This window comes from Vipera berus, assembly GCF_964194415.1.
Source record: "Vipera berus genome assembly, chromosome: 1".
NCBI classification, from domain to species: domain Eukaryota; kingdom Metazoa; phylum Chordata; class Lepidosauria; order Squamata; family Viperidae; genus Vipera; species Vipera berus.
In genome coordinates, this window is record NC_138202.1 from 184,998,331 (window position 1) to 185,266,741 (window position 268,411).

The window sequence follows — 268,411 nt, forward strand, 5'->3', positions numbered from 1 at the left end:
GAGCAAAACAAGACACCAACCATGAAACAGGAGCTATGAAACAGGAACTAATCAAGCGGTTGCCTTCAGCAAACCAGCCCTCCCACTGTATAAAAGGGGAATCCCTTTTATACAGTTCAGGGCGTGGCTTCTCTCTGCCTCCTTCCGAGGTGCCCCATTGCCTTCCTCTGTTTACTCCTGATTGACTGCCTCCTGCGTCGGGCGTCCTTGAACAGGGCCAGCTGTGGGTCATCTTCATCCACGCTGTCAGGCTCACACAGCTGGGTCTCTGTCGTGACCAGGTGGGAGGGGCCTGGCTGAGGGCTCTCATCAGCAAGATCTTCAACCCCCTCAGCAAGCTCTTCAACACCCCGCTCCTCCTCTGAGTCGTCCGACCCAACTGCCGAACACACAGGCTAACCCTGAATCACAACAGAAGCCCCCTCCCTCCAAGCCATCTGGTTTGTCCTGGATCAATTTAAATTCAGGTGTCAAATCCTTCCATGGGAAAGAGGGAACTCTCATGTCTTCACGACAATTGCTCCCTTCCTTTAGAGATTCTAATCGGAGATACAAACCAGATCTCTTTCCCCCCCTTCCTTTGTTGTTCTCAGTTGAAAGGTTCTTCCCCTGGTCTTTGAAGACAGCCTCCCGGCAGGCTGAATGCACATCCTCTCTTCTCCTCCTTGGAGAAATGGCAGAATCCAGGGGGAGGTATAAGATTTTAAAAACATACAGATAGAGTTTTATGAATGGGATATAAATGGATTCTGACAGCTACTTTTGTATATGCACTATATTGCACAAATGTATATAAGGATAGAGCTTGAATCACAATATTTCAAAACTCAGACCCTACAGTTTCTTCTGGATCACTCTTTAATCAGTTCGTAAAGTTTCTATAAATTTCTAGATGCAATCTTGCTCCTTAATCCTTCTCTTCAGAACTGCATGGTAGATCCTTCTAGAGAGCTGCAGGATTGAGAAAAATCAGCAAACTGCCCCGTTTACATTACTAGAAGATTCTTCTGCACTAAAAATTGGTTTTATTCATTTGTAATTAGCGGCTAATTAACTTTTCCTAAAAGATATCAACAATTGCTACTAAAAAGTTTAGGGATAAGTTCTATACTTGAGATAATAGTGGAAAGAGATAATAGTGTATAGCCAATTTGTTATGGGCCTTATTCTAAGCGTCTATGGAGATTCTCAGTTATCCTGGTTGCTGTTGTCCCAAAGCTGCTTTTTCATGAGGCAACTCAACAATTTATTTATTTATTTATTTAATAATATTTATATACCGCCCTTCTCCCGAAGGACTCAGGGCAGTGAACAGGGCAAGAATAAAAATACAAAGTTACAAAAGTTAAAAAAGAATTAAATATATGCCCACTAAAAACAGTAAATATCAAATATTAAAATAACAATAAAAACCCCCACCAATCCCCCATCAGGCCAGGCCGGCTTGTTCGAATAAGAATGTCTTTAGATCGCGACGAAAGGAGCGAAGATCGGGCGCCATCTGGAGCTCAACCGGTAACTGATTCCATAGCTCCGGGGCACCCACAGAGAAGGATCTCCCCCTGGGGGCCACCAATCAACATTCTCTGATCGGTGGCACCCTAAGGAGGCCCTCTTTGTGGGAACGTACAGGGCGGAGGGAAGTTGATGCCGGCAGCAGGTGCTCCCTAAGGTACTCCGGACCCATGCCATGTAGGGCCTTAAACACCATTACTAGTTCCTTGAATCTCACCCGGAAGACAACTGGCAACCAATGCAGCTCACGGAGCAGAGGTGTGACATGGGAGTATCGGGAGACTCCCAACACAACTCTCGCGGCTGCATTCTGTACCAGTTGGAGCCTCCGGGTGGTCCTCAAGGGCAGCCCCATGTAGAGAGAAAAAGAAAGTCCAGTTACCTCGTGAAAAAAGCACCTTTGGGAACATTACCCTAGGCAATTTTTTCAAAGATATGTCATCTTTCCATAAAAAATAAAGGAAATGTCTAAAGTAGGTCTGCAACCGCTGGGCTCCCAACTACTACTAGTGTGTAGCCCATTGGGAACTAGGCTGTGCAAGCCGCAGGCAAGCACATGAAACTTCATTTGTGCATTCGCACAGGAAACCATTCCCTCCCCCCCACTGCCACCGCTGCTTGTCAGTCTGTGAAGCCAAAAATGTTTAGACTGCTGGCCTAAAGAATTTGCATCATAGATAATCAAGACTGTATTTAGTAATGACAAACATAAAATATGAAATAGTATACAACTTTTAAAACATTGGCTTGGTTTTATTTGCAACATCACATTCTTTATAAGATCATTTAACTGAATTCCAAATACAGAGATTAAATAATAAAAAACACTTCCTTTTTTAAAGTGAAGTTATTGCCTATTGACCCTGAAAAGAAGTAATCATGAATGAAGAGGAGAGAAATTGCTTATAAAGTTTTATTTGATGAAGTCTACTTATAAGGTCACTTTTGCTTCCAAGACCATCTTCATGATTTCAAAATTGAACATTTGTGGTTCCAGTGTTTTTTACATGAGCAGTTGATAAGGATATACTATGGTTACTACTCTTTCAGATACCACCGTTAAAGAAAATTTGAAAATTAGCTTAAAAAAACTAATTTCCAGAAAGAAAAGAAATTCAAATTTCCAGTATAATATTTTTTAAAAGCATTTTCCTTTCAATATTGTTTTCAAAATTCCACATCAAATTAAGGACTTAAAGGGACATATAATGTGCTTATTGAATTGCTTACAGCTAAGTACTGAATCTGAGAGAGACATTTGGAGCAGCTGTTCATAATCACACAGTTATCAATTCAGAATCTGCATAACCAAATCTTCAAGATATTGGCATAAGGTCAAATGGGTTCATCTGTATGAACTGTGTTGTCTTCAGAAGTGTGAAACAACCAAAGCATCCCAAACAGATACAGGTGTAAGCCGGGATGGCATGGTTGTCGATCAGTCCAATAGCCCCAGCAACAATTACCATCTATTGCTGAGAGAGTAAAGCACTTCTGTTGGCTTTCATCTTCTCTAGTCGTTTAACTAGATGGCCATTACTTACTTCAAGTTCTTCGGTTTTGTCTAATGCTGAACGAAGCTGAAAAAACATTTAAAAGAGACATTTTATTCAAATTAAGGTATAGAGAATAGTAGCATGCTCCTTGACCTTCAGCAACAACTGTAATATTATGCCAGATGGAAAAGAAAGCTTGCTTGAAATCTTTTTCTGGAGTATCATTCAAATAGGATCAATGCCTACATAAAACATCTGGAAAACTTTTACAAATTCATTTTTAAGCTCTAAAAGTTTAAGATGTCTTTTTGCTAATATATTGTACAGGTCTACAGACTTAATCCTTCAGCTTGGATTAAAAGGACACCACGATTCCAGTTCATTTCTTCTGCAGGAATAAGGACACAATGTTTTTTTTTCCAACTGAAGATCTGCTCTGACAAGCACTGAACAAAGAGTTCAGTTGGGACTGATGTCAGAATATTCAGCAATCAACCTTTCCTGATTTGAAGGTTTACCCATTACAGAATTTTTTAGCAGTATTATCCACATATTACATTTGACAGATTCTGAAAAAATAGTGGTATGATGAAAACCAAATCCAGATTCAATATGCCTTAATCTAACAGTTGAGGTAGATTTTTTTAGATTAATAAAAATACATCATTCTTATTTTATAATAAATTTTTGGGTTGGCAAAAGGCATCAAAGGGAGAGACCTGTTTCTGAAAATTTATAATCAACATGAATTTCAATGTACAGTTGCAGCGTACCGGGGTCATGTGATCACGTTTTGCAACCTTCTGACAAGCAAAGTCAATGGGGAAGCTAATAGCTTTTCCTGAATAATCATCCTACATAGAAAAGGAACTAATAATATGAGATTATTAGCAAATTGTGTATCTTTAAATTGTGTTAGCATTGAATTCAGCTGTGTTACAGTATTTCATTCATTAATTTATAATATTATAAAACTTTGGGCAATATCTTTCATATTTTGTTTTTTCTTCAATTTTGTTTTGCTTTCCAGAACCACAAGTGAGGACTAATAAGATTCCATTCCCTTTTTAGTAAGTAAGCTATAGCAACTTGCTTTATCTCCTTTATTTAGTTAGTGTCTGAAAAGGGCTTTTTTTTAGCTTTTGCACATGCAGGAACAAAATATAAAATACTCCAATCTGCAGAAGGTAATTTTGGGGACATTATTCATGACTAGATGCTGTAAAAATTTTCATTTCATACAGAAAGGATTAGTCTAAGGTTCTATTATTCATGTTAAATTTTTACCTTTTTTATTCAATCCTTTTTCTGAATTCAAAAGTACACAGTAATGCAGATTACCTCTCTTTGGAGCTTACGTTTCTCTGCTTTCAATTCATCCTCTATTCTTTCAGCATTTTCTGCAGCTGTTTTATAGCGAACAACTTGACCTTCTAATTGTAACACCTATGATAGGAGAGTATTATTTATTTTAATAAAAATATATATTTTCTTTTCATTTCAAAGGATTGTCTATGCAAAATAAACAAAATGAAATTTAATAAAACTCTAAATATAATCATAGCTTGAAAATAAATATTAACACATAATTCTAAAAATTTAAAAACACTACTTTTTAAGCTGCCTATGAAGAACTTGGCTTCCCAAAAATGACAGTGTTGATGTAAACATGGAATGATTGTCAGAATCCATATATATTTCATTTCTAACTATCTTCTCTGAGCTAAAACCAAATCTCACCTTCCACTGGATTATGCCATATTCGCAAGGGGGAGAGGGAATAGGCATGCGGGCTTTATTGCTTTTACTTGCTCCACTAAATGTAACCTTTTGTTTATTCGCCTTGTCTGCTATCCATTACAGTGTAACAAATTGCTTTCTATACTATGCATCTCTCTGAACCTTTCTCCCTTACCGGGCAACTAGGAAAAGGGGTGGGGAAAGAGACACAAACCTCCGGGATCTGGTTTATTTCTCCAAAGGAGGTGTGAAGAGCTGTGGAATGTTCATGCTGCAAACGGAACCGGATTGATGTTATTTTTCCTTTCCCACAATGGATTTACCACCTGGAGATTGGCCAGTCTGGAACTGCCCAGATGAACTGTGGGGTGGTGTTTGCTTGGGGACACTTTAAAAATATTGATCTGTGAGGGAACCCCTCAGATCCTATTATGCCTGCTATCTCCTATTTCTTAGTAAAAGTTCCTGCTTGGAAGAAACTCTCTGAGAGTTTTGCTTTCTTAAGATGTGGGTGAAGTAGGTCCTGACATTAGACAGGATCTGCATTAATAGTCAACCTGGAAGGAAGAACCTTACAGGGGACTTTGCAAAAAAATACAGTGTTAAACAACAAGTCAGGGAAGGAAGAAAATCCCATGGAAAGGGAGCCTTTCCCCCAACCGAGATCCCACTAGCTATCGGGATCTGAAGCATCATACTCCTCAGGGGAAGAGGTGGTGGAGAGGTGTGACCACAAACCTCGGTGGTCGATGGGCATTGGAAAAAAGTGAGTGGGAAAAGGTATCGAGAAAAGTGAGCCTGAGACGGGGCAGCCACCAACCCTAATGGAAGCAAGAGATGGAGAAATCCCTGTACATTAGTAAGAGGAAGGAAATTATGCACCACACTCAGACTGGATCCTAGAGAAAGCTATTGACCTGATGAAAAAAAAACCTCAGCTCTCTTAAGGGAGGAGAAACCTGAGCCCCACAGCTGTAGCCCCAGGGACGTCCGCTGAACCCGTAGCTACTGCCTCAGTAGCCCCCACTCCCCGCTGACCTGTAGATGGCGATCAGGATGGGAGGGAATACCACCAGCGGCAAATGCACAGATCCATTCAGATTCTCGCCGCTGGACGCGAAATTCAGGGGGGAGCCGCCACGCTTGGGGTTTTTCCTAACCCAAGTCCTCACTTATATGGAAGAATACGGACAGGACATCCCCAGTGACAAAGCCTGCATCCGCATCATGCAATCTGCCCTGGACAGACTAGCACCAGACTGGGTGGTGAACCTGCATGACTCCAATGCCCCAGAGCTCAATGACTTCAACTGGTTCAAGTCCTCCTTGAGAAGGTGATTTGAGGACCCCCTGGCTGATTGCAAGGCCCGTGAGAGAATCAGAACAGTGAGGCAGGGCAGATGCCCGGTGGCTGAATATGCACAAGAATTCTGAGCCATTGCCAACAAGCTGAACTGGCCGGAAGACATCCTCCTTACCCATTTCAAAGACGGTCTAAACTACAAGCTATATGATGCTTGCCTGCCTTGAGGGGACCCACACCACCTTGATGACTGGTACATCCTGGCAGAAGAGGTGGAGATAGACCTATTGAAGAGGCACCGCCAAGGAAAACCATGGGCCCGCCCACCTCCTGAGCAGACGCACAAGCAAGAAAAACCACCGGTTATGGCCAAAAAGTCAATGAGCTGTTTCAAATGTGAGAGGGCAACCGTGCCGTAGAATGCCGCTCAAAAGCCCCTCAGTGGAAATCAGACCCATCACTGGCCAGGAGATCATGGAAGTCCCCAGCCAAACCAAAAGAACCCGCCATGAGGGCAATAGGAGCCTTGGTGGAGCAGTGGGCTAATGCCTCCTTAAGTAACACCAGCTGCCTGCAATTAGTGCAGGTTTGCATCCCACCAGGCTCAAGGTTGACTCAGCCTTCCATCCTTCCGAGGTAGGTAAAATGAGGACCCAGATTGTTGGGGGCAATTAAGCTGACTTTGTAATAATGCCGCTGGGGTGTGTGTGAAAGCCCTAATAAGCAGGCATATACATAGAATGAAGGCTACTGCTAAGCTTGTAAGCCGCCCTGAGTCTTCGGAGAAGGGCGGGATATAAATGGAATTTTTAAAAAAATAGAGGCGGTAGAATCCCAACCCCTGCCAAGGAAAGGGAGGGAACTCCGGCCAACACCACGGGTGGTGGACACCTCAGAGGACAGCTCAAAGGGCAAATCCCTGGTAAGTGGATCCATTCCACCCATCCTCAAGACAGTGACTATATTATCTCCCTCCATGCCCGAAGCTGTCAAAGTAAAGGCCTTAATAGACTCTGGCTGCACCCGCTGCTTCATTAGGCTGATGCTTGTGGGGAACTTGGCCATTCCGGTGAGGAGACTAAAACAACCAATCTCATTTGGCCAGTTAGATGGGTCCATAGCAGGGGGAGTGCCAGCTACCTTAGCCACCTTACCAGTCCACCTGTCCCTGGGGAACCATGGGGAAGATATAACATTTGTAGTGACCCCAGGCATGGAATACCCAATGATTTTAGGCCTGGAATGATTAAAGAAAAAGAAATGGAACCCCTGGGTAAATTAGAGTACAACAGAACTCAAATTCCCGAAGAGGGATTGTGCGAACTTAAAACCCCAAAGGCCCCCACCAACCCTAGGAAGGGAGAAAGCATCAGTGGGAGAAAAGAAGAAATACCAGAAATACCAGAAGAATACCGGGTCCTTGCTGAAGTTTTCAGCGAGGAACGGGCGGATGAGCTCCCTCCTCCCTGACCCAGGGACTATGCTATAGAAATCAAACCCGGGGCAAAACTCCAGAAGCCTAGGTTGTACTCCATGAGCCCTAAAGAGATGGAAGAGATATTCATAAATAAAAACTTAGGGGATTTATTGAACCTGCCGAACCCAAAGTGGCCACCATGGTGTTCTTTAGATGGCACTTTGCGTTTGTGCATGGATTATTGTGCCCCGAATGCAATTAGTGAAAGTAATCTGTATCCCCTACCCCTCATGAAGGACGTTATCCCACCTATCAAAAGGAAGGATTTTTACCAAATTAGACCTAAGAGAAGTGTACTACTGCGTTAGGATTGAGGAAGGGGACAAATGGAAGACCGCATTCAATTGTCCAATGGGTTGCCACCAGTTCAAAGTTTTGCCGTTTGAACTGCAAGAGGCCCCCACAGTATTTATGCAACTAATCAATGAAGTGCTAAGACAGCACCTATTTAAGGGGTTCCTGGTTTACTTAGATGACATCCTTATCTTCACTGAGACCAAAGAGGAGCATATTAACCTAGTCAGAGCATTTTTTTTAAATAAAAAAGCGGGCTGCACACCTATATGCCAAATGATTGAAATGTGAATTCCACCAGGAAAGAATAGACTACCTGAGGTATTGCATATCCCAGCAGGGCATTGAAAAGGACCCTGAGAAAGTCAGAGAAGTATTAGAATGGGCACCACCCCTCACAAGGAAGCAATTACCAAGTTTCCTGGGTTTCACAAACTTCTACCACCAATTCACCCCTTTGTTCACCCAAATAGCCCCGCCCCTGATGAACTAGTTAAAAATGAGGGGGCAGGGGCAGTGAAACCTAGCCAGCCCTTTAAGTGGACAGTGGAATGCCAAGTGGCATTTGAGAGGCTAAAGAGACTTTTTTCTGCCGAACCCATACTGAGGCACCCGTATAAACCTTTCATAATACAGGCAGACGCAAGCAATGTGGTGGTGGGAGCTGTATTGTTACAGGAACATGTCGAGGGGGCACTGCAACTGTGTGCATATATGTCCAGGAAACTCATTGAGACAGAACAAAGCTGAGCTGTGTGGGAAAAGGAGGCTTATGTTGTGAGGTGGTCATTACTTACGTGGCATCATTTCCTTGAAGGAAATAAAATCCCTTTCCAAGTCTGGACAGACCACATAAACTTGGAAGTGCTAAAAACACCCAGAAAACTCACTCCTAAGCAAGCCTACTGGTCTCAGCACTTTCACTGATTCTGTTTCACACTTAAACACTTGCTGGGGGAAAGAATTTCCTGGCAGATGCACTGACTCACATGCCCCAATACAACAGCACACGAGCCACTGACTCTAAACCACTTATGCTTGAACAACTGGCAGCGCCAGTAACCACCAGGGCTCAAGCTAAAATAAAGCCACAGCTGGATAGCCAAACTGGAATTGAATTCCAAAAGTCCTTGGGAACAGATGAATGATTCCAGAAAAATAGACATGTGTGCACAATCAAAGACGGGCTACCCTGGGTGGGGGAGAAGTTATATATACCAATTTCATGCAGTTGTGCCATGATACAAAATCAGCAGGGCATCCTGGATTTGTAAAAATTTTACATTTATTTAAAAGGCAATTTTGGTGGCCATCCATGAAAAAGGACACAGAAAGCGACATGGCCAGCTGCCCAACATGCGCAATGGCTAAGAGGTTGCAAGGGAAGTCACCCGGACTGTTACAACCAGTGGCAAACCCCTCAGCTCCCTGGAAAGAAATATCCATGGATTTTATAGTACAATTACCAGAAAGCAACAGGAACACTGTCATCTGGGGAGTTACGGATTTGTTTTCCAAACAAGTGCATTTTATCCCTTGCCAAAAGATTCCCACTGCAAAAACCTTAGTGAAACTATTTGTGCAGCACATTTACAGACTGTATGGGGCACACCAACGCATCATATTGATAGGGGAGTGCAATTGACATCAAAATTTTGGAAGAAATTTTTATCCCTCTTAGGAACCACTCATCCTCAAGGGAATGGCAAATCGGAACTCTCAAACTGAGTACTTAAGCAATACTTAAGATGCTTTATTAATTTCCAGCAAACAAATTGGACGGACCTACTCCCTTTTGCATAAGTTGCTTACAATAATGTAGTCCACTCCAGCACAGGCTACACTCCTTTTCAAATAGCCACCAGTCAAAGTTTCAACTCTATGCCAGAACTAATCCCAAACAAATCGGAAATCCCATCGCTGAAAGAATGGATTGCACAATTGCAAAACACCTGGCCAATCGTTAGGAAAGCCTTAGATGAAGCTAGGCAAGCATACAAAGAATTAGCAGACAAAAAGATTGTCGAACCCATACCATTCAGTGTATTTATCTACAAAATACATAAAATCCTACAGCCCTGTAAAAAACTTGGACCAAAATATATAGGACCTTTTCCAATTAAAAGAATCATAAACCCAGTAACAGTAGAATTAGAACTACCCAAAAATCTTAGGCAGATACACCCATTTTTTCACTGCAGTTTGCTGAAAAGGGAACAACAGTCACCCTTATGGCCAAACGCCTCCCCCCTCCAATCATGGTTGAAGAAGAACACACTTCAAGGTAAAAGAAATCCCAGATTCTAGAAAGTATCATGGAGCAATTCAATACCTAGTAGCTTGGAAACACCTTCCCTCCTCAGAAAATGAGTGGGTCCATAAATGTCACATCAGAGCACTGAAGCTGCTAAAGAAGTTTCACACAGAATATCCCACCAAACCAGGCTAACATTTATATTTTTGTTTCCTCTACAGATGGATTTCTCCTATTTTTAAGGGGGGGCAGGATGTCAGAATTTATTTATATTTCATTTCTAACTATCTCCTCTGTGCAAAAACCAAATCTCATCTTCCCCTGGATTCTGCCATTCCCAAGGGGGAGAGGGAACAGGCATGTGGGCTATATTATTTTCACTTCCTCCATAAATGTACCCTTTTGTTTATTCCGCCTGTCTGCTATCCATTACAATTTAACAAATTGCTTTCTATACTAGGCATTCTCTCTGAACTTACTGGGCAACTAGAAAAGGGGGTGGGGGGAAGAAATACAACCCTCCAGGATCTGGTTTGTTTCTCTGAAGGAAGTGTGAGGAGCTGTGGAAATGATCGTGCTGAAAACAGATTATTATCTTTCCTTTCCCATGATGGACTTACCACCTGAAGATTGGCTGATCTGGAACTGACCGAATGAACTGTGGGGTGGAGTTTGTTTGGGGGCACTTTAAAATTATCGAGATGTTAGGGAATCCCTCAGATCCTGTATATTGTGCCTGCTATCTCCTATTTCTTAGTAAAAGTTCCTGCTTGGAAAATCCTGTCTCTAAGAGTTCCACTTTCTTAAGAAGTGGGTTGATGTGGGTTCTGACAATTGAGGGTTATCATGTCCCCTCCCCCCGCCACATTAGAAATATATCAAGAAAAGTTGTCTTGGTCCCTCCCCCCGCAACATTAGAAATATATCAAGAAAAGTTGTCTTGGTCCCTCTAAGCTTTAACATAACTCACTAAATAACCAGGGTGCCAATCGAAGAAGAATTCATGTTATTTTAATTGGTGACACTTGGTACCCATTCCATCGCTGTTCACAAGGCTTCTGGATGTAATTCAAGGTGCTGGCTATCACTTATATACTTTTCCTTGGCGTGGGACTGAATTATTTGTGGGACTGACAGAAGAGAAATGTTGTGGTTCCTATTAAAAATGTTATCTTGTGAGAACAAAAAAGTGGATATTTTTACTATGTATTACTTCCCCCTATTGATATTGATAAATTATACCTGCCCCATAGAAATGTAGAGGTTACTTCAAATCAAACAAACTGTTGAAGATGAAAAGCATGCACTAAAGCAACTTAAAAAGCGAAACCAAAACAGTAACACTGAAATAATGTAAATACTAGCAAGGAAAAAGTATTAAATGGTCAATTTCTACAAAAGTTTGAGAGAAAATGAAAAGTAAACTCTGGTGATAGCTTACAACTGGAACATTAATAAGAGAAACTGAAGACTTGATTTTGGCTGCTCAAGAACAAGCTATTCAAACTAATGCAATCAAGCCCAGAACTGAAAAATCACCCAACGATTCTAAGTACAGACTGTGCAAAAAAGCAGCAGAAATAGTAGATCATATATTTGGCTCATGCAAAAAGATTGTACATACTCATTATAAACAATGACATCAATTAGCAAAATAATTCACTGGCTCATCTGTAAAAATGATCATATGCCAATAATGAAAAATTGGCACACCAACCGCATTGATGTTTGGAAGAGTTGGAAAAGTAGTAAAAAATGACAGGTTAAAATACTGTGTGATTTCCGAATACAAACTAATAAAGTCTTGCCTCATAGCACACTAGATTTAATTCTGGTTGAAAAAAGGAAAGTATGGATAACTGATGTGGTAATACCAGGAGATAGCAGATTACAAGACAAAGAATTGGAAAAGAGTGAAAACTATCAAAATCTGAAAATTGAAGTTGAAAGCTTATGATATAAACCAGCTGTATTGGTCCCAGTATTTATCAGCACACTGGATGCCATATCAAAAATATCTTGGACCAGCTTAGAAAATCATTGCATTGCATTGACAAAATTTTCATCTATCAATTGCAAAAGGCCACATGGCTTGGATCCACACATACAGTATGCCGATACATTACAATATTTTAGGTTCTCGCAAGAACTCAATAGGAATGAAGGCCAACATCAAATAAAGAAATATGCTAGGGTTTTATCCCATCCCAAGGATTACAGAAGTCCACAACAGCTGCCCAAAACTACTTCAAGAAAGGTGTAATTTTGGGATTCAGCTTTTAGAAAGTTTCCCAAATATTTCAGTCCTCATTTTTGTTAAGGTTACCTACATGAAATACTGGATGGCTATCTATAAGGGATATAACAGATTTCCACACTGGGCCAAGGCTTGGACTAGAGAGGTCTCTTCCAACCGTTCCATTCTATGAACAAGCATTCGGATCCAGAAGCCAGAATATGGCAACTCACCATAAATTACTTCAGAATATGAATCAAATACCAGTTATCATATATTAGCAGTTAGTTAATATATTTAGAATTAAAAATAAAAAATAAACAGTATTGACTAATTTCATAGAAAATGGTTTTGAAGCAAATGAGCTGAGACAACCTAATTTCTCCTCTAACACTTTTAGATAAAAATACAAACAACTGAATCAAACCAGGTAACTCAAGAATGCTACCAAAACTTACATTCTGTTCCAGTGCTGTAATCTCTTGTTCAGATTTTGCAAGCTTAAATTTGAGGTCACTGATTTGTCTGTTTGCATCTCCTAAATAAATAACAATATAAAATCATGTCTGACATCAAAATAATTCTCAAATACAGTAACTCCTTTAGCATCCATTAGCATTCATAAGGTCTTATCTTGCGGCGATGAGGACGGAGAAGTCTAATTACTTCGCTGCCCTCATCGCGTCCGCAGATAATCGCCTGGCCGCCCTGTTTAGGGTGACTCGCTCCCTCCTTAACCAGGAGGTGAGGGAGGATCCCTTACAGGGACGAGCCGAGGAATTTAGTCATCATCTGGCAGACAAAATCGCTCAGATCCGGGCCGGTCTGGACTCTGACTGGGCAGAGTCTGACGTGGAGGAATCGGACGGTCTTGAGCATGTTATCTGGACTGAGTTCGATCCTGTTTCCCCTGATGATGTGGACAGGATCATGGGGAGGCTGAGCACCACCACCTGTTTGTTGGATCCGTGCCCCTCCTGGCTGGTTTATGTGGCCCGGGAGGAGACACGAGGCTGGTTCCAGGCAGTAATAACTGCTTCTTTGAAGGAGGGTGTCTTCCCTGCTGCCTTGAAGCCAGTCCTAGACCCGGCTGTTTTCAATAACTATCGTCCAGTCTCCAACCTGCGCTTTTTGGCGAAGGTTGTTGAGAGTGTGGTGGCGCATCAGCTTCCTTTGTTCCTGGAGGAAACTGATTATCTGGACCCGTACCAATCGGGTTTCAGGCCCGGATACAGCACGGAGACGGCATTGGTCGCGCTGGTGAATGATCTCTGGCGGGCTTGGGACAGGGGTTGTTCCTCTGTCCTGGTCCTATTAGATATCTCAGCGGCTTTTGATACCATCGACCATGGTATCCTACTGCGGCATCTCAGGGGGGTGGGAGTGGGAGGCACCATTTTACGGTGGTTCTCCTCCTATCTCCTGGGCTGCTCATAGTCGGTGTTGACGGGAGGGCAGAGATCTACCCCGAGGCCTCTTGTTTGTGGAGTTCCTCAGGGGTCGGTTCTCTCGCCCCTCCTGTTCAACATCTATATGAAGCCGCTGGGTGAGATCATTCGTGGTTTCGGGGTGGAGTATCATCAGTACGCTGATGATACCCAACTTTTTCTTTCCACCCTGAACCAACCCAGTGATGCCCTCGCCGTGATGTCCCGTTGCCTGGAGGCAGTCCAGGTCTAGATGGGGAGAAACAGGCTTCGTCTCAATCCTGCCAAGACTGAGTGGCTGTGCATATCGGCATCTCGGGTTAACCAGACCATTCCACCTTTAACGATGGGGGGGTGAGGTGTTACCCCCCGTTGATAGGGTTCGCAACTTGGGCGTCCTCCTTGACTCCCGGCTCAACTCTGAAGATCATATAGGAGCCGTGACCAGGGGGGCTTTTGCCCAGGTTCGCCTGGTGCGCCAGTTGTGACCCTATCTGGACCGAGATGCCCTACGCACAGTCACTCATGCGCTCGTGACCTCCCGTTTAGACTACTGCAACGCTCTCTACATGGGGCTGCCCTTGAGGACCACTCGGAGGCTTCAGCTGGTGCAGAATGCGGCCGCGCGAGTTGTGATGGGGGTTTCCCGATACTCCCATGTAACACCTCTACTGCATTGGCTCCCAGTTGCCCTCCAGGTGAGATTCAAGGTGCCGGTGATGACCTATAAAGCCCTAAATGGCAAGGGTCCGGGATACCTGAGGGAACACCTGCTGCCGGCATCAAGCTCCCTTCGTCCAGGGCGCTCCCACAGGGAGGGTCTTCTCAGGGTGCCGCCGGTAAAAGATTGCCGGCGGATAACACCCAGGGGGAGGGCCTTCTCAGTGGGTGTGCCTGCCCTTTGGAACCAGCTGCCAGTGGAGCTTAGGACTGCCCCCGACCTCCGTTCATTCCGCTGGGACCTGAAGACCTGGCTCTTCGAGCTCTCTGGCCCAGGCTGAGAATTTTAATTTTAATTTTAACTGGGGTTTTTATTTTTTCAGGGATTGATATAATTTTTTAAATTGTTTTTAACTTTTGTATTTTTCGTTTTAATCACCCTGTAAACCACCCTGAGTCCTTCGGGAAAGGGCGGTATATAAATATAATAAAATAAATAAATAAATAAATAAATAAATCACACAGCTAAGGATGTTACCCACCAGCAGATGGTTCTCCCTCCCTCTTCAGATTTCAGTTAATACTTCCCCTTATTTCGAGAGGATTCTCCCAGTGCTCTCAAGCAGATTTTTATGTGAGGGAAGAAGTGAGGAACTAAAGAGAACAGAAATGAATCAAGATCACCTCTTTCTCCAGTCTCTCAGAAAAAATATCAGCTGGATGGAGACTGTTTTAGGATAGAAGGAGCACTTCTTGATGTTTGGGGCTCACTGATGGACATAGCTGGAATTCTGAGATTGTGTATTAAGTTGGTTCTTGATCAAATAACTGTGGGCAGTCAGAAAGTTTTAAATTACCCAAAGTAAAATTAATGATGATTGCCACCATTCACTATAGCTGCCCAATTCTTATCAGCCTTAATTCCTATGTTGCTGCCAAATCTTGCCTCTACCGCATCTGAATTGTTAGGATGCAGGACAGGATACTGTTTATTTTCTGAAAGGCCAAATATATGAACTTGGTACTGGGCATCATTGCAACTTTTCTACCACTCTTCCCACCCAATTGGGCATGACACAATTGCTCTTCCCTTCTACAAAGGCCAACTTTGAGTATACAGCTGATTAGACTTCAGAAAAACTTTTTTCCTACATTTTTGTGTAAGAGAAGAGAGGAAATTCCATGTCAGAACCCATCTCAGCCCACACCTTAAGAAAGCAGAACTCTTGGAGACAGATTTTTCCGAGCAGGAACTTTTACTAAGAAATAGGAAATAGTAGGCATAATAGACAGGATCTGAGGAATCCCCTCACAGATCGATATTTTTAAAGTGTCCTCAAGCAAACCCCAGTTTGCTTGAGGTCAGTTCCGGATCAGCAAAGCTCCAGGTGGTAAGCCCATCGTGGGAGAGGAGAGATAACAGTCTGTTAGCAGCAGGATCATTTCCACCCCCCTCGTACTTCATTCGGAGAAACAAACCAGATTCCAGGTGGTTTCATTCCTCCCTTTTCCACCCCCTTTCCTAGCTGCCCGTAAGATAAGAAGGAATGCCTAGTGAGAAAGCAATGGATTATATTGTGATGGATAGCAGGCAGGCATAATAAACAAAGGTTACATGTAAGGGAGGAAGTGAAAGTCATAAAACTCCATTCCTGTTCCCTCTCCCCCTTGGGAATGGCAGAATCCAGGGGAAGATGAGATTTGGGTTTAGCTCAGAGGAGATAGTTAGAAATGAAATATAAATGGATTCTGACATGCCACTCATTTGAGACCATGCTAACTCCAGCAGTTCAGAATTACAGCTCAGAAAAAAGCTATTGCATCTCTGCATGAATAACTGAGAGGCTTATTTCATCTGATATATTCATTCTGTAAATAGAAAAAAACTAAGTACTAAATTTAAAAAAAAATAAGTTGGGGATTAACCTTACTTTGAAGATCAATCACATGCATGTCTGGGCCATTTTCTAGGACTCCATCTTCCAAATGTAACTTCTCAATTTTACTATTTTGTTTCTCTTCCAGTTGTCTCTTTAATTTTTTAATCTGAAAGCCATAAAAAAAATCAATCCAAGGAGAAATGATCCAATTTACAGAAGAATAGAATCATTAGAACTTTCAGAAGATTACCTGGTGCCTCTGTTTTGGTTTATGAAAGAGTAATTATAAAAGAGGAAAGCTTGGAAAATAGCAAGAGAATTTTCAGCTTATGCAGAAGACATTAGTAACATAACACTGAAGAATAATGATGGCTACCAATCTTCCCCTTTCAAAAAATACGGAAAAGATTTTGGAGACACCAAATTCAGTTATCAGGATAGTTAGTAATACATTGCACATCTTTTTAAATGAAAAACTGAGACAGCCAGTTTGGTCTAGTGGTTAAAGCACCAGGCAAGAAATTGGGAGGTTGTGAGTTCTAGTTCCACCTTAAGCATGAATGCAATTGGGTGCCTTTGGGCCAGCCATGCACTCTCAGCTCAACCCTACTCATAGTGTTGTTGTTATGGAGAAAAAAGGAGGGAGCATTAGGTATACTGCTCAAAAAAATAAAGGGAATACTTAAACAACACAATGTACTGTATTTAATAGTAGGATGTATTATTTTCTGTTCCCTTTATTTTTTTGAGCAGTATACATTTGCCATCTTGAGTTATTTATAAAAATAATAAAGATTGGATAAAAAAAACTCTTAACAAAACCCTCCTGATCCAATAGATACAGTAGTTTCATATTCTGCCATTTCTCTCCTACAGATAAATCAATAGTATATTGTACTATATAGAACAATATCTGGAAAATAATTTTTTAAAAATCCAGAACTAATATCTATGTTATATCAACAAAAGTTTGCAATAATTCCAAAATCTCCTAGCTTTTTCAAAGTGTTCCTTGGGAAGAATATTTAAAAGCCATGAAGCAAAAGATGGAAAGAATAAGAATCTTGGCTGATGCTACAAGTCATTTCTACACCTGCTTAATTCTTACATGGAAAAACAGAGAGCTTCCAGTAAGACAATTTGAATGTTATTTGGTGGAGAGTGGCACAAATTAATGATAAAGCAGATGGAGGAAGCTACAACAAAGACACAAAAGCATTTAATTTTTTTTAAGAACCCCATTTTTAGCATTCAAATTACAGTTGCTAAACCTACACACTATATTCAGTCCAAATTAGAGAATTTTAATTACCTTGTATTACTTTTTTCATGTTTCATTAAATTGTAAACTGCCTAGAGTTGCTTATATCAGTGAAATGGGTGGCATAAAAAATTAATAATAAAAATATAAATTAAAAATAATTTAATTTATAAATTTATTTAAATGATATATTTAATTTGTAATTAACTCAGCGAAGCCATTTTCACTCCATGAAAATCTAGCATCTAAATCAGCAGCAGTTTATGAGCCAACAATGAGTATACTGAAACATACTAAAAGTATTCAGCTCTTATTTACCTGTTCAAGTAAAAATTCTCGCTCATCTAGAAGTCTTTTAAGTCTACTGTCTATAAGAGAGAACAAAAAGTTACAAAACACTTGATGTGTTACACATTTTTAAAGAAAGGTAATGATGAATGTTAGTGGGGCAAACGATAAATGAAATTATGCACGTACCATGGTAAACGATGTCACAGACAGGGCTGGGAAGGGATTTTCAGCCAAGGAAGGTTATGCCAATCTCACAAAGCATGCTTGTCACTTCAGTAGAAGCACCCAGCAGCATGCAAAGAACTATCTTCTATTGTTAGCATGCAGGTATTCTATGGTCAAACACTGGAATACAAAAATCTCACAAATCTTTTATTGTTCAAATAATATATAATTTTACAATATAAAATTTAAAACACAATAATCAAACTGCATAGTTCAAATGTCATGAAGGGGACCTCAGATTATGTGAGAATATAAATCTAGCACATATCTACAACATTTTTGTGTGTGGAATGGTTCAGTATTGCAGAGGCCACCACATAATCTAGAAGGGGGTGCATCCGCTTTAAGATGCTGCAGACAACTGCATTCATTTATTTTGCTGCATGCTTCAAGGCACTTTCTGGCACCAGAATTCAAAGCATTGCACAGCCCTACATTCTGATACATTCAGACACAGTATAAAACCTCTTAATGTTTTTCATAAACTGGAATCTAACACTTGCTATATGATGGTTTTAGATTTTTCCACATTAAAAGATTTGTCAAATGTAAAGGGTCTCCAAAATTTGCTACTATTTTCAATTGTACAAAAATAAGTCTAGATTTCAAAACATCCATTTTATTTCAAAATGTGAAATGTTACCCATTTTATACAAAATAATTGCAAAAATGAAGCCGAAGGCAGATAGCTAAACTGGAATAGAATTCAGGAAGTCTTTGGAAAGTGATGAATGGTTCCAGAAAAATAGACATGTGTGCACAATTAAAGATGGACTGCCATGGGTGGGGGAGAAGCTATATATACCTGCCACCCAGAGAATCAATTTCATGCAACTGTGCCATGATACAAAATCAGCAGGACACTTTGGCTTTGTAAAAACCTTACACTTAACTAAAAGGTAATTTTGGTGGCCATCTATGAAAAAGGACATAGAAAGCTATGTGGGTAGCTGTCAAATTTGCACAAAGGCTAAGAGGCTGCAAGGGAAATTGCCAGGACTGTTACAACCGGTGGCGAACCCCTCAGCCCCATGGAAAGAAATAGCCATGGATTTTATCATAGAACTGCCAGAAAGTAATGGAAACACCGTAGTCTGGACTGTCACAGATCTGTTCTCTAAGCAAGTACACTTCATACCTTGCCAAAAAAATCCCCACTGCAAACAGCTTAGCAAAACTCTTCTTACAGCATATTTACAGATTGCACGGGGTACCACAACGCATCATATCTGATAGAGGGGTGCAATTTACGTTGGCATTTTGGAAAGAATTTGTATCCCTCTTAGGAACCACCCAAGGACTGTCATCTAGTCACCACCCTCAAACGGACGGGGCTTCTGAACGACTTAACGCTGTACTTGAACAATATTTAAGATGTTTTATTAATTTCCAGCAGTCAAATTGGACGGACCAACTGCCTTTCACAGAATGCAGTCCACTCAAGCACAGGTTACACTCCTTTTCAAGTAGCTACAGGCCAGAGTTTCAACCCAATACCAGAACTAACCCCAAAAGAACCGGTCATTCCCGAACTGAAGCAATGGATTGCTCAATTACAAAATATCTGGCCAATTGCTAGGAAAGCATTAGATGATGCCAAAAAAGCATACAAGACACAGGCAGAAAAAAAAAGAACCGATCCCACACCATTCAGGGTAGGAGAGATGGTATATTTATCCACAAAATACCTGAAATCACTCCAACCCTGTAAAAAACTAGGACCAAAATATATTGGACCTTTTCCAATTAAGAAAATCATAAACCCAGTAACAGTTGAATTAGAACTACCCCAAAATCTTAGACGAATACACCCAGTCTTTCATTGCAGTTTAATAAAGAGAGAACAACAATCACCCCTACGAACAAAAATCCCACCACCACCACCACCCCATCATTGTGGAAGGAGAACAACATTTTGAAGTGAAAGAAATCTTGGATTCCAGAAAACACCACGGAACGATACAATATTTAGTGGCATGGAAACACCTCCCCTCCTCAGAAAATGAGTGGGTTAACAAACTTCACGTTAAAGCACCAAGGTTGCGTAAGAGATCTCATACAGAATATTCGAACAAACCGGCTAACATTTATATGTTTTCTTTTCTCCGCAGATGGACCCATCTTTTTTCTGAAAGGAGAGCCAATTGTCAGAATCCATTTATATCACATTTCATAAATATATGGTTAGAATACTGGGCCTATCCTAGGGATTCTGCCATCTCTCTGAGGGAGGGGAGAGGATGTTTATTCAGATTGCCGTAGGCTGTTTTCAAAGACCAGGAAAGCTTTTGATCTGGGGGGGAAGAGAGGGGGAGAGACAGATCTGGTTTGTATCTCCATTTGAAACTGAAAGGAAGAAGACAATAACAATAAAACGCAAGAAGTTTTCCCTTTCCCACGAAAGGGCCTGACACCTAAGTAACTGATGTCAGCCTGACCAAATGGACTCGGGGGGGGGGGTTGAAACGGGAATGCTTTATATAGTATTGAAATGTAACTCAATGTCAGATCCCGTCTTGTATTGCCACAACCGATCTCATCCTAGTAAACTTTTCCTTTTGGACAAACTTGGATCCAGGAGTTCTTATTTCCTAAGATGTGGATTGGGGTGGGTTCTGACACTAACCTTTCAAATAATTTGTACTGGATGGCTCCCTAACAGTTTACAGCAACATGGTGAATCTGGAGAGGAGGAATTTGTTTTACCATCAGATCAACACAATGGGATGTAAGCAAACAATCCTGTTCTGACAAAGTGATTATGCAACCAAATGATTCATTTCATGGAGCTGAACACAGGACATCCACCTTTTTTACATTATAAACTTTCACATTTATTTTGGAGATCATTAACAGGCTTTTCCCTAATTTAGTATTTTTGCTGCAGATAATAAACAGAGGGCTCTCACTAATAACAATAACATTATGAAAAAATACAAGTTACTTGCACAAAAGACACTTCTGTAATAATCTCACATAAATTAATTTAGCAGCATGGAGCATACTCAAAAATGACAATAATTAAAGTTAACAACTTAAATTTAGTAAAGAATTTACATATTTACTGAAAGAAAGAACATCTGAATTTAGTGGAAATCATGTGAGAATATATGCAATGTGACATTTTAGTCACAATGTGATGCCACATTGGGCACTGTGTGAGAATTCTTTAATGTAAAGAAAATTATTTTGTAATGAATGGCTACTACATTATGAGTAAGCTCAAAATAAAATTTTAAGATTAAGATACAAAAGAAAACCATATAGTAATAATTTATAAGGAATAAACAAGAGTTCCTTATAAATGATGTTGCAGGTATAAAACATTTAGACTAGATGAGATTAGAATTATTCAATATCACCTTTATTATTTTTATAAAGAATTCAAGGCAGTGAATATACCTAATACTCCTTCCTCCTATTTCCATATAATTTTACAATTACAAGAACTGCTGCCTAATGCATATTAATGCAACTTGTGCACTATACATATTCAAACAACTGAATAGTATAACCATCTCAGATAAAATAGTAATCCTTTTCAATGAGTTTCTCCTCTCCTCTTGTCTTGTCTCATCATCCCTCATCTCTTTTTCCTCCCAAAATACAGGATGCTTATTTTACAGATACATTTCTCAGCATAGGGAATGAGCAATAATTATCAATTTCTTTAAAACTATTAATATGCCTTTTAAAATATGTTTGCTGAAATGACAGTTACACCAAATGTAAGAACTATTAATTAAATCAATTTTACAAAGAAATGAGAAGAGACATTTTAAAATATAAATCTTTATTTCCATCATATACATTTGATACCTTATATTTTTAATGTTTTTCTATTTTTATGTAATATATTGTTACACTGCTATATAACTATACAAATTTTAGAGTTTGCATTCTTTTAATTTTAGTATGGTAGAGCAGAAGTTAAAATTACCTTGTTCATTAAAAGTGTTCCAAGTTTTTATATGCTCATAAATGTTTTATGTTATTTTAAAAATTATATGCTCATAAATGAAAAACTTCCAGATTTATTTTAGCCATTATTAACTCTCTTTTAGAAAAAAAAGAGTATGTTAAATATTTATCATAAAATTGCAGTAACTATTATCTTTCATTTTGTGAGTTAAATAGAGATAATTATTACAGAGACAATCAAAACTGCCTATATTCCAGCAAAAATTAAAGGGATAGATTTCCCAATATAAGAAAATATTTGTTTACATTCAATTATATCTATTTCTTTGCAAGGCAATGTACAGAGAACAAATGATAGTATCTTTTAAGAAAATTGATTACAATTTGCAGTAAATATCACTTAATACAAAGGCTAAATATAAAGTGAACTGAAAGTTTTTTATGATACATAAACCTACACAGATTACAGTGAAAGAGACAGAGGAAGAGAGACATTGGATCAAGAGCATGTGATTTATGTATCAATTGCATAGACATTAAGTTAAATCCACTGATTCAAACCGATAAGAGCTTGATTTGGTAAGAAAAGACTGAATCGGGTGTGACTGAATTCTATATGATTCTTAATAAATGATTTTTTTTACTATAAATAATAATCAGTAATTCTTATAGTGCTTTATGCCTATATCTTTGGCAATAGAAATGGTATTAATTTGGAGTGGGTGAAACATACACAGTTTACTAATTTACAAATAGTCATAATTTCATTATTGTTATTCATTCAGCTTGACCTTGTCTTTTTTGTTCAGAAAGCATAGCAGTATTGAAGCTAGAGTTCTATATAATAACTTGAAATCAAATATAAATGTATCAGACTAGTGATATTTTATCAAAAAGCTAGCATGCATCCTAATAATTCCCAAGAATTTTCTAATCCTAGCATTCATTAAATTTTTTAGAGAACACATACTATATTTGATGGAATAGTAAAAAGCAGCTCATTGGGAGTTAGGATAATAGATTTGATTAGAATATAGTTAAACTTGACAAAAAAGGTAGCCTCCACACATCCATACATTATTGACTACTTTGCATTATTTAGAATATGACATTAATTCAACGGTAGAACTTCTTTCAAATTTTGACTTTTTAAAAATTAAAGTATTTTTGCTTTTTAACAGATGCCTGGTGAATAATGTGGAACAATGATCCAGTTTCTGAGTTTATGATATAATGCAATCTTCTCGAGATTTACCTTTACCCTTCTTAAACCTCTGTGTTTCCTCTTTACTTTCATTCATAGCACTCTCTAAGTTATCTAATTGTTCTGGTGTATAATCAGCAATTTGTACTGAACTGATTTCATCCAACAATTTACTTTTGTCTTCCAGCAGTCCATATTGTGACTTTGTTGCTTCAGAAACAGAGAAATCAATCTGCACAAATTTGGCTTCTTCAAAGGTATGTCCTTTCAGGTGCTGAATACTATCACTTTCTTCCACAAGAGCCTCAGATCCAACTTCATCTGCTGAGATAACTTTTTCATTATCTTTATTAGTCTGAACATTCCTCTTTTCAGAAGTTTTCAATTCTCCAAAAGAAGCCCCATCAACATCTAAAGCTTCATGATATTCTTCTACAACTACTTCTTCACTCTTGGGTTCAGTTTGTTCAATGAATTCAGTCTTCTGTAATTCAAGACAAACAACCTCCTCAATATCTGGCATAATATTGTGAATTTCTTCATGCAGTTTTCTGCAGTTTTTATCCTCTTTATTCCTAGTGCATGCTTCTTCAATGCCCTCATTCATTATAGTTGTAGTTACAGCAGACTCAATACTATCGTCTTCTTTATCTACACTTTGTTTTCCTGCAGACAAGTCTTCTTTATGAGTGTCAGCAACTTCTTTATTTATCATATTAGTAACAGCCAGAGCTCCATCTACACAAGCTGATTTTATATTACAGCTGGAACCATTCTCTATGTTTGCATTTGTTTCTTTATGGGTCTGGCATTTGCTTTGATTTATATAATCTACAACAGTTTGTTCTGCATGAACATCTTTCACAGTACACTCGTCATTCTTTTCCTCAAAATCTAAATAAGCATTTAATGCCTTCATATCTTCAACATTTTCTTTATTTGCTACTAAATCTTGCTCATTTTGTTCATCAACAACTGCATCATATTTTGAAGGTGGTGAATGGATTTCTTCAGTTTTAACTTGTTTTTGTTCCTCTCCAAACTCATTCACAATAACTTTCGTAATATATGATGTTCTTTTTTGTTCTTCTGCAGAATCTACTACTTGGCCCTCCTGCTGCAGTATTATACTTTGTGCCTCATTCTCTTCATTTGTTTCACATATTTCTATTTTTGGCTCTTTTGCTACAGCAATTATGGCAGCATTTTGTTCATTTTTAAGAAATTCTCTGTTTAAATCTCCCTCAACAACTCCATTTTTTGATTGTTCACTATTATGACCAATGCTTGAGGCTTTCATAAGGATAACTTCTACCAATTCTGGTGAAGTAGAAATTGCCATGTGTCCATTATTTATAAAATCTAAAGCTTCCCAAAATACTTCACTATTACCTTCTGATTCATCAACTGCAATATCTATTTGTTTTTCTTCATTTTGCTGTTGTGGAACTATTTCTAAATTGACATGTATTTTTTGATTAATCTCAATAATAGGATCTGCCATATAATTTTGATTATGAGTTACATTTATATTTCTATCAGACACTTTCTCTTCTGAAATATGACTTGGTGAAACCCCTTCAACCTTTAATTCATCTGAGTATCTTTTTTCAACGGAATAAACAATTTCTGGGATACATTCTGAGTAATTTTTTACAGGATCCTCAGGTACACTATTTAATTTCATTGTTGATGTAATTTTGGTTTTAGTGACTTTCTTAGCCTCTACATTTTCACCAGCAGGCAACGTCTTTATTTCCAAACATTTGAGAATGTTTTCCTGATCCTTAGTATCCTCTGTATTTTCCTCATGCTCAGTATTCTGCAAGATTTCTCTTTTCCCCATATTCTCCAAAATCTCATTTTCCATCTCCACTTCATTTGCTCTGCCTAAAAGATCATTATAAGAAAGTTGAAGGGACCACAATATAGATACATCATTTAAGTATGCTATCACTTACCTTTCCACTTAAACAGAATTAGTAACATGTTAAAAAGTATCACCTTTGCAAATTATATGAAGGCAAAGAAAGAACATGACTTAAAATATCTGAACAGAAAAGTATCACTGTAAACGATATTGTATTTTTATTACTTTAAGTGGATTGTACAAATTAAAATTCCTTGTTTTTAATTTTTTTTAATATAATAATTTAAATACTCAAAGTTTCATTAACTATGTTAATGGGATATATGGCTGGGATAAATATCACTGTAATAACTATTATAAATAAGTATTATGAATAGCAATATAATTAATTTTACAGGCAGGCCTCAACTTATGACCATTTGTTTAGCAACTGTTAAAAAGTAATGATGGTGCTGAAACAAATGACTTATGACTGGTCCTCACATGACCATCACAGCATGCCTGTGGTCTATGACTGCAATTCAGGTAATTAGCAACCAGCATGTATTTACAATAGTTGCAGCATTCCAGGATCATATGTTTACCATTTGCAATCTTCCCATCTAGCTTATGACAAGCAAAATCAATGGGGAAAACTGGATTTGTTTAACCATGGCAAAAAAAAAAAGTTGCAGAAATCAGGGATAGTTATGTGATGACTCACATAATGACCACACTGCTTAGTGAGTAAAGTTCTAGCCCCAATTGTGGTCACAAATTAAGCACCACCTGTAATTACTACCTAAAACTTAACATTTATTTATTTATTTATTTATTTATTTATTTATTTATTTATTTATTTATTTATTTATTTATTTATTTTTGGGAGTTATATGCCGCCCTATCTCCCGAAGGACTCAGGGCGGCTAACAACAATAAAAACAACAATACAAAAGTTAAAAGAAATTAAATAAACAGCCCCAATAAATAAGTTAAACTAAACAATTAAAAATTAAAAACATTTTAAAAAAACCTGTCGTCAGTCCAGGTCAGCCTGATGAAAAAGGAAAGTTTTAAGGCCGCAGCGAAAGGACCAGAGATCCGGGGCCATCCGGAGCTCAAGGGGGAGTTGGTTCCACAGGGCTGGCCCTCCCCCTGGGGGTTGCCAGCCAACATTGTCTAGCTGACGGCACCCTGAGGAGGCCCTCTCTGTGTGAGCGCACTGGGCGATGGGAAGTCGTTTCCGGCAGCAGACGGTCCTGCAAATATTCTGGGCCTAGGCCATGTAGGGCTTTAAAGGTAAGTACCAGCACCTTAAATCTCACCCGGAAGACAACCGGTAACCAATGCAGCTCACGCAGGAGGGGTGTAATATGGGAGTATCGGGGTGCTCCCATCACTACCTGCGCGGCCGCATTCTGCACCAGCTGGAGCCTCCGGGTGGTCTTCAAGGGCAGCCCCATGTAGAGAGCATTGCAGTAATCTATCCAGGAGGTAACGAGTGCATGAGTGACTGTACGTAGGGCATCTCGGTCCAGATAGGGGTGGAACTGGCGCACCAGATGAACCTGGGCAAACGCCCCCCTGCCCACGACTCCAATATGATCTTCAAAACTGAGTCGTCAGTCCAGGAGGACGCCTAAATTGCGTGCCCTATCAACGGAAGGTAACACCTCTCCTCCCATAACCAAAGATGGAACCTCTTGGACAAGTCGAGATGCTGGTACGTAAAGCCACTCAGTCTTGGCCGGGTTGAGCTGGAGCCTGTTCTTCCCCATCCAAATCCGTACCGCTTCCAGGCAACAGGACATCACACCGAGGGCATCGCTGGGTTGGTTTGGGGTGGAGATGAAAAGCTGGGTATCAATTGATGATACCTCACCCCGAAACCATGGATGATCTCACCCAGTGGTTTCATATAGATGTTGAACAGGAGGGGCGAGAGTACTGACCCCTGAGGCACCCCACAACTAAGGGGCCTAGGGGTTGACCTCTGCCCTCCTGCCAACACCGTCTGCGAACAGCCCGAGAGGTAGGGGAACCACCGTAAAACGGTGCCTCCCACTCCCAACCCCTCAAGACGTCGCAGCAAGATATCATGGTCGATGGTATCAAAAGCCGCTGAGAGGTCTAACAGGACCAGGACAGAGGAATAACCCCTGTCTCGGGCCTGCCAGAGATCATCCACCAGTGCGACCAATGCCGTCTCCGTGCTGTACCCAGGCCTGAAACCCAATTGGTACGGATCCAGATACTCAGTTTCCTCCAGGACCAAAGGGAGCTGCTGTGCCACCACACTCTCAACAACCTTTGCAAGGAAGTGAAGGTTGGAGACAGGACGAAAGTTATTTAAAATAGCTGGATCCAAGGCAGGTTTCTTGAGGAAGGGCCTTACCACTGCCTCTTTCAAGGCGGCAGGGAAGCACCCCTCATTCAAGGAAGCATTAATAACTGCCAGGAGCCAGCCTCGTGTAACCTCCCAAGCCGCATAAACCAGCCAGGAGAGACACGGGTCCAACAAACACGTGGCGGCACTTAATTTCCCCATGATCCTGTCCACTTCATCCGGAGTCACAGGATTCAAGTGCTTTTTATATACAATGCTGGAAACCAAAACAAAGTTAATGTCTACAAATAATATATACACAATATATTATGCTTAATATATTAAAATGACATTTACACTAGGTATATTGGTTTTTCTGAAAGTGGGAATTAAACAACATCCAATTAAAACTCTTCTCACCAAAAAACCTCACTTTAAAAAAAAAGGTAATGGCCTTAAGTTATTGTTATACTAAGGAAAAGTTAATATGTATAGACCATGCAGAATATTATTGTAGATTATAAACATTTTCAAGCAAAAATAATCATATACAGTATCTTAGTACAATGCAAATGGCTTACCTTCTGTACAATCCTCAGATACTTTAAAGGCATGACTTGTCTCTGAAACAACCTTGGAAGAATTTGAGAGTCTATCATTAGCAAGACAATCAGAGATTTCTCCATTGATAACTACTCCTAAATTGGTGATTATTCCATATTGCTGTGAATGCAAAACAAAATATATTTATAACATTATTTCCATGTAAAGTATATTTGCAAAAACTGAAATCCTGCATAATAAAATCACATGAATGCAAGTTATGAGACTAGTATGAATGTAATAACTAATTAGATAACAGTACTAAAACTTTTGCAGCAAGTGGTGATATTCACAGATTATGCTACAACCTAAGAAAAAACAATTCATGATACAACTTCAGGCTACAGCTTAAAATGTTTACATATATGTTTTTGTCCAATATCAATTCTTCCTAATTTCCAAATGTTGTTAAATGCACTTCAAGAGCAGCATAATGAGACAATACAATTAGTTAAGAAAACAATGATGTGCCACAGCTAGTTTAAGCTCATCAAATAAAGGAACACCCAAGGAAAACCTCTTTCTGGTACACAGAAATAAAATGCTATTATTTAATACTACTACCTTTTATACTTTATATTTTTTGCTTGTGTTTGTTTGCTTGTTTCATCATACCTTCAATTGTTCCTCCAGTAAAATCACCTCCTCTCTAAGATCATCTCGCTCACTTCTTAGGGAATCAAAGAAAACTTTCTGCCTTTCTAATCCCTAAGTATTTAACAAAGAAGCAGAAGATAAAGACAATAAAATCAGAAAAAGAAAGAGTAAGAAAGTTAGCAATAAGAATCAGAAACTTTCCACAAAATAAAAGATTTGCATAAAATAAGTAATGCTTATTTACAGAAATTTCTCTTAAATGACATTAAGGGAGCCCTGATGTGGTTAGAATGCAGTATTGCAAGATAACTCTGCCCACAGCCTGGAGTTCAATCCTGAACAGCTCAAGGTTGACTCTGCCTTCCATCAGTCCAAGGTAGATAAAATGAGGACCCAGATTTTTTTGAGGGGGGGGCTGGAGGCAATATGCTCAAAGAGTGCTGCAAAGTACTATGGGGCAGTATACAAGTCTAAGTGCTATTGTTAATAGCTGGTTTCATGTTTCAATTTCCATTAAAAATGGCTTTCCTAAACTGTCACTCACAAGCCTAGTTCACTCACTTGCAAACTTACTGTATTTTCTGGTGTATAAGACGACTTTTTAACCCATGAAAATCTTCTCAAAAGTTGGGGGGTCGTCTTATATGCCGGGTCGTCTTATACGCCGGAAAAAAACATAAATCAGTCGAGCGTCCCCATTCTTGCAAAGCCGGGCTGCCCCGCGTAACCAAGCTATCTCCGGCGCGGCTCCGGGACATGGCTGGGCGGGAGCGTTGGGCGGCTCTCCCCACGCAAAGGCGGCGCTGCCCGTTGGCTCTTGGCCCGAAGGGAGGGCCTCGCGCCCGCCGGACTCACCTGTCACCAGCACTGCTCTCCCCCCGTGGGGATGCGCTTCCGCCAGGTGGTGCTGGCCGAGACGAGCCAGCAGGCAGCCGCCGTGAGCGCGGCGCTGAGGGGCAGCGGCAGGACGGCCTGGCCCAGCGCCTGCAGGACGGCCAGCAGTGCCACGTGCAGCAGCAGCCGCCGGCTCAGCAACAGGTCCAAGCGCAGGAACCGCAACGCCAGGCTGCCCAGGAAAAGCAGCCACACCGAGAGGCTGCACGCCCAGTCCAGCTCCATGAGGGGCAGGGCGGGAAGCCGGCCGGGAAGAGGGACCGGGAGCCCAGGCCAAGCGCGCCTCGGCCGACAGTGAAAGGCGGCGGGTGGAGCTGCCCCGCCCTGCACCCAATGGGAGATGTTCAAGGCCTGGGGGGGAAGCAGGAGGGGCGCCGGCCGTGGCAGGGTGGCGGCTGCCCTCCGGCGCTGCCTGCCGCCCGGGAAACGCTGCACCTCGGGGGCCGGCAGAAGCGTGGGAGCAGCGGGAGGGCTAGCGGGGCCAGTCGGGCCTTCGCCTCCTCTGTGACGGACAGGGAGGGCAGGGCGGCCCTCCGCTCTCGCCTTTGCGGGTCTTGTATGCGCAGGTGCAATTGGCAAAAGTTGCCCCCTCGCCGCCCCCCACAAGGCCTAGGAGCCCTCAGGTGAAACGGCCCCTTTTGCACGTCCCCCACGCCCTCCCCTGAGAAGAGCCTCCTGGGCTGAGAGGCTTCCTCCTGGCAAGAGCCCCCCCAGCAGCCCCTCTTCCCCGCAGGGGCCTGAGAGCCGCCTTCTGTGGGGTGGAGCTGGACCCCAGGTGCTGGTGGGGTGGTTGCACCACCACCCCCGCAGGAGGCCTCCCCTGCATCCCGCCTGGGGAGGGAGTGCCCACCCGCCGCCAGGCCATTCCAAGTTCCAGGAACTTCCCGGGACTTCTGGCGGGCCTGGCGCCTCTCCCCCGTAGACCACGCAGCGGCCCTCGCCAGCTGGCCTCGGCATGGCCGCCCCAAGCCCGCCTCTCCAGCATGTCTTCCGAGCCCACCTGGCTGACTGCCTCCTGGGCGGGGCTTGGCTCCAGACGCACGGCTGCTCCATTTGCAAATGTGCTCTCAAATGGGTGGTTGGAAGGAAAAGCCCCTTTGGGCTTCAAAAGGGAGGCTATGCACCATCTGCATCAGATGGGGCTGAATCGGGCTTGTGTCAGACACCTGGCAACTGGCATGTAAGTATTTTCCAGCATATAAGACGAAAAACCTTGAAAATCTTCTTAAAAGTCGGGGGTCGTCTTATACGCTGGGTCGTCTTATACGCCGGAAAATACGGTAGTTCTATCTGAATTTCTTCACAATCTCTTTTTATGACTATAGCTTTATAGCTTTTTCTCTAACAATACCACTCAGAATTGCAACAGGGAACTTCTCCTTCCATTCTGGTAGCCAGTGAATTCTACTACCAGTAGAGTTGGCAAACTCATTACTTTAAAGTAACAGAGAAGTATTATGTGTAATGTGTTGCATATTAGTGAAAAATATTTAGTTCTGTTCTAAAGTCTTTATGACCAAAGGTTTTTAAATTTGCAGTTCTGCTGTTTGTACTAAGAAATATCCAAAATCTAGAATTCACTTTTAAGAGAAGTATTAACTACATTATAATAAAAGGAAACCATTCAACTCTTTCTGCTGAAGGCTAAATAACACAGAATGATCGATCCAGTGACAGATGATATGGAACTGTTACTTGTGGATATTAAATGTTCTTGAGGATGATGAAAACAACGTTGAAGAAGACCAGTCTGCAACTTGCTCATCTATCCTTTCGTCAATAAATCTCTAACAGAAGGAGTTATTTTAATCACACTGTTGGAGTTAAATACTGCAATCATCTTTAAAAAAACCATGCCCCCTCTTTTTTAAACAAAAAGTGCTTGGGAATGTAACGGCCAACCAATTTCAGATGCTTTTAAAAGCTATTTTGCCACAATTCATTTTAGTATGCTTTCCTCATTGATAATCGCATCCCAAGGTTGACTCAGCCTTCCATCCTTCCGTGGTAGGTAAAATGAGGACCCAGATTGTTGGGGGCAATTAAGCTGACTTTGTAATAATGCCGCTTGGGGGTGTGTGTGTGAAAGCCCAAATAAGCAGGCATATACATAAAATGAAGGCTACTGCTAAGCTTGTAAGCCGCCCTGAGTCTTCGGAGAAGGGCGGGATATAAATGGAATTAAAATAATAAAAAATAAAATAATATGCATTAAGGGAATTCCTGAACTCTAGTCTTCAGATTACCTTGAGAACCAAGGTTAATGATGTTCTTGGCTAAAGGGTAAATTTCTAAATATGCTGTTAGGGAATGGAAAGACATGGAATGGAAAGGTTTCCTTTGATATTATTCAGTTTACGGTAGAATGAAGAAGGGAGCAAAGGCAACAAAATATGGCCCTTTTCTGAAGAGAAGTAACACAACCTTTCAGTCAGAGAAATTCATTTCAAATATAATAAAATTAACTGCTAAGATACAATAAATGCATGAAAGAAACAGAAGGAAGTCAATTAATACATCTCCTAACTACGAAAACATGAAATATGCACTGCAACCTGAGAAGCTTCAAAGCAGCATTTGTTTCCTTAGATAGGCGGTAAAAACTCTCATAATACACATTGCAGCAGCTAATGCATGGTCATCTAAATTATAGCAGTGGATTCAGCTAATTCATCCAACTTTTCCAATAAGGCAGTGACACATAGTGCTAATAGTATGGCTATCATTCAGTAAGAGAAGATATATGAAGCTCCATATAATCTCTTGACCTATAGGCCAAGACAACATACCCACCCTCCAGAGAAACATAGATCCAGATGTTACCCTGGCTCCAGATGGTATTTTAAACTTTGGGTAGCTCCCAAGAAGGGAACATCTACAAGTGCACAAACCACAGATATACCGTGTTTCCCCAAAAATAAGACCTAGCTTGATTTTGGGGGGTGGGCCTAATATAAGCCCTATCCCAAAAATAAGCCATAGTTTTGGAATGAGGTGCACGCCTAAAAATCAAGCTAGGGCGTGGGTAACGCTTACCATTGCAGCCAGGCCTTCCATGCCCTGACACCTGCCTCACCAGCCCACTTCTGTGGCCACTTGCTGTCTGTTACGCACGTGCGTCACCCTCAGCCTCCATTTTGCAGGCAGAGACCTTCAGGAAATGCCCCTGCAGCTGAGAATGGAGTCCCCAGATTGACATGTGCATCAATCCAGAGCTCCATTCTCAGCTACAGAGGCATTTCCTAAAGACCCCTGACAGCTAAATGGATGCTGGGGGTGACATGCCCAAGTAGCAGCAAGCGGCCACAGAAGAATTGGGCTGACTGGGTGGGGTTGTTGATGTTGTTGCTGACACAAGGTGAGACCTTGGAAAAGACATCCCCCCAAAATAAGACTAAGTGCCTCTTTTGAAAGCAAAGAAAAAAAAGGACCAGATCTTATTTTCAGGGAAACATGGGTAGTAATGAACCCATTACTGGTACTACCAGAATTATATGAAGGAAAACATGTAAAGATGTTTCTGTCCTAGAAAAAATAAGCAATCTTTGTTCCCATCTGCTGAAAACAGGGCACAATTCTTAGCAACTTCTCGTTGATATTATCTGTCCACTACCAGCAACTTCCTCTTGTCACAATTTCTCAAAATACTTCAGAATTATGAAGCTGAGACACTTGTAGACAGTCAATATCCTTGAACATTCAGAACTCCTTTATGCACTATTCTGTAATGTCTAAGAAGAAAAAAAGAAATAGGACTTCAAAGTTTCAACTCAATGACTGGTGAAATAATCACATAGCCTCCTGCTATCAAAGCTGCAAACACTAACAATGTCAAAGTAGCATTTCTCATTTCCAACTACCATGTTTCCCTAAAAATAAGACTGGATCCTATATTAATTTTTGCTTCAAAAGACCCATTAGGGTTTATTTTCTGGTGATGACTTATTTTTTTTTTCATCACATCAGCCTGGCTGGGCGGCCTCCCCAGCTCATGCACAGAAGCTAGGTGGTGAGCACACAGAAGCCAGGTGGCGAGCACATGGGGTCTGATGGTATCCAGCAGCAGCCACAGCCTGCCAGCCCTTTGGGCGGAGCACTCTGGGGCTGCACAGCTCGAGGTGGCCTGAATGTCAAGAGTGCCGGGGACAGAGGCAAACAGAGACTACCTCTTTTCTATCCCTACCCTGGTTTGGGGAATCTGGTAGGCGGGCAAGGGTGGGGGCTAGCCAGAACCTCAATGATCAGCTTGTCTCTTTCACCCTCACTCCAAAGCAGCCTCCAGAGGCAGCCTGCATTGGCTCGTAAGAACGGGAAAGAAAGCTGGGCATCCCAAGACGTCCTACTCTGGGAGGCAACTCAGGTTTCACATGATGTGAGAGGAAAGCTTTGGAAACTGCCTTTTAATTTACATTCATCATCAATATTATAATCTATCCCTTTATTTTTCAAAAAAAATGCTTTGTATTTATGATTAGCCTCCTTGAATGCCAATGAGAAGGAATGGTACGAATCTGCAGAAATACAGACACTGGCATCCTCAAAGCTCACAATGCTTCCTCACTTGGGGCACACCACTGCTTTACAGGTGTGTTCAACTTCGAGGCTCAGCTAAACTCTTCAGCTGTGGTGGGCTGCAGTTCCCATCATCTTCAGGAAGCCTGGCCAATGGAAAACATAGGCCATTCTCCTCACAGCTGAAGCAGTCTGGCTCGACCAGAGTCAGGTTGGTCATCACAGGATGTGACGCATGTCAGTGGAACTGGAAGATGAGAGTGGGCAGCAGGAGCTAAACGCATACGGCAATGGTGGAATGCATAGCTTTTGTACACAAGAGGCCTCTCTGTCAATAGGAGACGCAGCCAAGGCTGGTTCTCCTGCTTCAGCAGCACTTCGCAGAGTTCCATGCCTATATTAGGTGGGTGTTGCAATCTGGCTGACAATCTTAACTGGGGCTTATTTTTGGGGTAGGGCTTATATTACGAGTATCCTGAAAAATCATGCTAGGGCTTATTTTTTGGTTGGGTCTTATTTTTGGGAAACATGGTAACAGGATGAGGAATCTGTACCTTAAATTACTTTCCCTAAAGTGACCATTCTCTGTAATAACTCTCAAATACCAATAACCTGCATCCACAATGGACTGCCTTTCTCAGTGAATTTGCAGAATTCATACAGAGTTGACACAAGCATTCTGTCATGGTTGCCATTTTACTAGCCAACCATCATAAGTTGACAGCCTGAAATTAGCAAAGGGGGGAGGAAAGAGAGGATTGGAAAGTAGAGAGGAAATGGAGGAAGGGATGGAAACCAAGCCCTGGGGGCCTGAGAAACACCAGCCAGATGAAGGTCAACCATCAGAATGCAGAGTTGGAAAGCCCACGAACTGAAGGTTCATTACTCAAACAATATGTGAGCACCCAATTGGACATTAAATGATTCCATGGCAATAGCCAGGAAAAGGGAAAGTTAATTATATACTTTGTGCACAAAAATGCCAGATCCAGACTTCCTGTTTGGCAGCTGTCGGGACAACTGGGAAAAGCTGGTGCTCGGTTTTCCAGCTTGTTTTTTCTTCGTCTAGCAACCCTTAAAGGACCACTTGAGGACCACTCGGAGGCTCCAACTGGTACAGAATGCAGCCGCGAGAGTTGTGTTGGGAGTCTCCCGATACTCCCATGTTACACCTCTACTCCGTGAGCTGCATTTGCTCCCAGTTGTCCTCCGGGTAAGATTCAAGGTGCTGGTAATGGTTTTCAAAGCCCTACATGGCATGGGTCCGGAGTACCTTAGGAATCACCTGCTGCCAGTGTCAACTTCCCTCCGTCCAGTGCGCTCCCACAGAGAGGGCCTCCTAAGGGTTCCGCCGTTCGGAGAATGCCATCTGGTGGCTCCCAGAGGGAGGGCGTTCTCTGTGGGCGCGCCTGACCTATGGAACCGTTTACCGGTTGAGCTCCGGATGGCTCCCGACCTTCGCTCCTTCCAATGCGACCTAAAAACCTATCTGTTTGAGCAATCCGGTCTGGTCTGACGGGTTCTGTTGTAATTATTGTTTTAAGGTAACTTATCTTCTACATTAATGTTTTCAATATCTGTATTTGTGCATTTGATATTTATGTCACTGTTCACCGCCTGAGTCCTTAGGGAGAAGGGCGGTATACAAATCAAATCAAATCAAATCAAATCAAATCAAATCAAATCAAATCAAATCAAATCAAATCAAATCAATCAATCAATCAATCAATCAATCAATAAATGGTCAGAAAGTTGCCTTGGAGGGGCAATGAAGGAGGAGAGATACTTCAGGAGCTCAGATCAGGGGGCACTTGATCAGAGCAGACTGTAGAACCCTCTGAAAAAATGAAGAAAAAGGCTGCCGGGAGAGCCACAGCAGCACTAGTCATCTCCAACAGGAAGAGAAGTAATGCAAAACAGCTGATTCTCAACTGCGTGCTGAAACTAGGTGAGCCAGAATTTTTCTTTCCTTCTCCTTGAGGATTATAAATGTTGTGCCCCTGATGAGAAAGGTCTGAAAAGTAAAGACCCCCAGAAGGATTAAAGTTAAAAGCGGCAAGCAATTACAAAGAAGGGGAAATACTCTTTGTTAAGAATATCGGACAATGATAAATAAGCCAAGAAGGACATCTAGTGACAAAAGAAGAAAAAAAGTTCTGATATATAGGGAGAACTGGAAAAATTGTTGATTAAAGTGACCTTGACAAAGGACAGCTGCAAAGGACAAAACTGCCTTGTTGTGAGATTGTGAGGGAAAAGACTCTTCAAAGTTACTTTTATTGAACTTGGCTAAATCTAAACAGATGTTGTTTTGGCTTTAGACTGTAAGCTGTAAAATGACTTCATCGAATATTACCAAACTTATGAAGAAAACCTCTTCTCCACCCTCAGTAGGACAATCCAGTCCAACAACACAGGGATCTATTGAAGCAATGTTGCAATAGGAAAAAATAAGCACTGCTCAAAGCGAAACACAGACTGCATTAAAATTGCTTCAAGAAATGATGTTACATAATCAAGAGGCATTGGAAAGAAATCATCTGGAAATACAGGGAAATCATAAAGAAATACAAAGTAAACCTGAGAAAGTAAGTGAAGAAATCTTGGATATAAAAGGAAAATTTGAAGCTCAAAATCAAATGATAATTAAAAATCAACAGAAAATACACAAAATTGAAGAAAAAAAGATGAGAACGATAAAAAGATAGAAATGTTATTACAAGAAAATGAAAAATTAGAGAACACAATTAAGATATTAGAGATGGAAAAAGCGGAACATTATTTAAGATTTCAAAATATTCATGAGGATAGAGAAGAAAACATAGCAGAGGTGATTATTGACATCTGCAGAAGGCTTTAAAGGCAGACTGAGGAGAAATCCAGCTAGAGATCGATGAAATATTTCACATCAATTCAAGCTATGCAAGAAGAAACAAATTGCCAAGAGAAGTACATGTATGGTTTACAAAGAAGACAACAAGAGATGAAGTACTACGGAAAGTTAGAGATGAGCCAATACAATACAAAAATAAAGAAATTGTAGTTTTAAAGCAGATACCTAAGAGAGTAAGAGATACCCAAAGACATTACCACTTTCTGACTACGAAGCTGATTAGCAGTGGTATAAACTTTAGATGGCTGATGCCGGATAATAAACTGGAATAATACAAGATATCGATTGGACTCAATCTGGAAGGCGGAAGATTTTGAAGTAAGGAATAGGGCAATTTTAGATGAAGGACTAAAACAAAGGCAAGGGGAGAGTGAGGAGCAGAAGCAAACAGAAGAGAGGACTCAAGGAGCAACTGCAGAAACAGGAGAACAGAAAGAGAAAGACAACCAAAAGGGTGAGAATGAAGGACCTGCCAGAGAACAAAGGACTACTAGATCTACTAGACCTAAATATAAATAAATGGAAATGGAGAAAGAAAATGGAATCTTCTCAGTAAACATAAATGGACTAAATTCCCCAATTAAAAGAAACAAGATATTTAGGAAGCTACATAAATTGAATTTAGATATAATCTGTTTGCAAGAAACACATATAAAAGAACAACATCATAAATTATTGGAATATCCAAAAATTGGGAAACTTTATTATGCATCAGCACAACAGAAAAAAAGAGGTGTTGCTATATATTAAAGAGACAATAGATTCTAAAATGGTATATTCAGATAAAGAAGGAAGAATTTTAATGGTAGAAATTTATCTGCATCAAAAGCAAATATTATTAGTGGTAATTTATGCACCAAACAACAATCAAGAAAAAATTTACAAAAACTTACATAGAAAAATAATAGAAATGGAGTACCAAAACATTTCCTTACTAGGAGACTTCAATGCAAAAATTGATTATAAAAGTAACAAAACAGGAAAAAGTGGAAGAAGAAGGTTACCTAAGGCATTTTTTGATATGGTGGAGGAAATTGGAATTCAAGACATCTGGAGGGAAGTTAATCCACAAAAATTGCAATATACTTTCTATTCAAATAGTCAAAAATCTTGGTCAAGGATTGATATGATTTGGATGACTGCTGACGTGAGAATGAATGTACAGGACATTGAAATAGAAACAGGCACATGGGCAGATCATAATCCTTTGAAAATGACCTGGAAAGGAACACAAAAAGGCCAAGATGGACTTTAAATCATTTCATATTAAAAGAAAAAGAATTCATAGAGTTAGCAAAAAAAGAAATGGAATTCTTCAAAGAAAATAAAAAAGAAGACACAAGAGTACAAAATGTATGGGATACACTAAAGTGTACTTTAGAGGCATAGCTATAACATATATGGCAAGGAAAAATAAACAGAGAAAACAGCAATATGTATTATTAAAAGAAGAATTTGGAAAGTTAGAATTGCAAAATATCCACAAAAAAGACTTTGAAAAGAGAAATGGACATAATAAAACAAATTAAATCTGTTACTTTAATAATGGTGGAAAGATTGAAGAAATATTTAGTTGAATTTATACCTATCAGCCTGACCTCAATACCTGGGAAGATTCTGGAAAAGATAATCAAACAACAAATCAGTGAACACCTTGATGCGAACAAAGTTATCACTAAAAGCCAACATGGGTTTGTCAAAAACAGATCATGCCAGACAAACCTTATTGCATTCTTTGACCAAGTGACAAAACTAGTGGACCAGAGGAATGCTGTACATATAATTTACTTGGATTTCAGTAAGGCATTTGATAAAGTAGATCACAACCTACTACTTGATAAGATAGAAATATGTGGGTTAGATAGCATCACCACCAGATGGATTCGTAGCTGGTTGACAGGCCGTACTCAGCGTGTGGTCCTCAATGGAACCGCATCTACATGGAAGGAAGTGTGTAGTGGGGTGCCCCAGGGCTCTGTTCTGGGCCCAGTGCTCTTCAACATCTTCATCAACGATTTGGATGAGGGGATAAATGGGGAACTCATCAAATTGCAGATGACACCAAGCTGGCAGGAATAGCCAATACTCCAGAAGATAGTCTTAAGATACAGGAGGATTTGGACACACTCGAACACTGGGCACTATCTAACAAAATGAAATTCAATTGTGAAAAAAGTAAGGTTCTGCATTTAGGCAAGAAAAATCAAACGCACAGGTATAGTATAGGTGGTACCTTGCTCGATAGTAGTAACTGTGAGAGAGATCTTGGAGTCCTAGTGGACAATCACTTAAATATGAGCCAGCAGTGTGCTGCAGCTGCCAAAAAAGCCAACACAGTGCTAGGCTGCATTAACAGAGGGATAGAATCAAGATCACGTGAAGTACTAATACCACTTTACAATACCTTGGTAAGGCCACACCTGGAATACTGCATCCAATTTTGGTCACCACGATGTAAAAAAGATGTCGAGACTCTAGAAAGTGTACAGAGAAGAGCAACAAAGATGATTGGGGGACTGGAGGCTAAAACATATAGGGAACAGTTGCTGGAATTGGGTATGTGTAGTTTAATGAAGAGAAGGGTGAGGGGTGACATGATAGCAGTGTTCCAATATCTCAGGGGCTGCCACAAAGAAGAGGGAGCCAAGCTATTCTCCAAAGCACCTGAAAGCAGGACAAGAAGCAATGGATGGAAACTAGTCAAGGAGAGAAGCAACCTAGAACTAAGGAGAAACTTCCTGACAGTTAGAACAACTAACCAGTGGAACAACCTGCCTCCAGAAGTGTTGAATGCTCCAACACTGGAAGTTTTTAAGAAGAGACTGGCCAGCCATTTGTCTGAAATGGTATAGGGTTTCCTGCCTTGGCGGGGGGCTGGACTAGATGACCTCCAAGGTCCCTTCCAACTTCTTCTTCTTCTTCTTCTTCTTCTTCTTCTTATTATTATTATTATTATTATTATTATTATCCATATCAAAATGGCTTTTTATCAAAGAGACAAATTAAAAATAATCTAAGAATGATAATAGATGTATTAGAATATTATGAGCTACATCCAGGGAAACAAATGGCGCTAATATTCTTAGATATGCAAAAGGCATTTGATAATCTTTCACGGCAATTTATGATTCACAAACTACAAATAACGGACTTTGGACAGAATTTTATAAATATGGTAAAAACAGTATATAACAAAAAACAGCCAAAGTGATTGTGAATGGAGACTGTACTGAGAGCTCTGAGATAAGAAAAGGCACAAGGCAAGGATGCCCATTATCCCCTCTGTTATTCATTGTCATTTTGGAAGTCTTAAATCGAAATATCAGACAAGATACAGAAATTAAAGGGTTGGGGATAAAGGGTGAAACATATAAATTTGCTGATGATTTAGTATTTATTTTGGAAGAGCCCCTGGAGATGATTCCCAAATTGTTGGGAAAGATAGAACAGTATGAAGAAATAGCAGGATTAAAAATAAATAAAGAAAAAACTAAGATAATAGTTAAGAATCTCACAGATAAGCAAAAAAGCCGATTGTCAGAATCAATAGAGGTACAGATAGTGAAAAAGGTTAAATATTTGGGTATATATTTATCAGCGAAATGCTCAACAATAAAAGAAGACAATTATATAAGGCTATTGAAACAAATAAAGCTAGATTTGGAAAAGTGGAAGAACTTACAATTGTCACTATTAGGAAGAATTGCTACAGTTAATTGCCTAAGATCTTATTTTTATTTCAAACAATCCCGATAAAACTTGAGAAAAAATTCTTCCAAGAGTTAAATTCATTAATTTTGAAGTTTGTTTGGCAAGGAAAAAAAGCTAGAATAAAGATGAAAACATTGCAAGATGCTAAGGAAAATGGAGGTTTTGGACTACCCAAGTGGGTTTTGTATTATCAAGCATCTGTATTAACATGGGTGAAAGAATGGATAACTCTTAGGAATAAAAGATTGTTATATTTGGAGGGACATGACTTACAATTGGGGTGGCATGCATTTTTGTGGTACGGGAAAAACAAAATTCATAAGTATTTCCAAAATCACTATATTAGAAATGCTTTGATAACAGTATGGGGAAAAATCAAAACTAAAATATATGTAAAAATTCCAAGGTGGTTATCAACGATGGAAGCTTTTTCACATCCAAATTTGGTAGATTTTGAAAAAATTTGGGCATATAGAGATATTTTAAATACTGATGTGATATTAAAATCGAAACAAGAGCTGGGAAATCAGGGCATCAACATGTCATGGTGGGTACAGTTACAAATACAAAATAGATACAAAAAAGATGTGAAACTGTATGAATTTTATTAAGAACAAGCTGTATTTGATAAGATATTGTTAACCTCTGATGAGAAACTAATTAAGAAAATGTATAACTTTTTGTTAATTTTGGAGATGGAAAGTAAACAAACTAAAGAGACAATGACAAGGTGGGTGAAAAACTTTGGTTATAAAATAGAATTAGTAAAATGGCAAAAATTATGGGAGAGAAATTATAAACTGACAATGTCAACTGTGTATAAAGAAAATTTATATAAAATGTTCTATAGATGGCACTTGCCACCAGCAAGATTAGCAAAAATCTTGTCAGATATATGTCAGATAGATGTTGGAAATGTAAACATAATTCAGGCATGTGCTATCATATCTGGTGGACATGTGATAAAGTAAAGGCTTATTGGAAAAAAATACATGCTTGGTTAGAAAAAATATTCGGAGAACATGTAGTATTTAATCCGAAATTTTTTGTATTAGGTATAACACCAGAAAAGATTAATAAGCAAAGTTTATATTTGGTTCTACATATTACAACGGCAGCAAGAATAATCTTTGTGCAATACTGGAAAAATGAAGGAATACCACCAGAGGAAGAAGTAATTAAAAAAAATACTGGAATGCGCTGAGATGGACAGACTGACTATGAGATTAAAAGATAAAGAAGAAACAGAATACTACCAAAGCTGGAAATTATTCTACAAATGGCTAGAGGAGAGAACCAAAGAGGAGGATTTGATTATGTATTAGCACCTTTGAACCCAGACCACACGCTGGTTGAAAAATTAACATATGTATGTAAAGAAAAAAGATTTAATAAAAAGCTTATATATGAAGAAAAAAATATTATTATTATTATTAATTTTATTTGTATACCGCCCTTCTCCCGAAGGACTCAGGGTGGTGAACAGGGCAATACATGATTAAAAAGACAGAATACAAAAATTAAAAAAGATTAAACAAAGTGCCCAGGACTCTTAAATAAGTTAAAACACATTTAAAAGTAATAAAAACCCAATCCCATCCCATCAGGCCAGGCCAGCTTGTTCAAAGAGATACATCTTTAGATCGCGCCAGAAGGAGCGAAGGTCGGGCGCCATCCGGAGCTCAACCGGAAGACGGTTCCATAAATCTGGCGCGCCCACAGAGAACGCCCTCCACCTGGGGGCCACCAGTCGGCATTCTTTGACCAGTGGCACCCTGACGAGACCCTCTCTGTGGGAGCATATTGGGCGGAGGGAAGTTGATGCCGGCCGCAGGTGCTCCCCAAGGTATTCCGGACCCATGCCATGTAGGGCTTTGTAGGTCAATACCAGCACCTTGAACCTCACCCGGAAGACAACTGGGAGCCAATGCAGCTCACGGAGCAGAAATGTAACATGGGAGTATCGGGAGACTCCCAACACAACTCTCGTGGCTGCATTCTGTATCAGTTGGAGCCTCTGAGTGGTTTTCAAGGGCAGCCCCATGTAGAGAGCGTTGCAGTAGTCTAAACGAGAGGTCACGAGCACATGAGTGACCATACGCAGGGCATCCCGGTCTAGATAGGGCCACAACTGGCGCACCAGGCGAACCTGGGCGAAGGCCCCCCTAGTCACAGCCACTATGTGATCTTCCAAAGTAAGCCGTGAATCTAGGAGGACTCCCAAGTTGCGAGCCCTATCTACGGGGGGTAATAGCTCACCCACCATAGAAAAAGATGGGATATTCTGAATATCCCGGGATGCCGGTATGCACAGCCACTCAGTCTTGTCGGGGTTGAGTTGAAGTCTGTTCCTCCCCATCCAGACCCAAACCGCTTCCAGGCAACGGGACATCACGTCGAGGGCATCACTGGGGTGGTTTGGGGTCGAAATAAAAAGCTGGGTATCATCAGCGTACTGATGATACCCAACTCCAAAACCACGAATGATGTCACCCAGCTGTTTCATGTAGATGTTGAACAGGAGAGGCGAGAGGACCGACCCCTGAGGAACTCCACAAGCGAGAGGCCTCGAGGTCGACCTCTGCCCCCCTGCCAACACCAACTGCGAACGCCCCAGGAGATAGGAGGAGAACCACTGAGAGACTGTGCCTCCCACTCCCAATCCCCTGAGACGCCGCAGCAGTCTCTCAACACATGAATATCCACTGGGAAGCCGATTCAAAGAACTGGTGTGGCCACAGAAAAGCAGTGCAGCCAAACCGTTGCCCCACTCCCTAAAGAGGGAAACCACTTAGCATTTATTTTTTTACTCCTGGCAAGTGCAATTTGGTTAGAAGTGGTTTGCCCTTGGCTGCTTCCTAGGGCTGAGAGAGAGTGGTTGGTCCAAGATCACCCAGCTGGCTTTGTGCCTAAGGTGGGACTAAAATTTACCATATTCTGGTTTCTAGTCTGATGCCTTAACCAACTACACCAAACTAGCTCCTAAATAAATTTGGCCAACCCAGTTATATTGTTACCCCAGATGAGGTGGACAGGACCATGAGGAGACTGAGTTCCACCATGTGTTTATTGGACCCGTGCCCCTCCTGGCTAGTGTATTCAGCTCAGGAGGAGACACGAGGCTGATTCCAGGCAGTAATAACTGCTTCTTTGAGAGAGGGTACCTTCCCTACTGCCTTGAAAGAGGCAGTGGTGAGGCCCCTTCTCAAGAAGCCTGCTCTGGACCCGGCTATTTTGAATAACTATCGTCCGGTCTCCAACCTTCGCTTTTTAGCGAAGGTTGTTGAGAGCGTGGTGGCGCATCAGCTCCCTTTGTTCCTGGAGGAAACTGATTACCTAGACCCGTACCAATTGGGCTTTAGGCCCGGGTACAGCACGGAGACGGCATTGGTTGCACTGGTGAATGATCTCTGGTGGGCTCGGGACGGGTTGTTCCTCTGTCCTGGTCCTATTAGATCTCTCAGCGGCTTTTGATACAATACTGGAAAATCGACCATGGTATCCTACTGTGGCGTCTCAGAGGGTTGGGTGGGGGGCACTGTTTTACAGTGGTTCTCCTCCTACCTTCTGAGCAGTTCGCAGTCGGTGTTGACGGGAGGGCAGAGATCCGCCCCGAGGCCTCTTGTTTGTGGAGTCCCTCAGGGGTTGGTTCTCTCTCCCCTCTTGTTCAACATCTATATGAAGCCACTGGGTGAGATCATTCGTGGTTTCGGGGAGGGGTATCATCAGTACGCTGATGATACCCAGCTTTTTCTTTCCACCCCGAACCAACCCAGTGATGCCCTCGACGTGATGTCCCGTTGCCTGGAGGCGGTCCGGGTTTGGATGGGGAGGAACAGGCTTCGACTCAATCCCGCCAAGACTGAGTGGCTGTACATACCGGCATCTCAGGAGAACCAGTTCTGTGTTACCCCCCGTTGATAGGGCTCGCAACTTGGGCGTCCTCCTGGATTCACGGCTCAGTTTAGAAGACCACATAGGTGCTGTGACCAGGGGGGCTTTTGCCCAGGTTCGCCTGGTGCGCCAGTTGCGGCCCTATCTGGACCGAGATGCCCTACGGACAGTCACTCATGCGCTCGTGACCTCTCGGTTAGACTACTGCAATGCTCTCTACATGGGGCTGCCCTTGGGGACCACTTGGAGGCCTCAACTGGTGCAGAATGCAGCTGCGCGAGTTGTGATGGGAGTCTCCCGATACTCCCGTGTAACGCCTCTTCTCCGCGAGCTGCATTGGCTTCCAGTTGCCCTCCGGGTGAGATTCAAGGTGCTGGTGATAAAGCCCTACATGGCATGGGTCTGGATTATCTTAGGGAGCACCTGCTGCCAGCATCAACTTCCCATCGTCCTGTGCGCTCCCATAGAGAGGCCCTCCTTAGGGTGCCGCCGGTTAGGGAGTGCCGGCGGGTGACCCCCAGAGGGAGGGCATTCTCTGTGGGCGCGCCTGCCCTTTGGAATGATTTACCTGTGGAACTCCGGACTGCCCCCGATCTGCATTCATTTCGCCGGGACCTGAAAACCTGGCTTTTCGATTTATCAGGCCTGGACTGAAGGGGTTTTAGATTTTTAAATATTGTTTTAATTGTTGGGCTTAATTACCGTATTTTTCGGACCATAAGATGCACCGGACCATAAGTTTTTAGAGCAGGAAAACAAGAAAAAAAATTCTTTCTCCTTCTCTCTCTCTCCTTCTCTCTTTCTCTCCCTCCCTCTCCCATTGTCCCTTCCTTCCTTCCCTCCCTCTTTGTCCTTCCCTCTCTGCATTAGAGCAGTACCCGCGGAGGCAGCCTTGCAGCACGGCTTTCTCTTGCAGAAAGCAAGCTGAAACGGAGTGAGGGAGATTGCCAGAAATGCGAATCGGCCGATCTCGTGCTCCTGCAAACTCCCTCGCTCGGTTTCAGCTTCCCTTGCTACAAGAGAAAGCAAGCTGAAACGAGGCAGATTGCAGCAGTGCGAGATCAGCCGATTCGCATTCCAGGCAATCTCCTCACTTCGTTTCAGCCTGCTTTCTCTTGTAGCAAGGGAAGCTGAAACCGAGCGAGGGAGAGTGCAGGAGCGTGAGATCGGCGTTTCTCAGCACGTGCCGATTTGTGCTCCACTTGCAGAGGTTGGGGCTGGCCATACGGATCACCTTCGGACCATAAGATGCACCCTCATTTTCCCCCCCACTTTTGGGGAAAAAAAGTGTGTCTTATGGTCCGAAAAATACGGTAGTTGAAAACTTGGAAGGACTTGACAGTTAAGAGCCTTGGTGGAGCTAATGCCTCCTTAAGTGGAGCTAATGCCTCCTTAAGTAACACCAGCTGCCTGCAATTAGTGCAGGTTCGCATCCCACCAGGCTCAAGGTTGACTCAGCCTTCCATCCTTCGAGGTAGGTAAAATGAGGACCCAGATTGTTGGGGGCAATAAGCTGACTTTGTAATAATGCCGCTTGGTGTGTGTGTGAAAGCCCTAATAAGCAGGCATATACATAGAATGAAGGCTACTGCTAAGCTTGTAAGCCACCCTGAGTCTTCAGAGAAGGGCGGGATATAAATGGGATTAAAAAAAAAGTTCATTTTGAGTAAAAAATATAGGCTGTAACCTAAATATCCTGCAAGCCTGATGTTCTGTAGTAGTCCAATAAATTCTTCTGATCCTGACCCATTTTATTTCAGAATTTATAACTTTTTTCTCTTAAAAGAGAACATTGAAAATTTGAAAAAAATAACAATGTTACAAAAATCCTACCTCTATCTTTTTTTCTTTCCATTCTATTGTCTCTTGAAGATCAGTTATTTCCTTGACAAAACTCTCTTGTTTTTGTTGCAGTTGTTGGATTTCCTGAGATGCAAGATAAAATAAGAAGATAGAAAGCATAGAAGATAGCTAATGAGGAGGTGAACATTCAAAGATGCAACATTCACAAAAGAACAATTAAATAAAAGGATGCATGAAATAAGGCCAAATGTCTACCTATACATTCAAATGCATGGATTTACCGTATTTTTCGGACCATAAGATGCACTTTTTTTCCCCAAAAGTGGGGGGGAAAACGAGGGTGCATCTTATGGTCCGAAGGTGATCCGTATGGCCAGCCCCAACCTCTGCAAGTGGAGCACGAATCGGCACGTGCTGAGAAACACCGATCTCACACTCCTGCACTCTCCCTCGCTCGGTTTCAGCTTCCCTTGCTACAAGAGAAAGCAGGCTGAAACGGAGTGAGGAGATTGCCAGGAATGCGAATCGGCTGATCTCGCGCTGCTGCAATCTGCCTCATTTCAGCTTGCTTTCTCTTGTAGCAAGGGAAACTGAAACTGAGCGAGGGAGTTTGCAGGAGTGCGAGATCGGCCAATTCGCATTTCTGGCAATCTCCCTCACTCCGTTTCAGCTTGCTTTCTGCAAGAGAAAGCCGTGCTGCAGGGCCGCCTCCGCGGGTACTGCTCTAATGCAGAGAGGGAAGGACAAAGAGGGAGGGAAGGAAGGAAGGAAGGAAGGAAGGAAGGAAGGAAGGAAGGGAGGGAGGGAGGGAGGGACAATGGGAGAGGGAGGGAGAGAAAGAGAGAGGGAGAGAGAGAGAGAGAAGGAGAAAGAATTTTTTTTCTTGTTTTCCTGCTCTAAAAACTGGGTGCGTCTTATGGTCCAAAAAATACGGTACATTGAAATTCAAAATATTTCAAGATAATATACAATCTACAGATTTTCCAATTTCCCAATGCAAATACTACACTATCCTCAACAGATGGCCCAAAACAATACATTAGTGATAAAACAAATATAACAGTGATAAAATAATTAAATAATTATGACATTATTAATTAAATAATTAAATTACCTATTGAAGAGCTCTTTCTCTTTGGAACATGTTTTGTCATGGAACATATCTGAACAATTCTATCCCTCTTCCATATGACAACCCTTCACATAATGTGAACACAGCTACATATCTCTCGTAACTCTTCTCTTTTTGGGCTAAATGTACCCAAGATCTCAAACAATTCCCCATAAACTTTTTTTTTGTCTTGACTTCTTGCTTTTTCTCCTTTGAATATGTACTAGTTTGTTAATATCCATCAAAAATGCTGTGACTTAAACAGGACACAATATTCTGAGAAATTAATACACAGTAGAGACTAATCTAAGAAGAAACAGGGGGCTCCACCAGGAACAAATTATTTTAGCATTGTGCTTTAACTACACAACAAAGATAAAACAATTTTCAAGATATCGTAGAGCAGCAAAGAAATTGGAATATACAGTCAAATTAGTAATCATTGAATTAGTTGCGTTTATGAAATGAACCACACAATCTATTCATCAAGAGATGACCTTGCTGAAAAGTCTGGACCTGAGTCTTGTGTTCAGTTCTGGACCCCACTGTTTAAAAAGAAATCAGAGGAGTTAGAAAAGACGCAAACATGATTAGAGGACTAGTAAATAAATTGTATGAAGAAAGTTTAAAGACACCAGGTGTGTTTAACCTTGAAAGGCCAATAGAGGGCATGTGAGAGCATTTCTCAAATATCTACAAGGATATCACCCAGAAGAAATGTAGATTTGCTTTTTATTGCTAAAGAATAATGTAAAAATAAAAGTTACATGAAGAGAGTCTCTGACTGAATGTTAGGGGGGGAAAATCCACACACAACGACATTTCAGTTGTGGAACCAATTATCTAGAAAAGTAGTGGTTTCAATTTCAATTATAAATTTGAATAAAGTACCATTGGCTGAAATATTTTACTGCTGTGATTCTGGAGAGTTGGAAACTATGGAACATGTTCATCTTATTGTTCCTTTATAGACACCTGAATCAGATTCAATCTAACCTTTGATTAATAGATATCCTGATTGTTCAGATTCAGTCTATACCCAGATGCTGCTCACAGGCAAACTGCCTTTTGTTTCACCACATGTAGCTAGGTTTTATGCAGGAGCACGGAGGATCCCTCAGACCTTGATGGGCCAATTTTCTTAGCCGAATGCATTTTGTTGTTGTTGTTGTTAGTTTGCGAAGTCATGTCCGACCCATTGCGACCCCATGGACAACATTCCTCCAGGCCTTCCTGTCCTCTACCATCTTCTGGAATCCATTTAGGCTCACGCCTACTGCTTCAGTGACTTCATCCAGCCACCTCATTCTCTGTCATCCCGTTCTTCTCTTGCCCTCAATCTTTCCCAGCATTAGGCTCTTCTCCAGTGAGTCCTTCCTTCTCATTAGGTGGCCAAAGTATTTGAGTTTCAACTTCAGGATCTGGCCTTCTAATGAGCAGTCAGGGTTGATCTCCTCTAGGACTGACTGGTTTGATCACCTTGCAGTCCAAGGGACTTGTAGGAGTCTTCTCCAGCACCATAGTTTAAAGGCCTCAATTCCTTGGTGCTCAGCCTTTCTAATGGTCCAACTTTCACAGCTATACATTGCAATTGGAAAGACCATAGCCTCGACTATAAGCACTTTTGTTGGCAGGGTGATGTCTCTGCCTTTTAGTGTGCTGTCTAGATTTGCCATGGCTTTCCTCCCCAGAAGCAAGCATCTTTTAATTTCTTGGCTACAGTCCCCGTCTGCGGTGATCTTGGAGCCCAGGAAAATAAAATCTGTCACTACCTCCATTTCTTCCCCATCTATTTGCCAGGAATTGAGAGGGCCAGATGCCATGATCTTGGTTTTCTTAATGTTTAGTTTCAACCCAACTTTTGCACTCTCCTTCTTCACTCGCAACAAGAGGTTCTTTAGTTCCTCTTCACTTTCTGCCATTAAAGTGGTATCATCTGCATATCTTAGATTGTTGATATTTCTCCCGGCAATCTTAATTCCAACTTTTGATTCATCTAGCCCTGTCTTTCTCATGATGTGCTCTGCATATAAGTTAAACAGGCAGGGTGAAAGTATACAGCCTTGCTGGACTCCTTTCCCAATTTTGAACCAATGTGTGGTTCCGTGTCCAGTTCTCACTGTTGCTTCTTGACCTGCATATAGGTTTCTCTGGAGACAAATAAGATGGTCTGGTACTCCCATCTCTTTAAGAACTTGCCACAGTTTTTTGTGATCCACACAATCAAAGGCTTTAGCATGTCAATGAAGCAGAAGTAGATGTTTTTCTGGAATTCCCTAGCTTTCTCCATGATCCAGCGTATGTTGGCAATTTGATCTCTAGTTCCTCTGCCTCTTCAAAATCCTGCCTGTACTTCTGGTAGTTCTCGATCCACATACTGCTGTAGTCTAACCTGTAGGATTTTAAGCATAACTTTACTATCATGTGAAATGAGTGCAATGGTGCGATAGTTTGAACGTTCTGCCTTTCTTTGGAACTGGAATGTAAACTGATCTTTTCCAATCCTGTGGCCACTGTTGAGTTTTCCAAATTTGCTGGCAAATTGAGTGTAGCACTTTTACTGCATCGTCTTTTAAGATTTTGAATAGCTTAGCTGGGATACTGTCACCTCCACTAGCTTTGTTGTTGCTCAGCTTTCCTAAGGCCCATTTCACTTCACATTCTAGGATGTCTGGCTCGAGGTCAGTGACCAACTCATCGTGGTTATCAGGGACATTACGTTCGTTCTTGTATATTTTTGTGTGTAATTTTGCCACCACTTCTTAATCTCTTCTGCCTCTGTTAGGTCCCTGCAATTTTGGTCCTTTATCATGCCCATTTTTGCATGAAACGTTCCCTTCATCTCTCCAATTTTCTTGAAGAGATCTCTAGTCCTCCCTATTCTATTGTTTTCTTCTATTTCTTTGCACTGTTCATTTTAAGAAGGCATTCTTATCTCTTCCAGCTATTCTCTGGAATTCTGCATTCAGTTGGGTGTATCTTTCTTTTTCTCCCTTGCCTTTTGCTTCCCTCCTGTCCTCAGCTATTTGCAAAGCTTCCTCAGACAGCCATTTTGCTTTCTTGCATTTCTTTTTCTTTGGGATGGTTTTAGTTGCTACTTCTTGTACAATGTTGCAAACCTCCGTCCATAGTTCTTCAGGCACTCTATCAGATTTAATTCCTTAAATCTATTTGTCACCTCTACTGTATATTTGTCAGGGATATGATTTAGTTCATACCTGAGTGGCCTAGTGCTTTTCCCTACTTTCTTCAATTTAAGCCTAAATTTTGCAACGAGAAGCTTGTGGTCTGAGCCACAGTCAGCTCCTGGTCTTGTTTTTACTGACTGTATAGAGCTTCTCCATCTTTGGCTGCAGAGCACATAGTCAATCTGATTTCTGTGTTGACCGTCTGGTGATGTCCATGTGTAGAGCCATCTCTTGGATTGTTGGAAAAGAGTGTTTGCTATGACCATCGTATTCTCTTGACAAAATTCTATCAGCCTGTGCCCTGCTTCATTTTGTTCTCCAAGGCCAACCTTGCCTGTTATTCCGGTTATCTTTTGGCTTCCTACTTTAGCATTCCAATCTCCCATGATAATAAGGACATCATTTTTTGGTGTTAGTTCTATAAGGTGCTGTAGGCCTTCATAGAACCGGTCAATTTCATCCTCTTCAGCACCGGTGGTTGGGGCATAGACTTGGACTACTGTGATATTGAATGGTTTGCCTTGGATTCGAACTGAGATCATTCTGTCATTTGGGGGATTGTATCCCAGTATTGCTTTTCCTACTCTTTCATTGAGTATGAAGGCTACTCCATTTCTTCTGAGGGATTCTTGCCCGCAGTAGTATACCTGATGGTCATCTGAATTAAATTCACCCATTCCTGTCCATTTTAGTTTGCTGATACCTAAGATGTCGATGTTCAGTCTTGTCATCTTGTCTGACCATGTCCAGCTTGCCTTGATTCATGGTTTTTACATTCCAGGTTCCTATGGAGAAAAAATCTTTACAGCATCGGACTTTCCTTTCACCACGATACATCCACAGCTGAGCGTCCTTTTGACTTTGGCCCAGTCACTTCATTCTTTCTGGCGCTACTAGTACTAGCCTTCTGCTCTTCCCTAGTAGCATACTGGACGCCTTCCGACTTGAGGGGCTCATCTTCCAGCGTCATATCTTTTGGTACTGTCCATGGGGTTTTCATGGTAAAGATACTGGAGTGGGTTGCCATTTCCTTCTCCAGTGGATCACGTTTTGTCAGAACTCTCTGCTATGACCTGTCCATCTTGAGTGACCCTACATAACATAGCTCATAGCTTCATTGAATTACACAAGACCCTTCACCATGACAAGACAGTAATCCATGAAGGGGGAATGCATTTTATATAACTGTAATGTTTTAAATTATAAACAATATCATTTTTGGAATTTTAGATATTATTATAAGTATAATTTTAATGTCTAGATTATAATTTAAAATAGGCGGCATCCTAGATCTCACTCATAGATGTTAGCTTGTTTTATATTTTAACTTTGTCTTCAACTTTATTTTGATATGTGTATGTATTGTGTAGCATTCTGTGTATTAGTCTATAATCATAAGAAATTGAAACTGAAAATTGTAATGGCTTCTCCTTTGCTTTACAAATTTAAATAGGCACAAAAGAGCTATTTGCCAGGAAATCTTTAGTTTGGCCTGCTCTGAGCAATCTATTGGATTTGATAATCCAAACTGCTCATCTAATTTTATAGCACTCTTTTTAGTAAGTGAAGCTATGAAGAAAATGATCTCTACTGATCAATTTACAGGAGGGACAAGTAATCTTTTTCACCTAGAGCCATTTTTCTAAATGCTACAATAGGACAATGAGTTCACTAGGTGGGAAGAGCCAATATCAGCCTACTATTGGTGCAGTTAGACAGAGTTTTGTCAGTCAGAACTAATGTGTTCACACAGACTCAGAGCATCCATTTTGATTTTTAAAGTACTAACAAAGTTGAAGAATATCACAAGAAAAAATCACTTTTGTCAATGAATTGTAATCATGTGGTCTCCTGACCTTCGCTCTTTCCGCCGTGACCTGAAAACTTACCTATTTGAACAAGCCGGCCTGGTCTGATGGGTTTGGGTTATTTTAATTGTAATTTAATTAACTTTTTATTGCAATTGAGCTATTCCATTTAATTCTCATTTTAATTTTTGTATATTATATTTTTATTGTATTTTATTGCCCTGTACACCGCCCTGAGTCCTTCGGGAGAAGGGCAGTATAGAAATTAAATTAAATAAATAAAATAAATAATATACTTGTTACTTGTGGGTTGTGAGCAAAATGTTACCAATGCTTATCTTCTGATGTAATGACAAAAGTCTGTTATTTATATTCAGTTGTGTACTTACAGCAAGCAGTTCTTCTTTTTGTTTCAGAACCTCTTTGAGTTCCATGAACTGGAATTGCAATATAGCATGAGCATGTTTTTCCCTCTCAAAATCCTACAAAATAAGCATTTTATAATTAGATATTACTGTGTTGCTCCTGTATTCTAAATGCTTTTAGTCAGGCTTGTATTTGCTTTATCCAATCTATATGCTAAGTCATGAATTTTTTAAGATTTTTATTCTAAGCCACACATGGATTTATGTCACTATATGTTCTAGCTTTTATGATGGCCTAGACATAACATTTTATGTAGTGCGGTCATACTCACAGGATTTATCTAGATAAACATATAAGGGAATGGAAATGAAACACCTTTATATTTAGTCAACAGTTCCATCAATATTACTAGGAATATAATATTCATTTAGGAAAAGAGTGTTTAAATGATTTCTGCCTAAAATCTAGACCTTTCATAGAGTGTTTTCTTCATCCATACAGCTGATAAAAATACTGTGAAGGCTTATTACTACTTACTTTGCTTTTCTCTTCAAATTGCCTCTTAGATTCTGCAAGCTGCTCTTCTAGTTCCAATAATGCATCCTGTAGGATTTCTACTTGGTACATAAAATTAGTTTTCTCATTATCCAATTGAGCATTTGAAACCATAGCCTTCTTATATTTTTCTTCAATTTCAGCCAAAGAGTCCTAAAGAAAAAGAAAAACTCAAAGAAATGTTTTCAATTTATTTATCAGACCCAAATGCTATAAAACGTTTTAGCCCATCTTCTTATTCTGAAAAGACATTGATCTAAACAATGCGGCCCTACTAATTCCTACAGTTAAGAAGATAGAAGTGTCTTTTCTTAAAGTTGATAAAAAGAGCTATTTTAGAATTTCACAATATTTATAGATGACATATCACAGGCAAACAGACAAATTCTTGTGAAGTATGCTATTTGTTTGAGTTTATCACAGAACTATCACATAGGGTATGTCACATGGTACATGGCATTAAGATGAAACTGCACTCAAAATGTTTCTGCATGATTTCTCACTTAATTAACTGAAACTAAATCAGCAGTTGTATACTCAAAAACTAATCATGCCAACTGAATTTCAAGGATATGTTAGCATATGTTAGAGCCTTGGTGGAGCAGTGGGCTAATGCCTCCTTAAGTAACACCAGCTGCCTGCAATTAGTGCAGGTTCGCATCCCACCAGGCTCAAGGTTGACTCAGCCTTCCATCCCTCCGAGGTAGGTAAAATGAGGACCCAAATTGTTGGGGGCAATTAAGCTGACTTTGTAATAATGCCGCTTGGGGTGTGTGTGAAAGCCCTAATAAGCAGACATATACATAGAATGAAGGCTACTGCTAAGCTTGTAAGCCGCCCTGAGTCTTCGGAGAAGGGCGGGATATAAATGGAATAAATAAAATAAAATAAAATTCATATTTCTAGAGGAAAAACAGTTCAAGATGTTTGGGAAACTCTGAAAAATAAAATAATAATGGTCCAAACAGAAATAATCCTACAGAGAAAGAAAAAACAAGCATGGTTGCACAAAGAGCTCTCTGAAAAATTGAGGGATAAAAAGGACAAGTATAAAAAAATAGAAAGAGGGGCACATAACTAAACAAAATGCCATCAGCAAACAGCCCAAATCTACAAATAATGGAGTCAGGAAAGCTAAGGCCTAGAATGAGGTAAGTGACAACAACAACAAAAAGAACAAGAAAGTCAAAGAAACAACAGGTCCACTAATGGGAGTAGATGGCAAGAAGATGACAGGCAGCAGGGAGTTAACAGAACTGCTTAAGTCCTTCTCTGCATCTGTCTTTATGCAAAAGGAAGAAATAGCCCAACCTACCAAAAGCAACACCAAGGGTAATAGAACAGGGATGCAAAATAGGCAAGGATTTGGTAAGACAACACCTATCCAACCTGCATGAGTACAAATCACTTGAACCCAATGGTTTATATCCCAGGTTTCTGGCACACGTGATGTCAGAACCAATGAATGTAATTCGTTCAAAGCACAGGGAAATTATGAGAAGACTGAAAAAGAGCTTTTGTGATTCCAATCTTCAAAAAGAAGAAGAAAATGGATCCAGGAAACTACTGTATAAGCCAATCAGTGGACATCAATATCTGGGAAAATACTGGAAAAGAAAATCAAGTGGTGGATCAGTGAGGACCTAGAAATGAATGAGTCAATTTATTTATTTATTTATTTATTATTGGGACTTATATGCCACCCTATCTCCTGAAGGACTCAGGGCGGCTAACAACAATAACATACAATAATACAGAAGTTAAAAGAAAATTAAATTAATGGCCCCTGTAGAATAAATTAAAATTAAAATAAGTTAAAAATTAAAGTTAAAAATTAAAAACATAATTAAAATCCCTGTCTATGAGTCAATTACTAAAAGCTAGCATGGGTTTTTTCAAACAGATCATGCAAGACAAACTTTATTGCTTTATTTGATAAAGTGACTAAATTAATGGTTAAAGAAATGTTCTGGACATAGTAGACTACAGTCTACCTCTAGATAGGATAGAACAGATAGAGAACACCACCACTAGATGGATTCAAAGTTGGTTGACCAACTGCACCCAGCATGTAGTCCTCAGTGGAACAATGTCTACATGGAAGGAAGCATGCAGTGAGGTACCACAAGGTTCTGTCTAGGTCACAGTGCTCTTCAGCATCTTCATAAATGATCTAGATGAGGGGAGAGAAGGGGAACTCATCAAATTTGCAAATGACATCAAGCTGGATAATGGCTAGAAGATAGACTTAAGATTCAGAAGAATCTTGACAGACTTGAGCATTAGGCCCTATCCAACAAGATTCAGATCAGTAATGAGAAAAATAATGTTCTGCACAGGCAGAAAAACCAAATGTACAGTATAGAGTTGGCAACATCTGGATCAACTAGTAGTACCTGTGAGACAGATCTAGGTGTCCTGGTGGACCACCATTTAAGTATAAATCAAGAGTGTGCTGCAGCTGTCAAAAAATTGCATCAACAGAGGAATAGTATCGAGATGATGAGAGGTGATAGTACTATTTTATACTGCACTATTTGAGGCCACACTTTGAATATTGCAGTCAGTTCTGGTCTCCACAGAGTTGCTGAGACCCTAGAAAGTGTGTAGAGAAGAGCAACAAATATGATAAGGGATCTGGAGGCTAAACCTAATGATGAACAGTTAAGGAAATTAGGTAAGTCTAGCTATCAAACAGAAAAATTAATGGTGACCTGATAGTTGTCTTCCTGTACTTGAGGGACTGTTACAGAGAAGAGAGGGGTCAACTTATTCTCCAAAACACCAGACAGCAGAACAAGAAGCAATAGGTGGAAGCTCATTAGGAAGAGATCCAACCTAAAACTAAAGAGAAATGTCCTGACAGTGAGAACAATTAATCAATGGAATAGCTTGCCACCCAAAGTTGTGAGTAATCCATTGCTGGAGGTTTTTAAGTACTGACTGGAGAACCACTTATTCAGGATTGTATAAGGTGTCCTGCCTTGAGCTGGGGTTGTACAAGAAGACCTCCAAAGTCCCTTCCAGCCCTATGATTCTATGTTTCTAAGCTAGGGAAAGTATGATATGACTCTTCTCTACTGTATTCAGACCTCACTTTTATTTATATGGGACAGACCACAAACAAACTCTTTCAGCTTTCTTCATTGACAAAGACCTTACCTTAATTTCTGTAATAGATGTTTCCGTATCAATTGAAATAGAAGTATCCCCACTGCCTCGGCGAGAAAAGGTTTCACCTAGGGAGGCTAGGTTAGCTGTTGATAAGCTTGATGCAGTTTGGATTCCCTGCAATTACACACATGCACACACACGGGGGGGGGGGGTTTAAGTGATGTTTACAAGACAGTTTATTATAAATCTTTACAGATAGTTCTCGAGTTATGATCATAATGAAGTCTGCCCATTAGAGTTGAAAGTCAGAACAATGTTAAATGAACTTGCCTCACGTAACTAGCAGCCATTCATGCTCTCCCCAATGTCTTAGTTAAACAAATGTACAGGTCATTAGGTGAAGATCCTGAGAGACCTAGTGCAGGTACAGGTCCATCTGCCTCAGGCCTCCCAAGTCCTCATCCACCCCATGATACGGAGGCCTTGCATGCTGATCCACCACACAACTGACTTGGCAGCAAAAAACAATGGGGAAGGAAAACTGTGCATGCATGCCCTTTCCAATTCTGCCCCTGCCCTTCCTCCTGCCAAGGTGCCCTGCCTTTCTGAGACAAAAAAGGACCAGTTCCCTAGCCTTTCAAAGCTTTTTGTAGAAAAAAACAGCTTAGTCAACTACAGCACATGTGTTCCTGAAGGGCACAACAAAGACTTAAAGGAAAGCCCTAAATAGCTCCTAGAGGCAGTCAGATGAACAGATCTGCCATCAAATCTACTTCACTGTGATAGCAGCATGCTATAAAGAATGGAAAGCATGCTATAAAGAATGGAAATAATGATCCACCTGGAGACCTTTGTCTACTGTGGGGACTGTGCACAGAATGTCCATTCACAAGAACAAAAAGGAGATGGAGACCTGAGGAGCCATTTCAAGACCTAGGAGCAGTGGGGGCTACCCCAAACTGCAGGAAGGGATAGAAGCCCTGGAAGACCAACCAAAGTCCAGGTGGTCCACAGGGATCAGAAAGATGGAAGAGAACCTCCAGGATAACTTTTGCCCAGGGGAGTCGAGGAAACTGCCACAAAGCACCATGCACTGAAGACAAGTGCAGAGCAGCAGAGGGTGAGTAATATTTGAATAGGCTTCATGAGGGATGCCTTAGATAAAATCAAGACCTGTGGCGGCTAAAAGTGACCTGCACTGCCACCAGCTTAAATGACCAAGACAACACCCACACCATCTGTGGCTCCGCCCATCGCCCCACCAGCTCCAACACAGCATCCAGGGGTGGCCCAACTGGTCCAGCAACCCCCTCCTGAGAAGAGACCACAGACCATCAGCTCTGGGGGTGAAAGTTAACAGCAATCTAAAACAGCTGACATTATTCCTCAGCCAAGTATGGAACTACATGCAAGAATAGGGGGGTGAACTGCCAGGATGCTATGGGATATCATAGTGTTAGAGGGAGAAGCAGCTGAATGGATGGTAGCTGTCATGCCTCCGTCTGAGCCTGAGTCTGAGAAAGACATGGAGTGTTTTGTTGAGGCCCAGGAGGGGGTGTCTGTGGCTTCAGAGGACTGTAGGGAAGAGCAGGCTGAGGCAGGCCAGGGCCCTTCAGGTGTGGAACACAGAAGGCAGAGTGCAGGTGAGAAGCAAGCTCCCCACACACACCTGATCCTAGAGCAAGGAGAGCAGAGAGGAGGAGAGAACAATGGAGGCAGTCTCAACTGCTCAGGAGGAGAGCGTCCCATCCCACTTCACAAGGCACATCTGGGGACTAAGATATAAGGAGATGCTGTGGGGTGGGGCATTTGCCGGGAACAAATGTGTTATCTTGAGATAGTGAATTGTGCTCTTGTCCAACCTGGACACTTTGAAATCTGGACCGGTTGGTTTCCTGCTTTACAACCACAGAAGACATTTCTAAGTCTCTCTTTGCAGATTGCAGGCAAGCCGAGAGTTAAAAGGACCATTTACGTTTTTGTGTTATCTGTCTTGCCTATGTGTGCATTTGTTGAACTCTTGCCAGCTTATGTGGGATCAAAGACTGTTTCCCTTGCCAGTCGACTGCTTTGCCTCTATTTGGGGCCCTGGGTCATCACATTTTGTTCCCAGCCTGCTCCCAATTGCTCCTTCAGACCAAGTTGGGCGACCATGGATCAGCTCCATGCAGAAAATGATCAGTTAAAACAGCAGGTGGCTCTCCTGACTGCACAGATGGCGCAGATGCAAGCAGCTCGGCCATGCCGCAGAAGCCCTGTTACAGTGCCAGAGAAATTTGATGGCTCACAGGCCCAATTTCCACCATTCTTTGGGCAGTGCCAGTTGTATATGAGCCTTTGACATGAGGACTTCCCCAATGACCAGGATAAGGTGGGGTTTGTGATAAACCTTTTGACTGGAACAGTGGCACCATTGGTACCACCTCCGGATGAGCCAATGCAGTTGGGAGCTGCATGACCTCGACTGATCCCAGCTGAAAAGGGTCTGCGCCATCACGAAGGCCTTTGCTTGTACTGTGGCGGTCCAGGCCATATGGCAGCCAAGTGTCCTGTGAAGGTACCCAAAGCCATGGAGGGAAACGGGCAGGGCTCAGCCTAGAGGGCTCAGTAGGTCGGGCTCGCTTGGAAACGGGCCAATCACCTCCACCCAAACAGACTCCGGTAAAGCACCTTGTGTTACCAGCAAATGTGTTCGTGCCTGGTCAAGGAGTGGTGGAGGTCCAGGCCCTAGTGGACTCAAGGGCTACTGTTAGGCATATGGTGATAGCCTACATAGTTGGGTTGAAAATATATAACTATAATATTGTGTCTTTAAGATGTTAATTGGCTGATGGGTGTGTAAGTGTTCTCATGGCCATAAGAGGGAGCTAGGAACGTAGCTTCTCTCTCTCTGCTCTCGCTGTTTTTCACTGTTCACTCTGATACTGCTATTGTTGGTTTACTACTGTGTTAAACCTAAACAACTGTGTTTTTGACCTCTGGACCGGTAAGAAGATTTTGTATTTGGATTACTACTTGGACTGTTACTATTGTGTATGACCTGGACTGTTTATTTTTGACCGTGCTTTGTTTTTCAACCACAAAGTAAAATATTTTTCTGTTTATCGCAACTCAGTGTCTCTTGTGGTTACTGTGTGACTATTACTGCTCTCAGTACCCTTCATTGTCTGTGCAACCTCTTGTAGTTCAAGGAGACTTCTGCACACTTACTGACAGCTACTGCCAATTTCATGGACTCGGCTTTTGCCGCGCAGTGGTCCATTCCCTAGCAGCAGTTGTCACCACTGGTGGGCAATTCTTACCTGAAGACACTTTCTAGAAGACAGTAAAGCTCCTTTTGAAGTGTGAACACATCATAAAAATTTAGAGGCTTTAAAGACATCCCGGAAGCTATCCCCAAAGCAAGCATAGTGGGCCAATACTTCAATCACTTCAACCTCACACTTCAAAACCTTTCTGAGGGGCTAAACTTTCTGATTGGTGCCCTCTAGCGATTACCCCAATACAATAGCTCAAAAAGGAAAGTCATAAGCCTCGTTATTCCTTCTAACCAGCTGGAAGTCCCCACCAGCAGCAGAGTCCAGAAAAAAATCTCCCTCCCCCCCAGATGGCTAATGACCTGCTAATAGCGCTAAAAGACCCTTGACTAAAGACTAGTGGTTAAAAGCCACCAAACAGACTGCACTATCCATGATGCTCTTACCTAGGTTGTGCTTGAAAACTAATATCCCCTAATCCTACAAAGGAGCCATACCTCCAAAAGAGTGGAACATTTTAGTAAAGTGCCAGTTCTGGTTGCCTTCCCTAAAGAAAGATATCGAACACTATGTCACTAACTGCCCCATCTACTCCTTGGAGAAAGGCAACCAGGGTAAACTCCTGGTCTCTTACAACCAGTGGCCAATCCCAGAGTACCTTGGAAAGAAATCTCTATGGACTTTATAATGGAGCTGCCAGAAAGCTCTGGAAATACAATGGTCCGAAATCCCATCAGCACATGTGCTAGTGAAACTTCCTGCAACATATCTACAGACTCCATGGTGTTCCTGAGAAGTTCCTCTCAGGCCACAGTTTTGGAAAGAGTGCCTAAAATTGCTAAGCACCTCACAAGGTTTCAGCTCCTTGCATCATCCTCAAATGAATGGAGGTTGTGAACACATGAATTCCGTTCTAGAACACTGCTACAATTATCAACAAAATAACTGGGATGACCTCCTCCCCTTCGCTGAAGTAGCTTACAACACTGTCCACAAAACCACTGGCTTTACACCATTTTGAGTAGTCACTGCCCAAGACTCTGTGGCCATGCCCAAATCACCCAAAACAACCCCACAAGATATATCACTTAACGATTGGATCAATACTGTTCAAAGCACTTTGCCAGTGGTGCGCAAAGTGCTAAAAGAAGTGCAAGATGCTTACAAAAAACAAGCCAATAAAAAATGGACTGAACAAAAGGATTTCAATGTGGGCGATGAAGTATACCTATCCACATTCACTCCAGACAACCCTCAAAGAAGCTCGGGTCGAAATACATCAGGCCTTTCCCCATCAACAAAATTATCAACCCAATCAATCAATCAGAATAGAGCCGAAAGGGATCTTTGGGTCTTCTAGTCCAACCCCTTGGTCAGAAGACCTTATACCATTTCAGACAAGTGACAGTCCAGTCTCTTCTTAAAAACCTCCAGTGATGAAGAAACATCTGATAGCAAACAGTTCCAGTTAATTGTCCTCACTTTTAGGAAGTTTCTCCCTAATTCCAGGTTGCTTCTCTCCTTGATTAGTTTCCATCCATTGTTTCTTGTCCTACCTACAGGTGCTTTGGTAAATAAGTTGACCCCCTTCTTTTTCTGGCAACCTCTCAAATACTGGAATAGTGCTATCATGTCCCCTCTAATCCATGTTTTCTTTAGATTAGCCAAACCCAAATCCTGCAACAGTTCTTCATATGTTTTAGTCTCCTGGCCTTTAATCATCTTAGTAGTTCTCCTTTGCACTTTTTCCAAAGTCTCTACATCATTTTTGTAATGTGGTGACCAAAACTGGATGCAGTATTACAGGCGGGGTTTTACTAAGGCTTTATAAAGCAGTACTAATACGTCACATGAATTTGACTCTATGCCTCTGTTTACACAAACAAGGATTATATTAGCTTTTTTGGCTGCTGCCACACACTGCTGGCTCATATTTAAGTGATTGTCTACTAGAACTCCAAGGTTCCTCTTGCAGTTACTGCTTTTGAGTCAGATTTCGCCTAATCTGTACTTGTACCTTTGGTTTTTCCTGCATAAGTGTAAAGCCTTGCTTTTCTCCACATTACATTTCATGATGTTGGATAAAGCCCATTGTTCAGATCTGTCAAGATCTATAATAATCATGATCATGATCATAATCATAATCATAATAATAAAGTTGGAAGGGACCTTGGAGGTATCTAGTCCAACCCCCTGCTCAGGCATAAAACCCTATAGGATTTCAGACAAATGGCTGTCCAGTCTCTTCTTAAAAACTTCCAGTGTTGGAGCATTTACCACTTCTGGAGGCAGGTTGTTCCACTGATTAATTGTTGTAACTGTCAGGAAGTTTCTCCTTAGTTCTAGGTTGCTTCTCTTCTTGATTAGTTTCCATCCGTTGCTTCTTGTCCTGCCTTCAGGAGCTTTGGAGAATAGCTTGATTCCCTCTTCCTTGTGGGAGATATTGGAACACTTCCTTCCCTGAGATATTGGAACACTGCTATCATGTCTCCCCTCATCCTTCTCTTCATTAAACTACACATACCCAATTCCAGCAACCGTTCCTCATATGTTTTAGCCTCCAGACCTCTAATCATCTTTGTTGCTCTTCTCTGCACTCTTTCTACAGTCTCAACATCTTTTTTACATCATGGTGACCAAAACTGGATGCAGTATTCCAGGTGTGACCTTACCAAGGCATTGTAAAGTGGTGTTAATACTTCATGTGATCTTGATTCTATCCCTCTGTTAATGCAGCCTAACACTGGGTTTGGTTTTTTTGGCAGCTGCAACACACTGCTGGCTCATATTTAAGTGATTGTCTACTAGGACTCCGGGATCCCTCTCAAAGTCATTACTATCGAGCAAGGTACCACCTATACTATACCTGTACATTTGGTTTTTCTTGCCAAAATGTAGAAACTTATTTTTTTCACCATTGCATTTCATTTTGTTAGATAGCGCCCAGAGTTCCAGTTTGTTCAGACGCTCCTGTATCTTAAGACTATCTCCTGGAGTGTTGGCTATTCCTGCCAGCTTGGTGTTGTCTGCAAATTTGATGAGTTCCCCATCTATCACCTCGTCCAAATCATTGATAAAGATGTCAAAGAGCACTGGGCCTAGAACAGAGCCCTGGGGCACCCCAGTACACACTTCCTTCCTTGTAGATGCGGTTCCATTGAGGACCACATACTGAGTACAGGCAGTCAGCCAGCTACGAATTCATCTGGTGTTGATTCTGTCTAACCCACATTTTTCTATCTTATCAAGTAGTAGGATGTGATCTACTTTATCAAATGCCTTACTGAAGTCCAAGTAAATTATATCCACAGCATTCCTTTGGTCCATTAATTTTGTCACTTGGTCAAAGAATGCAATAAGATTTATCTGGCATGATCTGTTTTTAACAAACCCATGTTGGCTTTTAGTAATGACTTTGTTTGCATCTAGGTGTTCACTGATTTGTTGTTTATCTTTTCTAGAATCTTCCCAGGTATTGAGGTCAGGCTGATAGGTCTGTAGTTTCCTGGATCTATTTTTTCCCCTTTTTTGAAGATGGGAACTACATCAGCTCTTTTCCAGTGCTCTGGTAGTTCCCCAGTGCTCCAGGATCTTTGAAAAATATAGTTCAGTGGTTCTAAGATCACATCTGCCAGTTCCTTGAGAAGCTTGGGGTGTAATCCATCTGGTCCTGGTGATTTGGACTCGTCTAGGATAGATAGGTGCTCACTTACCATTTTCTTGCCTATCTTGTGTTTTTAATCTATTTTTTATGATACTGTTTTTGATAGGTTGGACTGTTTTTTTCCCTTTCCTCACTTCATCTTTGCATGCTCGGACTATTTGCTGATATTCTGCTTTAGTTATGTGCCCCTCTTTCCACTTTTTATACTTGCCCTTTTTGTCTTTCAATTTATCAGAGAGTTCTCCACCATTCCAGGCATTGTTCCCAGCCGCAACTCCATGGGCCCCAAACATCAGCTGGTTGGGGCCTTCCAGAGCGCGGCCTTTCAGGGCGTGGCTCCTCCGGGCCTTCTAAGTTCTTCCAGGCCCCGCCGGTCTCCATCGGAACCACTAAGCTGATAACAGGTGCCACACAGAGCCCAGAGGACAGCTCTTCCGGGCTCCTCCAGTCCGACCAACTCTGCTGGGCTTCACTGGGCTTCACCGGGCTTCACCGGCTCGCCCAAAGCCCCTCCGAGGGCCGCCAAGGCCACTGAGGATGCCGAGCCTCCCGGAGCAAGAGAAGCAGACAAACGAAGGACCGGAGCAAACGGAGGACCGTACTGCCGCCGGAACCGCTGCCGCTGCCGGCGAAACGCCGCCACCTGTTGTGACTCAGGGCCAGCCTGTGGGTCCGACAGCCGGCTCCGATGTATCGGAGGACTCAGATGTGGGGGAGGAGGGAAACGAACCGGCTGATGATGATTTGGAGGCTTTGCAGAGTCCTCAGCCGGGGACCTCTTCTCAGCTGTGTGAGCCCGAGAGTGCGGAGGATGATGACCCACAGCTGGCCCTGTTCAAGGACGCCCGACGCAGGAGGCAGACGAGCAGGGACAAACAAAGAAAGACTATGGGACTCCTCGGGAGGAGGCACAGGGAGACCACGCCCTGAGCTCTCTATAAAAGAAGTGTTTGGGGAGGGGCTGGTTGCTGAAAGCAACTTTTCCGCTTGAGAAGACAAGCTCTTGTGTTTTTGTTAACTGCGTAATTAAATCTTGGCAGAAGCCTTTTAGCCTTGGACGCTTTCCAGACTCTTCTTTTAATTAGGGGTTGCGAGAAGAGGGCTGGTTCAGAACAGTTTGCTTTCAGCCACCCACCCCTTAATACTACGATGGAGCAGCTTCTTGCCGAGAATGCCCAGCTCAACCAGCAACTCACCTTGCTGGCCACTCAGGTGGCACAACTGCAGGCTCAGGTACATGCTGCCCCCCCACCCAGGAGGAAATGTCAGATAGCTATGCCGGATAAATTTGCTGGTAAACCAGAACTGTTTCCTGCCTTCCTGGGACAATGCCAGCTTTTTATCAGCGTGAGAGCAGCTGATTTCCCCACTGACCGAGATAAGGTGGGATTCGTGTTGAGCCTTCTGTCGGGAGATGCAGCTCGTTGGGGCACGCCTCTGTTGGCACAGCCTAGCCCTTTGTTGGATAACTTTGGGGGGTTTTGTGACCATATGCGCCTCATGTACGAGGACCCGATTAAGGCGCAGACCGCCACCCGACGTCTGAAAGCTTTGAGGCAGGGTCAGCGCCCCCTACAGGCCTATATCAGCGATTTCCGGCTGCTTAGCCAGGATTCCGCCTGGAATGAGGCTGCGCTCGTGGATGCCTTTCAGGATGGCTTGTCAGAGGAGATGTTGGATGAGCTGGCCCGCGTGGACATTCCCTCAGACCTGAATGGGCTGATCCATCTTTGTCTGCGGATCGATGCCCGGCTGCAGCAGCGTAAGAGTCGCCGTGCCACCCCACAGACCCCTGCCGCCCCTGTTGTGCGGGAGCCCCCAGTCCAGAGGGAGGAGCCAATGGAGCTGGGTGCCGCCAGGTCCCGTCTATCGGTGACGGAAATGGACAGACGACGATCGGAGGGGTTGTGTTTTTACTGTGGGGACCCTGGACATTTGGCTGCTTCTTGCCCGAAGAAGCGTCAGCGGGCGTCAGTGACCAAGCCTGCCCCGAGAAAGTCCCCTGCTTTGCTATCGGGAAACGGCCCGAGCCCGATCTAGACGGTGTGAAAGATCGGGCGACCCACAACGATCACGCCGAGCGACGCCGTTCCGACGGTGCCTGTGAACCTCCACGGCATTTGATTTTGGAGGCACGACTGATCCTTCCTGGCAAGCCAGAGGGGATTCCGGTCCATGCCTTAATTGACTCTGGGGCTACCACTAACTTTATGGATTCGGCCTTTGTGGCCAAATGGGCTGTTCCCCAGTGTCCGGTGGATCCGCCCATGCTTGTGGAGACCATCGATGGTCGAGTGCTCCTGTCCGGGCCTATCACGGCCGCCACGCAACCCGTGTGTATGGCCATCAGTACCCATGTGGAGGCCATTCAGTTTTACGTCACTTCGGATCTGCACTTCCCCGTGGTCTTGGGACTGGCGTGGCTCCGGGCGCATGATCCACAGATCTATTGGTCTCAGAACTTGGTCACCTTCCCAAGTTTGCAGTGCGTGGACCACACCCGCCATATCTGTGCCGGCCAGGTGGAGGGTTCCTCAGGGGTTTCCTTGCCTCCCGTACTGTCCGACTTTGCTGACGTGTTCAGCGAGTCAGAGGCGGACCAATTACCCCCGCACAGGCCCTACGACTGCTCCATTGACCTAGTCCCTGATGCGCCTCTCCCAGTGGGGCGTTTGTACTCCATGTCGGAGCCCGAGTTGGCTGCATTGCGGGACTTCCTGACAAAGAACTTGGCTCGTGGTTTCATCCGGCCCTCGTCCTCGCCAGTGTCTGCGCCCGTGCTCTTCGTCAAAAAGAAGTCGGGCGAGTTACGACTTTGCTGTGACTACCGGAAACTCAATGCCATCACGGTGCGTAACCGCTACCCGCTGCCCCTCATCCCCGAGCTCTTGGACCGACTCCGGGAGGCTAAGATCTTCACGAAACTGGACCTGCGTGGAGCTTACAACCTCGTCAGGGTTCGGCCGGGTGATGAGTGGAAGACGGCGTTTGGTACTCGCTATGGACATTTCGAGTACACGGTGATGCCGTTTGGCCTGACCAACGCCCCCGCTGTGTTTCAGCATTTTATGAACGACATCTTTCGGGATCTGTTGGACCAGTTTGTTGTGATTTACCTGGACGACATCCTGATTTACTCCCCGTCGCGTGAAGCGCATCATCAGCATCTCCGTCAGGTCCTGCAGCGCCTCCGGAAACATCGGCTGTTTGCCAAGTTGGAGAAGTGCCAGTTCTACCAGGTGACCATTGATTTCTTGGGCCACCGCATTTCTCCTGAGGGCATCGCCATGGATCCAAGTAAAGTTGAGTCGTTGCAGAGTTGGCAACCCCCGCGTCGCGTGAAGGATGTTCAGCGACTTCTTGGATTTGCCAACTACTATCGGACATTCATCCCTGGCTTTGCTGCCTTGACAGCCCCCCTCACCCGGCTCCTGCAGAAGAAGACTCGGTTCCAGTGGAACGCCCCCGAACAACAGGCGTTCCAAGCTTTGAAGGACGCCTTCATGAAGGAGCCCATCTTGAAGCATCCTGACCCGCAACGGCCGTTTGTCGTGGAGGCGGACGCCTCCGACATTGCCATTGGGGCCGTGTTACTCCAGGCAGCGACGCCCAACGGTACCCTTTTCCCTTGCGCGTATCACTCTCGGAAATTGAATCCCTCGGAGCGCAACTATACCATCTGGGAGAAGGAGCTGCTGGCCATCAAGGCGGCGTTCGAGGCTTGGAGGCATCATCTGGAGGGGGCGCGGCATCAGATCGAGGTCCGGACGGACCACAAGAATCTGGAAAGCCTGCAGACCGCTCGGAATTTGAACCAACGCCAGATCCGGTGGTCCCTCTTCTTTGCGAGGTTTGACTTCCGGGTGCGGTACATACCAAGCGGGCACAACCAGAGAGCGGATGCTCTGTCCAGGAAGCCCGAGTACACCCGAGTGGAAGACAAGCTTCCGCCCAGGACAGTGATCCCCGTCGAGTCTTTTGCTGCGGTACGGGAGCCGGTGGATATACGGGCTCGGATCCGGGAGGCGCAGCAGCAGGAGGCGTGGGTGGCTCAGCGGAAGGAAGAGGTGGGGCCAGATTCGCCTTGGTCGGTCACGGATGGACTCCTGTATTATCGTGACCGGCTCAACCCGGTCGCCTATCGTTTAACTCTGCCACGTTCCCTGCGCGTGCACCCCGTCTTCCATCGGTCCTTGCTGGTCCCCGAACGACCGGCCTGTCCACTTCGCCAGGCGGAACCTCCACCATCAGGAACTCGTGATGGAGGCAGCACCCCCGAGTACGAGGTCGCCAGCATCAGGGATTCCCGCTGGCTGAAAGGTCGCTTCCAGTACCTGATCGAGTGGAAAGGGTACGGGCCGGAGGACTTCACATGGGAAGACGCGACCGCCGTTCATGCCCCTGCGTTGGTGACTGCTTTTCACGAACAGTTCCCATCCCGACCGCATCCGGATCGGCAGACCCGGGGGAAGGGCCCTGCGGTGCGGGATAGTGTTGTGACTCAGGGCCAGCCTGTGGGTCCGACAGCCGGCTCCGATGTATCAGAGGACTCAGATGTGGGGGAGGAGGGAAACGAACCGGCTGATGATGATTTGGAGGCTTTGCAGAGTCCTCAGCCGGGGACCTCTTCTCAGCTGTGTGAGCCCGAGAGTGCGGAGGATGATGACCCACAGCTGGCCCTGTTCAAGGACGCCCGACGCAGGAGGCAGACGAGCAGGGACAAACAAAGAAAGACTATGGGACTCCTCGGGAGGAGGCACAGGGAGACCACGCCCTGAGCTCTCTATAAAAGAAGTGTTTGGGGAGGGGCTGGTTGCTGAAAGCAACTTTTCCGCTTGAGAAGACAAGCTCTTGTGTTTTTGTTAACTGCGTAATTAAATCTTGGCAGAAGCCTTTTAGCCTTGGACGCTTTCCAGACTCTTCTTTTAATTAGGGGTTGCGAGAAGAGGGCTGGTTCAGAACACCACCGAGAACGCCGCTGCCACCGCCAAAAACACCGCCACTGCCGCCAATGGCCCGAAAATGGCCCAAAAACGGGAACGCCACCGCCGCCGAAATGCCGCCACCGAAAATGGCCCAAAAACAGCCCAAAAACGGCCACCGCCGCCGCCGAGAACGGCAAGCCGACAGCCCCGTTGTCTGCCGCTCCTGGCCCCCAACACAGAGGGCACAAAAGGCACCTCTGAGGGGCTCCTAAGGGACGCCTAACAGCTGGAGCTCACAAAGCTCAGCCTCACATGTCCGCCATCTTGGGCATGCGTAGTAGAAAGGCCCCTCTTTCCATTTTTTGTACTTATTCTTTTTGTCTTTCAGTTTATCAGAGAGATCTTTGTGCAGCCATGCTGGTTTTGTTCTTGGATTTCTTGTTTTTCTTTTCTTTTTCAGTGGTATTGTGCAGGACTAGGCTTTTATGATCATAATGTTCAGAGTTTTTCACGCTTCTTGAGTTGTTTTCATCCATGGAATTTTTCTTAGGCTCTTTCTGAGTTTGTTAAAATCAGCTCTTTTAAAGTTTAAGACACTAGCTGTATTATGTTCTATTGCTTGTGTTTGCATAATATTGAATTCCAGTATGACATGGAAGTTCTGGCAAGTTCAATTCTCTCTATCACTTCTTCATTATTAGTAAGAATTAGGTCCAGTATAGCTTTTCCTCTAGTTCCCTCCTCTGTTGGATGACAAAGTTGTCAGCTAAGTTGGTTAGGAATCTAGTGAATCTCCCATTTGCTGCAGAGTTTGTCTCCCAGTTGATATCAGGGTAGTTAAAGTCTCCCATTACTACTGTGGTATGTTTTCTACATACATTCGTTAACTGATTTGCAAAACAATCTATTTCTTCTGCTTGGTTGGGTGGCCTCTAGTATGTCCCTATAGCAATGTTATTCTTTTTTTCCTATTATATTAACCCATGTGGTGCCAAACTTTAGAGCTGTTACAAAACACGCAGACAGAAGGTTTTTATGTTGCCGTTTTTTCATCAGCGGCAGAGCCCTCCGTATCAGAAATCAGCTCCGAGATTTCCGGCACCTTCGGAACGGCCTCGGCAGAGCCTGGAAGAGCCTGGAAGGCCCGGAAGAGCTGCAATTTATATAGCGCCGATCAGCTGATTATCGGAGCCGATGGAGCTGCAGCTTAGAACGGCACTTGAAGTGCCGAAATATCGGAAGAATGACAACAACGTCTGGACCGGCTGGCGGGGAGGAGAACTGAAATGCCCTGGCCACTCCGACATGGGAATCCACAGCCCAGTGATGGAATGCAGGCAGTTTGAGCCGCAGACCATTGGGCGACACAGCTCATCTTTACATCGTTCACGCTCCGTGAGGCCAGCTAGACCAAATGGAAGATCTACAGGGATTTTAATTTTTCCCCCTACTTGCCCTAATAAATCCAGAGACACAGGGTTTGGCGAGCTGAATGTGGACCTGTTTAGTCCATTTAGTCTATCTAAACTAGCACTGTCCTGCCAATTATACCTGGGAGCTCTGGTTTTATGGCTCCTTTACCATGATGGGGCATGCTGGACTCGAAGCTGTTGGTGCTCAGCCAGCCGATTTTGGTTCCACTTATCGCCTAACCCTCTCCTGATACAGAAAAGAATATGTGCAGCCGGAAGACCTTTCCATTTTATTATTCAGCTGGCTGTTATGCCTTTGACCAATAGCTGCTTAATTCCTCTGTCTGACATACCCCCAAAGGACTCAGGAAGACCCGGGTATAAAGTCACTGTGAGAGAGTGGCTTAGACTTTCCATCTGCTACCCCCCTAGAGGTGAGAGACCTATGGGGGTGTGCCTTACCCTAGGCGTATATTCCAAGCCGCTTCCCGGATCAAGCCTATGACCGTCGTGAGAGAACGGTGGCTGACCTGCTCCAGAGATTTAACCAGCTTGAGTGGCAGTGGAGCTTGTTTGACGGTCTGGATATCTGCCCACTTTCTGACTTTAAATCCTCCTGATCAATCATGGAATCGCCTATTGCTGGACCTTATGAACAATTATGACTCGCCTTTGTTACGCTAGCACAGACTTATTCACTCTCAGGGATGCCCCCTCTTCCTGGGTGCGACCCGCCTCTTTCTCCACTTCTCTTGATGACGGACCCAATTATTGGGACCCCAAGAGATGGTTGGGCAGGGACAGGGACCTCCGATATAAATCCAATAAGAGATCCCTGGTTTATTTTTTAGCTAAATTTTTTGTGGGGTTAAGGAGAGGGGAGGGATTACAGGTTCGGCTGGATACTGGGGGGTGTCCACCAACCGCTATTCAGGCCAGGCCTGAGATTGATCACGCTGAGATGGAGCTTGGACTGGCTACCCCCGGGGCCCCGAAACGGGGTGTGGGATTACCTATTCCCGCGACGTTAGGGAATGGTAGTAGGTGTACGAACAGAGGGCCGCATCAACATCCGGGAGTGCATCCCCGCTATCTTCAAGCGGTGATGTGCTCCAACCCTCTGGTTTCGGCCCGTGGTTCCGGGAGCGAAGATAAGCAACCACCTGAGCTCAGGCTTGTATATCTTAACGCCAGGTCCGTAGTTAATAAAGCTCCTCTCATCTGGGATTTAGTTGAGGGAGAATATGCGGATCTGGCTTGCATTACGGAGACCTGGTTAGGACCAGAGGGTGGTGTCCCTTTGGTGGATCTTTGCCCACCAGGTTTCCGGGTGCTACACAGACCTCGGGCTCAGGGAAGAGGCGGGGGAGTGGCGGTAGTGGTGAGGGAGAGCCTATATCCGCGGAGGCCACTGTTGTCCAAATAGCCGGGTGTGAGTCTCTCCTCCTAAGATGTGGCCCTAAGGCTCAGTTGGGCTTGCTGCTGGTGTACCTTTCACCTAGTCGCATAGCGGCAGCCCTGCCTGAGCTTCTTGTCATCCTCTCGGGACTGGTGGTTGAGTTCCCCAAATTTATGATCTTGGGTGACTTCAACCTACCATCCCTGGGGGGATCATCTGAGTTAGCTCAGGAGTTCATGGCTTCCATGACGGCCATGGACCTGACGCAGGTAATCCAGGGCCCGACTCATGTGGGGGGTCACACGCTCGATTTGATTTTCCTATCTGGACAGTGGTTAGATGATCTGGGTGGGGGTTTCCCAATTGTTACGCCCCTGTCATGGACTGATCATCATCTCCTGCGGCTGACCTTCTGTTTTGCCACTCCCCGTCATGGGGTTACTGAACCAATGAGATGGTACCGCCCCAGACGCCTAATGGACCCTGAGCGGTTCCAAACAGTGCTTGGGTCCCCACCTGCCTCCTTTGCTCATAGCTCGGCCAATGCCATGGTGGAAGCCTGGGAAAAGGCAGCCACGGAAGCACTCGACCGAGTTGTACCCATGCGGCCCCTGACCCCGTGCAGATCCCAGTGGGCTCCATGGTTTTCTACGGAGCTCTGGGAGATGAAACGTTGGAGATGGGGCCTAGAGAGCTGTTGGAGATCCAGCCGATCCGAATCTGACCGATCGCGACTAAGGTCCCTTACGAGGTCTTATCTCGCGGCGTTGAGGAGGGCAAGGTCTAATTACTTTGCTACCCTTATCGTGTCCGCAGATAATCGCCCGACCGCCCTGTTTAGGGTGACCCACTCCCTCCTTAATCAAGAGGTGAGGGAGGATCCCTTACAGGGTCGTGCCGAGGAATTTAGCCAACATCTGCTGGACAAAATTGCTCGGATCCGGACCAGTTTGGATTCCGACTGGGCAGAATCTGACGATGAGAACATGGACAGTCTTGTTGATGTTATCTGGGAAGAGTTCGATCCTGTGACTCTGGACGAGGTAGACAAGATCATGAGGAAACTGAGCTCCACTACGTCCTTATTGGACCAGTGCCCCTCCTGGCTGGTTTATGCGGCTCGGGATGGGACACAAGGCTGGATCCATGCAGTGATAACTGCTTCATTGAAAGAGGGCAGTTTTCCCGCCGCCTTGAAAGAAGTGGTGGTGAGACCCCTCCTTAAAAAGCCTGTCCTGGACCCAGCTGTTTTAAACAACTTTCGTCCGGTCTCCAACCTTCGCTTTCTTGCGAAGGTTGTTGAGAGCGTAGTGGCGCATCAACTTCCTCTGTTCCTGGAAGATGCTGATTATCTAGACCCGTACCAATCAGGTTTCAGGCCCGGACACAGCACGGAGACGGCATTGGTCGCTCTGATGAATGATCTCTGGCGAGCTCAGGTCAGGGGTTGTTCCTCTGTCCTAGTCCTATTAGACCTCTCAGCGGCTTTTGATACCATCGACCATGGTATCTTACTGCGGCGTCTCAGGAGGTTGGGAGTGGGAGGCACTGTTTTTCAGTGGTTCTCCTCCTACCTTCTGGAACGTTCACATTCGGTGTTGGCGGGTAGGCAGAGATCGACCCCGAGACCTCTCGTTTATGGAGTTCCTCAGGGGTCGGTCCTCTCACCTCTCCTGTTTAACATCTATATGAAGCCGCTAGGTGAGATCATCCGTGGTTTTGGAGTTGGGTATCATCAGTATGCTGATGATACCCAGCTTTTCATCTCGACCCCAAACCACCCCAGTGATGCCCTCGACGTGATGTCCCGTTGCCTGGAAGCGGTCCGGGTCTGGATGGGGAGGAACAGGCTTCAACTCAACCCAGACAAGACTGAATGGCTGTACATACCGGCATCTCAGGAAATTCAGATTATTCCCTCTATTGGGGGTGAGTTACTACCCCCCGTAGATAAGGCTCGCAATTTGGGTGTCCTCTTAGATTCACAGCTCTCCTTAGAAGATCATATAGGAGCTGTGACTAGAGGGACCTTCGCCCAGGTTCGTCTGGTGCGCCAGTTGCGACCCTATCTGGACCTGGATGCCTTGCGTACAGTCACTCATGCACTTGTGACCTCTTGTTTAGACTATTGCAATGCTCTCTACATGGGGCTGCCCTTGAGGACCACTCAGAAGCTTCAGCTAGTACAGAATGCAGCCGCGCGAGTTCTTTTGGGGGTCTCCCGATACTCCCATGTTACACCTCTGCTCCGTGAGCTGCATTGGCTTCCAGTTGCCTTCTGGGTAAAATTCAAGGTGCTGGTGATGACATACAAAGCCCTACATGGCATGGGTCCGGATTACCTATGGGAGCACCTACTGCCGGCGTCAACTTCCCTCCGTCCTGTACGCTCCCACAGAGAGGGCCTCCTCAGGGTACCACCGGTCAGAGAATGTCGACTGGTGACCCCCAGGGGGAGAGCATTCTCGGTGGGCGCACCAGTCCTTTGGAACCGCTTACCGGCTGAACTACGGATGGCCCCTGACCTTCGCTCCTTCCGGCGTGATCTAAAAACTTATCTATTCGAAGAAGCCGGCCTGGTCTGATGGGTTTGGGGTTTTAACATTATTTTTTAACTAACTTACTACATTGGGCACAATCATTTAACTTTAAATCTTGTATCCTGTATTCTTATTTTTATTGCCCTGTATACTGCCCTGAGTCCTTTGGGAGAAGGGCGGTATATAAATCAAATAAATAAATAAATAAATAAATAAATAAATAAACCAACTGATTTGAACCTTATTGCACACTACCAAGATGACCAAGGGGAGGAAGGCCTGGGAGAAGGGAAAAATCAATGGGTTTATGTGGGAATCCTCAGATGTGGCTTTGTTTATGCTGTAACCACTTGGCTTTAGTAAAAGTATATCTTTCACTACAAATTGAATCAAGAATCTTTATTTCCTAAATGCCAAAGCTGGGACAGGCCTGACAGTTTTTCTCCTGGCTTGCTGCACAAAAAGCAAAAAAAAAAAAAGTTTGCAAGGAACCAGCTGCTCTCCTGTTTTGGTTTTGCTGCACATGTTGTGTTCTAGCCTAAATTTTATTAACTGAGTTTTTTCTGTCTCATGACAAAAAACTGCAGAAAGATCTTTGCTTGCTTACGTCTGTCAACTACTCTTCAGCTTGGAGTCAAGGAAAGGTTTTTAAAAGGGACAGAAATTGGAGAGCAGAGATGGGGAGTTTAGTTTTAGCACCTAATTTGGGGGGGGCTGTCCTTGAGGCTTTGGTTTCTGAGTCTGATGACGACAACAGGAAGCCAGCTCCTGAAATGTCCTTGGAAGGTGAGCCGTTGGCATCAATTGAACAGCCAATGAGCAGGCAGAGGAGGTGGGTCCAGCTGGCAGGCAGAGGAAACAGCTACTGCTCATACACAATAAAGAAGGTGATCAGCTGTCATTGTTACACAATGAGGAAGACAAACTGCCAACCTCTTCTGATGCATAGGCAGAGCATAGGGAGGAATAGCAGAGGTCAGCTTGGCTAAGCAAGAGGAAGCAGCCCTGGCTTCCCAAATAAGACACACTGGGCTGTTCTTATTTAAGAAAAAAATTGAGTAAGGATTGATGTTTCCATGCCTTGCAGTGTCTTAACTTTGTCTTGTCTTTCCTAGTCTTGCCGATCTCACCCCTTTGCCCCATGCTTATGATCCTGACTGATCAACAACGTCTTCTGAGCATTGGAATGCAGGACTTTTACTGATTTTTTATATAATCACCTTAATACTTGGTAAACAGTGTGTTGTATTTACAAAACAATCAATAACAATTAATTTCTATAATTCTATAATCCATATAATGGCTGTCAATGCTGCAAACATTGACATGTTTTTGCACTGACAATATACGAGACAGCCTTTTTTTTAAACTGCTTCGCTTTGAATCTTGAAGAGAGGGAAACTTCAACGGCTATGTTGCGAAGATAAGATTAAGCCGCACGCAGAAGGGGAAGTGTAACTTCATATGTAAAACTAATTGGTGAATGTGATTTATGATGTGTAATTAGGGGAGGGAGATTGTGCAGGATATGATGAATCAAGGGGAAGAGAGGTAATATTCTGGCATCCCTCCATGACAGCCGATGTTTCGTTTCATTACTAAGACTTTTTAGATAAATAACATGCCTGCAATTTGTTTGAATTGTCTCATTTATCAGAACCATGACAATGGCTTTGCTTGCTTTTCTCTTCTTCCAATAATATTCTCTTTTGCCAACCTTAAATTAATACATTTCTTATTATTTATTTATTTTTTTAAATTCCATTTATATCCCGCCCTTCTCCAAAGACTCAGGGCGGCTTACAAGCTTAGTAGTCATTGCATAAATGACAATTAAATCTAGACATTTTTCTCATGTTTCTGCAAATAATAACATCAATATAAAACTTCTTTTCTAATTGATCATCTTTATTGCCTCATCATAGATCCTGTTTACAAAATTCTTATTTAAATTTGTTTTCCCCACAATATTCAAAGCATTCTTACTGGTTAAGATTTCTCAAAATTAGTTACACTTAAGTATTTAAAGTAAAGGTAAAGGTTCCCCCGCACATGCGTGCTAGTCGTTTCCGACTCTAGGGGCCGGTGCTCATCTCCGTTTCAAAGCTGAAGAGCCAGCGCTTGTCCGAGGACATCTCCGTGGTCATGTGGCCGGCATGACTAGACGCCAAAGGCGCACGGAACGCTGTTACCTTCCCACCGTAGTGGTCCCTATTTTTCTACTTGCATTTTTATGTGCTTTCGAACTGCTAGGTTGGCAGAAGCTGGGACGAGTAACAGGCGCTCACTCTGCTATACGGCACTCGGGATTCGACCCGCCAAACTGCCGACCTTCTGATCGACAAGCTCAGCGTCCTAACCCACTGAGCCACCGCGTCCCTTAAGGTCGGCAGTTTGGCGGGTCGAATCCCGAGTGCCGTGTAGCAGAGTGAGCGCCTGTTACTCGTCCCAGCTTCTGCCAACCTAGCAGTTCGAAAGCACGACAAGCGCTGGCTCTTCGGCTTTGAAACGAAGATGAGCACCGGCCCCTAGAGTCGGAAACGACTAGCACGCATGTGCGGGGGAACCTTTACCTTTACCTTAAGTATTTAAGGTTTTTTTTTCACACACGCCATCTCAACACTTTTACATTTCTCATATCTTAAAAAAGAAAACATTTCTTTTATATAAACCATCCCAACATTTTTATATTTCTCATGTCAAAAAACAAAACACAAAAGAAAAAAGAAAGCAAAAATACTTGATTACTTGAGAGGTTCATCCCTCTTAAACTAATCTTCATTTATATCCAAAATCTTTCTATTTCTTTAAACATATTCAAACAGATGTTCAATTTTTAAATATTCCTTCTGGTAAATCCCATCATCTTATTTCTTAATTCTCACTTTAGCCTTTTTTTCCCAAACTTCTTTCCTGATCAATGTGCTTCGCTGAATCAAAGAATCTTCCCATAATCTTGTAAGTGTTGTTGCAAGTACAAAAGTCAAAACAGGCAAGATGTTTTTATAAGAGGGTTTTGCCCCTTCGTATTCATTGAGAATCTTTTCCTTTCTTTCTTTCTTGATTTTATTTATCATTTTTTCTCTCTCAAGTTCTTGCATTTCTTCCAGCAGAATCCATTTTGTCAAATCTTTTTTCTTGACCTCAAACTTATTTTGTAATCTTATAGAGTAGATGTTGTCTTTTCCATGTCCAGTATTTCCTGTAATTTTTTTTCCATCTCGGTTAAGTCATACTTCTTTTTATTGTTACATTCCATCTTAAAATCTCTCTCCTCTGTCTTGTGTTCAGTTGTTTGTTTTTTCTGCTCACTCTCTATTTTTATTTTCTGAGAATTTTTGTGTTGCAATGTTAAATTGGAGATGTGTTCACTTATATTTTCAAATTTACATTTAATTTCCTCATGGTTTGAGATCATTGTTGTTTGGATTTTTTGCAACATAACATAGATCTCCTTCTGGAAAGTATTTGTTTTTTCTTTGTATATTCTTTCTGAAGATCTCTGGTTTTCCATGATAGCCAAAAATCAGAGTTGTCCTTTCTCTGCAGACAGCTTTAGAGTCACAGTTGAGTTGGTATTTGTAATCCAGAAAGGTCAAATTTTTTTCTAAATTTTATAATTTTCCCTTTTAAATAGCCCAAAATGTTCTCTCTCTTTTTGTCACAGCCGTTCTCTGTTATTAAGACATTGAAGATCACCAGAAACAATTTATCTTTTCCTGGGCTTTACTAGCGCCTGTGATAGAGCAACTGCTGTTGTATATTTTCATCCACCACTAGATGTCAGCACTAGTTCATTTTTCAGTAATAGACAATTGTTTACTTCTGTTATTTACTTCTATTTTCATGGTTTAAAAGGAAAATCTTAAGTTTCCACCGATTTAAAACTTCTCTAAATTAAGTCTTATATTAATTTCATTTCATTTCAATCCATTTCTGTTCCCCCTGAAAAGGTTAATTCACTGCTTCCATCTGCAGGATGATGGGTCAGATCCCTCTCCTTCTCACTTTCAGAGGCTTTTTGCTTCTTGGGTTTTTTCTTTTTTCTTTTTCCAGGAAATCAGTTTTCAAACAGAAGAGAGAAAATCAATGTTCTTAATCAAATCAATGATACATACATTCCAAGATGGCGGACGTGCTTGGCTGAGCTCCGCGAGCTCCAGCTGATAGGCGTCCCTGGGGAGCCCCTGGGGAGCCCCTCACAAGCCCCGGGGCTTGTTGAGACGGGGATTGAGGTCGTGGTGAGTGGCAGAGAGGCAACGTGGAAGCTGACGAAGCTGGCAGTGGTCTACCTGGACTTTTGTTTTTGAGCTACCGGCTGCCGGCTACCGGCTGCTCGCCCTGCTGCCCTCCGGCTGCTTCTTCTCGCCGTTTTACCTTTCCGGATCGTCTGGGGCTACTCGTATCTGGCGTGGCGTTCCCTGCTGTTTTCGGGCCGTCCGGGCCACTTTGGTGTTCTCGGGCAGGCTCGGGTTGACGAGGTGGACGCCCGTCGGCGAGGAGTATGCCCGTGAGGCCGTCCGGGTGGCGGCGATGATGGCGGCGATGGCGTGGGCGTTGGCCTCGGCGCGGGTTGTAGCCCGCGCGATGATCTTTTGGGCCGCGCTTGGCGGTGGTGGCGACGGTGGCGGCGGCCCGAGTCTGGCGGCGACGGTGACGGAGGCATGCTCTGGACGCTTCGGGAATTTACCAGCTTGCTTTTGGGCCGTTTCTATCTATACCGGCGTTTCTGGGACTGTTGCCCCGTCTGCGGGGGCCGGCTGCTGGCTTTGGTGCCTTTTTTGGGCTTTTGACCCCTTGTGCCGGCGGCGGGACTCCCATGTTGCCCCAGGCCGCCCTGACCCGCTTCGGTGGTGGTGTCGCCCTTGGGCCGTTTTGGCGGCGGAGAGGGCGACTATTATTCATCTTGGCGGCGATGGTTGGTCCTTATCCTTGCTTCAGGCCGCCTTCTATGGCAACGGCGTCTTCGGACCGCTTTGGTGGCGAAGAAGACGACTGGGGGTCATCTTACCGGAGCAAGGACGACATGGGGCTCCTGCATTGCCTTTGGACTGCTTCTGCAGTGACGCCGGCGATTTAGACTATCTCTTTTATTCTAGCCTGCCTACCCTTTTTGCCTTGGACATATTTTCTTATCATCTGCCTGCCTACCCTCCCCCCTCTCCCCTTGGATTTTCGACATACCTGGGTATCGGCCACGGTGGGAGAGTGGCTGGACTTTTCCATTTGCAACCTCATAGAGGTGGGAGCTCTATGGGGTTTGCCTACCCAGAGGATACCTGGTCCACCCCCAGGAACGGAGTCTCAACCCGTCGTGAGAGGGCGGGGAGCGGCCTGTCTCTGGGGGCACCCAACTGAGTGGCAGTGAAGTTGGGTGGGGACCCAGACATCTGTCTTCATGTTCGATCCTCCCATGGACAATTAAAGGGATGCCTATCCTGGACTTCCTGGACTTTCTAGACTCATGCGGCAATACACTAGCACGGACTTATACGCCCTCAGGGGTGCCCCCCTCTCCTGGGTGCGACCCGCCTCCTTAAACATTTTTGACCTCGATGACGGGCCCGAGTTTTGGGTCCCTGAGAGATGGCTGGGCAGGGGCAGGGGCTGTCAATGCAAATCTAATAGAAGGCCTCTGATTACTTTTTTATCAAAAATTTTTATAGGGTTAGGGAGAGGGGTGGGAGATAGGAGTTGTCTGGCTGTGGGGGGTGGCCAATCAACCATGGCCCAGGCCAGACTTGGGTCTGACCGCACGGGGGGAGAACGGGGTGTCGTTGTCTCCGGGGCTCATGAGCGGGTCGTGGGATTACCAATTCCCACGACGGGGAATGGCAGCAGGCGGATAGACAGGGGGCCGTATCGCTATCGGGAGGGCCGTCTCCGCTACTTGCAAGCGGTGAGGCGCTCCGACCCTCTGCTTCTTCCCCGAGGTCCCGGGAGCGAGGATGTGCAGCCTCCTGAGCTCCGGCTGGTGTACCTGAATGCCAGGTCCGTGGTTAACAAAGCTCCCCTCGTTAGGGATTTAGTTGAGGGTGAGCATGCGGGCCTGGCTTGCATCACGGAGACTTGGTTGGGCCCAGAGGGTGGGGTCCCTTTGGTTGACCTCTGCCCACCAGGCTTCCGGGTGCTACACCGGCCACGAGCTCATGGTAGGGGTGGGGGAGTGGCGGTCACTATTAGGGAGACCTTATGTCCGCGGGAGGCCACCGTTTCTCAGATAGTCGGGTGTGAGTCTCTCTTTGTGAGATTTGGTTCTGGGGCGCAGTTGGGCTTGCTGCTGGTGTACATTTCGCCTAGTCGCACAGCGGCAGCCCTGCCTGAGCTGCTCGATATCCTCTCGGGGTTGGTGGTTGAGTTTCCCAAACTTATAGTTTTGGGAGACTTCAATCTACCATCCCTGGGAGGTTCATCTGAGCTAGCTCGGGAGTTCATGGCTTCCATGACGGCCATGGACCTGACGCAAGTAATTTCTGAACCAACTCACGAGGGAGGCCACACCCTTGACCTGATTTTTTTATCTAGACGGTGGTTGGATGATCTTGGTGGGGGCTCTCCATTTATTATGCCCCTGTCATGGACCGATCATCATCTCCTGCGGCTGGTCTTCCGTTTTGCCACCCCCCGCCGTGGGGGTACGGAGCCAATTAGATGGTACCGCCCCAGACGCTTAATGGATCCTGATAGATTCCAAGTGGCGCTGGGGTCCCCACCTGCCTCCATTGCTCACAGCTCGGCGGATGCCTTAGTGGAAGCCTGGGAAAGGGCAGCCACTGAGGCACTTGACCGGGTTGTACCCTTGCGGCCCCTGACCCGGCGCAGATCCCAGCGAGCTCCATGGTTCTCCGCGGAGCTCCGGGAGATGAAGCGTCGGAAACGGGGCCTAGAGAGCTGTTGGAGGTCTAGCCGATCCGAACCCGACCGGTTGTGGTTAAGAACCTATATTAGGTCTTATCTCGCAGCGATGAGGGTGGCGAGGTGTAATTACTTCTCCACCCTCATCGCGTCCGCAGATAATCGCCCGGCCGCCCTGTTTAGGGTGACTCGCTCACTTCTTAATCAGGAGGTGAGGGAGGATCCCTTGCAGGGTCGTGCCGAGGAATTTAGTCAACATCTGTCGGATAAAATCGCTCGGATTCGGACCGGTTTGGACTCCAACTGGGCAGAGTCTGGCGATCAGGACACGGGCGGTCTTGTCAATGTTACCTGGGAAGAGTTTGATTCTGTGACCCCTGATGAAGTGGACAGGATTATGGGGAGGCTGAGCTCCTCCACATGTTTGTTGGACCCGTGCCCTTCCTGGCTGGTTTATGCAGCTAGGGAGAGGACACGAGGCTGGCTCCAGGCGGTTATATCTGCTTCCTTGAGTGAGGGTTATTTCCCCACCGTCTTGAAGGAGGCGGTGGTGAGACCTCTCCTCAAGAAGCCTGCCCTGGACCCAGCTGTATTGAACAACTTTCGTCCAGTCTCCAACCTTCGCTTTCTTGCAAAGGTTGTCGAGAGTGTGGTGGCGCATCAGCTCCCTTTGGTCCTGGATGAAGCGGATTATTTGGACCCCTACCAATCGGGTTTCAGGCCCGGGTACAGCACGGAGACGGCATTGGTCGCTCTGGTGAATGATCTCTGGAGGGCTCGGGATAGGGGATATTCCTCTGTCCTAGTCCTATTAGACCTCTCGGCGGCTTTCGATACCATCGACCATGGTATCTTGCTGCGGCGTCTCAGGGGATTGGGAGTGGGAGGCACAGTTCTTCAGTGGTTCTCCTCCTATCTCCTGGGACGCTCGCAGTCGGTGTTGGCAGGGGGGCAGAGATCGGCCCCTAGGTCTCTCGTTTGTGGAGTTCCTCAGGGGTCGGTTCTCTCGCCTCTCCTGTTCAACATCTACATGAAACCGCTGGGTGAGATCATTCGTGGTTTTGGAGTTGGGTATCATCAATATGCTGATGATACCCAACTTTTCCTTTCGACCCCAAACCACCCCAGTGATGCCCTCGCTGTGATGTCGCGTTGCCTGGAGGCGGTTCGGGTCTGGATGGGGAGGAACAGACTTCAACTCAACCCTGACAAGACTGAGTGGCTGTACATCCTGGCATCCCGGGACATTCAAAATGTTCCACCTCTTTCTATGGGGGGTGAGCTCTTACCCCCCGTGGATAGGGCTCGCAACTTGGGAGTCCTCCTAGATTCACGGCTTACCCTGGAAGATCATATAGTGGCCGTGACTAGGGGGGCTTTTGCCCAGGTTCGCCTGGTGCGCCAGTTGCGGCCCTATCTGGACCGGGATGCCCTGTGTACGGTCACTCATGCGCTCGTGACCTCTCGCCTTGACTACTGTAATGCTCTCTACATGGGGCTTCCCTTGAAGACCACTCGGAGGCTCCAACTGGTACAGAATGCGGCCGCGAGAGTTGTCTTGGGGGTTTCCCGGTGCTCCCATGTTACACCCTTGCTCCGCGAGCTGCATTGGCTACCAGTTGTCTTCCGGGTGAGGTTCAAGGTCTTGGTTATGATCTTTAAGTCCTTACATGGCATGGGTCCGGGTTACCTCAGGGACCACCTGCTGCCGGCGTCAACTTCCCTCCGCCCAGTACGTGCCCACAGAGAGGGCCTCCTCAGGGTGCCTCCGATCAGGGAATGCCGACTGGTGGCCCCCAGGGGGAGGGCCTTCTCTGTGGGCGCTCCAGCATTATGGAACCAACTGCCGGTGGAGCTCCGGATGACATCAGACCTCCAAACCTTCCGTCGCGGCCTGAAGACCCACTTGTTTGAATTAGCTGGTCTGGCCTGATGGGGGATTATGGGTTTTTTAAATTGGTGTTTTTAGTATTGTATTATTGTTTTTTAACTGGGCATTGGTTTAATTTCTTTTTAACTTTTGTATCGTTATTTATATATGCCCTGTGAACCGCCCTGAGTCCCTAGGGAGAAGGGCGGTATACAAATCAAATAAAAACTAAAACTAAACTAAACCCAGTTTCAAACACATTGTTTACAGTCAGCTTAAAGTAGTGCTTTTGGGCTTCGGTTGCTTGTAGCTTGGGCTAGACTCTGAAGTTAAGCTAGCCTTTCTCCTGCTGGTTTCTGGAAAGCTTTTCCCAGACCGATTGGATCAATCGCCATCTCTCCGCAATCAGCCTTCTTTGTTGCCTCTACGGGGCAACTTCAGGCCCATTTACGGTCCCCTAGCAGGTAGAAATTGGCCATAGGGTGCAGAGCCCCATGATCCCTCAGCTGCTGCATTACTGTGCAAAACTGGAAGCCTTTGTTGCTTGTTTTAAGTAAAAGTTTGTAATTGCTTCCTGGGTGTGTGTGTATGTGCACACTTAGCCTGTGACAGATGAAGGGGTTGCGGAGAAAGATCAAGAAGTCCGTCCCTCCTTTTTTTTGTTCTTTATTGAAGAACAATGGGGAAGAAGGGGGTTAAAACAAGGTAAAGGTTTGGGGACATTTATCGTGAAGCTGCTGCCTTTGCATGCAGGGGCTGGCTTCCTAACCAGGAAAAATTTGCAGCCTCCTGAGAGCAAGTTGATTGGAGCAGAAAGCTTGTAAACCATTCGCCATTTCTGCAAGACATTTTCAGTGCACTGAAAATGGTGGCTGCTTCCAGGAGCCCACGTGTTGCAAAGTCCCACTGTGGTGGGATAGGGGGAAGAGAGATGAGGTGCTGTAGTAAACCTATTGTCTATTGTAAGGGCAAATGACTGTGGAGGCACTGCAGCTGTCATAATTTTGAAACACAGTTGTATGTACTTTGGGGATGTCTGTTGTAACTTTGAACATTCATTAAGTGGCCTGACATTTCTTGACGACTACCTGTATTATTCCTTTAGAGTCACAATATGGATGGGAATGTTTCTATATGTTTCTTAAAAAACAATCTTCTGTTTCCTGTTTTCTTCTCATAGACATTTAGTATGAGATAACAGTGCTTGATTAGTTAAATCTATAGTTTACACACTTTGTTGAACATTACACTGCAAACCATTCCATGTATAAGCTATTCTGTTCTTCTAACAGTTCTGTACATTCAGGTACTACTTCTTTTACTCTTACGGCATACTAACGTATATATGCTTCAGCCAGAAACAAATGAAATACTCTTATATTATGTGTGCCAAAATGTATTGTTAGGCTCTTTCAACCAAAAGGCCTCAAAACATTGGCATTGTTGAATCAAGCAAAACTGACTGTTATAAAATGTAACACAAAAAAGCCAATAAAAATATCACAGCAGAATATCAATAGTATTAACAAAGTCACTAAATCACATTTCTAAATCTTAGGTGGCATGTTTAGACATTATAATAAGCCAGGCTCATACCCACTGGCTCCCTTACTCAGTAAACCTGCTTAGTCTCATCTCCTATACAAGGTGATGATTTCCTCTACCAGGAACAAGCCAAAGCAAAACAAAGAAAACAAAACAAACAAAACACCCAATAATTATTTAGGGTAGGAATGCGCAAAATGTTCACAGCTTGAAATATTTCAAGCCCAAAATGCTTGGTCCAAGCATTCAATACTGTTTTCCAAGAACTGTATTTCATTCTAATCCCTTGTTTTGATCCAAATTAAAATTGTGCTCTTTTGAGGTCTGTTGCTTCATGTATTGTGCAAGGTTTGAGCCCTTTGACTAATCTGCTTTATGATTAGGCCTTTTTTTTTTGACCAACATGAGTCAAATAGCACCAGCTAGTTTCATTCCAATGCTACTGGCTGGGACTAGGTGAGATGGAAAAAGAGTAAGATTAGAGAAGGATCTGAAGTCATTTAAGCATATATCAGAGGCAGCTGCTGTTGGCTCTAAGCTGAGACAGTAAGCTTTTTTTCAAATTTCTGGAATATTCAAAATATTTCACATTTGGTTATGTTCTGAATTCTTGCCAAGGAATTTTAATGCAACATGCAACGTAGCCAACTTGGAATTATCACACCTATTATTTGATGAAGCAAGCAATTTAGTTCAAATTCCCACAGGCTTTATTTCTTCCCTTATAGAGGACAATTACAAATCAATATGGATTCAGGCTGAGGATTAATCTTATTTTAACTGGGGTTTTATTTATGCAGGGACAAATATAATTTTTTTAAATTTGTTTTTAACTTTTGTATCTTGGTAAACCGCCCTGAGTCCTTCGGGAAAGGGCGGTATATAAATGTAATAAAATAAATAAATAAATAATTCTGATTGCTATTTGTACTTTTCCATTGGCAGTTATCAGCCAGAAAAAGACTTTATATTTATACCATAAAAGACAGGTTTTTAGCACATGGGATCATTCTGTTGAATTTGTGTTGTCAGGATACTGAGAATTTGTAAAATATTACATGCTAATATATATTCAATCTTACCACAGATTACTTCTTACCTTCTCAAAGTCTTTTGCAGGCCTTTCTTCAACCTAGAGTGAATAAGAAGAAAAAAACTTAATTTGATAATAAGGTGGCAAGTCCATGAACAGCGCCAACTGAAAACATATTCAGTACAACTATTCCTCGACTTACAACCATTCAGTTAGTGGCCAAAATTCTAAGGCACTGGACATTCAAGTGAAATGCAGCCAGTACTCACATTTATGACTGTCACAGTATTCCCACCATCACATGATCAAAATTCAAGTGCCTGTCAACCAGCATGTATTTATGACAGTTGCAGCATTCCAGTGTCATGTGATTGCCATTTGCAACTTGGCCATTGGCTTCTGAGTAGCAAAGTCAATGCGGAAAGCCAGATTCCCTTCATAACCATGTGACTTACTTAACAAATGCAGTGATTTGCTTAACTGTGGCAAAAGAAAAAAATCATAAAATCAGGTGCAACTCACTTCACAGCCGCCCAGCTTAGAAAAAGAAATTCTGTTTCCAATTGTGGTTGTAAGTCAACATGACATAACACCATTTATTTGTCATCTTGACATAAATCTAGATAACCAACCAAATAAGTAGCTATAGACTTGAATATTAACAAGATGCTTCTTTTATCATATCCAGGAAGACCAACATAGGATATCCTATTTTTTCACTTCTTACCATTGCAAGAATAGTAGAAAAAACTGCTAACTAAACTAACTTTAAAAAAAAATTGTAAAGGTTTTATTGGTTTTTTACAATAATAAACTTATTGCCTGGTGTACAGCGTGTTGTCTTGGTTCATAATTTTTTAGAAAAGAATATACAATTAATAATAGTTAATAATCAATAATAATTAATTTTTATATTTCCATAGCATATCAATTAATAATATATTTCCTTGATCTTCTCTTCACCCAGTAGTATTCTCCTTCTACAACGTTAAACAAATATAATTTCTAATATTTAATATTTTCCATATTTAAATGATTAAATAAAAACATTTTCTTCTATATTTATGCCAACAATGGTAGCATCCATATATAGCATTTTTTTTCTTATCAGCTTATGTTATTTCCATGTGAGTCATCTTATTGATTCACCATATATCTTATTTTCACAAATCCTCTTTAGGCAAAGTTTCTCCATAATATTTAAACAATTCTTGTCAATCATATTTTCCCCAGTATTTAACATCTAAATATCCAAATTTTCCATTTAAATATATCATCCTAATATTTTCATATATATTATAGATACTATACTACTTATCTATCATAACATCTATCCATAGCATTTATATTTCACTTCTATTTGTAAAAATTAGTTAAATCACTATATATCCTTTTTTCAGAGTTCTTATTAAGCCTAATTTCCTCTCAATATTTCAATCATTCCTTAATCCTAAATCTTTTCAAACTTAATTTCTCTTTAAAATTCAAACTTTTGCTTCCCTTACAACATCCTAATATTTTTTACATTTTGTATCTTATCAAAACATACTATATTACTTGTATCTCTTATCCCACTTATTCTAAAGCCCCTTTATGGCCAAAGTTATTTGTTTATTTAGCCATATTCAAACAAGTGTTTACACATATAATATTCCATCTAGTAGGGAAAATCCCGTCTCTTCAGCCAGTCTCTAATCTTCTTCCTTCGCCAAACTATTTTCCAAACTAATATTTTCAACTTGTCCAGTTCTTGTATTTTTGTAGTTATTGTTAGGAGTAGAAGTTACATAGCAGATAGGATGTATGCTTTTTGTCTCCCAAACAATGATTCTCCTGGCAGTATCCATTTTGTTAAGTCTTCTTTCTTCTCAGGTTTATTTTGACGTTCTAACGCATAAGGTATCTTTTCCATATTTATTTTATTTTATTTTTTATTGAACATTTTTATTAAATGTAGATTTAAAAACAAAAGTGGACATGATTCAACTTCCCTGGCTACAGCACTGCTCTTAGTATTACCTTATGTAACAAAAAGAAAAACAGAAAATTAAAATAAATTCTATGACGGGACAGAGTATGACAAAATGTACATATAACATCTGTAAATTTACTGGTAAACCATCTCTCAGTCATCTACATTGTACTTAAATATCTTTCAATTGTGACCTGATATAGGTGTTAGTAAGAAGCGCTCCTTAGCAGCCGGGGGCTCAGCCACGGGCTCAGGGCAGGGGCGGTGAGGTGGCGGTGGTTATCAGGGAGACTTTATGTCCGCGGGAGACCACCATTGTCCAGATTGGTGGGAGTGAGTCCCTCCTCCTGAGATGTGGTTCTCGGGTTCGGATGGGCTTGTTGCTTACATACCTGGTGCCCAGCTGTGTGGCAACTACTCTGCCCGAGCTGCTCAACACCCTCTCAAGGTTGACGGTGGAGTTCCCCAGGCTCATAGTGCTGGGTGACTTCAACCTGCCTTCCCTGGGAGGGTCATCGGAGCTAGCCCGGGAGTTCATTGCCTCCATGATGGCCATGGACATGAATCAAGTAATTCAAGGCCCGACTCATGTGCGGGGTCACACTCTCGACCTGGTGTTCCTGTCTGGACAGTGGTTGGATGATTTGGGAGGGTGTTTACTGGTTGTTACTCCCCTGTCATGGTCCGACCATCATCTCCTGCGGCTGGTCTTCCGTTATGCCACCCCCCGCTGCTGGGTGGCGGAACCAACCAGATGGTTCCGCCCCAGGCGCCTAATGGACCCTGAACGGTTCCAGATGGCGCTTGGCTCTATACCTACCGCCCTCACTCACAGCCCAGCTGATGTCTTGGTGGACGCCTGGGAAAGGGTGGCCACTGAGGCACTCAACTCGGCTCGGGAGGGGACACGAGGCTGGTTCCAGGCAGTAATAACTGCTTCTTTGAAAGAGGGCATCTTCCCCGCCGCCTTGAAGGAGGCAGTGGTGAGACCCCTCCTCAAAAAGCCTGCCCTGGACCCGACTATCGTCCAGTCGAAGGTTGTCGAGAGCGTGGTGGCACATCAGCTTCCTCTGTTCCTGGAGGAAACTGATTATCTGGACCCATACCAGATAACGCCACTCAGCGGCGTTCGATACCATCGACCATGGTATCCTGCTGCGGCGGATTGGGAGTGGGAGGCACGGTTTTGCAGTGGTTCTCCTCCTATCTCCTGGGATGTTCGCAGTCGGTGTTGGCAGGGGGGCAGAGGTCGACCTCAAGGTCTCTCGTTTGTGGAGTTCCTCAGGGGTCGGTCCTCTCGCCTCTCCTGTTCAACATCTACATGAAACCGCTGGGTGAGATCATTCGTGGTTTTGGAGTTGGGTATCATCAGTATGCCGATGATACCCAGCTTTTTATTTCGACCCCAAACCACCCCAGTGATGCCTTCGACGTGATGTCCCGTTGCCTGGAGGCGGTTCGGGTCTGGATGGGGAGGAACAGACTTCAACTCAACCCCGACAAGACTGAGTGGCTGTGCATACCGGCATTCCGGGATATTCAGAACATCCCATCTCTTTCCATGGGGGGTGAACTATTACCCCTGTAGATAGGGCTCGCAACTTGGGAGTCCTTCTAGATTCACGGCTCACTCTGGAAGACCATGTAGTAGCTGTAACTAGGGGGGCCTTCACCCAGGTTCGCCTGGTGCGTCAGTTGCGGCCCTATCTAGACCAGGATGCTTTATGTATGGTCACTCACGCGCTCGTGACCTCTCGTCTGGACTACTGCAACGCTCTCTACATGGGGCTGCCCTTGAGGACCACTCGGAGGCTCCAACTGGTACAGAATGCAGCCGCGAGAGTTGTGTTGGGAGTCTCCTGATACTCCCATGTTACACCTCTGCTCCGTGAGCTGCATTGGTTACCAGTTGTCTTCCGGGTGAGATTCAAGGTACTGGTAATGGTGTTTAAGGCCCTACATGGCATGGGTCCGGAGTACCTTAGGGAGCACCTGCTGCCGGCATCAACTTCCCTCCGCCCTGTGCGTTCCCACAGAGAGGGCCTCCTCAGGGTGCCACCAACCAGAGAATGTCGATTGGTGGCCCCCAGGGGGAGGTCATTCTCTGTGGGCGCCCCGGAGCTATGGAATCGGTTGCCGGTTGAGCTCCAGATGGCGCCCGACCTTCGCTCCTTCCGTCACGATCTGAAGACATTCTTATTTGAACAAGCCGGCCTGGCCTGAAGGGGGATGGGTTGGGTTTTTATGTCATTTTTAATATCTGTATTTATTGTTTTTAGCTGGGCACATGTTTAATTTTCTTTTAACTTTTGTATTTCTGTATTTTTTATATATCTGCCCTGTTCACCGCCCTGAGTCCTTCGGGAGAAGGGCGGTATATAAATAAAATTACTATTATTATTATTATTATTATATTCTAAGGTGTCTAGTATAATCCTAACATTATGTCCCCCTTCATGGATTACTGCCTTGTCGTGGCGAAGGGGCTTGCGTAATTCAATGAAGCTATGAGCTATGCTGTGCAGGGCCACCCAAGACGGAAAGGTCATAGCAGAGAGTTCTGACAAAACGTGATCCACTGGAGAAGGAAATGGCAACCCACTCCAGTATCTTTGCCATGAAAACCCTATGGACAGTACCAAAAGGCAAAACGATATGCTGAAAGATGAGCCCCTCAGGTCGGAAGGCGTCCAATATGCTACTGGGGAAGAGCAGAGGGCTAGTACTAGTAGCACCAGAAAGAATGAAGCGACTGGGCCAAAGCCGAAAGGACGCTCAGCTGTGGATATGTCTGGTGGTGAAAGGAAAGTCCGATGCTGTAAAGATTCTTTCTCCATAGGAACCTGGAATGTAAGATCCATGAATCAAGGAAAGCTGGACGTGGTCAAACAAGAGATGACAAGACTAAACATCGACATCTTAGGTATCAGCAAACTAAAATGGACAGGAATGGGTGAATTTAATTCAGATGACCATCAGGTATACTACTGCGGGCAAGAATTCCTCAGAAGAAATGGAGTAGCCTTCATACTCAATGAAAGAGTAGGAAAATCAATACTGGGATACAATCCTCAAAATCAGTTCGAATCCAAGGCAAACCATTCAATATCACAGTAGTCCAAGTCTATGCCCCAACCACCGGTGCTGAAGAGGATGAAATTGACCGGTTCTATGAAGCCCTACAGCACCTTATAGAACTATTATCATCATGGGGGATTGGAATGCTAAAGTAGGAAGCCAAAAGATAACCGGAATAACAGGCAAGTTTGGCCTTGGAGTACAAAATGAAGCAGGGCACAGGCTGATAGAATTTTGTCAAGAGAATATGATGGTCATAGCAAACACTCTTTTCCAACAACCCAAGAGACGGCTTTACACATGGACATCACCAGACGGTCAACACAGAAATCAGATTGACTATGTGCTCTGCAGCCAAAGATGGAGAAGCTCTATACAGTCAGTAAAATCAAGACCAGGAGCTGACTGTGGCTCAGACCATGAGCTTCTTGTTGCAATATTTAGGCTTAAATTAAAGAAAGTAGGGAAAAGCACTAGGCCAGTCAGGTATGAATTAAATCATATCCCTGTACAATATACAGTAGAGGTGACAAATAGATTTAAGGAATTAGATCTGATAGACAGAGTGCCTGAAGAACTATGGACAGAGGTTCGCAACATTGTACAACAGTAGCAACCAAAACCATCCCAAAGAAAAAGAAATGCAAGAAAGCAAAATGGCTGTCTGAGGAAGCTTTGCAAATAGCCAAGGAAAGCAGGGAAGCGAAAGGCAAGGGAGAAAAAGAAAGATATGCCCAATTAAATGCAGAATTCCAGAGAATAGCTAGAAGAGATAAGAATGCCTTCTTAAATGAACAGTGCAAAGAAATAGAAGAAAACAATAGAATAGGGAGGACCAGAGATCTTTTCAAGAAAATTGGAGAGATGAAGGGAACGTTTAATGCAAAAATGGGCATGATAAAGGACCAAAATGGCAGGGACCTAACAGAGGCAGAAGAGATTAAGAAGTGGTGGCAAAAGTACACAGAAGAACTATACAAGAATGAGCTTAATGTCCCTGATAATCACAATGAGTTGGTCACTGACCTCGAGCCAGACATCCTAGAATGTGAAGTGAAGTGGGCCTTAGAAAAGCTGAGCAACAACAAAGCTAGTGGAGGTGACAGTATTCCAGCTGAGCTATTCAAAATCTTAAAAGTCGATGCAGTAAAAGTGCTACACTCAATTTGCCAGCAAATTTGGAAAACTCAACAGTGGCCACAGGATTGGAAAAGATCAGTTTACATTCCAATTCCAAAGAAAGGCAGTGCCAAATAATGTTCAAACTATCGCACCATTGCATTGATTTCTCATGCTAGTAAAGTTATGCTTAAAATTCTACAAGCTAGACTCCAGCAGTATGTGGATCAAGAACTACCAGAAGTACAGGCAGGATTTCGAAGAGGCAGAGGAACTAGAGATCAAATTGCTAACATACGCTGGATCATGGAGAAAACTAGAGAGTTCCAGAAAAACATCTACTTCTGCTTCATTGACTATGCTAAAGCCTTTGATTGTGTGGATCATAACAAACTGTGGCAAGTCCTTAAAGAGATGGGCATACCAGACCATCTTATTTGTCTCTTGAGAAACCTATATGCAGGCCAAGAAGCAACAGTGAGAACTGGACACGTAACCACTGATTGGTTCAAAATTGGGAAAGGAATCCGGCAAGGCTGTATACTGTCGCCTTGCCTATTTAACATATATGCAGAGCACATCATGAGAAAGACAGGGCTAGATGAATCAAAAGTTGGAATTAAGATTGCCGGAAGAAACATCAACAACCTAAGATATGCAGATGATACCACTCTAATGGCAGAAAGTGAAGAGGAACTAAAGAGCCTCTTGTTGCGAGTGAAGAAGGAGAGTGCAAAACTTGGGTTGAAACTAAACATTAAGAAAACCAAGATCATGGCATCTGGCCTTCTCAATTCCTGGCAAATAGATGGGGAAGAAATGGAGGTAGTGACAGATTTTATTTTCCTGGGCTCCAAGATCACTGCAGATGGGGACTGTAGCCAAGAAATTAAAAGACGCTTGCTCCTGGGGAGGAAAGCCATGGCAAATCTAGACAGCACACTAAAAGGCAGAGACATCACCCTGTCAACAAAAGTGCGTATAGTCAAGGCTATGGTCTTCCCAGTTGCAATGTATGGCAGTGAAAGCTGGACCATAAGAAAGGCTGAGCGCCAAAGAATTGAAGCCTTTGAACTATGGTGCTGGAGAAGACTCCTGCGAGTCCCTTGGACTGCAAGGCGATCAAACCGGTCAGTCCTAGAGGAGATCAACCCTGACTGCTCTTTAGAAGGCCAGATCCTGAAGCTAAAACTCAAATACTTTGGCCATCTAATGAGAAGGAAGGACTCACTGGAGAAGAGCCTAATGCTGGGAAAGATTGAGGGCAATAGAAGAAGGGGACGTCAGAGAATGAGGTGGCTGGATGGAGTCACTGACAGGAAGGCCTGGAGGAACATTGTCCATAGGGTCGCGATGGGTCGGACACGACTTCGCAACTAACAACAACAACAAACATTATGTCTAATTTGTCTTTTAGGCAAGAAGCCATTTTGGTCGGCACGGATAAATTCAGCTAAATATTTTTTAATCTTTCTGCCATTATGGTCATGAAAATCTTATAATCCGTGTTCAATAAAGAAATGGGCCTGTAGTTTTTAATTCAGGTCAAATCAGAGTTTTCTTTAGGAATTAGTGAGATGGTTGCTTCTTTCCATGAGTTTGGGATTTTTGCTGTGTTTAGTACATCGTTAAATATGTCCAATAGAGTTGGGGCCAAAAGTTCTTGGAGGTTCTTATATATTTCAGACGGTAATCTGTCGGGGCCAGGTGTTTTATTACTTTTTTGCTTTTTAATTGCTTCTATGATTTCCTGGACTGTTATATCCTTATTTAATATATTTTGGAATTCTTCCGGAACCTTCGGTAAGTCCGCTTTCATAAGATATTGTGATATTCTTTCCTCAGTAATCTTTTCATCATCTTTTAAAGATTTTTATAGAATTCATACGTCACCTTTTCCCCCCTTCATTTTTATGTACCATCTCCCCTGCTTGATTGCTTAGTTTATTACTCCATCTTTTATCTTTTTGTTTTTTCAATCTATAGGCCAACCATCTCCCAGATTTGTTTGCCTGTTGAAAAAAAATTTGTCTAATACTTTTTATTTTTTGTGCTATTTCTCCCTTTTCTATGTACGCAATTGCAGTTCCTCTCATAACGGCCTTGGCTGTATCCCATAAATTGTGAGTGCTAGTCTCCTCTTTCTTGTTTGTCTAGAAGAATATCCGCATTTGTTCTTCCATCTTATGCTTAAATTCTATTTGGTTTAGGATTGCCTTTTTTAGTCACCTCCTTGTTGTTGTCTTCGGTTTTTTCCATTTAATTATAATGGGATTATGGTCTGCCCAAGTATTAATGTCTATTACTACATCATCTATATCTGAATTTAATTCTTTCATTGTCCAGACCATATAAACTCTGGACCACAATTGGTGCCGCCTTGAATAATATGTAAATTGTTTTTAATTCAGATTTTTCTTCCTCCAACTATCTTGAATATTTAAATCTTCTGCCATTTTAAAAAAAGTACCAGGTAATATTCTTCTGGTTTGTTTCCTTACTTCCTCACTCTTATAGTCTAATTCTCTGTCTATAATTGCATTAAAATTGTCAATTAAACAAATGTTCTCGTATTGAATATCAGCAATAATCTTATGCACTTTCTTATAAAATTGTCTTTGTTTTTAATTCGGGCATAAATTTCTACCAGGGTGACCTTTTTTTTAAAAAAAAAATTGAAAAGTTTTATCATACATTTTATCTTTGACAGTCCCCCCTACCCCTCCCCTATCCCTCCCTCCTTACCCCTCCCCCCTCCCCACCCCACCCCCCGACTTCCCAGAGCTGAGTACAAGGTATAAAAAAGAAAAAAAGAATCATAAACAACCATATGCTAACAACCATAGACTCTAAAATCTATCACTCTCTAGCTCACATAGGATAACTACAAACACTATTAATATAGAATATATAAAAAAAAACAAAAAAAAATTCTCCTTATTCTCCTTATAAATCTCTAGCCAAACTGGGCTATGATCAGAAATAGTTCTTGCACATATCTTCACCTTCTTAATCCTTAAAAAAAAGTCATTAGTCATAATCCTTTTCATACGAATGTCTTTCACACCAAATATCTCGCAGTTCCAAGTCATCCTTCATTTCAAAAGAGGATTTAGGCAGTCGAGCATGACTTGGGACGCGCTTTAAAGCTCCAGCCTTGTCCATCTGAACATCCAAAACACCATTCCAATCCCCCATAAAAATAAAAATTTTATAATCCAACTGGATAAGCTTTGTATGAAATAAACTAAAAAAAGTCAACTTGTTGTTGATTAGGAGCATATAATCCAACTAAAAGCATCTTTTTACCTACTAGCAGCAACTCTATCATAACGTATCTTCCATGCTTATCTGCTTCAATTAAGTCCGCTGTTAAAGCACTTTTAAGATAAACAACCACTCCATTTTTCTTATTCATTGCAGAAACAACAAATTGCGTGCCCAACCTTGAGTTCGATAAATACTTTTGGTCCACAACCCTAATATGCGTTTCTTGCAACCATATAACATCTATCTTAAATTGTTTTAAATATTAAAAAACTTTCTTCCTCTTCTGTGGTGAATTTAGTCCATTAACGTTCTAAATTAAAAATTTAGTTGCCATGCATATCATCCCAAAGCTCTTGGAGCACTGCTTAAACAGGACTATCTTTTTTAGGCCGTGCTCCTCCCACTACTTGGCTGTAAGTACATTTTGGAAATTCCATAGACTTCTGCTGATCTTGTTCTTTTATTTTTTTTTTGATCGTTTTAAAGCAGCACACGTCACCCTCTGCTCTCTAGAATCATCCAAAGAAGTTGTAGCTTGATCTCCTCCAGCACCATTCTCCTCTGTCTGTCCATCTTCAGCCTCTTGGTGTTCTCCTTGTCCAGATCCCTTTGCAACTTCCAGAAGTGATAGTGGGGTTGCTTTTAAAACGTTATTGTAAAAATCACGCGCCTGCATCACAGTGGTCAAACGGTACCTTTTACCTTCATGCATCACCATCAACCCAACTGGAATCTCCCATCTGAACCTTATATCTCGTTGCTTGAGCTCTTGCACTAAAAATGTAAAATCCTTCCTTCTCCTTAAAATCTTTGGAGGAATTTCTTTTAGAACCAAAACTTCTTGATCAGCAATCACGACTTTAGTACCATAAGCAGCTTGAATAACTTCATCTCTAATTTCCCTCTTTACAAAATAAACCACCACATCTCTAGGTAGCTTTCTCTGTCTGGCAATCCATGAATTCACACGAAACACTTTATCCATGCCTCCCTTTATTTCAGATGCTGGCTGACTCAATACTACTTCCAGAGCCTCAGAAATCAGCTGCTTTAGATCTTCCTTAATATTCTCTTTTAAAGCTCTGATTCTAACAGCATACTGCATCTGGTAATATTGAGCAAGACTCAATTCTTTGTCCATTTTGTCTCTTAAATCTTCATTTTCCAGTACTTTTACTTCTAATATGGCATTTTTTTGAGTCAAATCTTCCACTTTTTCATCCAAATCTTCCACACATTCAGCCACTCTATACACTGAAGACAAAATGTCTACCTTCATCACTCTGAACTTCTCTTCCATCCTCTCTTCTATTCTCTCCTCCAGTTTCTCCAACTTCTCCTCCATCTTTGCAAATTTATCACCCATTGCTTCCAGAATTACCTGGGCATATTTTCCAAGAGCATCTTGTAAATCCTTCGGTGTCAATACATCAGGAAGAAGCAACGCTTGCAATGATGACTGTTGCACCGGAGAAGTTCCAGCACTCCAAAGAGCTTTTAGAGGAGGTTTAGCCGCCATCTTTACTTTCACTTACTACGCACTTTCACTTTTAAATTTATAAAATCCATTAAGCTAGAAAGCAGCAATAAAAGTCCTCTTCACCTTTTCCTCCTGTACCGCTCTGCCTGCTCCTTTTATTCCATAGTCTTTCCTTCTGGCAGGGGTGGTCGCAAACGCCTGGCTCCGCTCCAGAAATCACGGAGCAGAGACGCTGACCAGCTGGGAGCAACCCAGGCTACGGGGGAGTTCGATCCTTCAGCCGCCCAAGCTTTAAGCTCAGGCGGCCCCGGAGAACTCAACCCCTACCTGGGGGCTCACCCCCTCCTCTTCTCCCGAGGAGGGGGCTTCAAATCCACCCGAACAGCTGATCGGCGCTGTTTCGGGTGGAAATAACACAGCTGAGCCGCGGGCAGCCCGAAAGGGCTGTCTCCGGCGCCGCGCCGCCACCGGAAGTCCAGGGTGACCTTTTTTTTAATTTAGAGAAATTTCAATGATCATTATTCTACCTTCCTCATCTCAATAGATTTGTTTTGCTGGGATTCTTTCTTTAACATATATCACAATTCCTCCTTTTTTCTGCTGTGAAAGCGATACAAATTTGATTCATAGCTTAGAGTGATTTAGTAGACCTTGGTCTTGGTTCTTTATATGTGTTTCTTGTAAAATTATTATGTCTTGTTTTTCTTACTGAGCTTATTCAAAATTATATTTCTCTTAGCGGGGAGTTTAGTCCATCTACATTTAACGATAATACTGTTAATATTTCCACATTACTGCCTATGTTTTGATCTTGTTGCTCTTGTTGGTCTATCTTCCTTGAGTTCTTTGTGTCTACTCTCATCATCATTGTCATAGTTAATTCTCATTTTTTCTCTTCTCTCCATTTCCCATTCTTTCCATTGTGTCAGAATCCATTTATATCACATTTCATAAATGTATAGGTAGAATATTGTGCTTATTCTGGGGATTCTGCCATCTCTCCGAGGGGAGAGGGGAGAGGATGGTTACTCAGATTGCAATAGGCTGTCTTCAAACACCAGGGAAGCTTTTGATCTGGGGGGGACAGTGGGAGAGAGAGATCTGGATCGCATCTCCATTTACAACTGAAAAGGAAGAAGCAATAACAATAAAAACAAGGAGAGTTCCCTTTCCCACGAAAGGGCCTGACACCTAAGTAAATGATGGGAGCCTGACCAAATGGATGAGAGGAGGGGGTTGAAATGGGAATGCTTTATATAGGATTGAAATGTAACTCTGTTAGATCCCGTCTTGTATTGCCACAATGGATCTCATCCTAGTAAACTTTTCCTTTTGGACAAACTTGCATACAAGAGTTCTTATTTCCTAAGATGTGGATTGAGGTGGGGCCTGACACCTTGTGATTCTCGTGTCTTTCTATTATATCTCTCTGTATTGTTCTCTTCTCTTAACTCTCTTTCTTCTAATTCATCTTCATTGCCTAGGTGCTGCTGGAAAAACTCTTCTGCTTTGTCAATCATATCTAGCCTGTATCTTTTTTTCTTGCCAGGTCACCAGAATCCCTTCCGGCATCAGCCACCTAAAATTGATGTTTTGTCTTATTAACTTCAATGTGATATGTTGGTAGGGCCTTCTCAGGTCTCTTACCCTCCTGGGAACTTGTTTGAGGACAGTTAGTTGTTCACCTCTGTATTCTATCAGGTCGTTCTGTGCAAGATCTCATCCCTAGGTTATTTCTTCTCGCGTAGTTTGTGTGGATTCTGTATATTTCATCAATCTCATTTGCCATCACTTCTTTCCCCGTCCCTAGGGCCCTCGCTAACAAGTCCATCATCATTTCTGGGAGGTCCTCCCCCTTCTCTTCTTTCAAATTTTAAAATCATAGATAATGGTCTGCTTTCTCAGTTTCAAGCAGGATGATGGTTTTTTCTAGTTCTTTGTTTGCTTGCGAGAGTTTTTTATTCATTTCATCTTCTTTCCTCCTTATTCATTCTGTCTTCCATTTCTAATAATTTCTGTTCATTTTTCAATATTTGTTGTTGGAAACATTCAAATTTTCCGTCCATTGCTTCCATCTTCTCTTTAAGTTCTCCAGTATCATTCTTTATTTCACCTGTTTCTTTTTTCGGATCCTCATGGTTTCTCAGCATAACCTCTTGCATGGATTGTAGCATTGCTTGTAGGTCTTTAAGTGAGCCTGCTCTCTCCTGTGGCATCATCTCTTCTATGGATCTTTGCCTTGCTGGGCTTAATTCCACCGATGAGGCTTGGGTTATCTGCCTTCTTCCACTCCCAACTCTTGTTAGATTTGGGATGCTTGTTATCTTTCGAAATGACATCAACCAGTCCTCCCACTTATACACAATCTTTGTCTTTCCCTCCACCACACCTGGAGAATTTATTATTCTTCCAAGGTTATAGTCACTAGTGCCTTATATCTTAATAATGATATATTTTGTTGCTAACACAATATGAAATCTATTGCACTGACACTTCTAATATACAATAATCAATATTAATCAGTTTCAAGTATTTATATTCCATTACAGTCCTAATTTATCTATATAGTAGCATGTAACAATAATATAACATTAAATTACCTAAATATTGTAACAAGTATTCAGTTCATTAGCAATAAAGATCAGGTTTTACAATCAGTCCCTTGACAGTTATAGATATTATTGTATTCAACAAGAAGACAAGTAAATAAATTTTCTCACCCTCCTTGGGCATTCAACCTTTTGTTCCTAGTTAGCCTCCTCCAATTTAATCATACAATGGGTTATAATCAATTAATTCTTATTGGTCTAAGCTTTCACATCTATTACAGTTTATCCCTTTTATTTTAGAAAATTTTTAAAGCAATTACTTCACTTCTTAACTTATGAGTATCACTCTTTCCTCATTTAATGCTAATTGGTCATCAGTTCTTATTCAAAATGTCCGCTCTCTGAGCTCAGTCCACACTGGTGCTCTTCAAGATTTTTTTAAACTTCTTCTTGGCTTTGCTGCAGGAGCCAGAAAGAGAAACCACCCTTGTTCACCAGTCCTTACAGTGAGTCTGTTGTTTTAACGTCAAATCTCTTTTTTCCTCTGTCTCCTTGTCACCGCTAGTCTGACAGGGGAAATGATTTCCCCCTTTCACTCTGAGGCTTCTCCTATTTTCTTCTCTGAAATTCTCTGGAATAATTTCACGATGCGGAACACTTATGAAGGTTTGCTGAGTACTCACTCCACCACGTTAGTTGAATCACTGTCCTGCTGATTCACCGCTGTTTCTGTCCTGCTGATTCACCGCTGTTTCTGTCCAGCTGACAGCTGACATTTCTTCACAGCCGCCATAATGGGCCATCTTTTTCACCCAGCTTTCTCCTAGGCTTTCCTGCTTTCTGCGGTTCGGACCGCCATCCAGAACCATTCAGTTGAGCGCCTCCGTTTCTAATCTCCCTCCGAGAGATCTGGGGCTTTTAAAAAAACCCACTGGGAACAGAGAAATGGCAGGGTGAAATTAGCCGTGGGGAGCAGAGGTCCGCTGTCACATGACCATGCACTATGAGTGCAAACTGGACGTTTCTAATTAAACTAACTTTTAAAAAGCTCCAAAAGCTGCAGCCTATATTTATAGAAACTGAACCTAAAATTTTAAGTTTTAACATATCTAGATAACAGAGTAATTGAAAGGGAGTTTATTACAAACCATAATTTTTTTTCTCCCTTTTTGTTCTCACATCTCCAGAGTTTTGACCTTGAGCTGGTGTTTCTGAATGTTACAATGAGTTGTTGGTTTCATTTGTTTCACTTTCTCCCAAGCATTCAACTCTCTCCAGTTCAGCTCCCTCCCCCCATAGTTCATGGCAGACTGTAGCTAATGAAGGTGAAGCTCAAGCAAATGATGGCAGTCCTGACATTGTTCCTCAATCTGAAAGGACTGAAGATAAAACTACTTGTTTTGAGGATCTTCTTTTAGTTTGTTCCTGTTTAGTGACCTTTGAAAATTGATTTATGACCATTCCTCACACTCATGACCATTGCAGGATTTTCATGACATGTGATCATAATTTGGGCAAATTTTTACAACAGGATCATATGATCACCACTTGAGATCTTCTGGCAGAAGTACAAAATGAAAGGACTGTCAAGATAATTTTACATTTATTAATGAGAGGAAGAAAAAGGGGGGGAAATGAGAAACCAGTAAAAGAAATGGAAAGTTGAATCCATTGACAAAAATAATGGTTGGCATTCTCTTAAATTTCAAGAAATCACCAAACTTGCTTTGAAAAATAACACAAAATGTTAGATTTCCTGGATCAACATTTAACTGCTGTTCAAGCCAAGAAGTCCACTTGAAATTGCCCAGTCCTTAAAATTATCCTCTGGGGCTTCTTGGGGGTGTTAACACTTTCAAAAGTGAGAAAGTTGTCAACAAATGAAATATTTTTTCTGTGGCAACACCTTTGTACCAAGCCTTGTATCCTCACATCTTACATCTTTGGAAATCCAAATATCAAGCCCAGATGATGCAACAGCTTTCCTGAATGCCATGTCAGGCCCCAATAAATCCTGTATCTCAAATTGGTGATTTCCTTTGGATGTTCAAAGGATGTGTATTTCCAGAAAAGAATACATATATTTATCCCCTACCTGGGGGGTATTTATGAATTTATACAAAGTTCTGACATTTAGGCAGCCTCTATGGTCACAACCACACTTTGGGCACTCAGCAACTGTGCCACATTTATGGCCATCTGTAGCATTCCATCATCATGCGACTGTGTTTTACAATGGTTTGCTGAAAACTGGCATTTACATCTTTTACACAAACACACACACACAATTAGTTTTTTTTTTGTTAGGATTAGGAATAAGGTAGAGTCAGGGTTGGTGTTAGGGTTAGGCTTGGTGTTAGGGTTAGGCTTGGGGTTAGGGTTAAGGTTTTCTAAAATAACATTCTTAATATTTAGCAAACAGCATCTTGTCTGGCTTCATGTATTTAAAAGAACAATGAGTAGTAGTTAATTATCATAAACAATATGTTAATTAATCACTCAATAGTCTTCTTCCTACTAATATATATTTAATGTTACATATCACATTTCTTTCTAACTCATTTTTCTAGCCACTGATAAAAATTCTCCCATATTATATCATACACTGAGTCTTCTTTCTCTTTTATCTTGAAAGTCAATCTACCCATTTCTACACCCTCTAAAGTTTTCTTAATTAATTCTTCTTCAGTTTTCATTTTTCCAATATTGGGCAAATACAATTCTTATTGCAGTTAGTATTAAAAATGCATAGTCTTTCTAATAATTTGCTCCTATTATTCCTAACAAAAATAATTCTGGCTTAGTCTATTTGGTATTTAGTCATTTTCTCCAACCATAAATGTATTTGTGACCAAAATCTTTTTGCTTTAGGGCAGGGTTTTTCAACCTTTTCACCCATTGTACCACTTTTAGGATATGGCAACATCCGAGTATCACCAGTCGCCTAGCAAGGTGTCAAAAACTTGATGACCAAAAAAAGGAAAAAGGTGATGAAGTACAGGTCATCCTCGACTTACAACAGTTCATTTAGTGACTGTTTGAAGTTACAATGGCACTGAAAAAGTGCCCCCCAAGCCACAGTCAAGCAAGACATCTGCCTGCCTGCCCAGCGGCGCTCTTCCTCCTGTCTGAGGTTTTCATTGTTGTGAGCATTTCTGTTGAGGATTGGCAGTGGGGGTGGGGGGGGGGTGTTTGGTTTTTATTCCCCCCATCTGCTGGGTGGTTACAGCAGGTTTTGGTCACTTCACATGACCCTGGGACACTGTGACCGTCATAGATATGAATCAGTTGCCAAGCATCTGAATGTAAATCACAAGACCCTGGAGATGCTGCAACGTTCTAGCTGATCGGCACTTCTTCTGGACTCAGCAGAAGCACCGGGATCAATGCCAAGCTCCAGCTGGAGCTTGGCGCTGATCCTGGCGCTTCCGTTGAGCCCTGACAGCCCTGCAGCTCCAGCCATCTCTCGTTCAGGCTTATGCGGTGCTGCCACCGGTTCAGCTCATTCCCCTCCCCCACTACCACTTTTCTAGGATGGTCATGTACCACCTGCCAGGTGCCAATGTACCACAGGTGGTACCCGTACCACTGGTTGAAAAGCCCTGCTTTAGGGCATGTCCATCAGACATGGTAATAAGTACCTGGTCTTTCTTTACATTTCCAACACTTGAAGTATTTTAAAACATTTTTGCTAAGCTGACTGTGTTAAATACCATCTGTAAAATATTTTATATAAGTTTTCTTTATATGGCACTGCTTTCGTTAATTTAGCATTTCTTTTCCATACCTTTTGCCAGTTTTCTAATTCTATATTATGTCCAAAGTTCTTTGCCCACGTTATTATTGTTTCTTTTACTTGTTCTTCCTCCATCTTTAAGCTTAACAAATATTTATAGAGTTTCTTAATCAGTTTTTCATCTGTTTTTAACAGTATCTGGTCAAATTCTGTCTGTTCTTTTAAAATCGCATTGTTTTAACAACTTTTTCATATCTCACTTGCATTTGCAAGTATGGCCACCATGATAGAATACCTTGTAAGTCTTATCTGACTTTCAATTTACCTTCATTGTCCAAGATATCTTTATAGGTCATAACTTTGTCATAATTAATTAAATTTGGGTAAGCAAATGCTTCCATTGTTGAAAGCCATCCAGGTATCTTGATACAAATTTTCGCTTTTATTTTTCCCCATTCTAAAAGAAGTGCATTTCTTATAAAAACTGGTTTTAAAAGTATCTATAAATTTTATTCTTCCCATACCACAGAAAGGCATGCCAACCAAGTTGTAGGTTATAACCTTCTAGGTATAATAGTCTTTTGTCTCTAAGCATTATCCATTCTTTAAGCCATATTAATATAGTTGCTTGGTAGTATAATGTCCAGTCCAGTAGTCCAAATCCTCCACTTTCTTTCACTTCTTCAGTTCTTCAGTTCATCAAAAAAGGCTTTTCCCAGTCTTACAGGAATCGTTTGAAATAAAAAGTATTTTCAGTAAGATATTCATTTTCACTGTTGCTATTCTCCCCAACATTGAAAGTTGAAAGTTTTTCCACTTTTCCAAATCCAGTTTTATTTGTTTTAACAGTCTAACATAATTATCTTCTTTTATTGTTGCACATCTTTATGTTAAATAAATTCCCAAGTATATAACTTTTTAAACTATTTGTAGATTTGGGGTTTTTACTAGTTGGTTTTTTTGTTTTTCTGTTAGATTTTTTGTTAGCACTTTAGTCTTTTCTCTGTTTATTTTCAACCTGCCACTTCTCCAAATGTTTCTATTTTCTCCATAAGTTTAGTACTTGTTTCAAACGGTTCTTCCAATATAAAAACCAAGTCATATGCAAATGCTTGTAGTTTATATTTTTCATCTTTTATCTCCAGTCCTTTAATTTCTATATCTTGTCTGATGTTTCTATTCAATACTTATAGCGTTAGTATAAACAATATAGATAGTGGACATCCCTGTCTTGTGCCTTTTTTAATGTCAAAGTTTTCTGTAAAATGTCCATTTACAATTATTTTGGCTGTTTATGATAGATTGTTTTAATTACATTTATAAAGTTTTCTCCAAAATCCATTTCCTCTAATTGTTGAAACATAAATTGTTAGTTTACATTATCAAACGCTTTCTGTGCATCAAGAAATACTAAAGCCATCTGTTTCCCTGAATGAATTTCATAATACTCTAACACATCTAGAATCATTCCCAAATTATTTTTTATCTGTCTTTTAGATAAATAACCATTTTGGTCTGTATGTATAAATTCGGTCAAACATTTCTTTAGTCTTTCTGCTATTATTGAGGCAAAAATTTTATAATCTACATTTAATAACGATATTGGTCTATAGTTTTTCATTTGCGTTAGATCAGAGTCTTCTTTGGGTATTAAAGTAATGTTCAGTCCATGTATTTGGTATTTTAGCCTCCAGGAGTATTTCGTTACACAGTTCTTTCAAAGTAGGACTTAATACATCTTGTAAAAATTTATAAAGCTCTGCAGGTAATCCATCTGGACCTGGAGTCTTATCATTTTTTTGCCTTTTTATAGCCTCTACTGTCGAGCCCCACGGGCCCGACACTACAAAGGGGCCCTGGCCACGAGCACCGGCCCCATAACACCAAACCACCCCGAAACCATGCAACTCACCTCACCTTGTCAACTCACCTCATGGTCCGGTGTCCCAAACGAGAGTACTGGAGGCCGCCGAACTGCAGCAGCCCCGAAGGCCAGCCGCACAACAGCTCCCGGCCGCACCTGCGCAGAAGGACCTCACAGAAGGCCCCACAGGCACTTGGACAGACAGCCTAGACTGCTCGACTGTGGAGAGGCCCACAGCAAGTGTTTCTTTGGCAGGCCGCACAGGCACCCAGAAAGGCAGCCCTGCCCGCTGGAGGCAGGAACCATGCCAGAGGAGCCAGTGACCGGCCATAATTCGGAGTTGCAGGCCTCCTCGGCTCTGAGCAAACATGAGCCGGGGCCTAATGGGCTGGTAGCTGTGGACATGCAGACAGGGCTTGCAGGTACCCTGCTGGTTCCAGCCAATGGTGAGGGGGGAACCGGCCGGTTGGGAAGGGGTGGTTACACAGTGGGGACTAATTAGCGTGGCTGCATGGGGTGGGGCTCTAGGAGGTTGGGGGGGTCACCCAAAACACTTACCTCACAGAGGGCAGCACGCAGGCGAGCACGGTTGCGGGTGCACGCGTGGGCAACGCAAAGGGGGAGGGGTGTTTATGGGCGCACGGCCAGATGCTGGCTTTTGCTGGGAGGGGTGGGGCCATTGTGTAACTCGGCTATAAAAGAGCGTTGGGAGCGTGTTGCTTCCAACGCTGACTTTTTCCTTGCTTTGGAGTGTGAATAAATGTTTCTTCGTTGTTACTCGTTCCACGGCAGTTTGAGTGTGATTTCGCCGAGGACAGGCTTGACAGTAAGTCACAATTGCTATTTTCCTTTGTTTCCCTGCTGTTGTGTACCGTCCCTGCCTTTTGGTTGGGTGCTGACATGGCAAAGGGAATGCAGGGGGCTGTTCCAGCGGCTGATGGAGAGGAGCCGGCTGGTGCTGCAGCACCCCTGGAAATGGTGGAGCTGGTGGAGGCCCCACCTGTTGTGAGGCCCAAAGTCCGGGACCCCCTCCCCATGGCCAATGGAAATGGAACCCAGGAGGCGGGGGACCAGACCCGTAGTGGGGAGTGGTGGTTAAGCCCTGTTCTGGGCCGAGCAGACACCAGCCAAGGACAATAAACACAGGTGACGGGTCTGTTGTCAGAGTGGAGGGAGCAGCATCTGACAAATGAGGATGGGGAAGAGTGGAGCTACTCTATGGCACCAGATAGCTACTCCTTGGACGTGTTGAGGGACAGATTCGGGGAACCCCGGCCTTGGTCTCCTGCTGAGCCTGAACACGACACAGGATGGTCACACGACGGATCCCTGCCTGCGCGCTCAGGCCCACCTCGTTTTCACCTGGCCAGTCCACGGTTTCGGGGACCACTGGGCCAGGGTTCATCCCAAGGGACCGCTCCCGTTACGCAGGCCCCGGCTGCATCAATGACCCAGAGGCCCAGACGTTTCGGCGACAGCAGATGGCAGTTCCACTCGGCAAACAGCACCAACAGGTACCCCGGGTTGGCAGGCAGCCAACCCACGGCATCAGGAAGCTGCTACAAGAGGGCCGGGCCCACAGATGGGTCCTTGGGAAACAGGCGTGGGTTGGGGCCCACTGCCTCTGCCAATGACCTACGACAGGCATCCCGACTGCCTGGCCATATTTTTGAGTCATGCCATACACCACCTGGACAGGTATGCCCTAGCCTATCTGTCCCAGTGGGCGATGGTGGTGGCGGTCACGGCGTTACAGGGTGAGGCTGCAGTCTGGGCCGCTGACTTGTATAGCGACCACACAAGGAAGCTGGGAGATGTCGGTCTTTTCTTGGAGGCGTTACAGGTGCGTTTTGAAGACGTCACCCAAGTGCAACAGGCCAAGGCCAAGGTGGTTGGTCTCCGGCAGAATGGCAGGCCTGCGGTGGACTATGTTTGCGAATTCAGGCAGGTGGCCAGTAAGCTGTGCTTATGGCCGAAGCGACTGCTGGTACACCATTTCCAGGCAGGAATCAACGGGGTTCTCCGTAGGGCCTGTGTTGTCTGCGGGATTCCGCCCAGATTGTAGGAGTGGCTCCGGGTTACGGTTGAACTGGATGTCGGCCTACAGGGGTGCAGGGGACGAGCAAACATGTCCGGGCCTTGCTGAGTTGTGGACAAGGTGCAGGAGGAGGAACGGAAGCCATCGACAGCGGCCATGAAGCCATCAGTACCTCCGTCCCAAACCTCGCTTCGGTGTTTTCGGTGTGACCAGCCGGGGCACCACATCACGGAGTGCCCGGTCCCATACCCCGTGTAGGTCCAGCTGTAACCCCAACACACGGTGCCTCGCCCAGGAGAACCGTGGAGCATTCGCAGGCTGCACACCAGCTGCTGGGTGAAACACCCAGGAGGAAGCCTCAGCCAGTGATGGAGACACCGACAGCGGTTGGGCCCATACCCTATGACAGCGCAGAGGAGGAAGAAGACCCCATGGTGAGCGCACCAGTGTGTCCCTTTGCGGTCCCAGTAGTGCTAGTAAGCCCCCAAATGGGTCAAAAAAGGGAGTATCAGGCGCTAATCGATTCAGGGAGCACCCGTTGCCTGATTAGCCACAGTGGTGTCTGAGGTGGGCATTGAGTTGGAGAGGTTGGCCATCCCTCTTCGTTTCCAGCAGGTGGATGGGTCTCTCCTGGGAGGGGCACCTGTCACTTATGTAACAAAACCCGTACGGCTGGAGATTGGGGAGCATTGGGAGGTCCTGTGCTTCATCGTAGTGCCCTCCATGACTGAGGTGATTCTGGGGCTTACTTGGTTGGACAAATGGGGCCCGACAATTTGGTGGGAGGGGGGTTGTGGTCACCTCCACCTTGGAACAGGGCCCCAGCACCCGAATGACGCCTTTATAGGGCTGAAAGAGTTGGTTGGGGAGGAGATGGCCTGTGGAGTGGAGACCGGGTTGGAGGTCCAGATACCGCAGGTGTACTCCGACCTAGCTGATGTCTTTGATGAGCGGGAGTGCGACGTCCTGTCACCTCACCGGCCAATGGATTGTGCCATCGAGTTGGAGTCAGGGGTTAAGCTGCCCAAACCCCGAATGTACGCCATGATGCCACGGGAAATGCAGGAACTGAGGCAGTATATTGATAAGAATCTGATGAGAGGATTCATCCAACCCGCTCAATCGAGGATGGCGGTGCCTGTCCTGTTTAGAGAAAAAAAAGATGGCACTCTCCACCCGTGTGTGGACGTCCGTGACATCAACGCTGTATGTGTAGAACACCTGTACCCTCTTCCCCTGATGAAAGACCTGTTGGCCCATCTTGCGAGAGGGCGAGTATTTACACGATTAGACCTGCGAGAGGCGTATTACTGGGTGCGGGTCAAGAGGGGCGACAAGTAGAAAATGGCATTCAATTGTCCGCTCGGCAGTTATCAGTTCAGGGTGATGCCGCTCGGTTTACAAGGGCCTCCTGCGGTGTTCATGCAGCTTATCAACCAAGTGCTGCATGAACACCTGTATCGGGGTGTTCTTGTCTACCTGGATGACATCCTGATCTATATTGACACCATGGAGGAACACGTCGCCCTGGTTAGACAGGTGTTGGAAAAACTATTGGCAGCCCGTCTGTATGTGAAGCTCCTGAAATGCGAGTTTCATAAGTCCCGTTTGGACTACTTGAGGTATAAAGTATCGGCGGCTGGGTTAGAAATGGACCCCAAGAAGGTGGAGGCAGTACAACAATGGCAGGCACCACAAACCCACCGCCAATTGCAAAGTTTTTTGGGTTTTGCCAATTTTTATAGGCAATTTATTCCGTCGTTTGCTGCAATTGCTCTGCCCTTGACTGATCTTCTACGTACGGGACAATCAGTGGTAAAGGGTTAAAATTGGCATGGTCTACCGAGTGTCAGCGGGCTTTCGAGTCCCTAAAGGCCCTGTGTGCTAAGGAGCCCGTGTTGCTACATCCCAACCCCGACGTGCTGTTTGTTGTCCAAGTAGACGCCAGCGATGTTGCGGTGGGTGCTGTCCTGCTCCAATGGAACACCAGTGGGGTTTTACAACCATGTGCGTATGCCTCCAGAAAGTTAACAGTCACCGAACGGGCCTGGGCAACTTGGGAAAAGGAGGCCTTTGCTGTCCAGTGTGCTTTGGAGACGTGGTGCCACCTCCTGGAAGGGGCAGCCCACCCATTAGAGGTGTAGACCGACCACAAGAATTTGGAGGCCTTGCAGTCACCCAGGAGACTGGCGCCCAAGCATGTCCAATGGGCCCTGTATTTTCGCCTCTTCAAGTTCACTTTAAAATACGTACCTGGGGGAAAGAACTTCCTAGCAGATGCGCTATCGCGCTTACCAAAATATGACAACAGGAGGGAGGAGGTAGTGCAGGTGCCCATACCCCCGTGATCCTGGGCTGGTGAGAGACATAACTTGTGGAGCGACCGACCTGCCCCATGCCCTACGTGAAGCACTCAAGGAGGATGACTGGCTGCGGGACCATCCACACCTTCTGACTTTACGAGATGGGTTGGCCTGGCATGGGGACAGGATGTATGTACCACGAACACTCAGACCCACTGTGCTATACCAGTGCCATGATACCAGGCAGGCTGGCCACTTTGGCTTCCTAAAGACACTGTACCTGGCACGGCGGCAGTTTTGATGGCCGCACATGAAGAAAGACATTGAGAAGTATGTGCAGGACTCCCATGTCTGTGCTACTGCAAAACCCCGTGCAGGGAAACCATTAGGGCTTCTTCAGCCGGTAGCCGACCCCGTTAGACCCTGGCAGGACATAGCCATGGATTTCATCATAGAGTTACCAGAAAGCCGCAGCTACAATGTTATCTGGACGGTCATGGACTTGTTCTTCTGCCATCTTTAAAGACACTTTAGGTAATATATTTCCTCCTCTCCTCCCTTGTTTAGAACTTTTATAGTCCAAAGTTCCATCTGTTATTGCATTAAAGTCTCCCATTATACAGAGATTTTGATAGTCCAATTCTAATATTTTTTTATATAATATTTGGCAAAATTTTACCTCCTTTGTGCTGGGTGGACCAGGTGCACCAGGCAGCAGTGGTAGCCTAATTGACCTGTATGAGCTGCTGGTGGCGGTGGCTTGAGGCGAGCTAAAGTGCGTTGGGTGTGCGAGGGGAACAGGCTCCACATATGGGCCAAGGGCAAGATCTGCGAGGGGGCCAAGGAGATGGCCAGCAGCAATCTGCTCTCCAACCACAAGCAAAAACAGATGGGAAGGAGTAGGCATGTCCAGCGGTCTGCATCACGTGCTTTCCCCCTCCCCTACTCCACCTTCTGCTGCATGGATGGCCCGGTATTTGCAGCAGGCTGCGAAGCCCCAGAGTGTGCCGGTCAAGGGGCAGCAGGCTGTGGCTGCTCATGGACACAGTTGGTCCCCATGTGTTCACTGTAGGGGGGACAAAGGTATCAGGCAGCAGTCGCCCCAGCCCGCCTTGCCTTGCCTCGTGGCAATGGCATCCCTGTCCTGCCACCTGCCTCACCTCACCCTGCAGGACGAGCCTCCTGCCCACCGTCCCACCCGCCGGAGACCCCCTGGATCTCCCCCAACCCTGCCTGGCCCTCACAGGCATCCCTCCCCATGAGGGACATTGAGGTGGTCACGCCCACCCAGCCACACCCACCCAGTCTGCCATGACCACTGCAGCCATGCCCACCCAGTGGGCTACGCCCACTCAGCACCCAATGATAAATAAGGATGATAAATAAGGGGGGTTGGGTTCCAGTTTGGGCGGTTGCCATTTTTTATGTGTGATGGAACCGGTTCCCGGTTGCGCGACGGCAACGGCCCGTCTGCAAAGCTGTCAAAAGCGGCAGCTTTGCAGGCAGGCCGTGGCAGCTTTCACAAGAAGCGGCGCCGCTGCCCATTCCGAGAGGTGCACGCGCACCTCTCCGAACAACTGTAGGTGCGCGTGCACCTCCCCAAACCTTTGGAGAGGTGCGCGTGTACCTCCGCGTGAACAAGCAGCGGCGCCGCTTCTTGGGAAAGCTGCCGCGGCCCGTCTGCAAACCTGCCGAAAGCGGCAGCTTTGCAAACGGGCCGCGGCAGCTTTCCCAAGAAGCGGCGCCGCTGCCCATTCCAAGAGGTGCGCGTGCACCTATCCGAACGACCGTAGGTGCGCGCGCACCTCCCCAAACCTTTGGAGAGGTGCGCGCGTACCTCCGCGCGAACGGGCAGTGGCGCCGCTTCTTGGGAAAGCTGCCGCAGCCCGTCTGCAAAGCTGCCGCTTTCGGCATGCGGCTCCGGAGCCGCAGGTTGCCGACCCGTGGTGTAGCAAAACATGGTAAGCCCCTCTCTGATGGGGATATTATCAAAACGACCATGTTGTCTGGGAGTGATTATCTTTTTCATGACTTCCCAAACAAGGATAACATTAATCAATGCATTTCTGAGATACCACTGAGCAGAAATACTGTGAAAGATAGAGTCCGGCACATGGCAAGTGATGTTAGTCAGCAGCTCACCACTGACTTACAAAAGGCAGCCTGTTACTCCATGTGCTTGGACGAAAGCATACATATCAATAATCATGCAAGGCTGGCAGTAATTTTGTGTTATGCTGTTGGCAACATCATGAGAGAAGAGCTGCTGAAACTGATATCTTTGCCTGAAAGAACACAAAGTGTAGATATTTACAATGCTGTGGAGGAAGATTTTTTGTCACAAGACGTAAGACCAGAAAAGGTGGTTTCAATTACAGGTGATGGTGGGGGCAATATCTGGTTTCATACAGTTGTTTCTTCAAGAAACAAAACATAAAGTAATTCAATTCCATTGCATTACACACCAGGAAGTTCTTTGTGCCAGGGAAAGCAACAAAAAAATTGACAATGTCCTCAAAGACGTCACAAAAAATAGTGAATTACATCATGGCTCGTGCTCAGAATTGTCGGCAGTTTCAAGTACTTATTGAAGAGGTTCAGGCACAGTATGACTGTTAATTTATGTATAATAATGTCTGGTGGAAACTTAAGCAACAGTGAGAACTGGACACGGAACCACTGATTGCTTCAAAATTGGGAAAGGAGTCCAGCAAGGCTATATACTGTCCCCCTGCCTATTTAACTTATATGCAGAGCACATCATGAGAAAGGCAGGGCTAGATATATCAAAAGTTGGAATTAAGATTGCCGGGAGAAATATCAACAACCTAAGGTACCTTTCGCCTAGTCGCGCAGCAGCAGCCCTGCCTGAGCTTCTCGACATCCTCTCGGGGTTGGTGATTGAGTTCCCCAAACTTATAGTTTTGGGTGACTTCAATCTACCATCCCTGGGAGGATCATCTGAGTTAGCTCGGGAGTTCATGGCTTTCATGACGGCCATGGACCTGACGCCAGTAATTCATGGACCGACTCATGTGGGAGGCCACACCCTTGACTTGGTTTTCTTATCTGGATGGTGGTTAGATGATCTTGGTGGGGGCTCCCCAATTGTTATGCCCCTGTCATGGACCGATCATCATCTCCTCCTCATCGTCTTCCGTTTTGCCACTCCCCGCGGTGGGTGTGTGGAGCCAATTAGATGGTACCGTCCCAGGCGCTTAATGGACCCTGATAGGTTCCAGGCAGCACTGGGGTCCCCACCTGCCTCCGTTGCTCACAACTCGGCGGATGCCTTAGTGGAAGCCTGGGAAAGGGCAGCCATGGAGGCACTTGACCGAGTTGTACCCTTGCGGCCCCGACCCGGTGCAGATCCCAGCGAGCTCCATGGTTTTCCGTGGAGCTTCGGGAGATGAAGCGTCGGAGACGGGGCCGATCCGAATCCGACCGATTGCGACTATGAACCTATATTAGGTCTTATCTCGCAGCGATAAGGGCGGCGAGGTCTAATCACTTCACTACCCTTATCACGTCCGCAGATAACCGCCCAGCCGCCCTGTTTAGGGTGACCCGCTCCCTCCTTAATCAGGAGGTGAGGGAGGAACCCTTGCAGGGTCATGCCGAGGAGTTTAGTCAACATCTGTCGGACAAAATCGCTCAGATTCGGACCGGTCTGGACTCCGACTGGGCAGAGTCTGACGATCAGGACACGGGCGGTCTTGTCGATACTATCTGGGAGGAGTTTGATCCTGTGACTCCGGAGGAAGTGGACAGGATTATGGGGAGGTTGAGCTCCACCACATGTTTATTGGACCCGTGCCCTTCCTGGCTGGTTTATGTGGCTCGGAAGGGGACACGAGGCTGGTTCCAGGCGGTTATATCTGCCTCTTTGAGTGAGGGTAGTTTCCCCGCCATCTTGAAGGAGGCGGTGGTGAGACCTCTCCTCAAGAAGCCTGCCTTGGACCCAGCTGTGTTAAATAACTTTCGTCCGGTCTCCAACCTTCGCTTTCTTGCTAAGGTTGTTGAGAGTGTGGTGGCGCATCAGCTCCCTCTGGTCCTGGATGAAGCGGATTATCTAGACCTGTACCAATAGGGTTTCAGGCCCGGGTACAAATCACTTTCTCTTATCACTTTCACTTTCCCTCTGCACTCCGGAGAAATAAAATAAAATAAAAATAAAATCCAAAAAAAAGGAGAGGAACTCTTAATAGCAATAATAATAAGAAAAAGAGAAAAAATTCCAATATATTGTTTAAATTTTAACAAAGTCTTCGTAATTTATTCTTTTAAAAAGAAAAAACATTTCGGCGCCATTTTTTCTCTTTCTTCAAACTCTAATTTATATATGGGGAAGATTAAAGCACCTCGAGTTAAAGTTCTGAATACTTGCAACTTTACTCCTCCTGGTCAGCTCTGTCTGCTTTAAAAGCAATCATAAATCACTATAATCTGCAGATGTGGATGCAGCACCCCTACGTGGAGCAAAGGCGTCCTGGACTTGGAGAAAGCCTTGGACTCCGTGGGGGCTCTCACCCTCCGACCCCCAGACAATTCTGGGAGGGTTTGGGGAGCTCTACCACTATCCGAGAAAGCCCACCTCCCCCTCTTCTCCCAAAGGGGAAGTTTACGAGCCGCAGAACAGCTGATTGTCACCGTCTCCACGGCTCAAACGAAGCCTCAGGGCGGCCAGAGAAAAGCCGTCATTCGGCACGGCATAGCCACCCGAAGTCCGATCTTGGTTTTCTTAATGTTAAGTTTCAACCCAACTTTTGCATTTTCCCTCTTCAACCGCAACAAGAGGTTCTTTAGTTCTTCTTCATTTTCTGCCATTAGAGTGGTATCATCTGCATATCTTAGGTTGTTGATATTTCTTCCGGCAATCTTAATTCCAACTTTTGATTCATCTAGCCCTGCCTTTCTCATGATGTGCTCTGCATATAAGTTAAATAGGCAGGGTGACAGTATACATCCTTGCCAGACTCCTTTCCCAATTTTGAACCAATGAGTGGTTCCGTGTCCAGTTCTCATTGTTGCTTCTTGACTCGCATATAGGTTTCTCTGGAGACAAATAAGATGGTCTGGTACGTCCATCTCTTTAAGAACTTGTCACAATTTGTTATGATCCACACAATCAAAGGCTTTAGCATAGTCAATGAAGCAGAAGTAGATGTTTTTCTGGAACTCTCCAGCGTTCTCCATGATCCAGCGTATGTTGGCAATTTGATCTCTACTTCCTCTGCCTCTTCGAAATCCTGCCTGTATTTCTGGTAGTTCTCAATCCACATACTGCTGGAGTCTAGCTTGTAGGATTTTAAGCTTAACTACTAGCATGAGAAATGAGTGCAATGGTGCGATAGTTTGAACATTCTTTGGCACTGCCTTTCTTTGGAATTGGAATGTAAACTGATCTTTTCCAATCCTGTGGCCACTGTTGAGTTTTCCAAATTTGCTGGCAAATTGAGTGTAGCACTTTTACTGCATTGTCTTTTAAGATTTTGAATAGCTCAGCTGGAATACTGTCACCTCCACTAGCTTTGTTGTTGCTCAGCTTTTCTAAGGCCCACTTCACTTCACATTCTAGGATGTCTGGCTCGAGGTCAGTGACCACTTCACTGTGTTTATCAGGGACGTTAAGCTCACTTTTGTATAGTACCTCTCTGTAATTTTGCCACCTCTTCTTAATCTCTTCTGCCTCTGTTAGGTCCCTGCCATTTTGGTCCTTTATCATGCCCATTTTTGCATTAAACGTTCCCTTCATCTCTCCAATTTTCTTGAAAAGATCTCTGGTCCTCCGTATTCTATTGTTTTCTTCTATTTCTTTGCACTGTTCATGTAAGAAGGCATTCTTATCTCTTCTCGCTAGTCTCTGGAATTCTGCATTCAATCGGGCGTATCTTTCTTTTTCTCCCTTGCCTTTCACTTCCCTCCTTTCCTCAGCTATTTGCAGAGCTTACTCAGACAGCCATTTTGATTTCTTGCATTTCTTTTTCTTTGGGATGATTTTGGTTGCTACCTGTTCTACAATGTTGCGAACCTCTGTCCCTCCATGGATTACTGCCGTGTTGTGGTGCAGGGCCATCCAAGACAGAAAGGTCATAGCAGAGAGTTCTGACAAAACGTGATCCACTGGAGAAGGAAATGGCAACCCACTCCAGTATCTTTGCCATGAAAACCCCATGGACAGTACCAAAAGGCAAAACGATATGACGCTGGAAGATGAACCCCTCAGGTCGGAAGGTGTCCAATATGCTACTGGGGAAGAGCAGAGGGCTAGTACTAGTAGCCCCAGAAAGAATGAGGCAACTGGGCCAAAGCCGAAAGGACGCTCAACTGTGGATGTGTCTGGTGGTGAAAGGAAAGTCCGATGCTGTAAAGATTTTTTAATATACAGTAGAGGTTACAAATAAGATTTCAGGAATTAGATCTGATAGACAGAGTGCCTGAAGAACTATGGTCAGAGTCCTCAAGTAGGAACAACAAAATGCATTTTATTTCTAAATATGCATGTTTTATTTTTTTCAAAAAAGCAATCACATGTATTTTACAAATGAGCGTGAATATGTTTATATATATATATATATATATTCATATATAAATCAAGAGATAATTTCATAATATCTAGATCCGTACCAATCGGGTTTCAGACCCGGGCATAGCACGGAGACGGCATTGGTCGCACTGGTGAATGATCTCTGGCGGGCCCGAGATAGAGGTTATTCCTCTGTCCTGGTCCTATTAGATCTCTCAGCGGCTTTTGATACCATCGACCACGGTATCTTACTGCGTCGTCTTGAGGGGTTGGGAGTGGGAGGCACCGTTCTGCGGTGGTTCTCCTCCTACCTCTCGGACCGTTCGCAGACGGTGTTGGCAGGAGGGCAGAGGTCAAGCCCTAGGCCTCTTAGTTGTGGAGTTCCTCAGGGATCGGTGCTCTCGCCCCTCCTGTTCAACATCTATATGAAGCCGCTGGGAGAGATCATCCGTGGCTTTGGGGTGAAATATCATCAATATGCTGATGATATTCATCTCCACCCCGAACCAACCCAGTGATGCCCTCGATGTGATGTCCCATTGCCTGGAAGCGGTACAGATTTGGATGGGAGAAAACAGGCTTCGACTCAACCCGGCCAAGACTGAGTGGCTGTACATACCGCCATCTCGTTTAGTCCAAGAGGTTCCATCTTTGACTATAGGAGGAGAGATGTTACCTCCCATTGATAGAGCACGCAATCTGGGCGTCCTCCTAGATTCGCGACTCAGTTTTGAAGATCATATTGGAGTTGTGGCTAGGGGGGCATTTGCACAGATTCGCCTTATATACCAATTGCGCCCCTTTTTGGACCGAGATGCCCTACGTACAGTCACCCACGCACTCGTTACCTCCCATATAGATTACTGTAATGCTCTCTACATGGGGCTGCCCTTGAAGACCACCCGGAGGCTTCAGCTGGTGCAGAGTGCAGCTGCACGGGTTGTGATGGGAGCACCCCGATACTCCCATATTACACCCCTCCTGCGTGAGCTGCATTGGCTACCGGTTGCCCTCCGGGTGAGATTTAAGGTGCTGGTACTTACCTTTAAAGCCCTACATGGCTTAGGCCTGGGATACTTGCAGGACCATCTGCTGCCGGGAACAAATTCCCATCGTCCAGTACGCTCACACAGAGAAGGCCTCCTCAGGGTACCGTCAGCTAGGCAATGTCGGCTGGCGACCCCCAGGGCGAGGGCCTTCTCTGTGGGAGTGCCAGCCCTATGGAATCAGCTCCCCCCTGAGCTTCGGATGGCCCAAAATCTCCAATCCTTTCACCGCGGCCTCAAAACACTCCTTTTCCACCAGGCTGACCTGGACTGACAGGCATTTTAATTAATTATATTTAGAATTTTTAATTTATTTTTAGTTTTTAATTTTAATTTATTGCACAGATGATTTTAATTTTATTTTTATCTTGATTTCTGTACTTATTATATGTTTTGTTGTTAGCCGCCCTGAGTCCTTCGGGAGATAGGGCGGGATATAAATCCCATCAATAAATAAATAAATAATAAATAACATTCTTCCAATAGATACCAAGTATGATACTTACAATAATAATTTGTCTATTTTATCCCAAATATCAAGAAACTCTTGTACTTCAGAATTCATTCAAAAAGCTGTCTCATACCTCCTTTTGCTGCTTCTCAAGTTCTTTCATCCGAATTTCCCGTGCTTCAGCTCGTGCTGCACGCTTTGCCGCAAGTCTTGCTTCACCCTACCAAAGGAAAAAAGTAGCACAAGATTGCAGCAATATCTAAACTGAACTAATTTGAAGGTCCAGGCTCTTATTATCATATTGACTTTACAATTATAAACCTGTACAGTATGTTTAGATGATAGCCAGTGTGATGTAGCTAAGTCCTTGCTGATTGTACCCTCTTTGCTTTTAAACTGCTAGAGGCTGCTGGGAAAAGCTACAAAAACTTCAAGTTAAGGAAAAGTGGGTGGAGGGGTACAGTAGCTAAGTCCTTGCTGATTGGACCCTCTTTGCTTTTAAACTGCTAGAGGCTGCTGGGAAAAGCTACAAAAACTGCAAGTTAAGAAGTGGGTGGAGGGGCACAGTAGCGGCCTGCGCGCCTAACGGCACGCGAATCATATAACAAAATGAAAAATAGTGGTGGTATATTCAGGGCATGAACTCAGCATGTCTGGCTTAGTTCAGTGCAACACTTGTTTTGCAGCTGTCTTTCGCAGCACTCTTTTCAAACTGGGAAACTGTCCTATATGTACACAAATTACTAGTCTACAAGGACAGATTATTCATCTAGGGTCTGTAATCTGCGCTCTTCAGGCAGAAATTAGGTGTTCAGTTCAGCCTTCCTACTCTACTGAGCCTCCACGCTATCAGCCCCCTCTACCACAAAGATCCTGCAGGAGAAGGGCAGTGTGGACAACTGTGGGATCAGGCAGGGTGACAGCTGTGAACCATAAACCCAAAGCTTTAGCTGTGTCCCTGCATAAAAGATACAGTGCCCTTGCTAACCTTAACAGGGACATTAAGGAAACAGGTCAAGGTAATTGTGATAACTCAAATAAGCAGGGGACCATGGTCCAAGATGAACTTGTTTCTGACAGGGAGAAGTGTGAATCAGGTATTACACATCAGTCATGCAAGAAAAGAAAGGTACCCAAAAAGAGAAGCCACCTTCTGGTTGGTGACTCAATTATAAGGGATGTTAATTTAGGAAAGGATACAGAGGTTTCAAAAGAGGTCAGGTGTCTTCCAGGTGCTACTGCCAGTAGGGACAAGAAGCGTATTTTTAAAATAGTCAACAATGCCAGCAAAGACTGTGATGTGGATGCCATTGTACATCTTGGCACTAACGATCTGTCCCAAAATAATCTGTCCCAAAATGATTGGGCAGAATGATTTCCAGAGCTTGGGGCAGGAACTCAGCAGAACAGGCTGTAGGCTCACTTTTTCAGAGGTCTTACCAGTGTATAAGGAGCAAAATGGAAAAGGCCAGCATATAGCAGAATTTAATATGTGGCTAAAGGAGTGGTGTAAAGGAGAAGGCTTTGGTTATATTAGTCACGATGTCTGTAGCTGGTCCAATGAAAAAATGTACAAAAGAGATGGTCTGCATCCATCCAAGAAAGGGACTGAGTTACTTGGCAATAAATTCACAGCTTTTCTGAAGGAATATTTAAACTAAACAACGGGGACAGTGAGTTAATTGATACAGAACATCACTGTCCCCGGCAATCTAAGAAAATAGGAGAACTTAGGCACCACACAAGTTATGTAGCAAGTAAACACAAGGTCAGTCATAAAGGACTCAAATGTCTGTACACCAATGCGCAGAGTATGAACAGTAAGCAGGGTGAACTAGAAATTCAGGTAAATGAGGGCAGATATGATATTGTTGCCATTACAGAAACATGGTGGGACGAAACCCACAAATGGAACACACAGCTAGAGGGATTTAAATTATTTAAAAGAAAAAGACTAAACAAAAGAGGAGGTGGAGTTACTCTCTATATAAGAAATAACTATCTCTACAGAAATAGAGCACAACAATGATGAAAACTGTAAACTTGAATGTATTTGGGTCAATATAAAAGGGGGAAAAATGACATTGCCATAGGTGTATACTATAGGCCGCCCAACCAAACAGAGGAAATAGATGAACTTTTTGCTAGTCAGTTAACTAAGGTATGTAGGAAGCGCATCACAATAGTAATGGGGGACTTTAATTACCCTGATATCAACTGGGAGACAAATTCTGCACCAAGTGGAAGATCTAACAGATTCCTGACAAACCTAGCAGACAACTTTCTCTCCCAAAAAGTAGAGAAGGGAACTAGGGGATTAGCCATATTGGATTTAATTCTCACTAACAGAGATGAAATGATAGAAAGTGTCAAAGCCACAGGAACCTTGGGGGGAAGTGATCATGCAATATTGGAATTCAACATTATGGAAGCACAAGCAATAGAATACAGCCAAACTAGAATCTTGGACTTTAAAAGAGCTAATTTCAATAAACTTAGAGAGACCTTGGGAAGAATTCCATGGATGAGAATCCTAAAGGGGAAAACAACTCAAGAAGCTTGGGAAATTTTGAAAAGTGAGATAATAAAAGCCCAGTCTAGCACAATACCAACAAAGAAGAAAAATAACAGCTTTCAAAAGAAACCAGCATGGCTGCATAAAGAACTCTCTGATAAACTGAAAGATAAAAAGGACAAGTATAAGAAGTGGAAAGAGGGGCACATAACTAAGGCAGAATATCAGCAAACAGCCCGTGCCTGCAAAGGTGAAGTGAGGGAAGCTAAGGCTCAAAATGAACTAAGGCTTGCGACCAAAGTCAAAAATAACAAAAAAACCTTCTTTCAACATATAAGAAACAAGAAAAAAGTTAAGGAAATGATTGGTCCATTAGTGGGGGAAAGTGGCAAGAAGGTGACAAGCAACAGGGAGAAAGCAGAACTATTTAACTCGTTTTTTGCATCTGTCTTTACACAAAGGGAAAAAACAGTCCAACCTACCAAAACCAGTGCCATAAAAAACAGAATAGAAATGCAAGTTAAGATAGGAAAGAAAATGGTATGTGAGCACCTGTCCAGCCTAGATGAGTTCAAATCACCAGGACCAGATGGATTACACCCCAAAGGTCTCAAGGAACTGGCAGACGTGATCTCAGAACCACTGAACTATATTTTTCAAAGATCCTGGAGCACTGGGGAACTACCAGAGGACTGGAAAAGAGCTGATGTAGTTCCTATCTTCAAAAAAGGGAAAAAAATAGATCCAGGAAACTACAGACCAATCAGCCTGACCTCAATACCTGGGAAGATTCTGGAAAAGATAATCAAACAGCAAATCAGCGAACACCTTGATGCGAACAAAATTATCACTAAAAGCCAACATGGGTTTGTCAAAAACAGATTGTGCCAGACAAAACGTATTGCATTCTTTGACCAAGTGACAAAACTAGTGGACCAGAGGAATGCTGTAGATATAATTTACTTGGATTTCAGTAAGGCATTTGATAAAGTAGATCACAACCTACTACTTGATAAGATAGAAAAATGTGGGTTAGATAGCATCACCACCCGATGGATTCGTAGCTGGCTGACAGGCCGTACTCAGCGTGTGGTCCTCAATGGAACTGCATCTACATGGAAGGAAGTGTGTAGTGGGGTGCCCCAGGGCTCTATTCTGGGCCCAGTGCTCTTCAACATCTTCATCAATGATTTGGATGAGGGGATAGATGGGGAAATCATCAAATTTGCAGATGACACCAAGCTGGCAGGAATAGCCAATACTCCAGAAGATAGGCTTAAGATACAGGAGGATCTGGACAGACTTGAACACTGGGCACTATCTAACAAAATGAAATTCAATTGTGAAAAAAGTAATTTTCTGCATTTAGGCAGGAAAAATCAAATGCACAGGTATAGTATAGGTGGTACCTTGCTCAATAGTAGTAACTGTGAGAGGGATCTCAGAGTCCTAGTAATCACTTAAATATGAGCCAGCAGTGTGCTGCAGCTGCCAAAAAAGCCAACACAGTGCTAGGCTGCATTAACAGAGGGATAGAATCAAGATCACGTGAAGTACTAATACCACTTTACAATGCCTTGGTAAGGCCACACCTGGAATACTGCATCCAGTTTTGGTCACCACGATGTAAAAAAGATGTCGAGACTCTAGAAAGAGTACAGAGAAGAGCAACAAAGATGATTGGGGGACTGGAGGCTAAAACATATAGGGAACGGTTGCTGGAATTGGGTATGTGTAGTTTAATGAAGAGAAGGGTGAGGGGTAATATGATAGCAGTGTTCCAATATCTCAGGGGCTGCCACAAAGAAGAGGGAGCCAGGCTGTTCTCCAGAGCACCTGAGAGCAGGACAAGAAGCAATGGATGGAAACTAGTCAAGGAGAGAAGCAACCTAGAACTAAGGAGAAATTTCCTGACAGTTAGAACAATTAATCAGTGGAACAACCTGCCTCCAGAAGTGGTGAATGTTCCAACACTGGAAGTTTTTAACAAGAGACTGGACAGCCATTTGTCTGAAATGGTATAGGGTTTCCTGCCTTAGCAGGGGGTTGGACTAGATGACCTCCATGGTCCCTTCCAACTACTTCTTCTTCTTCTTCTTCTTCTTCTTCTTCTTCTTCTTCTTCTTCTTCTTCTTCTTCTTCTTCTTCTTCTTCTTCTTCTTATTATTATTATTATTATTATTATTATTATTATTATTATTATTATTATTATTATTATTATTATTATTTTTAATGGCTAAGGTACCAGGCTAGAACCCTGAAGACCATGAGTTCTAGTCCCACCTTTGAGAGGAAGCCATCCAGGTGATCTAGGACCAGTCACTGTTTCTCAGCCCTAGGAAGCAACAAGGGTAAACCATTTCTGAAAATCTTGCGAAACTGGAGCCAACACTGACTTGATGGCACAGAAACATACACAAACTATTTTTAGACATACTACATTTGCAATTCCTGAAAACTGCTGTAATGAAAACGATACAATAAGACAAGAGCAGTTATACCCATTTATTCAAGAGAAGGGGAAGAAATTGGAAAATTGAAAGTGTGGAAAAACTCTTGAGATCCTGGCTCAAGTCACTTTCCTCTAGATCCCTGGAACTCCAGCCCCTTTTCAGGCCAGATGTTTATTCAGGTATTCAAGAAGTATCTCACTGAGATAGTAGGGTGTTTTTTTTTCTTTTTAGGTAAATCTCTACCACCTATCTTGGGATGAGAAAAAGGTTCTCCCTATTTACAGTATAATAGGAAACTCTTTTGCTAATAGATAATTGTTTGTTGAATGTGGACAAACTTGATAGTGAATAGCTCTTAAAGAGACTAATCTTCAGTAAGCAGTTTTAAAAACTTTTATAAAATAGAACTTTATTAGCACATAGACATAAAAAAGCCATGAAAAAAGCAATCAAAGATAATGACAGTTTACTCTTTCTGACTATTTATTTTTATTATTTCATTTACTGATTTTTATCCCAAGTTGATTATTTTTATAAATAATTCAAGGTTGTAAACATACCTAATGCTCCTTCTTCATCCTATTTTCCTACAACAATTCAGTGAGATAAGCTGGCTGAGACAGAAACTGATCCAAAGTGACCCAGCTGGCTTAAATGCCTAAAGTGGGACTAGAACTAGTGTCCGTGATTTCTCGCCTGGTATCTTCTTCACATTCAATCTATTCTCTTTTTTCCTTCAATAATATCCATCAATCTGTTTTTCACAGCCAACAATGCAATCTCTTAACTCCCAATTTTATACCTGATTCTTCCCTTCTTTCATGTTGAAAAAAAACATATATTAATTCTTTAAAGACAAACACCATATAATATGCAATACTTGTTTTAGCACCTTTTACAGATATAAATACATCTATGGAATTTAGGAAAGGGATGCGGTGGCTCAGTGGGTTAGGACGCTGAGCTTGTCGATTAGAAGGTCGGCAGTTTGGCGGGTCGAAACCCGAGTGCCGTGTAAAAGAGTGAGCGCCTGTTACTCGTCCCAGCTTCTGCCAACCTAGCAGTTCAAAAGCACATAAAAATGCAAGTAGAAAAATAGGGACCACTACGGTGGGAAGGTAACAGCGTTCCGTGCGCCTTTGGCATCTAGTCATGCCAGCCACATAACCATGGAGACATCCTTGGACAAGCGCTGGCTCTTCGGCTTTGAAACAGAGATGAGCACCAGCCCCTAGAGTTGGAAATGACTAGCATGCATGTGTGGGGGAAACTTTACCTTTACCTTATGGAATTTAGATCAAGTTTTGATTCCATTGAACCTTACAGTATTAAGGAATACAGAAGGACTGGGTAGTTTGTCAACCAGATGAATAGTCTCTATTACCTAGATACTACTTTTACCAAGAATAATTTAATATTAATTGACAATAAGCTAGAGCAGGAATGTCAAACTGCTAGCCCAAGGGCCGGATGCATCACAAAGAAACCATGCCCACCCCATTGCTGGCAATGGGGAAAAAGTCGTGATACGTTGAGCGATGTCACATGACATCGCAAGTTTGACTTGCCTGAGCTAGAGTTTCTCTTCATGTTCTCCATTCAGCAAAGTTAAAAGTTGAAGCAAATGACTCAGTGTAGTGTTATTGAAACATCAGGCAGACTTTAGCTGATTGATAAAGTAGCCATTAAAAGAAGTAGAAAAGGCAGGGCACTGAATTTTTAAAATTATGTAGAAAATTCCAATGCTGGAGGAGTTGAAATGATGTTGTCAAATCTTTCTCTGCATTTATTTCTGCCTATATAAGGAAATGACTAAATATCCAAATATCCAAAAATCTGGGAAAACATCTTAGGAATGGAAGATTACCTCCATTTACCAGACTATATTCCCTATAGCTTTTACTGACCCTGTATGCAGCACTTAAAATTGATCTTAGGAATAGCTAATGTACATTTTGTTATGTTATTTAAACTACCTAGTTTGCTACCATTTAAGCATTCAAAGAAATAGTTTCCATTTATTATATGTGAAAGCATTTTGAAATTTTTCACCTATAGAAAACTAAGTCAAATTTTAGTAACATCCTCCTTTACAAACTGTAATAGGGGCTTTTTCATGTCTTAAAATATTTTTATTTCCTTTCAATATCTCTGGGAAAACAATTCTAGAGAACAGAATGTTTGCTCACTATCTTTACTCTGTTGGATTTCTTTTAACTAACATTAATGGCACTGCAATTTCATGTAGGAGATAATTGACAAAGTTATTTCTTCAGAACAAATCTGATATATTTGTTAACTAAAACTCATTCATAAAGTGTTTACATAACAATAAAATACCAATTTAAAGAACAATTTTCCATCGGTGCCACATCGATAAAGGTACTTATTCCATTTCATTAATATTTAAGAATTAAAAAACATATTACAAACATGTTACACATTTGTACTCAAGCCTTTGTAGACTGAGAATCAGCTGCTTGGAAGGGACATTTTAGTAACATTTGGTTTGAAAGTTGTACTACTTCACCTTCCTAAAGTTAGCATTGATTGACAGGCTACTTATAACTTTCCCCTCTAAATAGTTTAATTGACATTATAATACATTATTTGTACAATAATTTGTACAATACATTATTTATCCTTTATCCTTATATGAAGAACAGCAACTAATCATAACTTGAACTGATCTCTAAGACAAGTAAGCAATTAATCAGAGACTTAAATGAAGAGGAAAGTACTGCGGAATCAAAAAGCTTTGTTAAGTTTTAATACGTTTTGTTAAGTTTTCCTGGTACATTATTCAAATGAGAGAGAAGATGAGCAGCATTTGGGCATCTTACCAGTATTTGGGCATCTAGTCTCAAAAGAATTCAAAAATGAATTGAAAAAACTAATACTCTTCTAAACAAAACAAAGCCAGGAAATAAAACCTTTATAATTCTATATAAAGATTAAAAAAAACTTAATCATTTCATTTTTAGTTTTTCATCTGTTTATTTGAGTTTTAAAGTTTCCCTGTCTAAAAATCATTCTACTTCTGTTGTTGAAGCAGACAAATAAGAAATTAACTGTGCTGCTTCTAAAGATTTCTCTCTTTTTCCTCTTCATTTCTTCTGAAGAAGATAGAGAACTATCCAAAATTTTCAGTTCTCAAGTCTATGAAAAATATTTCCCTTTAGTCTCCCACTCTTACCTTCAAAATCTTCAGTATGAAGTATATTAGGTTTCCCAGAATGCATACTGGAAATATATGCTTCCATTTCCCAGAATGTATACTGGGAAGAGAGGGAAACAAATCATTTAGAACACTACTCCACCCCATCATTAGGATAAGAATGGTGGAGAAACATGCACAACCTGATTTTCCACCTTTCAGAGACACAAATTACAAATATAATTGCAACATGTCAGGATTTTTACCAGCCGAACAGAAAGAGAGAAAAATGCTGCCATCAACGCCCCTAGACAAACTTCATGAGCAAGTCAGGAAAAGGTGACGGTAAAGGTTTCTCTGTCCAGTTGTGTCTGACGCTAGGGTGCCTGCCTTTCTTGGCCGAAGGAGTCAGTGTTGTTCAAAAACATTTTCTGTGATCAAGTGGCCAGCATAGCTATATGCCAAATGTGTACGGAATGCTGTTACCTTCCCACCCAAGTGATACCTATTTATCTATCATGCTTCGAAACGGCTAAGTAGGCAGGAGCTTGGGCAGAAACGAAAGCTCCCCCATTGTGCAGTACTTGGGTCTTGAACCCAGGCTGTCAGCTTTCTAGCTGACAAGCTCAGCATCTTTAACAGCTGAGCCACTGCATCCCTTGGGAGTCAGGAAGTTTCTTAGAAATACAGTAAGATAGCAATTCTCAGCACTAATACAGAATTTTGCTCATAAAGTCTCAATTTCCAACACAATGGTTAAGATATATTCCTCTATTGTTTTAAGTTTTAAAATCAAAGGTCTGTAGTTTAAGACTGCACATGCTGGCAGCTATTACTGTGGATACAATTCCATCTATATTTCCCCAAACTCTACTCATTATTATAGTATATTCTAAGAGACTTAAAAGGACATTTATTACCGGGATCATAAATATTTGGTGTAGACATCAAAGCTATTTATAAGTTAATTTTCATAAGACAGCATTATACAATACATATGCAGGACAGCAATGAAAAATGGAGAGAATAAAGAAAACAGATGAAAAATTGCAGAAATGCAATCATGTAAGGATGGCTGTTTTATCATGTTTATCATTCATTTATATCAGTTAAACTTTTGGGTAATAGTTTCCCAATAATTAATTATTCTCTTTAATTCAACATCCATTTTTAAATCTCCAGAGCAGTTTCTTCTACTTTAGTGACCACAATCTGTTCCAGCAAAATGGTCACTAAGCAAATTGGTAGTAAAGCAAATCACATGAGAAAGAGAAAAAGAGATGCTGCAAAGATTGCTGATTGGTATCATGTTTCCCAAAAATAAGATCTACCTAGACACGAGGCTCACTGTGCCGAAGGGCCCCTGCAGCCAGGCGACACCTGTCACACCTCGCCTTTTGGTAGTAGCTTTTTCCACTTTCTCTGTCAGAATCCACCTCAACCCACATCTTAAGAAAGTAGAATTCTTGGAGACAGTTTCTTCCAAGCAGGAAATTTACTAAGAAATAGGAGATAGCAGGCATAATCAGCGCTCAAAACGGCGTTCCGGCACCTTTTTGTTTGCAAAAAAAAAGCTCCCTCTATTGGCTTTCGAAAGCCTATTGCAGGAGTAGGCAATCTTGGCTCTTTTTTATGACTCGTGGACTTCAACTCCCAGAAATCCTGAGCCAGCCACGCTGAGGGGAAAGAGAAAGGTTTCCAAGCTGAGCCATGCTGGCTCAGGAATTCTGGGAGTTGAAGTCCTTGAGTCATAAAAGAGCCAAGGTTGCGTACCCTGCACTAGAGGAGAACATTAAAATTATTTACAAGGTTACTTCTTTAGGAACTAAATAACAATAGCAATAACAACATTTACTAAAAAGGCTAAAATAATTTTTGGTGGTATTATCCGTACATTAAAATTTTGTTTAGTCACAATCTTTCACTTTTCACATTCTGGACAAGCAGTGGTCATGCATCCTAGCAAAAGATGTTACATATGTGCATAAGCGTAGTCAGTAGCATATGCCTTTTAAAAAATATCAAACATGCAAAGAAACAAAAATAAGTCCAAAATATCTGAATTACATCAACAAATGCCAACTTTGCAACCAATATTTCTCATCCATAACTATGGCACCCTAAGGATACCTGCATACTTCTCTGGGATCAGTAATGCAGCAGGGATTGCTTTTTCCTTCCAGTAACAGATTGCTGGGAAATACCAAACATGGCCTTGAGAATTCCAATGTTTGTTACAAATTTTTCTGGATGTGCTTGGAAAGAGACCTAGAAATGCCAGCACAAATACATCACACTTGCTGAACGTGCACACACAATTAATTACAATCTTCAATTATATGTGATATATCTAAAATGAGATGGGCTGTCTCAACTGCAACTTGCAAACCATTCCATTTTGTGGCAAAACAATCCAGGACAAGCTGAGTAGCACAGCTTAGAGAGGACTCATTAGCACAATTTTTGGGAAGGAAAGAAACAGAAGGACATTTTAACATCTTCCAGTTGATGTGATGTTATGTAACATCTTCTGCGAGTTGAAGTAAACGAGTCATAAAAGATCCAAGGTTGCCCACGGCTGGCCTATTGGCTTTCGAAAGCCAATAGGAATTGCTGCTGAGCGCGCCAAAAGCAACGTTGCACAGGAAAGTTGTCTGCAGCGAAGGCAGGAACTTTGCACCCCTCCCTGCTGCCCAACTACACCACCTCAACTAGAGAGCGGTTGGAGGTCCAGCCGATCTGAATCCGACCGATTGCGACTAAGAACCCATATTAGGTCTTATCTCGCAGCGATGAGAGTGGCGAGGTCTAATTACTTCACTACCCTTATCGCGTCCGCAGATAATCGCCCGGCCGCCCTGTTTAGGGTGACCCGCTCCCTCCTCAATCAGGAGGTGAGTGAGGAACCCTTGCAGGGAGTTTAGTCAACATCTGTTGGATAAAATCACTCGGATTCGGACCGATTTGAACTCCGACTGGGCAGAGTCAGACGATCAGGACACGGGTGATCTTGTCAATGTGATCTGGGAGGAGTTCGATCCTGTAACTCCGGAGGAAGTGGACAGGATTATGGGGAGGCTGAGCTCCACCACATGTTTATTGGACCCGTGCCCTTCCTGGCTGGTTTATGCAGCCCGGGAGGGGACACGAGGCTGGTTCCAGGCGGTTATATCTGCCTCTTTGAGTGAGGGTAGTTTTCCCGCCGCCCTGAAGGAGGCGGTGGTGAGACCTCTCCTCAAGAAGCCTGCCCTGAGGACTTCCGCTGGCGGCGCGGCGCTGAAGACAGCCTCCCCTGGCTGCCCGCGGCTCAGCTGTTTGTTTTTTTTGCCCGAAACAGCGCCGATCAGCTGTTCGGGCGAAATTGAAGCCCCCTCCTCGGGAGAAGAGGAGGGGGTGAGGCCCCAGGTAGGGGTAGAGTTCTCCGAGGCCGCCTGAGCTTTGAGCTTGGGCGGCTGAAGGATCGAACTCCCCCGAAGCCTGGGTTGCTCCCAGCTGGCCGTCGTCTCTGCTCCGAACTTCCTGGAGCAGAGCCAGGCGTCTGCGAACCAGCCCTGCCTGATGAAAGGACTATGATTTAAAGGAGCAGGCAGAGCGGTACAAGAGGAAAAGGTGAAGAGGACTATTTTACTGTACTCTCTAACTTGTTGGACTTTTTAAACTTTAATTGAAAGTGCGTCATAATTGAGGATTAAAAGATGGCGGCTAAACCTCCCTCTAAAACTCTTCGGAGTGGAGGATCCTCGCCGGTGCAACAATCATCACTACAGGCATTGCACCCTCCTGAAGTGCTGACATCGAAGGATTTGCGAGATGCCTTGGATAAACATGCCCAGGTACTTTTGGAATCAATTAATCAATCAATTGCTGATAAATTTGCACAGATGGAGGAGAAATTGGAGAAATTTGAGGAAAGAATGGAAGAGAGGATGGAACAGAAGTACAGCGTGATGAAGGTAGACATTTTGACTTCAGTGCATAAAGTGGCGGAATGTGTGGAAGATTTAGATGAAAAAGTGGATGATTTGGCTCAAAGGAATGCTATACTAGAAGTAAAAGCACGGGAGAATGAAATTGAAAGAGGCAAGTTGGAAAGGGAGTTAAGCCATGCCCAATATTACCAGATGCAGTTTGCTGTCAGAATTAGAGGCTTAAAAGAGAATGTTAAAGAAGATTTAAAGCAGCTGATCTCTGAGGCTCTCGAAGGGGTATTGAACCAGCCAGCATCTGAAATAAGAGCAGCTATGGATAAAGTGTTTCGGGTGAATTCATGGATTGCCAGACAGAGAAAGTTGCCTAGAGATGTGGTGGTTTATTTTGCAAAAAGAGAAATTAGAGATCAAGTTATACAAGCTGCCTATGATGCTAAGGTTGTGATTGCTGAACAAGAAGTCTTGGTTTTAAAAGAAATTCCTCCAAGGATTTTAAGGGGAAGAAAGGACTATACATTTCTTGTGCAAGAGCTCAAGCAAAGAGATATAAGGTTCAGATGGGAGATTCCAGAGGGGCTGATGGTGATGTATGAAGGTAAAAGGTATAGGCTGACTACTGTGAAACAAGCACGTGATTTCTACAATAATGTCTTAAAAGCAACCTCATTAACGCTCCTGGAAGCTGGAAAGGGATCTGGAGAAGAAGAACAACAAGAGGAGGAAACAGAGGAAAATGGTGCTGGAGGAGATCAAGCTACAATCTCTTTGGATGATCCTAGAGAGCAAAGAGTGACGCGTGCTGCTTTAAAACGAGCAAAGAAAATAAAAGAACAAGATCAGCAAAAGTCTTCAGATTCTTCACATCGCATTCATAGCCAAGCTGTGGGAGGAGCACGGCCTAAAGTAACCAGTCCTATCAAAGCTGTGGTCCAAGAGCTTCTCGAGGATATACATGGCAACTAAATTTTTAACCTGGAATGTTAATGGACTAAACTCACCGCAGAAGAGGAAGAAAGTTTTTCAATATTTAAAACAATTTAAGATAGATGTTATATGCCTGCAAGAAACGCATATTAGAGTTTTGGATCAAAAGTATTTATTGAACTCGAGGCTGGGAACGCAATTTGTTGCTTCTGCAGAGAATAAGAAAAATGGAGTGGTTGTTTATGTTAAAAGTGCCTTAACAGCGGACCTAATTGAAGCAGATAAGCATGGAAGATATGTTATGATCGAGCTGTTGTTTGAAGGTAAAAAGACGCTTTTAGTTGGATTATATGCTCCAAATCAACAACAAGCTGACTTTTTTAGTTTACTTCATACAAAGCTTACCCAGTTGGATTATAAATCCCTTATTTTTATGGGGGACTGGAATGGAGTTATGGATGTACAGTTGGATAAGGCTGGAGCCTTTAAACGCATTCCAAGTCACGCTAGACTGCCTAAATCTTTTTTTGAAATGAAGGATGACCTGGAATTGCGAGATATTTGGCGTGAGAGACATTTGCGGGAGAAGGATTATACATTTTATTCTGATAGACACCAATCTTTTTCGAGGATTGATTTTATTTTGTTGACTAATGATCTTCTTTTGAGAACTAAAAAGGTGAAAATCTGCGCAAGAATTATCTCTGATCACAGTCCAGTGTGGTTGGAGATTGATAAGGAAAGAGGAGATAGACGCTCATGGCGCGTAAATGAGAATTTGTTTAGAAATCAGAGAAATGTGGAAGAATGCAAACAGCGGATGAAGGATTTTTTTGAGATGAATATGAATAAGGGTACCTCTATGGATATGGTTTGGGATGCTAGCAAGGCCTATATGAGAGGGGTGTTGATATATATGAATAATAGACATAGACGTGCAGTGGAAACTAGAAGGAAAGAACTGGAGAATGAAATAAAGGAAAAAGAAAAGGCTTTGATTTTGAACCCAGAGGAGGTGAAGATCAAGGAGGCTATTAGACTGTTACGAGGACAATTTGATAAATTAATGGCTGATCAAGTGGCGACCAATCTGCGGTTTGCTAGGCATAATACTTTTTGCAATGCTAATAAGCCAGGCAGATGGTTGGCTTATAGACTGAGGAAAAAACAAAGGGCATCTAATATAGATAAGATTGAGTATAAAGGAAGGGTTGTGTATCAACAGAATCTTATTAAGGATGCCTTTGTGGATTTTTATTCGAAATTATATACTAAAGAGGACATTAATGCAAAAGATATTGATACGTATTTGGAGAAGGCTAGCATCCCGGTTCTTACGCAAGTACAAAAAGAGGGGATTAACCAACTGATTACAGAAGAAGAAATTTTTACAGCTATTAAGGAACTGAAGGTGGATAAAGCACCAGGCACTGATGGCTTGACTGCGGCCTATTATAAAAACTTACAATTAGAGATGATAAAACCGTTAAAGGAACTGTTCCAGACAATCCAGAGGGGGGGAAAGGTGCCCCCGTCTTGGAGAACAGCTTTTATCTCTTTGATTCCGAAGGAAGACCAGGATGCTACTTTAGTTAAAAATTACAGACCGATATCGCTTTTAAATACAGATTATAAGATATTTGCTAAGGTTTTGGCTAATAGACTGATGAGGGTTCTGCAACAGGTGATTCATGGGGACCAAACGGGGTTTATTAGTGGAAGACAAATGAAAACCAATGTGAGACATATAGTTGATGTGTTAGAGTTTTTGGAAAGGCACAACCAGATCTCTGCTGCGCTAATCTTTTTAGATGCTGAAAAGGCTTTTGATCAATTGAACTGGCAATTTTTGTTGAAAGTTTTAGATAAAATGGATTTTGGGGAAAAATTTTTACAACCGATTAGGGCATTATACCAAAAACAAACTGCCCGAATTATAGTTAACAATAGTTTGACAACAGTATGTAATATTGAGAAGGGCACAAGGCAAGGCTGTCCGCTATCGCCCTTGTTATTTATATTAACATTAGAGATACTATTGGTTAAGATTCGGAATTCGGAAAAAATTAAGGGGATACAAGTTGGAGATCAGGAGTACAGATTGAGAGCATTTGCAGATGATCTGGTTGTTACAGTGACCCAGCCAGAGAACTCTGTTGTGGACCTGATGGAGATAATAACACAATATGGGAAGGTTTCTGGATTTAAAGTAAATATACAGAAAACTAAAATTTTGGCTAGAAATATGACAGTTTCGCAGAAGGCTCTCCTAGAAGGATTAACTGGATTTGAGATTGTTAAAAGGGTTAAATATTTGGGGGTGATTTTGTCGCCCTCTAATACAAAGCTATATAAAAATAATTATGAAAAGTTATGGGGGAAAATTCAAAAAGAACTGGAGAGTTGGGAAAAATTGCAATTGTCTTTGTTGGGACGGATTGCAGCAGTGAAAATGAATGTCCTGCCCAAATTTTTATTCTTATTTCAAATGATACCGATTCTTAAGAAAGATTCTAACTTGGAGGAATGGCAGCGTGGTATCAATAAATTTGTGTGGGCAGGGAAAAAGCCACGAGTTAAACTTAAGATTATGCAGGATACTCGTGAGAGAGGTGGCCTTAAAATGCCTAATTTTAAATTATATTATGAAGCTGCTGCACTAGTAGGAATAAGTGATTGGATTAATTTGACACAATCGAGGTTATTAAATCTTGAGGGCCATGATCTGTTGTTTGGCTGGCATGCATATTTGCTGTATGATAAGAAGGTAGATACTGTGTTTAGGATGCATATTTTAAGACAGGCATTGCTGAGAGTTTGGAAGAAGTATAGACATAAGTTAAGCAGCAAGATACCATTGTGGGCAATCCCAAAACACGCAATAGAAAATATACATGCTGGTTTCAAACATGATGAGACTACTTACAAGGAAATTTTAAGTTTGGAAAGGAATATTTGGTGCTTGAAATCATATAGTTTCTTGCGAGAAGAGAAGGTTGTTCAGACTTGGTTTCAATATATTCAGTTACAGGCCAGGTGGAAAGAAGATCAAAAAAATGGATTTGCAACGACTGATGAAAATTTGATAAAGCAAATTAGAAATCAAGGACCAGCACATATTAAACGGATATATCTTGCATTGATAGAGATTGATTCAGAAACAGAGCTTGTTAAGGATTGTATGATAAAATGGGCCCAAAACATTCAGGAAGTTATTACAATGGACACGTGGGAAAAGATCTGGGTGAGGAATGTAAAATTCACTCAAGCTCAAAGTTTAAGAGAGAACTTTTACAAAATGTTTTATAGATGGCATCTAGATCCTAAAAAGCTTGCAAGTATGTATCCGAATTATCAGCCTAAATGTTGGAGGTGTGGTGATGAAGAGGCAACATATTTTCACATATGGTGGACATGTAAAAAGGTTAAGGCTTTTTGGATAAAAGTCTGGTGGAATATGCAGAAGATTTTTAAACGGAGGATAAAGTTTTGTCCGCAATTTTTTTTGTTGGGAATAATTGTTGACGCTACAGTTGTGGACTCTAAGTTGATGTTGAATTTAGTTACGGCAGCAAGACTTTTGATAGGTCAATATTGGAAGAAAGAGGAACTGCCGACTATACAAGAGTGGATTTTAAAGGTTTCCGACTTGGCAGAGATGGCGAAGATTTCGGCCTATTTGAAAGATTACTCGCAAGAACATTATATTATGGAATGGAGAAAATGGATTGAGTTTATCCAGAATAAGTATAGGGTCAAGAAGTTTTATCTAGCATTTGAATAAGTCTTCTTTCGTTTTCTTTTTTCTTTTTTTATTTTGTCTTCTATATATATTTAATAATGCTAAGTTTTGTTTGATCCTATATAAGTTAGAGAGTGATGGATTTTAGAATTTATAGTTGTTAGTATATGGTTGTTTATGATTGCCTTTTTATATATATATACCTTGTATTTAGCTCTGGGAAGTCCGGGGGGGGAGGGGGGTTAGGGGGAGGTGGGGGGGGAGGAGGGAGGGGGGGAGGGGGGGGGAAGGGGGGAGGTAGGGAGGGGAGGAGGGAGGGGGAAGGGGGTTTTTTAAAGGAAAACTGTATTTTTAAAACTTTTCAATTAAAAAAAAAAAAAAAAAAAGAAGCCTGCCCTGGACCCAGCTGTGTTAAATAACTTTCGTCCGGTCTCCAACCTTCGCTTTCTTGCGAAGGTTGTTGAGAGTGTGGTGGCGCATCAGCTCCCTCTGGTTCTGGATGAAACGGATTATCTAGACCCGTACCAATCGGGCTTCAGGCCCGGGTACAGCACGGAGACAGCATTGGTCGCTCTGGTGAATGATCTCTGGAGGACTCGGGACAGGGGATATTCCTCTGTCCGAGTCCTATTAGACCTCTCAGCGGCTTTCGATACCATCGACCATGGTATCTTGCTGCGACGTCTCAGGGGATTGGGAGTGGGAAGCATGGTCCTTCAGTGGTTCTCCTCTAATCTCCTGGGACGCTCGCAGTCGGTGTTGGCAGGGGGGCAGAGGTCGACCTCGAGGCCTCTCGCTTGTGGAGTCCCTCAGGGGTTGGTCCTCTCGCCTCTCCTGTTCAACATCTACATGAAACCGCTGGGTGAGATCATTCGTGGTTTTGGAGTTGGGTATCATCAGTATGCTGATGATACCCAGCTTTTCATTTCGACCCCAAACCACCCCAGTGATGCCCTCGACGTGATGTCCCGCTGCCTGGGGGCGGTTCGGGTCTGGATGGGGAGGAACAGGTTTCGACTCAACCCTGACAAGACCGAGTGGCTGTGCGTACTGGCATCTTGGGATATTCAGGATATCCCATCTCTCTCTATGGGGGGGTGAGTTATTACCCCCCGTAGATAGGGCTTGCAACTTGGGAGTCCTCCTAGATTCACAGCTTTCTCTAGAAGACCATATAGTAGCTGTGACTAGGGGGGCCTTCGCCCAGGTTCGCCTGGTGCACCAGTTGCGGCCCTATCTAGACCGGGATGCCTTACGTACAGTCACTCACGCCCTTGTGACCTCTCATCTGGACTACTGCAACACTCTCTACATGGGGCTACCCTTGAAGACCACTCGGAGGCTCCAGCTGGTACAGAATGCAGCCACGAGAATTGTGTTGGGAGTTTCCCGACACTCCCATGTTACACCTCTGCTCCGCGAGCTGCATTGGCTTCCAGTTGTCTTCCGGGTGAGATTCAAGGTGTTGGTAATGACCTACAAAGCCCTACATGGCATGGGTCCGGAATACCTTGGGGAGCACCTGCGGCCGGCGTCAACTTCCCTCCGCCCAGTACGCTCCCACAGAGAGAGCCTCCTCAGGGTGCCACCGGTCAAAGAATGTTGACTGGTGGCCCCCAGGGGGAGGGCATTCTCTGTGGGTGCGCCGGACTTATGGAATCATCTTCCGGTCGAGCTCGGGATGGTGCCTGACCTCCGCTCCTTCCGGCGCGATCTCAAAACCTACCTTTTTGAAGAAGCTGGCCTGGCCTGATGGGATGGGGTTGGGTTTTATTAATCTGTTTTAATCTATTTTAATGTGTGTTAACTTATTCATGGGCATTTGTTTAATCGTTTTTTAATTTTTGTATCTTGTTTTTTAATATGTATTGCCCTGTTCACCGCCCTGAGTCCTTCAGGAGAAGGGCGGTATACAAATAAAATAAATAAATAAATAAATAAATAAATAAATAAATAAATAAATAAATAAATAAATAAATAAATAAATAATATTATTATTTGCAAATAGGATGGCAATAAACAATTTAGGCTGCATTTACATCAGGGCTTTTCAACCTTTTCAAAAATTGTACCACTTTTAGGACATGACAATATCAAGCACTACCAGTGCTTAACAAGGTGTCGAAAACTTGATGACTAAAAATGACTTTGGGTTTCATTGGTTAGATTCATTTATTGTTATAGAAATGCTTAGTTTATATTATAGAAAAGCAAAAAGTTGCGGTTCAGTGTTAATGCTTCCTTCTACTCCTGTAACAGAGGAAGTCAGAAGTCAGTGTCTTTTCTTTTTCCCTTCTCCCCCTCACTTTTCCCTTTTTTTCTCACCCTTCGCTCGCAAAAGCCCTCCCACTCACTCACACTTTGCTCACAAAAGCCTCCAGTCACTCTCACTAACTCCTCCGTCTCTTTCAAAGGCACCTCGTTCAGTCTCTCCCCCACTCACTCTGTCTCTTTCAAAGGCCTCTTGCTTGCTTGCTCACTTACTGCCCCATCGCTTCCAAACGTCATTTGCTCATTCACTCACTCACTTACTGCCCCGTCACTTCCAAACGCCATTTGCTCATTCACACACTCACTTACTGCCCTGACGCTTCCAAACACCATTTGCTCATTCACTCACTCACTTACTGTCCCATTGCTTCCAAACGCTTCCAAACGCCACTTGCTCGCTCACTCACTTACTGCATTTGGAAGTGACGGGGCAGTAAGTGAACGAGTGCCGGTGCCAGAGGCCATCAGCTGTTTGGTGCTGGAGACCACTGCTACAAGGAACACAGGTCGGGGTCAGGGTTCGGAGCAGCTCTGGGTGGGGGCTCAGCACGGGCCATGGTATGGCAACTGCGGGGAGGAGAATCCCTGCGGCATGTGACTCCAAGCTGCAGGGGCGGGGTGCAAAGAACAGGCAGTGATGCTGTAGCAAGACACCAGCATCGCTCCCAATGACAGCACCTCTGGCACCTTTTTTTTAAAGAAAAAAAGCACTGGGCATAAGACAGGATCTGAAGATTTCCCTTACAGATTGATATTTTTAAAGTGCGCCCAAGCAAACCCCACCCCACAGTTCATTCGGCCAGTTCCAGATCAGCCGATCTCCAGGTAGCAAGTCCATCGTGGGAAAAGAAAGGTAACATCAGTCTGGTTCCCTTTGCAGCACTATCATTTTCACCAGTTTTCACACCTCCTTCAGAGAAATAAACCAGATCCCGAAGGTTTGTGTCGGTACTACTGCCACGAGGTGAGGCAGGTGTCAGGAAAAAAGTAAGACATCCCCTGAAAATAACACCTAATGCTTCTTTTGGAGACAAAAACAATATAAGACCAGGTCTTATTTTCAGGGAAACATGATACTGTCTGATTTAGATAATGTTATGTAGCAATGCTAGTATTACTCTTACTCCTGTGTGCATTGTTAGATGAATGGAATTTGATCATAAGTGTGCATGTTGGTCAGAAAATTATTTTTGACTATCATTTATTACTGTTGTATTTGCAAATTTGCTAACTGAAGTAACTACTAAATAAGAAGTTGACCTATATGTTTAATATGATTTATGGATTATTCCAAAGAGTTTTCAATTACACAGTTCACTCATTCAGTAACAAAATAATGAGACAAGTATATCCAAGCATCTTTACCCCATCAGCTACCCCAATTTAGCATGCCACAGATTAGGTGGCAAAACCCAGTTTTAATGTTCTTCCAAAAGTGTGAGGGCAACTTCACATCAGACAAGAGAATACTCCAAAGGGCAGCGTACAGAGCTGTTGGTTTACAATGTAAGCATAGTTGGCATATTGCCTTCAACAATTTTGGTCCTCAACCTTGAGCCTTGTCAGGATTAAACTCCAGGCTATGGGAAGAGTTTGCTTACAATATTGCACTTTAACCAACTGCGCCACCAAGGCTGCTTATACTATATACTCAATCACAAAAGAAATAGTATTAGTTCCGTCCTGTGGAAGTTCTATTTTTTTCATAATATATCATTGCATCTTTTTTATAAGTCAAATACTTTTAATAAGAAAGTCAATTTCAATTAGTTTATTAAAAAGATTAGTGAAAATAATCTAAAACCATACAAATTAAAACATAAATAAAATATATCACTAACACAGAACTAATAGAACAAGTTTAAAATCCACAATTTTACTGCATAACTGATATGATAGCAAATGTTCACAACCCATAGTATTTATTTCAGAATTTATAATGCCCTGTAGCAAAGAAACATAAAAGGAAGTAGCTCTACCTGAATAATGTACAAGAATCAGCAAAATGAGTAATAATGCCTCTCTATAATATTGCCAGGATATTAAGGCATGGCCAACAAATTCCACCTGTCTAAAGCCAACACAGGCGAAGTCATTCAGAAAAAGGAATGTCCCCATACTAACCATGTAAAACTGTTTTTTGTTTTTATTACCAGAATTTTTAAAATTAGTTTATAGCATATGATACAAAGGAAATACAAAAGTAAATAGCAGGAAAGACAGGGAAGGGGAAAGGGAATAGAAAAGTGAGGGAAGGAAAGTGAAAAAAAGAGGAAAAAGGGCATTGACTTCTGACTTCCTTTGGTGCAGTAAAAGAAAATATCAACATCAAGCCTCAACATTTTACTTTTACAAAATAGTGTGAACTAGCCATTTCAATAACAACAAATCTATCTAAACGGTAAAGCCCAAAATCAAAAATTCATTTTTTTTACTTCAAGCCCAAAGTCTAGAAGTGTTTTCCATGTAGCAATAAAAGTATTCGTATTCTTTTCTTTAATCAGTACAGTCCATTTAGCCATCTCTGCTAATTCCACCATTCCTCCATTGTGGGAATTGATGTAGTTTCCATCTCTGAGTGTAGAGTAATTTTGCTGCTATCAACATATAATCAAGGTTCCATTTTTTTTCTAGGTCTTTGTCCATTAGCCCCGAAAGAAACATCTCTGACTTTCTTTCTATATTCACTTTAAGAATTTTCTGTATTAATATATGAATCCTACTCCAATATTTTCTTGCTTTATCACACATCCACCATAAATGGTAAAAAGCCCCCTCTTTACATTTACATTTCCCACATTCATTTGAAATGCCTTTATACATTTTTGGTAACTTATCTGGTGTTAAATACCAATAGTATATCATCTTTTAAATTATAGTTTAATGTAAATTTTAATCCTTTATTCCACATATTCTCCTATTGTTCAAGCATTACATTATACCCAAAATTCCTTGCCCACTGAATCATATGTTTTCCTTGTTCATTTTCCTGATTTAAATTCAATAACATTTTATAAACTAATATGTTCACCACTACTACACAGTAGGATTTCCAATCTAGTTTAAATCTTTCTTTCAATTGCATATATATAAACCAATGACCTTCTGATAATAGACATGACCTTTTGATAATAGCTCCTCCTTGGATTAGCGGGTAGGCACACCCAAATTAAATGATATTATTTTACCACAGGTCCACCAATTTGGCCTCATCACAATCTCCTTTCTAAAAAAGGCTTCTTGTGGGGAAACCCAAAATGGCACCTTTGTAGAAAACCTTGTTTTATATTTATTACAACTCAACTGAGTCCTCCGGGAAAGGGCGGTATATAAATGTAATAAAATAAAAATAAAATAAATAAAATAAAATGGCGCATCTAACAAAATGATTATTAAAATCAACATTTACTTTTATCACAAATAACCATGCCAGCCAAACCTTAATTCATGGCCTTCTAGGTCCTGTAACATCTTACTCCACAGGTTCACCCATTCTTTTAGCAAATAAAATAACAAGCATCAAAGTACAATTTCAAATCAGGTAAACTCAAATCCCCCCCTTTCCTTAGCATCTTGCAATAATCTATATCTGATTCTCTGTTTTTTCCTCTACCATATAAACTTTAAAATATTCCTCTGCCATTGTATAAATGGAATATCAGTTGCAAGTATTGGTAATGTTTGAAACAGGAAAAGCATCTTTGGTAAAACATTCATGATGATTACAAAAATTCTACTCAAAAAGGATAAATGCAATTTATTCTACTTAATAATTCTTTTTAATACCATTCCAGAGAGGCACATAATTATTTTTGAACAATTTTGTTAACATAATATCAAATATTTCACCTTTTTCTCAACCCTAAAACCAGACTTTTTAATCAGTATATCACCATCCTTTGAGGTCATATTCTTAATCAACATTTCTGCTTATTTTAAAACCAGCCAAGGACCCAAATTCATTTCCTCATCAAGTGTTCTATATTATTTTTTGGGTCTTGCAGAAATATCACCAAATCATCAGCAAAGGCCCTCAATTTATAAACTACCTTCTTAACATTTATACCTTTTATTTTCTCATCTTGCCTGATATCTCTATTCAGAACTTCCAAAACCAGGATAAACAGCAGTGGAGACAGCGGACGTGTTGTACCTTTTTGAATTTCACATGAATTAGTTAGATCACCATTAATAACAATTTTTGCTTGTTATGAGGTATAAACAGCTTTGACCTCTTGAATAAAATTTCCATTAAAATCTATTTCTTCCAGGACTTTAAACATAAAGACCCAATTTGCATCAGATCATTTGTCAATATATCAGGTCTTTCTAAATATCAATGACTGTTGTACAAACGTCAGGTGCAAATCAACCCCCTCTTCCCTGTGATATCCCCTAAAGCATTGGAAGAAAGTATCAAGTCATTCCTAATCCTTCTCTTCATTAGGCTAGACATATCCAGTTCCCTTAGCCATTCATCATAAGGTTTAGCTTCCAGACTCCTTATCATCTTCATTGCTCTTTTCTGCATTATTTTTAAAGCCTCAGCAACTTATCTCTATCAAAGGAATCAGAACTGAATGCAGTATTCCAAGTGTGGCCTTACTAGTGCAGTATAGAGTGGTACCAGTGAAGAACAGAGCACTGCTATCTCTTCTCATGATCTTAATACTATACCTCTATTGAAGCAGGCTAGGACTGCATTAGCTTTTTTGGCAGCTGCAGCATACTGCCAACTTATACTTATATGGTGGTCCTAGATCCATATTACTGATACTACTGTTGGGAGGGGTACTGCTTATTCAGTACTTGTGCATTTGTTTTTTTCCTAAGTGCAGGTCCTTACTTTTCTTACCACTGAACTCCATCTTGTTGGATACAGCCCAATAGCAATTTCTCCCATTTTGGTGTCATTTACAAATCTGGTAAGCACCCATTCTATCCCCTCATTTAGATCATCTATGAAGATGTTGAAAAGAATTAGGTCCAAGACAGAACCTTGAGGTCCCCCCCTGCATGCTTCCCTCCAAAGATATAGTTCCATTGACAAGCGTACACTAAGTGCAGTTGGCCAAGCATCTGGTGGTGGTACTAGCTATTCCACATGTCTATGCAGATTCTCAGTCATCCAGGTAATTGTTGTCCTAAAGCTGCTTTTTCAAAAGGCAACTGGATTTTGCTTTTCCTTGAAGATGTTCCATTTCTCATCCAAGAAGCTTCTTCAGTTCACACTGAATGGTGAAGGATGGAAGGATTTATATTCCTTGCAGTCATCTGGTTGTTAGCACTCTTTCTGAGAGTCATTGAGACCACTTGGAAGTTTATCTATGCCCTTAGGGTCACCTGAATAGTACAAATGGGTGTGGAACCTTCTTGGAACTGCTGAAGAGTGGTGTAGTATCCCCTCTGTTGAGAAAGGGCTGTTCAACCTTTGACTATCTTTCAAACCAGCAGTCCTCTCTCTCCAAAATGTGGACTTTCCTATGTTCAAAAATGTGGCCTTTGTCTTCCAAATGCAGATGGACTGCTGAATCTTGTCCTGATGAGTTTGTTCTATGTTGTGGCACATGTTCGTGAAGTGGTTTTTTATTTCTCCAATGTACAGATCTGTACCTGTCTCACTGTATTGCATTGCATATATCACATTGCTTAGTTTGTGCCTGGAAGTTTTATCCTTGGGGTAAACAAGCTTCTGCCTTAGTGTGTATTTGGGTTTAAAATATGCATGTATTTGTTTTGGTTGAAAATCCTTGAGCTTTTCAGATACAGTATTCCTGCAATGTATGGAATGACAAAGTTGCTTTGTTTATTGTTTTCTTCTTTGTTTGTTATAGAATGTGTTTTTCTTGCTGGATTTGTTTGTTTGTTTGTTTCATAAAGGCCCAATTGGCATAGCCACAAGTTCTGAGGGCTTTCTTATGTGTTTTAGTTCCTTTTCTTTTCTTTTTGCTGGCGGGCAAACTTTCAGCCCGGAGGTGTAGGGTTCTGATCACTCCCATTTTGTGTTCCAGTGGGTGGTTATCACTCCCATTTGTGTTCCAGTGGGTGGTGAGAATCAAAAAGGAGATACTGATCTATGTATGTACTTTTCTGTAAACTTCCATGTTAAGGCTTCCTTAATCTGTATTCCACAGTCCAGGAAGACCAGACTATTTTCCTTAACATCTTCCCTAGTGAACTTAATCTATCTGTCCACAGAGTTGATGTGTCTGGTGAAGGCTTCCAATTCCTGTGTTTTAATCTTGACCCAACTATCATCCGCATACCTATACCAGTGAGTGGGTAGACCTCCTATGAAGGAATTAGGGCTTCAGTTTCTACCTCTTTCCATGTAGAGATTGGCCACAATGGGGTACACAGTTGAACCCATGGTGCAGCTGTGTTTTTGTCTGTAGAAACCATCATTATATTTAAAATAGGTGGTTGTCAGGCAGAGGTCCAGCAAGGCACACATGTGATCTGCATTGAGATTGGTTCTATCACCTAACGTGCTGTCTTGTAGCAGTCATTTATTCACTACCATGACAGCTTCAGTTGCTGGAATGCAGGTGAAGTCATATCGTAATGATTAAGAAACAATCCCAACCAGATCCAGTTTTAGTTTCAAAACCCTGTAAACTGTTGATGTCATGAGTGGTATTGCTGACCAGAGGGATTAATAAGGAGGTTAGATGTTTTGCAATGTTGTAGATGATGGTGTTGGTGCTGCTGACAGTGGAGTTCCCTTTTTGTGGATTTTGGAAAGTCCATATATGCACGGAATAGCTTTCCCAGGGTAAATGTGGTAGTATTGTGGCTTGTCAATAGCAATGTCCTTCAGTAGTTGTTGCAGGAAATCAATGACCTTTTTCTTATAATTGCTGGTAGGATCTCTCTTCAGAGTCTCATACATACCAATGTCCTTCAGAAGAGTGTCCACCTTGGCACTGTAGTCATCTATGTTCAGGATAACTGTGCATCTTCCTTTATCAGCTAGTGAGATGGTGATGTTCACAGATGTCTGCCTAGGGATGTCACTGCTCTCCTTTCTTATAAGGGAGTGTGGATTTGTAAGTGGCTGACAAATCGCATGTCATGGTTTTGATAGATTAGACCAATAGAAATAAGAGGTAATTGCTTTCCTCAAAGAACACTTTTAATGGCTACATAATACCAGCATGAACAAAGGTGAACCCAAGACTGAATGTTACCCCTCCAAAAGATTACAAATTACAAGTTGAACTCCCCACCCCTTAGTGTGTCATAAATCACAATCCCCAATTAACACCTTTGGCGGGCTTCCTAACAGTAGCTCCAGCCTACCAAACATTAAGGCTGCTTGACCTTGGTTCCCACAAGAAAATTATTGTTTTGACTAAACTATAAGAAAGCATGTCCTCCCTCCCATTGCTGTGGTAACTGAAAAACGAAGAATGGCTGTTTTCAGAGCGTTTGAAGGTTTGACAGTCGGATCCCCTAAAGAAGAGAGAAATCCTGTGAATGGAAAAGAATTTAGAGTCAAAAATCATCCCCTAGGCTTATTCAAATGCTTATCATAAAATTTATATATTAATCTATCAGCTTTTACATCAGCACTTTTCACCCAGATGGCCCCTGATAGTGGGTAACATTTCCATTGCACTAGATACTGCAACTTTCCCTTGTACAACCTTGAGTCAAGGATTTGTTTTATTTCATAATGAGTCTCTCCCTCCACAACAAGAGGATCAGGTGCCTGTTTGGGAGGAGGTCTCAATGTGGACTCTCTGTAAGGCTTCAATAGGCTGCAGCTTTAATTCCACAGTGACTGGATTTATAATCCGCACCATGGAGAAAGGTCCACAGAATTTTGGTCCCAATTTTTTACTAGGCAGTTTGAATCTTATTTTGTAGAGAGGGAAACCTTTTCACCCACATGAAATGATCTCAGGGTGGGGAGTTTCCTCTTGTCTGCCTGCTCTTTGTAAATTATTGATGCTTTTGTCAGAGCTGCTTTTGCCTTGTCCCACATGGTTTTCCAAGAAGTCACCCATTCGTCTAAAGTTTGAGAAACAGGAGGATTCTGCGGGAGCTCAGGCATGGGAATGAATTCTCTACCAGTAGCTATTTTAAAAGGAGTGAGTCCAGTGGTACTATGTACTGTGTTATTGTAAGCCACCTCAGATAAGGGGAGGAGGTCAGCCCATGTGGTCTCTTGGTAGTTCACATAGCACCTAATATATTGCTCCTCCATCGAGTTAGCCTTTTCAGCAGCTCCATTAGTAAACAGATGAAAAGCCGATGACAGTCCCTATATGGACCCAATAAGTTTCAGAAAGTTTCTCCAGAACATGGCAGTGAATTGCACCCCCTATCTGATGTAATCAGCTTCAGAGCTCCATGGAGTTGGTACATAAGCTTTTTTTATTTTTTTATTTTAATTCCATTTATATCCCGCCCTTCTCCGAAGACTCAGGGCGGCTTACAAGCTTTTGTATTGGGACAATCTGGATAAGGCATCAGCTAGGAATTTTTTCCCCTCCCAGGATGTATTTTATTGTAAAGTTGAAATGGTTAAAATACTGCACCCATCGAACTTGCTTAGGGGATAATTTCTGAGGGTTTTTTAGTGCCTCTAGATTTTTGTGATCAGTCCATACTTCAAAAGGCAAGTCGCTCCCTTCAAGAAAATGACACCAAGTAAGCAGAGTCCATCTCACAGTGAAAGACTCTTTCTCCCAGACTGCCCACCTTCGTTCAGTGTCCATTACCGTATTTTCCGGCGTATAAGACGACTGGGCGTATAAGACGACCCCCCAACTTTTGAGATGATTTTCAAGATTTTTCGTCTTATACGCTGGAAAACCAGTGAGCCTGGGAAGGCACGCCCTCCCCTCTCACTGTGGAGGAAGCAGGGCAGGCTGGCGTTAAGGAGCACTCCTTAGCAGCTGGGGAGTGCGCACGTGTGCAGGACTGTCCTGCCGGCTCCCGCCCGACGCTCTTCCCTCTTGAGGCAGCATCCCTGAGGACTCCTTAGGAGCCGGGGAGCGATGCTGCCTCAAGAGGGAAGAGCGTCTGGCGGGAGCCAGCAGGGCAGTCCTGCGCACCCGTGCGCTCCCCAGCTGTTAACGAGCACTCCTTAGGACTAATTTATAATCTCTCATGTAAGAAAATGCTGGGGGGGGGGGAAAGAGAATTCATAATATGGTTTGCCCTGAAAAGGGATTTTGATGGTTATCATGTGTGTTTGCAAAGGATTCACGGGTCGGGGAAAGGGAGGCATGTGGAGGAATGCTAATGACCAAACCCTCATATCAATGGTACAATGATTTTGTCGTATCAGTGGTACAATCATTTTGACGTCATCTTGGCTTGTTAAAGTTAACAAGTTTAACCTGGCTTGTTAAAGTGCAGCATGTAGGTGTATTCAAACACAGCGCCAGAAAGGTAAGAGCGTAGAAAGGCGAGGTGCCAATACGTGGAGAAAAGAAAGGATGCGACCTATTAAAAATGCCTAGCACTTACTTAAGTAACTACTAAGATTCAGCAAACGGAGTAAGCCCGGTGGAAGAAGAACTGCCGGGGCTGCCTCTTCAGAGGGAAGGAAGAAGAGGCCTCGCCTCCCCTATCCCAACGCCGTCTGCTGCCACGGTCTAGGGTTGGGTTACCTATAGCCCACACGTACGTCGGGCGCTTTCTCCCCTTCCATTTTTTGTTCATGACAAATGACACCCTCTTGCGGAGGGGGGGGACGCATGTTGAGGGGCGGCGGCGGCGCCCGCAAGACAGCGCGAAAGAGATGAAGCCGTGCAATTTTGCGCTATTTCCCTTGCGGCGCGCGGCAGCATCCGGAGCTTGCGCGAGGGGCATCTGGGAGGCCGGCGCGCTCGCTCGCTGGCTGGCTCTCCTGCTCGCAAGACAGCACGAAAGAGACGAAGCCGCGCTATTTCGCGCTATTTCCCTTTCGGCACGCGGCGCACGGCAGCATCCGGAGCTTGCGCGAGGGGCATCTGGGAGGCCGGCGCGTGAGCGCGGGAGAAATTCTGGCACGGCGCAAAAGCAGGTGCTGCTCGCCCACCTGCCTGCGCGCTCGCTTGCTGGCTGGCTCTCCCGCTCGCTCGCTCCCCGGCTCCTAAGGAGTCCTCAGGGATGCTGCCTGAAGAGGGAAGAGCGTCGAGCGGGAGCCGGCAGGACAGTCCTGCACACGCGCGCACTCCCCGGCTGCTAAGGAATGCTCCTTAACAGCTGGGGAGCGCGCGCGTGCGCAGGGCAATCCTGCCGGCTCCTGCCTGATAGCTGATTTTTTTCCGGCGTATAAGACGACTGGGCGTATAAGACGACCCCCCAACTTTTGAGGTGATTTTCATGGGTTAAAAAGTCGTCTTATACGCCGGAAAATACGGTAACTTTTTGGAGATGCAAGCGCAGGGCTGTAAATTTCCACTGTTGTTGCTTTGCAAAAGAATAGCCCCCACAGTTACATCCCTGGCATCAGCTTGAATGGTAAATTGTTTTTTTTCAGGATGGTTGAGAATGGGTTCAGCTGCAGTCCTTTTAAATTCTCAAAAGCAGTTTGGCATTCAGTGGACCATCAGAGTGATTGGCAGGGTTGCAGCTTCCTACCCATTTCCCCCATTTTTAACAGCTCGGTCAGTGGCAAGGCAATTTCAGCAATGGAGGGGATGAATTGCCGGTAGAAATTAGCGAACCCAAAAAAACTCTGGAGCTGCTTTCGAGTTCATGGAGGTTGCCAGTCCAATACTGCTCTCACTTTTGCTGGGTCCATTTCAACACCTTCACTGGAAATCCTATATCCTAAGTAATCAAGGCGTGTTTGACAGAGCTTGCATTTTGAGAGTTTGGTGTAAAGTTTGCCATTTAATAGCTTTTTTAGCACTTCATGCACTAATTTAACATGCCCATCCATGGTCTCAGTATAGATGAGAATGTTGTCAAGGTAAACTGAAACTCCCTTATATAGGTGATTATGCAGTACTTGATTTATCAATTGCATGAATACAGCAGGAGACCCCTGCAGATCGAAAGGCATGACATTGAATTGGAAACTTCCCAAGAGGCTGTTAAAAGCGGTTTTCCATTCATCTCCTTCCTTGATTCTTACTCGGTAACACGCCTCTCTCTCTTAGGTCTAATTTGCTAAAAACCTTTCCTTTTGCCAAATGGGATACATGTCCTTCATCGAGGGGAGGGGGTACCTGTTCTCCAAACTAACACAAATTAACCTTTTATCATCCATGCAGTCTCATCGATCCGTCTTTCTTTTCCTTAAACAGAGACAATTGCTTTTCTCAAAGAACACTTTTAATGGCTACATAATATCAGCACGAACAAAGGTGAAACCAAGACTGAAAGGTTACATAGTAAAAGTTGAACTCCCCACCCCTTAGTGTGTCATAAATCACAATCCCCAATTAACACCTTTGGCGGGCTTCCTAATGGTAGCTCCAACCCGCCAAACATTAAGGCTGCTTGACCTTGGTTCCCACAAGAAAGTTCTTTTGACTAAACTATAAGACTGTATCTCCCCCATTCCATTGCTGTGGCAACTGAAAAACAAAGAAACATAGCTGTTTTCAGAGTATTTGAAGGTTTGACATTGTATCAAAGAGTAGTCTTTAATGGTACTACTTCTACATGGAAGGAAGTAAGCACTGGAGTACCACAAGGTTCCGTCTAAAGCCCAGTACTATTCAATATCTTCATAAATGATTTAGATGAGAGAATAGAAAGGAAGCTTCTTAAATCTGCAGAAAACACTGAGCTGTCAGGAACAGCCAACACCCCAGAAGACACGCTAAGGATCCAAAAAGATCTTGACAGACTTCAACAATGGGTTCTACGCAATAACATGAAATTAAATGTGGAGAAAAGCAAGGTTTTACACTTAAGCAGGAAAAACTAAAGGTACAAATTAGGCAAAACCTTGCTCAAAAACAGTAACTGAGAGGGACCATGGAGTGCTGGTGGACAATCACTTAAACATGAGCCAGCAGTGTGTGGCAGGGCCAAAGATGCTATTACAATCATTGTTTATATAAACAGAGGCATAGAATCAAAATTGTGTGAAGTATTAGTACCACTTTATAAATCCTTAGTAGGACCACACCTGAAATACTGTATCCAGTTTTGGTCATCACATTCCAAAAAAAGATGTTGAGACTTTGGAAAAAGTACACAGAAGAGCAACTAAGATTGGCCTGACCACATGACTCCCACCCCCTTGCCTCTACCAACTCACCACAGTTGCCCCTTCATTGCCATAAAACCCTGTTCATCCCTCTACCCTCGCTCTTCCACTCCACTTCTCCCCTCCCCTTCACCATGTGCAATTCACTCACAGAACCAATCGCTCTGTCTGATTCACCACACTACCCAAGTAGCTGTGTAGGGTCCAGGCAAGGAGGATGCTAAGTGGGTGGCAGCAGGCAGGGTAGCAGTGAGACCCACTCTGGATTGGCCCCAGGACACCTGTGGGCACAGGAGGGAAGGGAAAGTACACTGACATTAGGGGCTCAACACTTGATCCAAACAGGCTGTTTAAAGCCACTCTTCCTTCAGGCTGACTCTCTAGATGGATTTGCTAGTCCACCATACTGTTGCAGGGGATGATGTGTATGGCAGCCACCACATGGGGCAAATCCGAGGAAGTCTCTGCTACAGTGCAGCTGTAGTTTGCAATACCAACTGGCAAGACTCAAAAAGCTCAAGAATTTGTTTTAGAGAAGTGTTTTTTTCAAACTTGGCAACTTTAAAATGGGTGGACTACATCTCCCAGAATTGGCTGAGGAATTCTGGGAATTGTAGTCCACCTATCTTAAAGTTGCCATGTTTGAGAAATGCTGCCCTACAATCTTACTGCTTAAAGATTTCTAAATAAGAAAAAAAATAAAATAAAATATAGCTAACCTCCCCAGCCCACGCAAAAGACAATCCTCACCACTGGAGAGCAAGGAAACTAGACATCCCACTTCTATCCTATAACAGTCTTGCAAAACAGGCCAGGGAGAGCTTCATTTGCATCCTATAGACAAGAGACCCCAGCAAGTGGGAAGAATCTAGCTACTTAACCAGTGCCCTATACTGAGTCTTCAGCCAGCCAACCAGCTGCTGGACCCTCTTACACAATGCTAGCAGGCCTTTGGGCAGGGAAACAGGTGGCCACACCACAGACTGCATTTTGTGAATGAAATCAGGAGAGGATGGAACGTTGAAACATTTTTCTCACGTTTGAACCCCTGATGTCACTTGTTTGGGTTGTGAGGCACATGGCGGGCCATACTTTCAGCGCTGACACAGATAAGAATGCAATGTGATCCAAGAAGCCACTTTGGGCTTCAACTCTGAATGAACTTGGGGTGCAGAGCTAAGCAAGGGTGGGGGACCACCAAGAAATTCCCAGGGCAAAGTGGGAAGACTGCCCCTGAGCATATGCAAATTGCTCCCATTTTCTGGGTAGCTGAAGTAGTGTGAGAGGTACAGGGGGACAAGAAGAGGGAGGGAGGGAGGGAGGGAGGGAGGGAGGGAGGGAAGAAAAACAACTCTGAGTTTTACTTTGTGGAGGAACAAGGAGTGGTCAAGGGTCTACACCTCCACTTCCCAGCAGCTGCTGTGCAAGAACGACCTCTCAATTATAACACCTGTGGACATCCAGAGCGCTTGCGGGCATGGGATACAGGTGAAACAGCAATGTCATTGAGGGCTACGCACTTGATCCAAGCAGGTTGTTTACTTTACTTCTCAAACTTGGCAAATTTAAGATGGGTGGACTGCCAGAAGTCCTCAGCCAATTCTAAGAGTTGTGGTTCACCCATCTTAAAGTTGCCAAGTTTGAAAAACAATGCTCCACCTGTCACCACTCCCTCCACCTCCTCCTTGCCTGGGCCCATTCCCACACAGCTAATTGTCATGCACAGCAAATTGGCCAGGGTGATTGGTCCTGCAGTTAATCACCCAGGGTGAGGCAGAAGGTGAGGAACTGTGAGGGAGAGACAGAGGGGAAGGCAGGCCCTGGGTGTGGAGGCCAGAACAGTGCGGTGGAGGAGGAGCAGGAGGGCCATTGCAATGGGGTAGGTGTGACCACGATGGGTCAACGGGGCAGGGGGACCAGGGAGAAGTAGCCACAGCCAACTGTCCCATTCTGGACTGAGACTAAGTCTGTTCTTCTTGACCAGATCCAGTCTCCAGAACAGGACATTACTAGTATCACTTGAGTAAGCTCACGAGTTGAGATGTTCAGTTGGGCATCTTCCTTACACTGATGACAGTGAACCTCAAACTGACAAATGATCTTATCCAGTGTTTTCATGTAGATTTTAAACAAGAGTATTGAGCTCTGAGACTCCCCAGATTGAGCAGCTATGCATTTGACCTTTCTCCACTGTCAACAGCAACTGGAACCAACCACAGAGAAAGAAGATGCAGACTCCCCATCCCTACAGTCAGTCAGAACAATATGATTGACTCTCTCAAAAGAGAAATCAAGAACTACTAAAGATAGATTTCTTAGTGCAACCAATGATGTCAATCTGAAATCAGATTGAAAGGAGTCCAAATAATCTACTTCCTTCAAGATTCTGTGGAGATATTGCCTAACACAGACCTTTTCAACTTTTTCACAGATTGTATGACTTTTAGGACTTGACAATATTCGAGTACCACCAGTGCTTAGTAAGGTGTCAAAAACCTGATGACTAAAAAAAGGGGGGGATTTTGGGTTTTATTGATTAGATTGATTTGTTGTTATAAAAATGGCTAGTTTATACTATTATGGAAAAGTAAAAAGTTGAGGTTCAATGCTACTGCTTCATTCTACTGCAACAGACAAAATCAGAAGTCAATGCCTTTTCTTTTCTTTTTCCTTTCTCCACCTCACTTTTCTTTCCCTGTTTCCTCCCCACTGTGTCCTATTTGCTTTTGTATTTTTGTATTTTATTCTATAATAAAATGTCACAAACCATAAAAAAGAGGAAAAAGTATTTATCTTAATTTCTTTGGTGGCAGTTCCTTTGCTGAATCACTTTCCCTTTGCACCGACAAATATATGATGAATTTATCTATATTTATTAATGTGCACCACTACCTTGGTGGTCACCTGGCTGGTCGGCTCTTCTTCCTCTCTCCCTCTCCTCTTTTTCCTCACTGCCTGCTGGGCTCTCCTTCCACAGCCAATGCTCCCTCCTTCTTGTTCCTCACTGCCTGCTGGCCTCTCCTTCCACAGCCTCTTCTCCCTCTTTTTCCTCACTGCCTTGTGGGTTCTTTCCACAGGCTCTTCTCCCTCTCTCTTTGTATGTCCCCTTCTCTTTCCCTCTTTTTTCCCCTCTCCCACCAAAACCTCCTTTTATATCCTCTCTGTTCCGGGTCCACTGGAAGCGCCAATCAGCTGGAGCTGCGTGCGCCAATCCTGTGCTCCCAGGAGAGTCCCGGCAACACCGCATGCTGCTCCAGCTGAATCTCCACCCAAAGACTGCGTGCAGCTGCCTGCCACCCCCAAGGCCACCAAATGCACCAATCATTTAAAGCCACGGGCACCGATCCTGGGCTCTCAGCAGAACCCCGGCAACACCACAGCTCCAGCTGACTCTCCCACAGGCCTGTGCAGCGCTGCCACCGCTTCACCTCATCCACTTTTATATCCTTTTAAAAACTTTTTACAGTGCTTTTCAACCCATTGTACTCATACCACCTGCCAGGTGCCAATGTACCACCAGTGGTATGCATACCACTGGTTGAAAAGCCCTAACCTAACACATCTATTTTATTTCAACAGCCACCCATCTCAACAAATAACTCGGGGCAGAAGAAAGTTGAGGACTGGTTGGAAATTGTCTAAAATTACTGGAGCTAGTGATGGCTTCTTGAGGAGATGGTGCACCACTGATCCCTCAAAACCAAATGAACCATCCTCTCTCTCCAAGAATGATAAACTTATGGTCATAAAGTTGTCCCCAACTTACAACAGTTCATTTAGTGACCATTCAAAGTTACAACTGCACTGAAAAGAATTACCTATGACACTTATTCACATTACGACCATTGCAATATCCCTATAGTCATGCGATCAAAATTCAGATGTTTGGCAACTGACTCATTTATGACAGTTGCAGTACCTTGGGTCATGTGATCAGTTTCTGCAACCTTCTAACAAGGAAAATTAATAGAGAAATCAGATTCACTTAACAACCATGTTATTAACAATTGCAGTGATTCATTTAACTTGGCAAGAAAGATCATAAAATTGGGCAAAACTCACTTAGCAAATGTTTTACTGGCAATAGAAATTTTGGGCTCAATTGTGGTTGTAAGTCGAGGACTATCTGTATAGTATAGTATTTCACAAAATTTCATCTATCATAGTAATAACTGCGGGGAAAATATTTACATGAAACAGAATTTAAAACAGCAACAAGTTGTCATGTTCGCTTGATTTTGAGTACAAGTGGACATATTAAAAGTTCAAATCTTAAAAGAGTTTTTTAACGTTATTCACTAAAATAGACTGAGTGTTCCTTTACGGGGAAAATCAATCTTGATGACTGTACTAGTATATTTCATGTCTTTAATAATTACGGAAGACTCATCTACTTAACTCCAGCTTATATTGACAACTCTCCTAATTTCTGTGTCATCCTATAAAGCATGGGTCTCCAAACTACAGCCTGCAGGCTACATCTAGTCCTGGGTAAAGTTCTTCCAACCCACCAGCTCTTCCCATCTGCTCTGCTCCAATCCTTTCCAAACAGCACAGGGCAAGAAAACAGGCTTGTATTCACCACTGTTTGCAAAGGAAGGTAGGATTCTCTCAATTTCTCCAATGGGAGGGTTGAGACACAGCTGGAGGGTTGCTATACAAGAAAGGGAAAGCATTTAGGTCAAAACCCACTTCAGCCCACGTCTTAAGAAAGTAGGACTCTTGGAGACAAGATTTTCAAAGCAGAATCTTTTACTAAGAAATAGGAGATAGCAGGCATAATAGACAGGATCTGAGGAATTCCCTCACAGATCAATATTTTTAAAGTGTCCCCAAGTAAACCCCACCCCACAGTTCATTCAGTCAGTTCCAGATCAACCAATCTCCAGATGGTAAATCTATCATGGGAAACAAAAGATAGCAATCTGTTTGCAGCAGAATCATTTCCACAGCTCCTCACACTTCCTCCAGAGAAACAAACCAGATCCCGGAGGGTTGTATTTCTTCACTCCAGCCCCTTTTCTAGTTGCCCGTAACTTCAGAGTATCAAAAGCAATTGGTTATATTGCCCGTAACTTCAGAGTATCAAAAGTAATTGGTTATATATAGAGCACGGAGACGGCATTGGTCACACTGGTGAATGATCTCTGGCGGGCTCGGGACAGGGGTTGCTCCTCTGTCCTAGTCGTATTAGACCTCTCAGCGGCTTTTGATATCATCGACCATGGTATTCTACTGCGGCGTCTCAGGGGGTTGGGAGTGGGTGGCACTGTTTTACAGTGGTTCTCCTCCTACCTCCTGGGTCGTTCGCAGTCGGTGTTGGCAGGGGGACAGAGATCGGCCTCAAGGCCTCTCATTTGTGGAGTTCCTCAGGGGTCGGTTCTCTCGCCCCTCCTGTTCAACATCTATATGAAGCCGCTGGGTGAGATCATTCGTGGTTTTGGGGTGGGGTATCATCAGTATGCTGATGATACCCAGCTTTTTATTTCCACCCCAGATCAACCCAGTGATGCCCTCTCCGTGATGTCCCGTTGCCTGGAGGCAGTGAGGGTCTGGATGGGGAGGAACAGGCTTCGTCTAAATCCCAACAAGACCGAGTGGCTGTGCATACCGGCATCTCGGGTTGTCCATTCTATTCCATCTTTATCTATAGGGGGTGAGGTGTTACCCCCCCATAGATAGGGCTCGCAACTTGTGCGTCCTCCTTGAGTCACAGCTCAGTTTTGAAGATCATATAGGAGCTGTGACCAGGGGGGCTTTTGCCCAGGTTCGCCTGGTGCGCCAGTTGCGGCCCTACTTGGACCGAGATGCCCTACGCACAGTCACTCATGCGCTCGTGACCTCTCGGATAGACTACTGCAACGCTCTCTACATGGGGCTGCCCTTGAATACCACTTGGAGGCTCCAGCTGGTGCAGAATGCGGCCGTGCAAGTTGTGATGGGGGTCTCCCGATACTCCCATGTAACACCTCTGCTCCGCGAGCTGCATTGGCTTCCAGTTGCCCTCCGGGTGAGATTCAAGGTGCTGGTGATGACCTATAAAGCCCTAAATGGCATGGGTCCGGGTTATTTACGGGAGTACCTTTTGCCGGCGTTAACTTCCCATCGTCCCGTGCGCTCCCACAGAGAGGGCCTCCTCAGGGTGCCGTCGGTCAGGGAATGTCGATTGGCGGCCCCCAGGGGGAAAGCATTCTCTGTGGGCACGCCTGCCCTCTGGAATCAGCTCCCTGTTGAGCTCCGGATGGCTCCCGACCTTTGCTCTTTCCGCCACGACCTGAAGACTTGGCTATTCGAACTTGCCGGCCTGGACTGAGGGATTGGGATTTTAGATTTAAAATTTAAAATTTAAAATTCTAGAATGTGTTTTATTGTTCAGGGCTACTTGTTTAATTTGTTTTAATTTTTATATATTATGTGTTGTATATAGTGTTTTACTTGCCCTGTACACTGCCCCGAGTCCTTCGGGAGAGGGGCGGTATACAAATCCAAATAATAAATAAATAAATAATAAAATACTGTAATGAATAGCAGGCAGGCGGAACAAACAAAAGGTTACATTTAAGGAAGGAAGTGAAAGCAATAAAACCCCATGCTTATTCCCTGTCCTCCTTGGGAAGGGCAGAATCCAGGGGAGGATGAGATTTGGGTTTTGCACAGAATAGTTAGAAATGAAATATATTCTGACAGTAGGATTCTCTCAATTTATCCAATGGGATGGTTGAGACACAGCTGGAGGGTTGCTGTACAAGGAAAGGGAAGCATTTTCCCCTTTAATATTTGCACTACTTTGAGCCAGCTGAAGGGTTGCTTCCTTCCTCCTCCCCCTGAAGGGGAGAGATTATCAAAGGGGCTCCCTTGGATTGTTTCCCACCCTGAGAAAGAAACCGCCATCTGAACTGACTCAGGGCAGGCTGGACAAGGAAGAGGAAGCCAGCCGGAGGGTTACTTCCTTTGCTTGTGGGGGGCTTAGGAGTGATCTGGACTGGTTGGGGACTGGCCTCATGCAACATAGCTTCTCATCATTTTTTTCTGGCAAACAGAATGCAGGTAGTCCTTGACTTACAAGCATCACTGGGATCAGATCTTCCGTTGCTAAGTGATACAGACATCAAGTTAGGTAAAGGTTCCCCCGCACATGCGTGCTAGTTGTTTCCAACTCTAGGGGTCGGTGCTCATCTCTGTTTCAAAGCCAGCACTTGTCTGAGGACGTCTCCGTGGTCATGTGGCCGGCATGACTAGACGCCAAAGGCGCACAGAATGCTGTTACCTTCCCACCGTAGTGGTCCCTATTTTTCTACTTGCATTTTTACTTGCTTTTGAACTGCTAGGTTGGCAGAAGCTGGGACGAGTAACAGGCGCTCACATCAAGTTAGTAGTGCCCAATTTTAAACCTTCCTTGTTGCAGCTGTTAAGTGAATAACATAGCCATTAAGTGAATCCAGCTTCTCCCATTGACTTTGACTGTCAGAAGCTCCCTAGAAAGTGAAAATGAAAGAAAGTCACATGACCCTGGAACAATGCAACCATCAAATACCTGCTAGTCACCAAGGACCCATATTTTGATCACATGACTGTGGGGATGTTGCAATGGTCACAAGTAATTTTCAGTGTCATTTCAAATTTGAATAGTTGTTAAACAAAACGTCCTATGTCAAGGGCTACTTGTATTTAACTAGTTTTTCCATTTCACTGAATAATTCAATTGATTAAAATACTGAATTTAGTCTTTAACATAGTCACCAACATATGAAATCATTTACTTTTTTAAAATATTATAGAATGTTGTAGAACTCTGGTAATTTTTATGAAAAGAAACCAAATGTTTAGTGCTGTTCAAATACATTATTTAACATCCTGTTGAAGCTAACCACTGTTTTCTCAAAAATACTTTGAGAAACTAGGTAGCAGATGTTATTTCAGCTGAGCTATTTTAAGGTTCTGTTATGACATCCAATCTAGCACAGATTATGTACGTCAGGCAGCCTGTTGCACTACTTCAGGCAAAGTACTTCATGGGTGGGTGGGTAAGTGAGGTACAAAATGGAACAGAGTTATGAAGGATTCAGATTCAATTTCAAAAAGATTTTACATATTCCATAAGGATATGAAAATAACATTTGTATGCAACTCTTTAAATATGTACTTTTTCTGGAATTCTGCACTGCTTTCTTTCTCATGTTTTGAAGCATCTTTTCAAAATTTAATCCAAAGCACTACATATCCCTATCAAATATATGGCTTATATATATTCTAGGACTAAATGTTAATTTGTAAAAAAAGTATACAATTATTCTGACTTAGAATGAGATCCCTTCCCATGAACATCCACATATTTTGAAGAAAGTTGACAAAAAGCAAAAATTTGCAATGCATGTGTCAGGACCCACTTCAAACCCACATCTCAAGAAAGCAGAACTCTTGGAAAGAATTTCTTCCAAACAGGAACTTTTATTAAGAGTATCAATACACGTCCTCGAATGGAAGCAAACACAAATCTCCAGCAGGAACGTGTGACAAAACAGAGGTTGCTTTATTCAGCTCCAATGCAGATAAAGTGAAAACAAAGTCAGTGTTGGTAGCACATCACTCCCAACGCTTACATAGCTGCCAGGTACAGGGCTCCACCCTCAAGCCACAGGCTAACATCTGCCCCTGCATCCATATAATCCCTCCTCCCCCCTGCAGCTCCGTTTGCTGCTGCCTCCAGACGCCAGCCTCACGCGCGTTCGTCAGCCCATCTCTCCCCTGTCCGGTAGCCCATCCCCAACCAGGTAAGGAGACCAGGTAACCCCCACCCATATCTCTAAACACCCAGCCCCACCGTGCCCAGCTACACAAGGCATGCCACAGCCCACACTACCCTCTGCAAATCCAGGGACACCTGTTCCTGGGCTCTTCTGGCTGGCAGCCATCCCAGCAAGGAGCTCCAAATGCTCCGCTGCTTCCCCCAAGGTCCCCACACCTAACCGGTCAGCAGCGGAGCCACCAGGACGCTCCCGATGACGCGCAGTCCTCTCCAACGCCTCCTGGACCAGCTGTTCGGCGGCAGCACCGTCCAATGCCTCCTGAGCCAGCTGGTCAGTGGCAGACCCTGCAGGGAGGCCCGTGTGCGCAGCCATGCCTCCTGGCATTCCCGGAAGCAGCTGGCAGTCAGCCGAAGAGGCAGGGAGCAGCTGGCAGTCAGCCAAAGAGGCAGGGAGCAGCTGGCAGTCGGCTGAAGAAGTGGGACACCCAGGAAGGCTGGCGGCGTCTGTAGAGCAGGGAGATGGACATGGCCGCCCGGCAGTAGGCCCCATGGGGAGGCAGACAGAGGCAGGACCTGGGGGTGAGGGGCCGGCGTGAGAGGCCACCTCCCCCACTGAATGTCGGGCCCACAAGGCTCGACAGTCGGCTCCCCCTACCAGGGCTCCACCTGGAAGACAAGGGGTTACACGTGAATGATCGTCCACCTGACCGGAGGGCTCTGCCCTTCCCCCACCCGGCTTCCCCGGATGCTGGCGATGAAATGCCCGAACTAAGCAGGGTGCATGGACATCCACCTCCTTCACTCATGAGGCTTCTGTCATGGGATAACCCTTCCACAATATTAAATATTGCAACCTCCCCCTCCACACCCTAGAGTCGAGGATCTCCTGTACCTCGAAGTGATCGTCATGTATAGGTCCTGGACCCTCCTCCTCTAGTCCATGGGCTGATACCCCGGCCGACTTTAGCAGGTTGCTGTGAAAGACTGGATGTATCTTACCCAGATACTTGGGCAGTCGGAGCAGCACCATCACAGGGTTGATAACCTGTGTCATCCTGAAAGGCCCTAGGAAATTGGGACCAAGTTTTTTACAGGGTACTTGAAGCCGCATATATTTAGTGGATAGGTACACTAAATCCCCCACCTGGAAGAGTTTAAAGGGTCCACTTTTCTTGTCCACCTGTTCCTTACTCGTCTCTGTAGCATTGATTAGGGCCTTCTTTACTGTCTCCTACACTGCCCCCACCTGTCTCATCCATCCTCTGGGTTGGCATGGGAGAGGCTCCTCCTGGATATACTCGGGAATGGGGACGAAGTCATGGCGAGACACCACCCTGAATGGGGAGAACCCAGTGCTGCTATGCACTGCGTTATTATGTGCCATCTCAGCAAACGCCAACAGGTCCACCCAATTAGATTGCTGATATGACACATAACATCGTAGATACCGCTCCACCATTGTGTTTGCTCTCTCTGCTGCCCCTTAGGTACTTGGATGGTATGCCAAACTGAGGCCTTGGGAGGATCCTATAAAACGAACAAACTCCCTCCAGAATTGAGCTGTAAACTGCACCCCTCGATCCGAGATGATCCGTCGGGGCACTCCATGTAGGCAGTATATGTGGGTATACTGCCGCCTGGCAGACAGTAATCCCTTGCACGGCACAAAATGTGCTTGTTTGGAGAACAGGTCAATAACCATCCACATGACATTATAGCCACGACTCTCTGATAATTCGACTACAAAGTCCATCTGAAATGTCCTGCCAGGGTCTCGTAGGATCCGCTGCAGTTTGGAGTAACCCCAACAGCTTCCCCGTACGAGGTTTTGCAGTGGCACAGGTGTGACAACCTTGGACATGGTCTTCGATCTCTTGTTTCATACATGGCCACCAAAACTGCCGGCAAGCCAAATGTAAGGTTTTTAAAAACCTGAAATGTTCTGCCTGCTTAGCATCGTGACACTGATACAGCACCCTCTGTCTCATGGTTTGGGGTACATAGATTTTATCCCCATGCCAGGCCAGCCCATGAAAATGTTCGGATGGCTTTGCAACCAGATATCCCCCTGGAGCACTTTCTGTGCAGGAGGTCTGTAAGGGGCAAGGCTATCGAGGCAAAGGATGGGATGAACTGCTGATAGAAATTAGCAAAGCCCAAAAAGCTTTGTAGTTGGCGATGAGTCCTTGGCGCCTGCCATTGTAGAATGGCTTCAACCTTCTTGGGGTCCATCTTCACCCCTGCCTCAGATATTCTGTACCCCAAATAGTCCAACTGGGGCCTGTGGAACTCGCAGTTAGGCAGCTTCACATACAGCCGAGCCTGCAACAACTTTTGCAACACCTGTCTTACCCGGACGATGTGTTCCTCCATAGTGGTGGTATATATGAGGATGTCGCCCAAACACACCAGTACTCCTCGGTATAGATGTTCATACACCTCATTAATCAGCTGCACGAATACCGCAGGAGCACCTTGCAATCCAAACAGCATAACCCTGAATTGGTAGCTGCCAAGTGGACAGTTAAATGCCGTCTTCCATTCATCACCACACTTAATCCGCACCCTGTAGTATGCCTCCCTCAGGTCCAGCTTTGTAAATATCCTTCCTTTCGCCAGATGGGCTAGAAGGTCTTTCATCAGGGGAAGGGGGTACAGGTGTTCCACACATACCCCGTTGATGCCTCGGAAGTCAACACATAGCTGTAGGGAGCCGTCCTTTTCCTTGAACAGGACAGGTGCCGCGATGCGGGAACAGGCCAGTTGGATGAAACCTTTCCAAGTTCCGATCGATATATCGTCACAGTTCCTCCATCTCCCATGACATCATAGCATACATACGGGGTTTGGATAATTTGACCCATGGCTTCAATTCAATGGCACAATCCATTGGTCGATAGGGTGGCAGGATGTCACATTTTTGCTCAATGAACACGTCGAATAGATCGGAGTACACCTGTGGGACCTGGACCTCCTGTCTGGCCTCTGCCTGGCAGGCTCCCACCCCCTCAGCTTTCCCTTCTGGTTGCACGAAGTCATGAACTGGGGGCTGGGGTCCTGTCCTGATATGTAAGTGACAGCAATCTCCCTCCCACCAAATCATTGGACCCCATTTATCGAGCCAGGTAAGCCCTAGAATCACCACCTCAGTCATAGAGGGCCCTACTATGAAATGAAGGATCTCCCAGTGCTCCCCCATCTCCATCCGTATAGGCTCCATCACATGAGTAACAGGTGCCCCCCCAAGAGGAACCCGTCCACCTGCTCAAATCTGAGTGGGGTGGCTAATTGTTCCATCTTAATGCCCACCTCGGACACGAACCATTTTACTAATGAGGCAGTGGGTACTACCAGAGTCAACTAAAGCCCAGTATGCACCCTTCTGTCCCGTCTGTGGGCTCACCAACACAATACAGATTGCAAAAGGACACACCGGCACACTCACCATAGGATCCTCATTTGACTCATCAGCGCTGTCATAGACCATCGGTTGATGTCCAGCAGCCATTGTTGTCTCCACCCCTGTGTGGGACGACCGGCTAGGCGTCTCGCCCACCAGCTGATGTGCTGCTCATGTTCGTTCCATGCACTTCCTGGGTGTTGCGCTGCATGTTCCAGGGGTTGTTGGAACTGCTCGGGGCACCAGGGCTGGACACTCGGCCACCCTATGTCCCGGCTGATCACAACGGAAACACCAAATCCCCCCTGTCCGGTAGCCCATCCCCAACCAGGTAAGGAGACCAGGTAACCGCCACCCATATCCCTAAATGCCCAGCCCCACCATGCCCAGCTACACAAGGCATGCCACCCTTTGCAAATCCAGGGACACCTGTTCCTGGGCTCTTCTGGCTGGCAGCCATCCCAGCAAGGAGCTCCAAATGCTCTGCTGCTTCCCCAGAGGTTCTCACGCCTAACCGGTTGGCAGCGGAGCCACCGGGACGCTCCTGACGATGTGCAGTCCTCTCCAACGCCTCCTGTACCAGCTGTTCGGCAGCAGCACCATCCAACGCCTGGCAGGGAGGCCTGTGTGCACAGCCGCGCCTCCTGGCATTCCCGGAAGCAGCCGGCAGTTGGCCAAAGAGGCAGGGAGCAGCTGGCAATCAGCCAAAGAGGCAGGGAGCAGCTGGCAGTCAGCCGAAGCGGGATGCTCAGGAAGGCTGGCGGCATCCATAGAGCAGGGAGATGGACACAACCGCCCAGCAGTAGGCCCCACGGGGAGGCAGGCAGAGGCAGGACCTGGGGGTGAGGAGCCGCTTCCCCCACTGAATGTTGGTGATAGCAGGCATAATAGACAGAATCTGAGATTTCCCGCACAGTGCAGTAGATTATAGTATCCCCAAGCAACACCCCACCCCATGGATCGACTGCCCAATGTGGGATAGCCAATCCCCAAGTGTTAAGTCCGTTGTGGGAACCATTGGCCCATCTCCAGCTCACGCAGCAAGGGTCGGTGGCTTCTTCACACCTTCCTCTGAGAGTGTAGACATAAATCAGGCACTGAGGTTACACTCCTTATTTCCTCCTTTGTTCTGATAGTTTAAAAGATAGAGTTCAGAGAGAGAGAGATAATGCAGGAAACAGGATACAGACCCAATAAACAAAATAAAGCATTTCATTGTAGCAAATAGAGGAAGTGAAAGTAATAGCCCTACAGGCACATTCCCCCTCCCCCTTGGAAGTATGGCCAAACCCAGGAAAAGGTGGAATGAAATAGAAATGAAATGAAATAAAATAGGAATGGCTTTTGACAGCATGAACTAAAGCTACCTAACTGTACAAGTTTTGTTACCATGACTAATAAGGACTATGCAGTCCAAATACATAAGTGGCCATCATTGCACCTAACACCTCTCAACCTATTGTCTGCCACACCAAAAGCTACTCAAGTCAATCAGTGAAATATTTTCAGAGCTGTATGGAAAAGGGGAATGAACAACGTTGTTCTCTAAATGAAATCTCTCTTTTATGTAGAGCAGACATGTCAAACTTGCAATGTCACGTGACGTCGCGCAACGTATTGGGATGGTTTTGCCATTGCCGGCAATGAGGTGGGCGTGGCTTCCAGATGACGTGTCCAGCCTGCGGGTTGGCAGTTTGACACTCCTGATGTAGAGATTAGGATCAAAGTTAGCATTTAAATTTGCTGCCTGACTGAAAAAAAATGAGGGGAGATACTCCTACTGACAGCTGGTTTGAAATTATCTATAAAACTACACTAAGAGACTACTGTAGTTGAGGGTAAAGATGTGCACAAAGTAGTTACAATTTGGTATTCTAAGCCAAGAAACTGTCCCTACAGACAAGTTTATTCTTTAGCTTTTGTAAACATCTTGGTTGTGTAACATGTAGGATGGGTGATAAGTAGAACATTTTTTTAATGGTGATCTGCACAAAACAAGAAAGTATATGGCTTCAACATTTTAAAAAAACTGCAAAATCTGTGCAAAACCAAAAGGCAGCCAATACCGAAATGAGTTTTTCTCAAGCCAATCTTTAGTTTGGAACAGCAATTCATACATTTTTTTAAACTGAATGTCTTCTATGATTAAAACAGCTGGCTAATGTAGAGCAAACACTAGATTTGCAATGGAACATGAACAGTTTAAACTGTTCATGTGAACAGCGTAATTACTGATACATACACACAAGCATATACGATCTACAAATTTGAAATATAGGATAAAAATTAAATATACAAATATATATATTTGTATTTGTAGATAATTAGGAATCTTAAAAAGCTATTGTATCCAAGCATATAAAGCAGGAGTGCCAAACTGCCGGCCCGTGGGCCGGATGCATCATAGCAAAACCGCACCCACCCCATTGCCGGCAATGGAAAAAAAAGTCACGATACATCACAACACATCACGTGACGTTGCGAGTTTGACACCCCTGATATAGAGGAATGTATGGCCAAATTAAGCTGAAATTAATCTTTTTTTAGCATCAAAAATTCAGTAACACTGTACTTGTCAGAAGCCATATCTACAGGGTTCCCCTTCTTTTCACCCTAATCCAATTTTTTAGCCCTCTTTCATCCTGACCCGAATCCCTCTCCTCTTCCTGGGTTCTGCCATACTCCTGGAAGAGAGGGAGGAGTGCTTTTCAGGTTGTTGCCTTGACTTCTTCTATCGCTACAATGTAACATTTCACTTTCCTGCATATTTCTTCTGTGAACTTTCTCACCCCTTGTTGTCAGCTAGTAAGAGGGGGGGGAGAAGAATGGAATGCAACCTCTGGCAACTGGTTTGTCTCTGGGCTTCCAGGAGAAGATGCGAAAAGCCGCCAAAACAACGCTGCAGCTGGAGACGACCTGATGTTATCTCTCTTTTTCTCACAAGGAATTTAACTCCTGGGGATTGGCCTGTTTGAACTGACCGGATGAACTAGGGGGTGGGGTTTTGCTTGGGACATTTTAACCTATCAATCTGAGCCAGAAATCCTCATATCTTGTCTCGTATGCCTGCTATCAACTCCTCCTAAAAGATCCTTTTGGAAGAAACTGTTTCCACAAGTTCTACTTTCTTATCAACTCCTCCTAAAAGATCCTTTTGGAAGAAACTATTTCCACAAGTTCTACTTTCTTAAGATGAGGTTTTGAGCTGGGGCCTTACAGTACCAGAGGAAGCATTTCACTGTATTACCCCTCTCTTCTGAAATTGCTTGCTCCCCTAAGCCCATATGACTTTCTTCCCACCTTTACGGTCTTTCTAAAGCAGATAAAAGCACAGTTCTTCTAGTGGACCATGAGAATTAACTGTACCAAACAACACCATTTTCTGTAATGTTAACATTGTAAGCATAGAACTAAGGATTGAACTCAATCTATTTTAATTAATTCTTACATAATAAAAACATAATATAAAAGTAAATTCTATAAGCCACTTTCAGTCTGGTTGTTTAGTGTTAGGTGGGAGACACATTTCAAAAATAAATCAGAAAGTTAAACATTGGGTTTTATCTCAGCTCTATAATTAAGATTTTTCGTGTGCAGGAATTTGTTTGCCTTTAAATCAGTCTTCAGCAACTATATGGCCCAATTAAGGTAATTTTCTAGGCAAAGTGATGTGCCACTGCCCTAGGTGACTTGCCCACAAATATTCAGCTAGCTTTGTGCCTAAGGACTAAAACTCAGGTACCCACCCCCTCACCCCCGCTTCAGTTCAGTGTCTTATCTGGCTAGTTCTCATAATATACAGAAAGGCTATCTAATTAACAAACTGAAAGAAGTTAAAATTGCAATGACGCAAAAATACAAACACAAATATTTGATTTTTTTAAAATAACAGCCAGTACTGGAAATATTACATGAGAATTGTTGCAATTACATCTAATTCTCTATAAAAGTTCATTAATACATGAATTCAATTATATCTATCATACAGTTTACAAAGTTACAAAAAAGGGGAAACCATAAATCACTTCTCATCCACTCTGCCCAAATAAAGGTTTGAGCATCATAGATTGGAACTTGATGCAGGAGACTTTATGCAATTTGATTTGTTTGTACAGTTTCCTTTTATTGGTTCATATCCATTTCCCTTTAAAAAAATATTATATCCTGTAGATGTCAAGAACCAAAAGCAACTAAATTGTCTGAAATATCCTGTCACAAAACTTTCAAAAAGTCTATGAATTTGTAACACTTAAATAAAATAATTATAAAAAGGCTCAATTTTACACTATATGTATGACATCAAAAAATACTTACCGTATATACTTGAGTATAAGCCGACTCGAGTATAAGCCGAGACCCTAATTTTACCCCAAAAAACTGGAAAAAGTTATTGACTCGAGTATAAGCCAAGTATAAGTATAAGCTTGGCCCCTTCTTAGCAACATATCTATATTCTGTGCCACGCTGAGCCGCTCGTTGACTCTGGCAGCATCCCGGAGCTGGCTCGGGCCGCGGTTCGCAGGGTCCGCTCATCAGGCTGCCAGGCTTCCTGGCAGCACATCCCGCAGGGAAGGTCTGCTAGGGAGGCGGCAGTCAAGCGTTGTTTCCCTCCTCGTGCGTGTGTGTGTGTGTGTGTGTGTGAGAGACCTGCGGGAACGGCTGGTAGAGGTGGCGGCAGTCTGGCGTTTGCGTTTTTTTGTGTGTCGAGCCCCGTGGGCCCGACACACAGGAAGGGGGGGAATGCCGGAATGCCGCTTCCCTACCAGCCATTCCCGTGGGTCTGACACACACACGCACGCACGAGGGGGAGAAACAACGCTGGACTGCTGCCGCCTCTACCAGCTCTGCAAGCCTCTGCCGCCCCTTCTCTCCGCTGCCTGTTCCGAACGAAGGGGCGTCCCTTCGTTCGGGCCAGGCTGCTGAGAGAAGGGAGCGGCAGAGCCTTGCAGAGCTGCTCCCTTCGGCTCCTCTTTGTTCAGGCCAGGCAGCGGAGAGAAGGGGCAGCAAAGGCTTGCAGAGCTGGTAGAGGCGGCGGCAGTCCAGCGTTTCCCCCCCTCATGCATGCGTGCGTGTGTCAGACCCGCGGGAATGGCTGGTAAGGAAGAGGCGTCCCCCCCCTCCTGTGTGTCAGGCCCACGGGGCTTGACACACAGAGAAACGCAAATGCCGGACTGCTGCCACCTTTACTAGCCATTCCTGCGGGTCTGACACACACACACACACGCACGAGGGGGGAAACAACACCGGACTGCCACCTCCCTAGCAGACCTCCCCTGCGGGATATGCTGCCAGGAAGTTGAGAGAAGGGGGCGGCGGGGGCTTGCAGAGCTGGTAGAGGCGGCGGCAGTCCAGCGTTGTTTCTCCCCCTCGTGTGTGTGTGTGTGTGTGTGTGTGTGTGTGTGTCAGACCCGCAGGAATGGCTAGTAAAGGTGGCGGCAGTCCGGCATTTGCGTTTCTCTGTGTGTCAAGCCCCGTGGGCCCGACACACAGGAGGGGGGGGACGCCGCTTCCTTACCAGCCATTCCCGCGGGTCTGACACACGCACGCATGCATGAGGGGGGGAAACGCTGGACTGCCGCCGCCTCTACCAGCTCTGCAAGCCTTTGCTGCCCCTTCTCTCCGCTGCCTGGCCTGAACAAAGAGGAGCCAAAGGGAGCAGCTCTGCAAGGCTCTGCCGCTCCCTTCTCTCAGCAGCCTGGCCCGAACGAAGGGACACCCCTTCGTTCGGAACAGGCAGCGGAGAGAAGGGGCGGCAGAGGCTTGCAGAGCTGGTAGAGGCGGCGGCAGTCCAGCGTTGTTTCTCCCCCTCGTGCGTGCGTGTGTGTGTCAGACCCACGGGAATGGCTGGTAGGGAAGCGGCATTCCGGCATTCCCCCCCTTCCTGTGTGTCGGGCCCACGGGGCTCGACACACAAAAAAACGCAAACGCCGGACTGCCGCCGCCTCTACCAGCTCTGCAAGCCTTTGCTGCCCCTTCTCTCCGCTGCCTGGCCTGAACAAAGAGGAGCCGAAGGGAGCAGCTCTGCAAGGCTCTGCCACTCCCTTCTCTCAGCAGCCTGGCCCGAACGGACAGTTCTTTTTTTTTGTTGTTCACTGGAGTATAAGCCGAAGTGGATTTTTCAGCCCAAAAAGTGGGCTGAAAAATTCGGCTTATACTCAAGTATATACGGTACTTGAAATTATTAACCATTCAGCATTTCAGCTTCTATTTTGGATTTGGATCAATACTATTACATTTTGCCAAAGTCAAAAGCATTCTCTAAACAAAGTCATTCCAGTGGTTCTTGGAATTTAAACTTCTGATATCTATAATATTCTACAATGATTTTGCTTAAAATGGCCATTTATTAGTAATGTTAGTAATGTTATTAAAAATTATACTTGCAAAGATAAAAATGAATGCAAATGATAAAAATAAAATAAAGGTAGAATATAAATAAATAAAACCATAATAAAGAACAAACAGAATAGCACAGAGCTGGAAAGGATCTTGGAGGTCTTCGAGTCCAGCCCCCTGCTCAAGCAGGAGAACCTATACTAGGGGTCAGCAACCCAGAGCCGCATGCAACTCTTTCACGCCTCTGCTGTGGCTCACAGTCCTCCGCCCAGTCCTCCACCCCCTAAAAAAAAAAGTTCAATCAATCAATTCCAACTTCTCATGGGGGAAAAAAAGATCTCGCAAAGTTGGAATAGATTGACTGAACTTTTTTTTAGTCCCAGAAACAAAATAAGTTTGTGGGCAGTCCAACAAACAAAAGAAGTTTGTGGGACTGCCCACAAGCTTCTTTTGTTTGTAAGACTGCACACGGCAGCAGAGAAAGTGATGGAGGACCGCATCAGAGCTGGAAAGAAGGTGCCGCATGGGTCCAATCGGGGGTGCGGGGGGAGGGTGTTTTCTGTCAAGTATCTTGTACGGAGCTGGGGAAACAGGCTGGGTGGGGGGAGTTGCCAATTCTGCTGCTATGAGACCCGTCAGATTCCCCCCAGTGGTCATGATCCCCCCAGCCAGCCAGCCAGCCACCATCGCCCGACCTACCCCTTACCTGGCCAGCCAGCTGGCACAAAGCCTCACCTCTCTTCTCCTCATTTTCCTCCCCACTCTGCTCCATCCAAGTTGAAGACAGCGGAGACGCAGCAGCGGGATTGCTCTCAATAAGGCGGGCACACACGAGGGAGTAGCGCATCCGGCTCTTATTTTTTTGAGAGCAATCTCTCTGCTGCGCCTCCACTTTCTTCAACTCGGATGGAGCCGAGGAGCTGCTGGGGGCCTCTTGAGTGGGAAGGACAAGCTTTGCTGCTGGGCCATGCCTGGACTATGCCCTGCTGCTGCTTTGCAAACTCCACCTTTTCTGCTGGGGAAAGATGCATTGGTAGGGTGCTCCGCGCGGGGGAGGTAGCAGGGAAAAGCAGTGGCAGCAGGGCACTCTGCACTGCGGAGGTAGGAGAGAAAAGCAGCGGCAGCAAGGCGCTCCATGCAGGGGAGGTAGGAGGGAAAAGGGGTGGCAGGGCACGCTCCATGTGGGGGTGGTAGGAGGGAAAAGCAGCGGCAGGGTGCACTCTGGCGGGGGAGGTAGAGGAAGAAAGCAGCAGTGGCAGGGTGCTCTGTGCGGGAGGGGGGTAAGCAGCAGCAGCAATGGTGGAAGAGTGCTGGGGGAGAAGCAGCAGGGTTTTGTGGCTCCTGGTGTTTTCTTTTCTGTGGGAAAGGGGTCCAAATTTTATTTTATTTATTTATTTTAATCCCATTTATATCCCGCCCTTCTCCGAAGACTCAGGGCGGCTTACAATTTAAGCACAAACCAATGTGCTTAGCAATAGCCTTCATTCTATGTATATGCCTGCTTATTAGGGCTTTTGCCCCCCCCAAGCGGCATTATTACAAAGTCAGCTTATTGCCCCCAACAATCTGGGTCCTCATTTTACCTACCTCGGAAGGATGGAAGGCTGAGTCAACCTTGAGCCTGGTGGGATGCGAACCTGCACTAATTGCAGGCAGCTGGTGTTACTTAAGGAGGCATTAGCCCACTGCTCCACCAAGGCTCAATGGCTCTTTGAGTGTTTAAGGTTGCCGACCCCTGACCTATACCATCTCAGACAAGTGACTGTGTAGTCTTTTCTTAAAAACCTCCAGTAGTGGAGCACCCACGATTTCTGGAGGCAAGCTGTTCCACTGATTAATTGTCCTCATTGTCAGGAAGTTTCTCCTTAATTCTAGGTTGCTTCTCTCTTTGATCAGTTTCCAACCATTGTTTCTCGTCCTTCCCTTTGGTGCTCTGGTGAATAACGTGACCCCCCTCATCTTTGTGGTAGCCCCTCAAACACTGGAATACTGCTATTATTTCTCCCCTATTTCTTCTTTTCTTTAGGCTAGCCAAACCCAAGTACTGCAGCCATTCTTCACATGTTTTAGTCTCCAGGTCTTTGATCATCTTAGTTGCTCTCCTCTGAATTTTTTCCAAACTCTTGACATCTTTTTTGTGATATGGTGACCAAAATTGGCTGCGGTATAAATAGAGTTGCTTAAGTCCAACTTTGGCTCAGTTTTACCGTATGCAACAATATATGTTTTCCCAGAGAACTCTGAGGGCAGAAAAGGCAAAATACAGTGGATATAGAAAATCTACATGCTCCTGTTAAAATGCATTTCTGAGATGTAAAAAAAAACAGACCAGAATGTTTTCCATGTTTAATATATAAGTTGCACAATTCAACTGAAAAGCAAACCAAAATCGTTTAGGAGGAAATAATAATTAAACACTAGAATAATATGGCTGCATAAGTATGCACACCTTTACACTAATACATTGTTGACACACCTTTTGATTTTTATAACAGCATTCAGTCTTTTGGGGTAGGAGCCTAATCAGCATGGCACAACTTCTCTTTGGGAATCTTCACCTACTCTTCCTTGCACAAATCTGTCACATCTGAACACAGCCATTTTCTGTTCACCACACAGATTTTCAAGTGGATTCAGGTGCAGGGTCTGGATGGGCCACTCCAAAACTTTTATCTTCTTTTAGTGAAACTATTCTTTTGTTGACTTGGATGCTTTGGGTTATTGTCATGTTGAAAGGTGGAATTACTCTTTATTTCCAGTATTTTAACAGAGGCCTGAAGGCTTTTTGCGCCAAAATTGACCAATATGTAGAACTGTTCATAATTCTCTCTATCTTGACTAAAGATACAGTCCCAAAGCATAATGCTGCCACCACGCTTCACTGTGGGTCTGGTATACTTCTGGTTATGTGCAGTGTTGTTTTTCTACCAAACATACTTTTTGGAATTATGGCTAAAAAGTTCAACCTTAGTGTCATCAGACTATACATAACACATTTTTCTACATGCTTTTGTCAGACTTGATATAGGCTTTTGCAAAATGTAGTTGAGTTTTTCTTTGTAAGAAAAGGCTTCCATTTTACCACCCTACCCCACAGCCCAGACATATGAAGAATATGGTAGATAGTTGTCATATGTAGTACACAACCAGTACTTGCCAGAAATTCCTTCAAATCCTTTCATGTTGCTGTAAGCCTCTTGGAAGCCATATGAAGATGTCTTATAGCCACTATAGTTAAACACAAGATGAATCTCCAAGGCAAAATAAGTTCACTCGAGGTACTAAAGGAACATACTAACGGTATACAAAACCTTTATGTCCCTTTTCAGTCTATACATCTAATGAATACATAAGTCTGAAAAATTTGGAAAAATGGGTAAAGTGCAAGATATCAAGGATGCATTAACTTTAATTCTTGCATTAATCAGAAAGTTCAATTTGCTGATATCATGTGACTCTTCTTTTAGCTATGTCAGAATCAGTGATAAAACTGTATTTATTTATTTGTTTATTTATTTGATTTCTATACCGCCCTTCTCCCTAAGGACTCAGGGCGGTGAACAGTGACATCAATATCAAATGCACAAATACAGATATCGAAAACATTAATGTAGAAGATAAATTACCTTAAAACAATAATTACAACAGAACCCGTCAGACCAGACTGGATTGCTCAAACAGATAGGTTTTTAGGTCGCGTCGGAAGGAGCGAAGGTCGGGAGCCATCCGGAGCTCAACAGGTAAACGATTCCATAGGTCAGGCGCGCCCACAGAGAACGCCCTCCCTCTGGGAGCCACCAGACGGCATTCTCTGAACGGCGGAACCCTTAGGAGGCCCTCTCTGTGGGAGCGCACTGGACGGAGGGAAGTTGACACTGGCAGCAGGTGATTCCTAAGGTATTCCGGACCCATGCCATGTAGGGCTTTGAAAACCATTACCAGCACCTTGAATCTTACCCGGAGGACAACTGGGAGCCAATGCAGCTCACGGAGTAGAGGTGTAACATGGGAGTATCGGGAGACTCCCAACACAACTCTCGTGGCTGCATTCTGTACCAGTTGGAGCCTCCGAGTGGTCCTCAGGGGCAGCCCCATGTAGAGAGCATTGCAGTAGTCTAAACGAGAGGTCACGAGTGCATGAGTGACCGTACGCAGGGCATCCCGGTCTAGATAGGGCCGTAATTGGCGCACCAGGCGAACCTGGGCAAAGCCTCCCCTAGTCACAGCTACTATGTGGTCTTCCAAGGAAAGCTGTGAATCTAGGAGGACTCCCAAGTTGCGAGCCCTATCTACGGGGGGTGATAACTCACCCCCTATAGAAAGAGATGGAATGTTCTGAATATCCCGAGATGCCAGTACGTACAGCCACTCAGTCTTGTCAGGGTTGAGTTGAAGCCTGTTTCTCCCCATCCAGATCCGAACTGTTTCCAGACAACGGGACATCACATCGAGGGCATCACTGAGGTGGTTTCGTGTCAAAATAAAAAGCTGGGTATCATCAGCATACTGGTGATACCCGACTCCAAAACCACGAATGATCTCAACTAGCAGTTTCATGTAGATGTTGAATAGGAGGCGAGAGGACCGATCCTTGAGGGACTCCACAAGTGAGAGGCCTCAAGGTCGACCTCTGCCCCCCTGTTAATACCGACTGCGAACGTCCCATGAGATAGGAGAACCACTGAAGAACCGTGCCTCCCACTCCCAATTCCTTGAGACGCTGCAAGCAAGATACCATGGTCGATGGTATCAAAAGCCGCTGAGAGATCTAGAAGGACTAGGACAGAGGAACAGCCTCTGTCCCAAGCTCTCCAGAGATCATTTATCAGTGCGACCAATGCCCTCTCTGTGCTGTGTCCGGGCCTGAAACCCGATTGGTACGGGTCCAGATAGTCAGTTTCCTTCAGAACCGAAGGGAGCTGATCTAACTTTCTAAACAGGAACTATCCAAGCGGTTGCCTTCAGCAAACCAGCCCTCCCACACATTCACCTTATATGGAGTTCAGGGCGTGGCTTTTCTCTGCCTCCTTCCGAGGAGCCCCATTGCCTTCCTCTGTTTACTCCTAATTGACTGCCTCCTGCATCGGGCATCCTTGAACAGGGCCAGCTGTGAGTCATCTTCATCCACACTGTCAGGCTCACACAGCTGGGTCTCCGTGGTGACCAACTGGGAGGGGCCTGGCTGAGGGCTCTCATCAGCAAGATCTTCAAACCCCTCAGCAAGGTCTTCAACACCCCCCTCCTCCTCTGAGTCATCCGACCCAACTACCGAACCCACAGGCTGACCCTGAATCACAACATTATCCCGCACCGCAGGGCCCTTTCCCCGGGTCTGCCGATCCAGATGCAGTCGGGATGGAAATTGTTCATGAAAAGCGGTCACCAACGGAGGGGCATGAACGGCGGTCACGTCTTCCCAGGTGAAGTCCTCTGGTCCGTAACCTTTTCATTCAATCAGGTACTGGAAACGACCTTTCAGCCAACGGGAATCCCTGATGCTGGCGACCTCGTACTCAGGGGTGCTGCCTCCATCATGAGGTCCTGATGGGGGAGGTTCCGCTCGGCGGAGTGGACAGGCCGGTTGCTCGGGGACCAACAGAGACCGATGAAAGACTGGGTGCACGCGCAGGGAACGTGGCAGAGTTAAGCGATAGGCAACCGGATTGATGACAGCCTCGACTGGGAATGGTCCTAAATATCAGTGATCTAACTTTCTCACCGGCCGTGTTGATGGTAGGTTCCTGGTGGACAACCAGACCCGATCTCCCACCGATAGTGGAGGCGTATCCCGTCTTGACCGATCAGCAAACCTTTTGTAATCGGCCTTGGCCTTCTCTAACTGACGTCGCACCAATCGATGGATCGCCTGTAACTCTGCCATGAAGTCGTTCGCTGCCGGCTCCGGTGAGTCCACGGGACAAAGGGGGAAAAACCGGGGGTGATATCCCACATTGGCCAAGAATGGTGTCATCTGTGTGGAGATGTGCTGCGAATTGTTAAATGCAAACTCAGCTATGGCCAGATAGTCCACCCAATTGTTTTGCTGCAGATTGACGTAGCAGCGCAGATATTGTTCCAGGATACCGATGACCTTCTCGGTTGCCCCATCAGTTTGAGGATGATGCGCGGACGAGTCAAATCCTGATATCCAATGCATGCATCAACTCCTGCCAGAAGCGGGCTGTAAACTGGGCCCCCTATCAGAGATGACTCTATCAGGGACGCCGTGCAGCCGAAACACCTGCTGAATGAACATACGACTAGTGGCGCGGGCTGACGGTAAGCTGCGACAGGGGATGAAGTGCGCCATCTTGGTCAGCATGTCCACCACCACATACACTGTCGTAAAACCAGAGGATGGGGGTAAATCCATCAGAAAGTCCATGAACACAGCCCCCCAGGGTCTTTTGGGTGTCGGCAAAGGCTGCAGTAATCCAGGCGGGGCCCCTGTCGCTGACTTGGCCTGCCTGCATGGGATGCAGGAGGTAACATAGGACTGGACGTCGTGTCGGACCCAGGGCCACCAGAAGGTATGGGAGACCAGGTTCAGGGTCTTGAACAGGCCAAAATGCCCCGCCGCCGGGTTATCGTGACACTGGCTGAGGATGAGTCCCCTGAGTGGCCCTCCCGGAACGTAGAGACGGTCACGATAATACAAGAGTCCATCCGTGACCGTCCAAGGAGAATCTGGCCCCACCTCCTCCTTCCGCTGAGCCACCCACACCTCCTGCTGCTGTGCCTCCCGGATCGGAGCCCGTATATCAACCAGGTTCCGCACCGCAGCAAAAGACTCGACGGGGATCACTGTCCTGGGCAGAAGCTTGTCTTCCACTCGGGAATATTTGGGCTTTCTGGACAGAGCATCCGCTCTTTGATTGTGCCCGCTAGGTATGTACCGAACCCGGAAGTCAAACCTCGCAAAGAAAAGAGACCACCGGATCTGGCGTTGGTTCAAATTCCGAGCGGTCTGCAGGCTTTCCAAATTCTTATGGTCCGTCCGGACCTCGATTTGATGCCGCGCTCCCTCCAGATGATGCCTCCAGGCCTCGAACGCCACTTTGATGGCCAGCAGCTCCTTCTCCCAGATTGTATAATTGCGCTCCGAAGGGTTCAGTTTTCATGAATGGTACGTGCAAGGGAAGAGGGTACCGCTGGGCGTCGTTGCCTGGAGTAACACCGCCCCAAAGGCAATGTCAGAGGCGTCCGCCTCCACAACAAACGGCCGTTGCGGGTCAGGATGCTTCAAGTTGGGCTCCTTCATGGCTTCCTTCAAAGTCTGGAAAGCCTGTTGTTCTGGAGCATTCCACTGGAACCGAGTCTTCTTCTGCAGGAGCCGGGTGAGGGGAGCTGTCAAGGCAGCAAACCCAGGGATGAAAGTTCGGTAATAGTTGGCGAACCCAAGAAGTCGCTGAACATCCTTCACGCGACACGGGGGTTGCCAACTCTGCAAAGACTCAACCTTACTCGGCTCCATGGCGATGCCCTCAGGAGAAATGCGGTGACCCAGGAAATCGATGGTCACCCGGTAGAACTGGCACTTCTCCAACTTGGCAAACAGCCGATGTTCTTGGGAGTCACTGCAGGACCTGATGGAGATGCTGATGGTGCACCTCACACGACGGGGAGTAGATCAGGATGTCATCCAAGTAGATCACGACAAACTGATCCAACAAATCCCAGAAAATATCATTCATGAAATGCTGAAACAGCGGGGGCGTTGGTCAGGCCAAACGGCATCACCGTGTACTCAAAATGTCCATAGCGAGTACCAAACGCCGTCTTCCACTCATCACCCGGCTGAACCCTGACGAGGTTGTAAGCTCCATGCAGGTCCAGTTTCGTGAAGATCTTAGCCTCCCGGACTCGGTCCAAGAGTTCAGGGATGAGGGGCAGCGGGTAACGATTACGCACCGTGATGGCGTTGAGTTTCCTATAATCGCAGCAAAGCCGCAATTCACCCGACTTCTTTTTGACGAAGAGCACGGGTGCAGACACTGGGGAGGACGAGGGCCGGATGAAACCGCGAGCCAAATTCTTCTCCATAAAGTCCCGCAACGCAGCCAACTCGCGGTCCGACATGGAGTACAAACGCCCCACTGGGAGAGGCGCATCAGGGACTAAATCAATGGGGCAGTCATAGGGCCTGTGCGGGGGTAATTGATCCGCCTCTGTCTCGCTGAACACATCAGCAAAGTCGGACAGTTCGGGAGGCAAGGAAACCCCTGGGGAACCCTCCACCTGGCCGGCACAGATATGGCGGGACTGCAAGCTTGGGAAGGTGACCAGGTTCTGTGACCAATAGATCTTTGGGTCATGCGCCTGGAGCCACGCCAGTCCCAAGACCACGGGGAAATGCAGATCTGAGGTGATATAGAACTGGATGGCCTCCACATGGGAACTGATGGCCATACATAATGGTTGCGTGGCGGCCGTAATTGGCCCAGACAGGAGCACTCGACCATCGATAGTCTCCACTAACATGGGCGGATCCACCGGGCACTGGGGAACAGCCCATTTGGCCACAAATGCTGAGTCCATAAAATTTGTGGTGGCCCCAGAGTCAATTAAGGCATGGACTGGAATCCCCTCTGGCTTGCCAGGAAGGATCAGACGTGCCTCCAATATCAGATGCTGTGGAGGTCCACAGGCAGCATCGGAAAGACGTCACTCAGTGTTGTTGTGGGACGCCCATCTATCACACCGTCTAGATCGGGCTCGGGGCGTTTCCCGACAGAAAAGTAGGGGACTTTCTCGGGGCAGACTCGGTCATTGATGCCCGCTGTCGCTTCTTTGGGCAAAAAGCAGCCAAATGCCCAGGGTCCCCACAGTAAAAACACAACCCCCCCGATCGTCTGTTCATTTCAGTCACCGATAGACGAGACCTGGCGGCACCCAGCTCCATTGGCTCCTCCCTTTGAACTGGAGGCTCACGCACAACAGGGGCTGCAGGGGTCTGTAGGGTGGCACAGCGACTCCTTAGCTGCTGCAACCGACCAACGATCCGCAGGCAGAGATGGATCAGCCCATTGAGGTCTGAGGGAATATCCACACGGGCCAGCTCATCCAACATCTCCTCCGACAATCCATCCTGGAAGGCATCCACGAGCGCAGCCTCATTCCAGGCGGAATCCTGGCTAAGCAGCCGGAAATCATTGATATAGCCCTGTAAGGGGCGTTGACCCTGCCTCAGAGCTTTCAGGCGTCAAGTAGCAGTCTGCGTCTTAATAAGGTCCTCATGCATCAGACGCATATGATCACAAAACCCCACAAAGTTGTCCAACAATGGGCTAGGTTGAGCCAGCAGAGGCGTGCCCCAATGACTTGCATCACCCGAAAGAAGGCTTAACACAAACCCCACCTTATCCCGGTCAGTGGGGAAATCAGCTGCTCTCACGCTGATAAAGAGCTGGCATTGTCCCAGGAAAGCAGGAAACAGTTCTGGATTGCCTGTAAATTTATCCGGCATCGCAACTTGGCATTTTCTCCTGGGTGGGGGTGATGGTGGGGGTGCAGCATGAACCTGAGCTTGCAGTTGAGCCACCTGAGCTGCCAGCAAAGTGAGTTGCTGGGTGAGCTGGGCATTCTCAGCATGTAGCTGCTCCATAATATTAGTAAGGGGTGGGAGGCTGAAGGCAAACTGTTCTGTACCAGCCTGCTACCGGCCCTGCAGAAAAGGCAGGGACAACCCCTTTTACAAGAAGGCAAGAGGCTGGAATTACGCCTGCCAAATTTATTACCACAAAAACAAATGGAACAAGACAAACCAAGAAACAGGAGCTTTAAGAAACAGGAACTATCCAAGCGGTTGCCTTCAGTTGCCTCCCACACATTCCCCTTATATACAGTTCAGGGCGTGGCTTCTCTCTGCCTCCTTCCGAGGAGCCCCATTGCCTTCCTCTGTTTACTCCTAATTGACTGCCTCCTGCGTCGGGCGTCCTTTAACAGGGCCAGCTGTGGGTCATCTTCATCCACACTGTCAGGCTCACACAGCTGGGTCTCTGTGGTGACCAAGTGGGAGGGGCCTGGCTGAGGGCTCTCATCAGCAAGATCTTCAATCCCCTCAGCAAGGTCTTCAACACCCCCCTCCTCCTCTGAGTTGTCCGACCCAACTGCCGAACCCACAGGCTGACCCTGAATCACAACACCTCTCGAGCTGAATAAATTTAATTTAATTTAATTTTAATTTTAATTCCATTTATATCCCGCCCTTCTCCGAAGACTCAGGGCGGCTTACAAGCTTAGCAGTAGCCTTCATTCTATGTATATATATGCCTGCTTATTAGGGCTTTCACACCCTCCCCAAGCGGCATTATTACAAAGTCAGCTTATTGCCCCCAACAATCTGGGTCCTCATTTTACCTACCTCGGAAGGATGGAAGGCTGAGTCAACCTTGAGCCTGGTGGGACTCGAACCTGCACTAATTGCAGGCAGCTGGTGTTACTTAAGGAGGCATTAGCCCACTGCTCCACCAAGGCTCTTAAACCAGCCAAGAAGGGCACGGATCTGTATTGATCACAGCATCTGAATAAATCTTTCCCATTTCCTTTTCAGACTAGATATACAGATAACACTGTAACACAGAAAAATATAAAAGTTGTGAAATGTAAAGAGTAACAGGTTTATCAGTCTCTTTGGCGGTAGTGGCAAATGTGCTGGCCTACAGACCAGGAGAAGATGGGTTCTACTCCTGCCATAGGTATGACAGCTGGCTGAGTGACCTTGGGCCAGTCACTCTCTCTCTCTCTCCAATGCAACTCACAAGGTTTTTGTTGTGGGGAAAATGGGAATAGAAAGGAATATTATATATGTTTGACACCTTGAGTTTCTTGTAAAATAATAAAGGCAGAATTAAAAAAAATCAAAAATCCAACATACCTGCATGTACTATATGCTGGTACAGTAAATACAAAATATAAATTACAAATGGATAAAAACATCTTGAACTGCAAAAAGTATATACAAAGACAACTCACAACGGAGGAAGCCAAAAGTAATTGGACATATGGGTATAAAAACACACACATTCTTTCACTCGCACCAAGTTGGTCGTGTTAAAACACTACTTCCCGTTAATTTCAAGGAGAGAGTTAAAAACGCACACAAGTCTTTGCTGATGAAACTAAACAGGAGGCGAACTGGCCGCCTGCCCCGTCCTCCCTACCCCGTGCCGCCCGGAAGTCCAGAAAAAGAGACGACGCGGCGAAGCAGAAACCTACGAGGAGAAGGGACGTGATGGAGGAAGTAGCAACCGGACCCTCTGGAGAGGGAGGCCACCGTCCAGTCCCGTCTACTACAGGCGCCCTCGGCGGAGGGAAGGCCGTCTAGCGAAACAAGGAGAAGCAGCCAAGGCGGGGAAGCTCCCAAAAACGAAAGAGGAAGGAAAAGGATGAAACCGCCCAGATCTGGTGCTACCGTACCTCGCGAGCGATCAAGTTGAGGGCCTCATCCTCGACCGAGGGCCTCTCCCGGTTTGGGATCCTCTTGCGCCCCGCAGTTCCTTGCGGCGTTGCCCCCGCGTTCTCCATCGCAGCTGATCTATTCCTCGGTCGTAAGGAATTGGACAGCCCGCGCACGCGCGCAAAAGCGGCAAGGGGCGTGACACAACCTCCCCAAAAGGCGGTGCAAACCAAAGCGAAAGATTCGCATTCTAGGCAGGGAGAGTTGTACGATACTGATGTGAAATAATCTTAGGTTAGCACTGTAATCCTTTTGGGAAGGTGGGGTGGGGGGTTGGAACTATTTGGAACATGGATTAAGATCCTAAAGCAAACTCACTTGGAATTCTAGCAACAAAATTTTTATCTGAAAGAAGCGTTTGCAAAGGTTTGGTGGACTGAAAAACACACAGGAGTTCAGCCACACCATACAGAGGTAGTTAACACATTTTTATATCCTATCCCCCCACCCCCGACACAGATTCCCCCTTCCCCTATTGCACTCAATGTCCCTTCCCTAATCATCTGATAAACTTTCCGGACTGCCTAAAACCACTGTCCTTCCCATGTACAAAAACTATCCATATGGTGTTGCACCTGAATATTGGCAAAATGAAAGAGCTGGTGCTAGACTTCCGGAGGAAAAAAGAGGAACCTGCCCCACTTTACATGGGGTGGGGCTGTGTGGAGAGAGTTTCCTCCTTTAAATTTCTGGGAGTCCCTCTGTGAAGATCTTACCTGGAAAGTTAATACATCCCAGGTGGTCAGAAAGGCCAAACAGAGACTCCACTTCCTCAGGGTCTTGAGGAAGAGCAGGGTAGAACAATGGCTAATGACCCTCTTGAAGGGAATAAAATATTATTCAGAAATTTCTAATGAGTCTAAAGGGCAGTAGGAGAAGCCACCTGAAACTCCTAAGTAATAATGATTGTCTATCTCATCTAAAAGTTGACAAGTACAAATGTGATCCTAAGCCGCAAGCAAAGGAAATACAGAAATAACTATAGGAGCTGAGCTTTGTTAACAGAAAATTAGATGGTGATAGATAGGATGTGTACAAAGGGGCTTCCTGGAACATGGGAAGGACAGTGGTTTTAGGCAGACGGGCAGGGCTTTTTTCTATTAAAAAAAAAGGTGCCGGAATTCTCATCTTGTTAATCGTTTATTTATATAACTTTATTTATATATTTATTTATATAATTAAACAATTATATATTCAATTTTTAACATACATTTAATTTATTGTATTTAAGGCAAATGTTCATAGAAAATTCCCAACTTTTGTCCAATTCTTGTCTGGCAAATCTTGACTCCTTTCCTTGCTCTTAGTATCTATGGCCGAATGTCGTCCTCTGAGTCGACAAATCAACGTACTTTGAAGGATCGAAAAGTCTCAGAGGTGGTCCGACAAGTTTGATGAACAAAGTGCTGAAATTGTCTTAGTCTTTAATGAAGCTCTTGTTGGGGTGGCAATTAGATTCATCTGTGAAAACCCACGTTCACATTCACTTGAAGAAATAGGAATGGTATTCAGAGTCTGTATCAAATGCAACAGTTTTTCTGGATATGTCTTTTCAAGAATGTATTCACGGAATCCACAAATCAATTCTCTTTCATTTAGTTGCAGTCTGATTGATAAGTTTCTAATTTTCACTTCTCCAAATGTCAGTTGAGTATTAACATCTTCAGGCCAATGTTTTTGATCAAGTACGCGAGGCCAATATGCCAATTCATCATCTTTGCTATCAAGTATTCTTTTTTCAATTGACTCTTTCAATTTTGTATAAAATATACTTGGGTCAATCCTTTTTTGAATCTCTTTTGTGAAGTAAAACTCCACGAAAGTGAAGATCACTTACAGCAGCAACAGCACATTTATAATAGGGCCCAAAATTCTGTCTTCTTTCTTCAAAAACTTGTACCAGTATTTTTATTTTCTTATTTGCCTTATACAAGTCGATGTTGCGGTCCAGTAGATCCAAACTTAAATCTGACAATTCTTGGAGAACATCACACATCAATCCTAGGTCAAATAAAAATTTTGTAGATGTTATTTTTCTTTTCAAGCCATCATAAGTGCATTTATCATTTTTATCTCTTGTAGGATCATGCATTGCTTGCTCAAAATGATACACAAGGGATTCAAAATTATTCCATACAGCCAAAACTGTATGCAAACTAGATGACACCCATCGGGTACTTAAAATTCTTCCAATTTTCAGCAGCTCAGTCCCCAGTAATTCTACACATGAATGCAACTCTCTGCTATTCTTTGGTGAAGCATGGTATATGACATACAGTTTATCAATAAATGATTGGAATCTATTTATTCCTGAAGTTTCCTTGGCAGCATCACCTATTGATAATTCTAGTCTGTGATTAGCACAATGCCAAACTATAATAGAAGGAAAACGTTCTGACAGCAATTTTTTCACTCCACTTTTACATCCCATCATCACAGCGGTGCCATCGCATGCCAGAGAAATCAAATATTTTTTCAAATAATCTTCTGTCATCCCATAAGAGTAAAGACATTGGAGTAAGGAATCAAATATTCCTTCTGCTGTTACTTTTTCAAGTTGTATCAAGTCCAAAAACAAATTTACTGGTGAATTCATTCCCATACCTTTGATACAGCATCGAACAAACACTATGAGGGTAGTTTTTTGCTTATTATGGTAGATTCATCAATTATCAATGAAATTTTATTATTGGATCAAACAATTTCTTTAACCACAGTTTTCCTCATTTCTTCACTTATATGATTAACTTATATGATTAATTAATATATAATTGGGTTTGGGGTTTATTTTTAACTATTTATTGTTAGGGCTAAATCAATTTAATTTTACTTTTAACTTTTGTATGTTGTATTTTAATTGCCCTGTACACCACCCTGAGTCCTTTTCCCATGGATTGTCTTCTGTCCATGGGAGGGAAGCTTGGTAGATTCTAAATTTCATAATTTTAGTTATTCCTTTGTGGCAGGGTATATATGAGAACAAGCTGCAAAGGTCTTTAAAAACATGTTTCTCACATATTTATATTTTGAATCATAAATATTAAATCTTTTTTCTTTCCAATGATCCAAACTAATCCTTTAGAAATATGATTTCCAGTTTTAGCTACAGTAAACAAGCAAATTACACTAAAGCTAAATTTAACATTACTTGTTAAAGATATTTACTATATTTCAGAATTAGTATGCTTTCAGTCACAATCTTATTCCTATTCAATTTGGCTGATTTTAAAATGTGATGTAAAATCATAAGCGCATAAAAAGAAAACAGCAGAAACAGCTGCAGATTAACTCGACAGTTCTATGCTTAGCAACATTTCCATTTAATCAAAGTCCTTGCTCTTTCCAAATCTATTTCAAGGTTTACTTTCTATATACACAAACAATGGGAAATGAGTTTCTGGGCTGGTTCAAATTTTTTACACATTCCAAAAATTTCAGATAATGTATCTGTTCCATATAAATATAAAAGCATGATAGGCTCTGTATTTGTACAATGGCCGATTATCTCAGTGTGCAGAAACTTGGATAACTACAAACAGAAGTTGCAAACCCTCTCCTTGACTTCAGAGTCATCCTGGTGAGATAGTCAGCATATTAATTTAATAAATAACTTTTTTTTCCAAATGCCCCTATCAGGAACTGAATTTGAATGAAGTTTCAGAAATGCAAATATTCTGTGCTGGTGGTACTAAGCTCCCAAAGATCTAGCATGGGATAAATTAATTCTTCCTAATAAAAATAACTTCCTGCCTTTTTCTAATCATCATTTCTTCCCTACAGCAATTTGAAAAGTAAAAATGAAACAAACCACTACTCCCTCCATGCAGGGAAAATTTCCTTGAGTCATACTTGGATATCCTATTTGCAAATAATATCTTACTTACCTAGTTGAGATGGTGTAGTTGGGGAGCAAAGTTCCTGCCTTCTTGCCTGTGCAACATTTGCCTGCCGGGTCTTTTGGCAAGCTCAGCAGCAATTCCTATTGGCTTCCAAAAGCCAATAGCATAACTGACTCAGGAATTCTGGGAGCTGAAGTCCATGAGTCATAAAAGAGCAATGCCTGCAATAGGCCTAAAGCCAATAGCAGCACAGCTTATGTAAAAGGTTTTTTTTTCCCCAAAAAAAGGTGCCGGAACACCGTTCTGAGCGTTCTATGAGAAAAAAAGCCCTGCGGACCGGAGTAGTTATTGGATGATTAGGGAAGGGGCATTGAGTGCGATAGGGGAGGGAGGAATCTGCGTCGGGGATAGGATATAAAAATGTGTCTGTTAATATATTTGAACAATAAACATAGATGTAAATTGGAATTTAGGAGGAAAGAATTAGCGGAGGAAATTAAGAAAAAAGAAAAGGCTTTAATTCTGAATCCATCTGATGGGAAGACTAAAGAGGTAATTACTTTACTAAGAGGTCAGTTTGATATGTTGATGGCAGATCAAGTGGCAACTAACTTACGGTATGCTAGACATAATACTTTTTGTAATGCTAATAAACCGGGTAGGTGGTTAACTTATTTGTTAAGGAAGAAACAGAAAGCATGCAATATAGATAGAATAGAATACAAGGGTAAAGTAGTGTACCAGCAGAATCTTATTAAAAAGGCTTTTGTTGATTTTTATTCTAAGTTGTATGTTAGAGATAAGATATGAGATGCAGACATAGATGGATATTTACAGGAAGCTAATATCCCTGTTCTTACACAAGAACAAAAGGAAGGGTTGAATCAATTGATAAGTGATGAAGAAATTTTTTTAGCAATTAAGCAATTAAAGGTGGGTAAGACACCGGGAACTGACGGTTTGACTGCCGTCTATTATAAAAATTTACAGTCAGAAATGGTGGAACCTTTAAGAGAATTGTTTAGGACAATTCAATTGGGAGAAGTGCCTCCATCGTGGAAAACAGCTTTTATTTCGTTGATTCCGAAGGAAGATCAAGATGTTACCCAAGCCAAAAACTATAGACCAATATTGCTTTTAAATACTGATTATAAGATATTTGCAAAAATGTTAGCTAATAGATTAATGAAGGTAATGCAGCAAGTGATTCATAGTGATCAAACTGGATTTATAAGCGGTAGACAAATGAAGAATAATGTGAGACATATTGTAGATTTACTGGAATTCTTGGAAAGGAATAATCAGGTCTCCGCAACGCTGATTTTTTTGGATGCTGAAAAAGCCTTTGATCAATTGGACTGGAAATTTTTGGTGAAAGTATTGGAGAAAATGGAGTTTGGGGAAAAAAATTTACACCCTATTAGGGCAATATATCAGAAACAAACAGCTCGTATAATAGTTAACAGTAGTTTGACAGAAACATGTAATATTGAAAAGGGTACAAGACAGGGGTGTCCGTTATCACCCTTACTGTTTGTTTTAACATTGGAAATATTATTGATTAAAATACGAGATTCAAATAAAATTAAGGGAATTAAAATAAGAGATCAGGATTATAGATTGAGAGCGTTTGCGGACGACCTGGTTATTACAGTAAGTCAACCAACTTACTCAGTTGTAGAGTTGATGGAGATAATAATGTTATACGGGAAAGTTTCTGGATTTAAGATAAATACACAAAAAACTAAAATACTGTCTAAGAACATGACTATAGAACAAAAGGTTGTTGTAGAAGAGTTAACGGGATTTGAAATAGTTAAAAAGACTAAATATTTGGGGGGTTATTTGTCATCTTCAAATGTGAAGTTATATAAGAATAATTATGAACTGTTATGGGCAAAAACACAAAAAGAATTAGATAATGGGAAAAAAATTACAATCATCTTTACTGGGAAGAATCGCAGCAGTGAAAATGAATGTTTTGCCAAAGTTTTTATTTTTGTTTCAAATGATACCTATACTTAAAAAGGATTTAAATTTGGAGGAATGGCAAAAAGGCATTAATAAATTTGTTTGGGCAGGGAAAAAGCCACGAGTTAAATTTAAGATAATGCAAGACATGCGCGAAAGAGGTGGTCTTAAAATGCCTAATTTTAAATTATATTATGAGGCTGCTGCTTTATCATCGATAAGTGATTGGTTTAATTTAACTCAAGATTATTAAATCTTGAGGGTTATGACTTGTTATTTGGCTGGCATGCATACTTATTGTATGACAAGAAGGTGGATAATGTGTTTAAGATACATATATTAAGGTATGCTCTGTTGCGAGTTTGGAAAAAATATAGACATAAGTTAAATTATAAGATACCAATCTGGACAATACCTAAACATGCAATAGAAAATATAAATGTTGGATTTAAACATGATGAGACTATATATAAGGAAATTTTAAGGTTAGAAAGGAATGTGTGGCAATTAAAGCCATATAATATTTTAAAAGAAGAAAAGATTGTACAAACTTGGTTCCAGTATGGGCAGTTGCAGGCAAGATGGAAAGAGGATCAGAAAGTGGGTTTCTCGATAACCGATGAAAATTTGGTAAAACAAATTCGAGATCAAGGTCAAGCACATATAAGAAGGATATATAACGCATTGATAGAAATTGACTCAGAAACGGAACTTGTTAAAGATTGTATGATAAAGTGGGTCCAGAATTTTCAGGAGGTTATAACAATGGATACTTGGGAAAAGATTTGGGTTAGAAATGTAAAATTTACACAGGACCAAAATTTAAGAGAGAATTTTTATAAAATGTTTTATAGGTGGCATTTAGATCCTAAAAAACCAGCAAGTATGTACCCGAACTGTCAGCCCAAATGCTGGAGGTGTGGTTGGGAGGACGCAATGTATTTTCATATATGGTGGACTTGTAAAAAAGTCAAAGCTTTTTGCATTAAAATCTGGTGGAATATGCAAAAGATATTTAAGAAAAGGATAAAGTTTTCTCCGCAGTTGTTTTTGTTGGGTATTATTACAGATACTATTGTTATAGACACTAAATTGATGTTGAATCTAATCACGGCAGCGAGACTTTTAGTAGCGTAATATTGGAAGAAGGAGGAACTGCCGACTACAGAAGAGTGGACTTTGAAAGTTTCTAACTTGGCGGAATTGGCAAAGTTTTCAGCATAATTGCTCACAGCTCGGCCGATGCCCTAGTGGAAGCCTGGGAAAAGGCAGCCACAGAGGCACTCGACCGAGTTGTACCCATGCGGCCCTTGACCCGGTGCAGATCCCAGTGGGCTCCATGGTTCTCCATGGAGCTCCGGGAGATGAAGCGTCGGAGATGGGGCCTAGAGAGCTGTTGGAGATCCAGCCGATCTGAATATGACCGATTGCGACTAAGGTCTTTTACGAGATCTTATCTCGCGGCGATGAGGACGGCAAGGTCTAACCACTTTGCTACCCTCATCGTGTCCGCAGATATTCACCCGGCCGACCTGTTTAGGGTGACCCACTCCCTCCTTAATCAGGAGGTGAGGGAGGAGCCCTTGCAGGGTTGTGCCGAGGAGTTTAGTCAACATCTGTAGGACAAAATCGCTCGGATCCGGACCGGTTTGGACTCCGATTGTGCAGAGTATGACGATGAGGACATGGGCAGTCTTGTCGATGTTATCTGGGAGGAGCTCGATCCTGTGACTCCTGAAGACGTAGACAGGATCATGGGGAAGCTGAGCTCTACCACGTGTTTGTTGGACCCGTGCCCCTCCTGGCTGGTTTATGCGGCTCAGGATGGGACACGAGGCTGGCTCCAGGCAGTGATAACTGCTTCCTTGAGTGAGGGTAGTTTTCCCGCCGCCTTGAAGGAGGCGGTGGTGAGACCCCTCCTTAAGAAGCCTGCCCTGGACCCAGCTGTATTAAACAACTTTCGTCTGGTCTCCAACCTTCGCTTTCTCGCGAAGGTTGTTGAGAGCATGGTGGCGCATCAGCTCCCTTTGTTCCCGGAGGAAGCTGATTATCTGGACCCGTACCAATCGGGTTTCAGGCCCGGGTACAGCACGGAGACAGCATTGGTCGCGCTTTTGAATGATCTCTGGCGGGCTCGGGACAGGGGTTGTTCTTCTGTCCTAGTCCTGTTAGACCTCTCAGCGGCTTTTGATACCATCAACCACGGTATCTTGCTGCGGCGTCTCAGGGGGTTGGGAGTGGGAGGCACTGTTTTTCAGTGGTTCTCCTCCTACCTTCTGGGACGTTCGCAGTCGGTGTTGGCAGGGGGGGCAGAGGTCGACCTTGAGGCCTCTCGTTTGTGGAGTTCCTCAGGGGTCAGTCCTCTCCCCTCCTGTTCAACATCTATATGAAGCCTCTGGGTGAGATCATTCATGGTTTTGGAGTTGGGTATCATCAGTATGCTGATGATACCCAGCTTTTCATTTCAACCCCAAACCACCCCAGTGATGCCCTTGACGTGATGTCCCGTTGCCTGGGTCTGGATGGGAAGGAACAGGCTTCAGCTCAACCCTAACAAGACTGAGTGGCTGTGTGTGCCAGCATCTCGGGAAATTCAGATTATTCCACCTCTTACTATGGGGGGTGAGTTATTACCCCCCGTAGATAGGGCTCGCAACTTGGGGGTCCTAGATTCACAGCTCTCCTTAGAAGACCATATAGGAGCTGTGACTAGGGGGGCCTTCGCCCAGGTTCGCCTGGTGAGCCAGTTGCGGCCCTATCTGGACTGGGATGCCTTGCGTACAGTCACTCATGCGCTCGTGACCTCTCGTTTAGACTACTGCAATGCTGTCTACATGGGGCTGCCCTTGAGGACCACTTGGAGGCTTCAACTGGTGCAGAATGCAGCCGCGCGAGTTGTGTTGGGGGTCTCCCGATACTCCCATGTTACACCTCTGCTCCGTGAGCTGCATTGGCTTCCAGGTGCCCTCCGGGTGAAATTCAAGGTGCTGGTGATGACCTATAAAGCCCTACATGGCATGGGTCCGGATTACCTACGGCAACACCTGCTGCCGGCGTCAACCTCCCTCCGTCCAGTGCGCTCCCACGGGTGCCACCGATCAGAGAATGTCGACTGGTGGCCCCCAGGGGGAGAGCGTTCTCTGTGGGCGCAGCAGAGCTGTGGAACCGCTTACCGGCTGAGCTCCGGATGGCTCCCGACCTTCGCTCCTTCCGACGTGATCTAAAAACGTATTTATTTGAACAAGCCGGCCTGGTCTGATGGGTTTGGGGTTTGGGTTTTAACATGGATTTTAACTAATGTATTAATATCGGGCATAATTATTTAATTTTTTTTTACTTTTGTATTTTGTATTTTGATATTTATTGCCCTGTACACCGCCCTGAGTCCTTCGGGAGAAGGGCGGTATAAAAATTTAATAAATATAAATATAAATATAAAGAACAATCTCAACAGAGATATATTGTGGAATGGAGAAGATGGATTGAATATATTCAGAATAAATATGGGACTAAAAAGTTTCATTTAGTATTTGAATAAGTAGTGGTTTTATATGATGTATAATTAGTTATTTGTTATTTGTTAGCAATATGATGACTATGGAGAGTTAAAGTGCGACAGAATTTAATGTTTCACTTTTGGTTTGTTAGCATATTTTAGCTTATGTTTGTAATACTATACCCTGTATTCAACTCTGGGAAGTCGGGGAGGGGGGAGGGGTGGGTTGGGGAGAGGGGAGGGAGAGGGAGAGGAGGGTTTTTTTTCTTGTTTCTTTTTTTTATCTTAAAAATGTATGGTAAAACTTTTCAATAAAAAAAATGTGTCAAACAGCTCTGTAAGGTGAGACTGAACTCCTGTGTGGGTTTCAGTTCACCAAGCCTTTGCAAATGCTTCTTTTTAAATAAAAACTTTGTTATTGGAATTCCAAGTGAGTTTATTTGTTTTGGGATATTGAGCCACGTTCCAAACACTCTTTTACCGGTCTACTATAGAGAGCGTCCTCTCGTTATTCCAAAGAAAGGCAGTGCCAAAGAATGTTCAAACTATCGCACCATTGCACTCATTTCACATGCTAGTAAAGTTATGCTTAAAATCCTACAATCTAGACTCCAGCAGTATGTCGATCGAGAACTACCAGAAGTACAGGCAGGATTTCGAAGAGGCAGAGGAACTAGAGATCAAATTGCTAACATATGCTGGATCGTGGAGAAAGCTAGACAGTTCCAGAAAAACATCTACTTCTGCTTCATTGACTATGCTAAAGCCTTTGATTGTGTGGATCATAACAAACTGTGGCAAGTCCTTAAAGAGATGGGCGTACCAGACCATCTTATTTGTCTCTTGAGAAACCTATATGCGGACCAAGAAGCAACAGTGAGAACTGGACATGGAAACACTGATTGGTTCAAAATTGGGAAAGGAGTCCGGCAAGGCTGTATACTGTCGCCTTGCCTATTTAACTTATATGCAGAGCACATCATGAGAAAGGCAGGGCTAGATGAATCAAAAGTTGGAATTAAGATTTCCGGAAGAAACATCAACAACCTAAGATATGCAGATGATACCACTCTAATGGCAGAAAGTGAAGAGGAACTAAAGAGCCTCTTGTTGCGAGTGAAGAAGGAGAGTGCAAAACTTGGGGTGAAACTAAACATTAAGAAAACCAAGATCATGGCATCTGGCCCTCTCAATTCCTGGCAAATAGATGGGGAAGAAATGGAGGTAGTGACAGATTTTATTTTCCTGGGCTCCAAGATCACTGCAGATGGGGACTGTAGCCAAGAAATTAAAAGACGCTTGCTCCTCGGGAGGAAAGCAATGGCAAATCTAGACAGCACACTAAAAAGCAGAGACATCACCCTGTCCACAAAAGTGCGTATAGTCAAGGCTATGGTCTTCCCAGTTGCAATGTATGGCAGTGAAAGTTGGACCATAAGAAAGGCTGAGCGCCAAAGAATTGAAGCCTTTGAACTATGGTGCTGGAGAAGACTCCTGCGAGTCCCTTGGACTGCAAGGCGATCAAACCGGTCAGTCCTAGAGGAGATCAACCCTGACTGCTCTTTAGAAGGCCAGATCCTGAAGCTAAAACTCAAATACTTTGGCCACCTAATGAGAAGGAAGGACTCACTGGAGAAGAGCCTAATGCGGGAAAGATTGAGGGCAATAGAAGAAGGGGACGACAGAGAATGAGGTGGCTGGATGGGCCAAAGTCACGCCCATCATTGAGTGTCATGCAAGACGAATGGGAACCGGAGGCTCCTATGTCACATGATTATGGGCTGTCCCAAAGGCCATACAGAGCCACAGTGATGCCTGAAGCAAATGTTATAGCACCATCTACTGGTGAAGCTGCATTAAGACATGAATTGGAGCTCTTACTCTCGCAATTGTCTATGGAGGAGTCTTTGCTCAGAGATACAAGATTTCTGCCGTTATCTGAGGCTCCAGTCCCTGATGGTGCTAGGATTCCTGTTACTATTGCTTCTCCTGTTAATATTGCTTCTATGCAAGTCCCTTTACCTGGCAGAACACAGCCATATTTAACCCACATGCAATTGCCACCGGGTTCTTATATGCGAAGGCCAGTGTCATCTGCAGGTTATGCTACTGCACCAGCCCCAGCGCCAGCGCCTCCTGCTGGCCAGGGTAGAATAGCAGCTCAAAGACAGTCACAGCCAGCACCAAGACTACCGGCAGCTTCAATGCAACTGCCGCATGTCCAGGCACAGACGCCACTGGTGCCCCCTGCAGGTTATGGTCAGATTGCACAACCTGCACAGCCAGTACCTCAATTGTATATTCCTCATCAAACACCTTCCATTGTACCACTGGCTGGTGATTCAAAATTAAAGAGGTCAGGACAGAATTACAGGGCATGGGTCAGTGAGGTTGGACTTTTGCTACACAGAGAAGGTACTCACATGATGGTGTTTAATCCTCCTGCCCAGCCATGGACTCCTGACATATGGGACTTGGATAATAGAGCATGCACAACATTATTGATGTCAATGGACACTGAATTGCAGCTCACGTTTTCACAAGATGCAACTGCCCAACAAATTTGGACTCAGTTAGAGACATGTTATCAGCCTACATCAATTGAGTCTACATGTTTACTTTTGTCTGAGTTCCATGGTTCCAGATTAAAACCTGGTGAACATATTGGAGCACATTTGACTAAAATGAAAGGCATTAGAAAAGAACTGGGTGAAAAAGGCTATCCTATTGATGATTTTCAAATGATTAGCATTATCATCAATTCTTTGAATCATGAGTGGAAAGATGCTATTTCCAAGATTAATCAAGTGCCTATTGCTCAACGCACAGTGGATCATGTATGCAGGATTTTAGCCGAAGAAGAGGCACTTATGCAAGCTGCGCCACATTTAAGGGAACCACCTGCATCAAGAGCTTCAGCGAGGCGTGCGTTCCATGGAAGGACCTACGTTCCAAGGATGCCAAGATGCTACATCTGCAATCGTGTGGGACATGCCACCCGGGATTGTCCCCAACGAGTTCCAGCGCCCGTCACATACCAGCCCAGAGGAACAGATTCCAGAGGAGGCAGAGGTAGAGGCGGACGACAAGGTCGTGGTTCCAAGCGTGATTCACAAGCTCCACTTGTCACATTGGTTGTGACCAACGATCCACAGCCTCAACCAGAGTACGACAGACGACTTCTTTGGAGTTTGGACAGCGGAGCAGCTTTACATGTTACCTACAGAAAAGAGCTTTACACAGAGATGCACGAGCCTGAACCTGAACTTCGTGAACTTTACTCTTTTTTCAATCTTCCTGTTCAGGTCATGGGAAAAGGAACTGTTTATATTGAAGAGCTTGATGCTCTCATTCCAAATGTTTACTATGTTCCGTCTGCCAGTAGTAATTTGCTTAGTCAGAGTCATTTGTCTAGGTTTTCTCATTTTCAGGTCCACCATCTTGAAAAAGCAAGTTATATAGTCAAAGACGGAGATATTGTTGCTGAAACCATGTTGATTGGTGGTGTTTATTACTTAAAACCAAAGTCTAAGCAGCAAGAGCAGGCAAGTATACACGTTCCAAAAAGCACAGGCCCAGAGAGAGACGTCCCAGAGAGAGATCCTATTGCTACTCCAAAGGTTCCTAATACTGATAAAAATACAAAAAAGACACAGGTTGCTCACAGCAAGCCTGGGTTTCCTAATAAAAATGCTAATGTTGAGAATTCACTAACAGGTAAACCTTTGCATTCCAGGTGTATCCATAAGTGGCACAGAAGATTGGGTCATGCCAGTTTCCGTGTTCTGAAGAAGATGCCAGAGGTTTGGATCTAAAGGGGTGTAAGGTGTTTTTGGACTGTGCTGTCTGCAAGAAAGCCAAATCTAAAGCACCAGCAATTCCAAAACGCGCTACACGCCTGTCAACACGCATTTTTTATTTGGTACACACTTTACCAACACTTGGTGGTAAAGATATTTCTTGACAATCGTTGATAATTATTCTAGATATGGATATGTATATCCTATGAAAGAAAAATCTGAGACCTTTCAGATCTTTAAAGACTTTGCTAGTCTTGTCTATACCCAATTCGAGGTCAACATTTCCAGAATCCAGAGTGATCGCGGTGCTGAATTTATGTCTCAGCGTTTCCAGGACTGGATGCGTGAGAATGGGATAGTACATCAGACATCTGCTCCTTATACTCCAGCTGAAAATGGAGTGGCAGAACGCAGAAATGGGATTTTGCAAACCATGATGCGTTGCCTTCTTGAAGATGCTAACCTCAGTCCTCCATACTGGGGTGAAGCTATCAAATATGCTAACCATATCATCAACCGTACTTGGAGTAGTGTGATAAATCAGACCCCTTATTTCATGTTGTATGGACACAAGCCTGATCTCTCACATCTCCATATTTTTGGTTCATATGCTATGGTGAATATTCCTTTAGCCCAAAGAAAGAAAGGGGGTCCTGCAGCAAAAAGGATGAGATTTATGGGCATTGATGTTAAATTCAAAATGGAGCAAATACATTGACTCTCATCATGTTATTGTGGTTTCACAATCTGCTACTCTTGAGGAAGATGCTGACTGGTCCAGGATTCATTCTAATGATCCTGGAGTTTATTTTCCTAGAGATGATGTTGCTGATGCCACACAACCTGATGATCAAGATTCACAGGATAATGCTTCCGGTGGCTCCGTGGCGCCGGAGACAGCCTTCCCGGGCTGCCCGCGGCTCAGCTGTGTGATTTTTCGCCCGAAACAGCGCCGATCAGCTGTTCGGGCGAATTTGAAGCCCCCTCCTCGGGAGAAGAGGAGGGGGTGAGCCCCCAGGTAGGGGTCGAGTTCTCCGGGGCCGCGTGAGCTTGGAGCTTGGGCGGCTGAAGGATTGAACTCCCCCGTAGCCTGGGCTGCTCCCAGCTGGCTAGCGTCTCTGCTCCTGACTTCATGGAGCAGAGCCAGGCGTCTGCGACCATCCCTGCTTGAAGGAGAGACTATGAAAGGAAAAGAGCAGGCAGAGCAGTACAAGAGGGAAAGATGAAGAGATGAAGAGGATTATTTTATTTTACTCTCGAGCTTGATGGACTTTGCTTAAAACTTAAAGTGAAAGTGCGTCACAATTGTAAGTAAAAGATGGCGGCTAAACCTCCCCCTAGAACTTTTCGGAGTGCTGGAAATTCTCCGGTGCAACAACAATCATTACTGCAGGCGTTGCATTCTCCCGATGTATTGACATCGAAGGACCTTGAAAAACATACCCAGTTAATTTTGGAGTCAATGGGTGTTAAATTTGTACAGATGGAGGAGAAATTGGAGAAATTGGAGCAGAGAATGGAAGAAAGGATGGAACAGAAATTCAGAGAGATGAAGGTAGACATTTTGTCCTCAGTGCATAAAGTAGCTAAATGTGTGGAGGTGCTGGATGACAAAGTGGAAGATCTGACTCAAAAGAATGCTATATTAGAAGCAAAAGTATTGGAAATTGAAGATTTAAAAGACAAAATGGATAGCGAACTGAGTCTGGCTCAATTTTACCAGATGCAGTTTGCCGTTAGAATTAGAGGCCTAAAAGAGAATATTAAGGAAGATTTAAAGCAGCTGGTTTCTGAGGCTTTTGAGGGGGTATTGAACCATCCAGCATCTGAAATAAAACAAGGCATGGACAAAGTGTTTCGTGTGAACTCGTGGATTGCTAAACAGAGAAAGTTGCCTAGAGATGTGGTGGTTTATTTTGTAAAAAGGGAAATTAGAGATGAAGTTATACAAGCTGCCTATGATACTAAAGTTGTGATTGCTGGTCAAGAAGTTTTGGTTCTAAAAGAAATTCCTCCAAAGATTTTAAAGAGAAGGAAGGACTTTATATTTCTTGTGCAAGAGCTCAAGCAAAGAGATATAAGGTTCAGATGGGAGATCCCAGCTGGGTTGAGCTTCATGTATGAAGGCAAAAGGTACTGTTTGGGTACTGTGAAGCAAGCGCAGGATTTTTACAACAATGTCTTAAAAGCAACCCCATCAACACTTTTGGAAGCTGCGGAGGGATCTGGAGAAGGAGAACATCAAGAGGATGAAGATGGACAGATAGACGAGAATGGTACAGGAGGAGATCAAGCTGCAACTCTTTTGGATGATCCTAGAGAACAGAGGGTGACGCGTGCTGCCTTAAAACGCTCAAAAAAGATAAAAAAATAAGACTAGTAGAAATCTATGGAACTTCCACAACATACTTACAGTCAAGTGGTAGTTGTGTTTTTAAGAGTTTTGGGATGATATGTATGGTAACAGAATCTTCAATTTGGAATTAATGGACAATTTACTACAGAGGAAGAGGTAGAAAGTTTTGTGGGTTAATGTGGGTTAATTTGTGTAAGAACTATCTATTATAGCCTATTTTGGCTAGAGAGGTTAATAGGGATAGGTGCTTGTGATGTGTAAATGAGAATTTGTTTAGGAAATAGTGAATTGTGGAAGAACATAGATGGGAATGACGCTAGTTTTTTTATTTTAGTTCTTTATACATATTTAGTATTATTAAGGATTGGTTTACTCTATATAAGCTAGAGAGTGATGGATTTTAGAGTTTATAATTGTTAGTATATGATTGTTTATGATTGCTTTTTAGATATATACCTTGTATTTTGCTCTGGGAAGTCGGGGGGGGGAGGGGGGGAGGAGGGGAAGTAGGGGGGGAGGCAGGGGAGGGAGGAGGGAGAGGGGGAGGGGGGGAGATAGGGGGGAGGTAGGGAGGGGAGGAGGGAGGGGGAAGGGGGGTTTTTTAAAGGAAAACTGTATTTTAAGATTCACAGGATAATGTTCCTTCCACAAGTTCTTCTCAACCTACTGTTCCGTCTTCGCAAGCCGCCGATGTTGCTGCTGGCGACAATGATGAAGACGAGGACGACACGGAAGAAGAATGGACGGTTGGCCCGAGACGTTCCAAGAGGTCCACAAAGTCCGGCCGTCGGATTCCTGCCTCCTATGGTGCCGTGCCGCTGCTGCAGAGTCTGTTGCAGGAGGCCGTCCTCCTCTAGTTCCGGTTCTGAGTTGTTTCCAGGTGGTCTGGCCTCCCTTGGGGTGTGGCTATCCCATTGACCGTGGGTGGTGCACTCAGGGACCCTTCCTCTGAGCTGGTCGATATGTCACCTTATGTGGCGATCCCCCTCCACCCCCACGATGTAAGAGAGAGGCCCAGTTTTTTCAACCACGATCCCCGGAATCCATGAATGTCCTGCCCCATAGTTCCTTGCCCAAACCAGGTCCCCCACGTTGAGTACCCTGTGTGATGTGGGCCTGTCTGTCTCCGCTGCCACTCGGTCAGGGTGCAAACGGCCAAGCTTGGTGATGAGGCGCTGTCCCCATCGTAGTTCTGCTGGGCTCTTCCCGGTGGCAACGCATGGTGTGGTGTGTTGGGCGAGCAGAAATTTTGCCAGTCTGTGATGCCAGTCCCCGCTGATGATGCGCCGGAGTGCGTCCTTGGTTGTCCTTACCATCCGTTCAGCTTGCCCGTTAGTCGATGGGTGGAAGGGTGCGGAGGTGGCATGTCTAATCCAATTCGCCTTCAAGAATGCCTAGAAATCATTAGCGGTAAACTGAGGCCCGTTATCAGACACAATTACGTCGGGGAGGCCGTGTGTGGCAAAGAAGGCCCTGAGCACCTGGATTGTCCTTGCTGAGGTCATGTTGGGAACAGGGACTACCTCCAGCCACTTAGAGTGGCTGTCCACTACCACTAAGAACAGTTGGCCCTGGAAAGGCCCCGCATAGTCGATGTGAATGCGTGTGTGGCCTCCCACCTGTGTACTGGGGCGTGGGGCATTTCTGGCCTGGATCTCTGGCATGTGTAACAGGCCTTGACCCATTCCTCAATGTCCTTGTCCAGCCCTGGCCACCAGAGGTAGCTTCTGGCCAGTGCCTTCATCCTAACCACACCCAGATGTCCCTCATGTAAGGATTCCAGTACTCTGGCCCGGTCTGCTGTGGGAATGATGACCCTGCTTCCCCAAAGGAGGCAACCCGGTGCGTGGAGAGCACATGTCGCCTGGCGAAGTAGGCCTGGAATTTGGGCCCCGGGGACTTCTCTTGCCACCCAGTGCAAACCCATGAGTGTACCCTGCTCATGATGTTGTCAGAGGCTGTGCTGGTTGCAATGTCCTGCGCATGTACTGCGCATTCTGGTAGTTCCTGCAGAGCTAGGATCTGTGTTGCTGGTGCCGGGTCTGGTTCAGTGGTGTCTATGGGTAGCCTACTCAGGCCATCTGCGTGGCCCATCTCCTTCCCTGGCTTGTGCACCAGCTTGCAATTGTAAGCTGCAAGGAAGATGGACCACCAGAGCATTCTGGGAGATAGTATTTGGGGGGGTCTGCCTGTCCGTTGTGAACAGGCCTAGCAGTGGTTTGTGGTCCCTGCCGTACAGATAATCATGGAACTTCTTAATCCCTGCCACGATTGCCAGGGCTTCCCTATCTATTTGGGCATAGTTCCTCTCTGCTCCAGACAGTGTCCTGGAATAGTAGGCTATTGGAACTTGAGCCCCATTAGGCTCGAGGTGACTTAGTACTGCGCCCACGCCATAAGGGGATGCATCGCATGCGATGCATATGGGCTTTGTTTCGATGAAGTGTGTTACTGTGGACTTGTCAGACAGTAGTGCTTTTAAAGCTCTGAAACTTTGATCGTGGACGGAAGTCCAGACCCATGCTGCCTTCTTGTCCAATAACCTGTGAAGTGGTTCTGCAATGGCTGCCTTGTGGGGCAGGAAGGTGTGATAGAAGTTGAGCAGGCCCAGGAATGTCTGTAGCTCTGCCTTGTTCTTGGGTGTGGGTGCCAGTTTGATTGCCCTTACCTTGGACTCTGTGGGGTGGATCCCCTTGGCATCTACCCTGAATCCCAGAAACTCAGTGGAAGGAACACCAATGCTGCACTTTTCCCTCTTCAGTTTGAGGCCAGACGTGCGCAGCCTGGATAGTACCTCCCTCAGCCTGCCTGCCAGCTCTTCTGCTGATGCTCCTGCGATCAGGACGTCATCAAAATAAGGGCAGACTCCTTATATGTGATATAAATATCACATCAATACTTATTCAAATGCTAGATGAAACTTTTTAGTCCCATATTTATTCTGAATATAATCAATCCATTTTTTCCACTCCACAATATATCTCTGTTGCGAATGGTCTTTCAAGTACGCTGAGATCTTTGCCATTTCTGCCAGGTTGGAAACTTTAAAAGTCCATTCTTCTATAGTCGGCAGTTCTTCCTTCTTCCAATATTGCCCTACTAAAAGTCTTGCTGCCGTAATTAAATTCAACATCAACTTAGTGTCCACAACAGTAGTATCAGTAATAATGCCCAGTAAAAACAATTGCGGACAAAACTTTATCCTTTTCTTAAATATCTTTTGCATATTCCACCAGATTTTAATCCAAAAAGCTTTAACCTTTTTACAGGTCCACCATATATGAAAATACGTTGCATCTTCACCACCACACCTCCAACATTTAGGCTGGCAGTTCAGATACATACTTGCTAATTTTTTAGGATCTAAGTGCCACCTATAAAACATTTTATAAAAGTTCTCTCTTAAGTTTTGAGCTTGCGTAAATTTTACATTTCTCACCCAAATCTTTTCCCAAGTATCCATTGTAATGACTTCTTGAAAATTCTGAGCCCACTTTATCATACAGTCTTTAACAAGTTCTGTCTCTGAATCAATGCAAGATATATCCTTTTAATATGTACTTGACCTTGATCTCTAATTTGCTTTACCAGATTTTCATCAGTCATTGAAAAACCAATTTTCTGGTCTTCTTTCCACCTGGCCTGTAATTGCCCATACTGAAACCAAGTTTGTACAATCTTTTCTTCTCTTAAGATATTATACGGCTTCAAATGCCATATATTCCTTTCCAAACTTAAAATTTCCTTATATGTAGTCACATCATGTTTAAACCCAACACTTATATTTTCTATTGCGTGTTTCATATTGCCCATATAGGTATCTTATAATTTAACTTATGTCTATACTTTTTCCAAACTTGCAACAGAGCATGTCTTAAAATATGTACCTTGAACACATTATCCACCTTCTTATCATACAATAAATATTCATGGAGCAGAGCCAGGCGTCTGCGACCACCCCTGCCTGAAGGAAGGACTATGGAATAAAAGGAGCAGGCAGAGCGGTACAAGAGGAAAAGGTGAAGAGGATTATTATATTCTACTCTCTAGCTTGATGGACTTTTTAAACTTATAGTGAAAGTGCGTCACAAGTGAAAAAGATGGCGGCTAAACCTCCCTCAAAAACTCTTCGGAGTGCTGGAACTTCTCCGGTACAACAATCATCATTGCAGGCGTTGCATCTTCCTGATGTATTGACATCGAAGGATTTACAAGATGCTCTTGAAAAACATGCCCAGGTAATTCTGGAATCAATGGGTGATAAATTTGCACAGATGGAGGCGAAATTGGAGAAATTGGAGGAGAGAATGGAAGAGAGGATGGAACAGAGGTTCAGGGTGATGAAGGCAGACATTTTGTCCTCAGTGTATAAAGTGGCTGAATGTGTGGAAGAACTGGAGGAAAAAGTGGAAGATTTGACTCAAAAGAATGCCATATTAGAAGCAAAAGTACTGGAGAATGAAGATTTAAGAGACAAAATGGACAGAGAATTGAGTCTTGCTCAATATTACCAGATGCAGTTTGCTGTTAGAATTAGAGGTTTAAAAGAGAATATTAAGGAAGATCTAAAGCAGCTGATTTCTGAGGCTCTGGAAGTGGTATTGAATCAGCCAGCATCTGAAATAAAGGGAGGTATGGATAAAGTGTTTCGTGTGAATTCATGGATTGCAAGACAGAGAAAGCTGCCTAGAGATGTGGTGGTTTATTTTACTAAGAGGGAAATTAGAGATGAGGTTATACAAGTTGCCTATGATTCTAAAGTGGTGATTGCTGTTCAAGAAGTTTTGGTTTTAAAAGAAATTCCTCCAAAGATTTTAAGGAGAAGGAAGGATTTTATATTCCTCGTGCAAGAGCTCAAGCAACGAGATATAAGGTTCAGATGGGAGATTCCAGTTGGGTTGATGGTGATGTATGAAGGTAAAAGGTACCGTCTGATTACTGTGATGCAGGCGCGAGATTTTTATAATAACGTTTTAAAAGCAACCTCATTATCACTTCTGGAAGCTGCAAAGGGATCTGGAGAAGGAGAACATCAAGAGACTGAGGATGGACAGACAGAGGAGAATGGTGCTGGAGGAGATCAAGCTACAATTTCTTTGGATGATCCTGGAGAGTGGAGGGTGACGCGTGCTGCTTTAAAACGATCAAAAAGAAAATAATAAAAGAGCAAGACCAGCAGAAGTCTATGGAACTTCCACAACGAACATCTAGGAAGTTATCGTAATGGACACGTGGGAAAAGATTTGGGTTAGGAACGTAAAGAGAGAACTTTTATAAAATGCTTTATAGATGGCATTTAGATCCTAAAAAGTTTGCAAGTATGTATCCGGACTATCAGCCAAAATGTTGGAGATGTGGAGATGAAGATGTTACATATTTTCATGTATGGTGGACTTGTAAAAAGATCAAGGCTTTTTGGATAAAAATTTGGTGGAATATGTAGAAGATTTTTAAGCAAAGGATAAAGTTTTGTTCGCAAATTTTTTGTTTTTGTTTTTTTTTTCTTGTTGGGGATAATTACGGACGTTACGGCTGTGGACACTAATTATGTGAAATTTAATTACGGCAGCAAGACTTTTGATAGCTCAGTAATGGAAGAAAGAGGAACTGCCGATTATAGGAGAGTGACTTCAAAGATTTTTGACCTGGCAGAGATGGCGTAGATTTTGGCCTAAGATTTTTCGCAAGAACGTTATATTATGGAATGGAGAAAATGGATTTATAGGGTTAAGAAGTTTCATGTAGCATTTGAATAAGTCTTCTTTCTTTTCTTCTTTTTCTATTTTTGTTTTTCTATATATATTTAATATATATATATATATTATCCTATATAAGCTAGAGAGTGATGGATTTTAGAGTTTATGGATGTTAGTATATGGTTGTTTATGATTGTTTTTTTTATATACCTTGTATTTAGCTCTGGGAAGTCGGGGGGGGGAGGGGGGGAGGGGGGAGAGGTAGGGGGGAGGGAGAAGGGAGGGGGAGGGGGGATTTTTAAAGGAAAAATTGTATGTTAAAACTTTTAATAAAAAATAAATAAATAAATATGCATGCCAACCAAATAACAAATCATGGCCTTCAAGATTTAATAATCTCACTTGTGTTAAATTAATCCAATCACTTATCGCTGACAAAGCAGCAGCTTCATAGTATAGTTTAAGATTAGGCATTTTAAGACCATCTCTCTCACGCGTATCCTGCATAATCTTAAATTTAACTCGTGGCCTTTTCCCTGCCCAGACAAATTTATTAATACCCTTTTGCCATTCCTCCAAGATTGAATCCTTTTTAAGAATAGGTATCATTTGAAATAAAAATAAAAATTTCGGCAAAACATTCATTTTCACTGCTGCAATTCTTCCCAATAAAGATAATTGTAGTTTTTCCCAGCTATCCAATTCTTTTTGAACTTTTCCCCATAACGTTTCATAATTATTTTTATATAGCTTTACATTTGAGGGTGACAAATATATCCCGAAATATTTAACCCTTTTAACAATTTCAAATCCCGTTAGCTCTTCTAAAACAGCCTTTTGTGATACTGTCATATTCTTAGACATTTTAGTTTTTTGTATGTTAACCTTGAATCCAGAAACTTTCCCATATTGCATTATTATCTCCATCAGTTCTACAACTGAATCTTCAGGCTGAGTTACCGTAACAACCAGATCGTCTGCAAATGCCCTCAGTCTGTAATCCTGATCTCTTATTTGAATTCCCTTAATTTTTTCCGAGTCCCGTATTTTAATCAATAATATCTCCAATGTTAAAACAAATAGTAAAGGTGACAACGGGCACCCCTGCCTTGTGCCCTTTTCAATATTACATACTTCCGTCAAACTATTATTATTATATGGGCTGTTTGCTTTTGATATAGTGCCCTAATTGGTTGTAAAAATTTATCCCCAAAATTCATTTTATCTAATACTTTCAACAAAAATTGCCAATCCAAAAGTGATATTGGCCTATAATTTTTTGCTTGGGTGACATCCTGGTCTTCCTTCGGAATCAGAGAAATAAAAGCAGTTTTCCAGGACGGGGGCACCCCTCCTCCCATTTGAATTATCTGAAACAATTCCCTTAATGGCTTTACCATCTCTAACTGTAAATTTTTATAATACACAGCAGTCAATCCATCCGTACCTGGTGCCTTACCCACTTTCAATTGTTTAATTGCTGAAAAAATTTCTTCCTCAGTTATCAATTGATTCATCTCTTCCTTTTGTTCTTGTGTAAGAACAGGAATATTAGCATTTATCAAATATACATCAATATCTGCCTCACTAATCTTATCTCTAGCATATAACTTAGAGTAAAAATCAACAAAAGTCTTCTTAATAAGACTCTGCTGATACACTACCTTACCCTTATGTTCTATTCTATCTATATTAGAAGCTCTTTGCTTCTTCCTTAACAAATAAGCTAACCATCTACCTGGTTTATTGGCATTGCAAAAAGTATTATGTCTAGCATACTGTAAGTTAGTTGCCACTTGATCAGACATCAACTTGTCGAACTGTCCCCTTAATAAATTAATTACCTCTTTAATCTTCACATACGATGGATTCGAAATTAAGGCCTTTTCTTTTTCCCTAATTTCATTCTCTAATTCCTTCCTCCTGAATTCCAGATTGCGTCTATGTTTGTTATTCAAATATATTAATACACCTCTCATATAAGCTTTACTAGCATCCCAGACCATTTCAATAGAAGTACCCTTATGCATATTAATTTTAAAAAAATCCTTCATCTGTTTTTTACATTCTTCCACATTTTCCTGATTTCTAAACAAATTCTCATTTAGACGCCAGGAGCGCCTATCTCTATTATCTTTTTCTATCTCTAACCAGACTGGACTATGATCAGGCATAGTTCTTGGACAAATCTTAATCTTCTTAATCCTGGAAAAGAAATCATTAGTAATTAGTATAAAGTCAATCCTAGAAAAAGATTGATGTCTATCAGAAAAAAAAGTATAGTCCTTCTCTTGCAAATTTCTTTCTCTCCAAATATCTCGCAGTTCCAAATCGTCCTTCATTTCAAAAAAAGATTTAGGCAGTTTAGCATGACTTGGAATACTTTTAAAAAAACCACTCTTGTCCATTTGTACATCCAAAACACCGTTCCAGTCTCCCATAAAAATAAAAGATTTATAATCCCACTGAGTAATCTTGCTGTGTAGTAAACTATAAAAGTCTGCTTGTTGTTGATTAGGAGCATATAATCCAACCAGAAGTGTTTTCTTGCCTTCTATTAACAGTTCAATTATAACATATCTTCCTTGTTTATCTGCTTCAATTAACTCCGCTGTCAATGTGTTCTTAACATAGACAACCACTCCATTTTTCTTATCCATTGCGGATGCAATAAATTGTGTACCCAGTTTTGAATTTAATAAGTACTTTTGATCCGTAACTCTAATATGTGTTTCTTGTAAACAAATAACATCATTCTTAAATTGTTTTAAATATTGAAAAACTTTCTTTCTCTTCTGTGGTGAATTTAAGCCATTAACATTCCAGGTTAGAAACTTTGTTGCCATCCTTCGTGACCCGAAGCTTTTGGAGTGCTTCTTCCAAAATCACCTGGACTCTCTTAGGTCACGCTCCTCCCACAGCTTCACTATAAGTAAGTTTTGGAGGTGCCATCATGACTTTCTGATGTTCTTGTTCTTGCTCTCGTCTCATTCGTCTCAAAGCAGCACGTGTCATCCTCTAGTCTCTGGCCGCCTCCGATGATACTGAAATTTGATCCACTCCTGTAGCTTTCTCTTCTATCTGCGTCATTACTTCAGCACCTTGTAAATTCTCACTAGATAATTGAGGCTCTCCCTCACCATTCTTCTTTGTAGATTCCAAAAGTGGTATGGGAACTGCTTTTAAAACATTACTATAGAAATCACGTGCCTGCATCACCACCATACCCACTGGTATCTCCCATCTGAACTTAATATCACGTCGTCTTAATTCTTGTGCCAAAAAGGCAAATTCCTTCCTTCTCCTTAGGATTCTTGGAGGGATCTCTTTTAAAATCAAAACTTCTTGCTCAGCAATTGCAAATTTAGTATTATAAAAAGCTTGAATAACCTCATTTCTAATTGCTCTCTTTGTAAAATAAACCACCACATCTCTGGGTAATTTCCTTTGTCTTGCAATCCACGAATTAACATGGAAAATTTTATCTATATCTTCCATAATTGCATCTGCTGGTCGCCCCAGCACACCTTCCAAAGCCTCAGAAACTATTTTCTTCAAATTTTCTTTAGGATCCTCTTTTAAGCCTCTGATTCTCACAGCAAACTCTATCTCATGATACTGTACCAAGGTCAAATCACTATCAATTTTCTCCACCACATTTTCAGTCTCTGTCATTTTTGCATCTAATCTAATATTATTTTGGCTGAGATCTTCCACTCTCTCGTCCAAGCGTTCTATGCATACAGCCATGCCTTGAAATGCAAGTAAGATGTCTGCCCTAATTTCTGTTAAATTCTCATCCAGAAGCTCTGTAAGCTTTTCATCCATAAGCTCAGCTAATTGTTGCGATTGCTTTTTCATAGCCTCTTGCAACACATCCTGCAAGTCTTTAACTGTAAGAGTTGGTGCAGGTGCAGGTGCAGGTGCAGAGGGAGGGGGCATTAAAGCTTGTAACAAAGACTGCTACACCGGAGAAGCCCCCGCGCTTCTAGGAACTTTAGAGGATTTGACAGCCATTTTCACCCACTATTGCCTGCTACGCACTTTCACTTTCAAACTCCACAAAGTCCATTGAGTTAAAGATCATAAATTCACTTTCACCTGGATCTCCCTTATCGCTCTGCCTGCATCCAGGTTCTCAAAGGTTCTCTCTTGCTGGCAGGGATGGTTGCTGACGCCCTGCTCTGCTCCAAAAAAACCCAGAGCAGAGGCGCCCCGCAGTCCAGAGCAAACTCAGGCTTCGGGGGGGCTCAATCCTTCAGCCACCAAAACTTTTAGCTCTGGTGGCCCCGGAGAGCTCTACCCCTACCTGAGCGCTCACCCCCTCCTCTTCTCCCAAGGAGGGGGCTTCCGAGCCGCCAAAACAGCTGATCGGCACTGTTTTCAGCGGCTCTACGGAGCCGACGGGGCTGACGCCTTGCCACCCGGAAGTCTCCCCGTTGGCCTTTAGTGGGGTGACTATCGGGGTCTCCCACTCTCCCCCATCTACAGGCTTTAAGATTCCCTGGGCCACCAGCTTGTCCATTTCGCACTCGATCTTGTGCTTGAGCGCGAAGGGGACTTGCCGCGGCCTGACCCTAACGGAGGAAACGTTCGAGTTTAACTTGAATGAGATGGGGGGCCCTGTGTACCTACCCAGCTTCCCATCAAAGACATCTGCGAACTCCTTGCAGATGGCCTCGATGGATTCCCCCTGGATTTGGTGGATCCCGGAGACTGATTCCCAGGGCCTCAAACCAGTCTAGACCGACTAGGCTGGCTCTTCGGCCCTCTACTACTACGACCTCCAGGTGAACTTCGTGACTCTTAAACCCCACGGAAATGGTGGCCTACCCCTTTACCTTGACCGGTGAGTTTTGGAAGTCGGTCAGGGCTAAATTTGAGGGCCGTAATTGAATCCGCTGCTTGCTCTGGCTGTTAATATAGTTAAGGGTCTCGTCTGAAATGACGGAGACTGCTGATCCGGAGTCAAGCTCCATGCTGCAGGGGACGCCCTGCAAGCGGATTGTTAATTTAATTTTTTATTTGAGCAGCCGGTGGCTAGCCGTGTGGTGGATGGCCAGCCGGCTCTCAACATAGCCAATTCGTACTTGAATCGGGGGCCCAGTACCTCTTAACGGTGATTCCTCCGGGCGCAGCTCGTGGATCTCTTCTCGGGGGCGGCTATGACAGACCGCGGCTATGTGGCCTGTTTTCTTGAAGGCCCGACATGTGGCCGACCGGAACTTGCAGAGGCTACACACATGGTTCCCACCGCAGCCTGCGCACTTCTGCGAATTGTTGTTGTTTGCTGGCTTGGGCTTGTCCGGGCGTCCACCTCGATGGTCGGGGGTCGACTTCCGCCGGAGGCAGTCGATGCTCTGTTCGTCCTCCTCGTCCTCGGCTGAGGTGACCTGCTGGTGGATGCTGTCTGGCTGGCTGCCGGCTCTGGATTCCTGGACCGCCTGGACAGCCCCGTAGGCTGCTTCGTGAGCCAGGATGGCATCCTGGGCCTCCTGAAGCGAGATTTTGTCTTTTGCGAACAGCCGCTCTTGCAGCCTCGTGTCTCGTAGGCCGCAAACCAACCTATCGCGTAGCCACTCCTCCAGGTTTGAAAACTTGCAGGCGATGGTGGCTTCTCGCAGGGTGGCGATGTAGTCGGCCCCGGACTCATCGGGACGCTGGTCCCTCTTCTCAAACTGCGACCTCGAAGCTAGTTTGGACAAACGGGTTCGGAAGTTTGCGTTGAGCTTGGCGACAAGGTCCCGGTAAGAGACGGTTTCGATGGCCTCCGGGGCAAACAGGTTTGCGGCGACCTCGAGGAGTGTGGGTCCGCCTATGCAGAGCAGGGCTGCTGCCTTTGAGCGATCCTCCGAGATTTGGTTGAACCTCATATACAGCTCAGCATGCGACAGGTATCGGGCCCACTTCTCCAGGTGGCGGGTGTTGAACTCGCGGGGTTGCCCTGTTCATGCCATCGCCCTTCCATCGATTCTGCAGCATGCAGTTCAGTTGCTTGTTGCAGCGGCTGGAGCCAGTCTTGGGTCCCTCGCGGTGGCTGGCGGTTGCGTTGGGGAAGAAGGAAAGGTTCCTCTTTCCCTTCAGCACGCAGTGCGTTCCCCTAGTGACTTCAGCTCTTCTGTCGGCAGTATCCCACCTTCGTTGCCACTATTATGTAGTGGGTCCGATGCAAGGAAGAGACGCCAGCAGGAGTACGTGTTCAGCTCTTTATTGTGAGGGGGGTGCGTACTGGAGAACAAGGGCTACCTGGCCTCCTTATATACCTAGCCAGGCAGGCGGCCAGCCAATGGGGTTGGCCCTAGGTTTCCCGCCAAAACTAGGTTTCCCGCCAAAACTAGGTTTCTCGCCAAAACTGTCCAGGCCACTCCCCCTGGTGGCTGTTGCTATGCAGATGCCTGCACCAGGATACATAACAGAACATAGACTCCAAAAGCATCCCCCTAACCCGAAGGGAGGAGACAGCAGCAGTGGGGGAAGAGAAGAAGTTACCAGAGATACTGGAGGAATACAGGGACCTTGCTGAGGTTTTCAGTGAGGAACGGGCAGATGAGCTTCCCCCCCACCACTCCATAGACTGTGCTATAGAATTCAAACCCAGGGCAAAACTCCCAAAACCCAGGATGTATGCCATGAGCCCAAGAGAAATGGCAGAAATGGAAAGATTCATAAAGAAAAACTTAGAAAGAGGCTTCATTGAGCTTGCCAGACCCAAAGTGGCCGCCCCAGTTCTGCTCAGGGAGAAGAAGGATGGTTCTTACCGCTGTTGTATAGATTATAGGAATCTTTTTTTTAAATGAATCTTTATTTACATTTCGTGTTAAAAACACACCATACACCAACAAAGACAAAATAAAACCATTTACAATATACAAAAAATGAAGAAATCAAAAAATTGAAAACCATTTCAAAAATTTCACATTATATCTACTTCTAAACTAACAATTATATTCCACTCATTAAGTCTCTTATAACTATTCAACTCCAAAGCTTATTCATTAACAAAGACTACATCACTTCATTTTTGACCAACCTCCAAGCCACCCTCATTTCTTTAATCTTTTATCCATCCAAATATACCATTTATTCCATGATAGAAATGCTGGTGTCTCTTCTTTACCCTTCAACGTCTTGGTCAATGTGTCTGCTTTTGCACAATCAAGTATTCTCCTAATTATAACTTCATCCGGCGGGGTATGATTTGCCTTCCAAAATTGAGCATACCCCATCCTTGCCGCCGTTAAGATATGTAAAACCAAATACCATATTTCCTTCTTAATATTTCCAGGCCTGGAGCCAAGCAGATACGTCTCTGGTTTAAGATCAACTAAACACCCTGTGATTTCCTCTATCCATTTTTGGATCCTCATCCAATATCTAACCACTTCCGGACATGTCCACCATAAGTGATAGTATGTGCCAATCCCTTTACTACACTTTCAACAATCGGCCGAAAATCCGGGAAACATTTTGGAAAGTCTAGCCAGAGGGAGATGCCATCTATAAAGTATTCTGTATATGTTCTCCTTATATGACGTGGAAACCACCAGCCTCATATTAATCCACCAAATCTCTTCCCATTTCTCAAGTGGAAGTGCATAACCAAAATTCTTCCCCCAGGCAATCATCGCATCTTTTACCATCTCCTCCCCTACTACCCTAGTTAGCAACAATTTATAGCACTTAGATATCATCCCTTTCTCCGGACCCAGCAGAATCTTATCTAATTCCTGCAGATTCAGATAAATACCCCTTAATTCCTTATCCTTCTTATACCTTGACTGGATCTGCAGGTAGGCCCACCACTCCAATTGAAACCCTTGCTGAGCCAGATCTTGTCGTGTTTTGAGTTCTCCCCTGCTATCTAAAAGTTCTTTATAAGTTGGTCTTCTTCCCTTTTTGAGTAGGGTCGGGTGGGTCAAGGCTTCCAAAGTTGATAACCAACACGGAATTTGCGCATAGGAATCTGAACACAATTAGTGAATGCAATCTGTACCCCTTACCCCTAATGAAGAATATGCTATCCCAGCTATCGAAAGGAAGGATTTTCACTAAACTAGACCTGAGGGAAGCATATTACCACATTAGGATTAAGGAAGGAGATGAATGGAAGCCTGCATTCAACTGCCCATTGGGTTGCTACCAGTTCAAAGTACTGCCATTTGGACTGCAAGGCCCCCCCGCAGTATTCATGCAATTAATTAATGACGTGCTAAGGGAGCACCTTTATAAGGTGGTCCTGGTTTACCTGGACGACATCCTTATCTTCACTGAGATCAAAGAGGAACACATCAACCTAGTCAGAGCAGTCCTGAAAAAGTTGCGAGCTGCCCACCTATATGCTAAACTATCAAAGTGCGAATTCCACCAGGAAAAAATTGATTACCTGGGATATTGCATATCCCCAGAGGGCATTGAAATGGACCCTGAGAAAGTCAGGGCAGTATTAGAGTGGGCACCCCCCTGCACACGGAAACAATTGCAAAGTTTCCAGGGGTTTGCAAATTTCTACCGCCAATTCATCCCTGCATTTGGCCAAATAGCCATGCCCATGAGAAACTTGTTGAAAATGAAACGGAGGTCCCCCGTGAAATCCAGCCAGCCTGTAAAGTTGACAATGGAGTGTCAAGCAGCATTTGAGAGGCTAAAGAGACTTTTTTCTGCTGAACCTGTCCTAAAACACCCAGATCCCGACAAACCTTTTGTAATACAGGCAGATGCAAGCGATGTAGCGGTAGGAGCCGTATTATTACAAGAAAATGATGGGGGGACATTGCAACCATGTGCATACACATCCAGAAAATTCACAGAAACAGAACAACGTTGGCCAATATGGGGAAAAGATGCATTCTCATTGAGGTGGGCATTACTAACATGGCACCAATTTTCAGAAGGAAATAAAATACCTTTCCAGGTCTGGACAGACCACAAGAATTTGGAAGCACTAAAAACACCCAGGAAGCTCACTCCTAAGCAAGCCCTCTGGTCCCAACATTTTCACCGATTCAATTTCACTCTCAAACACTTACCGGGGGGAAAGAACTTCCTGGCAGATGCATTATCCCACATGCCCCAATATAACAGCACAAGAGTTACTGACTTTAAACCACTTGTGCCGGAACAACAACTGGCAGCACCAGTCACCTCCAGGGCACAAGAAAAAATGAAGCCGAAGGCAGATAGCCAAACTGGAATAGAATTCAGGAAGTCTTTGGAAAGTGATGAATGGTTCCAGAAAAATAGACATTTGTGCACAATTAAAGATGGACTGCCATGGGTGGGGGAGAAACTATATACCTGCCACACAGAGAATCAATTTCATGCAACTGTGCCATGATACAAAATCAGCAGGACACTTTGGTTTTGTAAAAACCTTACACTTAACTAAAAGGCAATTTTGGTGGCCATCTATGAAAAAGGGCATAGAAAGCTATGTGGGTAGCTGTCAAATTTGCACGATGGCCAAAAGACTGCAAGGGAAACCTTGTTACACCCGGTGGCAAACCCTTCAGCCCCATGGAAAGAAATAGCCATGGATTTTATTGTAGAACTGCCAGAAAGTAATGGAAACACCGTAGTCTGGACTGTCACAGATCTGTTCTCTAAGCAAGTACATTTCATACCTTGCCAAAAAATCCCAACTGCAAAAGCATTAGCAAAACTTTTTGTACAGCATATTTACAGATTGCATGGTGTACCACAACGCATCATATCTGATAGAGGGGTGCAATTTACGTCGGCATTTTGGAAAGAATTTTTATCCCTCTTAGGAACCACCCAAGGACTGTCATCTAGTCACCACCCTCAAACGGATGGGGCTTCTGAACGACTTAACTCTGTACTTGAACAATATTTAAGATGCTTTATTAATTTTTAGCAGTCCGACTGGACGGACCTGCTGCCTTTCGCAGAAGTAGCATATAATAATGCAGTCCACTCAAGCACAGGTTACACTCCTTTTCAAGTAGCTACAGGCCAGAGTTTCAACCCAATACCAGAACTAACCCCAAAAGAACCGGTCATTCCTGAACTGAAGGAATGGATTGCTCAATTACAAAATACCTGGCCAATCGTTAGGAAAGTGTTGGAAGATGCCAGAAAAGCATACAAGACACAGGCTGAAAAAAAAAGAACCGATCCCACACCATTCAGGGTAGGAGAGATGGTATATTTATCCACAAAATACCTGAAATCATTCCAACCGTGTAAAAAACTAGGACCAAAGTATATTGGATCTTTTCCAATTAAAAGAATCACAAACCCAGTAACAGTTGAATTAGAACTACCCCAAAATCTTAGACAAATACACCCAACCTTTCACTGCAGTTTAATAAAGAGAGAACAACAATCACCCCTACGAACAAAAATCCCATCACCACCACCCCCCATTATGGTGGAAGGAGAACAACATTTTGAAGTGAAAGAAATCTTAGATTCCAGAAAACACCATGGAACGATACAATATTTAGTGGCATGGAAACACCTCCCCTCCTCAGAAAATGAGTGGGTTAACAAACTCCATGTTAAAGCACCAAAGTTGCTTAAGAGGTTTCACACAGAATATCCGAACAAACCGGGGTAACATTTATATGTTTTCTTTTCCCCGCAGATGGATCCATCTTTTTTCTGAAAGGAGAGCCAATTGTCAGAATCCATTTATATCACATTTCATAAATGTATGGTTAGAATATTGTGCTTATTCTGGGGATTCTGCCATCTCTCCAAGGGGGGGGGGAGAGGATGGTTATTCAGATTGCAGTTGGCTGTTTTCAAAGACCAGGGAAGCTTTTGATCTGGGGGGAACAGGGGGAGAGAGAGATATGGATTGCATCTCCATTTGCAACTGAAAGGAAGAAGCAATAACAATAAACGCAAGAAGATTTCCCTTTCCCACGAAAGGGCCTGACACCTAAGTAAATGATGTGAGCCTGACCAAATGGATGAGGGGAGGGGGCTGAAATGGGAATGCTTTATATAGGATTGAAATGTAACTCTGTTAGATCCCGTCTTGTATTGCCACAACCGATCTCATCCTAGTAAACTTTTTCCTTTTGGACAACCCTGGCTCCAAGAGTTCTTATTTCCTAAGATGTGGATGAGGGTGAGTCCTGACAGAAAATGTAGAACTAAAGATTACAAAAGCAAAACATTTCCTCCCTATGATCATTTTACTGGTCTCCAGGAGTGTGGTAATTGTTTGCAGCAAAGCGTATCTGGAAAAAAATTATACACTTTTGTCTGTAAGATAGTTTATTTTTGGATTGTCTAAATGGTCTCTGCTTCAGATAATTGAGCAGTATCTGTGGAGACTGACACTTTCCTGAGGACATAGGTGTGATGGAAGGGGTTCCTATTCACTTACATTCCCATAATTATCATTCTTTATTGCACCATCAGGAAAAAATTCTGTCTTTTCTCTTAATAGAATAACAGAGGTGGAAGGGATCTTGAAGGTCTTTTAGTCCAACCACTTGCTCAAGTAGAGACCCTACTATTTAAGACAAATGGTTGTCCAATCTCTTCTTAAAACCCTCCTGATAGAGCACTCAACAACTTCTGAAGGCAAGCTGTTCCACTGGTTCATAGTTCTGTCAGGAAATTTCTCATTTCTAGGTTGGTTCTCTCCTTTATTAGTTTCCATCCATTGCTTCTTATTCTGCCTTCAGATACTTGGAGAATAAACTGGTGCCCTCTTCTTTGTGGCATCCCCTTAGATATTGAAACACTATCATATGTCATTCTTTTTATTAAACTAGATATACCCAATTCTTGCAACAGTTCTTCATGTTTTAGTCTTCTGTCCCCTAGTCATCTTTGTTGCTCTTCTCTGCAGTCTGTCTTTACATCTTTTTTATAACATGGCATCCAAAACTGCATGCAATATTTTGGATTCAGAAGTGAACATGCTTAAGAAGCTTTTAATTATCCTTTTTTGCATTTATTTAAGACAATGCTGTCCCTTTGCATAAATTTAAAAACTAAACAAAAAGATCATTGACCAGCAATAAAGGTAGACACTATTTTGAAAATCCAGCATCCAGCTGTTTGGACACTTATTCCAGAAGAGCTAACTTTCATAATAAACCTCGCTGTTACAATACCAACATTGCCCAGACTAGCTGGAAACCCAGTATCAGAACAAGCGAGGACACATCCACAAGCCAGATCTCAAATCCATTGCCCTTGATGAATAGTCTAATTCCAACCAAGCACGAGCTCTTTCTGCACCAATCCACGGGAGAGAGGGAATCAGCCAATAACATTTTGATTGAAGATGAATGTCCCCGATAAAAATGAATCGGTGAGGCACATGGGTGGTTTCAATCGTTGGGCTATTTTTGATCTTGCTCGGGGCTAGAATGTTTCAGTTAAGATTATTTCTGCTGTTTCTGCCCCTTGCTGGATTTCTAAGCTCTCCCTTTTGCTCTTGGAATGTGCTACCACATGAGAGGACACTTAAGTGTTATAAGAAGTTGAAGTAGTTTGTAAATGGTGTGCATTACAAAGAAAACCCCTTCATGGATTACTGCCTTGTCATGGTGAAGGGGCTTGCATAATTCAATGAACTTATGAGCTATGCCACACAGGGCTACCCAAGATGGACAGGTCATAGCAGAGAGTTCTGACAAAACGTGATCCACTGGAGAAGGAAATGGAAACCCACTCCAGTATCTTTGCCATGAAAACCCCATGGACAGTACCAAAAGGCAAAATGGTATGATGCTGGAAGATGAGCCTCTCAGGTCGGAAGGCATCAAATATGCTACTGGGGAAGAGCAGAGGGCTCTTCTAGTAGCACCAGAAAGAATGAAGCGACTGGGGCAAAGCCGAAAGGATGCTCAGCTATGGATGTATTTGGTGGTGAAAGGAAAGTCTGATGCTGTAAAGATTTTTTCTCTATTGGAACCTGGAATGTAAGATCCATGAATCAAGGCACACTGGACATGGTCAAACAAGAGATGACAAGACTGAACATCAACATCTTAGGAATCATCTTAGGAACTAAAATGGACAGGAATGGGTGAATTTAATTCAGATGACCATCAGGTATAATACTGTGGGCAAGAATCCCTCAGAAGAAATGGAGTATCCTTCATAGTCAATAAAAGAGTAGGAAAAGCAATACTGGGATACAATTCCCAAAATGAAAGAATGATCTCAGTTCGAATCCAAGGCAAACCATTCAATATCACAGTAGTCCAAGTCTATGCCCCAACCACCGGTGCTGAAGAGGATGAAATTGACCGGTTCTATGAAGGCCTACAGCACCTTATAGAACTAACAACAAAAAATGATGTCCTTATTATCATGGGGGATTGGAATGCTAAAGTAGGAAGCCAAAAGATAACTGGAATAATAGGCGAGTTTGGCGTTGGAGTACAAAATGAAGCAGGGCACAGGCTGATAGAATTTTGTCAAGAGAATACGATGGTCATAGCAAACACAACCCAAGAGACAGCTCTACACATGGACATCACCAGACTGCCAACACAGAAATCAGATTGACTATGTGCTCTGCAGCCCAAGATGGAGAAGCTCTATACCAGTGATGGCGAACCTTTTAGAAACCGAGTGCCCAGACCACAACCCCAAACCCACTTATTTATCACAAAGTGCCAGGGCTGCATCAGCATTGTGGTGCCCTCAGGGGGGGTATGGGGGCATGGCCCACTGGGTGGGCCTGGCCCACTGGGTGGGTATGGCTGTGGTTGTCATGGCAAACTGGGGGGATGTCTGTGGGGGCCGGACAAGGTTTGGGGAGTTCCAGGGAGTCTCTGGCAGGTAGGGTGATGGGAAGGAGGCCCAGCATAGAATGCAGGGGAGGCACGCAATCCTAGCTGGGGCTGGGGAGCCGTGGCACCAATGGGGATCCACATTTCCATGCTCGGGGTGGCCTTTGGCTTGCTGCGTGTGGGCGTGCTCTACCACCTCTACTTGAGCTTGCTAGCTGGCCGCTTCACCTCCTTTGTGCTGTGTGGGGCTGCCACTCCAGGCTGCTGTGGCCATCTAATGGAACTGCACAAGCTGCTGGCAGCAGCGGCATGCGTGCCCACAGAGAGGGCGTGCCACAGGTTCGCCACCACTGCTCTATACAGTCAGTTAAAAACAAGACCAGGAGCTGAGTGTGGCTCAGACCATGAGCTTCTTGTTGCAAAAATTAGGCTTAAACTGAAAAAGTAGGGAAAAGCACTAGCCCACTCAGGTATGAATTAAATCATATCCCTGTTGAATATACAGTAGAGGTGACTGATTTAAGGAATTAGATCTGATAGACAGAGTGCCTGAAGAACTATGGATGGAGGTTTGCAACATTGTACAAGAGGTAGCAACTAAAAACATCCCTAATAAAAAGAAATGCAAGAAAGCAAAATGGCTGTGTGAGGAAGCTTTGCAAATAGCTGAGAGAAGGTGGGAAGCGAAAGGCAAGGGAGAAAATACATCCAATTGAATGCAGAATTCCAGAGAATAGCTGGAAGAGATAAGAATGCCTTCTTAAATGAACAGTGCAAAGAAATAGAACAATAGAATAAGGAGGACCAGAGATCTTTTCAAGAAAATTGGAGAGATGAAGGGAACATTTCATGCAAAAATTGGCATGATAAAGGACCAAAATGGCAGGTACCTAACAGAGGCAGAAGAGATTAAGAAGAGGTGCCAAAATTACACAGAGGAACTATACAAGAATGAGCTTAGTGTCCCTGATAACCACAATGAGGTGGTCACTGATCTCGAGCCAGACATCCTAGAATGTGAAGTGAAGGGGGCCTTAGTAAAGCTGAGCAACAACAAAGCTAGTAGAGGTGACAGTATTCCAGCTGAGCTATTCAAAATCTTAAAAGAAGATGCAGTAAAAGTGTTGCGGATGAAGAAGGAGAGTGCAAAAGTTGGCTTGAAACTTAACATTAAGAAAACCAAGATGATGGCATCCGGTCCTCTAAATTCCTGGCAAATAGATGGGGAAGAAATGGATGTAGTGACAGATTTTATTTTCTTGGGCTCCAAAATTACCACAGATGGGGACTGCAGCCAAGAAATTAAAAGATGCTTGCTAGGGAGGAAAGCCATGGCAAATCTAGACACCACACTAAAAAGCATGATAAAGGACCAAAATGGCAGGTACCTAACAGAGGCAGAAGAGATTAAGAAGAGGTGCCAAATTACACAGAGGAACTATACAAGAATGAGCTTAGTGTCCCTGATAACCACAATGAGGTGGTCACTGATCTCGAGCCAGACATCCTAGAATGTGAAGTGAAGGGGGCCTTAGTAAAGCTGAGCAACAACAAAGCTAGTAGAGGTGACAGTATTCCAGCTGAGCTATTCAAAATCTTAAAAGAAGATGCAGTAAAAGTGTTGCGGATGAAGAAGGAGAGTGCAAAAGTTGGCTTGAAACTTAACATTAAGAAAACCAAGATGATGGCATCCGGTCCTCTAAATTCCTGGCAAATAGATGGGGAAGAAATGGATGTAGTGACAGATTTTATTTTCTTGGGCTCCAAAATTACCACAGATGGGGACTGCAGCCAAGAAATTAAAAGATGCTTGCTAGGGAGGAAAGCCATGGCAAATCTAGACACCACACTAAAAAGCAGAGACATCACCCAGTTGCAATGTATGGCTTTGAAAGTTGGACCATAAAAAAGGCTGAGCACCAAAGAATTGAGGCCTTTGAACTTTGGTGCTGCAGAAGACTCCTGCGTGTCCCTTGGACTGCAAGGCATTCAAACCAGCCAGTCCTAGAGGAGATCAACCCTGACTGCTCTTTAGAAGGCCAGATCCTGAAGCTAAAACTCAAATACTTTGGACACCTAATGAGAAGGAAGGACTCACTGGAGAAGAGCCTAATGCTGGGAAAGATTGAGGGCAAGAGAAGAACGGGATGACAGAGAATGAAGTGGCTGGATGGAGTCACTGAAGCAGTAGGCATGGGCTTAAATGGACTCCAGAAGATGGTAGAGGACAGGAAGGCCTGGAGGAACATTGACCATGGGGTCGCGATGGGTCGAACATGACTTTGCAACTAACAACAACAACAAAATGAAAATGTTTATGCTCTGCTTTTTTTTAATGCATGTCCATGGTTTCTAGGGGATTTTTCACTTTATGAGACAATACTTTTCTTAGTTTCCTATTGATATGAGCCATGGTGGCACAATGGTTAGAATGCAGTATTGTAGGCTGATTCTGCTCAGTATTGTAGGCTGATTCTGCTCACTGCTAGGTGTTTGATCCTGACTGGAACAAGGTTGACTTAGCCTTCCCTCCTTCCGAGTTTGGTAAAATTAGGATCCAGATTGTTGGGGGCATTATGCTGACACTGTAATCCACTTAGAGAGGGCTGTAAAGTACTATGAAGTACCATATTTTTTGGACCATAAGATGCACTTTTCCCCCCCAAAAGAGAAAGCAGGCTGAAACAGGGAAGCTGAAACCGAGCGAGGGAGATTGCAGGAGATTGCAGGAGCACGAGATCAGTCAATTCACATCCCTAGCAATCTCCCTCGCTCCATTTCAGCTTGCTTTATGCAAGCGAAAACCAGGCTGCAGGGCCGCCTCCGCAGGTACTGCTCTAACATGGAGAGGGAGAGGCCAGTCCCGAAGTATCATTGATAGATCTTCCCCAACTTTCCTCTGGTGCTTCATGAAGAGTTAAGTGGGCATCAGGTTTCTTGGTAAGGGAGGGAGAGAATGAAGAAAGGACAAAGAGGGAGGGAAGGAAGGAAGGAAGGAAAGAAGGAAGGGACAATGGGAGAGGGAAGGAGAGAGAGAAAGAGAGAGAGGGAGAGAGAAGGAGAAAGAAAGGGAGGGAAATAGAGGGAGAGAGAGAAAGAGGGAGAAATAGAGGGAAAGAGAAAAATAGGGAGAGAAAGAGGGAGAAGGAGAGAAAGAGAGAAAGAGGGAGAGAGAGGAGAGAGAAAGAAAGAGGGAGGGGGAGAGAGGGAGAGAAAGAAAAGGAGAGAGAGAAATTAAATTAGTAATATGATTGTTAAGTGAATCTGGTTTCCCCACTGACTTTGCTTGTCAGAAGGTTGCAAAAGGTGATCACATGACTCTGGAACAATGTGACCATCATAAATATGAATCGATTGCCAAGCATCCGAATGTAAATCACATGACCCTGGGGATGCTGCAACGGTCATAAGTGTGAAAAATGGTCATAAGTCACTTTTTTTAGTGCTGTCGTAACTTTGAACAGTCACTAAGTGAATCATTGTAAGTCGTGGACTACCTGTACTTTATCATTTTTTTTCCTTTTTGGGGGGGTCACGTTTTTGACACCTTGCTGGGCGACTGGTGGTACTCGGACATTGCCTTGTCCTAAAAGTGGTACAATGGATGAAAAGATTGAAAAGCCCTGTTTTAGTATACCGGTACTATTTGGTTCAGAATATTTTTTTTCTTGTTTTCCTGCTCTAAAAACTGGGTGCGTCTTATGGTCAGGTGCATCTTATGGTCCGGAAAATACGGTAGTTATATAAGTCTAAGCGCTATTGCTATTTTCTTTAGTTCATTTATATTTGCATCAGATTTTTATATATTCAATTTCCTTTTCTGTTGCTCTTAATCCTTTTATTTCATTTTATAACTTTTGAAATGAAGTGTTACTCTACTGTTGATCAATGATCACAATAAAAAATTTCAATTTTATGAGAGGTTTATTTATTTTAAAATACTTTTGTGTTCTCAACAAAGACTGCCTATCTGAAATCTGTACCCATGACTGGATATACAAATCCATTAGCGGTAGTCTCTTCCTTCTTACCTGTTTTTGGAAAGCAGTTACTGTGGCAATGCTGATTCTGAAATGTATGACCACAGATTGCAAAGTACAAGACAAGCTTGATTTTTTAAATTCCCTCAGCTGAGTTATATCTTTATCTTCAGAGAATTTGTGACCTTTTGTTACAATTTTGCGGGTATAAATGAAAATAATGGTAAATGAAAACAATGTTCAGGAAGATCTGGACAGACTCGAACACTGGGCGCTATCTAACAAAATGAAATTCAATGGTGAAAAAAGTAAGGTTCTACATTTAGGCAGGAAAAATCAAATGCACAGGTATAGTATAGGTGGTACCTTGCTCAATAGTAGTGACTTTAAGAGGGATCTCAGAGTCCTAGTAGACAATCACTTCAGTATGAGCCAGCTGTGTGCTACAGCTGCCAAAAAAGCCAACACAGTGCTAGGCTGCTTTAACAGAGGGATAGAATCAAGATCATGTGAAGTACTAATACCATTTTACAATGCCTTGGTAAGGCCACACCTGGAATACTGCATCCAGTTTTGGTCACCATGATGTAAAAAAGATGTTGAGACTCTAGAAAGAGCAAAAAAGAGCAGAGCAACAAAGATGATTGGGGGACTGGAGGCTAAAACATATAGGAACGGTTGCTGGAATTGGGTATGTGTAGTTTAACGATGAGAAGGGTATGTGTAGTTTAACGATGAGAAAGGGATGACATGATAGCAGTGTTCCAATATCTCAGGGCAGCCCTGAGGGAGTCAAGCTATTCTCCAAAGCACCTGAAAGCAGGACAAGAAGCAATGGATGGAAACTAGCCAAGGAAAGAAGCAATCTAGAACTAAGGAGAAACTTCCTGACAGTTAGAACAATTAACTAGTGGAACAACCTGTTTCCAGAAGTGGTGAATGCTCCAACACTGGATGTTTTTAAGAAGAGACTGGACAGCCATTTGCCTGAAATGTTATAGGGTTTCCTGCCTGAGCGGGGGGTTGGACTAGATCACCTCCAAGGTCCCTTCCAACTTATTATTATCATTATCATTATCATTATCATTATCATTATCATTATCATTATCATTATCATTATCATTATCATTATCATTATCATTATCATTATCATTATCATTATCATGTTGTTGTTGTTGTTGTTGTTTTTGTTGTTAAGGACCATTACAGTGGCAATGTAATATCAGCATTCCCCCAGATGTTTCCAGATGTCAGCATATAACCTTAGGTGAAAAAAGAAATGAGAGTCTTAGCATGTTTTATAGTATTGTTGAAGATTCATCTCATATTAAGGTTAATAAAAAAAGAATAATTCAAAATTATTTTTGGCTAGCAAAGCTGAGAAAGAAGAAAAGATTAAAGTAAAATTTCTTAGTGATACCATACTGAAATCTGTTACTGCTACTACTAAAGAAATACTTAAAACAAGTGATTATCTAAACAAAACTGGAAATCCAAACATATACCAGGCAAGAAGGTTACTACCTTTTTCTCAGGTTTCTCATAATGCAGAAGATTCAAATACATGTGCCCACAAACCATCAGTTATCGTTAATAGTGATTTAAAGAACTTTATCTACAGTTCCTGTGAACATCATGGAAATTGCATTGAGAATTTTTCTAGTACAGAATTGAAATGCATCACAAACACTTATCATGAATTTTGAACCAATCTTAAAAGTGCAATTAACCAAGCTATTGATGCAACTGCTGACTTTAGAGCTGATTTTAGAACAAGTCATGCTATTAACATTAAAGGTTCAGTGGTATCTAAGGCACAAAACACTGTGATAACAATGATGAGTAAATGTAGGCCCAGGGAATGATTGGCTCCAGAAATAATGCCTGTAATGGCTGACTATAGAAGTGTTGCCTGCAATACAGACTGGTCATGTGTATCTGGTAATGTGGAGATGATTGACTCACAAGTAGCAATATCTGATATGTTGGAAGATTGAATTACTAATGATGCTACAAAACATGGATGGAAATCGAACTCAGGTAATTGAAAAATGCTGGGGACCTTTATATTATTAAATTATTTAAATTATTCTCTTGCACTTCTAATAATTCTGGGTAAAATGTTGCATAAACTGGTGTGATTGTATAAAGACATGTTTGCTCAGAACTGCTTTGAATGATGCTTTAATGCAAAATCTTCCTTTTCTCCCTTTCTCCCATTGTGATGGAGAAGTATTAGGGGTTTGATTGATTTTTAAGAAGAAGACCTTGGTCATATTTGTAATGTACTGGCCTTATATGCTGTAATTACTTGCTTATGTTTAAACTGTTTGCTAATGGCTGAATTCACCTGCATGTTTTGTAACGGTTGCTGGGCCGGACTAGACTGGCTGCCTCCAGCTGATTAAGTAGGTTTTTGGGCGGGAAACTCCTGCTTTAAATCTATTGATCACTGCCTAGAGGCCAACCAGGCCATATGGCCGTCGTCTGTCAAGGTCGCCAGAGTGACTGCCAGCTAGACGAGCCATTCAGGAGAGGTACCGGGGCCCCGGGGCAACACTGAGTAGGGTTCTGCTCCAGTCATAGGAGCGTATTCCGCACTGGTACTCACTGACCTCTTAAGCAGAAGTTGCGACTGCAGGTCAAACTTCAGGGAGTTCCATGAAAATGTGTTCCAGCCTATGACTGGCCCTGTTTGTGTATCAGTGACAATCCCTTTTTCCTTTTTACAGTCAATAGGCTGGAAAAACCGAACCCAAAAATATTTACAGTTCAAAGAAAAAAGCAACAGAATATTTCCTTCAATAAATGAATAAAAATATCAAACAAGAGTCAACAAACAAGAGTTAAACAGAAATATCAAGAACAGACCAGGATTCTCTTAGAATGTCTCCAAACAGTTGCCTTCAGCAACCAGCCCCACCCACACCTTCCCCTTTTATTATCAGTCCCAAGGCATGGCTTCTCACTGTCTTTTCCTCCTCTCACTGAGTTGCCTCATTGATTTTCTCTGCTCTGCTCTGCTGGATTGCCTTCTGCTTCTAGCGTCTCTGAACAGATTCACCTGTGACTCTTCTGAGTCCAACACCTCATACTCACACAGCTGAGCCTCATGAGGAACATGACTGGAGGGGCCAGGCTGAGAGTCCAGCAGTGCATCAGAGCCTCCTTCTGACACCAAAGTCTCCAAACTCCTCCTCCTCAGATTCATCGGACTCAGCTGCTGGGAGCACAGGCTGACACTGAATCACAACAGTAAAATAGAATTGGACACAGGTTCATCTGTGTCCATCATTTCCATTGGAACCTTTTGGCACGTTTGCAGCCATAGCAACAGATGAGTCAAGCTTTGACCATCTAACATTTTACTCACCGACTTCCAGAACTCCAGAGTGGCGGTCAAGGGCAAAGCCACACTTGCTGTGAAATTCAAGGGGTTTTCAGGCCCACTAGATGTTATTGTGGTAGACGGCCAATGTATGAGCCTCATAGGGCTCAATTGGTTCGATGCATTGGGCATCCAAGTAACCAGCATTCACCAGACACAAACGAGACTTGTCTTCCATCTGCAACGAATTCACAGATGTTTTTGGCCCAAGTTTGGGAGATTACAAGGGCCCTCCAATAGCTTTTAAACTTGATACCCTGATAGCACCAATCCGGGTTAAGCCCCATTGTGTGCCATTTGCGTTAAAGCATAAAATTGATGTAGAGCTGGACAAGCTTGTCAGTCAGGGGCTTTTGCAGCCCATAGACAGTGGGGAGTGGGAGACCCCCATTGTAATGCCACTCAAGGCCAATGGAGAGGTACGAATATGTGCTGATTACAAGTGCACCATTAACCGGGCACTACACAGCATGCGTACCCTGTCCCAGTCGTCAGCCATATTCTAGCATTGTTGCAAGGAGGCCGTGTGTTTGCTAAATTAGATTTAGTGAAGGCCTATCAACAGCTGCTGGTGGACAAGGCCACGGCAGCCACCCAAACGATTGTTACACATAGGGGGGCCTTCAAGGTCAAGCGTCTACAATTCGGGGCGAGTGTAGTCCCAGCAATTTTTCAAGGAGTAATGGAGCATATGCTCAAGGGCATTCCCCTACTTTGATGATGTACTCATTGCCGGGGAGTCTGCAGAAGTTCTGGCTGAGCAGCTTAGAGCCATCCTTCAGTGGTTCCATGCTGTGGGACTTAAACTAAGGAAAGACAAATGCAAGATTGGGGTTCAGTCTACAGAATTCCTGGGGTTTCAGATCTATGCTGAGGACATCCATCCTGCAAGGTCAAAGCTGAAAGCGATTCAGCTGGCACCAAGCCCGAGGTCCAAGGGGGAACTTCAAGCCTTCTTGGGCCTTCTAAACTTTTATCATGCATTCCTCCCAAATAAGGTCACAGTGGCAGAGCTATTACACCAGTTCTTAGACAGAAACACTCAGTGGCAGTGGACCAAGATCCACAAAAGAAGTTTCCAGGCAGTCAAGACACTGTTATCCTTGAATTTGGTGCTTACACACTTTAACGAAAAGCTGCCAATTTGCATCGTGTGTGATGTGTCCCCCTATGGGGTTGGGCCTGTGCTGAGCCACTTGTCAGCAGATGGGAAACAGTCTCCCATTGTGTATTATTCGAGGACCTTGTCCTCTGTGGAGTGCAATTGTGCACAAATTGACAAAGAGGCCTTGGCCATTGTGGACAGCATTAAAAAGTTCCATGACTATTTGTACGGATGCCAGTTCATGATCTTCACAGACCACAAGCCCTTTATTCTGTTCCAGCCTATGACCGGCCCTGTTTGTGTTCAGGGACAACCCCTTTTTCCTTTTAACAATCAATAGGCTGGAAAAAACTGAGACTTCCAGGTGGCAAGGCTCCATCGATGGCAGCCGTTTCGACCGTCAGCCCCGTTGTTTTCTGTTGAACTGTGAAAACACTGATAATCAGCTGTTTCGTGGTTCGGAAACCCTGCTCGGGAGAAGAGGAGAGGGGGAGCATTCAGGTAGGGGTAGAGCTCCCCTAGACCCCTAGAATTGTTATTCTGGGGGTTGAAGGGTGAGAGCTCCCCTGGAGCCTGAATTAGCTCCGGACTCGGGGACTCCTCTGTTCCAAGGCTTTGGAACAGAGCAGGATGCTGCAACCATCCCTGAAATCAACATTGTATTTTGGATTACTTGGATGCAGGCAGAGCTGTGCAGGAGAATTTTGAAACAGCAAGTATATGATCTTTAACTCCGGTTTATACTAAAAGAAAGGAAGAAAGATGGCACAGGAGTGAATTGTCAGTGAAAAATAAAAGGACAAGGAATATATCATAAAATATAAAGACTGAGAAGGAAGAAATTGTTTTTTTTAAGTCACTCTGCGCAAAATATTTGAAATTGGTTTAAAAGTGAATTTAAGGATTTGGATATTTAATAGGGGAGAAACAAAGTTGTAAGCTGAGTGGAAAAGTGAAAGTGCGCAACAAAAATGGCTTCTAAACCAGCTAAAGCTTCTGTTCCTAGAAGTGCTGGTGCATCACCAGTTCAGCATTCTTCACTACAGGCATTGATGCCACTGCCCATGGCACCTGCACCCGTAACATTAAAAGATTTACAAGATGCTTTGAAAAATCAATCTCAGCAAATATCTGAACTTATCAATGAGAAGAATAAAGAAATACGAGAGGACATTTTAGTGGCTTTTCAGGGGCTGGCAGTTTGCATTGAGCGTTTGGATGAACGTGTGGAAGAGGTGTATCAAAATAATTTGAGATTGGATGCTAAAATGTCAGAAGCTGAGAATAAAATGGATAAGAATGAGGACGAGGTGGTTAGGATACAATATAGAGATATGGAGTTTGCTTTGAGAATAAGAGGATTGAAAGAGGAATTTGAAAGTATTACTGGCAGAAGCCCTGGAACCAATTTTGGGGTGCCAAGTGGAAGAAATTATAGGGGATATAGATAAAATATTTTGTGTTAACTCTTGGATTTCCAGGCAAAGAAAATTACCTAGAGTTGTGGTTGTTTATTTTACAAAGAGATCGATCAGAAATGTGATTATTCAAGCTTTTTATAATAATAGATTTAAAGTTGCTGACCAAGAAGTTTTAATCTTGAAAGAAATTCCACCAAGAATGTTAAGGAAAAGGAAAGAATTTACTTTTTTGGTAGATGAATTAAAGAAACGCCAGCTTCAGTTCAGATGGGAGATACCAATAGGCTTGGTGGTGAATTATTCAGGTACAAGATATCGTCTCAATACAGTTTTGAAGGCACGAGATTTTTATTCTAACATACTGAAAGAAGGTTCTCCGCCATCCCCAGAATTTAAAGGAAGGAAGGAAGGAAGATGGAGCGTGACAGACACAGGGAGATGAAGAAGTTATATCGCGGATGGTTAAAGAACTTCAGCAAACTTCAGAAATGGTGCAGCCCCAGGCATCGTCAGAAGAGGTTAAGGAACAAAGAATGATGCAGGCTGCAACCAGATGAATGAGACAAGAACAAGAAGAACAGAAATCCACAATTATATCTCAAGAATCTACTTATAGTGAAGCAGTGGGAGGAGCGAGACCAAAGAGGCAGGTGCTTGTGGTTTTACAACACGCACTCCAAAAGCTTCAGGTCGCAAAAGATGGCGACAAAGTTTCTAACCTGGAATGTTAATGGATTAAACTCCCCGCAAAAGAGAAAGAAAGTATTTCAGTATTTGAAACAATTTAAAAATGATGTTGTGTGCTTACAGGAAATGCATATTCGTGAGGACTTCTGAGTGGGAAGGTGTCACCGCAGGCAGCCATTCTGGCTGTCAGCCCCGCCGGCTCCATAGAGCTGCCGAAAACAGCGCCGATCAGCTGTTTTGGCGGCTCGGAAGCCCCCTCCTCGGGAGAAGAGGAGGGGGTGAGCGCCCAGGTAGGAGTAGAGCTCTCCGGGGTCGCCAGAGCTAAAGGTTTTGGCGGCTGAAGGATTGAGCCCCCCCGAAGCCTGGGTATGCTCCGGACTGCGGGGCGCCTCTGCTCTGGGCTTTTTGGAGCAGAGCAGGGCGTCAGCAACCATCCCTGCCAGCAAGAGAGAACCTTTGAGATGCAGGCAGAGCAACACAGGAGATCTAGGTGAAAGTGAATTTATGATCTTTAACTCAATGGACTTTGCGGAGTTTGAAAGTGAAAGTGCGTAGCAGGCAATAGTGGGTGAAAATGGCTACCAAATCCTCTAAAGCTCTTAGAAGCACGGGGGCTTCTCCGGTGCAGCAGTTTTCGTTACAAGCTTTACTGCCCTCTCCTCCTGCACCTGTACCTGTACTTGCATCAACTTTTACAGTTAAATACTTACAGAATGTGTTGCAAGAGGCTATGGAAAAGCAATTGCAACAATTAGCTGAGCTTATGGATAAAAAGTTCACAGAGCTTCTGGATGAGAAATTAACAGAAATAAGGGCAGACATCTTACTTGCATTTCAAGGCATGGCTATATGTATTGAGCATTTGGACGAGAGAGTGGAAGATCTCAGCCAAAATAATATCAGATTAGATGTAAAAATGACAGAAACTGAAAATGTGGTGGAGAAAATTGATAGTGATTTGACCTTGGTACAGTATCATGAGATGGAGTTTGCTGTGAGAATTAGAGGCTTAAAAGTGGATCCTAAAGAAAATTTGAAGAAAATAGTTTCTGAGGCTCTGGAAGGGGTGCTGGGGCGACCAGCAGATGCAATTATGGAAGATATAGATAAAATTTTCCGTGTTAATTCGTGGATTGCAAGACAAAGGAAATTACCCAGAGATGTGGTGGCTTACTTTACAACAAAGAGAGCGATTAGAAATGAGGTTATTCAAGCCTCTTACAATACTAAATTTGCAATTGCTGAGCAAGAAGTCTTGATTTTAAAAGAGATCCCTCCAAGAATCTTAAGGAGAAGGAAGGAATTTGCTTTTTTGGCACAAGAATTAAGACGACGTGATACTAAGTTCAGATGGGAGATACCAGTGGGTATGGTGGTGATGTATGAAGGTATGAGACATCGTCTTACTACAGTGTTGCAGGCACGTGATTTTTTTTATTAAAGAGTTAAAGATTGTTAAAGACAAAATGTATGTTAAAACTTTTCAATAAAAAAAATTATACATAATATACAATTAACCAAATTCATAATGTGCTTTAACTCTCTTTTAACATAACTACCAACAACGTACCAATAACAATATCCCACTAAAATCTACTCATAAGCTAAATGGTACTTTTTAGTCCCATATTTGTTTTGAATATAATTTATCCATCTCCTCCAAACTGAAATATATCTTTCCTGTGAATGATCCTTCAGATAAACAGAAATCTTAGACATTTCTGCAAGATTCGAAACTTTAAACACCCATTCTTCTACAGTGGGCAAACTATCCTTCTTCCAATATTGTCCCACCAGTAACCGTGCTGCCGTTATCATGTTCAACATCAAGCAGGCACGTGATTTTTATAGTAATGTTTTAAAAGCAGCCCCCATACCACTTTTGGAATCTACAAAGAAGAATGGTGAGGGAGAGTCTCAACGACACAGAGAGAATTTACAAGGTGCTGAAGGAACAATGCAGATAGATGAGAAAGTTACAGGAGTGGATCAAATTTCAGTATCATCGGAGGAGGCCAGAAACCAGAGGATGACGCGCGCTGCTTCTAGATGAATGAGACGAGCCTGAAGATTTAGTTGTAGAACTGAAGGAGATAATAATGCAATAAGGGAAAGTTTCTGGATTTAAGGTTAACATACAAAAAACTAAAATGTTGTTTAAGAATATGATAGTATTATAAAAGGCTGTTTTAGAAGAGCTAACGGGATTTGAAATTGTTAAAAGGGTTAAATATTTGGGGATATATTTGTCACCCTCAAATGTAAAGTTATATAAAAATAATTATGTTTTGTAATACTTTATGTTGCTTTAATTTAAAAATAATTATGAAAAGTTAACTGGGAAGAATTGTAGTAGTGAAAATGAATGTCTTGCTGAAATTTTGAAGGCCATGATTTGTTATCTGGTTGGTATGTATATTTATTGTGTGATAAGAAGGTGGATAATGTGTCTAAGGTATATATTTTAAGACATGCTCTGTTGCAAGTTTGGAAAAAGTATAGATATAAGTTAACTTGTAAGATACCTATATGGGCAATAATGAAACACGGAATAGAAAATATAAACATGATGTGACTACATATAAGGAAATTTTAAGTCTGGAAAGGAATGTATGGCATTTGAAGCTGTATAATATCTTAAGAGAAGGAAAGATTGTATAAACTTGGTTTTAGTATGGACAATTACAGGCCAGGTGGAAAGAAGATCAGAAAATTGTTTTTTTAATGACTGATGTAAATTTGGTAAAGTAAATTAGAGATCGTTTTGTCTGTAATTGTTTTTATTGGGCATTATTATTGACATTACTGTTGTGGACATTAAGTTGATGTTGAATTTAATTACGGCAGCAAGACTTTTAGTAGGGCAATATTGGAAGAAGGAAGAACTGCTGACTATAGAAGAATGGACTTTAAAAGTCTCCAACCTGGTGGAAATGGCAAAGATTTCAGCGTACTTGAAAGACTATTTGCAACAGAGATATATTGTGGAGTAAATATGGGACTAAAAAGTTTCATCTAGCATTTGAATAATCATTGATGTGATATTTATACTGCTTGTAGTTATTTTATAAGAGTTAAAGTGCGATAGATTTAATAGTTTATGGTTGTTTGCATAAGGTAGATTATGATTGTCTGTATTTAGCTGTATCTAGCGCTATATCTAGCTCTGGGAAGTCAGGGAGGGGGGAGGGGGAAGGGAGGGAGGGGCTGGGGAGGGCTGGGGAGTGGGAAGGGGGTTGGGAGGGGTTGTGCTTTGTTAAAAATAAAATGTATTGTAAAATTTTTCAATAAAAAAAGGAAACGCATATTCGTGTATCAGACCAAAAATATTTGATATATTCCAGACTGGGTTTACAGTTTAGTGTGTCTGCACTAAGAAAAATGGAGTAGTTATTTATGTAAAAAAGAATTTAACAGCCAATCTAATTGAAGCTGATAAACAACGAAGATATGTTATAATTGAAATTTTAATAGAAGGCAAGAAAATACTTTTAGTTGGACTATATGCACCTAATCAACAACAAGGAGAATTTTATAAATTTTTACATAATAAAATAATTCAATGGGATTATAAATCGTGTATTTTGATGGGAGACTGGAATGGCGTGCTGGACACACAGAAAGATAAAAAGGTCTTTTTAAAAGTACTCCAAATCATGCCAGATTGCCTAAATCTTTTTTTTTTTTTTGAGATGAAAGATGATTTGGAATTGAGAGACGTTTGGAGAGAACGAAATTTGGAAAAAAAAATTTTACCTTTTTTTCTGATTGACATCAATCTTTTTCTAGGATTGATTTTGTATTAACTACTAATGACTTTTTTTCTAGGGTTAAGATCAAGATATGTCCAAGAACTTTATCAGATCATAGTCCAGTATGGTTGGAATTGGATAAGGAGAGGAGAGATAGGAGGTTTTGGAGATTAAATGAAAATTTGTTTAGATATCAAGAAAATGTGGATGAATGTAAAAAACAGATGAAAGAATTTTTTAATATAAATATGTATAAGGGTACTCCTATTGAAATGGTTTGGGATGCAAGTAAAGCCTATATGAGAGGAGTGTTAATATATTTGAATAATAAATATAGATGTAGATTGGAATATAAGCGTAAAGAGTTAGAGGAGGAAATCAAGAGGAAAGAGAAGGCTCTAATTTTGAACCCAACTGATAAGAGAGCGAAGGAAGCAATTACTTTGTTACGAGGTCAGTTTAATATGTTGATGGCAGATCAAGTGGCATCTAACTTATGGTATGTTAAACACAATACTTTTTGTAATGCTAATAAGCCGGATAGGTGGCTAGCTTATTTGTTAAGGAAAAAACAAAGGTCACGTAACATAGATAAGATAGAATACAAGGGAAAAGAGGCATTTCAGCCGAATTATATTAAAAAGGCTTTTGTTGAATTTTATTCTAAGTTATATTATTATTATTTATTAAATTTCTATACCGCCCTTCTCCCGAAGGACTCAGGGCGGTGTACAGGGCAATAAAATGCAACATACAAAAGTTAAAAATAAAATTAAATTAATTAGCCCTAACAATAAATAGTTAAAATAATCCCAAACCCTTAGTCCAGGCCGGCCTGTTCAAACAACCAAGACTTCAGGTCATGGCAGAAAGAGCGAAGTTCAGGAGCCATCTGGAGCTCAACAGGCAGTTGATTCCAAAGGGCTGGCATGCCCACAGAGAATGCTCTCCCCCTGGGGGCCACCAGCCAGCAATCCCTGACTGATGAATCTCACCCGGAGGGCAACTGGAAGCCAATGCAGCTCGCAGAGAAGAGGTGTTATATGGGAGTATCGGGAAACCCCCATCACAACTCGCGTGGCCGCATTCTGCACCAGTTCAAGCCTCCAAGTGGTCCTCAAGGGCAGCCCCATGTAGAGAGCATTGCAGTAGTCTATCCAAGAGGTCACGAGCGCATGAGTGACTGTACACAGGGCATCCCGGTCCAGATAGGGCTGCAACTGGTGCACCAGGTGAACCTGGGCAAAAGCCCCCCTGGCCACAGCTCCTACATGGTCTTCCAAACTGAGCTGTGAGTCAAGGAGGATACCCAAGTTGTGAGCCCTATCTACGGGGGGTAACACCTCACCCCCCCCATAGTTAAAGATGGAATGAACTGAATTTCCCGAGATGCCGGTACGTACAACCACTCAGTCTTGTCGGGATTAAGCCGAAGCCTGTTCCTCCCCATCCAGACCTGGACCGCCTCCAGGCAATGGGACATCACATCGAGGGCATCACTGGGGTGGTTTGGGGTAGAGATAAAAAGCTGGGTATCATCAGCATACTGATGACACCCCACTCCAAAACCACAAATGATCTCGCCCAGCGGCTTCAAATAGATGTTGAACAGGAGAGGCGAGAGGACCGACCCCTGAGGAACTCCACAAACAAGAGGCCTCGAGGCCGACCTCTGCCCTCCTGCCAACACCGACTGCAAACGACCCAGGAGGTAGGAGGAGAACCACTGAAAGACAGTGCCAGCCACTCCCAACCCCCTGAGGCACCGCAGTAAGATACCATGGTCGATGGTATCAAAAGCCGCTGAGAGATCTAATAGGACTAGGACAGAGGAACAACCCCTGTCCCGAGCCCGCCAGAGATCATTCACCAGCGCGACCAATGCCATCTCCGTGCTGTACTCGGGCCTAAAGCCCGATTGGTATGGGTCCAGGTAATCAGCTTTCTCTAGGAACAGAGGGAGCTGATGCGCCACCACGCTCTCAACAACCTTCACAAGAAAGCGAAGGTTGGAGACCGGACAGTAGTTGTTCAAAATAGCCAGGTCCAGGGCAGGCTTCTTGAGGAGGGGCCTCACCACTGCCTCCTTCAAGGCAGCAGGAAAGCTACCCTCCCTCAAAGAAGCAGTTATTACTGCCTGGAGCCAGCCTCGTGTCCCCTCCCGAGCCGCATACACCAGCCAGGAGGGGCATGGGTCCAATAAACACGTGGTGGAGCTCAGCCTCCCCATGATCTTGTCCACATCTTCCGGGGTCACAAGGTCGAACTCTTCCCAGATAACATCACCAAGACCACTCGTGTCTCCTCCGTCAGACTCTGCCCAGTCGGAGTCCAGACCGGCCCGAATCCGAGCGATTTTGTCTGCCAGATGTTGTCCGCCAGATATGCTGGGGATAGAATTCAAGGTTTAGATATAGATAGATATTTACAAGAAATGAATATCCCTGTACTTACACAAGAGCAAAGGGAAGGGATGAATCAATTGATAAATGCTGAAGAAATTATTTTAGCAATTAAACAACTTAAAGTGGGTAAAGCACCAGGAACGGATGGTTTGACTGCCATTTATTATAAAAATTTACAGTTAGAAATGGTGGAACCTCTAAAAAAATTATTTAGAAAAATTCAATCTGGAGGACAAGTGCCTCCATCATGGAAAACAGCTTTTATATCGTTGATTCCAAAGGAAGATCAAGATCTTACCCAAACCAAAAATTACAGACCAATATCGCTTTTAAATACTGATTATAAGATATTTGCTAAACTTTTAGCAAATAGATTAATGAAGGTAATGCAGCAAATGATTCATAGTGATCAAACAGGAGTTATAAGTGGTAGACAAATGAAAAACAATGTGAGATATATTGTAATTTATTGGAATTTTTGGAGAGAAATAACCAGGTCTCTGCAGCGCTGATCTTTTTGGATGCTGAAAAGGCTTTTGATCAATTGAATTGGCAATTTTTATTTAAAGTATTAGAAAAGATGGAGTTTGGGGATGAGTTTTTACAACCTATTAGAGCAATATATCAGAAGCAAACAGCTCAAATAATAGTTAATGGTAGTTTGACAGAACCATGTAATATTGAAAAGGGTACAAGACAGGGGTGCCCGTTGTCACCTTTGTTGTTTGTTTTAACACTGGAAATATTATTGATTAAGATACGTGATTCAAATAAAATTAAGGGAATTAACATAAGAGATCAAGATTATAGATTGAGAAAGTTTGCGGATGACTTGGTTATTACATTAAGTCAACCGACTCAGTCGGTTATAGACCTGATGGAGATAATATTGTTATATGGAAAAGTTTCTGGATTTAAGATAAATATGCAAAAAAACTAAAATATTGTCTAAAAATATGACCACAGAACAAAAGGTAGTCCTAGAAAAATTAACAGGATTTGAAATAGTTAAAAAGATTAAATATTTGGGGGTATATCTTTCAATTTCAAATGCGAAATTATATAAAAATAATTATGAATTGTTATGGTTAAAAATACAAAAAGAGTTAGATAGTTGAAAAAAATTACAATTGTCTTTATTGGGAAGAATTGCAGCAGTGAAAATGAATGTTTTACCAACATTTTTATTTTTGTTTCAAATGATACCTATACTCAAAAAAGATTCAAATTTGGAAGAATGGCAGAAAGGTATTAATAAATTTGTTTGGGCAGGGAAAAGACCAAGAGTAAAATTTAAGATAATGCAAGATGTACGTGAAAGAGGCTGCGGCTTTATCATCAATTAGTGATTGGTTTAATCTAACACAAGGGAGATTATTGAATATTGAGGGATCTGATTTATTATTTGGCTGGCATGCATATTTATTATATGATAAGAAGGTGGATAATATCTTTAAGACACATATATTAAGGTATGCTCTGTTGCGAGTCTGGAAAAAATATCGCTATAAGATAAATTATAAAATACCAATTTGGGCAATACCTAAACATGCAATAGAAAATATAAGTGTGGGATTTAAACATGATGTGACTACATATAAAGAAATTCTTAGAATGGAAAGGCTGCGTAACAGAGTGAGCGCCTGTTACTCGTCCCAGCTTCTGCCAACCTAGCAGTTCGAAAGCACGTAAAAATGCAAGTAGAAAAATAGGGACCACTACGGTGGGAAGGTAACAGCGTTCCGTGCGCCTTTGGCGTCTAGTCATGCCGGCCACATGACCATGGAGACGTCCTCGGACAAGCGCTGGCTCTTCGGCTTTGAAACGGAGATGAGCACCGGCCCCTAGAGTCGGAAACGACTTGCACGCATGTGCGGGGGAACCTTTACCTTTACCTAAAGCCATTTAATATTTTAAAAGAAGAAAGAATAGTGTGGACTTGGTTTCAGTATGGGCAGTTACAAGCTAGATGGAAGGGAGATCAGAAAGTTGGTATTTTGATAACTGATGAAAATTTGGTTAAACAAATAAGAGATCAAAGTCCAGCTCATATAAGGAGGATATATAATGCACTGATAGAAATAGGTTCAAAAACGGAACTTGTTAAAGATTGCATGATAAAATGGGCCCAGAATTTTCAGGAGCCCATAACGATGGATATCTGGGGAAAGATATGGGTCAGAAATGTGAAATTTACGCAGGCTCAAAATTTAAGAGAGAATTTTTATAAAATGTTTTATAGATGGCACTTAAATCCTAAAAAATTAGCATGTATGTATCCGAATTATCAGCTTAAATGTTGGAGGTGTGGTTGTGATGATGCAGCCTATTATCATATATGGTGGACTTGTAAAAAAAGTTAAAGCTTTTTGAATTAAAATTTGGTGGAATATGCAGAAGATATTTAAGAAAAAGATAAGGTTTTCTCCACAGTTATTTCTGTTGGGTATTATTACAGATTTTACTGTTATAGATACTAAAATGATGTTAAATTTAATTACGGCAGCAAGACTCTTGGTTGTGCAATATTGGAAGAAGGAGGAACTGCCTAGTATAGAAGAGTGGACTTTAAAAGTTTCAAACCTGGCGGAAATGGCAAAGATTTCAGCATATTTGAAAGAACAATCGCAACAGAGATATATTTTGAAATGGAGAAGATGGATTGATTATATTCAGAATAAATATGGGACTAGAAAGTTTCATTTAGTATATGAATAAGTATTAGTATTATATGATGTATTATTAATTAGTTATTATTTAGTTATTTAGTTATGTTAAGAGGAGTTAAAGCGCGATAGAATTTAAAGTGTCTTTTTAGTTGGTTAGCATATTTTAGCTTAAGTTGGTTAAAGTTTATACCATGTATTCAGCTCTGGGAAGTTGGGGGGAGGGGGAGGGAGGGGAAGTGGGGGGGAGGGGGAGGGAGGGGAAGTGGGGGGGAGGGAGGGAGGGGAAGTGGGGGAGGGGAGGGAGGGGAAATGGGGGAGGGGGAGGGAGGGAGTTTATGTTTTTAAAAATGTATCTTAAAATTTTTCAATAAAAAAAAATAGGCTGGAAAAAACCCAACCCAAATTTATTTTCAGTTCCAAATAATAAAGTCTTTCAAACAAAAAAGCAGCAGAATATTTTCTTCAGCCAAAATACATGATTCAAAACATCCAACAAGAGTCAAACAAGAGTCAAACAGATTAGCAAGAACAGACCAGGATTCTCTTTGAATGTCTCAGAATGGTTGCCTTCAGCAACCAGCACCACCCACACCTTCCCCTTTTATTATCTGTCCCAAGGAATGGCTTCTCCATGCCTTCTCCTCCTTTCACTGAGTTGCCTCATAGATTTTCTCTGCTCTGCTCTACTGGATTGCCTTCTGCTTCAAGCGTCTCTGAACAGATTCAGTTGTGACTCTTCTGAGTCTGACACCTCCTCCTCACACAGCTGAGCCTCATGAGGAACACGACTGGAGGGGCCAGGCTGAGAGTCCTGCAGTGCATCAGAGCCTCCCTCTGACACCAAAGGCTCTCCAAACTCCTCCTCCTCCTCCTCCTCCTCCTCAGATTCCTCAGACTCAGCTGCTGGGAGCACAGGCTGACACTGAATCACAACACCCTTGCTAGGATTGTTCACAACGAACAAACAAATTCTGTCCCCACAAAAATTGAGGTGGTCTATATTCCTTTCGGCCTACAGCTACAGGCTGATTCACAAACCGGGCAAAGAAATGAGGGGTGTATCCTTTGGGGCAGTAGGGTTGTGGACCCCAGCTCACTCAAGCCCAAGGTTCTCCAGTCTCTGCACGAAGGCCATCTGGGCATTGTCTGGATGAAGGCACTGGCGAGGAGCTACCTCTGGTGTCCAGAGCTAGATAAAGCTATAGTGGCCCAAGTACATGGATGTTACACGTGTCAACAATCCAGACCAGAGATGCTGCAGGCCCCTGTCCACCGATGGGAGGAAACGCGCACACCATGGTCAAGGATCTACATACATTTTGCTGGGCCCTTTCAGGGACAGTTTGTTTTTCATAGTGGTTGATGGCCACTCTAAATGGTTGGAGATGGTTCCAATTTCCAATATGACTACTTGCTAAGACCATCCAGGTGTTGCGATCACTGTTTGCAACACATGGGCTTCCGGACATCGTAGTCTCTGACAATGGAGCCCAGTTCGCCACATCAGAATTCCAGGCCTTCCTCAGGGCCAACCACATAAGCCATGCCATGTCAGCTCCCTTTCACCCATCATTGAATGGGCAGGAACAACGAATGGTTTGCACAACCAAAGAATCCCTGAAACATATTGTCACAGGGGATTGGCACCACAGGCTGGCCGATTTCCTATTATGCCAGCACACAACGCCTTGCACTGTCACAGGCAAGAGCCCAGGAGAGCTTTGCTGAAGCAAGAGGCTAATCACTAAACTGGACAGGCTGCATCCCAACAGAGTAGCCTCATACACGGCACATCCGAAGGCACCAAGGAACTTACAAGTGGGGGAAAGGGTTTGGACCTGGAATTATGGGGAACGGGTCTTGTGGGCAGCAGCGAAGGTAGTTAGGTGTCAGGACCACTCTCATATGAGGTGGTCCTGGAAGATGGGCAAGTCATTCACCGGCATATTGATCAGTTGCATTGGCAGCTAGAAAAACAGTCACTGGCTCAGGACTTCCAAGAGGGACAGACATTGAGTCCATAAGCTAATATTCCAGCAGAGCAGTTTGCATGCTCTGAGAGAACTCTTGCACAAGGGAATGAGGATGGGGCCATAGAAGCACTTCCCCCGGAGACACAGACTGTAACACAGCAGCCGGCAGTCATCCAACAACCAGTAGCAGCCCAGCCGATTTCGCGGCACTTTTGGACTTTGGTTTGGGCCGACCGGGACAGGCCAGCCAAAGACTAGAGTTGTTTTGACTCCACCGAACTGCAGAGCCTGGGTCTACCCAGCCTGGCAGGCAAGCCAGTAGACTGGGAGTTCCCGGTAAGCCCCCGACATTCTGAATGAGCACGAAGACCACCTAAGTATCTACAAGACTTTGTAAGCAAATGAGAGTTTGTGCTATCCAGGGGGAAGGGGTGTAATGTACTGGCCTTATATGCTGTAATTACTTATTTATGTTTAAACTGTTTGCTAATGACTGAATTCACTTGCATGTTTTGTAACGGTTGCTGGGCCAGACTAGACTGGCTGTCTCCAGTCGATTAAGTAGGTTTTGGGGCAGGAAACTGCTGCTTTAAATTTATTGGTCGCCGCCTAGAGGCCAAATGTATAAATAGCTGCACAGCAGCTATTAGTTTGCTTCTGTTATGTTTTGACCTTCAGTAAAGCCTGTTGCTGTTTGAACCCTCCGTCTTGCTCAATGCCTGCAAGAACTGAATACACAACAATATTCATTTTATAGATGATTATTATATTTGTTTTAAATATCTGAAAAGTATTATAGGTAGTATAACTACATTTTGTATAAGTAATTATTATACATTAAAACACATTTCAACAGTCTTTCCTTTCTCCTCTACACATGGCATGCCTACCAAATCAAAGTGTGGTAAGGAATCTGTTTCTCTAGTAATTTTAATTCAGGCAAATAATATTAAATATATACCCTAGTTTCATTTTGTACATTTAAGTATCTTCCTCAGAACTTTCTGAAGAAATCCAGTGAAAACTTTCATGACAACAATTGTAGGACTATTTTATTATACCATGGTCAAATACTTAATATAGGATTGACTGAAAATGAATAAATGGTGAGAATACTTTATTGTTATGAGTTACTCACAGATACATAATTTTTTATACATTGATCTTTCCAGGACCCCTTGGAATGGAGCAATATCACTAGCAAAGATTTTTTATATAATCTTTATTGATTATTTACAATAAGAATGACAACAGAATAATACATAGGGAAAGGGACAAGGGGTTTAAAGACACAAACCATATAATCATGTAACACAAACCGTGGAAAACAAACAAAACAGACCGAGAGTTATATCTACTCTCCTATTAACAAAAAATATATCATCCCAGCTAAACTTTCCAATGCATAGAATATCCTCATCATTAAAAGAAAAGCAAAACTACCATTGGTCATATCTTGTCAACCTTGTAAGCCTAATAAATTACACAGATCAATTAAGTGGGCGATCTCATCACTCGTCTCCTGAGTTGAACCTTCTTTTAAGCCATACAAAACATTTGTTCCAACTTATATTATATAGTGATTCACTTTTATCTTTTAAAATGTACGTTAACCTGTCCATCTTGGCACAACGAAGAATCTTGTTTATTATCAAATGGTCAGGAGGTATGTCGGGTCCTTCCACAACTGGGCAAAGGCCATCCTTGCCGCTGTTGAGACATGAACAAATATATACCAATCTCTTTTGTCGATATTGTCCGGTCTTATACCCAATAAGTAGAGGTGTGGCTGCATAGGGAAACTCACGCTTGTTATTTCCAACAGCCACTGTTGGATTTTTCTCCAATATCATCGGGCATATAAACAGTTCCACCATTGGTGAAAGAAGGTACCCTTGGCCGAGCAACATTTCCAGCATCTATCAGAAGATCCTGGAAACATTTTAGTGATTCTAACAGGGGGTAGATACCAACGGTAGATCATTTTATAGAAATTTTCCTTAAAGAAGGAGGATAGAGTCAGCTTCATAGTCATTCCATAAGTTCTGCCACATATCAAGCTGTATTGTCCTCCCGATATTTCTCCCCCAGGCAATCATTGTGTCTTTTACAATTTCTTCCGTCATAAAGCTGGACAGAAGATTGTATGCATTAGAGATAAATTTCCTTTGACTGCCCAAAAGGACTTTATCAATTGTTTGTAGCTGAAGAGCAATACCATACTCTTGTTTGTCTCTGGCAGTTCTAGTTTGTATTTGGGCATAGGACCACCAATCTATACTGCATCCTCTAATTTGAAGATCGGCTCTGGATTTAAGTCTCCCACCTTCATCCAACAAGTCACCATAAGTCTAATTTCTCTCTATACTGTGTACAGTCGGGAGGGTCACCGCTTCTAACAGAGATACCTATTTGGGGATCTGGGTATACACTTGTTTTTTAACCACCTCCCAAACCGTTTGCAAATTTCCTCTAATGTAATGAGTGGCAAAATACTTAGATTGCTTATCCTTCTGTGGTCATAAAAAGGAATTCCAACCTCGCTGCTAATCATATCCTTCAAGTATCAAAATATGTTTCCTTGAAAGGGTCACCCAATCTTTTATCCAAACCAAGAAAGAGGCTTGGTAATAAAGCTCCCACATAGGGAGCCCCAAGCCACCTTTGGATTTATGCTCCTGCAACATTTTACTTTTTATACGAGTTTTTTCCCCTCGCCAAATAAATTTACCCAAAATTTGATCTAATTTCCTAAAAAAAAAATTTCCCCAATCTTGCAGGAGCCATTTGGAATAAAAAGATCCATTTTGGTAGGATATGAGCTTTTATCACGGCAATTCTACCCAAGAGTGAAATCTGTATATGCTGCCATCTATCCAAGTCATTCGCTGTATCTACTAACAGTTTTGAATAATTAAGCTCTTTGATGGTGAAGCACTTGTTTGTCAACCGAACACCCACATATTTGAATTTTTTAACACAATTAATCCCCATAATATTTTGAATCTGTTCCCTTTGAATATACGGCAAATTTTTTGTTAGCATTTTAGTTTTATCCTTATTAATTTTTAATCCCGCTACCTCTCCATAGTTATCCAGTTTTACAAGTAATTTTGGCCCTGTAGTCAGAGGGTCTTCTAATATAAAAACCAAATCGGGCTTCCGGTGGTGATGCAATGCTGAAGACAGCCATCTCTGGGCTGTCCGCTCCGCAGCTTTGTTGAATCACTGAAAAACAGCGCCGATCAGCTGTTTTGGTGATTTGGAAGCCTCCTCCCCGGGAGAAGAGGAGGGGGTGAGGCCCCAGGTAGGGGTTGAGCTCTCCGGGGCCGCCTGAGCTTTAAGTTTGGGCGGCTGAAGGATCGAGCCCCCCCCGAAGCCTGGGTTTGCTCCGGGCTGTGCAGCGTCTCTGCTCTGTGATTTTTGGAGCAGAGCCAAGCGTTAGCAACCACCCCTGACAGAAAGAAAGACTCTTGAGTATCAAGACGCAGGCAGAGCGGTACAGGAGGTCAAGGTGAAGTGGACTTTTATCTTTACTCTCTAGCTCAATGGATTTTATGGATTAAAAGTGAAAGTGCGCAACAAGTGAAAGTGGGGTAAGATGGCGACGAAAGCCTCTAAAGTTCTTCGGAGTGCGGGGGCTTCCCCGGTGCAACAGACTTCGTTGCAAGCTTTGCTCCCTCCTGCACCTGCTCCGGCACTGACTCTTAAAGATTTACAGGATGCCTTTGAAAAGCAAACACAATTAATGTCAGATATGATGGAAAAGCTGGAGGAGAAATTGGAGGAGAAAATGGAAGAGAAGTTGGAAGAGAAGTTTAGAGCAATGAGGGCAGACATCTTGTCTACAATTGAAAATGTGGCTGTATGTGTGCAAAGCTTGGATGAAAAAGTGGAGGATCTTAGTCAAAAGAACTCTATATTAGAAGTAAAAGTATTAGAGCATGAAAATATAAGGGATAAAATGGATGGAGACTTGAGTCTGGTCCAGTACCATCAGATGGAGTTTGCTATCAGAATCAGGGGCTTAAAAGAGAATCCTAAAGAAGATTTAAAGCAGCTGATCTCCGAGGCTTTGGAAGTGATACTGGGCCAATCAGCAGCTGAAATTGAGGGAAGTATAGATAAAATCTTTCGTGTGAACTCCTGGATTGCAAGGCAGAGGAAGTTACCTAGAGATGTGGTGGTTTACTTTACAAAGAGAGCAATTAGGGATGAAGTTATTCAAGTTGCTTATGATACTAAGTTTGTGGTTGCTGAGCAAGAAGTTCTGGTTTTAAAAGAGATTCCTCCAAAGATTTTAAGGAGAAGGAAAGATTTTGCCTTCCTAGCACAGGAACTTAAGAAATGTGACATCAAGTTTAGATGGGAGATCCCAGTGGGCATGGTGGTGATGCATGAAGGTAAAAGACACTGTCTGGTTACAGTGACTCAGGCACGTGATTTTTACAGCACATTTTTAAAAGCAACCCCTCTATCACTTCTGGAAGCTGTAAAGGGATATGGCGAGGGAAAGCCTCAAGATGCTGATGGAACACAGACAGAGGAGAATGGTGCTGGAGGGGATCAAATTACAGTTTCATCGGTAGCTGCTGGAGAGCAGAGGATGACGCGTGCCGCTTTAAGACGAGTGAGACAAGAGCAAGAACAAGATCAGCAGAAAGTTATGGAACCTCCAAAGCATACTTACAGTGAAGCTGTGGGAGGGGCGCGGCTTAAGGAAGTTAAAGGGGTCCTGGCAGACGTGCTCCAGAAGCTTCGGGATGCCAAGAATGGTGACTAAGTTCCTAACCTGGAATGTTAATGGATTAAATTCACCACAGAAGAGAAAGAAAGTTTTTCAATATTTAAAACAATTTAAGACTGATGTTATTTGCTTGCAAGAAACGCATATTAGGGTTATGGACCAAAAGTACTTGTTGAATTCAAGGTTGGGTACGCAATTTATTGCTTCTGCAATGAATAAGAAAAATGGAGTGGTTATTTATGTTAAGAATACTCTGACAGCGGAACTAATTGAAGTAGATAAGCAAGGAAGATATGTTATGATAGATTTGCTGTTAGAAGGCAAAAAAACGCTTTTAGTTGGACTGTATGCTCCAAATCAACAACAAGCTGACTTTTACAGTTCACTACATACAAAGATTACCCAGTTGGATTATAAATCTTTTATTTTTATGGGAGATTGGAATGGTGTCTTGGATGTACAGCTGGACAAATCGGGTTTTTTTAAACATGCCCCGAGTCATGCTAGACTGCCTAAATCTTTTTTTGAAATGAAGGATGATCTGGAATTACGAGACATTTGGCGTGAAACGCATTTACTTGAAAAGGATTATACTTTTTTTTTCTGATAGACACCAATCTTTTTCCAGGATTGATTTTATATTACTGACTAATGATTTTTTTTCTAGGATTAAGAAGATAAAGATCTGTGCAAGAACTATATCTGACCATAGTCCAGTCTGGTTAGAGATCAATAAGGACAATAGAGATAGGCGCTCCTGGCGCGTAAATGAGAATTTGTTTAGAAATCAGAGAAATGCGGAAGAATGCAAAAAGCAGATGAAAGACTTTTTTGAAATCAATATGAACAAGGATACTTCTATGGACATGGTTTGGGATGCTAGCAAAGCTTATATGAGAGGGGTGTTAATATATATGAATAATAAATACAGACGTAATACGGAAATTAGGAGGAAAGAACTGGAGAATGAAATTAGGGAAAAAGAAAAGGCCCTAATTTTGAATCCATCGGATGTGAAGATTAAAGAGGTTATTAACTTGTTAAGAGGACAATTTGATAAGTTGATGGCTGATCAGGTGGCAACTAACTTACGGTTTGTTAGGCATAACACTTTTTGCAATGCCAATAAACCAGGTAGGTGGCTAGCTTACAGGTTAAGGAAAAAACAAAGGGCCTCTAACAGATAAAATTGAATACAAAGGAAAGGTTGTGTTTCAACAGGATCTTATCAAGGAAGCCTTTGTGGATTTTTATTCTAAACTATATGTTAAGGAGAAGATTAATGAAACAGATATTGATGTATATTTGAAGAATGCTAGCATCCCGGCTCTTACACAGGAACAAAAGGAGGAGATTAATCAATTGATAACAGAAGAAGAAATTTTTATAGCAATTAAGGAATTGAAGTTGGATAAAGCACCAGGTACGGATGGTCTGACTGCAGTCTACTACAAACATCTACAATTGGAGCTGATAAAGCCATTAAGGGAATTGTTTCAGACAATTCAGAAGGGGGGAAAGGTGCCTCCGTCTTGGAGAACTGCTTTTATTTCTTTGATTCCGAAGGAAGATCAAGATGCTACTCAAGTAAAAAACTACAGACCAATATCACTTTTAAATACAGACTACAAGATATTTGCTAAGGTATTAGCTAATAGATTGATGAGGGTTTTGCAACAGATGATTCATGGGGATCAAACCGGGTTTATTAGTGGTAGACAAATAAAAAATAATGTGAGGCATATAGTTGATGTGGTGGAGTTTTTGGAAAGGAACAACCAGATCCCTGCGGCGCTAATTTTCTTAGATGCTGAAAAAGCTTTTGATCAATTGAATTGGCAATTTTTGATGAAAGTTTTAGATAAAATGAATTTTGGGGATAAATTTTTACAACCAATTAGAGCATTATATCAAAAACAAACTGCCCGAATAATAGTTAACAATAGTCTGACTGAAGTATGCAATATTGAGAAGGGCACAAGACAAGGGTGTCCGTTATCACCTTTATTATTTGTTTTAACATTGGAGATATTATTGATAAAAATACGGAATTCGGAAAAAATTAAGGGTATTCAAATTAGAGATCAGGATTATAGATTGAGGGCGTTTGCAGACGATCTGGTTGTTACGGTGACTCAGCCAGAAAGCTCTGTTGTGGACCTGATGGAGATAATAATGCAATATGGGAAGGTTTCTGGATTTAAGGTTAATGTACAAAAAACAAAAATTTTGGCCAAAAATATGACAATACCGCAAAAGGCCCTTTTAGAAGGATCAACTGGATTTGAGATTGTTAAAAGGGTTAAATATTTGGGGGTGTATCTGTCACCCTCAAATGCAAAGTTATATAAAAATAATTATGAAAAGTTATGGGGAAAAATTCAAAAAGAATTGGAGAGTTGGGAAAAATTACAATTGTCTTTACTGGGAAGAATTGCAGCAGTGAAAATGAATGTCCTGCCTAAATTTTTATTTTTATTCCAAATGATACCGATTCTTAAAAAAGATTCTAATTTGGAAGAATGGCAACGGGGTATCAATAAATTTGTGTGGGCAGGGAAAAGGCCACGAATTAAACTTAAGATTATGCAGGATACTCGTGAAAGAGGTGGTCTTAAAATGCCTAATCTTAAATTATATTATGAAGCTGCTGCATTGTCAGGAATAAGTGATTGGATTAATTTGACACAAGGGAGATTATTAAATCTTGAGGGCCACGACTTGTTATTTGGCTGGCATGCATATTTGTTGTATGATAAGAAGGTAGATAATGTATTTAAAGTGCATATTTTAAGACAGGCATTGTTGAGAGTTTGGAAGAAGTATAGACATAAGTTAGACTGCAAGATGCCGTTGTGGGCAATCCCGAAACATGCAATAGAAAACATAAATGTAGGCTTCAAACATGATGTGACTACGTACAAGGAGATCTTAAGTTTGGAAAGGAATGTCTGGTGTTTGAAGCCGTACAATCTCTTGCGAGATGAGAAGATTGTTCAAACTTGGTTCCAATATACTCAATTACGTGCCAGGTGGAAAGAAGACCAGAAAATTGGTTTCTCAATGACTGATGAAAATTTGATAAAGCAAATTAGAAATCAGGGTCCAGCACATATTAAACGGATTTATCTTGCATTGATAGATATTGACTCAGAAATAGAACTTGTTAAAGACTGTATGATAAAATGGGCCCAAAATATCCAAGAAGTTATTACAATGGATACTTGGGAAAAGATCTGGGTGAGGAACGTAAAATTCACGCAAGCCCAAAACCTAAGAGAGAACTTTTATAAAATGTTTTATAGATGGCATTTAGATCCTAAAAAGCTTGCAAGTATGTATCCGAATTATCAACCTAAATGTTGGAGATGTGGTGGTGAAGATGCAACGTATTTTCATATATGGTGGACCTGCAAAAAGGTTAAGGCTTTTTGGATAAAAATTTGGTGGAATATGCAGAAGATCTTTAAGCAAAGGATAAAGTTTTGTCCACAATTGTTTTTGCTGGGCATAATTACAGATGCTACTGTTGTGCACATTAAGTTGATGTTGAATTTAATTAGAGCAGCAAGACTCTTAATAGGTCAATATTGGAAAAAGGAGGAACTGCCGACTATAGAAGAATGGACTCTAAAGGTTTCTGACCTGGCGGAAATGGCAAAGATTTCGGCTTACTTGAAAGATCATTCGCAAGAACGTTATAATGTATTATGGAGTGGAAAAAGTGGATTGATTATATTCAGAACAAATATGGGACTAAAAAGTTTCATTTAGCATTTGAATAAGTTTCCTTTTCTTTTTCCTTTTTTTTTCTTTTTATATGTAACATTAGTATTGCTTGTAGTCATTTTATATGAGCTAGAGGGCGATAGAATTAATAGTTTATTGTTTTTAGCATATGGATGTTTATGATTGTTCTTTGTTTTTATACCTTGTACTTAGCTCTGGGAAGTCGGGGGGGGGAGGGGGAATGAGGGGGAGGGATAGGGAGGGTTAGGTAGGGGTGGGGGGAGGGGGGATTGTTAAAGATAAAATGTACTGTAAAACTTTTCAAAAAAAATAAATATAAAAACCAAATCGTCAGCGAATGCTTGAAGTTTATATTCCTCCCCTTTTACTTTTAAGCCCTTAATTTCCGAATCCTGTCTAATCGTCTGAAGAAATGGTTCCAGAGTTAAAATAAAAAGCAGCGGTGAAAGAGGGCATCTTTGTCTGGTACCCTTACAAATCTGTATCTCCTCTGATATTAATCCATTGAGCAGCAAACTTGCCAACTGTTTAGCATAAATAGTGTCACAGACATCCTCAATGATGAAACACAAACACGGCCAAGGAACGGGTGACAAGGTTTATTCTTCCCACACAAACAGAAAAACCGCAATAAAGTCAGCGTTGGCAGCATCCTGCTCCAACGCTCCTTTTATCACCAGGCCACGCCTCAACCCCACCCCACCGGTACAAGTCAGCATCCGCCCGCTAACCCATAAAGACCCTGCCCACAACCCTGTGTGCTGGCTCCCCTCCGTGCTTCCCACCGACAACCCGCAGGGCCACCCGCCAGGTAAGCCCCGTCCCTACGCACAACCCCACCCATGCTCCCCCTGGAGCCCACTACCCACCACCCTTCACCATGGCACGCCCCTCACTGGCTCGCCCGAAGGTCCGGCCGACGGAAAGGGCAGCGCAGCCATGGCCACCAACTGGCCGGCTGCTGCCTGCGTCGGCCTGGTCCATTGGGGCCCCATCCGGGCACAGGCATCGGCTGGTTGGTGGCAGGCGCAGCCGGTGGCTCCGGTACCGGCCACTCAGACACCGTGGGATCTGTTTTGCCATCACCGTCCTCCCGTGCAGGCGCGAGTGTCATTTGCTGGAAGGCAGTGGGTGCGGTTGGTGGCTCCGGTACCGGCCGCTCAGGTGCCATGCTGCCGCTGCTGCTGCCGTGCTGCCTCTACCGTCTCTTGGCGGCTGATGGGGAGGGGCGTCAGCCAGCTTCTGACGGTCAGGCGCCGCACGGGGAATTGCTCCGCTGTGCTGGGGAGAGGGAACGGCTCTCCAGGAGGAGGAGGGGACACCGGAGTCATCAGGTGAGCCGACGTGCTAAGGTGTCCCCGAAGAGTGACAAGCCAGCAGGGCTTGACAGTCGGCTCCCCCTACCAAAGACCCACCTGAAAGGGAAGGACAAACAGATGGACGGTCGCTGACCCAGGCCACCGAGTCTCCAGTGCCACCCCCTGGCTTGTTTGGGTGTTTATGGTGGAAAGCCGTGACCAAACGGGCCACTCGGACGTCCGCCTGCCCCACCCAGGAGGCTTCCGTCATCGGGTATCCCTTCCACAGCACTAGGTACTGTAACCGGCCCCTCCGTATCCTTGAGTCAAGAACCACCTGTATTTCATACTGGTCCCCATGGATGGGGCCCGGTGCTTCTCCATCCCCCTCCCTGGGCAGACCCTGGGCAGGCTTCAGCAGACTGCTGTGGAATACCGGGTGGACTTTCCCCAGGAGCTTTGGCAGCCGTAACTGCACCATCACAGGGTTAACCACCCGGACCACATGGAATGGACCGAGGTACTTGGGTCCTAACTTTTTGCTGGGTATCTGCAACTGCAGGTACTTGGTTGAGAGATACACCCAATCCCCCGGCTTGGGGGTTTCATATGGCTCTCACCTCTTATCTGCTTGTTCCTTTGCTCTGGCCATGGCTTTTGTCATCACCTCCCTGGCGACCACCCAGACACCCTCCATTTGGTGAACCCACTCCCTAGACCCAGTTGGTACTCTCGTCTCCTGACTGCATTCAGGGATAGGTATGAAGTCGTGTCCCGCCACCACCCGGAATGGTGTTAAACTCATGCTGCTATGCACAGCGTTGTTGTGAGCGACCTCAGCGAACACCAGGAGGACTACCCAGTCTGTCTGCTTGTAAGTTACGTAGCTTCTGAGGAGCCTTTCCACCGTGGCATTGGCCCTCTCAGCTGCGCCGTTGGTGCTTGGGTGGTAACCGGAGCTTAGCCCTTGGGTGGACCCAATGCGTCGCAGGAACTCCCACCAAAACCGTGCCATAAACTGTACCCCACGGTCGGAGATTATCTGCCGGGGGGACTCCGTGTAGTCGGTATACATGAGTGAGGAACAGCCAAGCCAACCTTTTGGCCAATGGTAGCCCTTTACAGGCAATGAAGTGTGTTTGCCTGGAGAAGAGGTCAAGAACCATCCAGATCACATTGTAACCCCTGCTCTCTGGTAACCTGACAACAAAATCCATGGTGATATCCTGCCATGGTCGTTCGGGGTCAGACACTGTCTGCAACAACCCCAATGGCTTTCTAACCCGAGGTTTTGCTGTGGCACACACGTGGCAGCTCCGGACGTACTGTTCCACGTCTGCCTTCATGCACAGCCACCAAAATTGTCGCCGTGTTAGGTGCAAGGTCTAAAGAAAGCCAAAATGGCCAGCCTGCTTGGCATCGTGGCACCGGTACAGGACAGTGGAACGAAGAGCCAGGGGTATGTACAACCTGTTCCCATGCCAGGCCAAACCGTCACGCATGGTGAGGAGGCCGGGATGCTCCTTCAGCCAGGCATCTGCAGCCAACGCGTGGGACAAATCATCCCCCGCCTTGCATGCTACCTGGTCAACAGGTAGCCATTGGGCTGTCCGGAGGGATGAGTTCCTGGACTACTGCTTCCCGTTTAGTATCGTATTGCGGGAGTCATGACAATGCATCCACGAGGAAATTCCGTCCCCCCCGGCACGTATTTCAGCATGAACCTGAAACGCTGGAAGTAGATAGCCCACCTAACGTGTTTAGGTGCCAATTTCCTCGGTGACTGCAGGACCTCCAGGTTCTTGTGGTCCGTCCATACCTCGAAGGGGTGGGCGGCCCCCTCCAGCAAATGATGCCATGTCTCCAGGGCCGTGCGCACGGCGAATGCTTCTTTCTCCCAAATCACCCATGCACGCTCTGAGGATGACAGCTTCTTGGACGCATAGGCGCATGGTTGGAGCGCGCCTCCAGCATTTCGCTGCAGCAACACTGCTCCCACTGCAACATCACTGGTGTCTACTTGGACCATGTACGATATGTCTGGGTTGGGATGCGCCAACACCGGTTCCCTGGCGAACAGGGCCTTCAAGGTCTCGAACACCTGTTGGCACATGGTGGTCCATGCCAACTTTGTCCCAGGACGTGGTTTCTCCCCGGTCTGCCGTGTACGTAACAAGTCTGTCAACGGCAGGGCTACGGCGGCAAAGCCTGGGATAAATTGCCGGTAAAAGTTGGCGAAGCCTAGGAAGCTTTGCAGCTGTCTTCGTGTCCATGGCGCTTGCCACTGCTGCACTGCCTCTACCTTATGGGGGTCCATTTCAATTCCGTTCGCCGAACCTCGATACCCCAAGTAGTCTAACCTTGTGTTATGAAACTCACACTTCGTGAGTTTCACATAGAGATGGGTGGCCAGCAGTTTCTGTAACACCTGGAGCACAAGGGCAATATGCTCCTCCATGGTGTTGGAGTATATCAGGATGTCGTCCAAATAAATGAGCACCCCATGGTACAGGTGTTTGTGTAGCACCTGGTTTATCAGCTGCATAAAGACCGCTGGGGCTCCCTGGAGTCCGAACGGCATGACCCGGAACTGGAAACTGCCCAGCGGGCAATTGAATGCTGTCTTCCATTCATCTCCAGCCTTGATCCTTACCCGGTAGTACGCTTCCCGGGTCCAACCTCATGAAAATGCGTCCCGTTGACAGGTGTGCTAAAAGGTCCTTCATGAGGGGTAGCGGGTACAGGTGTTCAACGCAGACCGCGTTGACACCACGGAAGTCCACGCACATGTGGAGCGTGCCATCCTTCTTTTCCCGGAACAGTATCGGTGCTGCTATCTTGGACCAGGTGGGCTGAATGAATCCCCTTGTGAGATTTTTATCGATGTAGTGTCGCAACTCCTGCATCTCGTGGGGTGTTAGGGCATACATGCGCGGTTTTGGCAGCTTGACACCCGGCTCAAGCTCGATGGCGCAGTCCGTTGCTTGGTGCGGAGGCAGGACATCGCATTCCTTCTCGTCGAACACCTCAGCCAAGTCAGCATACGCCTGTGGTATGTGAGCTTCCGCCACCCCATCCACCCCTTGGACATTCTCGCCACTTGGCTGGCCAGCGGGGCCCACATAGGCATGTTGTGGTGGTTGTAGCCCGGTCCCCAACCGTAGGTGTCGACACCCCACCATATAGTGGGGCCCCACTTATCTAACCATGTAAGCCCCAGGATTACCGCCTCCGTCATTGACGGAACGACGATAAACCGCAACATCTCCCATTTCCAGGCAGATGGGCTTTGTCACATGGGTCACCGGTGCCCCCCCCCAGTAGGGACCCATCCACCTGCTGAAAACGGAGAGGGGTTGGCAACTGCCGCAGCTCAAGGCCCAACTGGGTAACCACCGCCTGGCTGAGCAAGCACCGGGTACTGCCCGAGTTGATCAGCGCTGGGTAGGCCTCCCTCCGCCCCGTCTGTGGGCTAACGAGCACTATCGGGATCGTGAAGGGCACCACCGGGTCACTCACCATGGGGTCCTCCTCTTGCTCCTCCTGGCTCTCATAGGGCTCCGGGTCATTGGCAACCGGCTCCTCCGTCCCCGTTGGCAGTGTCGCCTTGGGCATGATGGCTGCCATCTGGTGAGCTGCTCTCGAATGCTTCACCGACTTCCTTGCCGTGGCTCCCTTGCCAGAGGGGGTGGCAGTGGCCACACGGGGCGCTGGCAGTGGGCATTCGACATCCTGGTGCCCTGGCTGGTTGCACCAGAAGCATCTAATGGTTGGCCTTGATGGTGGCACGGGTGGCTTTACCGTTGATGCCACAGTCTTCCGGTCCTCCTCCTTCGGTTTATCGGGGACCCTGTGGGGCCCAAATGCCCCCTCCGGCCTCCCCCTGCATTCCTGTAGCCCAACATTGAGTTTGACGGCGACAGGGTACCACTCCAACAGCCTCACAGGAATGCCCCGCACCATGCACGCCCTGTGCAGAGCCCCATCCAGTCCCGCCTGGAAGTGGTGTACCAGAAGGCGTTCCGGCCAGGAGCGTAGCTTGCGAGCCACTCGACGGAACTCACCGACGTATTCCACCACGGGCCTGCCTTGTTGTCGCAGCCCTACCACCTCCGCCTCAGCCCTGTGGGTATGGGCCACGTCCTCAAACTGCGTCCGCAGCGCTTCCAAGAACAGCCCAACGTCAGCCAGCTCTCTGGCATGCTCGCTGTACAGGTCAGCCGCCCATGCCGCAGGCCTGCGGTGATGGCCACCACCATGGCCCACTGGGAGGCGTAGACCGTACCGTACTGGTCCAAATGATGGATGGTGTGGCTCAGGAACATGACGAGCCGGTCAGGGTGTCCATCGTACATCACCTGCAAGGGTGGAGGGCCCCAATGAACCCCTGGCCCCCAGGGGGCCCCCTGGAACCTGGGGCCCCTCATACCTGGTGCCTGATGTTGCCCAATCGGCCGCCCAGTGGGAGCCCCGGCGGTCCTTGTCCATACAGCAGGCTCCGTCTGACCCGACGCTCTCGGGGAAAGCTGTTTGGACCGGGCAAACCCCGGAACCATTGGCTGTGATGGTGGCGCATGGAACCTTGGGCTTGCCAGACGAAAGCCGGACTCGCCATTCTGACCGGGCGGCGTCCCCCTCTGCGACCACTGTCGCGTTTCATGGCCTGGGGCGACGGGTGACCAGGGGTGGGTTCCTGGCATCCAAACTCCCCAAAACAGTCCCTCAGAACGTCGAGTGTGTAGGCCCCTGGAGCTGTGGAATAACTCCACTCCTCGCCTTCCTCTTCTGTCAGCCGCCGCTCCCTCCAGGCTGACGCCGAGACCCCTGAGTGGGACTTCCCATGGGCCAAGTCCAGGTGCTCCAGCGCAGGACTGTACCACCACTCCCTGCTCCAAGTCCGGGGCCCTTCCTCCCGGCCTCCACTGCTGCCAGCCATGGGTGCAATGTTCCTGGCCTTGGGCCGCACCACCGGCTGAGGCCCCTCCACTGCAACCGGGTCAGGTGGCGCTGCAGCAGCAGCCCCTGCGGGCCCCTCCCCATCAGCCACCAAAGCAAGCCCCTGCTGTTCCTCTGCCATGCCTCAAAGCGAAGGTAACGGCAAAAGAGAAACCAGGTTAATGCTGACTTAATGTCACAGACGTCCTCAATGATGAAACACAAACACGGCCAAGGAACGGGTGACAAGGTTTATTCTTCCCACACATACAGAAAAACCGCAATAACGTCAGCGTTGGCAGCATCCTGCTCCAACGCTCCTTTTATCACCAGGCCACGCCTCAACCCCACCCCACCGGTACAAGTCAGCATCCGCCCGCTAACCCATAAAGACCCCACCCACAACCCTGTGCGCTGGCTCCCCTCCGTGCTTCACACCGACAACCCGCAGGAAAGTTGATGCCGGCAGCAGGTGCTCCCGTAAGTAACCCGGACCCATGCCATTTAGGGCTTTATAGGTCATAACCAGCACCTTGAATCTTACCCGGAGGGCAACCGGAAGCCAATGCAGCTCACGGAGTAGAGGTGTTACATGGGAGTATCGGGAAGCCCCCACCACCACTCGTGCGGCTGCATTCTGCACCAGCTGGAGCCTCCGAGTAGTCCTCAAGGGCAGCCCCATGTAGAGAGCATTGCAGTAGTCCAAACGGGAGGTCACGAGTGCATGAGTAACTATGCGCAAGGCATCCCGGTCTAGATAGGGCCGCAACTGATGCACCAGGCGAACCTGGGCAAAGGCCCCCCTAGTCACAACTCCTATATGATCATCCAAGGACAGCTGTGAATCTAGGAGGACACCCAAGTTGCGAGCACTATCTATGGGGGGTAATATCTCATCCCCCATAATTAACGATGGAATATTCTGAATTTCCCGAGACGCCGGCACACACAGCCACTCAGTCTTGTCAGGGTTGAGCCGAAGCCTGTTCCTCCCCATCCAGACCCGGACCGCCTCCAGGCAATGGGACATCACGGAGAGGGCATCACTGGGGTGGTTTGGGGTAGAAATAAAAAGCTGGGTATCATCAGCATATTGATGATACCCAACCCCAAAACCACGAATGATCTCACCCAGCAGCTTCATATAGATGTTGAACAGGAGAGGCGAGAGGACCGACCCCTGAGGAACTCCAAAAACAAGAGGCCTCGAGGCCGACCTCTGCCCTCCTGCCAACACCGACTGCGAACGTCCCAGGAGGTAGGAGGAGAACCACTGTAAAACGGTGCCTCCCACTCCCAATCCCCGAAGACGCCGCAGTAAGATACCATGGTCGATGGTATCGAACGCCACTGAGAGGTCTAATAGGACTAGGACAGAGGAGCAACCTCTGTCCCGAGCCCGCCAGAGATCATTCACCAGCGCGACCAATGCCGTCTCCATGCTGTACCCGGGCCTGAAGCCCGATTGGTACGGGTCTAGATAATCAGCTTCCTCCAGGAACAGAGGGAGCTGCTGCGCCACCACACTCTCAACAACCTTCGCAAGAAAGCGAAGGTTGGATACCGGACGATAGTTATTTAAAACAGCCGGGTCCAGGGCAAGCTTCTTGAGGAGGGGTCTCACCACCGCCTCTTCAATTTGAATAGTTGGTTCAACAGCCCCATGACAGGGATTGGCAAAATGGAAGACCAGCTGCAGGAGATGATGATCGGTCCATGACAGTGGCGTAACAATTGGAGAGCCCCCACCCAGATCATCCAACCACCGGCCAGATAGAAAAATCAAATCGAGCGTGTGACCCCCCCATGAATCGGGCCCTGAATTACTTGCATCAGGTCCATGGCCATCATGGAAGCCATGAACTCCCGAGCTAACTCAGATGATCCCCCCAGGGATGGCAGATTGAAGTCACCCAAAATTATAAATCTGGGGAACTCAATCACCAACCCCGAGAGGATATCGAGAAGCTCAGGCAGGGCTGCTGCTATGCGACTAGGCGAAAGGTACACAAGCAGCAAGCCCAACTGAGCCCTAGGGCCACATCTCATGAGGAGAGACTCACACCCGGCTATTTGGACAACGGTGGCCTCCCGCGGACATAAGGTCTCCCTCACGACTACCGCCACACCCCCGCCCCTACCCTGAGCCCGAGGCCAGTGCAGCACCCGGAAACCCGGTGGGCAAATATCAACCAGGGGGACACCTCCCTCTGGGCCCAACCAGGTCTCCGTGATGCAAGCCAGGTCCGCACGCTCCTCCTCAACCAAATCACGGATGAGCGGGGCCTTATTAACTACGGACCTGGCATTGAAATACACAAGCCTGAGCTCAGGTGGCTGCTCATCCCTGTTCCCAGGACCACGGGACAAAACCAGACGGTCGGAGCGCATCACTGCTTGAAGACAGTGGGGACGCACTCCCGGGTATTGATACGGCCCTCTGTTCGAGCATCTGTTCGACATTCCCTAACGTCGTGGGAAGAGGTACTCCCACACCCCGCTCCGGGGCCCCGGAGGCAACCCGCCCAAGCCCTGTCTGACCGTGATCTATTCCAGGCCTGGCCTGAACAGCGAATGGTGGACACCCCCCAAAATCCAACCAAGAAGGCAAACCCTCCCCCCTCCCTAACCCTATAAAATATTTAGATAAGAAACAAATCAGGAGCCTCTTCTTAAATTTATACAAGGGGTTCCTGTCCCTACCCAACCATCTCTCAGGGTCCCAATAATTGGGCCCGTCATCAAGAGGAGAAATAGAAAAACAGGCGGGTCGCACCCAGGAAGGGGGGGTACCCCTGAGAGCAAGTAAATCTGTGCTGGAGTAATGTAAACAAGCCATAATTGTCCATGAGGGTCCAGCAGAGGCAAACCCATAATTAAAAGGAGGATCTTAAATCAGAGGATAAATAAATGTCCAGACCGCCTAACCAACTCCACTGCCACTCGAGTTGGATAACCTCTGAACAGGTCGGCCACCATCCTCTCACGATGGTCGCAGGCCTGCACCAGGAAGCGGAATGGAAAATATATCCAGGGTAAGGCCTGCCCCCATAGAGCTCTCACCTCTAGGGGGCATAGCAGATGGTACCTCCGAGCCACTGTCTCACAGCAGCTCAGCACCTGGGTCCTTCTGAGTCTTACAGGGGACAGAAGTCAGAGGAAATTAGACAGTTACTCATCAAAATGTAAAAGCCTGCTGGATGGCAAAGTCAGTAGATGTCCCGGCTACGAAGGTTCTAGGCCATATCGAGGGAAATTGGATGATAGGTGGGTAAAACACTGGCTAACGGAGTACCAGGAGTTGTAAAGCCCTCCCTGCCAGTCACAATCTCACCATTCCGCCATTCTGCAGGATGCTCTACGCGCCAGATTTACACACACCGTACCTAGCTGCAGCTCCACCGGCTCCAAAAATCAGCTGGTCAAAGCCATTACACGCCCAAAACCAGCTGGTCGGGGCCGATTACAGGCTGCGGCTCTTCCGGGATCTTCCGGGCCCAACCAGGCCCCTCCGAAGGTCGCCGGAGCTCACAGAAGCAACTGCAGGCCCCTCCGCCACTCTGGTGTTCCAGCCACTCCAACACGACGTTCTTCCATGTGCCGCTCCGAGCCACGGCTCCACCGACTCAAAAAAACCACTGGTCGGAGCCATTACAGGCCCAAAACCAGCTAGCCAGAGCCATTAAAGCCACGGCTCTTCTGGGATCTTCCAGGCCCAACCAAGGCCCCCTCCAAAAACCACTGGAACTCACAGGGACAAACCTCAGGAACCTCTGCCGCTCCTCAGCTTTAAACGCTCCAAAAATGCCCCTTCTCGTGCCGTTCCTCCAGAGCATCCTCCTCACGCCGTTCTAAGCCGTGGCTCCCCGGCTCCGAAAATCAGCTGACCATTGCAAGCCGAAAACCAGCTGGTCGGAGCCGACCCAAGCCACGGCTCTTCCAGGGTCCTCCGGGCCAGACCGACAATCTCGCAGTGCCAGTTTCAAGTCTAAAAAGTCAGCTGTCCAATTGTATCACTCCAGCCCCAGTACAGAGGGCAAAACCCCTCTGCTAACTCCCAGTGTCGCTGAAAAAGCTGGAGCCCATCACGGAGCTCAATCCAGCACGTCCGCCATCTTGGGCATGCGCACCATTGAGAACCAAAGCCCATCACTTCCAATTGTTGTATTATAAAGTTCCAGTTGACTCTATCAAAAGCCTTTTGAGCGTCCAAAAAAATCATTACCATAGATTTGTCTGGATGGGTCTCATAGTATTCTAAGGCATTCAGTACTACTCTTAAGTTATCCCTCAGGTGCCTGTGGGGTAAAAAACCATTCTGGTCTTGGTGGATAAAACGGGACAGAAACACCCGAAACCTCTCAGCTAAAATTGTCGCAAAAATCTTATAGTCCACATTCAGGAGTGAGATTGGTCTATAGTTCTGGATCAAAGTTCTATCGGTATCAGGTTTCAGGATTAGGGAAATATAGGCCTCTGTCCAGGACTGGGGTATCTTTGATTCCATTAGGACCTCATTGAATAGGTCCTTCATTTGTAAATTAATTGAGTCAAAAATCTCTTTATAAAATTCACTAGTGATTCCATCCGGTCCTGGGGTCTTACCACCTGCCTGTTTCTTAACAGCTACTGCAATTTCCCCGCTAGTAATTTCTGCATTTAGAATTTCTTTACAAGAATCAGGGATTGCTTCAATCTGCAAATTCTGGAGATAGCTCCTGACCTTATCTCCCTGGTAAGTTTCCTGGCTATAGAGGGAGGAGTAAAACTCTTGCGCCTCCTTTGCTTTTTGTTCTGTCGTACTGACCAAGTTGCCTGTGGAATCTCGAAGCATTTCAATCTTCCTAAATTCTGTTTCTTTTCTTAATCTGTAAGATAACCACCGGCCAGGTTTATTGGCGTACTCAAATTGCATTTGTCTACACTTCTGAATTTTGTTCATCAAATCTTTTTGATCTAAAATAGATAAGTCATATCTAATCAAATCTCTTTAGTCAGATTATTAGATGGATCTAAACGTAACTCCTCCTCAACTGTCTCCAGCTCAGCCAGTAACTTTATCCGTTCTGCCTTTTCTTTTTTCCATTTAGCAGCTGTATATTTTATTATTAGTCCCCTAACAACAGCTTTGGCCGTATCCCAAATATTTTGAAGAGATGTATCTTCTTTCTTATTTTTGGGGAAAAAAATAGCCTAATTCTTTTTCAATCATGTTTATAAATCCCTCGTCTTTCATTATCTCAGTCCTCCTAGACCATCTCCTTCTTCTGGTAATGGTCTGCCCATATGTTCGTACCTATTTCAGCAAATTTTATCTCTTCTTTTAAATCCGATGTTGACTAGAACATATCAATCCTAGACCACGACCTGTGCCTGGGAGAGAAATATGTATAATGCTTTTGCATAGGATGAAAATCTCGCCACACATCTCGCCCCATTTCTATTCTTAAGTTTCCCCATGTTTTAGGGAGAACCTTTCTGTGTCCTTTTTTGTATTTTGGAGATCCTGCCCCTGGATTATAGTCAATTGCTGTGTCTACGATCGCATTAAAGTCCCCTACAATACATATATGCTCATAGTTTAATTCATTTATTTTCTTATAAAGGTCTCTAAAGAAAGCAAATTGATTGACATTGGGGGCATATATATTAACCAACAGTACTATCTTTTGACCAAAAGAAATCTCTAACATCAATATCCTACCTTCTATATCAGCATATATTTGACATTTCACCAGACCTTTCCGATCGTAAACAACCACTCCCCTTTTTTTTGGTCAGCCAAGAATACATACAACTTCCCCAGTTTAGGATGGATTAGGGTCTTAAGATGATCTTTCCTTATATGAACCTCTTGTAGACATATAATGTCGTAGTTATCTTTCTAGAGGTTAGCCCAAACCCTTTTCCTCTTAATAGGGATATTCAGTCCATTAATGTTGGTGGAAAACAGGCAGAGCCCCTCATCCATACCTCTACTTGGGGCTGCCCTTGAGGACCACTCGGAGGCTCCAACTGGTACAGAATGCAGCCGCGAGAGTTGTGTTGGGAGTTTCCCGATACTCCCATGTTACACCCCTGCTCCGCGAGCTGCATTGGCTCCCAGTTGTCTTCCGTGTGAGATTCAAGGTGCTGGTAATGACCTACAAAGCCCTTCATGGCATGGGTCCGGAATACCTCAGGGAGCACCTGCGGCCGGCATCAACTTCCCTCCGCCCAGTGTGCTCCCACAGAGAGGGCCTCCTCAGGGTGCCACCGGTCAAAGAATGTCGACTGGTGGCCCCCAGGGGGAGAGCGTTCTCTGTGGGCGCCCCGGATTTATGGAACCATCTTCCAGTTGAGCTCCGGATGGCACCCGACCTTCGCTCCTTCTGGCGCGACCTAAAGACTTACCTGTTCGAACAAGCCGGCCTGACCTGATGGGCAATGGGTTTGGGTTTTTATTGCTTTTTATCTATTTAACTTATTGTTATAGTTCTTGGGCATCTTGTTTAATCGATTTTAATTTTTGTATTCTTGTCTTTTAACATGTATTGCCCTGTTCACTGCCCTGAGTCCTTCGGGAGAAGGGCGGTATATAAATAAATAATAATAATAATAATAATAATAATAATAATAATAATAATAATAATAATAATAATAATAATAATAATAATTAATTATTATTATTATTATTATTATTATTATTATTATTTATTTGTGTTCTTAAATTTCCGGGATCTGGTGTCAATTTGTGAATTCGTTCCTCTATCTTCTCCAGAATGGGCTGTTTCCTTATCTTGTCCGGTATACTCTTTAGCTGTTGTTTCCTGGGTTACTTCCTCTTGGCTTTTATTTTCATTATCACCCTCACTCTCCTGGTCACTAGGATTAATATAGGTCTCTGAAAAGTCTTGTGCTTCTTGTATAGTTTCCAGTCGTAACCTCTGCTCTTGCCAAGTAAAGGTCAGGCCTTCGGGTAGGAGCCAACGATAGCGTATCCCATATTTCCTCAGGCATGTTGTGAGAAAATCATATTTCCTCCGAGTATCTCATACCCGTTTCGGAAGTTGAGGCAGAACTGTCAATCAATTGCCTTTATAGATAAAAGCTTGGTCTCTCGTTTTCTGAAGTACTTCGTCCCTCAGTGTCATCCTAGTAAATCGAACATGAATCTCTCTTGGGAGCTTATTATGTCGAGCATAGCTAGTATATACTCGAAAGACGTCATCAATGTCTCTTGAGACGTCTCCACAATCCCTTCCAGTAATTCCTGCCACAATCTCTCCCATCAATACATCCAAACACTCGTCTTTCTCTTCAGGGATGTTCTGAAACCGTAGAAAATAACCGGAACGGTCCATTTTGAGGAAGATAATCTCTTCCTCGATTTTTTTTATTGGCCAAGGCATATCGAAGTTTAAGTAGCTCCATTTTGCAAGTCACCTTCTCGGTCATCTCGGTACCTTGGATCCATTCCTCGTGATTAGATAGGGTATTTTGAACTTCCTCAAATTTTGCATGAAACTGCCATGTTTCATTAGTTAGCGTTTCAACCTTTTTTTTTAGCTCTTCCAAAAACTTTGATGTTGACTCTTGATTCTTGATCAGTGTCTCTTGTATAGCTTGGAGCATATCCTGTGTATTCTGTGACAAAGTTGCAGGTTTACCAGGAGTAGTCATATCCTCTGACAATCATCGTAGTGCTGTGGAAGTAGTAGCTGGAGGTGGAACTAAGGAAGTCGTGAGTGCCTTCTTCTTCAAAGTAGTGGTCATAGTAGCCATTTTGGATATTCCTAAAAAGTCCTTCCAGGCAATCATACAACACCAAATAATTTTAAACAGTCTTACCACCTTCTAGCAAAAATCACTCTCTCTACAGAGTATCTAATTTAGAAGTTATTACTACTCATTAACTCCTATTGGATATCTAAATCCGAATAAATAATTGTTTGACTAATTAATTAATTAATTGATTAAGTCACAATTAAGTATCCACTCATCAATTAACTCATAACCTCAATAATAAATAATCAAGCAAGTAATCATTTCATTTGCCTTAAACAAATTAATCCGAAGAGTCAAATATTTAGCAATTCAGGTAGCAATTAAAATTAATTCTAGATAATAATATAAACAATAATTGAAAGGTGTATAAAAACCCAAAAAGGAGAACAGTATAATGAAAAGTAATAAACACAGTGAAAAAGAAAGGTTAAAATAAAAAGGAGAAAAAAATGTAACTATAATATACTAGGCAAAGTTCTAAACTCTGGTCGCTAGATGGCAGCAGACACCAGCTCCTCCAATTCCTCTTGCACACAAAGGGAACTCAAGGGTGACAGCTCATGCAATGGCGTCCTACGGGACAGGAAACATTAAAGTCAAATCAAAAAGGAAGGGAGGCACATAAAGTCCGTATAGAATCACTTTCCCAAACAGCAGTAATTCTACATCATCAAAGTCACCAATCTTAAGGTAGGATTGAAATCCGATCGCAAAAAAGCCTCTTAGTCCAAAGATGGTATTATTCTTAAACTGCCATACAGTCTCTCTGCCAATTCACTCTGTGCGGGCTTCGGGGTTGGAAAGTAATTATAAACTCCACTACCTTGTCGACTTGACTTGAGTCAGGACACCAAATCTCAGCACAATTTTACGTTTAAGCTGGGATGAATAATGCTTCCTCACGCAGCAGCCTCGGAAGGCCATAGCAGGCATCCATTCACCACACCGGCACTGGGGAGGTTCTTCAGCGTCTTCGTGCAGATTGCACTTTCGGCATGGAGCTGGAAAGCTCCCCTCCTTTTCGCCGAGCTTTCCCACTCGGCGGTGGCTTCAAAGAGGCTTCAAAGAAGCCGCCAGGTGCAGCGACTATGTTGAGGTAGCTACTGCTCCATTCTCTCTTCCTCTTTCCCTGAGGCAGCCATCTTTATTTTTCATCACTAGCAAAGATTTAAATGAAATTCCAAACAGGTATAATTTTTAAAAAAATGTTTTTCTTTAAAATAACAGTCCTCAACTTATGATCATAATTGAAACTACATTTTTTCGGTTACAGGAGTCATTAAGCAAGACATCACATGTCTGTTCACTAAAAAACCACAATCCTGACATTTCTAGTTGTGGTTGTTGTTAAGTGAACTTGCAGGTTGTTATGCAGATGGAATAAAAGCTGCTTGCCAGAAAGACTATGCTCTTGTGGGGCTGAATCCCTCCAGAAGGCAGCCCTTTTTCTCTCAAGGTTAAAAAAGGCCAACCCCAAATTCAAGTAGAATTTTGGCATGAAGTATTTGCAGTACGGGGTACTGTTGTGTTGGTTAGTTCCTTTGGACTTCAGTTGTAAGTAGCATGGGCTGATCGGTGAAATACAGCCTTTCTCCTGTCGGGTTAGAAGGCTTTCCCCAAGTGAAAAGAATGATCACCATCATTCCAGAGTGCAGGGCACCCTTCTTTCTTTGCCGCCTCTCCAGGATGGCTTGGACCCATTAGGGTCTCCAGGCAGGACAAAAATTAGCCACGGGGGTGTGGCAGCCCACAAGCCCATGACCAGTCACTACCATGCATGAACGGAAGTCCTCCACATCCCAGGGTTCTGGAGGACCTGGCAGATGTGATCTCAGAAGCACTGAGCAAAATCTTTCACAGCTCCTGGAGCACGGGGGAACTGCTATAGGACTGATGTGGTTACAGAGTACAAAAAATTGCTGGCAATGGGGAAAAAGTCACGAGATGTCGTGAGTTTGACATGCCTGTTCTAGTCCAATCCCCTGCTCAAGCAGAAGACCCTATACTATTTCAGACAAACAGCTGTCCAATCTCTTTAAAAACTTCCAGTTTTAATATTGCCGCCCCAGCTTTGTGTCATCTGCAAATTTGATGAGCATTCCTTCAAACCATTTAGGTTGTTTAAGAAGATGTTGAAAAGCACTGGGCCCAAGCAGAACCTTAAGGTAGCCACTTGCACACTTCCCTCCACATAGTTTTAGTACCATTGAATTATTCTGAATGTGGTTGTTCAGCTAACTGCAGAGCTATCTGGTAATGATATTATCAATCCCGCATTGTTTTATCTTACTAAGAAGTACACTGTGGTCTACTTTATCAAATGCCTTGTTAAAATTGAAATATTCTATATCCACAGCATTTCCTTGTTCCTAATCACTTTATCAAAGAAGGCAATAGTTTTATTAGTTAGTTTAGTTTTATTAAATTTTTATACCGCCCTTCTCCCGAAGGACTCAGGGCGGTGAACAGGGCATATCTTAAAACTACAAAAGTACAGAAGTTAAAAAAGAATTAAATTATTGCCCACAATAAAAACAATAAAAAATATATATAAATATTAAAACCCTAAGTGATTCCCCATCAGGCCAGGCCAGCTTGTTCAAATAAATGGGTCTTTAACCCGCGCCGGAAGGAGCGGAGATCCGGTGCCATCTGGAGCTCAACCGGCAGCTGGTTCCACAAAGCCGGAGCGCCCACAGAGAAGGCCCTCCCCCTGGGGGCCACCAGCCGACATTCTCTGACTGGAGGCACCCTGAGGAGGCCCTCTCTGTGGGAACGCACGGGGCGGAGGGGAGTCGACGGCGGCAGCAGGTGGTCCCCGAGGTATTCCGGACCCATGCCATGTAAGGACTTAAAAACCATCACTAAGACCTTGAACCTCACCCGGAAGACAACTGGTAACCAATGCAGCTCGCGGAGCAAAGGTGTAACATGGGAGTACCGGGAAACTCCCAAGACAACTCTCGCGGCCGCATTCTGTACCAGTTGGAGCCTCCGAGTGGTCTTCAAGGGAAGCCCCATGTAGAGAGCATTGCAATAGTCAAGACGAGAGGTCACGAGCGCATGAGTGACCGTACACAGGGCATCCTGGTCTAGATAGGGCTGCAACTGCCGCACCAGGCGAACCTGTGCGAAAGCCCCCCTGGTCACGGCTACTACATGATCTTCTAAGGTAAGCCGTGCATCCAGGAGGACTCCCAAGTTGCGAACCCTATCTACGGGGGGTAAAGACTCACCCCCCATAGAAAGTGATGGAACGTTTTGAATGTCCCGGGATGCCGGAATGTACAGCCACTCAGTCTTGTCAGGGTTGAGTTGAAGTCTGTTCCTCCCCATCCAGACCCGAACCGCCTCCAGGCAACGGGACATCACAGCGAGGGCATCACTGGGGTGGTTTGGGGTCGAAATGAAAAGTTGGGTATCATCAGCATATTGATGATACCCAACTCCAAAACCACGAATGATCTCACCCAGCGGTTTCATGTAGATGTTGAACAGGAGAGGCGAGAGAACCGAACCCTGAGGAACTCCACAAACGAGAGACCTAGGGGCCGATCTCTGCCCCCCTGCCAACACCGACTGCGAACATCCCAGGAGATAGGAGGAGAACCACCGAAGAACTGTGCCTCCCACTCCCAATCCCCTGAGACGCCGCAGCAGGATACCATGGTCGATGGTATCGAAAGCCGCCGAGAGGTCTAATAGGACCAGGACAGAGGAATATCCCCTATCCCGGGCCCTCCAGAGATCATTCACCAGAGCGACCAATGCCGTCTCCGTGCTGTACCCGGGCCTGAAACCCGATTGGTACGGGTCCAGATAATCCGCTTCATCCAGGACCAGAGGGAGCTGATGCGCCACCACACTCTCAACAACCTTCGCAAGAAAGTGAAGGTTGGAGACTGGACGAAAGTTGTTCAAGACAGCTGGGTCCAAGGCAGGCTTCTTGAGGAGAGGTCTCACCACCGCCTCCTTCAAGACGGTGGGGAAATTACCCTCACTCAAAGAAGCAGATATCACCGCCTGGAACCAGCCTCGTGTCCTCTCCCTGGCTGCATAAACCAGCCAGGAAGGGCACGGATCCAATAAACATGTGGTGGAGCTCAACCTCCCCATAATCCTGTCCACTTCGTCAGGGGTCACAGAATCAAACTCCTCCCAGATAACATTGACAAGACCGCCCGTGTCCTGATCGTCAGACTCTGCCCAGCTGGAGTCCAAACCGGTCCGAATCTGAGCGATTTTATCCGACAGATGTTGACCAAACTCCTCGGCACGACCCTGCAAGGGATCCTCCCTCACCTCCTGATTAAGGAGGGAGCGAGTCACCCTAAACAGGGCGGCCGGGCGATTATCTGCGGACGCGATGAGGGCAGAGAAGTAATTGCACCTCGCTGCCCTCATCGCTGCGAGATAAGACCTAACATAGGTTCTTAACCGCAACCGGTCGGATTCGGATCGGCTGGACCTCCAGCAGCTCTCTAGGCCCCGTTTCCGACGCTTCATCTCCCGGGGCTCCGTGGAGAACCATGGAGCTCGATGGGATCTGCACCGGGTCAGGGGCCGCAGGGGTACAACTCGGTCCAGTGCCTCAGTGGCTGCCCTTTCCCAGGCTTCCACTAAGGCATGCGCCGAGCTGTGAGCGACGGAGGCAGGTGGGGATCCCAGCGCTGCCTGGAACCCGAGAGGGTCCATTAAGCGTCTGGGGCAGTACCATCTAGTTGGTTCCGCATCCCCACGGTGGGGGGGTGGCAAAACGGAAGACCAGCCGCAGGAGGTGATGATCGGTCCATGACAGGGGCATAATAAATGGAGAGCCCCCACCAATATCATCCAACCACCGTCCAGATAAAAAAACCAAGTCAAGGGTGTGGCCTCCCTCATGAGTTGGTTCAGAAATTACCTGCGTCAGGTCCATGGCCGTCATGGAAGCCATGAACTCCCGGGCTAACTCAGATGACCCTCCCAGGGATGGCAGATTGAAGTCACCCAAAACTAGAAGTTTGGGGAACTCAATCACCAAACCGGAGAGGACATCGAGTAGCACGGGCAGGGCTGCCGCTGTGTGACTAGGCGAAACGTACACCAGCAGCAAGCCCAACTGCGCCCCCGAACCAAACCTCAAAAAGAGAGACTCACACCCGACTATCTGAGGAACGGTGGTCTCCCGCGGACAAAAGGTCTCCCTAATAACAACCGCCACTCCCCCGCCCCTACCTTGAGCCCGAGGCCGGTGTAACGCTCGGAAACCTGGTGGGCAAAGGTCAACCAAAGGGACCCCACCCTCTGGACCCAACCAGGTCTCGGTGATACAAGCCAGGTCTGCATGCTCACCCTCCACCAGATCCCGCACAAGGGGAGCCTTATTAACCACGGACCTGGCATTCAGGTACACCAGCCGGAGCTCAGGAGGCTGCACATCCTCGCTCCCGGCACCTCGGGGAAGAACCAGAGGGTCGGAGCGCCTCACCGCTTGCAAACAGCGGAGACGGCCCTCCCGGTAACGATACGGCCCTCTGTCCATACGCCTGCTGCCATACCCCAGTGTCGTGGGAATCGGTAATCCCATGACCCGCTCCTGAGCCCCAGATGTAACCACAACCCGCTCCCCCCGAACGCTGTCAGACCCAGGCCTGGCCTGCAACACGGTTGTATGGCCACCCCCCACAGCCAGACAACCACTACCCCCCACCCCCCTCCCCAACCCCCTAAAAAATTTGACTAAAAAATTAACCAGGGGCCTCTTATTAAATTTATATCGAGAGCCCCTGGTCTTACCCGGCCATCTCTCAGAGTCCCAATAATTGGGCCCTTCATCGAGACTGGGGATAGAAAAGAAGGCGGGACACACCCAGGAGAGGGGGGCACCCCTGAGGGCGAGCAAGTCCGTATCAGAATATCGGTGCATATAGTCCGAGCAAGTCCAGAGAGGGCAGTCCAATGGTTAAAAAATCCAACAGGAGGTTCGAAGGTAAGGAGTAGAACATTTGGGCCATCCACCAACCTACTGCCACTCGGTTGGATGCTCCCAGGGGCAGACCACAACCCGTCCTCTCACAACGGGCCACGAGTCTGCTCCCGGGAATGGTCCGAAATGCACACCCTGGGTGGGGCAGCACCCATAGAGCTCCCACCTCTATGGGGCTGCCGATGTAAAACAAGCCACAATAAAGTTTGTTTTCATGGCCTGTTCTTAACAAACCCACATTTGCTTCTGTTAATCAACTTGATCATTTGTGGATGCTTACAAATCTGCTACTTGATTACCTTTTCCAGAATTTTCCCAGGTAACTTTTCAAGCTGACTGGTTTATAGTTTCCTCGATCCATTCCCCCTCCCCACTCTTTTTTTTTAATTGGAAGCACATTAGCTCTTTCCCAGTCCTCTGGCAGTTTGCTTGTACTGCAGGAGCTCCCAAAAATTTCATTCAGTCATTCCAATATCACATCTGCCATTCCTTCAGAACCTTGGGGCATAAACCATCCAATCCAGGATATTTGAACTCATTCAGATAAGCTAGGTATTCTCTTACCAATTTCTCATCTATTCACTTAGGATCAATACCCAGAAAGAGGTTGTGTGGGAGCAATAAGAATTATGACAGAGACTTCTTTGCAACCTATTCTGGTATGATTTGCAATCTTTGAGACTATACTCAGTTGTTTATTTTTTAATATTTCAAAATATTATTTTGTTGTTGTTGTTAGCTGCGGTCATGTCCGATCCATTGCGACCCCATGGACAACGTTCCTCTAGGCCTTCCTGTCCTCTACCATCTTCTGGAGTCCATTTAAGCTCACACCTACTGCTTCAGTGACTCCATCCAGCCACCTCATTCTCTGTTGTCCCCTTCTTCTCTTGCCCTCAATCTTTCCCAGCATTAGACTCTTCTCCAGTGAGTACTTCCTTCTCATTAGGTGGCCTAAGTATTTGAGTTTCAACTTCAGGATCTGGCTTTCTAAAGAACAGTCAGAGTTGATCTCCTCTAGGACTGACCGGTTTGATCACCTTGCAGTTCAAGGGACTCTCAGGAGTCTTCTCCAGCACCACAGTTCAAAGGCCTCAATTCTTTGGCACTCAGCCTTTCTTATGGTCCAACTTTCACTGCCATACATTGCAACTGGGAAGACCATAGGCTTGACTATACGCACTTTTGTTGGCAGGGTGATGACTCTGCTTTTTAGTGTGGTGTCTAGATTTGCCATGGCTTTCTTCCCCAGGAGCAAGCATCTTTTAATTTCTTGGCTACAGTCCCCATCTGCAGTGATCTTGGAGCACAGGAAAATAAAATCTGTCACTACCTCCACTTCTTCCCCATCTATTTGCCAGGAATTGAGAGGGCCGGATGCCATGATCTTGGTTTTCTTAATGTTAAGTTTCAACCCAAGTTTTGCACTCTCCTTCTTCACCCACAACAAGAGGCTCTTTAGTTCTTCTTCACTTTCTGCCATTAGAGTGGTGTCATCTGCATATCTTAGGTTGTTGATATTTCTCCCAGCAATCTTAATACCAACTTTTGATTCATCTAGCCCTGTCTTTCTCATGATGTGCTCTGCATATAAGTTAAATAGGCAGGGTGAAAGTATACAGCCTTGCCGGACTCCTTTCCCAATTTTGAACCAATCAGTGGTTCCGTGTCCAGTTCTCACTGTTGCTTCTTGACCCGCATATAGGTTTCTCAAGAGACAAATAAAATGGTCTGGTAATCCCATCTCTTTAAGAACTTGCCACAGTTTGTTGTGATCTCCACAATCAAAGGCTTTAGCATAGTCAATGAAGCAGAAGTAGACGTTTTTCTGGAACTCCCTAGCTTTCTCCATGATCCAGCTTATGTTGGCAAATTGATCTCTAGTTCCTCTGCCTCTTCAAAATCCTCCCTGTACTTCTGGTAGTTCTCAATCCACATACTGCTGGAGTCTAGTTGTAGGATTTTAAGCATAACTTTACTAGCATGTGAAATGAGTGCAATGGTGCGATAGTTTGAACATTCTTTGGCACTGCGTTTCTTTGGAATTGGAATGTAAAGTGACCTTTTCCAATCCTGTGGCCACTGTTGAGTTTTCCAAATTTGCTGGCAAATTGAGTGTAACACTTTTACTGCATCGTCTTTTAAGATTTTGAATAGCTCAGCTGGAATACTGTCACCTCCACTAGCTTCGTTGTTGCTCAGCTTTTCTAAGGCCCACTTGACTTCACATTCTAGGATGGCTGGCTCGAGGTCAGTGACCACCTTAGCGTGGTTATCAGGGATGTTAAGCTGGTTCTTGTATAGTTCTTCTGTGTAATTTTGCCACCTCTTTTTTTCTTAAAGAGTTTTACAAATACATTTTAAACATAAAAACTCCCCCACCCCCACCCAGTTTCCCTCCCTTTCCCTCCCCCCCGACTTCCCAGAGCAAATACAGGGTATTGACCCTAACAATCTTAAACTATAATATGCTAACTAGCTATAATAACACTTTAAGTCCTATCGCACTTTAACTCTCCTTAAAAATAACTAAATAATAACAAATCTTATAAATCTAATACTTATTCAAATGCTAAATGAAACTTTTTAGTCCCATATTTATTCTGGATATAATCAATCCATCTTCTCCATTCCAAAATATATCTTTGTTGCGAATGATCTTTCAAATATGCTGAGATTTCTGCCATTTCTGCCAGGTTCGAAACTTTTAAAGTCCATTTCCTTCTCCAGTGGATCACGTTTTGTCAGAACTCTCTGCTATGACCTGTCCATCTTGGGTAGCCCTGAATGGCATAGCTCATAGCTTCATTGAATTACACAAGCCCCTTCGCCATGACAAGGCAGTAATCTATGAAGGTGAAGGTATTATTTTAAGGTTCTTTAAATACATAAAAAATCAGCGAAGAGTGGTTTGATGCTACAGAGAACCCAACAACACTTGACTCATCAGTTTTGTGTGCTAACCCTCTAGAGAGCTCTCCAACAGGTCAGTACTGATTTCGCATTTGTTTGGAATAATGTATTTTTGATATTTATTGCCCTGTACACCGCCCTGAGTCCTTCGGGAGAAGGGCGGTATATAAATCAAATAAATATAAATATAATGCAGATAGTGCTGTGAGTTTTGATTGCCTTTTTCCTGGAAGCATAGGAAATGTGAGAATCCATTTATATCACATTTCATAAATGTATGGTTATAATATTGTGCCTATACTCAGGATTCTGCCATCTCTCCGAGGGGGGTGAGAGGATGTCTATTCAGATTGCAGTAGGCTGTTTTCAAAGACCAGGAAAGCTTTTGATCTGGCGGGAACAGAGGGAGAGATCGAGATCTGGGTTGCATCTCCATTTGAAACTGAAAGGAAGAAAGCAATAACAATAAACGCAAGAAGATTTCCCTTTCCCATGAAAGGGCCTGACACCTAAGTAAATGATGTGAGCCTGACCAAATGGATTCGAGGGGAGGGGGTTGAAACGGGAATGCTTTATATAGTATCAAAATGTAACTCAATGTCAGATCCCATTTTGTATTGCCACAACCGATCTCATCCTAGTAAACTTTTCCTTTTGGACAAACTTGGATCCGAGACTTCTTATTTCCTAAGATGTGGATTGGGGTGGGTCCTGACAGTAGACAGGATCTGCTATAAGAGTCAACCTGGAAGGGAAAACCTTACCGGGGGACTTTGCATTAAATACAATGTCTGGCGACAAAGCAAGAGAGGAGGGAAGCCCCATGGAGAGGGAGTCTTCCCCCCAAATGGAATCCCTGAGATGATGGGAAGCTGAAGCGGCATATTTCCCCAGGGAAGAAGTGGTAGAGCAGCATGACCGAAAACCCCAGTGGTCGATGGGCATTGGAAGGAAAAGTGAGTGGGAAAAGGCATCGGGAGAAGTGACCCTGAGATGGAGCGACCACCAACCGGAATGGAGGCAAGAGATGGAGAGCTCCCTGCATGCCACTGAGGAGGAGCGGATTCTGGAAAAAGCTATTGACCTGATGAAAGCAGCCCTGAGCTCACTAAGGGAGGAGAAAGCTGAAAACTGCAACCGAGACAGCGCCTGGGGCCGCAACTGGAGAGGTAACGGAGGGGATCCAGCACCTTAAACCCCGGGGCCGTCCAAAGGAACAGAAATCACTGTCTCAGCAGCACCCCCCCCCAGAACCACAGATGGGGACCAGGATGAGGAACAATACAGGCCGCAGCGCAGACAGTGCTCCTGCCAAAGACTCCTGCCCCTGGAAGCTAAATTCAAGGGGGAGCCATCACGATTGGGATTTTTCCTAACCCAAGTCCTCAGCTATATGGAAGAATATGGATGGGATATCCCCAGTGACAAAACACGCATCAGAATTGTGCAATCCGCCCTGGATGGATCGGCTGCAGACTGGGTGGTGAACTTGCACGACTCCAATGCCCCAGAACTTAACGATTTCAACCAATTCATGTCATCTTTGAGGCAGTGGTTCGAGGATCCTTTGGCTGACCGTAAGGCCCTGGAGAGAATCAAAACGGTGAGGCAGGGCAGGCGAGCGGTGGCCGAATATACCCAAGAATTCTGAGCCATCACCAGCAAGCTGAACTGGCCAGAAGATATCCTCCTTAGCCACTTCAAAGACAGTCTAAACTATGGCCTGTATGAAGCTTGCCTGCCTCGAGGAGACCCACCCTATCTCGACGCCTGGTATGTCCTGGTGGAGGAAGTGGAAGCAGACCTACTGAAGAGATACCACAGAGAAAAACCATGGGGCCGCCTGCCACCCGAGCAAACACGAGAGGGGGAAAAACCACCAGCCACAGCCAAAAAATCAATGGGTTGTTTCAACTGCGGGAGAGAGGGCCACCGCGCCACAGAATGTCGTTCAAAAGCCCCCCCATGAAAACCAGAGGCATCATCCTCCAAGAAGCCAGGGAAGTCCCAAGGCAACACAAAAGAATCTTCCATGAAGGGGACAGAGGCTGCCAGGAACTGGGATTAGACTCCAGCCTGCACTGCAGGGATGGTGGACAATTCGGAAGACAGGTCAGAGGGAGAACCATTGGTAAGTGGACCCCTTCCACCCATACTTAAGACAGTGACTATATTAGCTTCCTCTATGTTGTGATTCAGGGTCAGCCTGTGGGTTCGGCAGTTGGGTCGGACAACTCAGAGGAGGAGGGGGGTGTTGAAGACCTTGCTGAGGGGATTGAAGATCTTGCTGATGATAGCCCTCAGCCAGGCCTCTCCCACTTGGTCACCACGGAGACCCAGCTGTGTGAGCCTGACAGTGTGGATGAAGATGACCCACAGCTGGCCCTGTTGAAGGACGCCCGACGCAGGAGGCAGTCAATTAGGAGTAAACAGAGGAAGGCAATAAGGCTTCTCGGAAGGAGGCAGAGAGAAGCCACGCCCTGAACTCTATATAAGGGGAATGTCTGGGAGGGCTGGTTTGCTGAAGGCAACCGCTCGGATGGTTCATGTTTCTTAAAGCTCCTGTTTCTTGGTTCGTGTCTTGTTTGTTTTTGTAGCTATAAATTTGGCAGGCGTAATTCCAGCCTCTTGCCGGTTATAAAGGGGTTGTCCCTGCCTTTTCTGCAGGGCCAGTAGCAGGCTGGTACAGAACACTCTATGCCTGAAGCAGCCGAAATAAAAGCTCTGATAGACTCTGGTTGCATCCGCTGCCTTATCAGCCCAATGCTGGTGGAGAGATTGAGCAGCCCAGTGAGGAGGCTAAAACAACCAATCTCTTTTAGTCAATTAGATAGGTCAATAGCAGGAGGGACCAGCTACCCTAGCCACTTTACCAATCCACCTATCCCTGGGGTCTCATGAAAAGGACATAATGTTTATAGTGGCCCCAGGAATGAAATCCCCAATGATTCTAGGACTGGAATGGCTGAAGAAATGGAACCCTGGGATAAACTGGAGGACAGCAGAACTCAATTTCCCAAAGGGGGGACAGAAGAACTTAGACTCCAAAAGCATCCCCCCAACCCGGAGGGAGGAGACAGCAGCAGTGGGGGAAGAGAAGAAGTTACTAGAGATACCAGAGGAATACAGCGACCTTGCTGAGGTTTTCAGTGAGGAACGGGCAGATGAGCTTTCTCCCCACCGCCCCACAGACTGCACTATAGAATTCAAACCCGGGCCAAAACCCCCAAAACCCAGGATGTATGCAATGAGCCCAAGGGAAATGGCAGAAATGGAAAGATTCATAAAGAAAAACTTAGAAAGAAGCTTCATTGAGCCTGCCAGACCC

The 268,411-nt window shown here is 44.1% G+C and overlaps 2 protein-coding genes and 1 long non-coding RNA gene across 9 annotated transcripts; all 3 read right to left on the reverse strand.

Moving 5' to 3' along the window:
* Positions 1 to 2,247: 2,247 nt before the first annotated feature.
* On the reverse strand, positions 2,248 to 19,576 carry LOC308659412. The gene is made up of 5 exons (XR_014024524.1): positions 18,021 to 19,576; positions 17,862 to 17,911; positions 16,334 to 16,448; positions 4,353 to 4,457; positions 2,248 to 3,095 (listed from the first exon to the last, which is right to left on the reverse strand). It is a non-coding gene; the product is annotated as an uncharacterized lncRNA (long non-coding RNA).
* Positions 19,577 to 21,155: 1,579 nt separating this feature from the next.
* On the reverse strand, positions 21,156 to 177,546 carry LRRFIP1 (LRR binding FLII interacting protein 1). 5 transcript variants are annotated; one of them, XM_081312980.1, is made up of 10 exons: positions 177,398 to 177,546; positions 116,474 to 116,560; positions 84,975 to 85,007; positions 56,457 to 56,582; positions 53,277 to 53,447; positions 52,763 to 52,855; positions 46,297 to 46,389; positions 28,578 to 28,670; positions 27,941 to 27,992; positions 21,156 to 25,074 (listed from the first exon to the last, which is right to left on the reverse strand). In XM_081312980.1, exons 1-10 carry the CDS (start codon positions 177,503 to 177,505, stop codon positions 23,204 to 23,206), a joined length of 2,727 nt encoding a protein of 908 aa, XP_081169106.1. In that variant the 5' UTR covers positions 177,506 to 177,546; the 3' UTR covers positions 21,156 to 23,203. The 5 variants fall into 5 exon arrangements, with proteins under 5 accessions (XP_081169106.1, XP_081169108.1, XP_081169107.1 ...); XM_081312982.1 differs by lacking the exon at positions 46,297 to 46,389; XM_081312981.1 differs by lacking the exon at positions 46,297 to 46,389 and having other exon boundaries at positions 27,941 to 28,082.
* LOC308659410 (uncharacterized protein) lies at positions 142,528 to 160,520 on the reverse strand. 3 transcript variants are annotated; one of them, XM_081312986.1, is made up of 5 exons: positions 158,596 to 159,673; positions 157,136 to 157,308; positions 156,358 to 156,909; positions 147,649 to 147,778; positions 142,528 to 142,804 (listed from the first exon to the last, which is right to left on the reverse strand). In XM_081312986.1, the coding sequence occupies exons 3-5, from the start codon at positions 156,791 to 156,793 to the stop codon at positions 142,630 to 142,632; spliced, it is 741 nt and encodes a 246-aa protein (XP_081169112.1). In that variant the 5' UTR covers positions 156,794 to 156,909; positions 157,136 to 157,308; positions 158,596 to 159,673; the 3' UTR covers positions 142,528 to 142,629. The 3 variants fall into 3 exon arrangements, 2 of the variants coding, with proteins under 2 accessions (XP_081169112.1, XP_081169111.1); XM_081312985.1 differs by lacking the exon at positions 158,596 to 159,673 and having other exon boundaries at positions 157,136 to 158,114; XR_014024523.1 differs by lacking the exons at positions 142,528 to 142,804; positions 147,649 to 147,778; positions 158,596 to 159,673 and adding an exon at positions 159,689 to 160,520 and having other exon boundaries at positions 155,938 to 156,909.
* Positions 177,547 to 268,411: the final 90,865 nt, after the last annotated feature.

Excerpts from the sequence above, each read along its gene's own strand:
- LRRFIP1 (XM_081312980.1), bottom strand. The coding sequence starts at position 177,505 with ATGGAGAACGCGGGGGCAACGCCGCAAGGAACTGCGGGGCGCAAGAGG. Across the intron at positions 56,583-84,974 it reads CTGCAAAAGACTTTGAGAAG|GGAATCCAAACTGCATCAAG; the intron begins GTAAGAAGTAAT and ends GTGTAATTGCAG. Across the intron at positions 27,993-28,577 it reads TACTGGAGGAACAATTGAAG|GTTGTTTCAGAGACAAGTCA; the intron begins GTATGATGAAAC and ends AATTCTTCCAAG.
- LOC308659410 (XM_081312986.1), bottom strand. The coding sequence starts at position 156,793 with ATGGGGCCTACTGCCGGGCGGCCATGTCCATCTCCCTGCTCTACAGAC. Across the intron at positions 147,779-156,357 it reads TGTCCCTGGATTTGCAGAGG|GTGTCCTGGGGCCAATCCAG; the intron begins GTAGTGTGGGCT and ends CTGTGCCCACAG. Across the intron at positions 142,805-147,648 it reads CAGACAGAGCGATTGGTTCT|GATTTCTCTCTTCTTTAGGG; the intron begins GTGAGTGAATTG and ends TTCCATTCACAG.